This window comes from Meriones unguiculatus, chromosome 17 (assembly GCF_030254825.1).
Source record: "Meriones unguiculatus strain TT.TT164.6M chromosome 17, Bangor_MerUng_6.1, whole genome shotgun sequence".
Classification (NCBI taxonomy): domain Eukaryota; kingdom Metazoa; phylum Chordata; class Mammalia; order Rodentia; family Muridae; genus Meriones; species Meriones unguiculatus.
Genome location: NC_083364.1, coordinates 21,335,473 through 21,572,929, shown reverse-complemented (window position 1 = coordinate 21,572,929; position 237,457 = coordinate 21,335,473). Strand labels below are relative to the sequence as shown.

Sequence of the window (237,457 nt, the reverse complement as noted above, 5' to 3'; positions counted from 1 at the left end):
ATTGGTGAGCCTCAGATTCAAGGAGGAAACCTGTGAAGTGCAAGCAAGGAAAAACAGCGGATCTCAGGTCTCCACTGCAGGTGTGTGAATGCCCACACTAACATTCACATCCAGCCTCCCCCCAACACACACACACACAAGTAACTACAAGGATCTACTTTTCAGGAAGCCTCATGCAGAAATAACTATGAATAAGAAAGCAGAGCAGCAGAGAGTAGTGGCTCACTCCTTTAATCCCAGCACTCAGGAGGCAGAAGCAGGCAGATCTGTGAGTTCTAGGCCAGTCTGATCTACAGAGAGAGTTCCAGAACAGCCAAGGCTACACAGAGAAACCCTGTCAAGAAAGAAGGAAAGGAAGGAAGGAAGAAAGAGCAGAGCAAACATAAGTGGGTTGTGCCTTTAATTCCAGCAGAGGGAAGCAGAGGCAACAGGACTGTAAATTATAGCCAGCCTACTCTACATACTATAATCCTATCTCAAAAATAGAAGTAGCTGCCAGGAGTAGTGTCACACACGGGTAATCTCAGAATTCTAGCAGTCTAGAGAGTAAAGCAGAAAGATCTAGAGAAAAAGAAAGAAACTGCTGGATGGCAACCCCACACAATGTGCTTTGGCCAACAGAGTGGTGTTTCAGGTGGGTTAGGATGTAGACAAGGTCTCCTGTAGCCCAGGGTGGGCCCAAAATTCACTATATAACTAAAGATGACTTTAAACTTTTTTTTCCTTTTTTTAAGATGGGGTTTCTCTGTGTAGCCCTGGCTGTCCTGGACTCCCTTTGTGGACCAGCCTGAAGAACTCACACAGCTTTACCTGCCTCTGCCTCCTGAGTGCTGGGATTACAGTCAGTTAGGGGGGCAGAGGCAGGAGGATCTCTGTGAGTTCAAGGACAGCCTGGTCTACAGAGGGAGTCCAGGACAGCCAGGGCGGTTATACATAGAAACCCTGTCTCAAGCAAACCAGGACAAACAAACAAACAAAAAGACAGAGCTGCCAACATGAGGCCATTTGTGGACTGCTTTCATTCAGCAGAATCTTCAGACATTTAACATTGAAAACTTCAGACATTCAGAAGTTTTCAAATTTGTGTCAAACAATATAACTTCGTTTGTTTTGTTGGTGGTGGTTTTGTTTTGAGAGAAGGGTTTGCTATGTATTCTTAGCTGGACTTGAATTGATAGAAGTCCACCAGTCTCTGCCTCCCAAGTGCTAGGATTAAAGGTGTGGATTATATGTTAGTGTACTTTTTTTTAAATTCTCTTACTTATATTTCTTATATCTCTTTCTCCCTACTCCACCCCAATTTCTTCCAACACCTCAACACCAGGTACAAGAGAGAAAGGGTTAGTGGGAGAAAGAGCACAGTTCTCTTTCTTAGCTGCTTCCTGGTTAGGGTCATAGGGTTCCTTGGAGCCAGTCCAACCCTTGTTTCAGGAGCTCTCCAACCTTCTTGTCTCACTGCATCAACAGCAAGAGGAGCTGCAGGGGGGGAAGCAGAGCAATTTTGTTCTTTCTTGGAGCTCTCCACACTCTCTGGGCTCTGGCATTTATTCTCTCCAGAGTCCTCAGATTTAAACTAGCTGCAGCTGGCAAAGAGCTCCTCTCAGAGCCTGCACAAGGCAAAATTTGCTGCTGTGGACTGTCTGAATCAATCCCACACCCCACACCTGGGATTAAAACAAAAACATGTTTATATCCACAACAATGATACCCATCTTAGGTCATATAACTTGAGCTTGGAAGTGGTGAAGACTTTCCCACATGACATGCATACACACACACACACACACACACAGGGATGCTGGTCCAGAAGACCCAAGTGTGATTTTTCTTTTTGTTTTGTTATGTTTTGTTTCCCAAGACAGAGTTGCTCTGTATAATCTTGACTGTCCTAAAATTCACTCTGAATTTGAGGCTAGCTTCAAACTCAGAGATCTGCCTACCTCTGCCTTCCAGAGTGCTGGGATTACAGGTGTGTGCCACCCGGCCCAGCCTAGACAGAGTTTTGCTCAATGTTCCTGGCTGTCCTGAAACTCACTATTTGGACCAGACTGACCTCAAACTCACAGAAATCTACATGCTTCTTGCTCCCAAGTGCTGCACCACACCTGGCTCTCTCCTCTCTCTCTCTCTCTCTCTCTCTCTCTCTCTCTCTCTCTCTGTGTGTGTGTGCATGCATGTGCACTCTGCCTGCATAATATCTGTGAACCACTTGTGTCCTGGTGCCTGTTGAAGCCAGAAGAGGGCATTGGGTCTTTTGGAACTATAATGACAAACAGTTGTCAGCTGTCATGCTGGGAGAGCAGCCAATGCTCTTTAAGCACTGAGCAATCTCTCCAGGCCTACTACGTCTTTCTTAAACCAGGGTCTTTCTTAAAATGTAGTGCATGACACTCATCTGCATACTGAGACATGTAGGACATTCTCTTGCCTTCCAGTTCCTAATGTCATTCCTCTAGTCCTGTGGTATCTCCAGGGAACTTTGAAGCCCCACAGCATCGAGTTTGAATGTAATCTTTTCTTTCATTTTTTTTTTTTTTGTTTGTTTGGGTTGGGTTTGTTTGTTTGTTCCAAGCAGAGTTTCTCTGTGTAGCCCTGGCTGCCCTGGACTCACTTCGTAGACCAGGCTGGCCTCGAACTCACATAGATCCTCCTGCCTCTGACTCCCAAATACTGAGATTAAAGGCATGCACCACCACGCCAAGCCCTCTTTTTTATTTTATAAATGAGGAACTGAGACTCAGAGAAAACAGTAACTTGGATTAATCCTGCCTCCGAGTCTTTAATTCTTTTTCATATATCATGGGCACAGTGGTGTCCTGGGTCCTACAAAGGAACAGAGTGGAGACCAAGAAAGACATTTTACCACCTCTGGAACACATCTGAAATGCTGAAGTGGGTTCTGGCATGGCTGGCAATACCAGTTGGTGACTGTAGGGACTCTAGTGATCCACTTTAAATCCTCCCACTGGTGACAGGCTCCTCCTTCAGGCCGCAGTAAGTCACACAAGCTGTGAAACCACCCCTACCTCCAAGAAATAGGAGCCTAACTACTCAGCCCTGGTTGCCAGGTGCCCTGGATCCTCTCCGTAAAGCCGTGCCATGCAACGACTCCATACAGACAACTCATCTTGTAACCCAGGACAAATCCAAGGCTATCACTAGTTATTGCCATCACTAGTTTTTCCCTTGCAACCCTCACACCACATCTGCTTCAGTTCTGAAAATTCTCATGTCCTTGTTTCCCAAAGGTATTTTCTATAGGCTCAGGAAAATCTGGTCTTAAAAATAAGTATAGCAGGCCAGCCTGGTCTACAAAGTGAGTACAGGACTACGAAGAGAAACCCTGTCTTGAAAAACAGAAAGAAGAAAGAAAGAAAGTGGTCACAGGACAGATGCTGAGCACACACAGCAGTTAGAGGCCCCAGAGGTAACTGGGCATAGTGGTGTGCACCATTAATCCACCATTCAGGAGGTAGAGACAAGTGGACCTCTGTGAGTTAGAGACCAGCCTGGTCTACAGAGCGAGTTCCAGGATTCTAGAACAGCGAGGGTTCTACAGAGAAATTTTAAAAGAAGAAGAAGGAGGAGGAAGAAGATGTCCAATGTCCCAGGTGTTTCCCAGGCAGGCACTCCAAAGAAGCTTCTGACAGAATTTTTAAATACAAAAAGTCAGTTATCTCTGTGTTTCTTCTTCTTCTTCTTCTTCTTCTTCTTCTTCTTCTTCTTCTTCTTCTTCTTCTTTCTCGAGACAGGTTTCTCTGCATAGTCTTGGCTGTCCTGGACTCCCTTTGTAGACCAGGCTGGTCTTGAACTCACAGAGTGCCTCCCAAAGTGCTGGGATTATAAGCATGTGCTACCACACCCAACTCCTTAGTGTGTTTATTGTAAGTTACTTAATGCCAGGGCCTGGAAGAACAGGAAGGAAGCAGATGGGAGGAGAGTTCCTGAGCCACAATAATAGCTAGAAGAAAGTTGTATATGTGATTTTTTTTTCTGAGACAGGGTTTCTCTATGTAGCCTTGGCTGTCCTGGAATTTAAACTGTAGACCAGGGTGACCTCAAACTCACAAAGATCCACCTGCCTCTACCTCCCAGTTCTAGGATTGAAGGTGTGTGCCGCCATAGCCCAGCATTATTTATTTTATTTATTTTGGGGTCTTATTTTTCTTTGGGGGAAGGAGAGCCTAATGTCTCTCCTTTGAGGAACAGACCTTACCAACAACATGGCTGAAGACTGGCCTTCACTCCTTGCCCAACTTGAGGCCTCTTCCCAACACCCCAATGCCTGGCCAGTGCACACCCTAAAGCTCCAGGGCCTTGTTAGAGCTAAGTAGGCCAGAAGACCACTTTGGACAATGCACTCTTTTTTTTTTAAGATTTATTTATTATTCACACAGTATTCTGCATGTACATGTGCCTATACACCAGAAGAGGACACTGGATCTCATTATAGATGGTTATGAGCCACCATGTGGTTGCTGGGAATTTTGAACTCAGGACCATTGGAAGAACAGCCAGTGCTCTAACCTCTGAGCCATCTCTCCAGCCCGACAGCACCCTCTTATGTTTTTCCTCCTAGGTCTTTATCCCAGCTTGCATAGGAAAGGCATTCCATTTTTCCTCCTCTGAATCCACCCTGGGCAGAGACACAAAGTCATATTAGACATACCCGTTCCTCAAGATAAAGCAGCTGTAAGTAGAGTAAGCAAGTCCACCACATGGGTGTAGTGTCTTGGCAACTCCAAGCCCAGCCTGGAGAGTACACAAAGGCTTCTCAGAGTAGAAAGCTACCAAATTAATACCAAAGGACAGGAAAAAGTGAGCAGCAGTTGAGAGGACAAAAACGGGGTTTGAGGAAGCTAGAGAGATGGCTCAGAGTTTAAGAACACTGGCTGTTCTTCCGAAGGTCCTGAGTTCAGTTCTCAGCAACCACATGATGACTGATAACCATCGATAGGGAGAGCTGATGCCTTCTTCTGGCCTGCACGCACACATGCTAGCAAAATACTATATGAAAAAAAAAAAGTAAATCTTAAAAAGAAAAGAAAAGCACACACACCTATGATCTCAGCTATTTGGTTGGAAGGTCACTAATGCAACCTGGGCAATTTAGCAAGATCGTGGCTCAAAATACGATTTTAGAAAACTGCTGAGTATAGTGGCATACACATACCTTTAATCTCAGCATTTGGGAGGTAGAGACAGGCTGATCTCTGTGAGTTTGAGGCCAGCCTGGTCTACATAGCAACTTCCAGGCCAGCCAGGACACAAGACCCTGTCTTCAAAACAAAACAAACACGCAACAAAAAAATGCTACCACCACCATCAAAAACAAAAAACTTAAAAATTTTGACATTCAAGCATGGTGGTGCATACCTTTATTTCAGCACTTAGAAGGCAGAGGCAAGAAGATCTCTTGTGAGTTATAGACTAGCCTGATAGACAAAACAAGTTCTAGGCCAGAGTGAGGCAATATTTTTTTAAAACGATTTTTAGGGAGCTGAGAGATGGCTCGGGGGTTATAAGTGCTTACTGCTCTTGCAGAAAACATGAGTTTGGCTCCCAGAACCCACATGGCGACTAAAAACCACTTGTAGCTTTAATTCCAGGGCATATAACGGTCTCTCCTCACCTCAAAGAGCAGCAGGCATGCATGCGGCACACATAAACTCAGGCAGGCACATACACATGAATGAACACAATAATAAAACATCTTTAAAAGTTCTTTTTCGAGACAGGGTTTCTCTGTGTAGCCTTGGCTGTCCTGGACTCCTTTTATAGACCAGGCTGGCCTATAAAACTCATAGTGCTCTGCCTGCCTCTGCCTTCCTGAGTGCTGGTATTAAAGGTGTGTGTCACCACACTGGGCTAACATCTTAAAATTTTTAAAAGGGCTGAGGACTGAAGATAATAGTCAAGTAGTAAAATACTTGCTTAGCATGCCTGAGGTCCTAGACTCAGTCTCTAGTACTTTACCCCTCACCCCCACACACGCTAGAGAGAGAGAGACAGAGAAACAGACAGGAGACAGAGAGACAGAGGGAGAGGCGCTAAGGCTATGCTTGTCAGTGGTATAACATTTGCCTAGCCTGGCATGTTTGAGGTTGTGCATACAATCAACCCTCAGTCACTGTCATCCTGCTGAGTCAAAAAGGCTCAGATGCAAGGTATGGTGGCCAACTCCTGCAATCCTAGCAAAGGCAGGCAGATCTCTAAGTTCGAAGCCAGCCTGGCCTACAGAGGGAGTTCCAGGACAACCAGGCTACACAGAGAAACCCTGTTTCGAAAAAAAAAATTTTTTTTTAAACTTTCATTTGAAGCCGGTCATGGTAGCGCATGCCTGAAATCCCAGCACTTGGGGAGGCAGAGACAGGAGGATCACTGTGAGCCTGGTCTACAAAGAAAGTCCAGGACAGCCAAGGCTACACAGAGAAACCATGTCTTGAAAAAAGTTTCAGTTGATGTACGAAAAGGTTTAGTATGCAGGAGTTCCTGGAAGAGTAGGAGAGTTACAGCCACAGTGTGAAACCCACAAATTTACGTAGATCTTGTAATAAGTTAGTTCTCAGTTACCTAATTCAAGTCACTACCAGAAACCCTAGAAGGGGCAGGCAAGGTCTGACCATAACCCATGTTTACGCACGCCCCTTTCTCCAGGCCCAGGAGCAGCAATCATCTGAAGGGTCCCTACTGGGGATCTAGTTCTGAAAGGGATTGCACACTGCTGGGGAGAGAGTGGAATGGGTGCCAAAAGCCCAGAAGCAGGTAAGTTCAGAGGTCAGTTTGAAAGGGGTCTCAGAAGTCTAGGGAGTAAGCGAAAAGTATTGCGTCTGGAGAGACAGGGCAGGTTATAAGGGAGACTGCCCCCAAGGCGGAAGGGGCGCGCGGAGGGCTCCTAGGGGGCCGGAAGAGGCGCGCGGGGCGGTTGGCAGCGGCCGGGGGCGGCGGCCGTTGGCTAACTGGCCTACCAAGCTATCTCTGGCCTCTCGCCCGGCTGCCGCCACAATGACAAAGGATTCACCCACCCCCTTGGGTGGTGGCCGCGCGTCGCCCAAGAAGCCAGGCAGCCCCGGCCCAGCGACGGCAGTGCTGGAGGAGCAGAGGCGAGAGCTAGAAAAACTGCGGGCAGAGCTGGAGGCCGAGCGCGCGCGCGGCCGGTCGGAACGGCGGCGTTTCGCGACCCAGGCGCGCCAGCTGCGGGAGTCTGCCGAGCAGGAGCGGCAGCAGCTGGCTGACCATCTGCGCTCCAAGTGGGAGGCACGACGCCTCCGGGAGCTGCGGCAGCTGCAGGATGAGGTGCAGCGCGAACGTGAGGCCGAGATCCGGCAGCTGCTGCGCTGGAAGGAGGCAGAATTGCGGCAGCTGCAGCAGCTGCTCCACCAGGAGCGCGACGGCGTAGTGCGCCAGGCTCGGGAGCTTCAGCGCCAGCTGGCCCAGGAGCTGGTGAACCGCGGTTATTGCGGCCGCTCGGGGGCGTCCGAAGACCCCGCGGCACAGTGCCGCTGTCGCCTGCAGGAAGTGCTGGCACTGCTGCGCTGGCAGACCGACGGCGAGCAAGCCGCGCGCATCCGCCATCTGCAGGCGGCGCTAGGCCTGGAGCGCCAGCTCTTCCTTAAATACATCCTGGAGCACTTCCGCTGGCAGCCCCCTTTCCCGGGACCCGCGGACCTCCAGATCACACATTCCTCGGAAGAGCCACCCCTAGAAGCCCAGAGCGACACTCGTGGCAGCCCAAAGCCTGCTCGTCGACTCGGATCCCTCGAAAGCCTCAACAGTGGTGTCCGGGTTTGCTCTCCAAACGACCTACTGCCCACGCGCGCCAGCTCCCTCGAATCCCTGGCAACAGCACATTCTTGCTCACTGAACAACACACTGAGTTGCTTCCAGGCTTCCGAATCTGAGGTAAGGGCTTCTTCGACCAGCGCCTCTATCCCAGACACCTCCAGTCCTCAGCCGCCGCTTCAGGTACCATCAATACACAGGAACGCTGGTGACCTGCAGGAAGAAAGCTCCGAGAACAAGCCCTGCGAAGCCCTGACCCCCTCACCACCAGGTCTGGACTACCACGACCTGGTAAGGCAGAACTCGGAGCTGGCCGAAGCACTGCAGGTGCTGGTTCGCCGCTGCTGTGGCCTGCGCGAAGAGAACTTGCAGCTGCGGCGCTCGGGCTTCTCGGATGAAGCCGATGAGAAAGTCAAATGGCTCAAGGTGAAGCACGCAGAACTGACCGATCTTGCTCAACGCCTTGAAGACAGGGCCCGCAAGCTGCAGGAGACCAACCTGCGGGCCGTGAGCGCTCCTGGACCGGGTGAGGGCCTCGGAGGCCTGGACCTGGGCCAAGGGTTTGCCCACCAGCGTGTTCAGGACCTGTCAGAACAGGCTGATGTGCTGCAAGCCAAAGACCTGCAGATCGAAGCACTGAGGCGGAAGTGTCACCTGCTGCAGGCGCGCATCGCCGCGGACCTTGGCAGCTACTCGCATCCTGGAGAGGGCGCCACCTGCACACAGTTGTGCAACATTAATGATTTGGACCGGCTGCAGCGTGAGTCTCAGCGGGAAGTGCTGCGCCTGCAAAGACAGTTGACCCTACAGCAGCGTAAAGCTGGCTCCCAGGCGGAAGCGGGCAGCCTCAGCGCACCCTCGGAGAAAGCGCGGCACCAGGTGCAGGCGCTGGAGCGCGAGCTGGGTGCACAGCGGCGGCAATGCGAGGAGCTGAGCGCACAGGCAGCCGCCGCTGAGCGGCGCTATGAGGAGGCAGAAGCGCAGCTACAGGCCGCGCTGCACAAGGGCGCCAGGCTGTCAGAGGAGAACGCAAGGCTGCAGGCCCTGGCCAGCTCCGTGAAGAAGGTGGCAGACGAGAACAGCAGTGTTTCCCTGCAGCAAAGCCGTGCGAGGCAGAGGCAGGAACCCGAAGCCACTGGCCTGCCGGCGGAGCAGCTGCTGCAACAAGCAGGCTGTGCACAAGACAGGCAAGAGCAGCTGCGTCACTACCAGAATAACGCCCCGAGTGACCTTCGGGCCTTTGGGAAAGAAACGCAGGGATTGCAGTGTCAGCCTGGCCACCCCTCAGAGACACCGGAGACCACCCAAGCTTCAGAACCCCAAGCCAGGGGTAGCAGGAGGCCCAAGTTGAAGCCAAAGTCTGAAGAACATTCATTGTCGTTGCCTATCACTGACGTACAACCTCCCGCTTCTCTCTCCCAGCAGGAGAACCCAGTTACTCCCGGGGAACCAGCTGGTGCCCCCCAGGTGTCAGACAGAAATCCTACCAGTCAGCCTCTGGACTCCAGGCCCCAAGCCAAGAAAAACAGTTCACAATCCAATTCCTCCTCGGTAGAGTCCTTGTGGGCTACAGTGCCATCTTGCCTTTCTCTGGACATGGACACAGCAAGCGAAATGGACGACTTGGAACCAGACAGCGTGTCCACTTCCCCGGAAATGAGGAGCTCCGAGGCTCCCGCCACTCACAAGCTCAGGGTCTTCTTGGCTAGAACTGACTACAATCCACGTGAAGGGCCTAACGAGCATTGCCGAGGTGCGCTGCCCCTCACAGCTGGCGATTATGTTTATGTCTGTGGGGACGTGGATGAGGATGGCTTCTATGAAGGGGAGCTTGTGAATGGGCAGCGAGGCCTAGTCCCGTCCAACTTAGTGGAACCAATTTCAGGAAGCCCCATCCTGAACCACCTATTCCCCACCTCCCCTGATGCTGGTCCTGCCACCGCACCACCCACTGAGCAGAGCAAAGCCTTGAAAGGCAGCTTCTTAGGTGAGGAAGTGCAGGGATCCCTGGAGAGAGGCCTGTGCCAGGCAGGAAGGGCAGACTCTAAGTCAGACACAGCAGTAGAACGTTTGAAAACCAAGACAGAAGACTGCTGGCAGGGCTTGAAACCAAGCACGGGGGAGCAGAACTTCTCCAGGCCCCTTTTGGAGGCCAAAGGAGTATTCTGTTTGGGCCCCATGCAGCTACGGCTGCAGAATGTCACAGCTACCTCTGCCACAATCACATGGGCCTCCGGCAGCAATAGGTACCCCCATATGGTGTACCTTGAAGACGAAGAGCACACTCTAACTCCCTCGGGTGTTACCTGCTATACTCTCCAAGGCCTAAGTCCTGGCACACGTTACCGGGTGAGGGTGGGGGTACAGCTACCTCAGGACCCGCTCCAGGTGCTCTGGGAAACAATGTCCCCCACGATAACTTTTGATACCCCTTTAGCAGGACCCCCTGACCCTCCTCTGGATGTGCTGGTGGAGCACCACACCTCTCCAGGTTTCCTGGTGGTCAGCTGGCTCCCTGTGACCATTGACTCGGCCGGGTCCTCCAATGGAGTGCAGGTCACTGGCTATGCTGTCTATGTGGATGGGTTCAAGGTGACAGAAGTGGCCGATGCCACTGCTGGGAACACCCTGCTGGAATTTTCTCAGCTTCGGGTCCCCCTGGCATGCCAGAAGGTCTCGGTGAGAACCACGTCACTGTACGGTGAGTCTCTGGATTCAGTGCCAGCTCAGATTCCCGAGGACTGTTTCTCTCGTTACCTAGAGGCTCCTCCCTTTAGCTACACAGATGGGGACCCTTCTGCCTGCAGAGTTGCTTTCCCTGTCTGTCAGCAGAAGGCAGTACGGGCGTCTCCAAGTGCCAAGTCCAGCTCTCATGCCCCTGGAAGCTGTGGGGAGCCTCCAGCTATGTTTCTAGAGGAAGCCCCTGAAGAACATTCAAGGAAGCATTTACCAGTCCCCAGCCTGAGCTCAGATAGGGCAAACAACCTCCTCCAGGGGCCCACGGAGGCCTGGAAGGGCTATGAGAAGGACTTGTCCTTTCAGAAGACTCCCCAGAACCACAGGCCACCTCTGCTCTTTGGCCAGCCTGGGCTGGAGGAAGTCCACTCCCCACACATGGGCATTAGTGGAAGTCCTGCTCCAGAATTCGTCCGTCTCTCCCCAGAGACTGGACCTGTGAAAGTGCCATGTTGGGAGAAGCCTGGCCTTGAGAAGGCCCTTCTTCAAAAGCAATATGCTCAGATGCTCCCTCCTCACCGGCAAGGCGCAACCCAGTGTCACACAGCTGACTTCCATCACATTTTGGAGGAGGAGGCTCTGTGTTTGGATTCTCAGTACACAGAGAAGCCAGAGCAAAGAAAGAGCAAGTCCCAAAGTGGACAAAGACAGGGGACTCCGGGAAGCAAGAGAGAGTGCCAGTTTCTTGAACCTACCTCAGTGCTATGCCCAGCACCAACCAGCAAAGTCATTAAGATGTCAAATGGGGCCCCTGAGGAGCTGGAGACAGAAGCCGACAGTTCAGTGAGGGTCTTTGTGGCCCTCTTTGATCATAGCCCCCCGGTAATGCCTGTCAACTCTGAAGCTTTGGAAGAAGAGCTGGCTTTCCAGAAAGGGCAGTTGCTGAGGGTGTGGGGCTCCCAGGATGCTCATGGGTTCTACCACGGAGAGTGTAATGGACAGGTGGGCAAAATCCCTGGACACCTGATAGTTGAGGCAGAGGTGGGCACAGAACAGACTGATGGGAGTTGGCATTTGCTAGCCAAGGGGCACCTGCATTCTGAGGCTCAACGTGAAGAAGATTTGAAGGGTCTAACCAACTCCCAGGGATCCTTCATGCCTCAGGAGAACTCCAGAACACCCACACTGTGGACCCCAAAGACAATGATGGCAGCTCTGGACTATAACCCCAGGGATGGGAGAGCAGGGGGGCCAAAGGGCAAGCTGGTGCTGAGGGCTGGAGATGTAGTCACAGTTTATGGGCCTGTGGATGATAAGGGATTCTACCACGGTGAGTATGGCGGACACAGGGGCCTGGTCCCAGCCCAGCTGCTGGATGACTTATCTGTCCATGGAGAATAAGCACGACTCCCTTGTAGGGTAGTAGCCTCTGGCTGCCCACACCCCTTGGAAGGAGAAGCGAGCACGTACGTATACACCTTCATGCAGCTTACCTCCTCTTCAGCTGCCTTAAGCAACACCGGCTCCAGACAGCATCACCTGAAACTGATAACAGTCCTCAGATGTCCTGCTAGTGTCCAACAGCAGCCGGATTTTAAATCCGAGTTGTTTTTTTTTTTCAAAAGGAAAGTAAACCAGCCAACCCCTGAGAGTTTGACAGGATATTCCAAAGACATGAATAATCGTCATAGGTATTAGAGATGCCTTTTTCTGTGGTCAGTATGTTTTCTTTAGCAGGTTAACATTATCCATCCATTGCCTTGTATGAAAGTCTCAAGAAAATTTAAAAAGAAAAAGCGATCAGAATGCTATTTTTCTATTTTATGTTCAACCCTCATTAAAATGTTCACAGAAAAAGAGAATACTTCGGAAGTTAAAGCTGGCCAAGGGAAATGAGCATATCTCCTCTCTGCCCCCCTTTGCCCAGTAGATGTGGAATGGTGGCAAGAGTCTTTTCCTGAAAGGAAAGGTGCATCCTTACCCAGGGCAGGCTGACCCAGCTAAAGAGAGCACAGGGGCAGGGGTGGAGCTGAGATATCCCTGGGCAGGGGCTTTGTACTGGTAAGTGGAGTCAGTGTCCTTCAGCTAGGAGCCCCTCTCCATTAACTGCTGGTGTTCCCATGATGCATTGTAAGGGATCCCCTTAGGAAAGTATTTCACGCAAACTTTAGAGAAGAACCTATGGAGACTGGTCCCGTCAAGGGTTATGTGGTATACAACCAAGAGCCACTTCCTCCCATGGTCCTACAAGACTCCGCAGGCCAGTGAACATGAAGGGTGGTCTTCACCCTTCTCCCCTCACATCCAACAGAGTGGTCAGAGAAAGGACTCTGCCTTTCCCCAGTATAGCCAGAAATGACTGGAAGCCCCCCCCCAGGGGCCAATACACTGAGCCATCAGCTATTCCAGCAAGGAGGTTAACTCAGACTTGAAGTCAGCTATCTGAAAGTGGGAAGATGTTTGGGGCAGTGGGAGCCTGGCTGAAATTGAGAAATGGGCATTTCTCCTTAAGAAGTGACGTGAAGCTGGGCACACACATCTGTGATCCCAGCACTCCGGAGGCAGAGGCAGGTGGATCTCTCCGAATCAGGTGGATCTCTCCGAATCCGAGGCCAGCCTAGTCTACAAAGCAAGTCCAGGACAGCCCAGGCTACCCAGAGAAACCTAGTCTTGAGAACCAAAAAATAAAAATAAATAAAACAAAAGCAAAACAAAAAGAAAAATAACAAGAAAGGGGCAGTGGGGGAGGCCCCTCAAAGGACATACAAACTACACTGTGTATCGCACAGTCACCATTTGAGAGCTGAGATTGTAGTAGAGAGGAAATCCAAGTCCCATAGGCTGAGGCCCCTTTTGTCCTTTTCTCTCAGTCTTCATAACCCCTGAGGAATGGACTCAGACTGGCTCTGGTGGGCACCACCAGTGCCTGGCCATTGTTAAAAAATTTTTTTATTGTATCCCAAGCTAACCTCAGACTCTATGAGGCTGAGGGTGAGGCTGACCTCAAATTTCTGATCCTCTTGCCTCTGCCGCCTGAGTGCTGGAGTTACAGGTGTGCACAATCACACCCAGCTTATGCCATGCTGAAGCTTGGGCCCCAGCTCCCTGCATGCTAGGCAGGCACTCTTAACTGAACTAGATCCTAGATCGACAGCCACCATCTTAGCCACTTTCGTTTGTTAGTTTTTGTATTTCTCAAATTGTTCCTTTTTTCCCCAGACAGGTTTTCTCTGTGGAGTCCTGGTGTCCTGGAACTTGCTCTGTAGACCAGGCTGGCTCTGAACTCACAGTGATGTGCCTGCCTCTGCCTCCTGAGTGCTAGAATTAAAGGCCTGTGCCACCACTGCCTAAGTCATAGTAACCACATTTTTTTTTTCGAGACAGGGTTTCTCTGTGTAGCCTTGGCTGTCCTGGACTCACTTTGTAGACCAGGCTGTCCTTGAACTCACAGAGATCCACCTACCTCTGCTCCACTGGCACCTGGCTTTTTTTTTTCTCTCTCTTTTTTTTTTTTTTATCACTTGCACCTACCCAGTTTCAACAGATCCCTAGAATTTTTCATTCTGTAAAATTCTGTAAATTTTTCATTTTGTAAACTGCAACTAAGTCTACCAAACTATCCCCCACTCATCTCCTCCCAACCACTAACTTCTGTTGAGACACCGCCTCTGTATGCTTTCAGTCAGAGCCAGGAAAAGGTCCCCTGCTGTGCAGTGTCCTGCAGCCCTCATCCTCCCAACATTTTTCTTGCCTGTTCCTTATCATGTGATCTGGGCAGACCTGTTTGGGCCACATTTGCCTTGTAAGAGAAAATAGGGTTGTTGTTTTTTTTCCCCTGCAGACTTAGAATCCCTCTCCCCATTCTATTTGTTTATTGGGTAGGGCATGAATGTGAAGGTCAGAGGACAGTCTGTGGAGTGGATCACTCCTTTCATCACGTGGGTCCCAGACAGAGATCTGACTCAGATCATTAGGCTTGACAACAGGTATGCCCACTGAGCCTTCAACCTGGCTCCCTGCCCCGTAAGAGCAACCTAGAATGTGCCCCCAAACCCATAGGAAACATTTCTCTAAGGACTAGAATCAAGGGTCAGGCCTGCCCATGCTGACACCAAGCTATAATGTTCTCACAACCTCGAACCCATAAATCTTAAATCCTAGAGACCACAGGAAATTTTAGTAAATAATTTTTGAAAATAGACTGGAAGAGACAGGACAATGGAAAAGATACAAGAAAGTTAATGAAGGCACAAGTGGCATGCCAGGGTAGGGAGACATTGTTTGGGGCCCAACTTTGTTGAGGGTACTACCAGCAATTGTGTGTGTTGGGGAAATGGCTCAGTAGTTCTCAGTACTGGCTGCTCTTCCAGAAGACCAGGGTTCAATTCCCAGCACCCACATAGAAGCTCCTAATATCTGTTCCAGGGATCCAGCGCCCTCTTCTGGCCTACCAGGCACAAATGTGTCGCAGACATACATCCAGAATAAACACCCATACATGGAAAAAAACATTTTTTTTTAAGTGAAGTTGGGCATGTATATGTGCGGGTATGTGAGAGTCAGTACAGGAGCCCACAGATGCTAAAGGCATTGGAGTCTGGGGCCGGAGTTACAGGAGGATGAAAAGAACCAAACTCAGGTCTGCTGAAAGAAAAGCCCCCACTCTTGACGGAGCCTTCTCTCGCCCCCAGGAGTTTCTTGACTCTCAGGTTACCTTTCTAATAAGGCCTTCTGAGGGGGCCAAGAAGATGGCTCAGCACGCAAAGGTGATTGCTACCAAGCCTGATGAGTTAAATCTCCCAAACCCGCCTCATGGTAATAGCTGACTCCTGCCCATTTGTTCTCATGCAAATGGTGGAATGCCTATGCATGTGTGCACACACATAAATGTAATGTTTTTGCAAACAGTCTTCCATCTGCCCAGAGTTCATCTAGATCACTCCAACCTCAGAAGTTTCCTTATAATGCCAGCACTTGGAAAAGGACAGGGAGGAGGGTCAGGAGTTGATGAGTACTATAAACCAGGTTGGAAGTGTGTAAGACCATGTCCAAAAACCTTTTTCCTAAGGCCTGACGTGGTGGCACACACCTTGGATCCCAGGACTCAGGAGGCAGAAGCAGGCAGATCTCCGTGAATTCATGGTCAGCCTGGTTGGTCTACAGAGTGAGTGCCAGCACAGCCAAGGCTACATAGCGAACCCTGTGTTGAAGAAAAAAGAAAAACTTCAGAACAGTCCTTGGGCATAAAACCCAGCCACTGGAATTACTCATTTGCCCCAGCACCTCCCCCAACTAGCTACCTTTACCCACACTGTCAACATATATGGCTGGCTGTGGTAGAGAAGTGGCACGGTGCCTTAGGATCAACCTACTTGAGACTACGACCACCGAAAGCAAGCTCTGGCTTGGGCCTTAGCTCACACTTTCCTGTTCTGAACAGCGTTATTCAGAGCTCTGCTCAGCTCTGCTTTTACAGACGGAATAACTCCCAGAGCAGAGGTCATCTGCCAAGGTCACTTAGCGAGTTGGTGGTAGGGCCTGGGTCTGAAACCAGGTGTGTCCCTTTGCCCTCATGCCCTTATCTGGAAGATTCCTTCCCCCACCCTGTGGAAGGAACACCGTCTAGGGAGGAGGCAGAGGGAGGGTTAGGAATTCAAATTGCTAGGGTTGGGGGTGGGGGGGACTGGGAGTGTAAGCAGTAGCTGGGACTTGGGCAACAGTGTCCTGGGCCTAGCAACACCAGGAGAGGGCCTAGAGCAAATCCTGCCTGCTGAGTCAGAGATGCCTGAGGGATTCCAGGTGGAGATTTCTGAGAGACGGGTCTGGGGAGTCAGCTGGAAAAACCACTCGGAGATGGTGGACGGAGGGGTAGAACTAAGTGCTGAGGGTCCACTCTAGGAGAAGGAGGCCTCAGAAAGGGCAAAGGGCCGCATTTTCCAGACGCTGGGAGTGGTCAGCCTCCACAAGGTCAGCCTAGATAAGAGCTGCAGAAAGGCCCACCCTCCCTTGTGATTATGAGCAAAGGCTCCAGTCCCATCCCCTGGGGCTTCCCGGTAGCCTGACCCGACAAGGAGATAGTCGCCTTCCCCCCACTGCCACATGAGACCCACCAGACCCTGGTGATGGTTGGAAGGTTGAGATCTGGACATTTCATGCCTTCTCCCAACTGCTCTTGGTCCGCTCCCAGGCCTCTGGAGGTTCTCGGTGCCCTAGGGCTTTCAACCCATGTGCACGCTGAAATCTGTTTTCATTGTGTCTGTCCTCTCAGCTGCTGGGAAGGGAACTCTGGGGGGGGGATTTACTCACAGCCTAACCTTGTACCCCCTTCACCCTGTAACACCTTCTGTGCCCACGTCTCTACAGAGCTGTGTGTGGAGACGGCTGAGCTTACGCCTGCCTGCCTTCTGATTTCCCCACATTCACCCTAGCCTGGGAAATAAACATGGCTATGCCTGTTTCACAGGAGAGGAAACCATGGCCCAACAATATGGCTAGGATTTGAACCCACTGGGTGCCCAAGGAACAAAAGCTTCCAGCCCTCATTTTACCACTGGCAAACTTCTCCCAGTCCTTGCTCCTGAATCGTAACACCCTGCAGATAGATCCTAGGGAAGATCCTGCCTGTCGAAAGATAAAGTCAGCAAATCCAGGGTCAGAAAAGAGGGTGTTATGACCAAGCTGGGGAAGGGATAGGGTAAGCTTGCTGCCTTTTTTTTTTTTCAAGGTGGGGGTTTCTCTGTAGTCCTGGCTGTCCTGGAACTCACTCTGTAGACCAGGCTGGCCTGGAACTCACAGAGATCTGAGTGCTGGGATTAAAGGCATGTGCCACTTCGTCAGCATTTTTTTTTTTTTTTTTCTTTTACAGGAAGAGAATGATCATTTTGCCTTATAGTTTGAGGCTATGTTCCATACAGGAAGTGGTGTTGGTGGAGCTGGGAGGCAGCTGCACACATTGTATATGTGTTCAGGGAGCGAGCTCCTCAGCATTTCAGCAGGGTTTCTCTCTGTAATGGCCTCATCTGTCCCAGAACTCACTCTGTAGACCAGGATGGCCTCAAACTCGTGGAGATCCCCCTGCCTCTGCCTCCCCAGTGCCGGAATAAAAGGCTTGTGCCACTCCTGCGTGGCTGGGTTTTTTGTTGTTGTTTTGTTTTTGTTTTTTATGAAGGATCTCGATAACCCAGACTAAAACTTACTATGTGGCAGAAAATGACTTTCAACTGATCCCCACCCCATCCACTTCCTGAGAACTAGCTTAGGGTACAGGTCGGCACCGCCGATGCCCCATTTATTCCGTCAGAGCTAGTGCTTTTTTATGTTAGGCAAGCACTTGACCAAATAAATTACACTTCCTGCCTCACTGCAATTGTTTTTTTCTAAAAAGCAAGCTGGTGTGGTGACACACACCCATGGTTCCGGCTTTCCGGCTGTACAGGAGGTAAACAGTATTTAGAAAATGGGCTGGGAAGCTGGGTTGTGGGGGGGCACTCCTTTAATCCCAGCACTCAGGAGGCAGAGGCAGGTGGATCTTTGTGAGTTTGAGATCAGTGTGGTCTACAAAGCAAGTTCCAGGACAGCCAGGGCTTACACAGAGAAACCCTGCTTCAAAGAAAAGAAAAGAAAATGTGCTGGAGAAATGGTTCAGTGGTGAGACAGACTGACACACATATACACACACACACACACACACCACACACAAGCCTTGGTGGTGGCACGAGTCTTCAATCCTAGCACTTGGGAGGCAGAGGCAGGCAGATCTCTTGAGTTCAGGCCAGCCTGGTCTACAGAATTGAGTTGCAGGACAGTCAGTGATTAAAAAAAAACAAAAAATAAAAAAAACAAACACCCTGTCTCGAAAAAAAAATAGTAATAATAATAATGATGATATAACAATAATAATTTAAAAAGAGGAAGCTAGAGTGCTGCACACTTGTGGCCACAAATGGAGAGCGTCAATAAATAAAGGTTTTATTGTTTTCCTTGGTTTTGGCTTTTTTTTTTTTTTCCCTCCCCAAGATAAGGTTTTTTTGTGTGGACGTGGCTGTCCTGGAACTCAATTTATAGACCAGCTGACCTCAAACTCAGAAATCTACCTACCTCTGCCTCCTGAGTGCTGGAATCAAAGGAATGTGCCACCACCGCCTGATTTAAAAAAAAAAAAAAGTAGAGTGTGAATATTGCTGGGCGTGGTGGCACACACCTTTAATCCCAGCACAGAGGCAGAGACAGGCGGATCGCTTTGAGTCTGATGTCAGCCTGGTCTACAAAACATGTCCAGGACAGCCGGGGTTACACATACAGAAACCCTGTCTTGAAAACAACAACAACAAAAAAAGTGCAAATAATTCATCCGTGTATACCACAGTGCAATGTGCAGCCAGCGGTGACTGCAGCTGGTAGAGTCTTTTCTCGTTCCATCACGTGTGGAGACCAGCTTCAAGTCATTGGTCTTGAAGGTGTGGCAGGTGTCCTACCCGTGTCCTACCTGTTGAGCTGTCACAGCCATCCATCAACACCCTCTGAGGTTTTTATCTTAGTTTGTATGTAACACACGCGTGCTGGTGCTAGAAACCGAATGTGGAAGATTTGGAGGCTGGGGTATGATCCTTGGTCTTCTGGAAGAGCAGAAAGTGCTGAACTATGTCTGAACTTAACCTCTCTGAGCCTAATCACTAAACGTCTCTTTTATATATATATAATTTATTTATTTTACGTGTATTGCTGCATGCCTGTCTGTGTGAGGACATCAGATCTTGGAGTCACAGACAGTTGTGAGCTGCCCTGTGGGTGCTGGGCGTTGAACCCAGATCCTCTGCAGGAGCGGTCAGTGCTCTGAACCACTGAGCTACCTCTCCAGCCCCAATACATCGTTTCTTTTATTCTCTTTCTCTCTCTTTTGTGTGTGTCCTCAGTTTTCTTCCTTCCTTCTTTTCTTTCTTTCTTTTTGACAGGGTCTCTCTTTGTAGCCCTGGCTATCCTGGAACTTACTATGTAGACCAGGCTGGTCTTGAACTCACAGAGATCCGCCTGCCTCTACCTCCCAAGTCCTGAGATCAGAGGCTTGTGCCACCCCGCCCAGCAAATATTCTTTTTGTTGTTGTTGTTTTGTTTTAAAGTTTTATTTGTTCATTTATTATGTGTGAGCACATGTGCTTGAGTCTGTGTGCAGCATGCTTGTGCAGTGAGCAGTAAGCAGGCCCCACACAGCTGAAATTACAGGCTGCTTGATAAGGGTGCAAGAAACTAAACCTGCATCCCCTGGAAGAGCAACAGTTCTCTTAACGTTGAGCCCCCAAACATTTTTTTTCAAGAAAATTATAATTCTTTTTAAAGAAACACAAATGGCCAAATTTTTTGTTTTTCTCTTTCTTTCTTTCTTTCTTTCTTTCTTTCTTTTCTTTTCTTTTCTTTTTTTTCTTTCTAGACAGGGTTTCTTTGGCTGTCCTGGACTGGACTTGCTTTATAGACCAGGCTGGCCGTGAACTCACAGAGATCCACCTGCCTCTGCCTCCCCAGGTGCTGGGATTACAATAACTACTTTAAAATGTGTTCATTATTTCTAGCCTTTTGTTTTGTTTTTCAAGACAAGGTTTCCCTGTGTAGCCTTAGCTGTCTTGGACTCCTTGGCTATCCTGGACTCACTTTGTAGACCCGGCTGGCCTTGAACTCACAGAGATCCACCTGCCTCTGCCTCTCTGAGTGCTGGGATTAAGCATGTGCCAGGGCATCCGCCCAGTTTGGTGATTTCTCAAAACAATAAACAGTGACCAGCTATTTCACTCTAGGACATATCACAGCCTCACCCCCACCAGGCCAAGACTTTTTAAAATTATTCATTTTTATTTTATATTCATTGGTGTTTTGCCTGCATGTGTGTCTGTGTAAAAGTATTTGAACTCCTGGAACTGTAGTTCCAAGCAGTGGTGAACTGCTATGTGGGTGCTGGGAATCAAACCTGGGTCCTCTAGAGGAGCACCCAGTGCTCTTAACCTGAGCCATTCTCCAGCCCCAGATATTTTTTTCTTGTTTCTCTCTTTCTTTTTTTATTTTATTTCTATGTCTATTATTATTATTGGCTACATATATGGTTTCTCTGTGTAGCCTCGGCTGTCCTGAACTCACTTTGTAGATTAGGCTGGCCTCAAACTCACAGAGATTCGCACACTTCTGCCTCTCCTTGTGCTGGGATTACAGGCATGCCCAATGGTGTCAGGCTTCAGGATTTTTTTTTTTTTAATAATAAAAAGAAAAGAAAGAAAGATGCATACATCTTTAATCCCAGCACTCAGGGAGGTAGAGGCAGGCAGATGTCTGTGAGTTCAAGGCCACCCTGTTCTACAAATCGAGTCCAGGACAGCCAAGGTATATACACAGAGAAACTCTGTCTGGAAAAACCAAAACCAAAAGAAACAAAGAAACAAATAAGACAAAAATAGAGTGGAAAATAAAATAAGATTAAAAATGCAGTAGGTCTTCAGAACATTAAGATGGTCCCAGGCAAACACCCTTCCTACCTCCGGCCTGATAGCCTGGGCTTGTTCCTCAGGGTCTGCATAGTAGAGGAAGGAACCAACCCCCATAGGTCCACTGACCTTCACACTTATGCAGGGGCACACAGGCCCCCACCTAAATAACAGAAACAGGGTTTTACTGAGTAGCTGTGGCTGGCCTGGAACTTACGATGTACTCCAGGCTGGCTGGGAACCAGAGATCCCTGGCCTCTGCTTCCTTACAGCTGGAATTAAAGGCATGCTCCACCTGTGCATGTTAAAGTCAGATATATCAGGCAAATTAAAATTCTTTGAGATTCTATCTTATGCCAGTCAAATGGCTATCTGGCTATCATCAAGACAACAAAGGTTAGGACCCATGCAGTGATGGCTCAGCAGTTAATAGCACTTACGGTTAAGTGTTACGGTGGAGTACCGGAATTCTGTTCCCTGCACACACATGGTGGCTCACAGCCCTCTGTAAGTCCAGTTCAAGGGGCAGCTGACTCTTCTAGCCTTCCAGGACATTTCACAACCAGGGTGCACAGACACACATGCAGGCAAAACACCCATACACATAATAAATGATGATTTAAAAAAATGCTAGGTAGGATACGAGGAAAGAAGAACTCTTATTCATTCCTGATGGAAGATAAACTAGAACAACCATTATGGAAATCAACATGAAGGGTTCTAAAAAACTAAACTGAAGGAGAACTGCCTCGTGGCCAGCTGTGGAGGCACTCTCTGAAATCCCAGCACTGGTGAAACAGAGGCATGAGGATCTCTGAGTTGCACCTTCCACTACAGCCAGGACTATACAATGAGACCAAAGCAAAAAACGCAACTGTCCAACTATCTGTGACCTCTATGGAACTAGAAAAGATACTACTAGAGGAACGGGATGATGGGATAGGACCCAAGTGATGTGAAAGTGAAAGCAATGGAGGAATTGGAGAAACAAACGGGGAAGGAGAATTAAAAAAAAAAAAATGTTTGAAAAAGGCTACTATGAAATATAATACCGTGTATGCTAATTTAATTTTTAAAATTAAAATAACAAAAGCCAGGCACTGTGACACATCTCAACACTGGAAAGGAAAAAAAAGGTGTATCTCTAGGGCTGATGGGACAGCCAAGGGACTCCCCACCAATGAGGGACCCTCCACCAATTCAGGTATAGTGGCACCAGGGCTGCACAGGGAAACCCTGTCACAGAAAAGCAAAGGGGGTCGTTGTTGGCCCAGGACTTTAATTCTAGACTCGGGGGTGGGGGGCCAGAGACAGGCAAATCTCTGGGAATTCCAGGTCAGCCTGATCTACGGAGTGTAGCCAAAGCTACACAGAGAAACCCTGTCTCAAAAAACAAACAAACAAACAAAAAACTAAACAAACAAACAAACAAAAAACCTAACAAATAAAACAAAACAAAAAAAGATGGAGCAGAGATTGAGGGAATGACCAACCAATGACTGGCCCAGCTTGAGACCCCTCCTGTGGGTGTCAAGAGAGCCAACCCCTGCCACTATGATACTCTGTGACGCCTGCAGACAGGAGCCTCTCATCACTGTCCTCTGAGAGGCTCTCCTGGTGGAAACAGACGAAGAGACCGGCAGCCAAATATTGGGCGGAGTTCAGGGAGTCTTGTGGGAAAGTCGGGGGAGGGAGAGCGCGCGCCTGAACGGTCAGGCACACTACGAGAAGACCTACAGAGTCGACTAACCTGGGCCCACGGAGGCTCACAGAGCCGAACCACCAGCCAGAGAGCATGCATGGGCTGGACCTAGGCTCCCTACACATATGTAGCAGATGTGCAGCTTGATCATCGTGTGGGTCCCCTAACGATGGGAGTGGGGGCTGTCTCTGACTCTGTTGCCTGCCTTTGGAGCCCTTTCGCCCAGCTGGGCTGCCCTGTCTGGCCTGAGGATGCACTGGTGCTGCTGCAACTTGAGGTGCCAGGCCAGGTTGGTGCCCATGGGGCCTCTCCTTATCTGAGGAGAAGGGGAAAGAGGATGGAGGCGGTACTGACAGGGGAGGACAGAAAGGGCTTCAATTAGGATGTAAAGTAAATAAATAAGTTAAGGGGGGGAGAAGCTACTTCAAATCCCCAAGTTCGACCAATCTTCCTCCTTGAGGCTTGAGTGGCTAGGACTGCTACTGGAGGCTGCTACCTTAGGTTCTTATGTTAGCCTGAAGGACGCATTCACCCTTAATCTGCCTGCTGATGGCACCGCCCTGGGCCTAGGCTTTCTCAGATGCCTTACCTTGATTATTGATAGCTGTTGCTCCTCTCCACAGCTCTAATGCCATGCCCTTATGGGAGCCTACGAAGTGCTTGCTTTGCTCCAGAACCTGGGTGCAGTGCCCAGAACCCAAACAGAAATGCTGGGTATTGTGTCCTGTGTTTCTAATCCCAGCAGAGGAGGACAGGAATTCACTGGTCAGCCTGAACAGCCTACTTGCTGGGCTCTAGACCCCAGAGAGACCTCATCTCAAAGGAGGTGAACAGTGTTCTTTTGATGACGCCTGATACTGTGCTCTGACCTCCAACTGCAAGTCCACACATGTGTTTCTATACCTCCTCCATGCACAGAGCACACGAATACACTGAGAAATTTCCTCATACCTTACCTGCTTTAAAACTCTTCAGTGACTTTCAATAGACCTTGGGACAGTAACCTCAATTGCTACCAAAGCTGATACTGTTCTCCATCATTGGGTTTTCACTGCAGGCCATTTTACCAGCTCTGGCAAGCATCTTCTGGGAGCCTGTATCCCTTCAGGAATTTCAGCATGCTGCTCTCAGATGAGATGTCTGTCTCCCAGGTCTCCCCTGCTTATTCACACACATACCCATGCCCACACATGCGTGCGTGCGTGCACACGCACATACCACAACAAAGTGATTTTTGGCTTCGGAGGAGCCTCTCTAGGTAAGAAATGGTGCTACCCACAGTGGCACTCAGGTAGACGACCAGGGAGAGATCCTTGGAATTTACATGGTGGAAGGAGAGAACCAACTCCCAAGAGTAGTCTTCTGACCTCCACATGAACACACACGCACACACACGCACGTGCACACACACGGAATGCAGCACAGTTGCTAGAGCGCTTTCCTAGCATTCATAAAGTCCCAGGTTCAATCCAACACAAAAACCGGCAACCCATGACAGTAATCCTAGCACCTGGGGAGTGGAGGCAGGAGATTTAAAAGTTCAAAATCATCTTTGGATATATAGGGAATTCTAAAGCAAATAATGAATTTTTTTTTTTGGGGGGGAGGGTTCTGTCTGTATCCCTGACTATCCTGGAACTTGCTCTGTAAAACCTGGCTGGCCTCAAACTAATAGAGATCAGCCTGCCTCTGCCTCCTGAGTGCTGGGATTAAAGACATATGCCAGCATACCCCGATCAAATTATGGCTCATTTTTCTTTATGATTAAATAGTTCAGTGTGGGTTCATATATACGTATTTTCTTCCTTTCTGACTTTCTTTCTTCTCTCTGTGTATTTCTGTCCTTCTGTGTTTCTATCTGTCTGTCTCTGTGTCTGAGACAAGATCTCACTATATAGCCTTAGTTTCTCTAAGCTCACTCCGGTTGGTTTCATTCCTGGAAAAATCGCCTCTGCCTCCAGGATGATAGGGTTACATGTATACATCTAACTTCCTACACATTCCTTTGTGTATGTGTGTATGTGTTCACTGTATGTATATGCATTTGTGCATTCCCCTGTGTGTGGAGTCCAGAAGTGTCTTTAGCACTCTCTATTGTGTTTATTTATTTTCGAGGCAAAGCCTTCACTGAACTTGTAGTTAATGGGTTCAGCCAGAATGGCCGGCCACTGTGCTCCAAGAGTACCCACCTGTCTGTCTGCTCCCCGGTGTTGGAGTTACAGACTGTACCACGCTGCCCACCTTTGTACTCAGGATTCAAGCACAGGTCCTCAAGAGCAGTCCCTTATCAACTGTGTAGCGTTGTGGTCTGGGGCTTTGTACTTGATTGTTAATCATTTTACCCCCCGAGGTCTGTTTGCTGTCTTTCAGGAGCAGACACTCATGTACCCCAAAATGATCTTTGTAATCCTTGCCTCCAAAATATCCCTGACTGGCTGAATAAATGCCTACACAGCAGTTTAGGGCAGAAGATAGGGAGGTGTGGCCAAAGTTCCTTAGGCTTTGAGGACAGAAGGATCATGGGAAGGAGAAAGACAGGTAAAGGAGAAGGAGAGCGCCGCCGTGGAGTAGGTAAAGCATGTGGGCCGGGAGGAAGAACTCTGAGAATGGCGTGGAGTGAAGCGGCCCGCGTGGGAACCATGTGCAAGAGTTTTGGGGTTACGGATGGGAGGTAGCTATGATTAAAGCAAGCGGCATGGTGGTAATGAGGTAGCATAAGGGGAGATGTTTCCCCAGCCCCAGGTGAAGTAAGGCTGACTTAAAGTACAGCAGGTGTCTGTGTCTTTTATTGATTATGATGGAGGGTTAGATAATGCTGCCATAATAATTACAGGTTTTAATAATAACCATTAATAACGTTTGTTACAACAACTTAGCCATCCCCTCCTTCACATTTCTTGGCCACCACATTTCTTTTTATCCATTTAGCTGTTAAGGAATGCTTAATTCTTAGATATTGTAATTACTGGCACACACACACACACACAGAAACACAAAACCAAGTAGTAATTAAAAGTCTTCCAACCAGCCAAAGGTGGTGGTGCACACCTGAAATCCCAGCACTCGGGGAGGCAGAGCCAGGCAGATCTCTGTGAGTTCGAGGCCAGCCTGGTCTACAAAGTGAATCCAGGATAGCCAAGGCTACACAGAGAAACCCGGTGTTAAAAAAAAAAAAAGTCTTCCAACCAAAAATGTACAGGCCATAAGGATTCTATGCAGAATTCTACCAAACCTTCAAAGAAGAATGGATGCCATGAATATTCTTCAAATAATTCTGTAAAGTAGAAACTGGAGGGACACGTCCTAAATTTTTTGCAAAGACACTATCACCCGGGTACCTAAACCTAAACCATACTGTTGGTATAATGTTCTTGTGGAATGTATACAATTTGCCCTTGTTCATTCACATGCTGATTTCTCTACTTCACTAACTAGTCTCTGTGTGGTGATTTGGTATACAGCTGGTTTAACTAAAAGATAAATCAATAATAAATATTAATAACCAACAACAAATTGTGTACTAATGTGTGGCAGAATTTATAGTAATCTAGCAAGAACTTATATAGAAAGTAAAACTATAGAGTAGTTTTTTAGTTCTGTTCCTTAAAAACAAAGCAACAGCAGTTCCTAAACTCAGATTCCTGATTAGATAGACCCCCTGCAGAGCAGCAAGGCTTCCAGCTGGCTGCAGAAACACAAAAATAGATACATACAAACCCCAGAGAGGAAGTTTCTTTAGGTAGAGGGAAAAAGTGGCTCTTTGACAAGGAAGCGTCTCAAAGCCAGACTTTGCTAGCCAAGGCAAAAAGCAATTGCCCTTTGAGAAGGGGTTCTTGCCTGTCTGAGAAGCCTTAAGCATCTAACCTAGTAAGGTCTAGAAGAAAAGCTGGGAGGCTGTTTAAAACTGCTTTCTCAGGACAAAAGCTTACGTAAAGGAAAAAGGCCAGTTTAATAGGTTCAAATTAAGTGTTCTTCCAAGTCAGACAGGCACTCAACAGACTCGGGGAGGAGTAGGGATCTGGTAAAATAATTCTAAGTTACAGGTGGGAGGCAAAACCATGCCTCTTTTCTGTGAGCTGATAAACAGCGTTGTGAGACACAGCACAGCGCTAAAGAACATAGACCAGGAACAGACTTACGATTGGGTAAATTGTTTAATAATCACACTTTTATGCTATACACAAATTTAAGTAAATAAAGCAGACAGGATGGGAGAGACAATAAAACAGACTTCTTGGAGCTTGGCTGAGACTCTCTTCTATGGTTTTAAGACAGAAATAAAGGAAATTTTAGAAATTATGACTATGGTTACGTTCATAATCCTCAGTTTAACTTTAATCGTTGGATTAGCCTTTGTGGCTTCTCAAAGGCAAAGGCTTTAGAAAAGATACTGGAACAACACAAAGAACAACCAGAACAATATAAAGAAAAAATTAAAAGTGGGAAGTGAGGCATAAAACAAGAGATTATTGAACAAAACAAACAACAGAGAGATAGGTATGAAATATGGGTGCAGACCTTAAGAGTTTAGAATGGTAAGTAAAGAAAATGCTCAGGCAGAGGCGAAAGATAAAAATAAAGAAGGCCAACCAAAGGTGGTTAGAAAACAAATGTTAGATTATCCAGTCAGAATACAACAGAGACCAACACTTGATGATCATCCACAGGATTATCACGAAGCTGAATGGCGCCCTGTGGAAGTGCTAGATCTGAGGAAATTTAAAGAAAGTGTCACTAATTTTGGACTGCATTCACCATTTGTAAAACAAATGCTGACTTCCTAGTCAATCAGAAGTAGAGTAATCCCAAAAGACTGGGAGGATATGCAAAGGCAATATTAGAACCTGGTCCATATTTACAATGACTTTCATGGTGGAGAGAAGAGGCCAGAGAGATATAGCACACAAAAATAGAGCCAGAGGTGCTGGTTTTTCTAAGGAACAGCTGCTTGGAAATGTCTTAATTGTGGTGGGCGAGGTTACTACAAAGGAAATTACAAGGAAAACCAAAATAATTCAAAATGGGAGCCCACGCTTCCTAGAATACACAGAAGATGTGGCAAGGGTCGACACTGGCCTAGCGAATGTCGAGCAGTAACAGATAAGTGGGGTATTCATTTATCAAAAATTGCCCAAGGGGGCCTCTCACAGGCCCTGGTACAGGACAGGGATACTCCTCCACAAGAAAATTAAACACCATTGCTCTGGGAATAAACATTAAGAAATCAGACAGCGAGGTCGGAGCAAGATCTATAGATAAATCAAAAAATCAGGAAGGGAACGAAAAATAAATATTCTGATCAAAGGCCAAAGTTAAAGATAATTTTAAATAATATTGAAATTGAAGGCATGGTGGATACTGGGGCTGATGTCACAAGTATCACTCTTAAATCCTGGCCCCCAGGTTGACCACCTCAAGAGGTAGATATCCAATTCCAAGGAGTTGGAACTTTACGTAAAGTAAAACAAAGTGTGAGGTAGCTTAAATGCACAGGACCAGAAGGTCAAATAGGAAAATTAAGGCCATATGTGGCTGAGATAGCCATAAACTGATGGGGAAGAGATCTGTTACAACAATGGGAGACCCAGATTGACATCCCCTCAATTGCAGAGTCAAGCCAAAAAAATAGATACTACTCCTGATAATGAAGTTAAAATTATTTAAAAATGCCATCAAAAACAGTTCCAGACTGTCCAGGCTGTCCATGAACAAAATACAGCAGAGGCTGTCTTTTCAACTTCATGTTGGGAAGCCACTGTTGATAAAATACCCATAGACATACCACTAGGGTGACTGGCTGACCAACCTTTTTGGATTGAACAATGGTCTAGGAGTAAAGAAAAAATAAAGGCCATAGAACAGAGGTTGTGGGACTCTTTGAATCAAAATGGAGAGCCTTCAGAGCAATCCAATCTGCTACTTACAATAACACCAAAAGAGGTGGTTCCAGATGAGAAGAGTCCACAAAGGCTTGAAGATATTGCAAAATGGCAGCCCATTGAGATGCTGGAGAGAAAGTCTTCAGCTATAGGCCAACTTGGTCAGACTGGATATTGTATGTATATTCTTAAGGTTCAATTACTAGATGAAGATCTATATGCTAAAGTAGAAATGCAGATCCTGTTTAGTGTTGTCTTGAAACTGGGTTATAAAATGGCTGCTGTGCTTAGTTTGGAGAACTGAAATACATGCACCATGCCATAGATTCATAGTCAGAATTCCAGGGGGGCTTTTGCCTTAAATTCTGAAGAGCATGATCCTAAGGGTACACATTTGTTAGAGATGGTGAATGTTTTGGAGATGCCCTTGCAAATTGGAACAAATGGTGCTTCAGCATATATAGGCATTGGAATTCAACAATATTTTAGACATTATGATATGAAACCTGTTACAGATATAACTTATAATCCTACAGGTCAAACAATTATGAACATATCTAACAGTAATTTTAAAAAGATGGTCATAAAACAGAAGAGAAATATAATATCTCCACAAAATAGATTAAATAATAATTTATCAATTTTAAAATGTTTAAATGAGATAAGTAGCACACCTGTTAAGCACACAATGGAATTTAGAAAGGACTGCTGAATTAGAGCAGCATATAAAGGTCCTAATTCCAAAATGGAGAACAGGGAATGTGTTATGCTGTGGAATAGGAAAAGAGAAATTATGAGTTCCATCAAAACTAATAAAAATCAGACATGACAGAGGAAGACCACCTGAAGATCTTAGCCCCACACAAGAAGAGAAAAATCAAGAAGACTAAACCAAACAGGTAACATAAATTGCTGATCTCTTCACATGGGAACAACTCTAAATATGACTGAGACATAAACAGTGTTTCCAGCCAGAACTTCAAACATACATGGCCAATAAATCCATGGCTACAATATCCTCAAAATTTATTATACCATCTTTTAATTGGCATAGATAAAATTGGTTTACAGTTTAGTTTCATCCTGCACATAGCATACATTTATAAATTTAGGACCATATAATGCTTGTGAGAAATTATATGTTTGCAGAACAAAAGGACCAGACACCGGAGACACTGGATCAAACCTGACAGAATTCATCCTTCCAGCATGCTGAGATGTTGACAGATCTGTTCCAGCATCTTGCATGGTCCAGCATTCTGCTTTTTCCTGCCTCAACTGCTTCAATTGCTATTTCTCATCAAAGTCTGCTCCCAAGAGAGCTTTGAAGAAATGCTAATCTCAATTGGTCCAGCATTTTAGACTATTCCAAATAGGACTTTTATGTATGAAGCCTGAAATTTCTCAACATTCAAAGACTGGACCACAAATGTTAATGCTTGCTTAATTAATCATTTTTCCTAATTTCCTTTGGGCCCCTTCTGCATGTCCAAAAAATTAGCTAGAAAAAATGAGAATGACATCTAATTTTCTTTAAAGGAGTTTGGGAAGATTTTTGGTTGTTTTCTGGGGATGTGAATGTTTATTGTCATTGGGAGATGGTTATAAGTTGTTACTGATCTTATTCAGAGAGAAAATAAGGTTAGGATATTAGATAATGCAAGTTAATTGTTAATCAACTCATAGTCATGTCAGATTCTAGTCTAATTTATCACAGGACTATACATCCTAGGTTTAACAGATAGATATGATTATAAAAAGATAGGTAAATCTCCAAAAACCTTAGAGATCTACAAAATATGGCATTTAAAAATGTCTTTATTGTTTTTAAAGATTCTTTGACAATGAATGAGACAGGTCATCTCCTGGCAGCACCCAGCCTACCTCAAAGAAGATAATGAACATCAAAGAACCTCTATATGGAGATGGCTTCAAGTGTAGCAAATGAGCCACCCAGGTAAAAAGAAAATGCCCTCGTTTCACGACAGACAGATTTCACCTAAAATAGGCAAGCTTAAATGCAGGCCAAGTAGACTGCTGATCTCTGCCAAGACAGGGTAAGCATGTCCTAAATAGTTCCTGTTTCATATATATGTCTGTCAAATATACTGAACCAGAAGGCTGAAGGTGATGGTCCAATGTTATAGAGAGTTTTAGGTGATTGTTCAGGCAGCAAACTGTCTCTGTCAGTTTTTTATTTTTTGGAAGCTGCTAACATGAATTTCCTATTTACTCCAGTAACAAATTTTATTTCTTCTCAAGTTTCTGGTGGGGTTGAAGACCAAATAGTTATAATTTCACAATTAAGCTTAAGTTGTTTGGAATTTAAGAAAATGTTTTCATATAGGTAATACCAATAAGGATAAAAGTTAATTTAGGTCTAGAACTCTAAACTTGTCAAGATAGGACAAATGATCAGATACTTTCTCCTAAGTTGCCAAATGCACATGGACTGGACATTGCAAACATAAATTTTACCTAATAGTTTTCATAACATTTATAATTATTATTGTATTGGAAGAAAAGGAGCCTTTTATTGGACTTAAAGGGGAAATGTTGGTATAATGTTCTTGTAGAATGTATACAGTTTGCCCTTGTTCATTCACATGCTGATTTCTCTACCCCACTATCTGGTTTCAATCCCACTGGGATGCTTATTCTAAGCAACACCTGTCTCAAGTGTGTGTAAACATGCCGCCTTTTGTTCTCCTTATTGCCAATAAAACAACCAGCCAGTGCTGAGCAATGGAGAGAATAGGTTCCATCCTGGTCTGGAGGGGAGGAGAAAGAAGGGAGTGAAAGGAGGGTCAGAGAAGAGAGATCTGAGAGGAGAGACCTGGAAACAGCAGGAGACGTGAACCAGACCTAAGATATGACTAAAAAGCAAATATATTGTGGGAAATCTGAATGGGAGGAGACTATGTGTGCTTGGAGGTTTAGGATGGAGTAACTATTGCCCAGCATTGAGCTTTAGGTTAACTAAATATATCCTAGTCTCTGTGTGGTGATTTGGGTATACAGCTGGTTTAGGAATAACCGCCATTTAATTAAAAGATAAATCAATAATAAATATTAATAACCAACAACACCATACAAAGACCTAACCTATAAACAGAATTATAAGCCAGCATGGTGACACACACCTCTAATCCCAGCACTCTGGGAGGCAGAGGCAGGTGGATCTCGGTGAGTTTGAGGCCAAACCTGGTCTACAAAGTGAGTCCAGTACAGCCAAGGCTACACAGAGAAACCCTGTCTTCAGATACCAAAAAAAAAAAAAGAATTATAGATCAATTTCCATATGAACATATATGCAAAAATTCTCAATAAAATATTACAAACTGAATCCAAGAACACATCCAAAAGATAACCCATTTTGATCAATTTGGCTTCATTCCAGAGATGTGAAAAAGTTTATGCATATGTAAATCAATAAAAATACTCCATCAAATAAACAGAATGAAAGACAGAAACCACATGATCTTCTCAGAAACAGAAAAGGTCTTTGGCAAAATGTAACCCCCTTTATGATAAAAGTCTCGGAGAGAATATATATATATATATATATATATATATATATATATATGGGACTCTGCAAAATAAATAAATATATATATATATATATATATATATATATATATATATATATATAAAGGCAGTTTGCAGCAAACCCGTAGACAGCATCAATCTAAATGAAGAGAAACTCAAAAACATTTTCATTAAAATCAGGAAAAAGACAAGTCTGCCCATGCTCTTCATTCCTAGTCAATATAGTATTTGAAGTGTTGGCCAGTGCAATGAGACAGCCAAAGGAGACTAAGGGATTCAAATGGAAAGAAAGAAGTCAAAATATTTTTATTTGCAGATAATATGATTTTATGCATAAAAGATGCTAGAACTATACCTGGAAATTTCTACAACTGATAAATACTTTCAGCAAAGCGGCAGGATACTAAATTAATACAGAAAACTCAGTAGCCCTCCTGTATACAAAAGGCAAACGGATGATGAAGAAAGGAGTTGGGGAAACACCACATTTCACAATAGCCTTAAAAATAAAAAAATATCTGAGGTTAACTCTAACCAAGCAAATGAAAAATTTGTACAATAAAAACGTTAAGACAGGAATAAGCCTTTTAAACTCTAGGACGGCCAGTGCTACACAGAGAAACCCTGCCTGGAAAAACCAATAAACAAACAAATAATTATTAAAAAAAGGAAAAAAGAAAGAAAGGCATGGAATAAAGAAATTGAAGAATAAAGCCTGGCCTGGTGGCACATGCCTTTAATCTCAGCACTTGGGAAGCAGAGGCAGGTGGATCTCTGTGAGTTTGAGGCCAGTCTGGTCTACAAAAGGAGTCTAGGACAGCCAAAGCCACATAGAGAAACCCTGTCTCAAAAAACCAAAAATAAATTTAAAAAAATAGATAAAAGAAGTTAAAGAACAAACTAGAAAATGGAAGTATCTCCCATCCTCCTGAGATTAATGTTGTGAACATGGTCATCCTATGGAAAGCAAGCTGCATATTCAACTTAATCCCCATCTAAATTCCAACACAAGTCTTCATCCAACTTGAAAAAAATTTCAATTTCATATGACAACACAAAAAAATCCAGGCTATCTAAAACAATCCTGAAGAAGAACTGCTGAAGTGCTCACCATGTCAGTTGTACTACAGTTATAGTAATAAAACCAGCATGGTATTGGCATAAAAATGGACATGTTGATGAATGGAATTGAATCTGAGACCCAGACAAAAGCCCACAAAAGTCCATCTATGGACACCTGATTTTAGGCAAAGAAAACAAAAATTACACAGTGGAAAAACACTAGCATCTTCAACAAATGCTGCATATTAAACTGAGTGGCTGAATGTAGAAGAAAACTCAACACTAAATGGATCATGGACCTTAAAATAAGGCCAAATACTCTGAATCTGATAAAAAAAGAAAGTAGGGGATAATTTTTTTAATTTAATTTAATTTAAAAAAAATTTTTAAAGATTGATTTATTTATTATGTATACAGTATTCTGCCTGAATGTATGTGTGCAAGCCAGAAGAGGGTACCAAATCTCATTGTAGATGGTTGTGAGCCACCATGTGGTTGCTGGGAATTGAACTCAGGACCTCTGGAAGGGCAACCAGTGCTCTTAACCTCTGAGCCATTTCTCCAGCCCCAATTTAAAAAATTTTTATTTTATATGCATCCGCATGAAGGTGTCAGCTCCCTTGGAAATGGAGACAGTTGTGAGCTGCCATGTGGGTGCTGAAAATTGAATCTGGGTCCTTTGGAAGAGTAGACAGTCCTCTTAACCACTGAGCCATCTCTCCAACCCCTTAATTTAATTTTTTTCTGAGACAGGGTTTCTCTCTGTAGCCTTGTGTATCCTGGAACTCACTCTTTAAAACAGGCTGGCCTTGAACTCAGAGATCCGCCTGCCTCTGCCTCCCAGGGAATAATCTTGAACTCATTGGCACAGGAAAATTCTTTCTGAAGAGGACACTGATAGCTAGCGTAGGCCCTAAGACCAACAGTAAATAAATGAGCCCTCGTGAGGTCGAAAAGCTTCTGTATGTCAAAGGACAACATCATTTGCTCAAAGCATCAGGCTAGAGAAAAGATCTTTACAAACTACACATCTGATAGAAGCCGTGTATCCAAAATATATAGAGAACTGAAGAAATGAACATCAAGAAATTAAGCGGGCTGTAGCGGTCTGTGCCTTTATGTGTCTGTGCACTTAGGAGGCAGAGGCAGGCTGTGACTTCAAGGTCTATATGAAACTATATAGGACAGTCAGAGCTGCATAGAGAGACCCTGTCCCCACAAGAAAGAAAGAAAGAATGGGGCACAGAACTAATCAGAGAATTATTGAAATACCAATGAGTGAGAGACATTTACAGAAATGTTCAACATCCTAAATCCTTCAGGGAATGCAAGTTAAAGCTGCTTTGAGATTTCATCCTACACCAGTCAGAATGGCCCAAATCAATAAAACTAATGACAACTCATTCCAGTTAGGATGTGGGGAAAGGGAAAGTCTCATTTGTTGCTGGTGGGCTCTTAAACTTGTACAGCCAGTACTGAAATCAGTGTCACATTTCCTCAGGAGCCTAGAAATAGATGTACCTGAAACTCTAGCTATATAGCCAGGAATGGTGGCACATGCCTTTAATCCCAGCACTCAGGAGGCAGAAGCTGGAAAATCTCCATCAGTTGGAGGTCAGCCTGGTCTACAGAGTTCCAGGACAGCCAAGGCTACACAGAGAAACCCTGTCTCAAAACAAACACAAAAACAGAAAGATTCAGCTGTACCACCCTTGGGCATATACCCAAAAGACATTTCATCTTTTAAAAATACAGAGTCATTTGCTCATCAGTGTTCACTGTTGCTCTATTCATAATAGCCTAAACTTGGAAACAGCCTAGATGTCCATCAACTGATAGATGGATAATGAAACTATAGTACATGTACACAATGGAAAATTATTCAATGGTTACTTTTTGGGGGGTTATTTATGACTTTTTAAATCTTTTTTAAAAATTTTTTGCTTTTGTTTTTCTTATTCTTTTTTTAACATTTATTTATTTTACATTTGAGTGCTCTATCTGTATGTACCTGCATGCCAGAAGAGGGCATTAGATCCCAGTATAGATGGTTGTGAGCCACTATGTGGTTGCTGAGAATTGAACTCAGGACCTTTGGAAGAGCAGACAGGGATTCTCTCTGTAGCCTAGCTGTCCTAGACTTGATTTGTAGACCAGTCTGGCCTACAAATCCACCCGCCTCTGCCTCCCTGAATGCTGGGATTAGATGCCTTCCCCACCACCACCCAGCGTTTAAGCCTTTGATGTATGTGCTACAATTGCTACAATCCATATAACCTCAGAGGTAGGTACCTATAAGAGGTGTGTGTGTGGGGGGGGGAATATCTCTCAGGGAAGGGGAAATGGAAGAAACTGGAGTGGAAGCATTAAATTGAGAGGGGCATGTAAGAAGGGGATAAAGGGAGGGAATTGGGCAGGGACAACCAACAGTAAGGGCTCTTTGAAGGATCCTATGGAAACCCGCTACAGTAGACATTTCCCAAAATACATGCCACGTATATGAAAGGGATCTAAATGGAGTCACCAAAAAATAGGGGAGGAGGCAATGCAATGCCCCAACTGGAAATCCTTCCTCACTAAGTGAGACACCCCGTGTGGGAGTGGGTTACATCTAGCGGAGCCATGGCTCAGAGGTTTGCCTTCGGGAACTTGCGAACACCTCAGGCTCTTGTCAAAGCTGTTGGTTCCTCTCCACAAATGATGGCAAAGCTCTGTTGGGTGGATGACAGGTAGAGCTTATGCACGCCATGGAACACGGGGAAGTCAAGCCAGTGCCCGCCTAGAGGCTTCGTCTCCACTGACCAGTGGCGTGCCGGCAGAGGTAAACACTGAACCAGCTAAATTTGTACGGCGGCTAATGGCACAGATGTTGTGGGAGTAGTCAACCATTCGCTTCTTGGCTTTAAGGCTCACTTCATGAGACGGCACCCATGCCTGACACTGTTTGGGTGGCCAAGAACCTGGGACTGGCTAAGTCTCGTGGGCCTAGGGAAAAACCAAATCCTGTTTTCCTGCTAAAGGAACGTAACAATAAAATGACTCCTGATGACATTCTGCTGTACCTACAGGTCAGTGCCTCCCTCAGCCATCACGAGAGAAGCTTCTTAAAGTAGATGGGACCAACACAGAGACCCACAACTGGGCCATGTATAGGGTGTGGGAAATTTCGGAGCACATAATCCTGAATAGGATGTCTTCATCAAACCCTCTTCTCAGGCCTCTGGAACCTATTCGTAAGAGAAGGCTGAAAGATTTGAAGTACCAGAGGTGATGGATAACTCCAAGGAGTCAATGTCCTACAGGCACAACAGGACAGATGCACATATGAACTCCCAGACTGTGGCAGCACTCACAGGGCCTGTACAGGTTAAGCCAGATGGGGTCCCGCTGCTGCAAGGGGATGTGGACACAGGCTTGCACCCCTAACCGAGATGCTGTCTGCAATCGGTATTTGTTTGCAGAGGAAAAATCAGTCTTTTTCAGTGGAGTCTCACTGAGCATATTAATCATACTTCAGGATAGACCCAACATAAAATGAATTGAATTCAATGGTGTTTTTGCAGACATTTTTCCTTACATAACTTTGCCTAAGCTTTTTTTTTTTTTTTTGAAACAGTGTTTCACTATGTATTTCTGGCTGTTCATTATGGAGACCAGGCTGGCCCCAAACTCAGAGTGATCTGCCTGCTTCTGCCTACCAAGTACTGGAACTAATGGTGGGCATGACTATGTTTACCTTGGTCTTTTGCTTGTGTATTTTGGTTTCTGGTTTTGTGAAGTTTTTCTGTGTGAGTATGTGGTGAGTTAGTTCCTTGGTTTTTGTTTATTTTTTTTAAACAGAGAGGGAGGGGCACCTAGTGTAGTTGTTGCCACAAACCTTTAATCCCAGCACTCTGGGAGGCAGAAGCAGAAAGATCTCTGTGAGTTTGAAGCCAGCTCGTTGTACATATCAAGTTTCAAGACAGTCAAGTTTACTGTGTGAGATGTTTTCTTAAAACACTAAAAGAGCCTGGGCGGTGGTGGTGCACACTTTTAATCCCAGCACTTGGGAGGCAGAGGCAGGCAGATCTCTGAGTTCAAGGCCAGCCTGGTCTATAGAGTTCTGGGACTGCCAAAGCTACACAGAGAGACCTTATCTTGAAAAACATAAACAAACAAACAAACAAAAAAAAAAACAAAACACTTAAAAGGGACGGGGGAGGGAGAGTTGGGTGGGTAGAAGCTGAGGGAGGGAAAAGCATGATCAGAATATATTGTATGAAAAAAGTTACAAAAAAGCAAAATGTATAAAATAAACCTGGGCTTGCTGACTTAGAGACACCTAACCATCCCAGGAGTGGTACAGCTGGAGCATACAGTATGGATCATACACTCTTTTCACTTTTTTTTTTTGGAGGTCTTCACTTTTTTATTCTTTATGTACAAAGACTAGCATGAATGTTTCACTGGGTAGACAGCCTTGAATAATCCATTAAAGGTCGCTCAGTCCAACTTAATAAAGCCAATGTCCTTCGCGTACTGACGGAAACACTGAGGGCACACGTTCAGCCCGTATTTCCGGATCAGACCTTGGTGGTTGGAGCAGACACAGGAAGGAGCGAGAACCCTGGCCGAACTTCCGCGGGTAAGCTGCTGGTGACCCATCTTGCCTTCAGACAGCCAAGGAGGGAAAAGGAATGAGCGGCCACTTTTCACTTCTTTATTAAGGTTTTTACTAGCATATACTAATTACATGTAATAATGACTTTCATGACATTGTCACACATGTATATAGTGTATTTTGATCACAATCACCCTATAGCCCTCTCGGTCTCCCTTCTATTTTCTCTGACCTCATTTCTTTTCCCAACCTGTCTTGGTTTTACTTCTTTTTTTGTGTGTGTGTGATTTAGTGAATTTAATGAGAGCTGCTTACAGGAGCATAAGTGGACAATTATTTATAGGAGTTAAGGCAATTTACCAGTGGCTATACCACTGAAAAACAAAAGTTCCTTCCAGCAATCATCACCTAGGGAGTGGCAGGACCTTGCAAGCCCTCTCCCCTGGTTTTGTTGTTGCTACTTTCAAAAACTAACTCCCCCAACCCCCCAGAATTTCTCCGTGTAGCCCTGGCTGTCCTAGAACTCTCTCTCTCTGTAGACCAGCCTGGCCTTGGACTCAGAGATCTGCCTGTCTCTGCTGACAGTGCTGGGATCAAAGGCATGTGCCACCACACTTGGCTAGCTATATTAGACTACTTCTAAGCTCTGTGTAATATTACCTCTTCTTCCTGACTGACATGTCCTTTAACACAGATGTTTGGCACTTCCTTTTTATTTATTTTTTCCTTTCTGAGGCAGGCTCACTGTGTAGCCTGGAACTCACTAAATAGATGAGAGTGGTTCTAATTCACAGAGATTTTTTTTTTCTTTTTTTTTTTTTTCAGTTTTCAGAGCTCTGGGACTAAAGACATGCACCAACACCACCAATTTTATTTAGCTAGTTTTGTTTTGTTTGAGACAGGGTTTTTCTGTGTAGCCCTGGCTGTCCTAGAACTCTAGAACTCACTCTGGCCTTGAAGTTAGAGATCCGCCTGCCTCTGCCTCCCCAGTGCTGGGATTAAAGGCAGCCACCACTGCCTAGCAACACCATCCGTTTTAAATCTATTGTGGTCTCATCATTTCTAGGATGTTTAGGCATTGCATTCTATTTCTTGACTAGTACAACCAACAGCAGTAGCTTCATCATTTGTTTTAATATCTGTTAGGACAAATGTACTGTCATTCCTGTTTTTTGGTGTTTCAAAGTGGGTAAGATTATAGCTGTTTTCAGTTATGTATGCAGAATTTATGCAGAATTTAAATTTATATCTGTTACATTAAGGAAAGCATGGTTGCACAATTAGTCTCTGTGAAGGGTTATTTTTTTAAAGATTTATTTATTATGTATATAATATTCTGTTAGAATATTCATTAGAAGAGGGCACCATATCTCATCATAGAAGGTGGTTGCTGGGAATTGAATTCAGGACCTCTAGGAAGAGCATCCAGTGCTCTTAACCTCTGAACCATCTCTCCAGCCCTCTGTGAGGGGTTACTGAATTGGGTTCAATGTTGATTGCCTCTGAGTCACAATCTCTCTATGGAATAGTTGGGCGCACTGACTTTTCTGACCTTAACAGTGGTGGGTTGCTTTGTTTAGTGTTCAAAGGACAGAGAGGGTCATTAAATAACTCCTTAGAGACTAACTCCCCGTGAGCCCCAGTACATTTGGATGGCACAAGCCTGGGGTCTTACTGGACTGCCTAGACCCCTAGCACCTGCTGCAGATTCTGGATAAGCAAAGGGTGTACCGGGACCTCCTAGCGCTCAGAACAAGCCGGGTCGACCTACGCCAAGTGTGGACACAAGGATCCCCAGAAGGAGTGTGGGGTTAGGACTCCCGGACCTCTTCTTTAAAATCAGAACCACGCAGGCCTTCCTGCAGTCCAGAGAATGGAGCAAGCAGTCTAGGGGACTGAACGTTTTAGACTGGGCTACTCTGCATAGCTGAAGACCAAGGGACGCAAACGGGTCCGAGAGCCGAGGCGCAGGCCACCCGACCAGGGTTGGTAGTGGTGGTTCTGATGAGTCCCGGATAGTCTCAAAACGGGTCAGAGTTCCGTTTGAGGGTTGGGCATAGACCTGTGGTTAGAGAACATGGTCCTTGTTCACAGGGTGTGCACGTCAAGCATTTTGAAATGAGGTTGCCATCCTGCTCTGGCGCCTGGGTTCGGACCGGTCGGTGTCCCAGTTGGGACTCCCGGGCCCTCCGTGCGCCCCTCCCCCATTACGCTATCCGGCAGCCACCCGCCCCTCCCTGGACTCAGACCTCCCGTCGGCCCCGCCCAGCTCCGAGACTCCGCCCCCACGGGGGTCCGCCCCCACGAGGATCCGCCCCTAGGCCCGCCCAGTCGCTCGCCCATTCAGATGTGGGTCAGGGGTGAGCGGGTGGAGCTGACGTCACAAGCTTCCAAGATGGCGCGGGGCGGGCGTCTGTGAGCGGCGCTCTGGGCGCGCTGGGCGGAGAGCCGAGCGGGGCCGGCGGCGGGCGGACAGGGCGGGCGCGTGCGGCGCAGGCCGGGCGCCGAAGACGAGGGGCCGCTGGCAGGCGCGTGAGGTAAGCGGCGTCCTGGAGTGAGGGGGGGCGCGGGCCGGGCGCGTCCCCGGAGAGGGGGGCGTGGGCGCGCGTGGGACGCAGCGCGCGCACGGCCCCTGGTCCCGAACCGAGACGCACGCGGGACCCCGGGCGGGCGGGGGCTTTGTGGTCCAGGTGCCCGGCGGCTTGCGCCCGGCTTGGGACTCCGGGCACAAAGCCCCCAGGGCTACGCCAGTCCTGGGGCGCGAGTCTGTGGAGTGGGGGTCGACGGGGTAGCGAGCGCCGGGTCTTTGTGCCTTTTCATTAGCAATCTAATCCGAACGGCGTCGGGCTATGTTGCCTGACAGGCGGGCGGACTCCCATTATGCAAACGGCTGTGCGCCTGGGGCTGCCCCTCTCTGGAACGTTTTACGGTTTCCAGGACTGCGCTTGTGTGTATGGTCTGCGGTCCTTTTCCTCTAGTCCCCTTCCTGGCTGGGAGACTGGCCTTGTCAGGGACAGGGTAGGGTTTGGAGGGCCCGGCTCCGTGGCTGGGTGGGCTTTCTGCCCTGCCCCCAGACCTTTGCTGTAGGCAGCTGCCTGGCAGGAAGAGAGATGGGCTTGGGGGGAGGGGGTCGGGTGGCAAGAGGAAGGGACTGCCTGGCTCAGGGAGTGAGCTGAGGGGCCCTAGCTTGTCATTCTCTGTTTATCTTCCAAAATGGTTCATATGCACACAGGCCTGGGTGTGTTTGCTGGGCGAAATGCCTCTCCCTGGGGGACAGTGTCTTAACGTACTTGGAGGGATTGAGGCCAGATAATAGTCCTTGCAGCCCCACCCAGACAGTTTTGGACTGCCTCGAGACCGAGAGTCCGGTGCTGATCTTAGCTGGCCGGAGAGATTTAGAAGTTATTTACTTGCGCGTTCTCTCCCCTTCTTCACGGTGTCTTTTTTAGATATAATTGTCAGGCGCAGTTAGAGAGCTGTGTTCCAGGCCCCTCACTCCCAAACAGCAGGAGGGGTGTGTAACACTGAGAGGCCACCCCTACTGACATATGTGGTGGTGGGGGAGGGGCGGGTCCGTGCCTATAGGAATCCTGTGACTGTGGATTGTTCCTGAGGTTTGTTAGCTGTCTTTTGCTCCTAGGGCGGAGAGATAGAGCAGGTAGTGGAGAGGTTCATCTTCTAGGCTGAACTTGGGATTTCCCATGTAGGATACAGGACGGAGGGATGGAGCCAAACCCAAGAGGGATGCCGCATTTATAGTTGCTTCTGAGTCCTCCTGGCTTTGCTCCTCTTTATCTGCCTGTATCTGGAATCCCTGGCTTTCAAGCAGACATTTTTAGGATCAGGTTGTGTGACCACTCTGTAGCCCAGTCTCAAGGAGAAAAAGTATGCTAGGTGGAGTAGGGCTTCTGGAGTAGTCTGAAATAAAGCAGATGGGCCAGCCTCAGGCTGGCCTAGCTCTAGAGACAAATGTGTGGCTAGCAGGAGTCCTTTGGACTAGGGTTTTTTGCAAGAAGTCATGTTGCCTGCAGGTGATCTTTCTGTCCTGTGCAGCAGTTAAAGTTGTTAATAAAAACCTCTGAGAACTACAAGATTTGAGAAGAATCTTTGCACTGCCTGCTTGCATTAGTGGGGGCAGTTCTGTTTGCTCAGCCTTCTGCTTTGGCTCTTGGCTTTCTGCAGGTTAGTTGTAAGGTGTTGAGAGTGCTTACTGACCAGCCTCTCTGGCTGTCTGAGTGCTGCTGTGTGCCCAGAATTTCTTCCTGCAGTGTTCTGCCAGTTGTTGGGACTTGTACATTAGTCACCGAGCTTTTATGAGCAATTCCTGAAAAGAAAAATCTTCCTTGTATTGCTGGCTTTGCATGTAGGAAGAAGCAGCTTGAGGGAGTCCTGCCTTTAATTAAAGCAGAACCAAAGTAATTTGCTGTAATTGCTGGAAGGTGCAGACGGGCCAGGGTTAATTCATCCTATTCTGTTACATAGTAAGTACCTGCTCTGAGGACAGGTAGGCAGGTTTCCTTCCTCACTTCCTGGTCTTGGCCAGCAGCCTAGCCTCTTCCACAAGCTGCAATCCTAGATTAATCCACACATAGTGTTTTCTTTCCACAGATCAGATTTCTCATTTTGTTAATAAGCACAGCCTCTGATCCGTTTGAAGTCAGCTGTTGTGGACTGAGCAACAGGGTTTTGCATTATTGAGCTGTAGGGAATGCTGTGGGATCTCCCTGTGAGGCTTTATTGCCTATTAGGGTCAGGCTTGAAGGGGTGGGCCTAGGGGTATGAACTCCCCTTCTCCCTTTTTACCTGAGGTGGCGTTTGTTAAGAGATATTACTACATGTATTTATTTTTTGTATGTATGTATGTATGGAGATGGAGAGGGATGACTTGCAGGAGTCTCCTCTCTTCCACCATATGTATTCTGCAGATCAGAGTTAAGTCATAAGGCTGGTTGGCAAGCACTTTCACCCACTGATCCATTTCTTTCCCAAGAAATTATCATTTTTAGAGAGAGGGTCACACTGTGTAGCCGGGGCTGGCCTAGACCTCATTATGTAGACCAGGCTTACCTAGAACTCAGAGATTCACCTGTCTCTGCTTCCAGAGTGCTGGGATTAATGACAAGTGTCTCTATGACTAGCTTTTTTTGTTCGTTTTTTCAAGACAGTCTCACCTGATAGCCCTGGCTGTTTGGAACTCAAATCTGTTTGCTTTTGCTTCACAAGTGCTGGGATTAAAGGTGTGTGCCACATTGCTGCTGCTGCTCTGCTTCTTCTTCTTCTTCTTCTTCTTTTTTTTTTAATAAAAACCAAAAAGAGATGGCCCAGAGGTTAAGAGTACTGGCTGCTCTCTGTGAGAACCTAGGTGGCTCGCAACTATTGGTAATCCCAAAGGCACATAATGGGGGTCTGGGCACATAAAGTTAAAACAAGAACAAGGAACAAGGTCTCTTTACAACCCTGACTGGCCCAGAAGGCATAGAATCCATACATTTTTTTGCTGTTTTGTTTTTGAGACAGGGGTCTCTCCAATCCTGGCTTCATTGGAACTCAACGAGGTAGACAAGGAACCAAGATCCACACACCTCTGCATTCTGACTGCTGAGAGTAAAAGCATGAGACACTATACCAGGCTCCCAAGAGATTTCAATATTGATTTTAAGGCCTAGGATTAAGAAAAAGAAAGGCATTTAGGACTAAAATAAGACACTTGTGGATGTGGCTCTCACAGGAGAGCCAAAGAGATGCTTTTTGATCAGCAGCTTCTGAATAGGGACTCGTTTTAGAGTGAAAAGGAATAAAATTCGTTTGTCCCTGCTCTTTTGGTTGGTCTGTTGACCTTGAGGAGTCAGTTTGACCCATATATGCTGGACTGAAGGCCTCTGCCTCCAGAACCTGACCACTAGGAGGGCCTGGACTAGGAGGAAGTGCCCCTTGGAACTTGGCTAAACAGGGTCCTGCAGGTCAGTTTAGAGTGAGGTAACGAGATTTGGTCCGCAGTGGCCTACTTGTGCAGTTCACTTTGCACGTAGCCTTGGCAGTGGCAAGTCTCCCACCTCCCCACCCCATTTCTCAGACTCAGCGTTTAGTTTACAGAAGACGTACAGAAAATGGTTTTAAGAGGGTTGGCACAATCCGTGTGTTGTGCCAGGCATGGTGTGAGGGGCCATCTGTAGGCTGGAGGAGGGCTCTTGATGCCATGCTAGGTTCATGTTGGCAGAACTGAGGGTTTTTATTTATTACGTTGATTTATTTGTTTTGTGTGTGTTCGCTACTTGTGGGAGCTTTTGGAGCTCTCCTACCATGTGGGTCCCAGATACTGAACTTACATTGCCAGGCTTGGCAGCAAACAGCTTTACCCACTGAACCATCTTGCCAGCCCTGTATTCTCCCCTTTGGGATAAGTTCTTAACTGTGTACCCAGACTGGCTTCAGTCTTACTTCCGCCTCAGCCTCCAGAGTGTTGGGATTATAGTGTGCACCTTCTTGGGCAGCTGAGGTGACTTTTTTTTTTTTTTTTGTTTTGTTTTGTTTTCTGAGACAGGGTTTTCCTGTGTAGCTCTGGCTGTCCTGGAACTTGCTCTGTAGATCAGTGTGGCTTTGAACTCACAAAGATCCACCTGCTTCTGCTGGGACTAAAGGCATCCACCACTACTGGCTGAGTTTTTTTTTTTTAATATATTTTTTAATATTTATTTATTATGTATACAATGTTCTGTCTGCGTGCACACCTGCATGTCAGCAGTAAGCACCAGATCTCATTAGGGATGGTTGTGAGCCACCATGTGGTTGCTGGGAATTGACCTCAGGACCTCTGGAAGAACAGCCAGTGCGCTTAACCTCTGAGCCATCTCTCCAGCCGTTTTTAAATCTTTTTTAAAATATATTTTTATTTATTTTATGTATGTGAATGCTCTATCTGTATGTTTACCTACATGCCATAAGAGGGCATCAGACCTCAATATAGATGGTTATGAGCTACTATGTGCTTGCTGGAAATTGAACTCAGAACATCAGGCAAGTGCTCTTAACTGCTGAGCCATCTCTCCAGCAGCGGAGAGCTGGCTGCTGCTGGTGCCATGGAGGATGGGCTAGGCATGGAAGACATGCTCTTGCAGGTGTGCGAGGCTTGGGAGTGCCACTGTCCACTAGATTTTGCAAACTTTGTATTTATTCAGCCGCATTTTCTAAACAACTTAGTGCTTAGGCCCTACAGCATGTCTAAATTGTGCTGGCTTTTCTGCCCTCTGGTGCTCACAAACTTATGTAGCATTGCTTTGCTTTTAAGGCAGAATGATAGGGGTGTCATTCCAGTTCAGCAGGAGTCTCCTGAGACTGAGGTGAATAACTTTGCTGGGGTTGGAGGGCGAATGCCTCTAGCTTGAGATCCTGTGAGAGCCTTTATTACATGATGTCAGTAGAAACTTGAGCTCAGACCAGGGAGGAATAGTGGACAGCCTTTTCTCCAAGATAGTCTGTGGATTTCAGTTAGAAGCTATGAAACAAGTCTGTCCTCTGTGTGTGTGTTGGGGTTGGGGGTGAGGTGAGGGCTAAACTTGGCTAAGGGTTAGGAGACTGAACTGGGAAAAGGCCCCAAGAAATAACTGCTCTCTGCCTAGAGAAATGGCTCAGTGGTTAAGAGCATTGTCTGCTCTTCCAGAGGACCAGAGTTCAATTCCCAGCACCCATATGGTACCTCACAACTGTCTCTAACTCCAGTTCCAAGGGACCTGACACCCTCACACCAATGCACATAAAATAAAATTATTAAAAAAAAAAAAAAGAAAGAACTGCTTTCTTGAACCTGTTGGGAGGTAGGTGTGGCGAATCCTAGTAAGCTTGCTTTCATGAAGACACAAGCCATAGCCCAGGACGGGTGGGAAATGCAGGCCCTGGGAAGGGCATGACTGGAGTGAGTGAGGAGAATGACCCCCGTGACACTCCCGGGACCCCGAGGAAGAACACCAAAACTGATGAAAGTACTCTTGGTAGAGGGGAAAGAAGTATGGTTTAGGTTTGAAGTAGGGGGAGTGAATGTTAAAACACTCCAAGGTGGGAAAGGGTGAGTCAGCAGCTTGCATCTAGGCCAAAAGTCCTTCCTGTTTCTTGTGAAGTGGGAATAGGTTTAGGTCCTTGTTCCCTGATTGAGGGTGAGCTACCTCACTTCATCTTGTGAGTGAAGAGGGAAGTAAAGGTAGGCTGTTCTCCAGGTTTCCCTGTCTGTCCTGTGGGAATGGAAGGGCTGTTGGCTCTGCATGCGTACGGCTGCTAGGAAGAGTTGTTCTGTGTGGATCTGGGGTGCAGAATCCTTGCTGGCAACACGTATGGGAAGGCAGATGCTTTGGCTGGAGGGAGGAGCACTCCCATTCTCACATACTGGGGTTTGAGCCCGATGGGAGTTTTCATCAACCCAGCTGCAGACTCTTCCGGTGAAGGACCCCGTGACTGTTCCCGTACCCTGCTGCTTGGAAGCAGGTGAATTCTGCATAAAGTAAATGAAAGGGGAGGTGGGGCCTGAGACCTCAGAGGCCTTTCCTTATATGGACACAGTGTCTATGCGGGATGATGAACCTGGGCTGCTTATGGGTCTGGCACTGTTTCCTGTACTGTGCTTGACTTAAACCTTGGGCTTTATGTCAGGACTCTGGGGAGCTTAGTTTATGCCTAGGTAGGTCCTATTTCCTGCGGTGAAGCTAATATGTGGCCAGGTTTGACAACTACTGTCCCAGCAAGTGGTGTATCAAGCAAAGGATTGAGCAGTGAGGCTGTTACTGATTTTGGAGTGCCCAGTGGGGTTAGTGGTTACCCACTCAGTGAATGGACACAGCAGATTCTCAGTCAGCGGGGCCTGAGCATGAACTGAGAGGGCTCTAGTAGACTGTTCTCCTCTTTATGCCCCAAGATTCAGTCTCAGCAGCCCTGTACCTGTGCTTCCACAGTTGTCTGGCCTTGGCTTGGTTGCGTTCTTGGGTTTCCATTTCCCTTTGTAACCTGGCAAAGCCTGACATAATGACCTTCTGACAAGCTCACTTTGGTCCCAGTTGGGTTGTGACTCTAGATAGAGGCAATGCTGGGACAGCTGCCTCTTGTGTCTCTTTGCCCTCATTGTCCCTGGGAGAGACCCTGGTCTCGAAAGTTATTTCTGGGCTGCATAATATAGGCAAGGTGTGTGAAGCTGCTAGTAAGGGATTGGAAAGAAAGGTGTGGGGGTTCTGTGGAAGGCTGTGAGAAGCAGGGTTCCCGGTAAGGTTGGCTCTGCTTCTTTGTAGGAGCAGAACAGTGGGATGTCCTGGTTAGTGTTTGTCTGTTGGGGTTATGGCAATAATTGTGTCATAGGAGTGTTAAGACCCCTGGGTGTACTGTCATCTTGGTAGCCTGAGTAGGAAGTGTCCTTCAGAGGAGGGAGATCAGTGTAGGTGGAGGCAGTAAAGGGAATGCAGTGGCTGAAAAGATGTGGTGGCGTGCGTGATAGAGTCACAGGCAGAGGACTTTCACGGTATGCATCTTGGTAGACTAGGCTGAACAAACTATTGTGGGTAGAACCTGCTATTAGTGTGTTGTTTGTGTGTGTGTGTTGGGGGGCTCCCTTTCACACCCAAGGCTTGCATACATCCCTTGCCTGTACATGCTTGTGACACCATGTAATTTTTTTTCAGTCCTTCCATGCTTGCTAGACAAACGTTACTGAGCTACAACCCCAAGCACACCTTTTCTTCTGTGAGAAGCTGGTGTCCAGTGCTGAGAGAGGAAGATAGTGGTGGCAGAAGGGTAGTCACCTATTTTGAGCTCTTACGCGTGCTCTGCCTTATGGTGGGCATGTTAGGTCTGAGTGTAATCCTTAGAACTGTGGAGTCCTAGTCATTTTACCAGCCCCCTTTGTACACACAGATAGGAAGCGGTTAGGGAAGTTCTAGCAGTGAGTTGTGTAGAGGGACTTTTAACTCTATTTTATTTTGATTTATTATTTTTTTTTTTAATGCCTCTACTTCCCTCCTCCACCCCGGTCCCTTTCGACACTCTAACACCAGGCAGGAGAGAAAGGTTAGTGAGGAGAGGGGTTATAGTTCTCTTCAGCTACTTCCTGCTGGTTAGGAACATAGTTCCTTGGGGCAAGTACAGTCTTCATTTCAACAACAGCTGCTCCGAGGAGCAAGGGGGAGCACCAGCAGCTTCCTCCTTTCCCTGAGCTGGTCACTCTGTCTGGGCTCTGGCATGTCTTCCCTCCAGAATCCTCAGATTTAAACTATCTGCAGCTGGCAAAGAGCCCCTCTCAGAACTGGCCTGAGGCAAATAGTTTGTGGCTGTGGACAATTGAATCAGTCCCGTATCCTACACCTGGGATTAAAACAAGACCATTTACACAGCTGAGGCCCCCAATCCCCACACAGGGTTTCTCTGTGTAGCCTTGGCTGTCCTGGACTTGTTTTGTAGACCAAGCTGGACTCGAACTCACAGAGATCCACCTGCCCCTGCCTCCAGAAGTGGTGGGATCACAAGTGTGCACCACTGCACCTGGGTTGGTTGATTATTTTTCCTCCTCCTTCTTTTTTTTCCATAACTGAGTTTTTAAAGGCAGCAAAACTTGCCACTACAGAGTTGTGTGGGGGAGCTTTGCACACAGTCTGAGAACAGTTTAGTTTGAGTGTGACTTGGGCTGGAATGCCTTTTTCTTTTTCAAGGTAGGACCTCACTGTGTTGCCTTGGTTGGCCTGGAACTCACAGAGCTTGGCCTGCCTCTGCCTCCCGAGAGCTGGGGTCAAAAGCATGCACCTCCACACCAGGCACACCTCTATTTAGGAGTTTTTTTGTTTGTTTTGTTTCTTTGTTTTTGAGTCAGAATTTGACCAGTTCACTGAAACTCTAACTCAGGCTGCCCTTGATGTTTTTTCCTTAATTTTCATTTATTTATTTATAATTGTTATTGTTTTTGTTTTTTCGGGACAGGGTTTCTCTGTGTCGCTCTGGCTGTCCTGGTACTCACTTTGTAGACCAGGCTGAGATCCACCTGTCCCTGCCTCCTGAGTGCTGGGGTTAAAGGCATGCACTACCATGCCCAGCTTTCTTTAATTTTTAAAATTAAAATATTACAGCATTTTTCTTTCCTTCTATGTCTTCTATATATCCCCTTCCTTCTTCACCTTGAAATTCTCTACAGAGTTACTCTGTGTAGCCTTGGACTCACTTTGAAGAACAGGTTGACCTTGAACTCACAGGGTTTTGAGGTGAGTGCCACTGTGGCCCACTGAGGTTTTCTTTTTACATTTTAAAATTGCATTTGGATTTTTTAGGGGGAAGGATGCTGCACATGTTGAGTTCAGAGAACGTCTGAGGGAGCTAGTTCTCTTCCTACATGGGTTTCAGGATGTAGTGGTGGTATCTAGGCTTGGCAGCAAGCGCTTTTACCAGATGCACTGTTTTGCTGGCCTTGGCTGAGGTTTTCTGTTCAAGTGTGATGGGCACTGGCTCACAAAGCTGAAGGGTCCCCCACTCCAGGGACTATCCTTACCTTTAATAACAGTCCCTTCTGGGATTTCTGGTCTCTGACATGATGCCTTTGCTGAATAACTCTGAGAGAGGGCTATAGGGACAGCCCCATATTGTACTTTATCACTGACAGCCTTGCCTTTTTTTAATTTTGGCAAATGAGAGTTCCACAGTCACTTGGTGGTTTGGTGGTGGTGGGAGTAGGGTGGGTTTTCAGTAGCTGAGCCCAAGGCCTGAAGCAAGGATGGGAGAAATTGGCCACAGCCTTCTGAAAATGCCTCCAGGTAATCAGGCACTGGGCTTGGGTTGCCCTTTGGCTGTGATAAGTGAACCTAAACTCCAGAAAGCCAGGTGTGAGCCTGAGGCAGCCCCTATCTGACTGAGGGGAGAGGATTGTTTCCAAAGTCCCACATTCCATGCGTGTGTGGACGCTGATAAGAGCAGCACTGCTTGCTTAGCCTTCTTTGGGTAGAAGGGGACTTTGACTTCATGCCCCCAGCAGGCAGCATGCTCATTCACATCCTGCTTCCTGGTAGCACCCTTCCCCCTCTGCTCTCTGTTCTTGTATCCACAGCCCCAGAGCCTGAGATTCATGAATGCCATTTCTAACAGCCCTTTCATTCATTTATTTAAAACCTGTTACTCTAAACTGGGTGTGGTGGTGCACACCTTTAATTCCAGCACTTGGGAGACAGAGGCGGGTTAATCTCTTGAGTTCCGAGGCTAGCCTGGTCTACAGAGTGAGTTCCAGGACAGCCAGTCTGACACAGAGACACCCTTCTCAAAAACCAAAAATTATTACTCTAGGTCAGTGGTTCTCAGCCTTCTTAATTCTATGACCCTTTAATACAGTTCCTCCTGTTGTGGTGATCCCCAACCATGAAATTATTATTTTTTACTACTTCATAACTGTAATTTTGCTACAGTTATGAATCATGATGTAAATATCTTGATATGTGACCCCTGTAAGAGAATGACTCAACCCCCAAAGAGGTTGAGACCCACAGCTCTAGCTTTGAGCATAGTACTTGGGAGACGGAGGTAGTTGGGGCTCTGAGTGCCAGGCTCTGCAGGGTTACATACTGAAACCCTGTCTTTGCTAGGAAGATCCTTCTCGCAGGATTTTATTTTATCTTTCTTTTTTTCTCTCTTTCTTTTTTTCCTTCAAGACAGGGATTTTCTGTGTAGCAGTTCTGAACCCACTTTGTAGACCAGGCTGGCCTAGAACTCTCAGAGATCAACCTGCCTATTCTTTCTGCCTCCAGAATACTGGGATTAAATATATATCACCACACCTGGTCACAGATGCTGCTTAAGATGTCTGCTTCTTGTACACGCACTTTAGTGCTCTCTGGTTAGCCAGCGCAGAGGCTGTTACTACCCGTCTCTCTTATGCTCAGAGACAGTGCCAGGACCGAGTGTAAATCTCCATCCCTAGGTGCACATGCTTGAGTGTTCAGAATGGTCGGTGGGAAGAATACATGGGGCTCTTCTGTGGGACTTGAGTACAAGATAGGGTCTGCGTAGTGTATTTGTGGTGGGAGACAAACTTTCAAATTTAGGGAGTTTGAAAGAACCAAAGAACCACCTGCTGGTGGTGGTGCAGGCTTTTAATCCCAGTCCCTGAGAGTCAGAGACGCACGGATCTGTGAGGTTAGTCTGCTCTGCGTAATGAGTCCAGGATGGCCAGGAATACAGAAAAACTGGTTGAAAAACCAAACCAAAAAAAAAGTGAAAGAATGAACGATTCACATCTGTGTGTCTGTGTCTATCTTATCTATTTTTTATCTTTTTGGTGTTTTGAGACAGGGTTTCTCTGTGTAGCCCTGGCTCTCCTGGACTTACTTTATAGACGAGGCTGGCCTCGAATTCAGAGAAGCCTGCCTCTGCCTTCTGAGTGGTAGTGGAATTAAAGGCATGTGCTAACATGCCTGGCTGACATTTATATATGAACTACGTAAGTCTTCCCCTTTAAGGAAAATACTGGTTGTCCATGGTAAATTTGAGCACTCAAGTGAATATTATAATTTTGGAAAACTTGTATCCATGATTGTGAGCTGGGATCTTAAGATTTCTTTGATATGTGGCTAAAAGATCACTCAGTTGGCAAAGTGCTTGGCACACAAGTATGAGTTAGGTCTTTAAGCATGCATGTAAAAAGCTGAACATAGTGGCATGTGCTTATAATCCTAGTCCTGGGGAGACAGGACAACTAGATAGCCAATTCAGTGAGCTCTGGGTCTCAGTGAGAGACCCTGTCTCTAAGGTGGACAGCCGAGGGAAATACCCCTGGCCTCCATATTCATTCAAGCACATATACACTTGTTTGATGAGATAAGAAACATCATTAACTCATTGGATTTCTTGGTGGTGTGATGTCTGGAAGTACTAACTGGCTTCAGCAAACCCCTGTGTTGTACATCTGTAATCTCATTTATTTGGGAGGCTAAAGTAGGATCTTCAGTGCGAGTCCAGCCTGGGCTATGTAGTGATCCTGCATTAAAAAAAAAAAAAAAAAAAAGCTGGGCATGGTGGTGCATGCTTTTAATTCCAGTAGTCTGGGAGCCAGAGGCAGGCAGATCTCTGTGAGTTCGAGGCCACTCTGGTCTACAAAGTGCACAGGATAGCCAAGGCTATACAGAGAAACCCTGTCTCAAACAAACAAAAAAAGCAAGAGTTGGGTACAGCACATTCCTGTGATCCGAGCACCCAGGAGGTAGAGGCAGGAGAATCAGGAATTCGTTGGCAATCTGAGCTGTGAGAGACCACAGAACCTCTAAGATTATGGTGACTGGCTCTTTAACTTTGAGGGTTGGTCAGTGAGGCCAGGGTGGGCAGAAGGGGAGGTGCAGAAACAGAAGGGCTTCAGCAAGTGCTGATGCCAGGTGAGGGTGGGAAAGAAAGATGAAGGGACCCAGGGGGAATGCTCATTCATTGGAGGGCTTCTCATGGCATTCTGGAAGGTGAGGTGGGTTCAACATCCCTCAAGGAAGAGCTGAAGCTAAGGCTGAACTTGAACTTTAAGTAATGGGGTAGTGACTTGATGTATATTTGAGAAAAGATACAGGACAAATTGTACTCAAACTCAGAGGAGGCAGGGATTCAAGCCTCTATGTGTGCTTTTGGGAGGGGCCCCAGGGGAGGACATTTCTAGGTATATGGGTTAATTCTTTTTAATTAAAAATACATTTATTATCTGTGTGTGCACCCTGGCATGGAAGTCAGAGGACAGCTTGTGTAGTTGGTTCTTTCTACCATGTAGGTTCCATTGAAGTTAGAAAGCACCTTTGGCCTCTGAGGTCATTTTGCTGTGCCTTGTTTGCCAGGCTTGGGATGGAACCCAAGTAGAGTGGGCATGCACTCTACTTAGACTGGATCTGACTCTGCCCTTCCTCCCCATCTGGCCCTTAGGAAGAGAATACTTGTAAAGTTAGGCATACCTTCTCTTCTGCACATATATGACAGTATGGCTTTGCATTAGGACAGGGTGATGCTTTCTGTGTGGTCTCTTATGGGCCTCGAATCTTCCAATCCCCGCCCAACTCTGCTTTGTTAAAGGAGCCCTATAGTGGGTCTTTGGCTAGGAGACTCTTCATGTGGCTCTGCTTTGGGGTTTTTATACAGGGTAGTTGCAACTTCTCTAGTAGGTTTAGAGGTTAGCTGTAGGAAGTTAGGAGATTGTTACAACTGCTGTGGCCAGATGGTGTGAGTTGTGTATTGCATACAGGTGTACGTTGCGTCTTAGAGAAGTAGGTATAAGAGTAGAAAGCTTACTGCAACTGAAGTCAGTGCTTACTAATGCTCATCCCGGCTCTCCCAGTGTCATGGAAGAAGCAGCACTTCCCCTCAGCTTCTGGACACTCCATTTCCTTGTGGCTCATTCTTGTCCTGTAGTAGTCGCTACTCCTTTCCCTGCGTCTGTCTGTGCCCTAAAACACAATAGCTCGTTTGAGTTGGTTTGTATTCCACACAGAAGTGGTGGTGCTGGTCACACTCTAAAGATACAGTGTGTGCAGCTGCAGTTCTGGGGCGGTGCTCTTTCACATGTCAAGTGTCTTGCCTTCCTGGTAGCCCATCTTTCACCTTTGAGCTATGTTGCTCCAGGAAAAGACAGCCCTAATCATTTTATCTTCTGTCCCTAAATCCCTTTCCTCAAAGCTAATCAACCTTTCTAAATGTCCTTTTTTTTTAAATTTTTAAAATTTTGGTGGTACTGGGAGGTAGGTACAACCTCTATCACAGATGTACATCCCTTGCTGTCCATTTATTTGCCTCTAAGGCTAGTGTCACCAAGACCGGCTTTTTTCCTCAGATTTATTCTGTTTTTAATGGGTGTCTGCCTTCATTTTGTGTGTGCGCACACCATGTTGTACATAGGTCAGAGGGGCATTGGACTGCCTGGAATGGGGAATGGTGGTGAGTCACTGCATGGGTTCTGGGAGTTGAAATGGGGTCCTCTGTAAGAATAAGTGCTCTTAACCCGTGAGCATCTCACAGGACCCTAGATTTATTTTGTTTTCAATGATGTGTTTGTGTATGGGTATGCCCACATGAGCAGAGGTGCCTTCAGAGAGCAGAGGTGTTGGATCTTCCTGGAGTTGGAGTTATGGGCATTTGTGAGCCACCTGAGATGGGTACTGGGAATAGAACCCAGGGGAATTATGGAAGAGCAACAGTCTTAACTGCTAAGGTATTTCTCCAGCTCTAAGGGTTTTTTGTTTTTGTTTTTGTTTTCTTTTTTCTTGTTTGTTTTTGTTTTGAGACAAAGTCTTTCACTGATTTTCTAGGCAGGCCTTAAACTTGTGATTCTCCTGCCTCAAATTCCTGAGTGGCTGGGTTCACAAGCCTGTGTACCAGGCTTTCTCTTAAAGTTAATTTTGAGACACAATTTGTGTGTGTGTGGTTTTTCAAAACATGTATAGCCTTGGCTGTCCTGGACTCACTTTGTAGGCTGGGCTGCTCTGGCCTTGGATTTAGAGATCCGCCTGCCCTTGTCTCCCTAAAAGCTGGGATTACAGGTATGAGCCACTGAGACCAATTTGAGATACAATTTTATATAGCTGGTTTCAAGCTTAGTCTACCTCTGCCTCTGCCTCCTGAGTGCTGGGATTATACCTGGCTTCTCTCAGTTTTTGAGGCTTTGTTTCTTGTGGTATAGTTTGGTCTTGAACTACCATGGCACATAGGCTGGCCTGAAATTTGAGATCCTTCTCTCTCTCAGCCTTCCGAGTGCTGGTATTACAGGCATTTGGCAGTGTGCCAGGTGTATTGCTGCCAGTGAAATCCAGGGCTTTTTACATGTTAAACAAGCACTTTTCTAACAGAGCTGCATCCCGAGTTCCTCTTTTGGTTTTCTGGGAATAGTTCTGCTCCCGTTTTAAAGTATCCTCTTTCAGGCCAGCAAGTTCAGTGAGTAAAGGTGTGCATGCGCATATCAGACACAGGCAGACCATACAAAATACACATTCATACACACACACAACATAAGCACCTCGAACACACTAATGAAGAAAAATTAAAAATCCGTTTGCTTTTGTTCCTGGGAAATCTTCTTCAGTCCTTGTTTGGTTAGTTAATATTCATCACTATAGGAGCTGGAGAGATGGGTCAGTGGTTAAGAGCACTGGTTGCAAGCTGGGCATGGTGACACACACCTGTAATCCAAGCACTCAGGAGGCAGAGGCATGCAGATCTCTGTGAGTTTGAGGCCAGCCTGGTCCACAGAGCAAGTCCGGGATAGCCAAGGCTACACAGAGAAACCCTGTCTTGGAGGGGCCGGGCCTGGCCGCAGGAAAACCAGTGGTTGCTCTTCCAAAGAACCTGGGTTCCATTTCCAGGAGTCACATGGCAGCTCATATAACTGTGTTCCAGGAGAGCCAACACCCTCTTTGGGCATCAGGTATTCTTGTACTGCATGCAACAATTTCCATACATACAATTTTTGCCTTTGGTGGTATGTGTCTTTAATTCCAGCACCCAGGAGGCAAAGGCAGGCAAACTTCTGAGTTCAAGGCCAGCCTGGTCTACAAAAGGAATACCAGGACACCCAGGGCTACATAGATAAAAAATACCCTGTCTTTGAAAAACAACAAAACCAAACCAAAAAAATTACATCTATCCATCCATTTATCTATCATCTATTTGTTTGAGACAAGGTCTCTTGTATAGCCCTGACTATTCTGGCACTACTATTTTGATCAGACTGGTCTTGAAACCAGAGATCCACTTCCCTCTGTTTTGATTAAATGGGTGGGCTATCATGCCTAGCTAACATTAAAAAAAAAAACAAAAAACTTTTTTTTTTTTTGAGACAGGGTTTCTCTGTCTGGGTAGTGATGACCATCCTTCTGGACTGGCTTTACAGACCAGGCTGGCTTCTAACTCATAGAGATCCACTTGCCTCTGCCTTCCCGAGTGCTGGGATTACAGGTGTGTGCCACTAAGCCTGGCCATCATTCCTTTCTGACATGGACTTTTTAGGCTTATATTTTTTCTGATTCTCGTACAGTCCACCATCTCAAGTTTGTCCCAGTCAGAGGACACACTGTTGTGCCGTGGGGTTTGGGTGCTTTGAGATGGGCCTTTACTTTGTAGGCTTACCGCAAGTTTGTGCTGATCTTAATGGTTCAGACTCAGGGTTAGAGCTGTAGGCTTGCACCACCATTCCGGGTCTCACCCAGCTTTTATCAGTGAGTGAATGAAAAGCCCTGTCTTGGGAAGACAGCTACACTGGAAGGTGTGTTTTATAAAGTGTAAGATGCCCTGGATGTTTTGTTTTACTTCCGTGGGGTTCCTATTGATTTGCTACTTTGTTGGCTGCTGGGGTTGGTTCTAGGGATGTTGGAGTCTTGTCTCCCACAGCCTGCGGCTAGGTGCCTGCTTAGTGACTCAGCTGTGACACACACCTCCCTCTGGGGTTCAGTTGTCTCATTTGGAGGATGTCCCCAGGCAGAGGAGATGGTTGTTGTGATAGTCCTTCCAGCTGGGTGGCCCAGGCTTCCTGGTGCCCTTTCAACTCTTTGCCTGTGGAATTTCTGCCTGCTTGCCTCTGTGCTGTCGCTGCTTGTCCTCCCTTGCACAGCTACTTTTTTCTTAGTGTTGGAGATGGAACCCACATCTCTCATGGGAGGTATGTCTTGTACCAGTGAACTGCACTCCTTAGCCTGCTGAGGCCTCTTCTCTTCCTCATTTTAAAAACATGTATTTATTTAACCAATGGTGGTGATAGTGGTGACTTTAAAATCCCAGCACCTGGGAATCTGAAGCAGGCATCTCTGGGATTTTGAGGCCAGCCTGGTTAACGTAGTTCCAAGATGGCCAGGGCTCCAAGGTGTGACATAGTGTGTGTCTCTGCCTATATGCTGGAACATAAATGCACAGAGTACATTTGGCGATGAGAGTACAGTTTCTGGAGGAGTCATTTTGCTGTACTGCCACATGTCCTCTGTATTAAACTCAGCTTGTCAAGCCTGGCAACATGTGCTGAACCCTCTCACCAGCCAAAGCCTCCTCTTGTCAGCTACTAATACCTCTTCTCTAACTAGTGTGCCTTGCCCAGGAAGGCTCAGTACCCTTAGTTATAGTCATGGTTGAGGGTGCCCTTGTTATCAGTCCTAGACCTCAGTTATCTCTTGTTCTAGGAGTACAGTTAGTAGTCACCAGCTGTTGGACTTGTTGGCTTGGAAGGTGTGTTTTCCTTTGTGGTCTGTCTTTCTACTTGACATCACTGTTAAGTACTTAGTATGGGTGGAGACCCTTGAAGTTCCAAGAAATACAAAGCTCATGCCCCAGACAGTGCATCTCATACCTAAGTATGAGCTCCAGGGCTACGGTGCAGGCTCTTCGGTGGGTGAGATGACTCAGTGGGGTAAAGGTGCTTGCTGACAAGCCTGATGTCTTCCTTGAGTTCAATCCCAGAAGAGAGCCATCTTCCACAAGTTGTCATTTTACATCCATACACGTGCTATCGCCTGCTCATTCGTACCCCCCACCCCCACTGATGAATGAATGAGTGAGTGAACCTAAGAAAAATGATGCGATTCTTACCGCAGGTCTATAGTGGGACCTTAACACCTGCATTTTAAAAACACGGTGCCACCGCCGCTGCTCCTCTATCCGTATCCACTATCAAGAAGAGGGACCCTCCCCTTGTCTTGCCTCCTGAATTCTCACCCACTATATATTTTTTTTTAAAGACAAGGTCACACTCTGTATCCTTGATTGTCCCGAGATTGTCCGAGATTGTCACAGAGATCTGTTTTCGACTGCTTTCTAAGTGAGTGATGGGATTAAAGGCAAATACTCTTTACACCTGGCCTAAGGTCCCACTTACACGTTACCTAGGGGGCCTTTTGGTGGTGGTGGTAGTGGTGGTGGTGGTTTTTGTTTGTTTGTTTTAGCTCCTGTTGTGTTGCAGGTAATCTGTTTTATAATAACTCATCACAATTTCAAATTATTATTCTGCATTGTCAAGGAGGACTCATCTGCTGCCCTCAACTAGACAAGTCTAGAGCTGGGGCTCACCAGGGCAGTTAACAGGGAATACCCTTGTTCTGGCCCTTGTTGGCTCTAAAGTTAAGCACGACGGGATGAACAGATGAAGCTGTGCCTTTGAGGCACAGGGCCCATGTAATATGGTATGCATAGTGTGTCTCTTCAGGCCTTCCTTGTGGCACCAGCCTCTCTGTGCTTTTTTATAGTGAGAGCTACTTGCCTAGGGAGCAGCATGCTTGGCCAGGTGGTCTGGGTCCAGGCAGGTCTCATCTTCGGGTGGGCAGCAAGAAGTCTCTAGTAGGGCCCTCGGACATTTCAGGATAGGCTTAGAAAAGGGCAAAGGCTAGAGTGGGCATCATTCTTGTCTCTGTGCAGTAGAGCTGGTCTTAGGGCAGGAGGAGGAGGTCAGTCCTGGTCTCTGATGCCGTATCACCTGTGTTCTCAGCAGAACCTAAGTGTTGCATTTCATAAAAGCTGTGGCAGGAGAGGGCTGGGCTCTTGGCATTTGAAGTGCCTGATGCTTTCCAGGAGGATGGTTTGGGAGAGAGCCAGGAGTGGCTGGCTAGCATCCAGGTCTGGGCTAAATTATTTGGCTGGGCTTGCCCAGAGCAATGAGCCTCACCCACTACCAAGCCCAAACCTAAAGGGCAGGAGGTCACCACACCTGGCTAGGGATATACTTAGAGAAGCAGCAAGCCCAGGCTAGCCCCCAGTTCAGGCTTGAATGGCAGTCTTCACATTGTTTGTTCTTCTTCAGGTGAGAGAGCTAGACCTGTATCTTCACAGGGAGTTAGAGCATGAGAACAGGCAGGTGGTAGGGGGTATTGTTTTGGTTTGTGGTGCTGAATTTGAATCCAAGGTCTTACACAAGCCAGGCAAGCATCCTACCAATGAGCTAGGCTTCCAGGCCTCCAAGGGTGGGAGAAAAAGGAGCCTGAGTTCTCCCTTCCTGGAAGTGAGGAAAGTTGACCACAGATTCTCACTCTGCTACCTATATATTCTTTTTCTCTGTGAGCAAGTTGCTTAACCCCCAAGAACCTTATCTGTAGCTGGAGGTAGTGATAATGGTCCTCATAAGCCTGTGGCAGGCTTCAGTGAGACCAGACCTGCTCAGACCTGTCCAGTCAGTGCACAGCCCCCCACCCCTTGAAGACCTATCTCACTTGGGCAGATGAGCCTCCTGTGGGCTGTGGCGAAAGGCCAGGTTGGATAGGGTTTTAGGGAAGAGTCCAGGACAGGGATGGGGTTAAATGGAATCTTACACTGTGCCCATAGTTAGGCCCTGGCCTCAGCTTTGGGAACCTTCTAGCTGCTCAGTTGCTTAGTCTCTTTCAGACAGTCCAGGCTTGGGTGAGCCACATGTGGATATGAGATTACCACAATGGGGAGTGAAACAGCTGCCCCCACAGTAAAGTTTCTGGACGGTAGTAACATGTCTGGGGACCTCTCTGACATACCTTAAGTCTCTGGGATATAGAAGCTGCCTGTGGTTATGCTGAGCCCATCAGTGCTCCTGGTGTCCCAGCTTGTCCCTCTCACCTGGTAGTGGCATGCAAGAGGGTGACGGTGGTAGAAGAAACTCCTTGGAGTGAGCCAGGCAGGAGCTTTTTCTCAGTCCCCTATGCCTTCTTCCGAGCCTGCCACAGGGAAGGCAGGATGAGAAGGCTCTCAAGGGCTGAGTGGATTGCCCCCTTTCCTGGCTTTTTCCCTTTTCACCAGGCCTCCTGGCTGGGTGTGAAGCAGAGGCATTCCAGTCCAGGTGCCCTAGGATGCCTCCAGGAGGCTTCATTCCTGCCTGAGGGGATCAGACATTGAGTAGAAGGGTGAGGAGTATCATGTGGCCTGAAACCACACCCTGAGTCTGGGCCTTGCTGTGTGGCCTGCAGTCCTCCTGTCTTGGAAGCTGGACTACCATCCTGTTGGCCAGAGGGAGTCACAGAAGGCGCAACCGCCAGAGTGGGAATGAGTGCGGCCCTGGAGACCATGGCACTAGGAAAGGTGGGTGTCTAAGCTGATTTGGGGCAGCACTTTTTGGAAAGGGTAGAAGGAGACTTGCTCAGTCTCCACTTTTGTAAGTGCTGGGCCATAGCGATGCTCTCCCGTCCCATTGTAGGGGCAGGGAAGAGAAGTCTTCCCTACTCGTCCTTGAGGCCACATGAACCTTCATGGGGGCCATTCCCCCACAAGTTCCATTCTGAGGGTTAGGAGGCATAAGGAGAAAGTGGGGAAAGCCCAGGCTCTGTCATTTTCCTTGGCCACTTAAATGCTGTGTTTAGGCAGGAAAATGGGGGTGAATAAATACTGAGAATTGTGGATACCTGGGGGAAGGAAGGGAGGCTCTGAAGGATTGTGCTGGGCTAGGGTTTTGACTGACTGTGGAGACACACCGATATTGCTGTTCCAGTCGGAGAGGAGTGACAGGGACCTGTGTTGCTGTGGCTGCTCTGCCATGCAAGCCTGCACTGATTCCTGTCAGTTTTGCCTTTTGTAGAGCTTGATCTAAATGACTTCTTCCACTCAGCCAGTGACTGGACTTTCTGTCTGTGCTTTCATTGTATGTTTATTATGTATGTATGTGGTGATCAGGGGGCAATTAGTCATGGGGGGGTGTCTGGGGATCAATGCAGGTCAGACTTGATGGCAAGTGCCTGTGCTAATGGGACCATGTAGCTGGCCCTTTTTTGTTTGTTTGTTTGTTTGTTTTGAGACAGGGTCTTACTATGTAGCTCTTGACTGTTCTGGAAGTCACCATGTAGATCAGGCTGGCCTTGAACTCACAGTTCTGCCTCCTAAGTGCTGGGTTTACAGGCATGCCCCACTGTGTCAGGCTGGCCCTTGTTTTTGAGACAGGTCTCACTCTGAAGCTCAAGCTGGTTTTGAACATGTGATTCTTGTATTTCAGCCTTTCAGGTACCGAGATTAACAGGTCTGAGCCATCACACCCAGTTTAAAATGTAAAAGAATACTGTAGTTTGACTTTTAATTTTTCCTAAAATAGTATGACACAAAATCAATAAGCTAGTAGAAAATTGTTCAAGTTTTAAATTTTGAGGCAGATATAAGTTGCTTGTAATTTTAGCTCTTGGGAGATAGAGGTGGGATATCAGGAGTTGAAGGTCATCTTTGCCACATGTTACAAGCTACATGGGGGGGAAAAACAAGCAACATGGAAGCCAGCCTGGGATATACGCAACCTAACCTAAAAGACAACAAAATATAGAATTTTGATCCAATTTGGCCCAGAGACCAAAGGGTAAAACCACTAGCTCCCTAGTGTGGAGTGTTGCTAGGCCGTGCTATCCTGGGTTAATGCATTTAAAAGACTTGGGTGGGACCTGGTGGAGCACACTGGTACTGTGTCCCAGTACCCAGGACACAGAGGCAGGCAGATCTGAGTTCAAGAATGTGTTCCACGACAGCCAGAGCTAAACAGAGAAACCCTGTCTCAAAAAACCAAAGTGTGGGGGAGCCTGGAGGGAGCTGTATGGTGTGTGTGCTGTGGTACATGTGTGCTGTGTATGCTAGTCCCTTTCTGGGCGCATGCCTCTGACTTCCCTGTGACGGGAAAGAGAGGAAAAGGAGGCTAACTGGGTGCATGTTATCCCATCAGCAAGGCCATGTGCTGGTGTCTAATGTGGAGCTAGGAAGGTAACCCAGAATTGTGTTCCTTTCTACTCCTGTTTACAATAGAGCAAACTGGGCCTTGCCTGTGGAGGTTGGACTTGCTGGGGCCCACCCACAGGGGAAGCTTGGAGTTCCTAGACAAGAGGGCAGTTTCTGTGCTGGCTTTCTCTTAATCTTTCTCTGGACCCCTGAAGGGTCTGTTTTGGTCAGCCCCTAGATCCAAGGTCACCTGCCACAGATGTCTAGAGTTGCTATTGTTCTGGGCGGGCAGTGCTCTTGGGCTAGGCTTCTTATCCTCCGTTAAAGGAAACAGCACCTGTTTGGAGCTGCTGGGTGTTAGCCTCTATCTACACCCTATTTTAGGTAGCTTTGTGTCTTGCTTTTCCTGGGCTGCTGATCTAGGCATGTTTCTCAGTCCTTGTCTTCCTTCTCGGCTATAGCTTCTCCGAGAAAAGTAGGTAGGTTATAGATACCTGGCCATCATTTGGATTGGGAAGAAAAGAACAATGCTTTTTAGACAACAGGAACTCCCCATGGGGTGAGGATAGGATCGGAGTTGGGCTGTCAGTAGGGGTTGTACCACCTCCTTCTGGTGGAGGGCACAGAAAGAGTCTTTATTCTTTTCCTTGCTAGACCTTGGTCAGTCACTCAGCCAAACCTGGACTGGGCAAGTGCCTGGCAGGCAGGGCCGCGCAGCAGGCACTCCTGAGTGGTGTCTAGTCGCTGTCCCAATCTTTGTGGTTTCAGGATTTGGCAAGTACTGTGGCAGAAGGCTGAGCAGGGGCCTGGTTTAGGCTGAGGTGTCTGTCCAGCTGGCTAAGATGCATTTCGTGGCTCCCTCTGGTCATTGGTATCCATCTTTCCAGTTTTGTTGGCTCCTCTTCTGTCCATTATTCTCTTGGGTAACCAGCTCATTAAACTTGGAGCTCCAGAGCTGCCTCTTTGTTCTGCAGCCTTTGGGATAATGAGCCCACTCTGAAATGGGAGCTGCTCCAAAGGCTGGAGTGACAGCTGACAGCCTGAAGCCAAGAATTGAGGCCTCTCAGCCTAAGGCCTGCACCCCAGGTCTGGTCACATTCCTGAGGGACCTGCCCTCATGGCCCTAGGGATGGTGTGGGGGAAGGGCTCTCAGAGATGGGTTCCTGGCTGCTACAGGCTCCTTCTACTCTTGCCTGTTCCAGCGGAGACCACGCTGTTCTGTATGTAGTACAGGGACCCAGAACCTCAAGATTCCACCTCCTGTAGGACCCAGAGTGGTGGTAGTGGGAGCGTCCCTCACTTGGGAGCTGCTGTTGGCTATTTTGCTGGGTTGCACCTCTAGGTAGAAGAGCCCTGTTGCCAAGGAAAGAAGGGAAAGGAGGCAGTGTAGTCAGATTGGCTCTTATAAATAGCCCTTCCACAAGTGTCTCCATTTGACCTTTTGTTATGTAAATAAGGCCAGCCTTGCCCTAGCCTCCTGCCACCCAGCTGTGCCTGCCTTTAGCCTCCCAAGATGGCCCCCAGGGTATTTTCCCCCTCCTCTTCTCTTCTCTCTCTCTCTCTCTCTCTCTCTCTCTCTCTCTCTCTCTCTCTCCCTCCCTCTCCCTCTCCCTCTCTCTCTCCCTCTCTCTCCCCCTTCCCTCCCTTCCTCTCTCCTCTCCTCTTCTCTCTCCCTGACTGTTCTGGAACCCTCTTACGTGGAGCAGGCTGGCCGTGAATGTGCAGACACCCCCTTGTCTCTGGTGGTGCTGGGATTAAAGGCATTGGGCTTGTACGATGTGCTTTAGGGGCAAGGTAATGCCCCCTAGCTGCTCATACCTGACATAGGTCTCCCGGCCTCTTTGGGAGTAGAGACTCCTCCTTCATGTTGTTCTCCTTTTCTTCCCCACCCCCCTCACTGATACCTGCCTTCTTCTCCCCAGGTAACCAGGCTTTGATGCACCCTCAGGAAGTCTGCGTGCTCAAGGAGGCCACCCCCGCCGGCTGCTGCTCACATGGTTTCTGGGCCCCTGGCACTCCGGTACGCCTGAGAGAGGAAGAATCACCACTGCTTTTGCCTTGGGCTTTTTGGGTCTCTCATACAGCTCTGAAGTATAGGCTCTGTCCTGCCCTATAGTCTATTGTTGGTGCAGTACAGGCAGGCAGCGTATGGGACTTGGGCACATAGCCTCCCTTTTGTTTCTCCTGGTAGGCCTGAGGTACCAGATAATATTCCTTGCAGAGCTGCACTGCCATGGCCGTTCCGCTGATACCTAGAGCCTGATGTAGAAACCACACCTTAGGCTGTTTCTACCTACCTGTCAGTGAAGGCTTGGTTTTCACTGTCTCCAGCCTTTTAGCACCCTTGACGTTTCAGCTGTTGTGGGCAAGGAGCAGGCAGATTTTTCTGGCAGGTGCTTTCTGTAGGAGTAGTAGCATTCCTTTAACATTTTTGTTGACTCACAGTGGGCTCGATTATTAAGGTTTTCTTCTCTGAATAAGGATAGATATTGGGCTGAAGAGAATCTCTGTTTATGGAAGAAAGAGGGAAGCCATAGCAGGCCCATCTCGGTGGAAGACAAGACAGGGAGCCTTTCATGGAAAGGGCAGGACATCTTGGGTGGTGGTGGGCTTCAGAGTAGTTCAGCTAACTAATCAAATTGGACCCAAGAAGCCAGGCACGGTACACAGCACATTGCTTTAATACTAGTGCACTGGAGGCAGAGGGAGGTCGATTTCTTGTGAGTCCGAGCCAGTCTGGTCTACATATCAATTTCCAGGCTACGTGGGAGAGGAGAGACCCTATCTCAGAAAGAGAACGAAAAAGACCCCGAGTCAGGAGGTGCAGAGTTATCTGTGTAAGTTGCTGGAGCCTCCAGATTCTGGCTGTGGGTCCTGACACTGCATAGCTGGCAGCTGAGTCTCCATGACTTGTGGTCTCCTGAAACCTTGGGTGTCTCCTTAGACACTGACGTGGCCCTTGTACTGTTGCGTAGAAGGCAAGGCTGGCTGTGTAGAGTTAGGAGTGAGCTGAGGTCTCTGTGGAATGTGGCTTCTGACCTCCTGGAGCCTTTGGGACGCTTTGCCAAGCTTGTTCTCCTGGAGGGCTCTGCCCTGCTTGGCTGAGTTGCTTCTCTGCCTGGACCCCACCTGGACACACTTGCTCTGCTGACAGCTTCCTACGTAGACTAGGTACCTGTGTGCTTATTGCTTAGTCACCGCAGCCAGAGTCTGTGCAGCCTGTCTGCAAGGACCAGCTTGCTACAGTTCCCAGGCTCCAAGTGGCAAATAGAAAGGGCATAGAGCCAGTGAGATTCCCAGTGTCTCCAGAGAGTGGGAGAGAGGATACGGTATCAGGGTCAGGACAAGGAGTTAGCAAACAAGGAAGTCTTGGCTGCCTGGAGGGGTGTTTTAGAGGCATCTCAGGTAGAGCAAAGGTTGCAGGCCAGAGATTAGCAAAGGAACTTGGTTTAGTTCATGGTTGCTTTGTTTCTGTTTTTTTTTTTTTTTTTTCTTTTTCCTTTTTTATCTTTTAAATTTTTAATCTTTTAGTATAAGGATATTACTCACAAAAAATCTGGAAATGTGGGAAGACCAGTCCTGTGGGTTTGCAAGCCTAGGCAGGGCTTTCATGGCCTTACTCGTTAGAGTTGTTGCTCTCTGGCTTCCAGAGCCACCTGCTGGTCACTTTGTAGCTTCTTCAAACAGTGCTCTGAGCCCGTGGTTGACTTCTTTCATAACTGAAGTAGTAACAAAGTGAAATTCAAGCACCGTCAGAATATTTTTACATTTATTTTCTGTGTATGAATGTTCTGCCTGCATGTATACATGTGCACCACTTGAGCGCCTGCTCCCTGCGGGGGTCATAGAGAGGGGTCAGATCCCTGGGAACCAGAATTCCAGACAGCTCCGCACCTCCCCAGTCAGGGTCTGTTGTGAAGAGCTGCAAGTGCTCTTAACTACTAAGCCTCTCTCCAGGCTATAAATCCCTTTTTTTTTTTTTGCCTGGTGCCTTTGTTTATTATAGTCTGGTTTTTGTATGTGAGTAGATAGCAGGGTATGGGAATATACATTCTCTCTTTTCCTATGCATTGTCCCCCGGGGGGGTGGAGTCCGGAGTGGACTCAGTGTATACCCTGTGCCAGGCCATCATGAGGTTTTGGGTTAATGGTCCTGCCTGTTCTTGCCCACAGGTGGTGCCCGTGGGCAGGGCGCAGGGACATGGGGCCCGACATGGAGCTTCCCAGCCATTCGAAACAGCTCTTGCTGCAGCTGAACCAGCAGAGGACCAAGGGCTTCCTGTGTGACGTTATCATCATGGTGGAGAATTCTATCTTCCGGGCCCACAAGAATGTCCTGGCTGCTAGCAGCATCTACTTCAAGTCCCTGGTCCTGCATGACAACCTCATCAACTTGGACACGGACATGGTCAGTTCCAGTGTGTTCCAGCAGATACTGGACTTCATCTACACGGGCAAGCTGCTGCCCAGCGACCAGCCATCTGAGCCAAACTTCAGCACTCTCCTCACTGCCGCCAGCTACCTCCAGCTGCCTGAGTTGGCAGCCCTCTGCCGCCGGAAACTGAAGCGAGCTGGGAAGCCCTTTGGCCTTGGACGAGTGGGTACTGCTGGCATGGGGCGGCCGACCCGCAGCCAGCGGCTGTCCACAGCCTCTGTCATCCAGGCTCGGTACCCAGGGCTCGTAGATGGGCACAAAGGACACTCTGTTTCCCAGGAGCTCCCTCAGGCCAAAGGTTCAGATGATGAGCTTTTTCTGGGCAGTTCCGCCCAGGAGAGCTCACATGGCCTGGGCTTGGGGGGCTGCTCAGCTGGTGGGGAGGTAGGGCTGGGGACCTGTAGCAACAGCACCAATGGCAGTGGGGGCTGTGAACAGGAGCTGGGTCTGGACCTGTCCAAGAAGAGCCCACCCTTACCTCCTACAACCCCTGGCCCACACCTCACTCCTGAGGACCCTGCCCAGCTGAGTGACAGCCAGCGCGAATCACCTGCACCCGCTTCAACCTCCGCCCTGCCAGCTGGCAATAGTGCCTCGTATGTTGAGCTGCGGGCCACTCCTGATGAGTCCATGGATCTGGAAGGGCCTGAGGAAAACCACCTGAGTCTGCTGGAAGGGCAGGGTGGGCAGCCTCGCAAGAGCCTCCGGCATTTAGCCCGCAAAAAAGATTGGAACAAGAAGGAGCCCGCGGCTGGGTCTCCTTTTGATCGGAGAGAAACGGGGACTAAAGGTCCTTGCCCAGGGGAGGAAGGCGAGGGGTCTGGGGACAGGGTTCCCAATGGCATTCTGGCTAGCAGTGTTGGTGGAGGTGGCCCCAGTGGGTCATATGGGGAGCCGCCGTACCCCTGCAAGGAGGAGGAGGAAAATGGCAAAGATGGGAGTGAGGACAGTGGGCAGAGTGGGAGCGAGGGGGGCAGTGGCCACACTAGCGCCCACTATGTGTATCGGCAGGAAGGCTACGAGACGGTGTCGTATGGGGACAACCTCTATGTGTGCATTCCCTGCGCCAAGGGCTTCCCCAGCTCTGAGCAGCTCAATGCGCACGTGGAGACACACACAGAGGAGGAGCTGTTTATCAAGGAAGAAGGGGCGTATGAGACCGGCAGTGGGGGTGCGGAGGAGGAGGCTGAGGACCTGTCAACGCCCAGTGCTGCCTACGCAGCTGAGCCGCGTCCTTTCAAGTGCTCCGTCTGTGAGAAGACCTACAAGGACCCAGCCACACTGCGGCAACATGAGAAGACACACTGGTTGACCCGTCCCTTCCCCTGCAACATTTGTGGCAAGATGTTCACACAGCGAGGCACTATGACACGCCACATGCGCAGCCACTTGGGCCTGAAGCCCTTTGCCTGTGATGAGTGTGGCATGCGCTTCACCCGCCAGTACCGCCTCACAGAGCACATGCGTGTGCACTCAGGTGAGAAGCCCTATGAGTGCCAGCTCTGTGGGGGCAAGTTCACCCAACAGCGCAACCTCATCAGCCACCTGCGCATGCACACTTCCCCTTCCTAGAAGCCAAAGACCCGCGGGAGCCCTCTGCAGACTTGCCACTTGGGAATCCACGGAAGGAGAAGTGGGGAAGGGTGGTGGTGGGAGAGTTGAGCCCCAAAGTCTAGCACGAGGCTCCCGGCAGCCCCTCTGGCCCAGCCTTTCCACACCCAGAGCTTTAACCAACAGTGTACCAAGGGAAGCCGAGAGGAGAGAAGCTGACCGGTCTACCCCTGTGCATGTGGTGCTGTGACTATTCTACCTCCCTGGTCCCACTTGGTCCCCCAGCTCCCTGGAGAGGCTGCTGAGGAGCCAGGTGGGAGTCCGTCATGTGGGTGGGTGTCCGTGGGACTTGCTTGGTCCCTTTTCTGCAGGCTGGGCTGGGGGAGGCACAAGGCTTCCCGTGGCCAAAAGTGGTGCCTGGAGCAGGCCATGAGCTGGCAGGGACCTCGTCTGCGTGTGTGTGCATGTGTGCTTGTGTGCAGTGTGACTCTGGTGTTGGGAAGCCGGTGCTGGGTGGCAGTTCCTTTCTCTGCTAGCTGGCACTGGGACAGTCAGGGTGACCCCACTGCCTACCTCTCTACAACTAAAGAGCCCTCTGGGCCTATAGTGCTGTTATTCCTACTGAGCTGTTCCTATTTCTTTTTTACAGTTTTTAAGAATTCTTTTTTAAAAACCAAAATGAACAATATTTTCCTCCTGCCTCTTTGGGGATGAGCCTGGGTCTGCAGACTGAATGTAACTGAGGCAGCTGTCCCTCCCTGTCATTTTCCCTAGTCCTGGTGCTTGGGCATGTTTGAACCTGCCTCTCCAAGGCTCCAGAAGCCCTTCTTGCCCAAAGGCTTCCCTGATCCTGAGCCCTGCCTTCCTGGATTTCCTCAGGAGAACACGCTTTTTCCATAATTTCCCTTGTTAGAGGTACTTATTTTTATTGAGAACCCCCACCCTCATGTAACTTTCTAGAGATGTTGAAACTGGAAGGTGTGAACTCTCAGAGGGTGGAGGGGAGGCTAGACTTGTGCCAGGGCCATCGGTACTCGTGTGTGTGTGTGTGTGTGTGTGTGTGTGTGTGTATGTGTGTATGTATGTATGTATTGCTTATGCACAGATGCTTCACTTCCTTGCTCACTGAACAAGGTGGAGAGCCTTCTGACCTTTGCTACCTCTTGAATCCAATACCATAGTACAGTTGAGGCTGAGCTACTTGCTTTTGTTTTTTGATAGTGGGAGTAAGCTGGGCTTGGGCTGGCCCGAGCCTCTGTGGCCCCCAGTGTTCTCTGAAGGGATGTCTGCTGCCCAGGGTATGCTGTGGGGAAGGGGGCAGGTGCTGGGCACCAGAGTGACCGAAGCCATGAGGAGGGAGCAGCTCTCTGCATGGGTCAGGGTGAGGTGGAAGTGAGCCCTGGTCTGTGCCCTCTTGAGCTCTGAGCTATATCTAGTAGCCCGTTGCAGAGCCAGAGGTAAGAGTTGCCCTCCACCTAAGGACTTAGCCAGTATAGGGTCAAAGCTAACCTCTACATGGGTGTCGGCCAGCCTCAGATGTTTGCATGGGCTCCAGCAAGGGGCAAGGCAAGACCAAGATTGTGCTCTGCCCAGATGAGTTACAGAATTGGGTCTGTTGACCTTATCATGTTTCATGGCTTTCATTTTCCTTTCAATTTTTACTTCAGACCAAAAAATTCCAGCCTCCACCCTTCCAGAGACCCTCTAATCTGAGTTCGGTACCCAGTGTCAGGTGTGAGAGTGAGGCAGCCTGGCCAGGCCCACACCCAGTGCCCTTGCACTGAGCCAGTTCTTCATTACCCCGTGCCTGTAAATCTCGGTTCTCTGCTCTTACGAATCAGACTCAACACCTCTGTTTAGCTCTGTACCCCATTTTTTTAAATTGGATTACTTGATTTGTAATCAAGTAATGAAGACCCAGGTGCCATTTCACCAAGGGAATTGGCAGGGCGTGCTAGCCTCTGCTCCCGCCCACCCACCCTACCATACCCACCTCACCAGCACTTAAACCACAAGGTCTGCATGGCATGGGAACCCTGTGTGGCCTCCCAGGGTTTGGGCAGCCACATCTACAGAAATTCAGGGACTGGGAACAGAGCCCCTCACTCAGCATGTCTGTTCGACAGAGTATTGTATCCACCTTAGTATTGTACCAAACCTTTTCTGTATTTTAATGAGAAATCAAAACACTAGTTTCCTATTTAAGATTTTAAGGGTTGTTGGGATGGGTGGGGTTTGTTTTCTTTTTCTTTTGTTTCCACTGGTGCATGCTTTTGAGTGTCTCTGCCTGTGTGTCTGTGTGTGTGTATGTGTGTGTGTGGAGATGTTAAGAGCCTCAAGGAAATCAGGCCATAAGAGGCCAAGGTGGCTTACAGTTCTCTGTTTTAGTCATGTAATTTCTGAATGTTTTGGAGAAACAGGAAACAGAAAATAGCAGATGTCATGTAGGAAAAATTAAAAAAAAAAAATCAAAAGAAAAAAAAAAAGCTCATACCCAAATTCACAAAACCTATTTTTTAAACCAAAGCACATTTTGAATGAGTATGGAACCTCAGTGGGCTCAGAAGAAAAGATACTAATATATTTATCTCATTGTTTACATAAACTTTTACAGTTTCAGACCTCAGCAGCTATACCGCCAGCCCCAGGGAACTCTCCCCTCCCACCTGGGTCCTTGAGGCAGCCCTGGGTGCTCGGTAAGGACTAGAAGTTTCCCCTAGCTTCTCCTGAGCCCTCATTCCCATTTCGGGGGCCTCTTCAAGCTCAGCTGCCACCAAAGAGCGTGCACCACGCTGACCAGCCCCTAGGCCCCTGGCTGAGCCCAAGGGTTGAACGTCGGCCCTGCCCGTGCGCCTTGTGTTACTGTGAGTCACTCGGGCCAAAACGCAGGGAGCTTTAGGAAGCTCAGCGGACTCCATCTTGCACACGCCCTGCCTGGGCAGCAGAAGGGGCTGACTTGAGTCTGGTCCTTACCAACAGATGGTGCAAACACTCTCAACAGTGTTGTTTTTGTATCAATGTTTGTGCAGTGATGAATGTATTTATTTCTCAGACTTAGGGCAAGCTGGTGGAAGCAGGCCCGGCTCTGCCAGTGCCCACTCCCACCGGACCGAGCTACTGCAAGGGCTCTTCCAAGGTTGCAAAAAAGGAAAAGAGGAACTTGTGAACACCACATAAGGATCTCAGACTTGCAGCATAGCCATACACCTCAGCCTGTGATGCCTGACCTCACAGGACCCAGGAAGTGTGTTTTCCGTCCATCACAACTGAGGGGAGCCAGGTCTCCACTTGCTGCCCACACTGTCAGTATTCACTGGACCTCAGGTCCTTGTGCAGGAGTGCGATCTGCCGGGCTGTCAGTAGGCAGACTGCTGCCTACCTGAGTCGGGGAAATCCTGGGCAGCCGGGAGGGCAGGCCTCAGGGAGCAAGTGCTGTGAAGGAAGGCAGAAGTTAAGGGGCGTGGCCTGAAGAGAATGGACAGGCTCTCAAAGCCCTGCTGTGCTCCACTAACGGGACCAAGGGCTTCCTTTCCCCAGTCACTGCGGGGCCAATGTTACTGAACCTATGAAATGGATGCCAGGAATGAGGGCTAGAGAGGGACCCAACCTCAGTCTGACATTCCGACCCGGGAAAGGGTGGAAGCTGTGCTGCCCAGGATCCCCGTCCTAGGAGGCCTGCAGCTTCAGTTGCTTGCTTTAACTCTACCAGGGACCCCTCCCCTACCTCACCTTGCTATTTATTGCTGTAATTTATTGACCTCAAAAATGCTGCATAACAGACCTCACTTGGGTCAGGGAGAATTCCCAGGGTCCTCCCCTCCACTTGGTGGGGCCCCATGGGTCCAGGTGCTGAAAGGAACCTCCCTGTACCTAACCCATCACTCGTTTTTTCCAGGAGCCCCAGGTTGGGCTCTATCCATCCCATTTGCAAATACCTCAGGAGGGATGGGGTATATCTGTTTCATTTAATTGGAACTGGAAGAGGGATCACGTCCTTTATGCCCTTCCCGGAGCAGGGGAGGGATGCTGGGATCGCACTCCTGTATGGTCGCCACTGTTGCCACTCATCACATTGAATTGAGTTTACTTCCCTAAAGAGTTTGGATGGATGCATTCAGGTCAGAGCTGCAGCTATGCAGCCCTCCAGTGTCAGAGTGATTTATCAAGACTGATCTCCATTCAAAAGCGTGCAGTCTTAATGTACAGTGATGAGAAACTGTTATTTTATGATCTTTTCATTAAAAGCTTGATTGAAAACTGGTGTGGAGTCTGTCCTGTGGTCATACCCTCTGGCAAAGTGACAAGGTGCCTCCAGGTCTCTAAGCAGGACCTGGGACAAACTGGTGGCTGGGGAATTCCTTAGCTGTGGGCATGGTCGGAGTGACACTGGCTCAAGTTAGTTGAGGCTGTCTAGAAAGCAGATAAAGGACAGTGGCTGAGATGAGGAGGTGTGGCCAGTGCCCAGGACCATGGTTGTAACCTGGAAAGGGTTGAGGCAAGATAAGAGCCCTCTCTCCACCTCTCTCCTTCCCTGCCTGTCTGTCCCCTTCTACTCCCCCAAAGATTTCTCTTTGAATTGTAGCCCTGATTGTCCTGGACTTCTATATAGACCAGGCATGCTTCCCCCCCCCCCCAGTTGGTGGGAGCTCTCCTGGTGGGTCTGGTCTCCAGTGTTGCTGTCCCCAATTTTGGTAGGCTTTAAAACTCTTTATTTTATCCAAGTGATTCCCAAGGGCTGGGCTTGTGGTGGTAGGTTTCCTCGAGTGTGCTCTTACAAGATGGGATGGCTCAAAAGAGTCTGACTCAGCCTGAGCCTGGGAGTGGTGGTGCGTGCCTTTAATCCCAGCAGAGGCAGGTTTGAGGTCGGTCTGGTCTACAAGGTGAATTCCAGAATTCAGGGCTACAAAAAGCCTAGTTCTTACTACTGAAGACAGATTAAAGGCATGTGCCTCAACAGTCAGCTGCGTTTATTTTTATGTGAGTGTCAGTATGTTAGGTGTGTGATTGGTGTCCTCATACCCAGGAACTGGAGTTGATGGTTGTGATTTGCCATGTGGGTGCTGGGAACCAAACCAGGGGTCCTCTGCAAGAGCAACAAGTGAGCTAGTTCTTTAGCTCAAATTTCTAAAGATTTAAAAATACTGTCCTGAGCATGGTTGAATCCAGCTAGACAAGTCCTCTCACTAGGGTGCTCTTGGCTCCTGCCTTTTCATGTGAAGAAAGTCTAGTCTCTGCTGGGTGTGGTGAAACACACCCTTGATCCCAGCACTCCAGAGGCAGGGGCATCTGCAGCTCCAGGACAGCCAGCACCACACAGAGAAACCTTGTCTCAGTGTGGGCTGGGCTCTTAATTCCTTCTGTGTGTGTTTCTTGGCCTTTCTGTGAGTGCTGTGGTGTGTGTATGGAGTCCAGGTCTTCCTGTTTGAGGGTTGAGGATGAATTGTGTCCTTCCAAGTGCTGGTGTCTGTCTATGCCTGCCTTATACCCATGCATGTATTCTCTCTCCCCTCCTGAACCCCGATCCCTTCTTGAGATAGTGTTCACCATGTAGTTCTCTGCCCTGGAACTTGCCGTATAGACTAGGATGGGCTTGAACTCAGAGGTTCTCTTGCCTCTTGCTTCCCATTTTTGGGATTAAGTGGCCAGCCCGACAACTGTTTCCTAAGAAAACGTTTTTTAAAAGACATTTTTATGTACTTTATGTAAATGAAGTCTGACATATACAAAAGCTCCTCAGTCACATACATATGCAAAACACAAGAGGTGATCAAATCCCGTTATAGGTGGTTGTGAGCCACCAGGTGGTTTCTGGGTGAACTCGGGACTTCTGGAAGAGAAGCCATTGTTCTTAGGTGCTGAACCATCTCTCAGCCACAAAATTTTAAAAATTTTTGGTGATCAGTTCAACTCTCTCTTGCATAGCTTAAGGACATTTCCCTCACTCCAAAAACATGATCTTAGCTGGTTCCTGTGAAGGTTTCTTTTGCAGTGCTGGAGGTGAAGGTGTTTTATGTGTAGTGATTGGAGATTCTACACTGAGCTATGCCCAGTCTCCATGCTTTGTAAGTTTAAAACAGCTCTTTCCTGGGGCTCTTTGAAGAGCCTTTTGACAAGTTCCTGCACCCCACCTCTAAAGGGGCTACTCAGTGGTGAGGATGGTTCAGGATAGAGTAGCTTCCTTTTTTCTAGTATCCTTCCCCGCAGGGTCTGGGCCGAAGCCTAACCTGCAGTAAAGGATGTCCACTCGGTGTCACTTAACAGAAGGGAGCAAGGTTGGAAGGAAGCAACAGTGCTTGGTGGGACTATGTAATTTTTCTTTCTGAGACTCACTGTGTAACCCAGGCTGGTCTCAGAGAGATCCTCTGCCTCTTGAATGCTTGCATTGAAGGTTTGTCCCATCAGGAAGACACTCTTCTTGGGATCCCATGTCTTCCAGGCTATTCTCTCCCCTCCTGATTGAGGAGAGTGTAATTCTGACCTCCACTTCCCAAACTCTCGGGGGTGCTGGGATCAGAGCTCTAGGTAGCACACCTTGCTGAGAGCGTCACAGCTAGATCCTTCCACCCTGGTCCTTTCTTTTGCGATCCCCCACCCCCACCCCCAAAACGGAATGGGGGAAATAAAGGTCTGGTCCTGCTTCTGCAGGAGCAGTGAGTGTTCTTAACCACAGAGCCGTCTCCAGGCCCTGAAGCTTGCTTTTAACCCCTCTCCTCTGTCTGTCTCTGTCTCTCTGTATACACAGGCCTGTGCCACCATGGGTGTGGGGACTGTGTGAGCCAGGTTGTGTGTGGAGGTCAGGGAGAGCCTTTCGCTTTAGTCCTCACCTTCCACGTTGTTGGAGACATTTTTTTAATTAAAATCCTTGGCTGCTGTGAACACATGACTGGTTTCTAGGGATTCTTCCCAGTTTCTCACACAAATGCACACATCTGGCTTTATGTGGGTTCTGGGGATTTGTACCCGGGCCCTTATATGTCTTCACTTCTCACTTCTCTAACCCCAAAAGGGAACTTCCAAATGTCTCATTCCCAGGATCCAGTGTGAACCGTGCAGTTGTGGCATCGGTACACCTTAACTGACAGTCGTGCTGTGCTAACCCCCTTCACAGGCTGTTGGGTCTCGTGTGGTGATTTGTAGCTGTACCAATTATTTTTAGGAATACACGGACACACGTGTGACCACCTGGTCTGGGTTGCTGTGGGTTTGTGAACCTGTAGCCAAGGCCCATGATTCACACTGTCTTTCCACCTCCCTCAGGCCTGCCTGTTTTCAGCTGTGGCCTGAGGAAGGAAGGAGCTGCTGGGGGCTAGCAAGGTGGTTCCCTAGACCAGGAAGTCAAAATCACTTGAGGTGGATGGAGTTTGGGAATGTGGTCAGGCTGAAGGATGGCAGTGCAGGCAAGGACATACTTTCAGGCTTTCAGGGGGACCAGATGGATGCTGGCCTATATAATCAGACAAGTTAGGCAATAGTAGGGACTGGTTTCTCTGGACAGAAGGCACTGCTCTTAGCATGGCCTGGGGTCAGTAGTCCCTGAGGATACAGGATAGCTTGCTGGAAAGAAACCCTGAGTGCTGCTGACAGTTGTACCCTGGCATCGGCTTAGGGGCAATGCTCATGTATTCCTTGGTGCAGCCACTGGCCAGCAAACTTATAAAAATGTCAGCTCCTTATAATTTTCAGGTCAACCTATTCAGTTCTTTCTGACTACAGGTAAAGCTGATCACCTCAGGGTGTCCCTGGTGTGGCCTTCAGGCCAGCACCAAGGAGCCGGCATTGCTGGCTTCTATGTTAGAAAGTGCTATATGCAAGCTGTGGTGTGATCTGTGTGACCCCTCTTCTAATAATGCGCTGGACGGGCTTACCTGCATGTATAACGTAAATACATCTTTCAGCCTGTCAGTTGAAATAGAGAACCATCCGGACTCTGCCCCTTAGCAACTAGCTTCACTGTGTCGACCCCATAGTATCCAGGATTATTGTCCTGGCGTACCTTCCCTCATCTAGCTGCCTGTGATCTCATTCCTCTCCACTCCGTACTGTCGCTGTGAGCAGTGCTGGTACTTTTTCTTAAATCCTGAGTAAGATGCTGAGAACTTGGAAGCAGCCAGCCCTGATGCTGCTGACCTCCGCACTATAGGTCTCTAGTGTCCCTTTAGAATTAGAAGGTCACTCAGAGTTGCTCCTTGCAAAGAAATTTTAATTCAGAACATGGCTGCTCTGGCAAGAGATCACGTCCAAAGACTTAGGTGTGATCCAGCTGGAATACAGACATGCCTTCTTTAATCCAGGAGACAGGGTCTGCCTGTCAGCGCTGTTCAGTTTGGCTGACAGTGAGTTGAGAGGCAGTGCGTGGAGTTGAGTCGATGGCAGTTCAGTTCCCGGAGAGTTTTACAGAGACAGGCTGAAGAGAGAACAAGCCAGAGAACTGAGCCAGAAGGTTAGAACAGATTGCTAGAGTCAGTTTGAAGGCAAGCAGAGCAATTCAGTCAGAGGTGGAGAGAGAGAAGCCAGATTGAATCAGTCGGCTGGGAGAGGAGTGTGAGCCAGAACAGCTGAGTTGAACCAGCCAGCCAGAGTTCAGCAAGAACTAGAAAGGGGGAGTTTATTCAGTGGTGAGTCTCAGAGGCTGAAAACACTCTAGGCCTAGATCAGATTGTATGGAGGCTGGAAGCTTTCAGGACTAGCTAGGCCTAGTTCAGCAGACAGAGGCAGTAAGCCTCGGAGACAACTAGCAAATAAAAGATACTTTTACAGCTTCTTAGGTGCAGGAGCAGCTGGGTTGGTGTCCTGGGGAAAGAACATTGCGTACAGGGACGGTGGTAGTTACTGGCACTTGCTAGAATCTTGGGTGGTGCATAGGACACCAGCTGGCTCAATAAAGGGCCTTGAAAGCCATGTTTCGGGCTTCTGGGATGGCTCAGTGGGTGTAGGGGCTTGCCGAAGCCTGGGGGTGATCCGGGGGCCTCCCGGAATGGAAGGAGAGAGTAGGCATCCAGCAGGCTGCCCTTTGCCCGTCACATGTGCTGTGCGGTATGCATATGCTCACTCATACAGAGACTGTAAAAGCCACGCTTGACTTTGGGAACGACACTTTCAAGCACCTTCCTGCCATTGTGGTGACGTCCCTGGAGACTCTGCCCACAGACAACACTCATTTTGATGGCAAGTGAGACCACCGCCTGCCTGGAGTGGCCACTGTAGGGCAGGTCTGGGGTTCAGTGTGGGCAGATGTAGCCCAAGCTCCAGTGCACAGGAGCACGGGTAGTTTATCTGGGCATGTGGCAGGCATAGGAAACACTACTGAGACTTAAAGTGGAAAAAAGTGATGGCTGCTCAGCTGGCCCTCACCTGCCTTGATAACCAGTGGCCCTGTGGGCCTTACAGATGCCCAGCTGTGTCACTGCAGGGAGAGTTAGGGGTACTGAGAAGAGGTAGGGGAATCCTGAGGGCACATCTGCCTGGCTTTTGAATGCTAGCTTCTAACAGGAGCCTCTGTCCTCAGTCAGCTTGCCAGGTCTCTGTAGCAGAAGCAGCTAGTCCGTTTGCACATGCAGTGTCTTCTTCTGTTCTGGTCACCATCCCGGCCGAGTTCCTGTGGCTGCCCAGTGCCATCCACCAAGGGTGCAGTAGCAGCACTGGGCAGGATGGGTTGTTTTTGTGGTGCTGGGAGATGAAGGAGCAGTAGGTCTTTGTGCCTAAGAGCCCAGTGAGCACTGACTTGAACTTGTGTTCTGTGAAGTCACAGCCAAGGAACCGGAACAGTTTAGGAGGTTTAGTAGGGAGTTTGGAGTGGTCCAGTCTGAAGCTATGTCGATGTAAGAAGCGGGTGGCATGGGGCAGCTAACACTCTCCTCAGGACTATGTCCCTCAATCCTCCTCCTCAATCATGGGGTCAAGTGGATCTCCCCGTGTCGGGCAAACAGTAGGCAGGTCACAGTAGGCTGAGTCCAGGGCTTCCCTCTCATAAGTGAGAAGTCTGTGGGACAGATGGGTCTGTGGTTTGCAACAGAACTGGGGACAGCCTAGTGTAAAGGCTGTGCACGAGGCTAGAGCAATCAGCGGGAGCAGCAAAGGGAGTCCTGGGCTGTGCGAGGTCTACGGAAGCTGCCCTGGGGGTACCCTGGTGGAGGTGGAGATGTTTGTCACTGTGGGAGAGAGTTTAGAACCGTGGGTAAGGTGAAGGCACGAGAAAGCAGTGAGGAATGTTAGCATGTCCAGAAAGGAAATAAGGTGTCCTCTTAGGGAGGGTGAACACTGACCACTTTCCCGGCAACTACAGCCTCCTAGTACTGATTGGGGCACTGATCCCCTTCCAGACAGGAGATGATCCCTAGGTGACAGGGAGAAAATCCTCAGACCAGGCAGCCCTTCACCTTTTTGAAGGTGAGCCTGGGCCTGGGGCCAGATCTGGCCAGCAACAATGACAGCCTGTGTCATTGCGTATAAGGTGTTTGTGGCCTGATTCTGTGGCCAGGAAACGGCCACAATTTCCTAAGTTGTGGACAAAGATGAGCCAGCTGAGTCCTCCATTGCTGTTGTCAAGGGAGATGGTGAAGGGGGCACAGCTTCTTTGTCACTTTCTCTATTCATCTTTTTGGGATTTCAGCTCAGGCCACTGACTTAGGGCTTTGGCACAGGAGAGTATTGCAGGATTGGCCAGTGTGAAGCAAAGCCTGGGGGCTGGAGAGATAGCTCAGCAGGTAACAGGACATCCCAGAGGACTTGGTTGGATTCCAGCCCAAAGCCACCTGTAACTCATTTCAGGGGATCTGGTGCCCTCTTCTGGCACCTGTGAGCACTGCATGTACATGATGCAAGAGCATGCTGAGAAAACACCCAAACACAGCAGGGCGTTGGTGGCACACGCCGGGAATCCCTGCACTCAGGGAGGCAGGGCCAAGCAGATCTCTGTGAATTCCAGGCCAGCCTGGTCTACAGAGTGAGTTCAGGACTCGAAAAACCAAAATAAGTAAGTAACAAAACCACCCATATACATTAAAAATTAAATCAAGTTAAGCTTGCTGTCTGTGTCTTTGATGTTGGGGGTGGCACACGTGTCCCGTGGCCTCCATGTGTAGAAGTCACAGGGCAACTGGAGCGGTCTCTCACTGTGGTTCTGAGAGAGGGGCTTATCTTGTTGAGCATGTCACTAGCCTAAGATAGCAATACAGACTTTAAGCGTGAGGAGTAAGGTAAGTTGAAGTGCTGGGAAGGGCTCACCTCAGAGCGTAGGTGTGGGCTCCTCAAAGAAGCAAGGGCAGCTACATGTGAACGTGGGAGCCTTCCCTGGGAGATGTGAGCAAATGTCTTCTGACCTCAGATGGGGGCCATCGACAAGCAAGCCAAAGTCTGGACACCGCCAAAGCCCAATGTGGTGAACCAGTGAGCTTATTTGGGTTACCTACGAGGAGCAGAGATGACTCAAAGGCAGCTGAGCCTTCCAAGGCCCACCCCAGCGTGGGCGGCAGATCACGAACGCCGGAATCCTGGGGCGCACAGCAGGTGGGACAGCTGAACCTCTTCCAGGCAGCCTGCTGGCCTCTGTCTCCTCAGGAGGCCTTGCTACCCTGGAACCTTGAGGAAGGGTCTCTTGCCTCTGCCAAGCTTCAGGAACATTCTGAGTCTTTTGTTTGTTTCCCTTTCCTTTTCTTTCTTTCTTTCTTTTCTTTTCTTTTCTTTTCTTTTTTTTTTTTTTGAGGCAGGGTTTCATTGTGTAGCCTTGGCTGTCCTAGAACTTACTCTGTAGACCGGGCTGGCCTCGAACTCAAGAGCTAACTTCCCGCCTCTGCCTCCCAAGTGCTGGGACTAAAGGGGTGCAACACCAACCCTTTACCCCCCTTGACCTCCTAAGTTCTAAGCTTCACCTTAGAACTTTGAGTCTTGAGGAGTTTCTCTGAGGAAACCGCTGCACAGCGGCTCTTAAGGTAGGGTCAAATGTCATTCTTTACAAAGGTCACAGGTAGGATTTGAAGCTAGTATCTTCAAAGCCTGGCCAAGGAGCCGGAGATCTGAGATCACAGGGTGTTTTCAGCGGAGCCCCTAACAGGATTATTGCTGAGGAGACAGGAATGCAAAGCTACGAGTGAAGCTTAATTTGTGTGTGTGTGTTGTTGTTGAACCCCACCCAAGGTCATGGACATTCAGGCCTTAAGCCTTGTTCACCGCTGCATCAGCATTCAATATCTCTAAGTGAAGGGTTTATTATTTATTTGTGTGTTCACAGCAGATGTTGACTGCTGGTGAAAGATTCCAGGATAGGGAAGGGTTCCTTTTCTTTCCCAAGTCCTAATTTTGTATCTTGCCTCAACTTTCACTTTTTTTTTTTTTTTTTAGCATAGTACAGTGCATTTCTTCTGCCGACTTCTAGCCAGGGATGCTGGTACAAGCCTTTGGACACAGAGATAAGATCGCCACAAGTTGGAGGCCAACCTGGGCTATAGGCCAGCCAAGGTTACTTAGCAAGAACCTTACTTTTCTCTTACTGTAAAAGCAGCACATGTTGATCTTAAGAAAAAGGCCAGACGCAGAGGTGCAGCCTGTGATCTTGGCACCTGTCAGGGCAGGTGGGAGAGTAAGGAGCCGCAGATCATTCTTGGCCGCACAGTTGAGTTTTAGGCCAGTATGAGCTACAGGAATCCCTGCCTCAAGGGTAATAATAATAAGCAATCAAACAAAAGAAAAAAAAATCCTAGATTAGCAAAACGGAGTAAACACTGAAGCTCCAGGTATGCCGAGTGATTAAGGGGAGCTGCTCAAAGGCCAGTAGGAAGGAAAGGCCTGCAGAGTAGGCGGTGGCTGAGGGAGGAGTCTCAATGGGGGTGGGGGAGGAGGAAGGGCAAAGTGAGGAGAGGGAAGCCCAAGGGTGCAGTTCTCAGAGGGGAGACTTGGCTCCATCCCCACTACAGCAAACATAAATCAAGTGTCCAGTCAAGTTACCAGGGCCACAACGGTTTTAGAGACGTGGAGTTTTCAATTCTGTGTGTGGATGAGATGACACACCAGAATCTGGAATCTGAAATGTGCTCACAGCGCCCGAAAGCTCTCGCCTTCTAGTGAGACATATTGGTGGGAGCAGGGGAGCTCTGGGTTAGCCAGAGCAATCCGACAGTCCTTTAAAGAAATGATTGTGTGTGTTACGGGGGATTGGAGCTAACACCCTGTGTGTGCAGGGATTCTGCCAACTCATATCCTCAGCTCACTTAAAAAATAAGTCTAGTCATTTTTGTTGTTGTTGTTTGAGATAAGGCCTTACTATGTAGCCCAGGCTGGATTTGAATTTTCAGCAACATTCCTGTCTGAGCCTCCCTCAGGGAGAAGCTACTATGCTTTATTAAATATGCTATGCTTTATTAAATTTATTATAGCATTGGGAAAGTATATCCTCCAAATTATGAAATAAATTAGCTTTAAATCTTTATAGATGGGGCTGGAGAGATGGCTCAGAGGTTAAGAGCATTGACTGCTCTTCCAGAGGTCCTGAGTTTGATTCCCAGTAACCACAAGGTGGCTCATAACAGTCTATAATGTGATCTGATGCCCTCTTCTGACACTCACATACATAAAATAAATAAATAAATCTTTAAAAAATTCTTTATAGGGTTGGAGAGGTGGCTCAGAAGTTAAGAGCACTGTCTGTTCTTCCAAAGGTTTTGAGTTCAATTCCTAGCAACCACTTGGTGGTTCCCAACCATGTGATCTGGTTCCGTCTTCTGGCCTGTAGGCAAAACACTGTATTTATAGAGATTTCTATCACCACGGAATTGAAAGGTGACAGGGTACCACTTGCTGCTCTTCCAGAGACCCAGAATTTCGTTCCCAGCACCCACATAGGTGGCTTACAACTGGCTGGAACTGCACCTTCAGCGGCATCTGACGTCCTCCCGAGACACCAGCACACATGTAGCACACACACACACACACACACACACACACACACACACACATAAAAACAAATTGTAGAAAAACATTATTAAGCTCAGTGTGATAATTCGCGTGTAACCCGGTACCAGGGAGGTGAAGGCAGGTTGAGTTCCAGACGAGACGAGGCTGGCTACAGAACTCCCCAGATCACAAAACTCCATCACCCATTTCCTACTCAACACTGCCCAACAAGCCCGATCAATAATGGTCTTCTAGAGCTTAAAACGCGGAGACAAGAGAATGCCATGACATTCCGGCACCAGATGCCCGCCGCTCTTCCACGGCCCTGTCACCCCTACTCAGGAAGGCGCTGTGCTAGCAAAAGTCCACCTCTGCAACCACACCAGTCATTTTTCCAAAGCACGGGGCAGAAAAACCTAATTATAAACGGTTTTCTCAAAATGTTGGTATTCCCTGCCCTGGTCATTCAGAATCTAAGGCGAGGCACACCCGCTATAGGTTAGCCCGTAATTATTTACTGTGGTAGTTCAGTTTCTCTGTTTTTGAATCAGGGTCTTGCTGTATAGCTAGGCTCATCTTGAGCTCTAGGTGATTTCCTTGGCTCAGCCTGGTATTACAAGAACGAACCATCAGGTCCGGTCTTTCCTTAGAACTTTAGTAACTTTCTACGGATCCGATCGTGACTGTGATATTTTTGTTGTGTTTTTTGAGGCAGGTACTCATGTAGCTTTGGCTAGCCTCAAACTCGATATATATGTAGCAAAGGATGACCTTGAACGCCTGATCTTCACGTCCCCGACACCTCAAAAGATAGGATTACCGACGGGGGGGCCACCAGGAAGGGCTTTGATAAAATTTGAATTGATCGGGCGTGACCGTCTCGGGTCGGAATCCGGCGCCCCCTGCTGCCCATTGTGACGCGGGCCACCGGGTCACCCAGGCAGCGGGGGTCCGCGGAGTCGAGGAGGAGCGCTGAAGCCATGGCTGAACCGCAGGAGCAGCTGCTGCAGCTGCAGAAGGACAACCGTGATGGCCGCCTGCGGAAGCAGGAGCTGGAGGAGCTGGTGCGTGGGCTGGAGGCCGAGAGCGAGAGCCTCACCGCGCGCCTGGACGAGCTGCGGGAGCGCGAGCGCAGGTGCGAAGACGAGGCCACCCGGCGGCTTGTCGGCAGCCCTCGCTCGAGGCAGTGGGATCCCAGCTTGGTCCTTCCCGGAGGACTGCGCGCCCCAGTTTCATCCCTGACCATCCCCACCCCCCACCCCCGCCATTTAGCCTGCAGCGGAGACGAAGCCAAGCGTCGCGAGCGATTGGAGGGGAGGCGCGCGAGGCGGCACGGGAGCACGCGGAGCGGGCTCGTGGGCTGCTGGAGGCCGCCGAGCAGCACCGGCTGGAACTAGTGAGGGCAGGAGCAAGAGGCGGGGCCCGGGGTGGCGAGGCTGGCGGAGAGACCTAGCCAGCCCGGACCCTGTCGTGTGCAGGAGCAACAAAATCGGAAGCTGCAGGAACAGTGGGAGGAGCTGTCCAGCCAGGTACGTGCAGTGTCTCAGGTCACGCCCTCGCCAAGGTCCCATAAACCTGGCGCTCACGATCTCCGTCTCCAGCTTTTCTACTACGGAGGGGAACAGCGGAGCCAACAGCGGGCGGAGCAGCAGCTCGGGACTCAGCTGGCGGCGCTGCAGGTACCTGGGCGGGGTCGGGGGTGGAGCTGTGGGTGGAGCGTGGCTGTGGGCGGGGTCGTGCCAGGGGTGGAACCGTGGGAGGAGCATCGGACCCGAAGACCAGGGCCCGAACCGCGGAGGCCCCGAGGCGCGAGGCCTGCGCGTTCTTGACATCGCTTGGTCCTCCCGAAGAAACATCTGGAGCTGGCGGAGGCCAAATTCACCATGCAGGCAGAGGACCTGCGACAGGTGCGAACGGCGCTTGACGCTCATAGGAGGGCTGGTGGGGAGGGCCTGACCGCGCGAGGCTCATCAAGCCCCTCGGCTTCCAGGGCGCTCAGCGGACGGAAGAGGCGTGGGCCAGTTTCCAGGAGCAGAGTGGCGTTCTGCAGGTGCGGCCCCTCGCTTTTGAGAGCCGGTTTCTTCCGAATGCCCCGCGGTTTGAACCTTGTTTTCCTTAGCCCCTGGTGCCGCGTCCTCTGCCCTGAGTCCCTGTCGCCATCCTTCAGGAGCTGCAGGGCAAGGTGATGGAGGCAGCGGCTGCTCTGGAGGCTACGCGTGGTGGCTCGGAACCGTAAGGGCTGGGACTTGGGAGGGCGGTGAGAAGGCGCCAGGCCGGGCCAGGTGGCCCATCTCCGCGCCTGTCCTGCAGGTGGGACTCGCAGCCTCGTCGGGTGCAGGACTGCGCGGGCTCACTCATGGAGGAGGTGGCCAGGGCTGACTGCGTGAGCGCGGGCTGGGGCGCGTGGGCTGGCGCTGTCCGCCTCGGGTGACCCGCTCTCTCCCGGAGAGACTTGGCTAGAGCCTTGCCGCTGCCCCGGCGCAGAGCTGTATGCGGCCCTTTCTCTGCAGGAAAAGCGGCTGTTTGGCGGTGCGGGCTCGGGGAGCCTCAGGTGAGTGGCTGGCGGGGGGCGGTCCTGGCGGTGCGGATTCGGGGTCTCAGAGCCAGCACCCACGTGTCCGTTGGTGGTTCTGCAGGCTGTGGGCGCTGAGCGCGCTACAGACGCTGCTGCTGCTTCCGCTGGGTTTCCTGGTGCTGCCTCTGCTCTACGTGGCGCTGGCGAAGCCCGAAGCCATCGGCCCGGGACTCCCGAGCCTCGGCTCGGACGCGGTCTTCCGCAGGCTGCGCTACACGCTGTCGCCTTTGCTTGAGCTGCGCGCGCGCGGACTGCTGCCTGCCTAGAGCGCATCATGCCGGCTTCGGCCGCCTTCATCTCTGTCTCTTTTGTGGTTTCTGGGGTGCCTGCCTGTATGAAATGGACGAGGGTGGAGTTCGTGTGCTCCTACGGGCCCAGCAAGCCCCTTGTCACCTGGACAGAGGCGGTGCCTGTTAGTGGCGGACTGCTCGTTCCCAGGCTGTCCTTTCTCACAGTTCTCACCGCTGAGCGCCAGCCCTGCCTTTGGGCAGGATGGGTGCTGTCCTGTCAGGTGCCCTCCGTGGCGTGGATTATTTTCCCCGGATGTGCAGTTATTCTAGATCCCCCTCACCGTTGAGGTTCCCTCTGGGCTGGTTCAAGTTCCCCATTCCCAAACTCGCCCACAGCATCTGAACACACTGGATAGCTTCTGCTTGCCACTGTGGGCTTCAGGGGAAACGTGCTTGTATATGAGGAATGCCCTGCTGAGTGGAAATGAATCTGGGCTGAATTTTGATCCAGCACATTAGTTCTAGACTAATTTATTTGGAGCTGGGAGTCTCATCCCAGCTTTGAACTCACAATGTAGCAGAGGGAACTTGAACTACTGATCTTCCTACCTGAGTGGATTAGGGGCATGAGCCTACCAGGTGTGGTTTATTCTGTCAGGGGACTGAGCTCAGCGCTGTGGATGCTGAGCCATTATAACCCTGGTATTTAAATAATTGCAGCTTTTCTGTTAAGCTCACTGCAGACTGCCTTAGCAGCCTGACAAGGTAAAGCTGAACTTGGAGAAAACAACCTGATGTCATTAAGGTTTTGTAGCATGCAAGTGGCCTCTACCTCCAGTGGGAAGGTAGAGACAGGTGGGAATCGGTGAGCTCCAGCCAAGGGGGAGACTACCTCAGGAAACTAGGTGGGCTGGACAAGGCATTTGCTGCTCTTAAAGAGGACCTCAGTTCATTTTCCAGTATTCACACAAGACAACATCCTGTCACTCTTGGTTCAGGGGATCTGATGTGCTCCCCTGGGCCCCGGTACGGTCACTGTCTTGGGGTTCTATTGCTGTGAGGAGACACCATGACCACAGCAGCTTTTATAAAGGAAAGCATTTACCTGGGTCTGGTTCTTACAGTTTCAGAGCTTTGGTCCACTGTCATCGTGGTGGGAGCATGGCGGCGTGCAGGCAGACATGGTGCTGGGGGAGCCGCGAGCTCTCTACCTTGATCCGCAGGCAGCCGGGGACCACGTGCCACACTGTGCTTAGCTTGAGCCCGTGAGACCTCAAAGCCTGTTCCCACACCGACACTTCCTATGGGCCTAGCATTCAGACATGAATCTATGGTGGCCAGACCTAGTCAAACCACCACGGTCATGGCGCACAAACTACACGCAGACACACATACACATACAAAACAAAAAAACCCCAAACCACCGGTTGGTAGTGGCAAAAGCCTTTAATCCCAGCACTCTGGAGGCAGAGGCAGGTGGACCTCTGTGAGTTTGAGTCCACTCTGGTCTACAGAACAAGTTCCAGGACAGCCAAGGCTACACAGAGAAACCCTGTCTGGAAAAACAAAACAATCAAAAAAGCAAACAAGGAAACCGAGGATGAGAAGTACCAGGATTCCAGGTGTGGGCTACTCCTGGGCCCCACTTTGTTTGCTTTCTCAGTTTCCTCCCACCCTCGCCCTGCCACCAATCCCATCTAGTGAGGATGGCCTGTGCATGCCCGGCAAATGTTTGAACTACAGACTCCAATTTAAAATTTTACTTTTGAGACCACAATGGCACCTATTGGGAGCTTGACTTGCCACAGAAATAACCATATCCATGTAGGGGCTTCAGAGAGATATCAAGACAAAGGTGGCTAGGAAGGTCTCCCCTTTGAGGGGGCTCTTGTTGGTCCTGACAGACATAGGCTGGGGCTATAGCTGGGGGTGGCGTGCTTACCCAGCATGCATTGGCCCTGGGTTTGATTCCCCAAGACTACTAAGCTAACTGTGACTCAAAAGGACCAGGAATTCAAGGGCAGCCTCAACCACAGGTCAAATTTTTGCCTAGCTAACAAAACAAAAGCAGTACATTTTGGGATTTTATTTTTTCCATGTCAATTTTTTATGTTTACACAGGAAAACACTTCATGGACCAAGTAGGGAATGTGTCTGGTGTGAACAAAGTGCATCAAACTCCCACGTGTCTGTTACACACTTAGAAGCACAGACAGTTTCTATGGTAACATTGTGAGCTGCTGTGGGATACCAGCCTTAGTAGGGGATGTCATTCTGGTAGTACTGGATCATGTCATAGGTCCGGCTCCTGAAAGGTCAAGTAAGGAAAGTGAAGACAAGACGCTCATCTGTAGGAGCCCTCCCCATCTGCCTGTCCCCAGGAGGGCTCAGGCACAGTGGGCGACTTGCCTGTTGCTGAGGAAACAGCTCTGGATGACCTTCATGATAAAATTCGCAGCCTCTCGCTCTGTCATGTTAGGGCTGAACCTATGTCTGGGAAAAGATGAAGGGAGACTGCATTTGTGGGGATCAGTCCAGTTGAAGGAGGATCTCCTGGTGTGGCCTAGTGTGCTCCCTGACCCTTCCAGCAACTACTTAGGGAGCTGAGTGCCACCCGGCTATTCTAGGAACCCTGTCTGCTCGGGTGTTCAAGGCTATATAGGGAGAACCCCAGCAGATGGACAACTCTTCCCCAAGTGGCACCTACTTCAAAAGCTTGATTGTCTGGCCACGGAAACATGGGAGGCCTGTGTCCAACATGAGTGTAACCAGCGAGACGACTGCATCCATATAGGGCCTGTAGAGACAGGGAGGGTGGAGACAGAGTCAGCTTGAACAGTAGTCCTGCTCACAGTCCAGCTGCCACCTTCCCACACAATCTGCTGCCTGCCTCTGCCAGGCTAACACAGTTCTGTAAGGCTGAGTGGTCCTGCCCTGTGCCACTATGCCAGGCTTCTAGTGGTGGTTCCAAAGACGCTGTGGGATGTGCCATAGTGATATTCTGTGTGACATTTGGTTGATGCCAGTCTCTATCATAGGTGAAACGGTGGCTAGGGTGCTGGGAGATGTTAAGGTCAGCTGTGGGAGATGACAGGATTTGGCTGGAGGTTCAGAGTGGGAATTACTCTCACAGGCGAGGCCCTTTACTTTTTTTTTTTTTTAAACATTATTAGATTATAAATGTTCTGCCTACATGTGTGCCTGTATGCCAAAAGAGAGCACCAGATCTCACTATAGATGGTTGGGAGCCACCATGTGGTTGCTGGGAATTGAACTCAGGACCTCTGGAAGAGTCACCTCTTCAGCCCCCAGCCCTTCACTTCTAAAAAGAGATTTGTCTTGTCTGGTTGTGAGCCTAACCTTTGATGGCCAACTCCGCTCTACAGCCTGGTCTACATAGTGAAGTTCCAGGACAGCCAGCGCTGTATAGTGACCTAGACAAAATTATCTTCACGTGTTTGAGTGTATGCATGCAGATGTGCAGGTCCCTCACGAGGCCAGCGTAGGCAGTGGGTCTCTTGGAGCTGGAGTTGCAGGTGTCTGTTAGCCACCTGATATGAGTGTTGAATTCTCAGTGCGGCAGAGCCTGATTGCTCCAGAGGGCATGAGCACCCTTTCCCACCTTGACATCCCTTCCATATTGCCCATGGGCTCACCGCACAGCCAGATAACCTCGGACACACATCTCCATGAACCACTTGAAGGGTGTGGCTTCCATCTTGCCCCCCATAATCATCACCATCTCGTCTGTCAGCTTGATGTCTGGTTCCCAGCCAAGGTTGCCACCTGGTGAGCTTTCAAACATGAAGCCAAAGTCTGCAAAATCCCAAAAAGCTGCCTGAGGTTAGATGGTTTATTTTGGGAGGAGAAAGTGTCAGCCACTGTGGGCCATATTCTTGTAGGGACAGAAGCAGCGAGCAGGCAGGGAGCAGGCAGGCCACAGCAGAGGCATTCACTAGCTCTCATGTCTACCAAGAGTGTGGGCTGCCATTCTAGTTCCCAGCTCCCCAAGTCCTGGTGGACCACCTCTGCAGTAGTATAACCTAGTGGCTTTGGGTAGGCTTCTCTCTACGATGGGCAAAGGGAGAGAGGAGTGGCACAGCCTGGCTGACCGATGTGGATGATGTGACCCTTCTTGTCCAGCATGATGTTGCCATTGTGCCTGTCCTTGATCTGCAGCAGGAACAGCAGGAGGCTGTAGGCAGCCATGCTTCGGATGAAGTTGTACCGTGCCTGTGTGGAGAGGGCTATGGTCTTACCCTGGCTCTGTGGCTCACATCAGGGGCAGAGCTGGGACAATAATGCAGGGTTCACGGCAGCGAGTGCAGCGGTGTAGAGGGCAGAGACAGTAGCACTTTCTGCACCCTGGGGTTCTAGGCTTCTATAACACTGAAAGCTATGGGTGAATTCTTTAGCTCCTAAGAGAGGAAGGCAGACAGTAGATAATGGGTGAGTTGAGGCTCTGGGGCTAGCTACCTGCTGGAAGGCCAAGGTAGACTCATCCCCATACTGGCGTGTGAAGTAGTCATACATGCCAAAGTCAGTTTGGCGGCCCAGCTGGTCTCGGGAGGTACAGTCTGGTATGCACTCAATTACTCCGCACTAGGAAGAGAAGGAGGAAGGGACATTTAGGTGGCAGCAGTAATGTGATGGTCCCTTTGTCCATCATGCTCCAGGAACTCACCCCAGGGGCAGTAGCTACCACCCGATAGGGAAAAACAAAGAGGTCCAGGCCGACCAGCTGGAAGATGTTCTTGAAGAGGTCAATGATCTGCAGGGCTAACATGTCCTGGGATGGAAAAGGCACAAGGATGCAGTCAGTGTCCTCCCCTCAGCCCCGGACAATTCAGAAACTATGGCTCTGGAGGCTCACACAGGGTGCCAATGAGGGAAAGGGGCAGGCTGTGGCCAAATGAGAGTCTAGAAGTCTGGCCTTACTGCCCACCCATGCTGAGCTGTCTGAGATTGACCAGAGGATGTGAGTGAGGCTGTCCTTTCATGAGTATTAATGGTGCAGGGTGGAGCTGGACTAGTTCCCCAAAAGGGTCACGCCTCACAACGTGATATCACTAGGGGATGATGTGTTGCCCTGCTAGCTAGCCAAAATAAGGCCAGCTCTGTCACCTGTCGGCAGTCATCCCCCACTTTGAAGATGGCTGCTTGCCAGCAGATCTTCTTGCCATCAGCCTCTTGTGTGCGGCACTCATCCTCTGCATCTGATCGGCACTGTAGACCTGTGGGTTGGGGCAGGATTGTGTCTGTTAGTCTGAGGCTATGGGGTGGCCTCCCAGGGGCCTAGAAAGAGCTGGGATCTTGAGGGACTTCTGCAAAATACTTAGGGGTCACACAAATCACTAGGCCCAAGCTTCCCTAAGAACAAACAGGTTTACAAGGAACTGAAAAAAAAGCCTGAGGGTCCAAGCTGAGGACTCAGGGCCAGAACACAGCCAGGCACTCAAGACATCTCTCTACACTGGCCTGTGTCCCCACAGATTTCATAGCCCAAACCACAAATGTGATCTTATTTGAAATTAGGTGTTTGAAGATGCAATCATGTTAAAAGAACTTGTAGTGAGAATTTTGTAATTTTGGTTTCTTTAAAGAAGACAGAAATGTTATGGGAATGTTTTTGTTTTAATCCCAGGTGTGGGACTATGAGGCTGCTTCACAGCAGATGACTGATTTGCCTCGTGCTCTAGCAGTGTGTGGTTTTGCCAGCTGCAGATAGTTTCTGTGAGTGTGTGACATGGAATTCTGGGGACTTTTCAGAGGATAGATAAATGCTAGGGCCCCAAGAGGCAGGGTTGCTGCTGTTGGCTGGTTGGTGGTTGGATGCTGTTGGTTGCTGTTTGTCAAGTAGTCATGTGCAAAGAAAGGAGAAGAAATTACATCTCCTGGTGGGGAAGGTCAAGTTTGCCCTAAGGAACTCGATGACCCTAATCAGCTGGAAGTAGTTTAATGGTAATTTCTCCCCTTTTACCATCTAACCTTTTTTTCCTCCTATTTAGTGTTAGGGGGTAAGTTGTAAGGGTGGAAAAGGGTGGAAGAGAGAAAAGAACCCAGCTAGAGAGTCACACTAAGCTGGGTAGCATTGGCTTTAATCCCAGCACTCGGGAGGCAGAGGCACATGGATCTCTGAGTTCAAGGACAGCTAAGGCTACGTAGAGAAACCCTGTCTCAATAAACAAAACAAAACAAACAAACAAAACCCCCCAAAAAACATAAAACAAAAACAAAAACTCAAACCAAAGGACCCCAAAAAAGTTGTATTAGATGGCAAGTGTCCAAAAGTGCCCTTGTAGAGAGGCCACATGGAGACAGCAGTGGTGGAGTGATGCAGCACTACCCATAACCACAGGAGTGCAGAGCCAGAGAGCAGCCAGGCTCCAGAACTTGCCCACAGCCTGAGCCCTCTCACCGGAGCACGCCCCCTCCATGCTGATGTCAGCAGGCCTGAGGACTGCATGCTTCTTGTGTCACCCACACAGAGCCTGAAGCAACTAGCATGCCTGCCCCACACTGGCTCAAGATGGGGTTCCTGTGACTTGGGTGACAGAGTCTAGGGTAAGTGAGTGCTACTGCATAGCACCCTGCCATTTTCAGAGGGAGGGTGAGCCTACAGGCATAGGATGGCAGACATCTTCTATAGGATGCTGGTAACAAACCAGGGAGGAGAGGCCATACTGAGTGAGTTCCATACTGACCTTCCTTTTCAAGCTCGCTCACTCCACATCGCTTCACCTTAAACTTGGCCAGATATGGCGCTTTTGCAGCACTGAAAAAACAAATGCAGCATATGAGACAGCCAGTAGAGACTCGCGAGTGAGGCACAGCAGTGTGGGGCTGGCACTCACCTCTGCATTGGTGTCCCTGACTTGTAGTCAATGTCTAGCACAATTGCTTCAGGATTGCTGGGCAGATAGCAGCCTGGGCAGGCACAAAAGAGAGGCACAGGGAGTTCATGTAAGCACAGGGGAGACACCCAGGTCCCAACATGGGCTTTGAATGCAGAGCAGCCTTGTGAGGAGCTTTGGCATGCATCCCCTTGCCTGCGCTACCCCTGACTTGTTCAATGATCATTGTGGGTCTGTCTTTCCTGACTGTGACCCTTCATGATCCCTCCGGATAGCTGGCAAAAGAACCCCAGATTTCCAGAACATACTTCTCCAGAATGCTCTGGACCTTAGCTTTCTGGCAACTGCCCTGCTCCTGCTAACCAGACCAGTGTCAGGTTAGCTTCACACAACACACACACACACACACACACACACCCTCTCTCTCTGTCTCTTTTTCTCTACTTTAAATTGTTTTTTATTCACTTTACATCCTGGTTGTAGCCCCATCCCTCCCGTCCCAGCCCCATCCTTTCTCCCTCTACCTTCCCCCCTCACCTCTTCCTCAGAAAAGGGGGGCTCGTGTTCCCATCCACCCTAGCTCATCAGGACTGAGCATGTCCTTCCCCCCCGTAGCCTGCTAGGGGATAGCTTCACTCTCAGCGGAGGCTCCCACCCTGGCTGCACAGGCTAGCATGCAATTAACACGCTCTTCCATCTTTGTACTCTGTGCACAGTCAGGTACCCCTGTTTCTCAGTAAATATGTCCAATACGTAGACATTGGGTGTGGGATGCTGGAGGGCCTAAGTGTGTGGTGTGCTGGCCTGGCCCTGTTTCCATACCAGCCCCACCCCACAGAAGACAGCAGCTCCCTCTAGCCTCACTGGCCCTGAGGATGCCAGCTTACCAGGTTGCACCTTCACTTCAGACAGAGCTGACAGACAAGCCTTCTTTCTTTCATCACCTTTAGGGTAGGGCCTGAGGAATAAGACAAATAATTTGGACATGGTGACTGTAACCCCAATACTCAGATTTGGAGGCCAGAGCACTAGGAGTTTAAGGGCACACACTCTGTTAATATAGTGAGTTTGAGGCCAGTTTTGCTTATCACACTGTCTAAAACAAAAGGCTCTGCTCTGTCTCCTGCAGAAACTATTTTCCAGGGACAGAACACTCAGGACTGTCTTCTTCACTGATACCCAACCACACCTGGCTCTACTAGGCTCAAGCTGTCAGGAAACCATTCATGGCAATGCCTGTCATACATTCCTCAGACAAGCCAGATGGCCCAGAAGGAGGGTGGGGCTGGAGTGTGGCTGTTTCTTGACACCTCTATCCTCACATTTTATGGTATGTGTGCTACTGTTGAGGTACTGAGAGAACAGGTGATGGTGGGCCCGACACAGCTCTAGGCTGAAATGCTGTTTCTATAACTTATGGTATCACTCTTAATGGTAAGCCCCGGAGACCTGGCTTAGCCAAGGGTGAGGTTGAGGGTAACTGGAACTTTGTGGTTCTTGTATCATGATGCCCTAGAGCTGTACCTACCTGCTATGGTTTAAATGTGGGAATGTTTCCCAAAGGCCAGTATACTTAAAGAGAGTTCCTCACCTTTAATTATCTAGTGAGGCCAGGCATGGTAGTATAAGCCTTTAGTCCCAGCACCCAGGGGCAGAGGCAGGCAGATCTCTGTGAGTTTGAGGCCAGCCTAGTCTACATGGCAAGTTCCAGGACAGTCAGGACCATAGAGACCCTATTTCAACCCCCTCCCCACAAAAAAGAAAAATCTCCAATGAGGAGTTTTAGGTCACTGGGACTACAGCCTTGTAGGGAGTTATGGGATACCATTCTCTTTCTCTGCTACAGTTTTTACACATGCTGAGCACACACTCATTATTAAGATGTCCATATTGTCCCTGCCCTCCCCCTGTGTGTGTGTGTGCGTGTGTGTTAGCAAATAGGCCAGGGACCAGGGGGACTGGCCTGGAGCAAGACTGAGGTCTAGACATGTCCAAATGCTGAAAATCTCATCTTGAGACCAGCAGGAATAAGGATGGCTCCCTGCCTGTTCTGGGCATCCATGTCCCAGTACATGTAGCCTTGTGACCCCCACCTCTTCACCTCTGAGGTAGTTACAAAGCCTGTTGGCCAGGTTTCAGGTTAAAACTTTCTATTGCCATAGAAGGGCTTGTCTAGCTACCACATGGACTTCATCTTCGTGCAAATAAAGCATTCTCAGCACCTCAGCCCTAGCCAACATTGTGCGCTCACTCTGAAACCCTACCCACTTCATCAAGGTTATAGAGCTCTATTCCCACAACGAAAAGAGCTGTTTCACTGAAATCCATCTCAGAGAGGCTAACACTCCCCTCCCATGTTGGACCAAGATCCTGCTAACTTACCCTCCAGATTAAGCTTTGTGTCTGGACACCCTGAGCCAGAAGTAAACCTGGAACAGCAATGTGTATGTCTTTTGTTTTTTGAGACATGGTCTATGTTGTTCTGGCTGTCTGGGAAATCACCATGTAGGCCAGGCTGGCTCCAAGCTCACAGAGATCCACCTGCCCCTGCCTCCCCAGTGCTGGGATTAAAGGTGTGCATATGCCTCTATGCCCAGCTACATTTTTCCCCTTAAGCTGACTGCCTCAGGTGTTGCTGTGACTTCCCTGCCCTTTGTGTCTGTAATCATGGCCCCTGGAACAGAGTAAGGACTCACAATGAATGCAGCAGGAGCAGCAGCCTGCACACACACTGAGGGCAGCTTAGGGAGTGAAAGAAGCCAGGGAGAGCTGCGCCCACTGCTCATCTCCCTAGGTCACCTTGGGCAATGTCAAATGTCCCATGCAAATGGGCAATGCCCTGAAAGCTACATGGGTGGAGAGGCCGGGCCAACATCGACAGTAGCTGGGGTGAAAACAAGCCACTTACTTGATGATGGCTGACACGTTGGTGATCTTGTTAAAGAAATCAAATTCCCGCTGATAGAAATCTTTGGCTGGGCCTGATAGGGACCCTGTGATCTCTTCTACTAACTGCTCCAGAAGGTCACCAATGTCAGCTGAGGAGACAAAGATGGTGAGTTTTATGGTTGCCATGAGACCCTTAAAGATATTTGCTAGACAGCCAGGCTAGGGGATCTCCCAGCACTGTCATCATGTGGAATGGACTCAGCAGATCTAATAGAGGCCGAAACATGCCATCATGTCCTGATTCTCCACACACACTGGCCACGCTGTTAAGTAAGCTGCTAGCCCCTGACAAAGTCCTATGTGAAATAAAGCAACACTAATGGTTTGTTTTGATTTAGGGTCACAAGTGGCCCAGGTTGACCTTGAACTTGTGACCCCCTATGCCTCCACTTCTCAAGTGCTATGTTTACAATTCCTTTTTAAAAGATAGGGTTTCACTTAGTTGAGGATAGCCTGAACTACTGATCTTCCTGCTTCTACCTTCCAAACTGTGGGATTATATGTTACCACACCCAGCTTTTTATAGTTGTTTGTTTGACACAGGGGTTTCCTATATATTCTCAGCTGGCCTGGAACTCACAGGCTTCTGAATCCTGAGATTAATGACATGTACCACTACACCCAGATTTTTTTTTCTTCCTTTTTCTTTTTTTCTTTTTTTTGAGACAGCTTCTTATGGGCAGCCAATCATTGTGGTGCACACCTTTAATTCCAGCACCTAGAGGCAGAGATAGCTGAGTTGAAGGCCAGCCTGGTCTATGGAATGAGTTCCAGGACAGGCAAGGCTACGTGCACACACACACGCGCGCGCACGCACACACACTGTTTCAAAGAAAACAAAACGAAAATCAAAACTATAAGGGGGAGGGGAGGTATGCCAAGATTGAAAGCACAGAAGTGACAAAAGTAAGGCTTTGCTTTTGATAATCACGATGCAACTGATGAAACTGTTGAGAAATACTGTGGCAAGGTCCTTTCTGAATAAGAGGTGCAGTCTGCTGGATCTGAGAGTTTGTTGAGTAGATCTGGATACTTTATGTGTCATGGAGGGAGCTTTGGTTGTGGTGGAAACTGTGGTGGAAGAGGGGGAGGCTATGGTGGTGACCTGGTTATAGTAGCAGAGGAGGCTATGGTGGTAGTGGACCAGGATATAGAAATCAAATGGTAGAGGAGGAGGATATGATGTAAATCAGTAAAGGAGGAAATTTTGGTGGCAGTAACTGGTGGTGGTGATGGTAACTATAGTGATTTTGGAGATTATGGTGGACAAAAGCAATCAAATGATGGTCCCATGAAAGGGGAAGTCTTGGTTAATGAAGGTCAGGTGGTATTTATGAATCCGGTGGTAAAAGTGGATATGGAAGGTTTTCTTTTGTTCAGACAGGGTCTCAGTGTGTAGCCTTAGCTGGCCTGAACTTGCTTCTTAGAACAGGCTGGCTTCAAGCTCAATAAAAATTTGCTTGCCTCTGCCTCCTGAATGCTAGGATTAAAGGGGTATACCACCCCAGGCTCTTTAATTTACTTTAAAGTGTGTGTGTGTGTGTGTGCATACGCACACTATGTCACGCATGTGGAGGGCCAGAGACAGCTTGCAGGAGTGTGTTCTCTCCTTCCACCAGGTGTGTTCCAGGTTGGGGTAGCACAGACCACAGTGGCCTCTGAGAAAGCAGAAGCTGCCTGGTCTCTAAAGACGATGGTGATGGGGAGAAGCCAGAGAGACCAAAATACTCACGGTCTTTCTGATGCCCTTCTTCATCGAGGTAGATATTAGTTTTCATGTTCCAAATAAACTGGTGTGCCAGAAGCTGGGATTTGGCTGCAGCCCAGAGAATGTATTCACGCACGTAGCCCATCTGCAGGTTAAGGCCACAGTCAGCTTCACTCCTCGAAGAAACTCTCCCTAACCTAGTACAAGAGGTTACTCCCACTACTTGGCTGTGTGGTTTCCAGCATGGTGGATGTACCCTTTAGAGTCAGTACTAAACCTAGCCCAGGGGCTGGGTGAGTAGCCAGGGCTGGCTGCTGGACCTCCTGTGTTAGTTCCCTTGGTATTTAAGAACCATGACTCTCACTTTTTATTGCTGTCAAATATAAGAAACTAGTTGGCTAGGTACCAAAAAGTCTCTTATGAGGTTGTACAGAGTACTGCTCCAAGGTGACAGGATTCAGAAAACTGTGGGGTCACAGGGGAGCATGTAACCCACACACTGAGGGCTGCCATCCTAAAGCACTCTTCTCTTTTCCATTTTGTTTGCTCCCCACAATTATCTGGTAGTTCCAGACTTTTTTTTTTCTTTCTCTTGTAAATCCTTTCTCTTTGGTATGGGTATGCATGTGCATGTGTGTGTGGTTGTGTGGGGATTTCAAAGGTTGACACTGGGTGTCTTCCACAGTCATTCTCCACAATAGTTTTTGAGACACGGTCTCCTACCAAACCTGGAGCTTGCTGATTTGGTTAGACTGGCTGGCTGGCTGGTCCCAGGGAGCCTTACTTCTGCCTCCCAGCTCTGGGTTTACAGGTGATACTATCCTTGGCTTTTTACACGGATGCCAAGGACTGAATTCAGGACCTTATGCATACATGGCTGTAACTTTATTATGCCATCTCATTTTGCCTGTAACTCCTGGTTTTGATGAGCCAGCTCACAGGATAAGAACATGTACACTCTGGCAGAGGCCTGGAGCTTAGTTCCTAGCACCATATTAGGCAGCACACAACTGCCTGCAACTCCAGGTCCAAGGGATCAAGGACCTGAACACACACATACACATAACTGAAAAGAACAACAATAAAAAAATAACCCTTTCAAACCATGAGCGTAAATGAGGGGAGTAGCTCACACCTGTGCTCTCAGGAGGGTGTCCACCTGACACAGCTGAGCAGAGCACACCCTTCAGCTCACGTAAGCCTCCCCACTTCCCAATGGGAACAGCCAGGCTGAGGAAGCATGTCGTCTGTTGACACCTGACCCACAAGGGGGGCTGTAGACCAGGCTTCCCACCAGAAGGAAGCAGCTAGAAAATGTACTGGCACCCACCACTCTGCAAAGCATGACTGGGCAGTCCTGTTCCTGAGGGAGCCTAGAGCTTGTTTGAGCTGGGACCTAGGGGCCATAGGCAGCAATATGCACAGCTCTTGGAGGAAGTGGAAAGCTGTGTCAATACTTACCTTGTCGTATCTGAGGGCCTGCACAATCTGGGGGATGTAGAACAGAATGGCATCCTGTAGAAGGAGAAATGGCTGTGATTTTAGAGGTTATAACAATTAAAACAGTAATGAGCCCTGGACTGCAACACTGCATCCTGCTGGAGAACTGGGGAAGGTTCAGAGGATAACAGTATCCAAGGCTTGCCAACACACACCGGTGAAAATAAACAAGCAGGTGACTTACCTACAAGCCTGCCCCAGGTAAATGGGCTGAAAGTTACTACAAACTTGCTGGTGCTGAAACTGTAGCAAGGCAAGCAGGGCTCTAGAACATTCTACAGAAACTCCCCTGCTACAGACCTGCCACCTTGGCTACCACATAGAATCCCCAAGGTCCCTGAACATTTGTTGTTGGGTTAAGAGGCAAGGATACACTGCTAACCTCTCAGAGCAAGGACTAAATTTAAACGTTCTTTTTAACCAAAAAATCCAATTAAAGATTTAAGAAAATGAACAACAACAAAACAAAATCACAATTAGAAAACACATATAAATTACAACTTAATTAATCTTTTTGTTTGTTTATTTGTTTGTTTGTTTGAGAAAGGGTCTCATTGCAATTCTATCTGGCCTAGAACTCAGAGATCTACCTGCCTCTGCCTCCCTAGTGTTGGTATGAAAGGTGTGTGCCACCACAGCCCAAATTCATCTTCTGCAACTATTAGAAGTCAGGAAGAAAGACATGTTTTAGATGAATCCACACAGTTCGATGCATGCCAGGTTGAGCTGTCTTATATCTACCCACTTTACCACACTGGGCCAGCTGTACCCTCAGCTAGCTCGAAGGGCTCTGGACTCACCGGAGGGAAGGACCGAAGGACTTTGACCCCATACTGTGCAGTGAGAGGGTGTGGTGGGTACATGCTGGAGAAGTAGGAGAGGCCAGTGGGTGGGTCCGTGGGTGCCCAGCATAAAACATGGCTGAGCTCCGGAGCATCGGCATCAATGGTATGCCAGGTGACGAGGAACTAGGGAGAAAGTTAAGAGAGGAAGAGGTCACAGCCTATTAAAAAATGGCCGAAGTAAAGGGTGACAGGCCAGGCATAGTCATGCACACCTGTAATTCCAGCATGCAGGAGCCAGAGGCAGGCAGATCTCTCTGAATTTGAGGCCAGCCTGGTCTACATGGCAAACTCTAGGCCAGGAAAAGAAAAAGTGGCAATAAAATGGAAAATGCTTCTGACATGTTATGCAAAGTAGCATAATTGCAATAAATGTGAGGGCCTGGGAGCTCAATGGGTGGTGTGTTCCAGGTTAGTATATGCTGATCCCCAGCACATAAAACCAGCTATGGTTGTACACACCTGTTCTCTTACAACATGGCAGGTGGAGAATGGAGGATCAGAAACTCAAGGACATCTCTAGCTACATAGTGAATTTGAGGTTAGCATGAGATATAAACAGAATTGAAGCAGACTAAATATTTCCTATCATAAACATAATAATTACTATACACATGAAGTAGAAAATGCAGGGAATTAAAAAACATCATACCACCGAAGCTACCTGGTCTCTCTCGGTGTGATAGATGTAATAATAATTTTGTTTTAGACACAGGGTCTCATGTAGCCTAGGTTGTCTTCAGACCCAGAGACCTGCTCGTGCCTCATGACTGCTGAGATTAAAGGCGTGCACCACCACACCCTGCATCATAAGCATCGTTATTATTTGGTGGTGCTGAGACTGAATTCAAGACTGCCGAGGGACTTTTCTGCTTCACTCTGTATTATATTAGCAGCCCTCGTTAACTTTAACAACTGCTATTTTACGTGTATATGTGTTTGCCTGAATGTGTGTCTATGTACCATGTATGTGCATTATCTGCAGAGACCTGAAGAGGGCAGTGGATTCCCTGGGACTGTAGTTAACAGTTGTGATCCACCATGTACATGCTAGAAATTAACCCCGGGATTCTGGGAGAGCACCCAGTGCTGAACCACCGCACCATCTCGTAAGCTCCACTTATTTCTTTTCCACTATGCAGACCACGCTGGCTTCAAACTCACTGACATCTGCCTGTCTCTGTTCCTGAGTGCTGAGTTAAAAAGGTGTGCACCAACATCCTGTTCTGTTTCTACTGAGACAAGGTTGTCCAGGCTGGTCTAAAATTCACTTTGTAACCTAGGCAGGCCTTGAACTTATGATCCTCCTGCTTCAGTCTCCCAAGTAGCTAGGCTTATAGACCTGTACTGGTGACCAGACCCAGCAATGATGGTTAGTACCAACTTAATTGAGAAATGCCTAGATTAATAAAGCACACCTTTGAGTATGTCCATGAGGTCCAAAGGACTGGATCCTGAGGGCTGTGACCTGATGAATAGATTAACCTTTTGATGGCTTCACAATATGGTGGACAGTGTCTGGGGCCTAGGTGAAGGAAGTGTCCCTGTGGCATGTACGGAGGCTGTGCTTTGCCTGGACCTTCCTGTATGCTCCTGCTCCTCTGTCCATCTGCCAGGATGTGTAGCTTCCTCCTGCATATGGTCCTGCCACCATGAGGTTCTGCTCAGTCATATGAGGCTGAGCCATCTCAAACACAGTCAAAATAAACTTTCTTTCCCCAGGTTGTTCTGTCAGATGCTTGGTCACAGTGACACAGAGTAACCACACCTCCCGGAAGACACTCCAGGTCTAGTTTGAACTTGAGCTGGTGTATGTGGGCTGTGCTACCTTGATGGCTTCAGGGACATCACTAACAGCTCCTGGGTCCAACCGAACAAGACGGGTCACTTCGTTTCCAATGGCTTCTGTATTCTTGAACCTACAATGCACAGGAGAGTTGGATGGGGGAGCCTTAGCAGCAGGTATATCACTCACTGCAGAGCCTACAGAAGCACTCAGCTGGAGTGCTTTAGATCAACACCATATGACAGATATCTAAATGCTGTGGGCAGGTAATACATTACAATGCCTGACAAGGACCCTTTCAAAAATTATATCATTACAACATTCACGAGGAGGAGAATGCCACAAGCTGAGGCCACCCTGGGTTACACAGAAATCTTGTCTCAAGATGGCTTCGTGGACACTCTCCTTCAAAGCAAAAAACGAAATAAACAAAACAAATAAAAGGAAATGGTAGAACTTCCTTCCGAAAGAACTAGTCATTCACTCAGCCTCTCACCATCCTTCTCTCTTTGCCCTGGCCCTCTCTCTCACCATCCTTCTCTCTTTGTCCTGACCCTCTCTCTCTCACCACCACAGCTCTTTTTGCCCTGGCCTTCTCTCTCACCCTCCTTCTGTCTTTGCCCTGGCCCTCTGCAGCAACCTAGCTATGGCTCAGCCTCTTACCTCACTCTAAACCCACAAGGCCCCTCACCTGGTGGTTAGAGGGCAGAAATAAGACTGTGGGTCTCCATAAACATTGTGCATTGAAAGGACTTAAGAGAACAGCCTGCTGTTCTGGGACTGAAGACCAGGTAGAGGAAATAAGAAAGCGGTTCCCAGTTATACATACCTCCTTAGACGTAGGAAGAAGGCTGAGGGACCATGTGGGGGTATGTCATTGGGCCTCTGCAGCCCATCTCACTTATTGTCATCAGTCTAAAGGTTCATTTCTGTCTGAGAGAACTACCTTGAGAGAGGTTATGGTACACTAGGTAGCCAGCCACAGCAGGAGCATCTGCTTTCAGCTTGAGCTGGAAGATGCCATTAATCAAACACGACCCAAACTCTCCCAAATTGTTTCTGCGGACGACCTCCCAGGAGGGAGGCCTTTACAAATTATAAGCGACTCTGTCATTTGTTTTAAAAAAAGTGCCCGGACCTTGTGAATGCTAGGTGAGAGCTTTACTACTGAGCCTACACTCCCCAGTGATACATGGTGGCTCTAAATTCGTCCAGATACTACCTTCTTGAGCCCTAGATGTTGTGGCACCTAGGTAGGAGCTGACAACATCTTAAGGGTCACCGTGTGGCCTCTGCACAGACTAGGTGAGTGTGCTGAGTGTTCTTGACATGAGCCATGATGTATTTCATGGCTCTCATGATACAGCTGGCAGGCTACTGCCCTAGACTCCTGCTGAAACTGGAGTGACCAAAAGGCCTACCTGGCTGGCAGCTGCACAGCGAGGTAAGGAGAGATGCTCCAGGCAAGGTTCACATTGTCCTTCCACTGCTTCTCACTCAGGCTGATGTACTTGGACCTCCAGTTGGCAACACTGTTCTCTCCTGCCTGGTCCAGCTCTAGTTCTGGGGCTGACAGTGGGTTGTACCAAGTGATGAGACGCTCAATTTCAGTGGCCTGGTGAGACCAAACACAGTGTCCAGTGCACTGCAGGTGTGCACATGCTGTCCCCGCCCTAGGTTGTTATGTTGTCACACAGTGGGAAGTGGCTGTGGCCACGGGTCTTACCAACAGTGACAACAGCAGGGTCCTGCGCTTCATGTAGTACTTGTGCAGCTGGGAACCCCGGTTGGTTTTCTTAGACATACCTGGGGAGCAAAGACGATCACGGCCATTGTCCTTTGAGGCCATGGCCACTTATCTGCCCTGTGTTTTCTTTAGGTGGTGTGTTGGCAGCTGAAACAAAAACCTTGGCCATGTGTTCTGCCATCCCCAGTCTCTGCTATTCTAGAATCTAGAAGAAAATGCCTTTTAATGTCCTGTTCTGCCATCTGAGTGTCTATCACACTACCAGGATGGAACTCAAGACTGCACTGAAGATGTAGGAAGTGCCCACTACCCTGACCAACCTGACTTTTTGGAGATGGTTGACATGCCACTGGAGAGGGGATAAGTGTTGATCCAGCCTTGTGTAGCCTGCTGCCGAGAGCCCACAGTTATATCCAAGTTGCTCCGGGTGTCCTGGTTATCTGTGGGCAAACACATTGTAGATTCTGAGATGAGGTACTCAAGATAAGGCATCACAAGGAAGAAAGCTCAGCAAGTCTTGCTTTGCAAGCACAGGTACCTAAGGTTGACTTCCCTAGAACCTACATTAAACAGTTTGGGTGTGGTGGCACACCCTTGTAATCCTGATGCTGGAGAGATGGAGGTGGTTTACTGGTAAGCCAACCCAGCCTACTGGGCAAGTTCCAGGCCAGTGAAAGTCCTTGCCCAGAAAAAAGAAAGACATCATAGAACTGGGCATGGTGACACACGCCTTTGATCCCAGCGCTGGGGAGGCAGAGGCAGATGGAGTTTGAGGCCAGCTTGGTCTACAGAGAGTGTTCTAGGACAGCCAGGGTTACACAGAGAAACCGTGTCTTAAAAAACAACAATAAGACATCATAAAGAAATGGGAGTCTTCAACAATAAGAAGGCACCTGGTGCCTTCAGTACTAGTGCTGGTTTTCTCAGCACTGGGATGGCTGGATGGTTTTGGAATAAGCCTTCCAGACTGAGCTTTCCAAACATCCATGAGTTCTTCTACTCTAACCATTCTAAATGGAGAATTTCCTAAAATTTATCATAGTCCTAGGTTTTAAAAATAGAATAAGAGAAGTACTATCAGTTTAAAAAAGTGGGCTTCTAAAAAAATTAAGTAATTATTTTATGTGCATTGGTATTTTTGCTTGCATATGTCTATGTGAGGGTGTCATATCCTGGTGTTACAGACAAATGTGAGCTGTCACGTGGGTGCTGGGTTATGAACCTGGGTCCTCTGGAAGAGAAGTCAGTAGTCTTTAACTGCTGAGCCATCTCTCTAGCCCTAAAACAATGTTTTCTATGTATGAGCAGATGAATGAAACAAGCCTTCTTTTTGGTTTGCTGCTGCTGCTGAACACGTTAGCATTTCTCCTGGACTGTTCTGCTCTTTACCCTGGAAAGCTACTTGTTCCAGTATACTCTGGCTATATGTATGTGTGTATATAGTATGTATGTATATATGTATATGTTTATACATATGTACACAAACACACACAGCTTCCTTTCAGACTCACCTCAGAGTCACTGTTTCCAGAAAACTGTCTTCAATGCCAAGTTTATGCCAAGTGCCTGTCCCAGAGGGGTGCCCCTCGAATCTCCTCTATTGATGTTATCTTCATTTGACTGCACCTTATGACAATGGATTATGCTGAATTTATCTGGGTATTCTGGCCTTACGCTACTGAGTGGGCATTTGGGAAGTGAGCTGGTCCAGGGAGAAGCTACAAGAAAGAGTGTCCTGCACTTGCTGTTTGCATCAGTGTAGGTTGGAGGAAAGGTAGCAGACAAGCAAGTACTTACTGGGTTTTCAACAATAGAAAGCATGGCCAAGATCAGGGCTGTGTGCTTCTCGGAACCACTCCCAGAGCACTCTGCCCTTCTGTACTCCTGTGGGCAGTGCTTACCTGGGGGAACGAGCTGGCTGGCGGTCAGGTACTTCTTATCTGAGAACATGGCAGTCCAAAACTTAATCATTATGCTTATGTCTTCACGCAGCCTCTTTTCTCCTTGCGTTGGGAACTTTGGTGGGCAACTTCAAACAATCAAAAGAGGAAAAAGGCTGAGTGTCTGGAGTCAGGGACCAGAACACGCTCACAAGGTAGTAACAGTGGACATAAAAGTTCACTCCTTTTTTTGGAGGTTACCAGCAAAAATGATGTTACTAACTCCCATTGGAGGTGTCCAGGTCTGTCTGCCCCATCATTACCCTATGTACCCTGTCCAGCTTTATCTACACATCTCAGATTGCCTGTAACTACACACACACACACACACACACACACACACACACACACACACACACACACACGTATATAGGGTGGCCTTGATCATGACTCTCCCAGCTCACAGCCTCTAGATCAATCAGACTGTAGGCATGTACCACCACACCTGGCTCACACAGCTTCTGGTGAGTGTACAGCCTACATCTGCAAAGACTCACACAGCTGATATTTGCAGGGTTTTGTGTAGCAATCATTTATAGTACCAGGAAAAGTAAATGGTATGCATTTAATCTATTTTTTTCCTGGAGACAGGGTTTCTCTGTATAGCCCTGGCTGTCCTAGAACTTGCTCTATAGACCTCCAATTCAGAGATCTGCTTGCCCCTGTCTTCTAAGTGCTGGGATTAAAGGCATTTACCACCATACTGGGAATTATTTTTTAAGTGCATTTTTTTTTTTTTTTTGAGACAGGGTTGCTTCTACCAGGGTTGCTTCTGTGTAGTCCTGGCTGTCCTGGAACTCACTCTGTAGGACAGGCTGGCATCAAACTCAGAGGTCCACCTGCCTCTGCTCTTGAGTGCTGGAATTAAAGCCTCAAACACAACTGGGACTACAGGTGTATGCCACTACCTGACTGCTCTTAATTTAGACAAATAAAACCAAGACCAAAAGTTAAGAGTTACAGGATGCTATATCATCTGAAATGAGGTGTGTGTGGGGGGGGGGACTGAAGGGGAAAGCCTCTGGGAAAGAAGTGAGTACTCTTACTATTGAGCCATTTCTCCAGGCTTGCTCCCTGTCCTTGCTTTTCTACTTTTAAATCTTTGTTTTGACACAGCAAGTTTAGTTATGGTTGCTAAGAAGAGCAGGGGCAATGGGTTATTACAGCAACATGGGCAATTGATTAGTTACAAAACCACTGAAGAAAGTATATCTATGCCTTCCAGGAACTATTAACTACCTGAAAAGCCTCAGGATCAGGGCTTATGAGCCTCTGTCCCTAATCTCTTAAATTAATTAAAGTCAAGGGAAAAATCTGTATGTGTTCCATTGGGCACCTGGTTCTGAGTACACATGGCTGAGGCTATTCCAATCTAGCCACACAAGGCCTAATGAAAGAGAGGGTAAGCATGAACCAGACAAACTATGTCCTTATGTAAGTTATTTCCTGGGGAACAAAGGTGAGACTTGTTGGGGTGAGGCTACGTCTAGGCACATGCACATGTAACTTGAGGTAATACCTGAAATAGTCAAAGGCCGTTGAGTATATCTTCTCTCGAAGCACATTTCGAATGGTTGCATTTGGAACCACATCAGCGTGCAGGAGGGACAGCCCCAGGGTCAGCAGTCTGGGAGAGAGACACAAGGTTGGAGCCTTGGTCAAGGGCTGAGCCTCAAGGGGTGTGGTCCCCTAAGCAAATCCCAGAACCCCCTTTGTAGTGTTCAGATATCCATGAATTCCTGATCCCCTTGCCTATGTTTTTTAGGTGCCAAAATTACAGTGTGTTTGGAAAAAAACAATCTGTGCATGGGTAAAGATATTGTTCAGTAAAGCCATAAAGTTAAAATAATTTAAGTAGCTAAGATAAAAGTTTTTCCTGTTCTAAGATGTAGTTTATTAGCCTAGCACCTCTGTAGAAGAGTGAGGCCTACACCACATCAAAACTGACCTCTGGGTAAAGAACTGAGTGGCTGGGATGTAGGGTAAAGAACTGGGTGAGTGGGTTGGGATGTAGTTTGTAGAGTGCCTGCCTAGCATGCATGATAGCCTAAGTTCTATCCCTAGCACTGCATAAAGTGAGTATGGAAAGACTTTTAAAACAAAACAAAACACAAGCTTCACTTTTGTGAGAGAAAAGCAAATGAACTCTATGATGTTATGACTGGGCCAAAAGTCCCAGACTCATAAGCAATCTGTGGGACAGTGCTATGAATTCAATCTAAGGGTGGGTGATTATTTCCTAGTGTATGGTTGCTGCTAAACCAAGCCCTGAGCAGGGTGCTGTGAGGCATGGGTGGAAGGCCCTGGTCTGCCCCTGCCTGCAGGAAGCTTACATCCCTGAGGTGGGATGGAGATCAGGAGTCAAATTGGTGGGTAAGACACAGTTCTCTGCACAGTAGAAAGCCAAGAAATCCCCCAAGTGGGATCCAGTTGCAGTGGGATCTTTTCAAGGGACAGATCCCAGCTATGCTGCCTGACAGTGACATGGACTCTGTGGAACAAGCATGTTCACATATAGCAGAAACAGTGTGAACTGGATCCATTTTCAATAGCTTATTCCTATGGCACTGTGGAAAAGTATAGGCAAACAAGAAGACTGGGCCTTCTCTGTACATGGCTGGAGAAATGTAGTTTGAATGGGGTCAAGTGGGCTATGGGGTCATGGTCTGGCTTTCAGGGACAAGGCAGACAGAGTGCCTGGTAGAAGCAAGAGCCTCCACCAAGCTTGGGCAGATAAGCACACTGGCACTAGCCACAGGCCCTTCACAGACAACAGCAGAAGCCATGTTCTAGTGAGAAAGACTGTACTTGGGGGCGGGGGGAGGGGAGTACAGCTGGAGAGGCTCTTAACCAGCCAGAGGCTCACGATCTCATGTCTTCTATAAGTGCTTCTACAAATCCTATGGACAGTGCCATAGGATTTACTCTACATTGTACACAAACATCAGAGAACACACCCACCCACCCATACCATGATTTATGTTACATACATGCCCCACATGCTAGTAATGGGATACCCAGATGCCCCCAAAGAAATAGAGCCCTCACTTGAAACGTGGTCCAATGGCTGCCACATGCCTGTTCATGCTCCCCTTAGCTCCTCCAATGTTCAGGGACATGGAGCGTTGCAGCAGGCTTGAGAAGATCTCCACCTGGTCAGAGCTACAGTACTTGGCGATCTCAAACCGCTGTACCAGGAACTGGGAAAAGGTAAAAAAGCTGTGTAAGTTGGGGTGGGCCAGTCTCATCCCAGTGCTGGTGAGAGCAGCTAATAGGAGGAGTTCTGGGAGTCAGGGAGGACCAGAGGAGGGGCCTAGAGGCCACTCAATGTCTCAGGTCCCGGCCCCTAGGCCTGGCAAGGCTGACCGTACAAAGCACAGCAGGGCATGAAGGTAGGCACGCACATCGATCCAGATGTAGTGAGGTGTCACTTCAGGGGGACAAGGTCTTGGCTGACTTGCTTCTGACGCTGCCAGAGGGTCTGCTTCCTTCATTTCAGCAGAGAAGAGGCCAAACTTCTGCTCCACGGTCATGTGCCAGGCCCCAGCCATCTCCCGCATAAACTGCAAGTGCGAAAGAACTGTCAGCTCTTCCCGAGAGCAGAGGGGTAGCTGCTTTGCTTCTGAATTCCTGAATAAAGCTCCATGTGCCAGCTTGTACCTGTGGTCCCAGCACTTGCAAGGCTAGGATACCAATAAATACCAATAAAATTAGAAGGCAAGGAACATATAAAATAGTATCATATAACCCATGACCCAGGGCAGCTACTTCAGTGTTTGGTCTGTTTCCTCCAGCCATTTTATCCAGATTGACCGTCACCCTAACTCATGGGCTCAGCAGGGCGGGAGTGCAGCAGCACAGCTGTGATGTACTGATGCAGAGAAGGTGCACAGTACAGCATGGCTGTGATGTTCCAATGCAGGGCAGGCCGCCGCAGGCTCTGTTCTGGTGAATCCCAGAAAGAATTCTGGAAACTACCTGTGTGAAGGAGGGCAAGTACCACATGTAGGGGTTCCAAGCCACAACAGTAGGTCTTCCTTCATTAGCTTATCAGATTTGAGAGTAGCCCAGGAAGTTAAAGGGAGAAAGGCTGCAATTGCCAAGAACTGAGTCCTTCCCTTGGCCTAGCTATACTGATCCTGGGCCCTTAATGCATGGAGGTAGGAGTGTTGCTCAGGTAAAGCAGAGTAGTGGCCTGGAAGAAGTGGAACAGTTATCATTTGACCCTAGGAAAGCACCAGCAATGCATGGCTTATACAGGCTCTGTTTCCCTTTCTAGTACTATTGCCTACCCTCTTGCAAGAGTGGCTCAAGAGGCTTGGGATACTGCAGTGCAGAGCTTGCCATTTGCAAGGGTGTGGATTCAATACCCAGTACCAGTCACAGTCATTTTCACTTAGATGCTCTGTGCCTTGGGTTGACTCCTGGGTTCTTAGGAGCAATAAAGAGCAAGATGGGAGCCAACAGTCCCAGGAAAAGCCCAGGCATTCTTTTTAAAATGGCAACTCACTTCTGCCTTTCCTTCTGATGTCTGAGGGCACAGATGCCACTGAGAGGCCATGAGGGTGCAGAAAAAATGCCATTCATGCTAAGGACAGCACTGTCATAGGTGGGAACCCAAGAATACCAAGGAACTACACCCTGCCTGTGGCTTCTCTGGGAGTCTGGCTTCTGCCTAATGTTAGGTGTGTTTTTACAGAAGGGGGGGGGCAAGTCGGTAGGAAGTATAGGGAGCCGCAGAACTGACAGGACAAAGTAGCCAAGCAAAGGCCACACACCCACTCATTTGTGTAATATCCACTTCTGTGCTAGGGCCTCCCCGACTCTGGGTAAAACAAGTGTGTATGGTCCAAGAAGTAAGGTACACACAGCATACAAAGCCTGAGAAAACAGCAGTATGGAGTGTGGAGGGAAAGTGTTCTAGGCAGGGTGGCCAGGGAATGCTGTGGGATGAAAGGAAACACTGGACACAAGTCCTGCAGATGGCTAGCACGGACATTCATCTAAGGAAAGAAAATACAGTTCCTGCAGCTAGGCAGGAACAAGCCTGGGAGAGCAGGAGCAACAGGATCTCACACAGCCACAGCAAAGCAAACAAGAACACAAAGAGACAAAGGAAGGTGGCATGTGAACTTTGGGTCACGGAACAAGTGCAGCTGGTGGGAGAGCAACAAGAGGTGGGGACCAGAGAGGTCCAGTCTAGTGTAGGTCTGACTGGCATGCTCCTATTGCATGTATAGAGGGTGGCATAGAAGCAGGGAGACTCAGTGTGGCAATGTGAGTGAGTAATAAGTCTTGGGCATCTGAATACTGGATCCCCAGTTACTGGCTGCTTGGGGAAGAGTAGGAGGCGTGGCCCTGCTGGAGGAAGTGCATCACTAGGAGAGGAGGGCTGTGAAGTTTAAGATTCCGCCTTTAGGGCTAACTCTGTTTCCTGCTTGTGGTTTGAGATGTGAGCTCTCAGCTGCTGCTCCAGCAGCCTACTACCCTTGCTCTGCCATCATGGTCCTTATGGAACCATGAACCCCCAGTAAACTCTTTTACACATTGCATTGGTCATGGTGCTTTATCACAGCAATAGAAAAGTAACTAATTCACTGGGTATGGTGGTTTAATGAGAATGTCCCCCCTAGGCTCAGGTTTTGGAACACTTGGTCTCCAGTTGGTAGCACTGTTTAGGGGATGTTATGGAACCATTGTGTGTGTGTGGGGTGTGACCTTGCTGGCGAAAGCACATCACTGGGGGTGGGCTGTGACAGTTTACAGCCTTGCTCCACTTCTAGTTCGCTCTCGTTGCTCTCAGCTGCCTGCTCTCCTGCTGCCATGTCTCTCTGCCACTTACAGACTCACCCCCTGGACTCATCAGCCTAAATAGATTCTTTTTCCACAGGTTGCTTTCAGCCATGGTGTTTTATCACAGCAGGAGAAAAGTAACTAACACACTGGGGCTGTCTTAGGGTCACAGGAGAGATAAAGTAGGCCATAGCCACAAGTGTAGCTGAAATGCTGGGAGTGACCAAATTCGGCATCTATTTAAAGGTAAAAAGATAAAGTTAGTACGATTTGTTCTGGGCAGTTTGTTGGAAGTGTGAAAGGAGAAGTAAGATGTCTGTGAAGAGTCTGGTCTACACAGATGTAAGGTAGGCATAGCATAGACAATGCAGTGTCCAAAATAGGAAGCAACTGGAGCTCTTCAGCCCAGGCCTTTTGTGGTACTGAACCCAGGACCTCATATGCCAGGCACAGGCTTTTGTGCTGAGCTACATAACTAGAGCTTTTTTTTTTTTTTTCCTGTTGTTGTTGTTTTGTTTTTTGAGATAAGGTATCCTTGGCTGTCCTGGACACACTCTGTAGACCAGGCTGGCCTCAAACTCACAGACATCTGCTTGTGTCTGCCTCTGCAAGTGCTGGGTTTATAGGTGTGTGCCATTGCACTGGGCAAACTGGTTTTTATTTTCAACCAAATTAAAAAAAAAATTCTATGTGTATGAGTGCTTTGCCTATATAAGTGCATGAGCACCGTGTGCTCTGAGGGTACTGGGAAGTAAATCCAGGTCCCCTGTTAGAACAGCAAATATTCTTAACTGCTGAGCCATCTCTCCAGCCCCCTTTCCAACTCTGTGAGTCCAGTGGGTCTTCAAATTTACTTCTTCTTGACTCAACTTTCTGAATAGCTACCTTGATTTTTTGTTTGTTTGTTTGCTTGCTTTTCGAGATAGTGTTTCTCTGTGTAACAGCCCTGGCTATTCTGGAATCAGACAAGGCTGGCCTCAAACTCACAAAGATCTGTCTTCTGAGTGCTGGACCCTGCCAGCTGGGATACTCATCACCTAATAAGCTCATGGTGCTTGATGGCAAGAGACTAGAAGAATACACTTAAGACTGGTGGTGCCAGGAATGGAGGTGCTAGCGATTTTGTAGGTAACACTGCCCTGGCAGGCAAAAGGGGTGTTAGGGCATCCATGCTGAGAGGTACCTGCTTTGCTTTTTTTTTTTTTTTAAGACAAGGTTCACTGTGCAGCCTTGGCTGGCCTGGAACTTACTCTGTAGTCCAGGCTGACCTTGAACTCACAGAGATCCACCTGCCTCTGCCTGGGTAGGATTAAGTGCTGGGATTAAGGCTACACACCACCATGCTCAGGCTGGAAGCTCCCATGTGAAGGAGTCCATGCGTGGAATAGTTAGACTCCACCATGGGTGCTCTCAGGACACAGCCTGGGACAGCCACGATGTGAAGTCTGCTCTACTGTCCTTGCCACTAAGGATCCTTAGTGGCTCAAACCACCCACCCTAAAGACAGACTGCACGTTTAGATATTCAAGGGCACCCCGAGTCCAAGATGCAATGTGAGGGTTGACAACAGTGGTCATGAGCACTGCTTTACCCTGTGAAGCTGAATCAGTTCTGATTCTCTGTGGCTGGAGTCTGTGTGAGGGTGAAGGGGAGCATGGAGGGGAAGCCTGACATAGCAGGAAGAGAGACCTTGCCTCAAAACCAAGTAGGAACATTAGCAGTAATGCATGGGTGTGGGGCAGGGCAGATAGGGTTAATATCACTCATTGCTATTGGAGAGGTCCTGGGTTCTGTTCCATGCAGCCATGTTAGCTCCTAGCTATCTCTAACTTCAGTCCCAGAGGATGTGATGCTGCCTTCTGACCTCCTCAGGTACCAGCATGCATGAGGTGCACAGACATATGTACAGACAAAATAACTATACACATAAAATAAATAAATATATAAAAATATGCTTAAGATTGTCTTCAGGCTATGGTAATAAGATGTACATGGTACATACATGAAATGGCTTCTGTGCCAATATCTTCAGAAAAGGGAGACTCAACATGCATAATCCTGCCAGGAGCCTCCATGAAGCAGTAAATCTAGAAACACAGCCCTTGGGTAAGGTGGCTGATCCCACAATTACAAAGTCAAGAAGCAACTGTTCCCAGTCAGCTCCCACAGTCTCAACACAGAGCCTGCTTTCCATTTTGAGCCTTTGGGATACAGGCTCTCCAAATACCACTCCAACATCACTGCACCTCTTACCACCCACAGCATTCTTTCCGGAGACCAGAGCTTATGAGCACGAAGGGCTTGTTCAGGGTCACAGTACTCACTGACAGCAGAGCCAGGGCAGCTTCTCTCCTTTCTCTCACCCCCCCTCCCCCCGCCCCACTTACAGAGCTAAGCGGGCTCAGTGTCCTACCGGCACTTCCACTCCATTCTTGCCAGCCAGCAGCCACTCCCAGCAGGCCAGTGCAGTCTCCATGCCATGCTCATTGAACATCCGGAGGGGACCCCAACACAGATGATGGAGGAGCTGTGGGTCACAATCTGGAATCAAACAGATTAGTCAAAGGCTCCTGACTTTGGCTTGGCCTGAACATGGCTTCCCTAGGCTGTCATGAGAGCCAGCACTATCTGGGGTCAACAATGCCTTTTATTTATAGGGGCTCAACAGAGGTGAAACAAATTTCTATTAGCACAGCTTCAGCTCTTTCTTTGATTCTAGGTTATCAAGGGTTTCTAAGCCAACATTCACTTAGAAATGAACCCAGAATTCCATGGAACTTCTCTGTGTTACCTTTGCTGCTAATGAGCATTGCAGTCAGTTTGAACATGGCCTGTGTATAGTGCTGAGGATTATTGTGGTCCAAAGCTGTAATCAGATCCTGGACCATCATTTTGTTCAGGTCAGACAGCTGGCCGGTGACCCCTGAGAACCGAATCATTCCATAAACCTGTGAAGAAGCATACTTATTAGGAGCTGTGTCAATATGCCAGGAAGTTAGTGAGGCCCTGGCTACCAGCTGACCAAGCTCACAATAGGACTGGCCAGTGACTCACTGTCCCAACTAGAACTCATGTCAATGATGCTGTTGTTGAGCATCTCTTCAAAAAAAATGTATGTTGGTGTTTTCCCTAACTCTGATCCTTGAAGGTAGAGATATATACTCATCACTGGACGAGGCATATAAACACAAGCTACATAAATAAACTTCTTTCAGATTCAATCAATGAATCAAACAGCAAAACTGGCTTTATTTTTTTCAGAAAATGTTCTTATTTATATTCTTGGCTATACAGGAGCTATGACTGTTTCCAAAAAATAAACCTATGCCCCAAAGACAAATTTTCTGCTGCCATAGTACCATTTAAAATGACATAAAATAAGCTCTTGCTGCAATTCTCAGCATGTAGTTAGCACAAGCTGAGTACAACAAGGGACTCTGCCAAGACTCACTGCAGAAGATTAGCCATTGGATTAAGCAAGAAGTAGAGTGTTCAGGTGGAGGTGACCAGCTCTCAGACTACTCTGAGGTGTCAGGCTCCACCTTCAGTGTTGACTAGATTTGAGTTTGTGGAAGAGAAAAGCGAAATTAGGTGAGTGATGGGGTTGGACAGGAATTACGTTCTAGTGAGCCTTCTGTGAGGAGTCCGCAGACATGCTCCTAAGCCTACTTTTGCCAAGTAATTTAATCTCAGGAGCCTTTATCTGTAAGACTGGAATATTGGTACTTATATATTAACAAGTTCCCAGGAGAATACATGGCACTCCACACACATTTGCTACCACTTAACAAAATGCCCTGGCATGCCTGAGTGTGCCTACACAATATCACTTTTCTACAGGTGCTAAACAGCTGTCATAAATGCCCTGGAAGGTGCCACTGAGTGCTCATACCCAGGCTACTCGCTCACCTGAAACGAGTCAACCCCACAGCACCCAGATCCCTCATTCATATTCCACTGTGAAAGAGTTAAATAGCATCACCTCGATGCTCAGAGTAGCCTCTAACATAAGGGCAAGACAAGTACCTCGCCTGCATAGCGGTTGCGCAAATTCAAGGAAGCCATGAAGTTGGAGTAATCTTTCTTCACACAGGCTGGCCGTTCAGTTAGCTGAGTTGCCTGTAGACAAGTATAGAAAGTTGTTTTAGATGTTGAAATATCATCTTTTTCTTATGTTTAACCAAAGTCCAGGAAAGAAGTCAAGCTCTGATGCGAAGACTACTCAGTCTCCAGTGCTTGCAAGCTAACTTAACCAATCATCCAGGAACACCGTCTAGAGACTTACATGCCTTATAGAAAAATTTAATTATTATATTTTTGAGACAGAGTTTCTATGTATAGCCCTGGCTGTCCTGGAACTCACACTGTACACCAGGTTGGCCTCAAATTCAGAGATCTGCCTACCTCTACCTTCTAAGTGCTAGGATTAAAGGTATGTGCCACCACCTATAACTAACACCAGACCATAAATAACTCTGGTCTTCACCTATGTGTATGATGAGAGATGTCACTGCAAGAATGTGACGTTGGGGACTATAAAGTCTCCTTTGCTTTCATACAACAGAGGTGCCTTAGTCAGGATCTCAAGCACAACCAACCATCAACACAGAACAGAAAGCACCTTTTCCTACTTATTGACAGTCCACTCAGCTGGACATGGTGGCACATGCCTTTAACTCCAGCACTTCGGAAGCAGAGGCAGGTGACCTCTTTGAGTTTGAGGCCAGCCTGGTCTACATAGCACTCTAAAAAACAAAAAATAAAAAACCTAAAACAACAGCAGCAACAACAAAACCACAAGTGTCTTCTTACTTAAAACCTATAACTTTCTAGCAAAAAGATGAAGGAAATCTTTTCAGCAAAACAGACTCCTTGCAAGCCGGCTGGCCAGTGCCTAGAAAAGAACAGTTGGCTTTAAGGCCTGCCTTCTACCAATATATGTTCTTCAAGCTGTGCAGAGCTCAAGGCTGGGGCCCCCGATCCTGAGGCAGGACAGTAAGGTAGAAAAAATCTTGGAAACAAAAGAAGGGGAAAAGAAGCCCTCCACCCTGGGATCTTGTGAAGCATTTGCCAGCAACAGTGCAAAGATTCTAGCACGGTGTGCTAACAGCTGCTTGAGGACCTTTGCCCTTCCCAGCCACGAACCTGAAGTTTTCTGAGACTACCAGCCCCAGGAGCTGCTGGTTTACTTTTTCATATTATAATTCCACTCAAGACATCTGGAGCAACCTCACCCATCTCACAGTGAGAGAGCAAGGACAGAAGTTTCTCAGCAATTCTTTGAGGTAAAACCCGAGGGTCACCAGGACGCCAGTGCCTTGAGGAGCCTGTATCCACACATGGATTTGTCTTGCTTTCTTCTGAGAGCCTCTTTAATACCCAGGGCTGCATAGTGAGACACAATCTCAAACCAACTTTGATGCAGCTGCTTCAACTCTACTGGTTAATCCTGAAATCCCTTTCAACATCAAAGCCACAAATGCAGGCTTGGCCTGAGTTGAGGAAGATGGCAGTGTAGAGCTGTGAGTGTCTGAGAAGGCAGTTTCTTTCCTCTTTATAGACACTAGAAACTCAGATTTCATTAATGTATCAAGTCTTACCTTCAAAAATTGATATATTTCAAAACTTAAGCACAATACTGAAATGTCTGTATGGATGGGTACCTCTTTTAGACCCTTATCAATTCCCATCTGCTAACAGATACCCCATGTAACCCATGGATATGTAGGATATTATGGGTGCTGAGAGGTCTTTCATGAAAATCTACATATAGGCTGAGTCCTTCACCCTATAATATTGCTCTCACAGATTAGGGGCTCACTGTTAACATAGGACATTTGCACATACTCCAAGAGTTGTGTTCTGCTTGTTGTAGCCAGCAAAGTGAAGGATGCTTTCAGTGGCCATGGCCAATCCTGTGTGCTGGGACAGTCCTGACACCCAGTTCTGATGTTTGTTCAGATATTCCTGAAATGGGAGAAAACAAGTTACTTCACTTAACAGAAAGGAAAACCCTAGAAGTATAGAGCATCAGATCAGATACCAGGTTTCAGTGCATGGTCTGCCCTGACTTGCCAGCTGTGGGACCATCAGTGAGTCAAGCCTTTTCATTTATAAATGAGGACGAGGCCCTGAGCTCTGAGTGGCTGTCACACAGTTGGCAGGCTATGTCATGAGGACCATTCTTGACTGGCAAGTGCTCTGCCAGCTGCTGGAAGCCTGCTGTGAGCATGCAGGCCATATGGAGGTCATGTGCATATCTCCATTCTGCTACAGTAGTATAGTACTCTGCTACAGAGGGAGGTGGGCAATGGACACTGGGAACCCAGAACAAGTCTCTGAGCATGCCGTTTGGCTAGCGAAAGGACATCAGGACAAAGGGATACATGGCAGACCAAGAGGAAAAGGAGGGTGTCTATTCTTGGGATGACATATTCTCATAACTACAGGAACAGGAGAAGGCATATAAACACACACAATACTGCCAATTGTTTTTAGAATTTCTGATCCATCTGTGGATCAGACTGTACAATGACTGGGACTAAGTAATAGTTAAATTTAAAAACTAGATCAGATTTGCTACTAAGACTGGACCACTGTGGTGGGCACTGAGGAGGGAAAACTTGAGATGGCTAAGACTGGGGAGAGGAGGAGCAGTCAGTGAAGCTGGTCAGTGAGAGCTGAATGAAGTCAGGGATTCAGAAAGGATGGACTACTGGGGAAGCAGAAAGAAGGACCAGGGTATGGATATGGCTCATTATATTCTCTTTCTTTCTTTCTTTCTTTCTTTCTTTCTTTCTTTCTTTCTCTCTCTCTCTCTCTCTCTCTCTCTCTCTCTCTCTCTCTCTCTCTCTCCCTCTCTCTCCCTCCCTCCCTCCTTCCTTCCCTGTCTTTCTTTCCCTCCCTCCCTCTTTCTTTCCCTCCTTCCCTCCCTCCCTCCCTTCCTTTTTTTGAGACAGGGTTTCTCTGTGTAGCTTTTGCTGTCTTGGAACTCACTCTGTAGAGCAGGTTGGCCTCAAACTCACAGGAATCCACCTGCCTCTACTTCCTGAGTGCTGGGATCAAAGACATGCACCATCTGACCTCTATTTTCTTCTTAAGGCCAAGTCTTCCTGAAAAAAATGCTGGGGTAGGGGAGCTCTATCTACTGATTTCTTTTGGTGTCCTGAAACCATTAGGCACTAAAGGATTCTTGCTTTCATTAGTAGTTATGCTCTTTTCCTCTACATGACATGAAGGAAACCAGATACTTTTCGAACACTAATGATTTGACAAAAAAAACCATCTGAAGAATTCCAGTGGACAAATATTAAAAGTACAAGGTGTCAAACAGTGGCCTTTCATAAGCAGGCTTGGCTTTGTCCTCTTTTGTGTGTGAATCTACTGGTCAAAGATGAGCACTTTCCCAGTGTTATATAATCCTTGCTATCAAACCTTCTATGGAAGAAGGAACCTCACTAGGGTACTTGCTCAGTGCAGTCTCAAATTCCTCCAAGTCTGTCTGAGCCAGCTGCTCTGTCCTTCCCGGGATTCACTAAGAGGAAGGTTTTTTTTTTTTTTTTTTTACAAATAGCACTTTTGAACCTGGGCATGGTGGCACACTCCTTTAATCCCAGCACCTGGGAGGCAGAGTCAGATAGACCTCTATGAATTAAAGACCACTCTGGTCTACATAGTGAGTTTCAGGACAGCCAGAATTGTTACACAGTTTGTTTCAAGATAAACTCTGTCTTGAAAAACAAAAATGAACAAACAAAATTAGCTTCTCCTGAGGTCCCGTTACAGGCCTGCACTGTTAGCTCAGGTTCCTTCTAGTGGTACCTTCCCCCCAATCTTTGATTCCTTTTAAGACAACGTTTTTCTTTCCACATACCGTGTAATTTTTGTTCTCTTTGCAAGACAGAACTTTAGTCTGAAGAAATGCAGATATATCTATGCATGTAGCCTAGACAGAGCTTCACTGGAACTCAATCAAATCTTTGATTCTGTCTGCTCACCAGCCTCCATCAAGGTCTCACGCTCAGGTGCACATAATGCACCAAGCCTGGGTGGCACTGCTGCTGGCTTGTGGCACTATTCCTGCCTACCATATTGCCCCAACACATCTAGCAAGCAGCCACAAGTCCTTCCACACTTTAGGTACTGTAGTGGTCAGACCCAGGCCCCTTGGCTGACATGCATACATACCCTGAAAGACACATCCAACAGAATAGCCCCTGAGCACTAATGTTCTCTGTTCATTCACACTAGTGTTTCTATTTTGACTACATTTTGGTATTTGGAAAAAGTACCTGTAGATGGGACTTAGTGACCGTGGGTGCCCACTTCATAGCTTCCTGCAGGATCATGCCACATCGTGCAGCAAAGTCTTTTACGATGCTCTGGAAGGTGAACAACCTGAAGTCAGTCTATCTAGGCTGCAGTGACTGTCACAGTCTAACACTGTGTCTTCTCCAAGTGTTATGTTGAAGTACTGATCCTCAGAAACTCAGAATGAGACTCCATTTGTATAGGGCCTTGAAAGAGGTGATTCCATTAAAGACCATAAGGGTGAACCCTTACCTAATACAGCTGGTATACTTAAGCCCAGAAGAAATGTAGAAATGTCAGGGACACTCAGAGGGAAGACCACAAGAGAACATAGTGAGAAGGTGGCCATCTACATTCCAAGGACAGTGACCTCAGAAGACTCCCCATAATTGTGAGAAAATTAAATTTTTTTTTTTTACTTAATCCACCTAGTCTATGACAATAGATATGGAAGCTCCATCAGTGACCATGCACTAATCCCAAGGTGCCAGGGGCCAGGAATCCTTAATAGGCTGTGAAGCAGAGCCTACAACATAAAATGTATCTGAAGGCCACTGTGCAACACATCCTAGTCCGTGACTTGGGAAAGGCATGTTCTAGGTGGAAAAAAAATTCTCACAGGCATCATAGCACTGGTCTGGATTCTCACTACTGATAGCTTGTCCAGCTGGGGAGGCCCCAGTTAGGGCAGGACCCTGCCTCAGGCTGGCAGAATGCTGAGCCAGTTCAGCCTTCTTTAGGAGCTCCATGTCAGTCATACTCAGTAGAGAGGAGTTACCAGGACATCATCCCCATCTGGGGCTATTTTACCCATTTTCCAAGGATATGGCAAAACCAGAATCTGTCATTATAGTCTACAGTGAAAAAGTTGGCATGCCTCAGAGGATTGAGCTCTGAAAATCATGCTTGCTCAATGCATATCTGAGGGGCTGGTAGCTGACTTATAGCCAGAAATGCCTTTAGCAGCTAAAGCAGGAATGTTGCAGAGTCAGGGTGGCTGAGTGGGAATTACAACCCTGGAAAATAGACAGGCCTGGGAGTTCAGGTGCTCCCCTACAGTCTTTTCTTGGGACAGTGCCAAAAACCATCATACTGCTAAATGCTGGGGACTTGGGGACCTAGGGTATGTTGATCATCTGTCTTGACATTCCCAGGGAACCCCTCATTCTAGGGGACCAAATGGACTTACCTCCCGGGCTTCGTATGTGTCAGGAACTGTGATCCGATAGGGGGCATCAGGAATGTCATAGTAAGGTTGGTCCTTGTGAATATCCTGAAAACAAACAGACCTCTAAGCCACTGAGGCTGCTTCTGCCAAGCATGTGACACAGGCAACAGTGTGGCTGCTACCCTTTCCCATCACATGTCCCATATGGACTCCCAAACTTGCCGCAGTCTAGTGGAAGACATCAGGGAACAATTTGGGTACCCCCTCCATTGTACATAAGTGAGTATTACTGGAGGATTAAGTCAGGACAGCACATGGTGGAAAGCTCATGTGTTAGGCAAATTCAAGCCACCGGAACACTCACAGCACTTAGTGACAGTGACAGTGTCTGCAGGATATCCAACATGGTCTTCAGCACAGTCCCGCTCCAGAGCAAGTGTGGAAACCTAGAGCAAGAAAAGGTTCTCTGGTATAAGGAGATGAGCTTTCTACGAAACTATGCTGTCCACCTCTGGTGCCTCCCCTGCACTGGCATGAGCCCACCAAGACATGGCACTTACACAGCTCTCTCCACAGTGAGGTGGATGGAGCCTGGTTGGAAATGTCCTCAGGCCCAGCCCGTCCTTGTCCTGAGGCTACACATCCTCCTTTCCAAAGAAGTTCTAGTTTTTGATGGTGCTCCCCAATATTTCTCACATTATGGCACCAACAGAAAACAAAAGTATTGGAATGAAGTGAAGCAGTTGCCTGGTCCTAAAAGCAATAATAGGTCATGGGCTGATGACCCATGAATTAGAAGGACACTGCCTTTGTGCAGTGCTCATCTCTTATGTGGCTCAGTGTTCGAGAAGTCTGACTTAGATGCATGCTGCATGTGCAGGCTTATTCTCATAGTCCCTGGCTAGCTCCAGAGCCAGATTCTGCAGCTGCCTAGACCAGGCATATAGCCTCTGTGATAGGCTCTAGAAACCCTAGACATTCTTAGGAAGCTGAAGGCAGGCTGTGTGTGTGCAATTTGGCATCTCTACCTCAGAGGCAACCCTGCTAACTTTCTGAAAGGTCTCAATATGCTGTCATGTCCTAAGCTTTGTCTCTGAGCACAAGCAGTGGAAAGATGCAAGTGTGTGGGATTTTGTTCTGAGAAGCTCATAGGATCCTTATTCTACTGGGGGACTTTCCGCTAGATCCTGGATTAAGAGTCAGTGAGCTCAATCTTATCAAACTATTTTAGATAATACCAATGGCTCAGAAAGTATGGTTTTTGGCTAAAATGTAGGCTGTAACAAACTCACTGACATTCTTGGGGCTGCTCTATCACCCCTGAGTTTTTATTCTGACTTTGTTATTTTATGGGCTGATAATATAATGATGACTTTTCTTTGTTCTATGATATACACACACACACACACACACACACACACACACACACACACACACATATATATATATATATATATGTATACACACATACATACACACACACACAAAGCATTAGAGAGAAATCAAACTTACTTATCCACCAGACCAGACAGGTACTTGTCAGCCACTCTCCTTATCCTCTTGTGAATGTGATTGAAGTTCACCAGCAGAAACTGGGCGTGCCGCTCCAGCTCCTCTTCATTCTCTTTGGTCTTAGCCTACAGTGAGAAGACAGGAACCATAGGGTTTCCTGTGTGCTGCCAGCAGGCACATGCTGGTACTCTGGTGAGGCTTACCTTTTCGGCCATCATGTTCAGGAAGGCATCAAACACTTTGTCAGCAACAGCAATGACACACTGCATCATCCCTGAAATGAGAGGGTGGTTCCCAGGGTTTAGGTATAGTCACAAAAATTTACCAGTGATCTCAAACTCAGAGAACTGCAGAGCAGCACACGTTTCTTTTCTCCTTCCTTGGCTCACTGAAGTGACACCTGCCATAACCATCCTGCATTTGCCAACACGAATATGGGTGCAACATTATCAGCCAAGCTCCAGCCTTTTCCTAATTTTCTCACTCATGGCCCCCTTTCTGTTTTGGGAGTTAATATGGACACCACATAGAATTTTCTCACATATCTTGCTGGCTTGTAACAGACTTCTCAGTCTGTCCCTGGACTTCATGGCCTTGATGCTTTGAGAACACAGCTGATTTTTAGAAGGTCCCTCAATTTAGCTATCTGATGCTGGCTCACTCGGGCAGGGCTTAAAGGACTTGGAGGGAATGCTAGCGGTGATGTGCTTTTCTTTTTATGTTTTTGTTTGTTTGTCTTGTTTTTCAAGACAGGGTTTTTCTGTGTAGCCTTGGCTGTCCTGGACTTATTTTGTAGACCAGGCTGGCCTTGAACTCACAGAGATCCAACTGTCTCTGCCTTCTTGAGTGCTGAGATTATAGGTGTGTGCCACCGTGCCTGGCTTTTCTTGGTTTCTTGAGACATGGTTTGCCTGGTTTGCTTTTCCTGTGTAGCCCAGGCTACACTTGAACTCATGACAATAGTCTTACCTCAGACTTCTGGATGCCAGGGTTACAGGTGTGTGCTGCTGTGCTTGGCTAACGTGTTTTTCTTGTCATATATATCAGGAGACTATGATATCTGGAGCTCTTATCTTTTCTGTGTGAGCTGTCATCCCATGGTTTGAGTGACTGTCTTTCCTTCCTAAAGCACGCTCTGATCGCAGGAACTAAGTGCCACCCCAGAGGAGTGCTGAGTGAGTTAAAGCCACAGACAACACAGCGCTGAGGAATGATACTTTGAGATCTCAGGCATCTAATTTATTTCTGACATTTTGCCAGTCTTGGCCTCTTAATGGATTCTGCCTGCAGTAAGTAGTATGACCGCTCATTTGGAGTTTCCACTTATCTCCATTTCTTCTATTTTTATAAACTGGAGCTCTTTAAGACTTGGCTCCCTTTCCCTATTTTGCATTTATTCAATAATTCAATTGGTATGGACTCATGACACATATATATAAAATGTGTGTGTTTGTCTGTATGTATGTACATATGTACATACCATGTATGTACCTAGTGTCTGTGGAAGCCAGAAGGCCTTAGATCCCTTGGAAGTGAAGTTTTGGATGGTTGTGAGCTGCCAGTGGGTGCTGGGAATTGAACTTGGGTCCTCTGGAAGAGCAGCCAGTACTCTTAACAGCTGAGCCATCTCCCCAGCCTCAAGTACCTCTAATCTTAAAGGTGAAAATCTGAAATGCAAGCTGAGGATGTATCTCTGTTGAAGAGTATTTGCCTAATAGTTGTAAGGCTCTGGGTTTGATCCTCAGAATCATTAAGGGGGAAAAAAAAGTCAAAATCTGAAATGCTCTAAAATTGGCAACTTAAAAATTTGTTTTTGTAAAAATTATTTATTTGTGTGTCTCTTGTGTTTATGTACATGTGCATGTACAAGAGCCATAAGGACCAGAAGGGGTGTTGGACTGACTCCTTGGAGCTGCATTAAAGGGATATACCTGATGTGGGTGCTGGGCTCCAGCCCTTTGATAAAGTAGTAGGTTCTCTTAACTGCTGAGCCATCTCTTTATTCCCCAAACTGGTTTGTGTAAGAGGTGACATGGTGTTCAAAAACTTTCAAATATCAGAGTGTGTCATGGCAAAACCCCACCTGCAATATTGATACCCAATTGGTAAAGGCAGGATCCCATAAGTTCAAACACGACCTGAGCTGTATTACCTGGTTCAGGGAAAACAAAACCTAGCCAGAAGGGTGGCACAGGCCTTTAATCCCAGAACTGGGGAGGCAGAGGCAGGCAGAGCTCTGAGTTAGAGGACAGCTGGGCCTACAGAGTGAGCTCCAGGACAGGCAAGACTACAAACAGAAACTCTATCTCGAAAAACCAAAGAGGGGAAAAAAAGAAAGGAAGGAAGAAAATAAAACCCAAACCAAATAAGTGCATATGGTGCACTTAGATACATATAGGCAAACAATCACACACATAATGTAAAAATACACTGAAAACCCGTGTGAGCTATTTACATAGGATTTACATTGTACTGGGCGATCTAAGTAATACAGAATGACTTACAGCATACCTACAGGTTTGTATAGCTTTTATGCAAACTCAATGGCTGTTCCTGCCCCACCCCTAGACACAGTTTCTCTGTGTAGCCTTGGCTGTCCTCAAACTCACAGTGGTCTGCCTGCCTCTGCCTCCCTGAATGCTGGGATTACAGGCCACCTTGCCTGACTCCCCCATGTCACTTTATAAAAAGGACAACAGTATACATACCTCCAAATATAGTCTACTCGTTTTTGTTCTACATTTTATATTAAACTTTACTCTTTTTAGAGTATCATTATGATTCATACTGTTCATAATGTAAACTTGTTTCAAATAAGCACAATTATAAAAAATACTATTTACATTCAATTTATTCTAATTTGATCACTGTTTAACTGGCTCCTTGATCCCCCCAGCCTGCTCTTGATGTTTAAAAGCAGTACTACCTTCTGGCATCAGAAAGATGCTGCAGACCCATAAATGACCATCTGTGGAGCCTTGTATTTATTTATTTATTTTGCAGAAGCCAGTATTTTAGAGACCAGTGTCTGGATGCTGGCACGCTTGCGCATAAACAGTAGACTCCTGTTTTGAGTCCTTGCAAAATAGGAAAGATGTATTTTAAAATTAAATTAAAATTTCTTTCGTGGTTCTGGGAATTGAATCTAGGGTCACATACACGCCCTCTACCATTGAGTTATATTCCCATACCCTCCCTTTTCATATGTGTTTTGTATGCTTGTGTGTACACATATGTGCACATTTACACACCAGAGTAGGATACTAAGTATTTTTTTTCTATCACTATTTACCTAAGTTTTCAGACAGGTTCTCTCACTAAACCTGAAGCTTGCCATTTTGGTTCGGCTGGCTGGCCAGGGAGCTTCAGGAAGCTGGCTGGCATACACAGCCATTTTCAGCTTTTACGTGAGTGCTGGAGATTTGAGCTCAGATCTTCACAGCAAGCACTCTTACCTATGAGACATCTTCCCAAAAAGCCTGATTACCTACCCCAGCCCCTCGACAGCTTCTCAAGCACCATGCCCTGCCTCTGAACTCTTTATGTAGCTGAGAATGACCCTCAACTTCCAACCCTCCTGCCTCCACAACCAAGTGCTGTGATAACAATGGATACTTAGCCAGGCCGGGTGGCGCACACCTGTAATCCCAGAGACAGGCAGACCACTGTGAGTTCCAGACCAGCCTGGTCTACAAAGCAAGTCTAGGACAGGCAGGGCTACACAGAAAAACCCTGTCTCAAAAAACAAACACAAACAAACAAACAAACAAAACAAAAAAAACAACCCCCAAAACAAAAACCAGTATGTACTAGTATACTCGGTATATGGTCTGGGAACTGAATATAGGACTTTATGCCCACTAGGTAAGCACTCTACTAACTGAACTACATCTTGGGCCACCCTGGAGTATTTAAAAAAAAAAAAAGTCTTTGTGGGGCTGGGGAGATGGCTCAGTGTTTAATAGCACTGGATGCCCTTCCAGAGAACCCAGGTTCAATTCCCAGCACCCACATGGCAGCTCACTACTGTCTGTAACTCCAGTTCCAGGGGATCCAACACTCTCACACAGACATGTATGCATGTAAAACAGCAATAGTTATAAAATAAAATAAATCATTTTTGAAAAGGAAAAATTCTTTTACATTTATTATTAATTTTTTTGTGCACATGTGCACTTGTATTTCATTGTGTAAGTGGATTACGGGTATCAGAAGACAATTTATGGAATCAGTTTTCTCCTTCCACCATGCAGGTCCCAGGGATCAAACTCAGACTGTCAGGCTTGGCAGCAAGTGCCTTTACCTGCTGTGCCATCTTGGTGGTCCTGGTCCTGCCTTGCAGTACTTTTTATTCTGTTTTGTTTTGAGACAGGGTGTATAGCCGTGTTTGTCCTGGAACTTGCTCTGTAGACCAGGCTGGTTTTGAACTCACAGAGATCCACCTCCTTCTACCTCACTAGGATTAAAGGCATGCACCACCACTGCCTGGCTCTTGCAGTACTGTTCAAGGTTATATATTTTACAAAGATGTTTCTAATGGAGTATGTAATTTCATATAACTACTTTCTCTACGTGAATAGAAAACAGAAAATATTCTTTTTTTCCTACTCAAGCTCAATTTATCACAAAGTACCATAATAATAAGCTTACCAGATTTGTCTTTTTGAATAGCTTTATCCTCAAAGTAGCAGAACATTACCTGGAATCGATCTGGATCTGTAGAACGCAGTACCCTAACGAGAAGAACAGTTTTGAATACACTTTGCAAAACCTGACCCTCCCCACTAGATACCTGGCAGTGTTTTGAACTGGTCTGGTTTAAAGGACAGCATCTCTGCCATTTATAGGAGCACATACTCACTTGGACCTTCCACAGGGTGATCTATACCGTTTAGTACCACAGTCCCCTCTCTCTCTTTTGTTTTTTTTGAGACGAGGTTTCTTGTGTAGTTCTGGCTGTCCTGGTACTCACTCTATAAACAGCCTGTAGATCTCTATAGGTACTCACAGAGATCCACCTGCCTGTGCCTCCTGAGTACTGGGATTATAGGCATGCATCACTACTCCTGGCCAGAACCAAGACTCTTAGTAGTGCTGGCTGCTTTACTTCAAACACAGCTATCCTGAATTTCTCGTCAATAGGAGGCTGGTAAAAGAAGCCAAAGCACACTCATTTGATGACACCCATCACCACTGCCAAAAGCAGAGGCAGCTTCATGTGTATTGTGGCAGAAAAATACCCAAAATATACTATTAAATGAGAAGAATAACATGCAGTGGAACAGGTCCAGCGCGGCCCCACCAACAAGTTCCTTAAAGGCTGTGTGTGCTCATGTGTGCACAATGCCTGAGCAGAGGACACTGAGGGGGGTTTGTGAGCAAACACACATGGGCATCTCTCAGTACGAATGAAGGAATTGGGACTAAGAAAGTAAGACCTGCATTAAAAAAAAAAAAAAAAAAAAAGACTGAGTTTCACCATGTAGCCCTGGCTTGCCTGGAAATTACTATGTAGATCAGACTTGCCTTGAACTCACTGAGATCCAACAACTCTGCCTCCTGAATGTTGGATTTAAAGTCATGTGCTACCATACCTGCATTCTTTATTTCTGTACCTTTGGCATAGTCTGTGTCAATTCTTGGGGTTGTTTTGTTTCTTAAAGATCTTACTTACATGTGTATGTGTCTGTATGCTCTGTGTGTGTGTGTGTGTGTGTGTCCCTGCCAAGTCCAGAACCTTCAGATCACTTGAGGCTGGAGTTACAGGACATTATAAAGTACCTTATGTGGGTGTTGAGAACTAAATTCAAGTCCTCTAGAAGAGCAGCAGGTACTCTGAATCATGGTGTCATCTCTCTAGCTTCTTTTTCATTTTTTTGAGCTCATGTAGCTCAGGCTGGTCTCAAACTCACACCTATCTGTGGAGAGCTACTTATTTGTCAGGCTGCTTGGTTATTGAGTTGTCAATGAAGAACATGTTTTCGCCCTGGCCTTCACCTGGAGAGAGGGAGAGGCAGGATGTTTTGCCAAGTCCACTTCCTTTTGTTTGTGTGAAGTGCTTTGCTCTGACTATAAAAAGGAACTGTGGAATAAACTGTGTGTGACAGTTTCTACTGGCAGCCCTCTCGAACTGATCTTGTATGTAGTGTGTATTTTTTAAATTTCCTTTCAATTCTCAGTCTCCACTCGGGAACTGTTTGACTCTGCTGGCGGGCTCTGGCACCAATCCTCTGCCTTGGCTTCACAAGTACTGGCATTTTATTTTTATAATTAGAAAAAAAAAAAAAAAACAAACAAAACCCTGAATTAGGCTCAGTGGTGCATGCCTTTAATCCCAGCACTCTGGGAGGCAGAGGCAGGTATATACTGCTGTGAGTTTAAGGCCACCCTGGTCTACAAAGTGAGTCCAGGACAGCCAGGGCCACACAGAGAAACCCTGTCTTGAAAAACCACAAAACAAAACAAAAACCAAAAAACCCACTAAACCAAAGAAACCTGACTGGGCTAGCCAGACAGCTCAGAGGGTAAAGATACCTGCCTCCTCACCTGACAACCTGAGTTTGGTCACTGAGATCCAATGGCAGAAGGAGAAGACTGACTCCTGCAAGTTACCTCAGAAACCCTGCTCCATGCTGGGCATCCATGTGCCACAGTCATATACATATATAAAATGTAAGAAGACAAAAACAAAACACCTATAATTTTTAGGGAAAAGGAAGAAAAAAGAAATAAACCCACGTGCTTGAACCATAGCTGTATTAAGAGCTGTTTAGGTTCTAGGGGCCACAGAAAGACAACAGAGCATAACAATCTGCCAGTCTCTACAGCAGCCTTCAGGAGGCGCCTGAAGCCAGGCTCTAAGTAAAGGCATCTATCTGTGCAGGCTCAGACGATCTTAACTTCTCATACAGGGATGTAAATTTTTCCTAATAACCAGGAACTGGGAATCAAAGCCTCATTCTTGAGTCAGAGCTTTGGGGTTGTTCCATGCTGGCACAGGAAGCTTGATGGAATTTAAGGGAGCTACCCCAAGCTACCCTCAAGCGCCACACTTGAGGGATGGGAGATAGCCTTAAAAGCATGTTGATCATGGTTTGTTTTCCGTTTGGTTTCTTTCTGTTTTTTTAATGCGGTGCTGGGATGAGCCTTGCACTTGTGAGACAAGAGCTCTGCTACTGAGCTGTGTCCTTAGGGCTCTGGCTTGTTTTTCTTTGAGGAAAACAAGGGAGGAGCTACACTGACGCCATAGCAGATGGTAATGAGGTGATCATCTTCTTTACACTAGCCGCCCTGGTCTATTCCATCTTTTAGATTTATTTATGTTTGTGCGTGCGTATGTGCACATATACATCCGTGTGTAGCCCGGGCTGTCCTGGAACTCACTATGCAGAGCAGGCTGTCCTGGAACTCACAGAGATCTGCCTGCCTCTGTCTACCAAGTGCTGGGATTAAAGGTGTCCTGCCCCATCCCCCCACAGTTGTTTGTTTGCTTTTTAAGTGGTTACAGGTCTTAAGAAGAGTTGAAAAAGTCCAATGTCTATTGAGACACAAAAGTTCAGAATTTTCTCCACTGTGAGGGCTCACGTACCTCATGTATTCCAGCCGATACACAGACAAGAGATAGGTAGACATGGCAAAGTCCAGCTTGTTGATGGAGGCAGACACCTCAGGAGGAGGATCTAGCAAGTTGATGATGGTACTTCGGAGCTCACTCAGTTCAGCCTGGAGGGAAAGAAATACCCAGAGGCTCGTGAAGTCACCTTTCCAGGAGAAAAGAAAAGATCTGTTCTAATTTCTTTCTGGACAGTTTAACAGGAGTGAGAAGAGAATCATACAGGGGTAACCGTGTCATTTTTCATGGCTGAGTTGTACTGGAGAACTGATCGAAGAGGCTCTTTGCTGGGAAAGGTAAGCAGCGGTGACTTGGTAGCTATTTCACAGACTCCCTCATACCATTCTTCCGGCCAGAGTCCTGTAAGAGAATGGTGTAAGAGAGATAAGGGCTGGATGTACAGATCAGTGGGCCACCTGATGAATATGCATGAATGGGGCCATTTTTCCCATAATAGGGTAGGTGGAATGAGAGAGGAGACAGGGGGAGAGGGAGGGAGAAGAAAAAACGGAGGGAGGGAGGCAGGGAGGGAGACAGGGAGAGGGAAGGAGAGAGAATATATGAGAACATGGAGTATCTAGTTCAAGAAGTCTATATGTTATTGGCTCTGGCAATTTCTAGAGTCTGGCAATTTCTAGAGTACTAAGACAATTATTCCCACAGTGAGACACAGAAACAAGTCTGTTATCTAATTTTGTGTGGGATGTGGCATTCCCATTGGGAAGTGTAATATTTGTAGGTACCTGTAGGAACAAGCAGCTACATTTGGGCTCAGTTGAAATGTACTCAGACTCTGAGGTGGTTGAGTCTGGCCTCAGCTGTTTCTACTGCACACTCAGCCTTCCCTGGAGAGATACGATTCCCTACCTGAGCCTTCCACAGCGAATCCCATCAGCACAGAGTAGAGCCAGAAGTCCCGGAAAAGCTTCTGTAGCCTAGGTTTAGCCTCTTTGATGGGTGGCAACCGTCGGGTGAGCTGACATGGAGGAAGGGAGAAAGTATAGAAGAATTTTACTAGCAAATAACCTAAGTGTTAGGTCAAGCACACATTCTCCAAGAACTCCACACCAGTCAGAAAGGGTGCAAATGTTTAGGTACACTGAACAGTGGCTGATACTCAATTACTGTGCCAGTTAGCAGGTTCCTTCTCTCACTGTTATATGGAATGCTAAGGTGTGCCAGGCACTGTGCTGAGAGCTCACTCAAGGGCCTTCTGTCTAACTGGGAGGAAGACAACCACAGTGGGCGCAGAGTCCCTGGAAATGTCACTGTGGTCCTCACACAAAGCTTAGTCGGGCAGAGAGCAGAAGATAGCATCAGTTTCTATAAGAAACCTCAGATTCCAAGCCTAGGGCTGGGAGGGCCTTCAGAGAAGGTAACACGATTAGAATGGCAGACTGAGCAATAACACCGCTCTCCTGGCTTCTCTATGTAATAGTACCCGCCATCCTAGAACTCAGACCAGACTGGCCTCAAACTTACAGAGATTCGACGACGTCTGCCTCCTGAGTGCTGAGATTAAAGGTGTATGCCAACACCACCCAGCTCTTTTTTCTTTTTTGAGATAGGATCTCACTAAATAGAATAGGCTGGTCTTGAACTCAAGAGATCTACAGGCTACTGCCTCTTGAGTGCTGGATTTAACAGTATTGACCACTACAACTGTCTGAAAAGGCCATTTTGAAACATCTGACTCTGATCAGATGTTTGCTGTACGGAGACTATGGTCTTCCAGGTTTAACCCCAAGCCCTCCATTAGGAAACACAAGTACAGTGCACACGGTTGATTACCGCCATGTCTTTTCACCTTCCAACAACTCAGGATACAGCCTGCTCAGTGCACATATATAATTAGACAGATACTACAAGATAGTTTTGTCTAAGTGGTTTTCTTATGGATAGTTTTTATTCAATTCTTTAACTTCTCTGTAAAATTTAAAAATTCCATTATTTAAATGTTGGAAAAAAGCTGGGTATGGGGATGCATGCTTTTAATCCCAGAACTGTGGAGGCAGAGGCAGGAGGATCTCTGAGTTTGAGACCAGCCTGGCCTACATAGTGAGTTCCAGGTCAGCTGGGGCTACATAGTGAGGCCTTGTGTCAAAAATGAATGAATGAATGAGTGATAAAAGCTGTAAAAATACCTAACCTAGAAGTAAGCCCTGATATAGCAATAGCAAGATAAAGAGAACAGCAACAACACCCAACAACAAAGAACTAGAATATAAGTGAAGGACAGTTTTATTTATAGTGGAATCAGAATACACTTAAATATCAGGGTGTCAACAAGTGTTGAAATCTAGGTTTTGGCTTTTATTTTTATTTTTTTAGTAGTCACTTATAAGAGCAGAAAGTGGAATTGCAGGAAATATCCCTGATTTCTGGTTTAAGCCAACAAGGCTGGGAATGTAGTTCAGCTGCAACAGTGTTGTTTATCATGCATGAAGCCCTGGGGCCAATCCCCAATACTGCATAAACGGAGTAGTGTCCCAGGCCTGCATTCCCAACGTCTAGGGGAGATAGAAGGATCTCGGGTACTCAGTGACTTTGATGCTGGCCTGTGTCACATGAGATCCTGCCTTCGGGGGTAAAAAAACCCTCAGGGGTTATATATAAACTTGCCATTTTGAGTATGGCCTCTGTTTCCTGCTTGTGGCTCTGAAGCTATTCCAGCTGCAATGCATGTTGCTTCCCTGCCATGAGAGATTCTTACCCTTCACGTACTGTAAGTCTACATAAATTCATCCTTCTATTGTCTTGGCCACGGTGTACCACAGCAATAGAATAGTATAAAATGAAAGATGTGCCTCCTGGCTCCTCCCTGGTTTTCTCTGTGAACATGTACACACAGGTTCTATGAATGAGAATGGTTATCATTTCTGAGTGTCTACTGTGCTGGTCACTACTCTGACTTCATTTTTACATAGTAGGTAGAGTTATTCTATTTTAAAGTTATTTTAAAAAAGTTGTGTGTGTATGAGTATCTCTGCATTTGAGTGTGGGTGCCTTTGGAGGCCAGAGGCAGAAGAGCCCCTGAAGTTGGAATTACAGGCAGTTATGAGTCACTTGTTGTGGGTGCTGGGAACTGAGCTCAGGTCCTCTGTAAGAGCAGTAGTGTTTCTTAACCATTGAGCCATCATAGAATGGCCCCATATACTCATGTTTGAAAACTTGCTCCCTAGTTGGTGGACCTGTTTGGGAAGGTTTAGGAGGGGTGTCTTGGAGTGAGGTTTGAGGTTTCAAATGACTTGGACCATTTCCATTGAACTCTTGCCTCCTGCTTGCAGTTCATGTAAGCTCTCGGCCTCACTCTGCCATGATATACTCTAACCCTCTGGAAACATAAGCCCAATGAATCGTTTCTTTTGTAAAAAACCACGGCAATAGAGAGAAGTGGCTAACACAGCACATCTAGTACCTCATCACTCTTTCTTCACAGGAGAGAATACTAACTATAATTTCAGTCAAGGTGCTCAATATGGTTTCTTGAAGACAGGAAAGTGGTACCCACATACCACTTTGCAGGGAAGATGCATAGAGAAACAGCATTCAAGTACCAAGTGACTCTCATGGGCTCAGAGCCAGGCATGGCTGAAGCCAAAAACCTGAGCAGTCCCTCGTAGGCTGAAATGAGAAAGAGTCTCTCAGAGCAATGTGACAGTGCTCTTGGTAGAAAAAGGTGGAGTTTACACTTATAGAAACACACACCCACCCACACAGTACAATATAATCCAGATATACTTATTTGCTAATTATAGGCTGAGGAATTGCAGTAGAAACATTTAATTTTAAAACTTTTTGAGGGCAAGACATAGTGATTCATGCCTTAATTTCAACACTCAGGAGGCAGAGGCAGGCAGATCTCTATGAATTTGAGGCCAGTCTGGTCTACACAGTGAATTCCAGGTCAGCCAGAGCTGTAGAAACCCTGTCTAGAAAACAAACAAACAAACAACCCAGTTTATATATTTCCTAACTCTCTCCTTCACTTTTCAATGAGGAATAAGCTTTCCATGAGCTTATGGTGACTCCACCTATAGTGTGCAGCCAGCCTTCTCCTCAGAGAGGAAGACCAAGCAGGAGGTCATCATGGCTCCCAGACACTGAACATGCCTCAGGTATGCTTAGCTTCAGCAAGATATCCTGAGCAAGACAGCAGACATGCTGATGCAGATAGTAACATTCAAAGCCTCAGCCACCAGAAGAGCTGTAGTTTGGAAGTAGCTTGCTACTAAGCAGTGATCAAAGACACAGTTGAAGGTTTCTGCTGACAAAGTTAGTTGAGCGGTGTTTGGATTAGGACATGTTTGCTTTGGAAGATACACAACAGCCTAGCACCAAAGTTCACCCTGAAATCCCGCTGTTGGCCCTTGCTGGTTTCATCTCTGCCACGCCACTGCTCACAGGCACAGAGGTAAGCTTGCTTTTTAACGTTTTGTTTTTTTTTTTGTCAATTACAAATTTTCATTTTTGATGTTTAGAGTTAAGCAATTGATTCCTTTATTGAAGTAAAAAAAAGAAATACCTGCTATGTAAGGGAGCTATAAAAATGAACTCAGTGAAGTGACCAGCACCCAGTAGACACTCAGAAATGATAACCATTCTTATTGTTGAGAAAGAGAAAATATTATTACTTTAAAAATTCAGCATAAAATTCTATCAGTTGTATTACTGGCACAATTGACAAAACTAGAATTGGAGACAAAGTATTACATTTATTATACTTTACATTGGAAATTAGACATGGCCGCACAAGGCTGAAATTCCAGCACTTGAGGGGCTGATGCAGGGGAATGAGCTTGTGGCCCCTGTGCAACTATCATCCCAGGGCAGAAAACATTTTCTCCCCACATTAGATAATTGTCTAGTACGTGAGTATGAGAATATCTTTCTTCAGAAGTCCCCCTAAGCATACTATTAAACGTCAGAGGAATGTAAGAGACCTCACCTCAAAAGGCTCAGAAAATATGTATACATGTTGATACATATACATGTACACACACCACACAAATACCCCTCACACCACATACACACACACCACACCCCCACACGCTACACCACATACACTCCACATACATACCCTAAACACACACCACATACACACACACACACACCAAACACCCCTACATACTTCCCCCAACAAACCACACACACACACACACACACACACAGACACACACAGGAAAATGTAAAAATCTAGTGACAGTAAAGGGGACACAACGGCTGCTCAGTTACTCCAGTCTTTCAATTCTTCTGTAAGCTTCAAGTTATTTTAACATAAAAGATTTCCATATTACTGGCAGCTACTTTTCTCCCTTCCTGCTTGTTTGGTTTGATTCTGGAGACATCAAGGGGTATTCTTTATGACACGTGACCAAAAAGGCCATGTAACTACTCCATTCCATGTAGCTCGCAAGAGTATGCTCTATGATATTCCTATGAAAAAACAGTTTTGAGTTTATCTTAAAATTATAGTACTTCAAAGATAGCAATTGAATACATACACAACTTACAAGTATTTTTGAAATGCCTTCATTTTTTTAATCAAACTGACCACCAATTTTTTTTTAATCAAAGATTTACCTGCTAGAGCTCTAAGTTTTCTAAGTTTTCTTTTTCTTTCTTTCTTTGTTTGTTTTTTTTTTTTCTGTGTAGTCCTGGCTGTCCTGGACTCATTCTGTAGACCAGGCTGGTCTTGAACTCAGAGCTCCGCCTGCCTCTGCCTCCTGAGTGCTGGGATTAAAGGCCTGTGCAACCACCACTGGCTGAGCTCTAATTTTTCAATGCATAAAAACAAACAAACAAACAAACAAACAAACAAACAAACAAACCCTTTACATTTTCTCCTTTCCTAGTAAGATAATAATGGAAAATATGGCTTATAACTTCTGTACATACAATGCAGGAACAGAGTATATAACGCTAACCCTGTAAACCAAACCACACTGGCTTCCAAGAATACACTCTGAGTTCTGGGATAAGGTGAAGAACATCTTCACTATGTGGGCTTAGACTAGGCTCCTTGAGCCCACATTAATTCAAACTGGCTTTTGTTTTGTTCTTTAACATTATTGTTTCTAATTACTGTTTTAGCCAAGGAGACTTTTAATTGTATCATAAAAAGACTTCCATTAGGTTGCTTCTGTTCTTCCTTTCTGATTTCATAAAGACATTTTATTTTTATTTGTGCAAATGCATTTGTTTGTTGAAGTGTACCATGTGTATGCAGATTGCCAGAAGGGTATCAAAACTCCTTGGAGTTGGAGTTGGCTGTGACTGGAGGGCTGCGATCTAGGCTCTTGTTCCTCTGAAGAGCGGGAAGTACTAACTGCTGAACCATCTCTCTAGCCCCATTCTTTTCTTTAATTAAATGTCAGTGATACTCATGCCCAGTACTAATGCAGCTTCGTACATTAGACTCCATTTCTAGAAACTGTTCCACATGCGCAGACTATGTAGCCATTGATCTCAGCAAAGTGCTGAGCAGAGTCAGACAGATTCAAGGTCAGAAACCATGCGACTCTTTCTCCAAAACAAGCACTTCACAAGTCTTTCAGCGAGTGTCTGAAGCAGTGACAGGTCCTATTTCATCCCAGCACTGAAACGAATAGGTATGGTGTTATAGCCTGTAACTTAAGAGGTGGAGGCAAAAGGATCAGAAATGTAAGGTCACCATTGGCTACACAAGGTTTTCTGCTAGCCTAAATGCACAAAACAAAAGCCGCTCAGTTAGGATTAAAACAATGCTGGGAATTCTAATTTTAAGCATATTACAGGGAAAAGGCCCCAAGGACAAAGACTGGCAACAGCTGTTCCCCAAGCATGAGTGTCCTGGCACTCTAAGGCAAGCAAGGCAGAGCACTTGACATCAGGGAGCCAGAGGCTTAACCAACTTGGCTCGGATCTAGTCATCAATCCTCACATTTTGATGCTAGGTACTGAACCCTGGTCCCATGCAATCTGGCTGAGAGTAGTTAATATTTATCTACATCCCTAGCTGAAACCACTGCCATCTCAGTAGCCACAGTGGGAAGGTACATTTCACGATAGGTTAAAATGGCGGTAGTACTTCAAGTAGGGCGTCCACAAAGTTAGCTGTCTTCAGGTCTCACAAGTCCAAACACTTAAACACGAGCCAGTAACTCTTATTTGATATAAACTAGCAACAGATATTCTAAACCAGAAAATAGTTGCAAGCACAAAATAGACTCCCCTTTTCCTAGAGGATATATATAGCTGGTGAAACAGGGAAGCAACAAAAGAGAGGTGATCTACCTAGTTAATAGCAGAGAGATGAAGACCAAATCAAAGCAACTAGGCAGAAAAACTGGATTTGATAAGTCATCAAGGCCTCCCCGGGAACAAGGCAAAAGATGAGCAGATAAAGACAAAAAACAGTCTATAAAATACCTTTCTTGTCTACAGACCTCTGACCACAGACCCTGTTTGCAGAGTAGAAAATATTTTCTTTGTCCTGACAGCAAAGTTCTCCTCCCTACAAGTTGTCACATAACTTAATTGCCTCTGGGACTGCAGCAGACACACAGGACACACCTCCTTTCAGTGGGTCCTGAGAGAGTCTTGCCAAGTTCTAAATGACTGCAGAGTACAGCTATCTTAACTGTATGTTTCTAGGAGGCTGGCTAGTGCATATTCATAATCCCTCCTTCTCCCCCAGGGAAGCAGGGGTTTGGACTTACAGGTAGGCCTAAGTCCATCCACTGGAAATCCCATTTCCACCTCAGGTATTTCAGATACTTACTCTAGCTCATCTCTGGCTCTCTGGGCACCTCTTCTCTCACCCTAAGAGGTACAGCCACCACCACCCCTCATGTCCCATGCTGTAGCAGCACTATCTGAGCTCCTGATCCATTTCCTGCCTGTCCCATGAGTCTGTCTTTCAGCAGGCAGACCTCTAGAACTCACATAAAGGTGGAAGGAGAGGACAAACTCCACCCAATCATCTGACTATGGCATGTATGTTTATGTGTGGATGTATGTGCATACACACACACGTACACAGGTGAATAAATGATAAAAAAAAATTGAGCTGATGAGCTGGTTCAGCAGGTAAAAGGTATCTGCTGGCAAGGCTGATGACCTGAGTTCAATCTCTAGGACCTATACGTTGTCCTAGGACCTCCACACATATAGCACAGCAAACTTGTCCACCCCTACAATAAATACAAAAAGTTTAAAAAAATTGGTTTTGTTTTTTGAGACAAGGTTTCTCTGTGTAGCTTTGGCTGTCCTGGACTTGCTGTGTAGACCAGGCTGGCCTCAAACTCACAGCAATCTGCCTTTCTCTGCCTCCCAGAGTGCTGGGATTAAAGGTGAGCACCACTGCCTGGCTGCAATGAAATAATTTTGAGATTGGGGGTCACTACATGATGGAATGTATTAAAGGGTTGAAGCATTAGGAAGGTTGAGAAGCACTAATCTAGGGGCTCATAGATCCCAGGAGATGACTGAAACATATAAAACACTAACACTATTGGTATGTTTGTTTTTTATCAGATCCTCTTCAAGTTTAACATCTAAGCCAGTGTAAGAACTGGTGCTGTGAAAGGCTTCTGTGTTAAACCACAGAGAACCACTGTCTGCACGCCAGCCAGGCTGCCTCTCACTGTTGTCTGTTTTCATACCAGGTTTAGCTCTGCAGAAATGAAGCACCCACTCCACCTTCTTCTTTCTCTCATCATGTCTATGTGTGTTGGGAGCAAAGGCCATGGAGAGCAGCTAACCAATGAAAACCTGACCATGTCCTTCCTGCCTGCTAACTTCCACAAAGAAAACACAGTCACCAATGACTGGATTCTGGAGGGGGAAGAAGATGACGACTATCTGGATCTGGAGAAGCTCCTCAATGAAGATGATGACTACATTTATATCATTGATACAGTTTCCCCAACAGACTCAGAATCAAGTGCTGGGAACATCCTGGAGCTTTTCCAAGGCAAGAGCCGGATCCAGCGTCTTAATATCCTCAATGCAAAGTTTGCCTTCAACCTTTACCGAGTCCTGAAGGACCAGGCTACCACTTCTGATAATATCATCATAGCACCTGTTGGCATTTCTACTGCCATGGCAATGATATCCTTAGGCTTGAGGGAAGAGACCCATGAGGAAGTACACTCAGTTCTACACTTTAAAGACTTTGTCAATGCTAGCAGCAAGTATGAGATTACCACCATCCATAATCTCTTTCGAAAGCTGATCCATCGCCTATTCAGGAGGAAATTTGGGTACACCCTCCAGTCAGTTAATAACCTTTACGTTCAGAAGCAGTTTCCCATACGGGAGAACTTCAAAGCTGATATGAGAGAGTTTTACTTTGCTGAGGCCCAGGAGGCTGACTTCTCAGATCCTACCTTCATAGCAAAGGCAAACAACCACATTTTGAAGCTCACCAAAGGCCTCATAAGAGAAGCTCTGGAGAATATAGATTCTGCTACTCAGATGATGATTCTGAACTCTATTTACTTCAAAGGTAAGAAGCAATTTTATGATTCTCAAAGGAAACTCACACTTCAGCTATCTGGAATACAAAAAGGGTAAGACCTATATTGTAGCTATAATTTATGAAGGAAAATAAGACACTAGGTTGATTAAGGGGCAGGGAAGAACATGATGAGGTGGTAGCTACCAAGACCTGTTATTATTTTACATTCACTGAATTTCCATGTGGTAGAACATCCATATCAGGGTGTTAGAGTTATCAGAGTTTTTGTTTTACAGATAAATTCACCAAAGCATAGAGGTAAGATGCCTCAAGGTTGAGGGGCAACGTTCAGGCTGGATTTCAGTAAGCTATCTTTAGTGATTTATTAATTGGAGGAAATAATATAAGCTACCCTTTTTAGTGGTTGGCTAGTGTGGATTAGGGTTTCTTCATTCTGCCTTCTCAATTATCAGTGAGTAGGAATATGGAGAAAAGGCTAAAGAAATATGTTTGGAAACTGTTCAGTGACAATAACTGTTAGAAATACAACTTCTTAGGGTATGCTTTGTGTTTGGAGGCAGGGTCCCCCTCTGGAGCCAGGGCTAGTTTGGAGCTTACTATGAAGACCAGGCTGGCCTACTAAGATCAGCAGCACGAGCCACCACAACCAGCTTCTCAGGGCATCTTTGCATCTATGGTGGGCAGGAAATACATTATTAATTCTGTCCCTCTTGTTATTACCTTTTCCTTTGAGACAGTTAGTTCTCTCCTTCTATAATGTGGGTTTCTGTGATAGAACCCAAGTTGGAAGGACATCTTTATCTGCTAAGCCATCTCTTTGGTCTTAAATGGTTATTTCTTCAGCAATTCTTATAGGCCAGACATGACAGCACTTTTAAAAAAATTACTATCTCCCACTCAACATATATGCACAGGTGTAGACCCAATTAAAAAACTATTTTTTTTTTTTAAAAAAAAGGTCTTGTTATGTAGCCCAGGTAGATCTACCATTAAAGACCCTCCTGTCGTAGATTCCTACAATGCTGGGGCTATCCAGAAACAAAACAAAACAAAAAAACAGACTTTGTTTGTTTTTTGTTTTTTTTTTTAAACCAGGTTTCTCTGTGTAGCCTTGGCTGTTTTGGACTTGCTTTGTAGACCAGGCTGGCCTTGAATTCACAAAGATCTGCCTGCCTCTGCCTCCAAGAGTGCTGGTATTAAAGATGTACACTACCACGAGGGGGCCTACATCCAGACCTCTTAATGGAATCTGATCAAAATAAACTTCCATCTTATTTAAGCCAAAGAGCAGTCACAGAGATGACTCAGCATCTGAACAATTGTAGCTTTGTTCAGCTACTTTTCTTTGTTATCACTGAGTTCAGGATCCAGTAAGGGAATAACTGCTGGGAAGACAGTACATCTTGTTTGCCCTTGTGGTTGTACTGCTCCGGAATGAGGACAGTGTCTTTCTCTTGGCTTCTGCTTGTAGAGCCTCTTCTGACCTGTCAATGTACTACACATAACTCCCAGTTCTGTAGAAAAGGTATCCAGCCAGGCTAGGCACCAAGTAGCACAAGGAAGGCTAAGACTTCACTGGGCTTGAGAGTGCTGAGGTCCGAGCCCCAGAATTCCTTCCAAACTGGGCATAGCACTCAAGTTTCAATGAGGGTATGGCTAACGGCTAAATCTCTAAAAAGCCTGTGACCATACACAGACAGACAAACATATAGTACATATCTGTGGTGAAAATATAATTTTCTTTTTCATTAGTAGTTCTAAGTACCAGTTTTGAAACTGAGCAAACAAGAATCTAAGACTTGGGTTCACCCCTTCTCATTTGTATGACATCTCTTATGGAAAGGGTAAGACTGAATCTAATAGGACTCTAGAGAGAACTGAAAAGACAACTGAAGACTTGGCCCTGTGTGTTGCAAACAGTAAGAACAGGATGAACTTGATGGAGTGAATATAATACAGTATATCATAATAGGAAGTATGTATGATATTGCTAGTAGCATTTGTTTTCATGATCAATTAGCCTATGCTTGGAATGGCTTCAAAACAGGTTGGTGGGGTACCACCAAAGCCCCCAGTCTTAAAAGTTTGCTGGTTGCCACAGCCTCTAAATTAATTAGTAATACTTGAAATTCTGAACCAAGTGTCAGCATTGGAGCAGGTGGAAATGTAGAACAAACTAGACATGATCATATTATCTCTTAAATAAAGTAATCCATGTTACACTGAGGTGTAAAGGGCCTTTCTCCACTGGGTTGGAACACTGACTTGGTGCTGGGAATCAGAAGGGTGCTTCTGTTTGTTTGTTTGTTTGTTTATTTTGAGATAGGGTCTCGCTATGTAGCCTTATCTGTCCTAGAACTCACTCTGTAGACCAGGCTGACTTGAAATTCTCATAGATCCACCTGCCTCTGCCTTTAGAGTGGTGGAATTAAAGTGTTCCACTAAGCCTGTCTGAGAAGGATGCATCTTAAAACTTAGAGAATTTTCTAAGTATAGTTTTAATTTCTAATTCCCAAATCTCTGTTACTAATTTAAGTGTGTTCTAATTGCTTTGTTAGAGCCGCTTCACAACACTGCTGTGTTGTGAAGAGCAGTGATTTCCAAAGGGTCTGAAGCAGATTGTCTGCAGGAACTTTGTGACTATTGCAACTTGAGCTGGTATCTTACTGGGAGTGCCAAGGAATGCTGTTAAAGCCCCACAAAGCAAAGAGAGTCCCCTTACTGTAGCAAATTGTTTAGTTTAGAACCCCTGGGTGTGGATGACTTAGAGGCAGCAACTGAGCTGTATCCAGGAGCAATTCAGAGCTGTCTGGTGTTTAAACTTCTTCCAATGATCCCTATCTTTCTCATCTTAGCTGCTCTATATACTAGATGGAAACCTTGAACAAGTTACTTTACTTCATTGTGTCTCTGTTACCTTATTCAAAAAGTTTGGATGAAAATTAAACCAATCTATTTCATATAACTTCTAGGAGGTGAAAATGAGATAATACAAGAAAGGTACTTATGTTTGGCATGTGGCCTCTTGGCAACTAGTTACCAACATTATTAATTATGAGCATCTTAGAGCTAAGATTTATTCTTGAATGCTAGCTCTACCCAACCAACATGGAAGATTCTGAGGACACCACTGTATCAGTTATGTATCCTGCCAAATGTTAGAGAATCATAGTGTGAGGGCCCAAAGGGCTACTCATTTTACAAATAACTAGAGTAGAGGCCCAGGCAAATTAAGGATCTATCAGGGACAAATAAATAGTGTTAGAATTTAACCCATAATACCTTGTGGTCTTTTAAATTTCTCTTGTTAAGACTCTGGGATTGGTCCTAGAGAGTCCTCTAGGGCAAATGTTTCAAGAGCTAAGACTGCATTCTAAAGGAACATTCTACCAACTGCCTGCTCCTTCTGACTTACAGGAACTTGGATGAATAAATTCCCAGTAGAAATGACACACAACCACAACTTCAGGCTGAATGAGCGAGAAGTAGTTAAAGTCTCCATGATGCAAACTAAAGGGAATTTCCTTGCGGCAAATGACCAGGAGCTGGACTGTGACATTCTCCAGCTGGAGTATGTAGGGGGCATCAGCATGCTGATTGTAATTCCACGAAAGCTGTCGGGAATGAAGACTCTTGAAGCACAGCTGACACCCCAGGTAGTGGAGAGATGGCAAAAAAGCATGACAAACAGGTACGTAAGGTCATTTGCTCCTTTGCTGTCTCAGATTGGGGTGTCTGGGGGAGTACTGAAGCCATGGCCAATTTCTGCCTCTTCTTTCCCTCCTTCCCTCCCCTACTTTCTTCTTCCTTTCCTCTTTGAGTCAGGGTTGCCTAATCTGTTGCCCAGATTGGCGTGTAACACATTATGTAGTGTAGAAAGCCTTAGACCTGCAGGGCTCCTCCTCCCCCATTGGGTTTCCAAATGCCAGGATAACCTGTGGCGGCCACACTACCAGCTTTGCTTGTTTGTTTGTTTTTTCAAGTAGAAGGATGCAAAAGAACCCAAGAATTGTCACATAGGCCATGCTTGTTGCCTGAACTTCTTGTTCAATGGGAGCAGTGAGCTGTTTCAGTCAGTAAGGACAGGTAGGTTTGGGTCATCTTAGGAATAACCTTCATCTATTCTACTCTACTTTGTGGCTCTGAACCCAGTTCAATCAGCTTCAAGAAGAGATCAATCACATTACCTATCAGGACTCAAGGTGAGAAATAATAGAACAGGTGGGTTGATTGGCCCCATCCCCAGCTCTTAGTGTTTAGAATGTAAGAGGCTTCCAACAACAATTAGCTCTCCCTTTCCCTGACAGGAAATCCCAAGTTCTTTCTAATTCACTGAAGACTTGTTACTCATGATTTCCTCAATTATTTATTACTTATAGCTGAAACAGTTGGTCAAAATTTGCTCAACTTATTACTGGTCTACAGCAGAAAAAATAGAGACAAAAATATTTCTGTGTTACTAGATACTTACTGGTTAGACTCATAATGAGAAGTGAAACCTGCTGGGCCAGAAATACGAAAAATGCAATAAAACTAAAAATGCTGCTGGCTATGGTAGCACACACGAGTAATCCCAGCATTGGAGAAGCTGAGGCAGGAAATAATGGAAGAGTGAGACCCTGTTTCAAAAAAACAAAAACACATGCCAGCAAGATGGCTCAGGAGGTAAAGACGCTCGCTGCCAACGCTGACTATTTGAGTTAGGACCCAGGACCCACATGGTGGAAGGACAGAACAGACATCTGAACGCTACCTTCTATGCACATACCACATACTCTGGGCAATATGCATGCATAAAATAAGCAAACAAATAAATAAACACACACACATACTAAAAGTTAAAACAAAACAAAAAACCCTAAAATACAAAACCTTAAAAGCAGACTCTTCGAGGAAGGTGAATTTCCCAGGTTATAGTATGTTATTAATTATGTGGCTTTGTCTAAAAACTTCCTTCTTCCCCCACCTTTTCTATTTATTTCTCACCTTGAGTCCTGATAAGTAATGTGATTGATCTCACCTCGGGATTGACTGAACTGGGGCTCAGAGCCACAAAGTATAGTAGAGGAGGTAGATATTTATTCCTAAAATGACCCAAAACTCCCTGTCTCTACCTTCTGAATTCACATACTCGTTTAATCTCCTTACTAGTGACTTTTCTCTGGGGTCAATGAGGCCATGCCAACCCTGAGTTCTAGTCCTAGTCCAGCATATTATTTCATCTCCCTCACCCTCTTTATCCCCAGCAACCGGGCACTGACGAGCTTCTAGGCTGGTCCACAGAGTTTAGCCTTTCTGGTTGGTTCTGTTTAGCATCTTTACTCTTTCTGTTACTTGGCTCTTCCCTTCACACTCCAGTCAGATCCAAGGCCTTCATGGTCTTTGCAAAAATCAGGTTCTTTATATATAAAATAACTTGACATTTATTTGGATCCCATGCATATTTTCCCCATAGACTATAAGTCATCTCTACCTTACCTCTTATACCTAACACAATATGAATTCTTAGTAAATAGTTGTTTTACTATTTTGCTTACAGCATGATGAGAACAAGGATTCTGTACATGGTCAGTCAGACTCAGTTTTCCCTGATACTTAAAATCTATGGCTGTGAAACTCACTGATATATGGGCTAACTGTAACTAGACTTATGGTGGCCATTTTTTTTTTTTTTTTACAAAACCCTCAATTGACAGTACCAGTATGTGAAGAATTGCTGTGTCAATTCTGTGGTAAATGCAACCCACTTCAGACCATGAAAATTTAACAGAAAAAATGTAATTATTTTGTCATTTGTATCCCTAAAACCGGCTCCCTTCTTCTCCAACTAGAACCCGAGAGGTACTTCTGCCCAAGTTTAAGCTTGAGAAGAACTACAACCTGGTGGAGGTCCTCAAGTCCATGGGAGTCACAAAGTTGTTCAACAAGAGTGGCAACATGTCAGGCATTTCAGACCAAAAGATCACCGTGGATCTGGTAAAGACTCCCTCATGCATGCTGGTCCCAGATCCTGCCTTGCACTGTTGCTGCTTCTTTCCCCAACCTCCTGTTGGGTCTGTGACCCAAACCTTAAGGATACAGGGAGCAAGGTGACTATTTTGGCTCCCAAGGCTTCTCAGACTATGGACATGGCCAAGAGTGAATGCAGTTCTAGTGCTTAAAGGTGTATGTAGTATGAGAGACACTCTGAGCATAATCACCAAGTGCTCAAAGGTCATTTAAGAGCCATTTTGACGTAGGTGTGATTTTGTCTTATGTTAGGTCTCTGGAGCTTTTCTCCGATAAGCCTTAATCAGATGCTCTACCATCCCTACCCCCCTCTCTGTGACAACCTATACAATCTGACTCCTTTCCTTTCTAATTTTAAACAGTTCAAGCACCAAAGTACCATCACAGTGAACGAAGAGGGCACCCAAGCTGCAGCTGTGACCACAGTGGGATTCATGCCACTGTCTACCCAAGTCCGATTCACTGTTGACCGTCCCTTCCTGTTCCTAGTATATGAGCACCGAACCAGCTGCCTGCTCTTCATGGGAAGAGTGGCCAACCCTGCCAAGTCTTAAAGGTGGTGCTTTGGGCATCTGATGTAGTTTGGGTACACTCTGTAGTTCTGTTTTCATTCTAACAAAGAGGACATAGCTATTTTGATATGATAACTTATGTGGTTTACGATAATAATCTGAATTTTAGGCTCACAGAAAAGTTATCATACACTAATAAGTTGACACAGTAAACAATGCTGTAAGTCCGCAGGAGGTAACATACCTAACTGTTGTGCCAGCTATTCCTCAGAGGTCCTGGCAGTACACAGCCTGCCTTAGCCCTGGCTCCTTTATCCTGAAGAGCAAACTGCCAGAGTATATACCTGGCACTTTCTGCACAAGTAGTCTCATCAGCCTTTATTATTCAAGGCCTTTTCTCAGTCAGATCCCCCCATCTGAATGGTATTCAGGAGGCTCACCCTTCTGGAGAAGATGCCCAAGTAGCACCATTCCTGCCCAGTGGAAAAGTAACCTCAACACATCTGAGATGTTGGGACTTAAGTCAAGGCCCAACGTCCTAAAGTCATGTAAATATCTCCTCTCCTGCTGCCTCATTGTTACCTACATGTGTTCATAAGGCTACATAGCCAATCCTAGAGATAAATAAAAAAAACCATATTTACTGTGTATCTGTTATAATTTTTTCTCTCTTTTTAAGAAAGAGATGTAACCTTGGCTGGCTTGAAACTTGCTAGGAAGACCAAGCTGGGCTTGAACTTACCAAGGTAGACTGGCTGGCCCTCACACTTGAGGGTCTTAGTTACATGGACTCCGTATCACTAATGGGAACAGCTGAAAAGAGTTGCTATTTGCTAGTGCAAATGCACATGCCTACGTCTGCCCCCTGAGTGATGGGATCCATAGAAGCATTTCCACAACACCCAGAATAATAATATTGTTTTTTTTTTCCAGCTCAAATAACAAAGGGCACACTGAAAACCACTACATCCTTGAGAAAGACACAGGCTGACAGAGAGTCACTCGGCTGCTGCACAGTGACTAGTACAGTACAGCAAGGCGCAGTCTTAGGACGCGGATGAGTGGCTGAGCCCTGGGTACTGGTGTGGTGGGATTCCTGAGACAAGTGCTCTAGTGTCACGTGGGCCAGACTTAGGGTCTCTCAGTGAGGCACCTGCTTTAATTTCACCTCTCAGATGTGGTCCTGTTGTAGGTAAAGTTTGATGTGGCTGACAACATCCAAGGAATATGACTTGGGATCATTCACAACGCTCCAAAAGGAGGTTCAAAAGGCACGGAACAAGATGTGCCTTTAGTGGGGAGACTGTCGGCTGTAGTAGGAGCAGCAGTCATAAGCTCTGTGTGTGGGGGGGATAACTCACTGTAATCCCCATACCTTAGAGGAAGAAGTTTTACTTCCTCAATAATGTAAGAGCTGCAAAGGCTTCTAAAACATGCACACAATACAGCTACAGTACGTGATGGGGCTGGGGGTCAAGGACAGGACTGCTGGACTTGAGGGTCTTGTAGGGAGCTTTGGTTATGGAGAACTCCACCCACATGGAGCAGTGCCAGTGACGGGACTAGCTGAGGTCTGTTCTACCCGCTAGTGCAATGCACACATACAGACACTACTGCGCGCATGCTGCTGCTGGCTTTGGAGGTCCACACTCTCCTCACCTCCTCTCGACACCTGAGGAAACAATGGCAATTTACAGAAGGAAAGTAATTTGGCAAGACCGAGGTCCAATCGTAGGTAGTTAGGATTTAAGGCCTATACCCCTGCGAACCCTGCCTCTATCCATACCAGCTCTGTACCAGCACTCTACGGGGAAAAAATAGTGCAGGACAGAGTCAAAATCTCCCCACTACATCTCTTCAGCTTCTTGGTGAAGCCTGACATTGATGATGACCCAACACTTTTCCCCCATTTTTTTTTCTTCCAATTTGTTTTAACACTGCTTTTTTCATGTGTTCGCTCAATATATTTTATCATGATGGTAATTTTTCTCGGTCCTTAAATTTCTAAATGTATCTTAAATCTGTGTCCTAAAAAGCTGGATAGACATGGCAATAACTATAATCCCAGTTATTCCTTAAGGTTAGGAGAACTGGTTAAGCCTAAAAGTTAGAGCCTGGACTGTATGGTGAAATCCTGTCTTAGAACAAGCACTTCCCCCACGGCAGCTTGTTAGCCCTTTGTCATGTGTCCTTTTCCCAAAAAGCCAATGGTCTCACTTTCAGTCCCAACCTCAACCACAGCCACCCTCGGTGGCTCCAGGCTCCTTCACTGGGCAGGACCGTCTAGTCTCCACGCCTTCTACTTACTGACATCTACTTGGAAACCTTGCAATCCCCACTTAAAGAGATTAATCTACCATTTTCAAAGCAGTAGAGAATTAAGTCACAGAACAGGCTCTGGGCTAAGCTGCCTGGGCTCAAACTCAAAGCTCTGAGATGCTGAGCAGGTTCTTTATCTCACTATCCTCATTTGTACAATGGCGATAAAGCTGCAGTGGTCATACAGGGCTGTTGTGGTAAGATAATGCCTATAGGCAAGGTTTAGATTAGGAACTTAGTTCAGCAAGAGTATTAGGTAAGCTTTTCTTATTTTAATCTAAGAAAGTATCTTATCAAGGAGGTCCTAACTCAGAGGTCCTGGATAGTTTTTTCATGGGGCACACTGTGAACAGACGTATTTCTATAGAAGAGAAATATAAAGCTTACAAAAGTGTCTATGACCTAGAAAAGGTTATAACCTGGCTAAAGCCACAAAAACTACCAGGGACAAAGATGAACCTGCTCTCAGTGGGACTCGGGAATACTTCCTGGGGAAGCGGCACATGTCAATAAGCTGCTATACTCTTAACTGAGCGGATGAGGTCTCTAAGTATCAGGCTGCCTTCATTTGCTTCAGTACGGGATGGCTAGCAACAAGAGCAATGAAGAAATAAGTCTACAAAGTCAGAAGAGAAAGAGCACCTAAGTAAGCAGGAAGGAGTCTCATAGACCACAATATCCAGCTTCACAGTGACTCATTTCAGCCTTAGGTTTCTGAGATGCATTAGGAGGGACAGCCAAGCTGTTTACCCAAATCCATCTGCCCTTTTGAATCCAAAACTGAGTATACCTTTCTCTTTGACAAACTAAACCAAACAACAACAAAACAGTACAAAATACTAAATATTAAAAACAAAACAAAATCTCCCACACCTTTGGAAATCAATTTCTCTCAGAAGGTACAACAGGTCACTAAAAAGCAAATGCAAAAACCCAACATCCTTTGGCTCTCTGTTGAGCAATTAGGTCAAATATTTGTTTCCTCCCCCGTAATATAACCATTAACTTTTGTTAAAAATACAGTATTCCTGGGAAACCCACTCATACTCGTGAATGTGTAGAACTGTTCTTTTGCTATTAAGTGTGTGCCTGGATGCCTAGCTATGTCCATGTCTCTCTTCTCAACACTAGCTTAAATCTACATTAAACTCTTAACTCCAATTAAAAAATAATAATACTCATTCTATCCATACAAAGTACAAAGGTTTTGGCATTTGGGAGTATCTGTTCTGAGATGTCATTCGTCACAGCAGCGCCTGTACTGACCCTGTACAGAGAGGTTCAGAGACCCAGAATCCCACAACAGCAACAAGCTCAACTTTATGACTCTAAAGCCTGGGTGTTCCCAAACAACTTCACTTATCATTGCTACCCTCAAAGAGCAAAATGTCTCTTAATGATTTCTTGAATGAATTTATTACACTCTAAATGAGCATTAATAGAGATACTAAAAGTTCATAGGCAGCAAGGCCATTGGGGAGAGGGGATAAAGGAGAACACAGAATGACACATGATCAAAACCATTACTTTGTATGCTAATCTAAAAAATTAATTTTATGTGGAGCTTGAACCTATCTTCTGTAACCAGGCAACACTTCCAGTGGTGGGACTGGAATACCAACCCAGACACAAAACCTTAACCTACAATTTGTCCTGCCTACAAGATATATAAGGGTATAGATGGAGCAGAAATTGAGGGAGTAGGCAAGCAATCACTGGTCCAGCTTGAGACCCATGCCAGGAGAGGGAGCCCAATCCTGAAACACTATTAATGATATTCTGCTATCCTGGTAGATGGGAGTCTCCCATAACTGTCATCAGGGAGGCTTCACCCAGCAACTGATGGAAACAGATGCAGAGACCCACAGCCACACATTAGGCTGAGGGGAAGGAAGGATTATAGGAGCTAGAGGGGTCAAGGACACCACAAGAAAACCTATAGAGTCAACTAACCTGAGTCCATAGAGTCTCACAGTGACTAAACTGCCTCCCAGAAAGCATACTAAGAGTTGTGTAGCTTGGACTTCAGTGGGAGTAGGGGCTGTTTCTCACTCTGCCTTTGGGACCCTTTCCCCCTACTGGGTTGCCTTGTCTAGTCTCAATAGAAGATGTACCTAGTCTTAGTGCAACTGATATGCCAAGGCTGGTTGATATCCATGGGAGGTCTTCCCTTTTCTGAGGAGAAAGGAAGGAGCAGATTGATAATGGGTGGGAAGAGAGTAGAGAGGAAAAACTGTGGTCAGGATGCAAAGCAAACTAATTAATTAATTAATTAAAATGTTATTTCATTTTATTTTGAGACAGAATCTTACTGTGTAGCCCCGGATGGCCTGGAACTCTGTATTAACCAGACCACCTTTGAAATCATAGAAATCTGTTTGTCTCTCTCTCTCTTCGTCCTAATTGCTTGGATTAAAGGTGTGTACTACCACACCTTTAATTTAAAAAAACTAAATGGAGGGCCAAAGAGATGGTTTGGCAGTTAAGAGAGAGACAGAGCCTGTTCTAGACTACTCCAGGCTAAACAATAAGACTGACCCAGCCAATGAGTCTCTCTCTCTCTCTCTCTCTCTCTCTCTCTCTCTCTCTCTCTCACACACACACACACATTCTCACACACACAGACTCCACTTGCCTGCCTAACTTTCTTGTCCTTAGGACCCCCAGGCCCCAGCCAGGTGGACTCTGCTGATGTAAACTTTCAAGACCTGAGCTATACGGCTATCAAGACAGCTGCTGGGAATGAATAAGAATGGGGCGCGGATGACGACGATGAAGTTATTTGGAGAAAGTAAGTGTAGTGACACATACCTTTAATTCCTGCACTCAGGAGGCAGGGGCAGGTGGTTGGTTCTCTGTAGATCAGAGCAACCAAAGTGAGTCCTTATTTCTATTATTTTTTAAAAGTTCTGCAGAGCAGCAGATATAGCATGAAAGAGGACAGGATGATGATGGGCTCTCTAGCACAGCTGTGCTGCATCAGGAAGCAGGCCCTGTACCCAGTGTACCCAGTTTTCCAGAAGTGATAGGGCTATAGCTCCAATGTCTGCAGGAGAACAAGAAGTTTCATGGCTTCATCTCACAAGAGAAAGCCAAGAAAGGAGGTCAGGCAAAGTACCAGTCAAAGACAGGAATCCAGGCATGACACACAGGGGATGGAAGCATGCCCAGGCACTGGAGTAGGAACTGGAGTGAGTCTGCTGAGAAAGTCTGGGCTGGGCACAAAGTAAGTTATCCCATGGCTGTCACCAAAAGTCACTGTTGATGACTGAAAGAGCTAAATGTATAGAGTTACTGAGATTCTATCTGTCTGTCTGTCTGTCTATCATCTATTTTTGTTGTTTCCTTGTTTTTTGAGAAAGGGTTTCACTATATAGTTCTGGTTGTTCTGGAACTCACTATGTAGACCAGGCTGGCCTCAAACTCACAGAGTTTAATCCCAAGTGCTGGGATTAAAGGTGTGTGCCACTCTGCCCAGCTGAACTACTGGGATTTTAGAAAAGCATTCTTTTTTTTTTTAGAAAAGCATTCTTATAAGGAATTTGCTCAAACATGAGTAGCTGGAACCTAAATCATCTGAGAAGTAAATACTCACCACAGCTATTACAGGAATGAGCACTCCCAAATTCCCTGCACTGCTGGAAGCCTAGAAAATAAAACAACACATATCACTGGCAAAAGCATGCTAACAAACAAAATGCCCCCAACAGTACTGTACAAACAAGGAGGCCCTACTGTGAGAAAGATATAAGACATATCCACAGGAGTATAAAGACACTCACGCGCTACAGCATTTGGCTCTAGCACCTCTGCATGCTAAGCACTTCAACTTCGACCCCAGTCCCAACACAGCACAGTGCAGTTTTCGTGCATGTGGTGGTAAGGACTGACCCTGGAGCCATGTATCTGCTAAGCAAGCACTCTACCACTGAGCTACATCTTTAGCCCTGGAATAACTTTGGGGGGGGGGGGGGAAGAGACAACATAAATGTCAAATACAAAGCACTAAATTATGATTGAACAAACAGTGACAACTCTACATAACCATGCATAGTCATTAAGAAGAAGACAACTTTCTGAAAAAATTTAGTCACCGTGGAAGAGTGCTGAGAGAATGTTAAATGAAAACAACTCAGGGTTTAAGAGCATCCTCTGACTCAGTTACAGGTAGGTAGTATACACGACATGGAAAATCTGTTAAAGTATCATCAAATATTATAGAGGGACTATGGCTTCATAAATGTCTTTCTTTTCTATAAATTAGGAAACCTTGGAAATTTTAATAATTAAATTATCAAGTTCTTTAGATAAGCCCAAAACTATGGCTAAACTGCGACGAACGCTTGTGAGGAGCTGAAGAAGCCCTGAGTGAATGTATATTGTTGACGCAGGAACAGCTATGTCAAGGAAGGCCCCCTCCGTGGGTCTGTCTGACTTTTGAAACAGGTTCTTACTGTGTAGCCCTGGGAGGCCTAGAACTTGCTATGTAGACCAGGCTAGTCTCGAACTCAGAGATCACTCTACTTCCTGAGGGAGAATTAAAGGTATGTGCCATCGCATCTGGCAGTTATGGCTGGTTCTGAGTCAGCACTTTCCTCTACACTCCCACAGTGTACACTTTACACCATTAAGTCCTAGTAAATACTCAGCATATTTACCACTTGGCTGGAAAACAGTAACTACTCTACACGGAGCAGGACTCCCATCTTTGTACTTAGGAGCAAAGGGAATCCTGGTATTGCTCTTCCGGCCCTTGAATAAGCATTAAATTATAGGAGTCTTGAGAGTCTATAAAAAGTGTGGCGAGAGAAAGCGGATAGGAGTGGCCACAGGTCTCAGTAGGTCGGCGGGGCACTGGGGCCCGCTTCTTGATATGGGTGCCAGTGTATCACTTCCTCAAGTGCTTAGCACCTCCCTTCGTCAGAGCACCCCTCTCCCATCATCCCACTTAAGCCTCTACTGAGTGTAGGGGACATAGTCTCTCCTGAGAACTGAGAAAGTCACCAAACCAGGAGTCTTCATAAACTAGTCAGCAGATAACAAGGTCTTAAGCAGGGTTTTTTTTGTTTTTTTGTTTTGTTGTTTTCATCAGCTACTCCTTGACCAAGACCTTCACAGGAAGGATTCCATGGAGATGTTGATTCGGATATTACCTCTGCAAAGCATTCTTGACCAGCCTAGTTTTAAAGTGCTTCTTGCTGGACTGCCCTGTACTCTACTCCCACAGAGCCTCTCAAGGAGAGGGATACTCATTCACTTACCATGAACAGCAGCCGGCACTGCAGCCCGTGGGCCAGATCCTAACCTTTCCCTGTCTCTTGCACACTGGGCATAGCTGCTGTCAGCTACCACAACAGAACTGGGTGGTTATGACAAACTGTCTTGAGCCTGCAAAGCCTACAATATCGATAGCCTGCTACTTTTAGGAAGTAAGCTGACTGACTTGTGACAGTACCTGGCACACAGTGGGCGAACAGTACAGAAAGGGGCAGAGAAAGGGAACAGTTTAAGAGCATGAAGTTGGAACTGTGGGAGAGGGCTTGGTGTTTATGGGGAAATAATGTGCTAAGGGGTCTCCCTTGTCTTAAACAACCCAATGTGGGCACTTAAAAGGTTACCATTCTGTTTGTCTCTGTGGACCTGCCTTTCCTGATATTGGATAAAAGCTGGCATCCACCCTTATGCTCCAATAACAGGCACATGAGGTCCTCCTCAGCATAAGCTCAGGCCTAGGACAACCTCAATGCCTGCTTCCTGATGAGCAACACAGGGAGAGCTATCCAGGAAGAAACCCATGCTAACTTGCTGTTATCACATGAACTAGTACAAGATAGATGCATCCTTGAGTGACAGCTACTCTCCTTTTTCTTATTTTCTCCCGATGTACTTAAACCATCCAGCTTAGCATATGTGAAATCTTGGGTTGGAAGCCCAAGAATCAAAAATAGAATAAATTTTAAAATTAGATAATTTAATGAACAAAGCACCATATTTCAACCAAGATAGTGCCTCAAGATTCAGCAACCTCTTTCTTCATACCTTCAGGGCAGGCCCTTTCTCACTCGCCCTCTCACTGGCTCTTTTTCCCTCTAGCCCCAGCTGCACAAACAGTTCCAGCAGGTTCATCAACAGCTCATCCACAAGATGCTCTTCCTGAATGTTGGCTGCGATGTTGGCCAGGGCATTGATCACTGCTAGGGAACAGTGCCTAAAGAAAAGAAACAAAGTCATACCCACGCCAAAGCCTCAGCTATGCTGGGGGATATGCTATAGGGAGCAACACTGGTGCCACATGGGCCAGGCCTGGCTCACCATACACACGCTTATAAATGTGTCATCTCCATGACAAACAGGTGCTGAAGGTAAATGGCTGAATAAGTGAGTATGGACCTCCTGACTAAGGTTCTGGATACCAGGGACCTTGACTTCTCTAAATGTTAAAAGCCGGCTGAATATCTGAACATAGGATCACTCAGTTCCAGGATTTTTTTGCTTAAGCTGAAATCACAGGAACCTAAATATTATTTCACCTGATGAGCAGCTTCTTCCCAGTGTTTCCCATAGCCCTGAGACTGATAGTCTCTTAAAGGCAGAATTTCTCTGTGTAGCCCTGGCTGTCCTGGAACTCCCTCTGTAGACCAGGCTGGCCTTGAAATTAAAGATCCACCACCACCACCTGGCTTTTTTTTTTTTTTTTTTTTTTTGAGACAGGGTTTCTCTGTCTTGGTGGTCTTGGAGTCATTCTGTAGACCAGGCTGGCCTCGAACTCACAGAGATCTGCCTGCCTCTGCCTCCCTGAGTGCTGGGATTAAAGGCCTGTGCCACCACGCCTGGCTGCATGATTTTTAAACCTAGGGTTTCACTGTATATCACACGGTTGTTTGGAACTTGCTATGTGGCCCAGGGTGGCATGTAACTCTCCCGTCTCCTGCCTCAATTTCCTAAATGGTGGCATCACAGTGTGTACCACTTCTCCAAGCCTTAAGAAATATTTTATTGTTTTAAGAATGTTGATGAGGAGGTCTATAAATGGACAGTATAAATCAATGTTTTTGTTTCAACATTCACTATGCGTTGGTGGTTAAATCTACAGGCGTGGAACCTTCACATTTAAAGGGCCAGCTGTGCAATAATGCCAGGAGCTCACACTGGTCAAGAAATTTCACATGTATATTATCCCACCAAAGTCCTAACCAGACCCATCTTTGCTTAGCTTAACCAAGCCCAGCAGAGAGAGGGTGACCTCCCTGTCACACATCCACCTGTGCACCTCTGTTTACTCACACAACTGGAGGCACGCTCTCTGGAAGCTGCACTTTGAGGCACAGGTAAGCTGAGCATTGACTGAGGCTAGGCAGATGCACTGCTTTCACTGAACTGACATGGGGAAGGTCTCAGAGGAAACTTGTATTTAATATCAGAAACAGAGGAGCCTGATGACCAAGAACAGCAGAGCCAACAGAGGAGCTCTTTTCTCTCCACCATTTGCATTTCTTCCCACTTTCTCCCTCTTCTACTGATCTGACAAACTCTTTTGAGATTCCCTCAAACAGGAGGAGTCAAAGCATTCTAGGTAAAGTCAAAAGAAGTATCTCTCGGTCTGTGGAGGAAAACTGGCCAGGCTTTATACAAATATAGAAAGCTCAAAGATATAAAATGTATATTCCTATGGCCCCTGCAAATTTTGATTCCCTCTCTAACCCTGCCCATGTTTTTTGTTTTTTGTTTGTTTGTTTGTTTTAAAGTGCTAAGAACCAAACCTGCTTTATACAAAATCCCCAACCCCCAAATCCAACTTTTGAAAATCTAACGTAAGAAAAGCATCCTCACATAGTTTTAATACAGCTATTACACTGGTTATTCAAGGCAAAACCTTCTGGTATGGAAACTAGAACCTAATATCCAAACTAGGAGCTGGCTAGAGTACTGACACAGCTACACAATGTGGAATTACACAAATACTCAGAGCAATACACAGGGCAACATTTCAGGCACAGCTGGCATGTTGCTTATGCATAAGAAGCAGGTCACTGAGATGTGCGTTATGGGCCTATGTGGCAGGGGAGGGATCAGAGCAGAAGGCCATATATGTGGTTCAGCGTCAGATTGCTGCCCTGTGTGGGTTTTCACATGTCTTATATATACACTGATTTATAGTACAGAGTGCTTCTATAAGAAGACTAACATAGACAGTTTCTCAAACTTCCCTCAAACAGAGTTAAATGCTGTCAAGATCTAAAGTAACAAGGTACAGAACAATTACCTGTAGCCATGGTCTTTATAGTCTTTGGTGGCTGAATACACGACTGAACTGGCCTTCACACTGATTTGCTGGAAGAGATTCCACACTTCCTGATAAATGTATTGCTGGAAAAGAGCAAGAGACACTGCCATCATGCCATGATTCTCAAGGCTACCCTAGACATGGAGAAGACCCTCCCATCGTCACCGAGTTTCATAACAAGACGACCACGCTAGGCATTCATGTGTACATGTATATGTAAAAGGCCATGCAGGGCATACTTGTGTGTGCACATATGTGTTTAAGTGCCATGGCATATATATGGTGGTCAGAGGAAAATTTGCAGAAGTTGGTTTTCTCCTTTTCTCACTCAGGTTCCAGGGGACAAACTAAAATCATCAGGCTTGTCAGCAAGTCTCTTTACCACTAAGCCATCTTTGCCAGCCTTGTTTATTTTATTGATTGGTTGACTGATTAATTGATTGATATACAGGGTCTATTTATGAAACTCTGGCTGGCCTAGAACTCACTATATAAAGCAGGCTGGCTTTGAACTAACAGAGATCTGGCTTCCAAGTGCTATATTAAAGATGGGCACACTCTGCCTGGCCTATTTATTTTATTGTTTTAGGATTCTTTTTTGTTTGTTTTTTGAGTCAGAGTTTCTCTGTGTAGCCCTGGCTGTCCTGGAACTCACTCTGTAGACCAGGCTGGCTTCAAAATCAGAGATCCATCTGCCTCTGCTTCCCAAGTGCTGGGATTAAGGGTATGTGCCAACATGCCTGGCTTTAAAATTCTAGTTTTAAATTACATGTATATGTGTGTGTGTGCATGGCAGTATGTGCGTGTGGGTGCACAGAGAGGCCAGAAGAGAGCATCAGATCCACTAGAGCTGAAGTCAGAGGAGGTCTTGATCCTCCTGATGTGGGAGTTTAGAACTGAACTTGGGCCACCCTCATGCTTCTAACCATTGAGAAACCTTTTCAGCCTTCTGGGTTGTTTTCTTGTTTTTGTTTTTGTTGAGACAGGGTCTTATACATAGCAAAGAATAGGTTTGAACTCTGAATCCTTTGGCCTCTACTTCCCAAATGCTGGAACTACAGGCATGTGTCATGGTGCTTGGCTAAGGATCCATTTCTAGAGCTCTAAGAAAACTCCAAATCAAAAGTAAAAGAGAAGCAGCTTTTATTTAGATGCCATTTTATGCTTGCTACACTGATAAGAAATCAGTTTAAACTTCTTTTTCCAAGACCCATAAAACCACTGATTACATTATTCTCACCATAGAGTGCTGAAGTCATTGTGAGCATTTAGGTCAGTTTCAAGGAACATTAACAGTGCAATTTTATACTCCTTATAAAGGTTTCCAGCTCTGGCCTATGGCAGGGCTCTTTCTTACATTTCCAGTGATAACCAGGCAGCCCAGCTGGTCAATGATGAGTACATCAAGGGGTGAGGGAGGCTGGCAGAATTTCTGCTGCAGGATCTGCAGAATTGGCTCCATGACCTTTGGGGTATCTCTCAGAGCCACTGCAATGTGTCCCAAGGCACGAATGGTATGGTCAGGAATCAGGTGAGCATCCCTGTAGGAGGGAAGAAAAGATATGTAAGAAAAGCTCTGAGAGCCAGGCAGTGGTACACGCCTTTAATCTGAGCACTCAGGAGGCAGAGTCAGACAGATCGTTGAGTTTGAGGCCAGCCTGGTCTACAGAGTAAGTTCCAGGACAACCTGGGCTACTCAGAGAAAATGGGTCTCAAGAAAAACAAAAAATGAAAAATAAAAAAACCTCCAAAAAAGTAAAAAGAAAAGCTCTGAGATGTGCAGTGGTGAAACAGAATCAAAAGACTACAGCCTTGACCTGGAGCTCCCCATAGCCTTGAAGAAGCATTCTTCGAAGGAGCTGCAGTGGTCTTCTACCACATTCCGAGACAGAGGCCAGACTCTAACTCTAGCACTGTTGCCGGAATGTACATCTGTGGTAGGATTGACCTGAACCTTCAGCAGATTCATGCATGGCTACACTGCAAGCAGGGAAGAGGCACAGACACACAGCGGCGAGCTTCCTAACGACAGACACATACTTGTCACTCTCCTGGGAGATGTAAAGCCGGTTGGACAGACTAGCCAGGAAGGCCTCCACGATCACTGGGTCCACAGTCAGGCCAGCCTTCAGGCACCTGTGCAGTAGAGAATCCAAGTGGTATTAGGTGTTAAGACAGTGAAATGTATTTACTTGTCCCCTGCTTGCTTTGTTCCTCAATGAGCTCTACATTTTAAGTAGTGGCCCTGAAGTTTCTACTCCCAAAATCTGAATTTGAAGAATTATAGCACATTTGCCCACTTGGTAATATCTCTTCTGGAAACAACAACTTAAATCACTTTGCCTGTTTGGAAGGAACAACTTCCTCTAGAATCATGTATCCATGCTAGTTCCAATTTTACACTTCCCTTACCATTCCTTAACACAGCAGCTGAGTCAAAAGACAGATGGGCCCAGACAGCAGAGGGAGGGAACACAAGTACAAGCCCCACCCCCTGCTGATTCCAGGGCTTTATAAATGCAAAGCACATGACCTGCATGAAGCTGCTTTTTCCCCCCTACCAACGGTCTCTTATTAAGGAGGAATGCTTATTTCTAGAGAAAATGGGAATACAAAATCTTTCTCAGGTGTGTCTTGCTCGCCACATCTGTTTGGCTTTGTGAGCATACTGTCTCAGTTTGGTTTTCGAGAATGAGGAGCCAAAATTCAACAGGAGATACATTTTCATACAGATCAGAAATCATTTGCTTCTTAAAAGGGGAGAGCCAGAGCATGCAGCAAGGGTCGCCACAGGGGAAAAAAAAATCCTTATTTTAAAACAATAGCAAAATAATCTGACTCATCGGATATTATACAGAAAAAAATATAATTACATGTTATTTGGAAGATGGGCTGTGGATCAATCCTCTTTTTTTATTTTTATTTTTTTGGAGACAAGGTTTCTCTGTGTAGCCTTGGCTATCCTGGACTCACTTTGCAGACCGGGCTGGCATTGGAATTTACAGTGAATCGCCTGCTTCTGCCTCCCTGAGTGCTGGGATCACAGGCTCCGTGACTAGCTAATCCTCTTTTTTAACATATTACAACATTTTTCTAATAAATATTTTTATTTTTCTGACCAAGATAAGGAAGGCAGCTTTATTTTGAAAAATAAAACAAAAACTTCATGTATGCTGAAAAAACAAAAAACAAAAAAAACAAACAAAAAAACAAATCCCCAAACCCTTCTTTTTAGAAATACACAATAAATAGAAACAAGCTTTAAATAAAAAGGACAAATTCACTCATTTTGCATCGCACCTTTCCTGCCCTATCCCCACAGGCTTTATTCAACGAAGACCCCACCTGCAGATGTTGTCAATGGCAATGTCCCGGAGCTGCTCATACATGGATGGCTGGTTCTTCTTGCTGGGCAAGACATTCAGAGTTGACTCGGAATGTTCATTGGTGACACTGATTTTTATATCATTGCCAGCAACTAAAAGTAAAAATTCAAACTCGTATCTGTTTCGGCTTTCACTTTTAGCTCCTCTTGGTCTAAAACTAAGATAACAAGCTATTTCGCTTTAGCTTGTAAAAGCAAGGACTCAAAACTATCTAACTAGGCTGGAGAGCTGGCTCAGTGGTTACGAGCGTTTTTCCCAGCATCCACATGGTAGCTCAAAATTTCTGTAACTAAAATTCCGGTAGACCTGACTCCTCATACAAACATATATGTAGCCACCCGCCCCAAACAAAACCAAAACATATGGACCACTTATCTTAACCTCTGGCTTCTTTTTTTTTTTCTTTCTTTTTTTTTTTTTGAGATAAGATCTTACCATGTAGCCCTGACCTGCTTGGATCTTACTATGTAGACGAGGTTTGCCTTCTTAAACACATACACTACCACACCTGGCTAACTGACTACACCAAACATTTTATAACCAAGACTCTGAGACCAACAGAAAGGGTGAAGGAACATGTTTAAGTCAACAGGACAGGTGGGACAAAAGTGATAACTGGGTAAATTCAGCAATTTCTAAAAGAACCATTTTACACAACAACAAAGCCAGGCATGGTGGTACACATTTTTAATCCCAGTACACCAGAGGCAGAGGCAAAGGCAGAGGCAGGCAGATCTCTGTAAATTCGAGACCAACCTGGTCTACATAATCAAGTTTCAGGACGGCTAAAGCTAGACAGAGAAATCCTGCCTCACACAACAAAAGAAATAAATAAATAAATGTCAGGTATGCACATGAATGCAGCTCAGTGCTCAAGGAGGCACAGTCCTGTCCTGGGAGGCGCTCTAAGCAGCGTGCACAGAGCAGGTTAAGTGTGTGTGTGGGGGAGAGGTGGGTGCTGCATTTGACAGATACTAAGTCCAACCTTAAACATCTACATCATTCCTTAACCAAGTTAAAATTACTGATTCAGAAGACAGTTCCCTAAGCTGGAAATCATCACAATTATAAATCTAGAGTGTTTTTATGTTTGTGTGTTTTTACTATAAGGATTGTAAGGACCAGGGAAGTCTTCTGATGGCTAAGCTTGGGTTTCTTCATCTGAAGGGAAAATAAATCAATGTCACCATGCATGACATTGACCACATTATTGTCTAATGCCCAAGAAGCTTCTTAATCTATACTTTTTACTATTATATAAGAAAATCTGCTCGGAGCCTGTGTCCTCTTAAAGGGCAATAGAGAACAAATGAGACAGTCATTTGGAAGGCAAATATATCTTGCTAAGACTGTTCATGTCTTTCAAAAAACACATTAAGGTACAAAGTAGGCTGTTAAGCAGTGGCGGGGTAGAGTCGATGGGATCTAGATGAAGCAGGGAGCCTTGGCCAAGGAAAACTAAAAATTGTAACAAGGGCATCCTACTAGCCAAGGAGGCAAGGCAGGCAAGCAGGACTCCTAGTAACTTCCTCAAGAGAAAATGTCAAAACACATACACATACACACACACACACACACACACACACACACACACACACACACACACACACAAACAACAACAACAACAAAAAAAACCCAGGCAACAAAACCAAAACCAAGATTGTAAGGGGCCTTCAGTGGGAGGTAGAGAAAGGCCTGATACCTAGAGAATGGGCTATCTGTAGAGAAAGACAGAAAGAAAGATGTAGAGGAGGAGCAATGGGCCCCAACACGTACAGTCACAGAACTCAAACAGTTACAGTCCCTTTCTCAAGAATATAGGAGCCCTGGATGCTGAAGATGAGCGCTGTTACCTGTGTGGTACTGACTGTGGTACTTATAGAGCTTCACCAGCACTGGGGATGGAATTACCAGAAAGTCTCTCAAAGATGGTGTCACTGAGTGCACCACCACCGGGAACCTTTCACATAGGCGGCCCAGACCCTGCAACACAACATCAAGTCACCACACTGTCCAGAAAGGAATGCCTACAAGGCCTTGGGATGCTTAACCCTTCTGATGTCCAAGTCTCACCAAAACTTCCGAAGTTATGGGACTAATTTTTACCAATCAAGGCAAATATTTCTTGCTAAGACTGTTCATGTTTTTTAAATAAACACCGTAAGGTACAAAGCAGGCTGTTAAGCAGTGGCGGGGGTGGAGTTGATGGGATCTAGGTCAAGGAGGGAGCCCTTAGCCAAGCAGAACTCAGCACTGTAACAAGGGCATCCTTCTGTGAGGCCCTGTGGCATATGTGGACAACTCAACTGCTGGCCTGGATTAGATGCAAGGCTGTCTTACATCAAGGAGGACCCCAGGGCCCTGTTAAGGCAAGTAGCTCTTGGATACCACTTGTAAAAACACATGGCTCACCTATGTGGAGCAGCCGGTGCTCAGTTCACAGCAGGCTCAAGTCAGACTTTTTAGAGGACAATTTTGTTGTCTCTTGTTGATACTGGAGAATCAACGGCAGCCTGAGCAACACTAAGGGCCCCTGTGGGTAGGTTTGAGTATCTTAAGGACTGTCGAGACTCACCTGCAGGCAGCAAATTAGCAAGGGCAAATGGGCAATGATGACCTTGCTGGATGTCTTGGACTGTAGCTTTTCAGACAGCTTGATGCAAAGGTTTTCTGCACCTTAATTTAGGATCAGAAACAGATACAAATGATCACCAAAGTGCAACATTCAGAAAATATGTTCTAACTGGCTAATCTTACTGGCTTAGTTGAGCCCCACAGACATATTGGCTGCAGGCATTAACCCGAGAAGTTAAGAGTTTTGAAGCAGTTTTGAAGGCACACCATATGATGTGTGCCTGTTGTATTTTCTCTGTTAGTTGGGACCCTTTTTGTCTCATTGTTATACTCCCTAAGAATGTTTCCCAGACTTCCCCACCCACTGGATCAGCCTATTACCCTTCAGCTATGAACTTCTACCTCTCCAGAGCAAAATCTAAACAACCATCAAAAAACTGCAGAGGAAATGCACAGCCTCGGTGGCCTTGGGCTTCCTCTTCTTTCTAGGTCCACTGCCTCACACTGCAGCAAGGGACAGCAAATGCCTGGGCCAACCATTCTAGAAGTCAGTTTGGGAAACACATAGGCAGATCCTTGAATAGGCCTAGAACTCACAGGATGTAGGGAGGTAGCTTGGGGCTCACCCTGCTCGTCCTTCACAGCCCACACCATGAGGTCCACACAGGCAGCGTTTGCTTGGCAGCGCAGTTTGAGCGGGCTCATCTCATGGTGGATCCTGTCTGTGTCATGCAGAATCTTTTGGAGCTCCCCCTGGCTCATGTTAAACTGCTCCAACACAAAGTCATGAATCTCTTTCACAAAGGAGGTGGGGAGGTCTGTGGGAAAGAAAGTTTGGGGCGGAAGTGGGGGCTAATCACAGATGGAAATAGCCACACCACAACACAGGCAGCAGACGCCAATGGTGAAGGATGTTCCCTCTCAATAAAAGCAAAAGTTATCTGTGATGCTGGCTACAGTGGTTCTAAGAATGCCTGCAGAGCCAAGCATGAGCAGGCTGTCCTAGTTCTCCAGAAGCAGACAAGGTGTTGCTCAGAGGACAAAAGTCAAACTCCAGCTTTTAGCTTGTTTTGTTTTGCTTTGGGTTATTTTATTTTGGTTTGGGTGGTACTGGGGATCAGTCAGGGTACTCACACCTGTAGGCAAGTGTTTTACCACTGAGCTATACCCTAAACCAATAGAAACTAAAACCCAAATATATGAACTACCTAAAAGGAAATGTATCATCAATGGGATCATTCAGTTGACAACAGGAAATACTTAATGATATATTTTTCTCAAAGTGGTTAGTTATAAGACAACAGCAAAAATGGGTTGGTTGGTTGGTTGCAGAGAGAACTCCATGGGTCTTTGGGGTATACAAAGTCTCTAGACTTTCCAAATTCTCATTGGTATGTTTGACAATTTTAGAACCCTTGTGATAGGTCACACTAGTAACAAACAGCCAAGGCAGGAGGACTCTAGGACACAGCCTGGCTGGCCATTCCTAATGTACTCTCAGCAAACCAAAATCTTTGCTGCTATGGTGCCTCTAAGACTGTTTCTCAGTTAACATTATAGTGTATCTATATCCTGGAATACTATGTAGTCATCAAAACATATTTAAGAGGAACATTTAATGTTAAGAAGAAACAACATAAGAAAAACATATGAAATTGGGAGGAAATGTAAATTTTGAGTATGCATGTAAAATTGTTAAGCTCTACTGTCTCTGAGTTAAAACATAAAGCAAATACTTTTTTCCCCTGATATGTCTAAATTTGACATGCAAAACTACATGCATAGGAAAATGCAGAAAGACAGTAGGAAATAAACCCATCTCTCCAGCCATCATTGGCAGTACTAGCATCCTTATTTCCTCTAAAGTTCAGTCACGTGATCATGTCTTTTATTTTCTGAGACAGAGGGCTCTTGCTATGTTAATGAGGCTGGTCTCAAACTCCTGGGCTCAGCCCATCCTTCCAGGCATCCAGGCCTATACCCATAAGCTACATCTGGCTTACATGTGATTTTTAAGTTGGCACCAACAGAAAGCAAGTACCAGCCTGTAAGAGTGACCAGGGAACCCATCCTCCTGCTCTCACAGCCATATCTACCACCCTTACCTTTCATGTAGTACAGAGTATCTCGAAGCATCTTGAACATGGTCAGGTAAAGAACATCACTGCAGGTTGTATAGTACAGGTCAACATTGGGATTGGCCTGCAGAGAAAACAGGCACATTGCCACAGCCCAGAAATGCTTTGAACTGCCTGTGGTCCTGCACACAGAGGCCAAGCAAGCACCTACAGCATATTAGCGTCTTTGCAATCTAAACTGAGCACCTACTTACTATGACTCATAACACATGTCTTAATTACTCTCTTACCTTCTTCAGTAAAAGGCAAGAGTAAACAGGAGGTCCATGCACTGCCCTGCTGTCTACAGGCCAGAGTTATACAGACCCACAAAAAACAACCAAACCCCACTAATAGTTCACTGTTTTTGATCTGACATGGGAAATAAAGGAGGTGAAAGACCAGCAAGGGAACCCAACACTAGCATCATTTCAAAGGAAGACACCATAGCTAGGGCACTTCAAGATTTAGTACATTTTGTAAATAAAATTAACTTTGAATTATTCTTTACCAATCTAATCTCAAATGTAGTACTGGTAAGAAAAAAAAAACAACTAAGACAAGGTCTAATGAGTTAAGATGCAGTCCTTAACTTCTGGATATTATTGGCTGAAAGGGGATGGAGAAGGCATGGTGTGGCAAGAATCCCATGGAGATCAAAAGATAACAAGGTGTGAGAGACACACAGTGTTCAGGAGGGCACTGACAGAAGCTGTTGACTAAGGGCCATAGATAATCTCTGTTTCATGGCTATTTCCTGAGCAGTGTTCACAGCACCCTGGAGGGGCACAGATGAAATAGGAAATATGAGAGTAGCTCAAGATCGGACCAGAGTTCAGAGCTGAGATCAAAAGAGGGTTCTAGAGTCATCCATGCCATATACCCACAGTCCAGCTGCAGCACTCACTAGCTACACACCTCATGTTCTCTAGGTCTATATGCTACAGTTTGCTATTTGCCAATGAGTAATGGCTAAGGTCAACATCTGAAACTCTTTTTGGGGATTGTTTGAGGTAGGCTCTCACTGTGTAGCCTTCGCTGTCTGGGAACTTGTTATGTAGAGCAGGCTGGCCTCAAGCTCTCAGAGACCCACCTGCCTCTGCCTCCTGAGCACTGGGATTAAAGGCATGCAGTACTACTCCCAGCTACTTAAAGCTTTTTTTTTTTTTTTCTGTGCTTGTTGGCACAAAACTCGTCTAGTGGATATTTATCCTAAAATCCAAAATTGTTAGCTGGATGCTGTTGGCACGCACCTTTAATCCCAGCACTCCAGAGGCAGAGACAGGTGGATCTTTGAGTTCGAGGCTAACATGGTCTACAGAGTGGATTCCAGGACAGCCATGGCTACACAAAAAACCCTGTCTCAAAAAATAATAAAACAAAACAAAAAAATATTGTTCACAAACAAAACTATCAAAACCACCCTGGTTCATTCACAGGGAAAAGTGTCCTAGGATGCCACAGTTCCAGTTTTCCCTATTAAGATAAGAACTATGGGGATGAAGAGATGCATCCATGATTAAGAACACTTATTGCTGTTCTAGAAGATCTGGGTTCAATTCCTAGCACTTTCATGGTGAATCACAACTGTTTGTAATTCCAGTTCCAGGGAATTCAATGCTTTCTCGCAGCCTATGGGCAACAGGCATGCATGTGGTACATGAACATACATGCAGTGAAACACTCATATATTTAAAAAATAAAAATAGGAGCTGAAGGGATGACTCAGAGGGTAAAAGCACTGGCTGCTCTTTCAGAGGTCAATTCCCAGCAACCACATGGTGGCTCACAACCATCTAATACAAGATCTGGTGCCCTCTTCTGGTATGCAGGTGTGTAGAACATTGTATACATAATAAATAAATAAATCTTAAAAAAATAAATAAAAATAAAAAAGGTAAGCCCTAAGGGGGATCTCCAGGAAGTCACAATTCTTTCTTAGGACTCATACTGACTTCATTACAAGTCATGTGTAGACCAAACCAGTCTCTAGATCAGTGGTTCTCAACCTGTGGGTCAAAACCCCTTTGGGGGTCACAAATCAGATATCCTGCATATCAGATATCTACATTACAATTCATAACAGTAGCAAAATTTCAGTTATGAAGTATCAACAAAAATAATTTATGTTTGGGGGATACCTCAACAGAAAGAACTGTATTAAAGGGCTACAGCATTAGGAAGGCTGAGAACCACTGCACTGGATGTTAGTCTGTCCAGCTTTCAGCCATCAGCCATGTATAACTATATACTGGTAAAAGAAACTGGGATTGAAGAGATGGCTCAGTGGTTGAGAGCACTGACTGCTATTCCAGAGGACCAGGGTTTGAGTCCCAGAATCCACATGGCAGCTCACAACTGTCTGTAACTCTAATTTTAACGGGAGCTAATACCCTCTTTTGGTCTCTGGGGACACTACATGCACATGGAAAGCAATCCAGCAAATCACACTGAAACAAAATTAAATCTCAAAAGAAGAAGAGAGAGAAAGACAGACAGATCGAGAGAACTCTGAGACCCAAACTTCACCTACAGTGAGAGTGAGAGCTAAAACTCAGGTTGACAGAAAGGACAACTTGCAAAAGGGTTATGATCTGCAGCAAAGTGCCAGGCTGCAAGTTGGGAGTTATGGGAACTGTGTCCCTTAGTCAGGACCAATGAAGAGGAAACTACACACAGCACACAGACATTAAAGGTTGCTGATGGCAACTACAGAGCAGAATGGGACAGTTTAAAGTACACCAAGATCCCTGGGAGTTCTCTTTCTACTTTATAGTTTAGTCCTTGTGGGTTTACCAGTCTGTTATGTCACAACCAGAAGAGGAAACATACCAATTTAAGTAAGGAGCCTGTGTTTAGAGCAAAAATATGCACACACACACACACACACACACACACACAGAGACAGAGAGAGAGAGAGAAAGAGAGAGAGAGCGCAATAATCAACTTGAATTCTCACACTGATTCATGTCCACTGAGATTCTGAAACTGCCCAGAATCCAGGGGTAATGATTCTATAATTAGAGCTGTGGGCCTTGGCTCCAAATACATTTTTTTAAAAAGTCCCCCAATATGTACCAAATACACGCAGAAATCATGGCTTGCACATCCCTGTAAGTACACTCTGCAGCCTAAAGAAGCAGGCTTTGGAAGCATCAAAGAGGCAAGGAAGATAAAATCCAGAAAGTCTCAGCTGACTCTAACCTTCCTAAGTGTGTGACATGAGCATATTAGTCAACCCTTATGAACCTTCCAATTGTGAAACGAAGACATTCACTACCAGTTAAAGGTACTGTGTGGTGATGTGATTAAAAGAGACAGGCATAGGCAAGCAGCAGGTCATAGATATGTTGGGATATGTTGGGACTAAGGTTAAAATAAGTTGATCACTCACTGCAAGCTATCCTTCATGCCAACCCTCCTAAGAACAATTCCTGCTTTCTCTTTGCAGACATAAGTCAGGCTAATTTCATCCCAATGTCCACAGAAGGCACATACCTCCATCACGCTGGCTACAGCTGCATCTAAGGATCTGAGAACAGGCTCCTCAACGATCTTCTTCACCTGTTAGAGACCAGTCACATGAAGACGTTAAATAGACAGGAAGCCAGCTTCTTTTACCCAATGACAGAGATGTTGATAGGTAAAACCTTATTAGGCTGGGGTGGGCTCAGTGGTAAGGAACATGCTTACCATGCCCAAGGTGCTGGGTTCAATCCTCAAAATGTTTAAAAAGGGAAAAACCAGGAGCTGGGGAGATGGTTCAGTGGTTAAGAGCATTTGTTGGCTTTTGCAGAGGATCCAGGTTTGGTTCCCAGCACCAATTGTGGTGGCTCACAACTGCCTATAACTCTAGTTTGAGGGGATCTGATTCCGTCTTCTGACTTCATGGGCACCAGACACGCACTTGGTGACATACATATAAAACATTCACACACATAAAGTAAATAAATCTTTAAAAAAAATTAAGAGGGCTGGAGAGATGGCTCAGAAGTTAAGAGCACTGGTTGCTCTTCCAGAGGTCCTGAGTTCAATTCCCAGCAATCACATGGTGGCTCACAACCATCTATAATGAGATCTGGTACCCTCTTCTGGTGTGCAGGTGTACATGCAAGCAGAACACTGTATACATAATAAATAAATAATCTTTAAAAAAATTAAAAAAAAAAACTAAAAGAACCCAATAAATTTGTAGTGCTAAATGTAATGGAAAGTAGCTCAACAACATATCAATAGAACAATGATCAAGCCAGATGCACAAAACGTCCTTAATATTCTCAGATCATCTGAGAATTCAGGCTTTTCTTACCCTGAAAATGACTGACAATAAAAATAAAGGAAGTGATTGAGCAACTCGCTGCAAGTTGCCAATGTTAGATTTCTATTTTCAAGATGGCAGAATGTGCAGGGCACTGCTCAGCTACCAAGCACAGCTGTGAGAGGTTCCTGCAACATAACCCTGCCCTAAACACCTAGGACTCTAGCACTGGTGGCTCCTAATGACCTGGCACAGTGACTCACTGGTTCTTCTCCACAGTCCAGCTTGAGCACAGGTTATACATCCTCTTCATTAGCTGGGTGTGTGTATATGTCTGTGCTACGACACCAAGTCTGTCTCTCTGGTTGAATTTCTTTGTTTGTTTTCTTGGAAATAGGGTTCCACTACATAGCCCTGGTTGACCTCAAACTTACTGAAATTCTCCTACCTCTATCTCCCCAGTGCTGGGATTAAAGGTGTGCACTGTCACATCTGAGCTCACTTTAGTTTTTGACACACAGACTCACTCTATAGCCCCAGCTGGCCTCAACCTCACTGCAATCTTTCTGCCAAAGAGCCACCTATTCAGGATGCAAACAACAGCACAGAAGCCTTCTATGGCTACCCCAAAAAAGTCAAGTTAGCATAGCAACTCCTTAGAGTAAATCAAATACACAGGAACAGTGCTGTTTTTGTGGCATCTGAGAGCTTGGACTGATCCTGCCCTGCTCTGCCCTGCCCTGCTTGATATACTTGACATGTGTCTCTTCAGAATGGAAATATAGGATGCCTCTCCACATATTTAGTGTGAGGATTAAATAAAGAATACTACAGAACATGTCGTGAGTGAATGTGCTCAAAGCCAAGCAACCATCATCATGTGGAGTTCAGCTGTGCGCCTCCCAAAACAGACCATCCCAGATGAACCTGCCGATGGCTCACAATCAGCCCCCATAGGCTTTGAGTAGAGCACGGATTCTCTACAGGGTGCTTGCTGCTCCTACCACCTGGCAGTGCTGTACATGGCCAATGGAAGTAGAGACTGGGAAAGACTGGGGGGCAGGGAGCCCTCATTGGTAGTGGGTAAGGCTTTCCAGGTGTGATGAGTTGGGGGAGGACTGTCCAAAGGGGTTACCCTGTGTGTAAACCCTAACTCCTCACCTAGGTTCTTCTGTAGGGACACCCAATATATTCATTGGTTCCCCAGAGTGAACTTGCCAGAATTTCATCTGTCTCTCCTTGAGACCCGAGACGGAGCGGTAGACACTGCTTTACAACTTCCCTAGGGAGGGAATTTTACTTTCTTTCCTTCAATTTGCCAGTTCATTAAGTCTATTGTACCTGGAAATAATGGTACAGGCTGAGTACCCTATGACAAAAATCTGAAATTCCAAATTCACACTAATTTTATATCAATATGTTGCTCCAAGTGGAAAATTCCACATCTGATATTATTCAAGGCATTGTATAAGCAAGGCATAAAAGCAGGTATAATAGTGTCTGTGGTCCCAGACACTCCAACAGCCATGATGTGAGGATCTCTTAAGCTCAGAAGTTTGAATTTAGCTTAGGCAACAGAGCAAGACTGTTTCAAAGAAAAGAAAAGAAATCGATAAAATAACCTTCTATATGTGTAAGAAGCATAGATATTAAGAGCAAAAGAATGTCACATTTAGAGTTGGGTCTCATCCTAAGATATCTCATTATGCATACATAAAATTTAAAAATCTGTAAATGACCCCAAATACTTAATATTTCTGGTATTTTGGATCCAAGTATTTTGGATCAGAGATATTTAATATGTATTCTAAGATTTTCTTGTTGAAAGAAAAAAAAGGACAAAGAGGAAGAGGAAGAAGAAAAAGAAGAGGAGGAGGAGGAAGAAGAGGGGGAGAAGAAATTAAAGGCTTCTGCTGGGCCTGAAGCACAAATCTGTAATCATAGCTCTTGGGAGGCTGAAACAGGAAGAACTGAAGTATGAGGCCTGTCTGGGTAAAATGGCTAAGACTGCTTCAAAGTTAAAAGTATGGTTTTGTTGTTTGTTCTGTTTTTTTAAGTCTAGGTATATAGCTCAATGATAGGCAGGCCCTAGATTCAATCCCCATTGCCATAATGTTAACTAACTGGGCACAGTGATATGTGCCATCTGAGCACTTGGGAGACACAGGCAGGAAGATTGGAAGTTCAGGGCCAGCCAGGGCTACTAGCTCTGAAAAAAAACAAACAAGCAACAATAACAGCAACAAGTCTTCCAAGGACTGGTTTTCCTTTGCTCTATGTCCTTGGGTCTTGCTTACCAAGTTTAAGAGTTCCCGAAGCATTTCCAGAGGAATATTAAACTCCTTGTAGGTGATGCCATTGAACAGGGGAGAGACAGAAAAACTGGAGCTGATGGTGGAGAAGTAGTACTCAGGCTCTAAGGTAGTCCCATCAGGCAGGCAAGAGGCTGTCAGGAGAAAAACAAAATAAAATATAGAGAGATGTAACCGATTCTGATAATTCCCGAAAACCAATGCAAGTATCTATATTTTGGTTTTGTTGATACTACAATTCCTCTTCATCCCAAGTGTCTCTGAACTCACAGCTATTCTCTTCCTTCAGTCGTCCAGTATTGAGATTACAGGGCTTCCACAGCCCTCCTAGTTTTCAAGGGAGGAGGGATTATTCTGGCTCATATGTTGAGGGTACAATCCATTACAGAGAGGAAGGCAGGGCAGTGCAGACTACGGTGGAGGAAAGCTTGATCACATCTGGGTGAATCAGGAATGTTAAGAGCTCTCCTTGTACTTTTACTTAAGATCTGCATTTGTTTCCCCATGCATTTGCCCATGGAGGCCAGAAGAAAGCTGGTGTCACCAGTGGTTGTGAGCTACCCAGTGTAGATGGTGACAATTGAACTCTGGTCCTCTGAGAGGGAGCAGCCGTTGCTCTTAACCACTGAGATATCCTTCTAGTTCCTCTCCCTGTTCTGAAGTTGAGAATTAAAGGCTGGATCATCAATCCTTCAGGAGCAAAGCGTCTCTGATCAAAAGCTCAGATTTTTTTTTTCCAGCCCAGACAATAAAATTCAAATGTGCGATGAGATGAGGAGCAGGTAGAATTACTCATTTTTAAAGCTGAGAGATAAAGTGAAAGCTGAGAGATAAAGTGTAAGGTTCACAGGGTTCCCAAAGATGTTTTACTGCCAAAATTAGTATAAAAGCACACATTATAAGTTGCAAAATTGGAACAATTAAGTAAGCCAGCCACAAAAAGGCAAGTCCTGCATGAGCTCGAGTCTATAGATCTCTTAGGGACCCCATATCAAAGACAGAAAAATGAGTTGCCAAGAACTTGGTATAGGAGGAAATGGGACCTTATAGTTTAATAGGTTCAGAGTTTCCAGTTTTATAAGATAAAAGAGTCCTGGGAAAGGATGGTGGTGATGGTGCACAGTATTTTTGTTGTTATTTGTTTTGTTTAATTGTGTGTGTGTGGGGGATGGGTTTTTTTTTTTTTTTTGTTTTTTGAGACAGGGTTTCTGTGTAGCCTTGGCTGTCATGAGCTCACTTTGTAGACAAGGCTAGCCTCAAACTCACAGTGATCTGTCTGCCTCCTTTGTGCTGGGACTACAATCATGTGCCACCATGCCCATCATGCTCAATATTAAGAACATATTTAACAGCTGGGCACGGTGGCACACTCCTTTAGTCCCAACACTTGGGGAGGCTGAGGCAGGCAGATCTCTGTGAGTTCCAGGCCAGCCTGGTCTACAAAGTGAGTCCAGCACAGCCAAGGCTACACAGAGAAACCCTGTCTCAAAAAAATAAAACCAAAACCAAACAAACAAAAGAACATTTTTAACACCACTCAACTGTCACTCAAAAATGGTTAAGATATAAGCTGCAAGTCGTGTGGTGACACAGGCCTTTAATCCCAGCAGGGGGGAGGCTAAGGCAGAAGTATTAAAAGTTTGAGGCCAGCCAGCTGAGGCAATTTAAGATTGCATAGCACTCTCTGAGTCAGCCTGGGCAACATAAAAGATACATGGAAATTTTCATGCTATTTTTTATTGTATGTATTTTGCCACAAAAAAAAAAAAAAAGAACCCAAACCAAACCAAACCAAACCAAAACTGCATTAAAACTTTCAAGATACACTGAAATTGTGGTGGCACTTGCCTACAATCCCAGTACTTCAAAGGCAGAGAGGTAGGAGGGAGGCTGCAAATTTGAGACTAGCCTAGTCTACACAGTAAATTCCAACCCATCCTGAAATACAGAATGAAATCCTAAAATAATTATGAAAAAAATTTAAAAGTCAACAAAGAAAAAAAATGCGAGAAAAGTTTCAAAATCAAGTTTACAGCTTCCACCAGTTGATATAGACTAATAATACACATGGTGAATTGACCCTAGATCACAGCCAGGGTCACTGGTTTTTCCATGTGCCAGACAGTAGGGAAAAACCGACCTCCCACAGTCAGACAGCACTTGCCAGGACACTGGCACAATCATTGATGGAGGGATGGGGTCACCTAAAAACATAGCTCTCCTAGAATATGACTTAGGCATGCCTTGTTTTGAGTCATTTCTATTATTTCAACATAAGGTAGTGTTCTGAACTCTTATTTGTATCAGTTTGGCTGTGGATTTACAGACATTTAAAGACAGGAACTTAGAGGGGACAGGAAAATGCAGCTACTATCTAGTTGCTACTATTCCAGAACTAATACATAATAAACTCATTTTACTCATCAAGATAAACTTGAATGAGTCCTATTTTGGGCTTTTAGAACTGCTCCAGCTAGGGGCTGTGGTGTTTTGAAAAAGAAGGGCCCCCACAGGCTCATATATTTAAATGCTTGGTTCCCAGTTGGTAGAACTGTTTGGGAAGGATTAGGAAGTATATCCTTGTTGGAGGAAGTGTATCTCTGAGGGTTGGCTTTGAGGTTTCAAAAGCTCAACCAGGTCTTCTCTCTTTTTCTCTCTGCCTTCTGCCTGCTGCCAGCCTCCTGACATGACAGTCATAAACTCACCCTCTGAAACTGTAAGCAAGCCCTCAATTAAATGCTTTCTTTCCTCTTCTTCTTCACCCCTTCTTCTTCTTTTATGTGTAGCCTTGGCTGTCCTGGACTTTCACTGTAGACCAGGCTGGCTTCAGACTCATAGTGATCTACCTGCCTCTGCCTCCATGAGTGCTGGGAATAAAGGCATGTGCTACCATGCCCAGCTTTCTTTCTTTTTTTAAAATTATTTTTAAGATTTGTTTCATTTTATGTATATGGATGTTTTGCAAGCATGCACATATACACACGTGTGCCTGCTGGATCCCCTGAAACTGGTGTTATAAATGGCTGTGAGCCACCATGTGGGTTCTGAGAATTGAACTCAGGTCCTCTGCCAGAGCAACAAGTGTTCTAATCACTGAGCCCCCTCTCTACCTCCTAAATGCTTTCTTTCATAAGTTGCTTAGTCGTGGTGTTTCTTCACAGACACAGAGCGGTGACTAAGGCAGAGGAAAAAGTCACACAAGAATAAATATGGACCCCAAAGCAAATGATAGATCAAAAAGTCATTATTTTATATTTTTATTATTTCAATATATGCATGGGGGGTATATGCACATGAGCTCAAGTGCCCACGGAGGTCCGGTCCCAGGTGTCTGATGCCCCTGGAGCTGGAGTTATAGGCAGCCTGATGTGAATACTAGGAATTGAACTCAGGTCCCTGGACAGAACAATATGTGCTCTTAACCACTGGGCCACATCTCTAGCCCCTAAAAACTCATTATCAAGACATTTTAGCAGAAAACTATCATTAGAAAATAAGTAAGTCTAATATTGTCACAGTAAAACAATGACAGACAGCCACCGTGGGAGGGTAAAACAGAAAAAATGCAAGTTCCAGCATGGGCTGCACTCTAAAACCACATCTCATAATAAACAAAGGGCCTGGGAAGTAGCTCAGTGATAGAGCATGAGGGCTCAGTCCCCAGTACCACAGAAATAAATGGATAAAACGAGCACTTGCAGACAGCATCAGCCTACGAAGAACCGAGTAGCCTGTGTGACCGCTGCAACACAAGAGCACAGAAGCAGGATGGGCTTAGACAAAATTGAGTGCTAGGACACTGGCAGCACACTGTGGCTCTAGAGGGGGCACCACCAGCAACAGAGGAGGGTCTGAAACGGAACTCACACTGAGAACACCGGAGTGCTAACAAGAACTTGGAGACAAGCGAGGAAAGAAGGGAGAACAGTGGCTTAAAGGAGCAGAGGGAGGGTGAAGACGCTGTGATCTATCGGCTGATACTTGTCAGGCAGACACCATGAGATAAAAGAAAAGAGCTCTATGAATGAGCTGGTGTACGGTGGTCACAGATGGAGGCAAAGCCAGGTACAACAGAAACCAAGGACCTATGAACTGGGACTTACATTTTTCCAGGGCGTGGTGGTACATGCTGGTGACCCCAGAATTTGGGAGGCAAAGGTAGCAACAAGACCAGCCTGTCCTACCTAGCAAGACTCTGTCTTGGGTTATAAAATAATTGGAATTATCGTTGAGAGCTATCCCTGCAAACTGTGCTTTCAAAAAATAATTATCTGTTGTTTTGTGAGGGAAGGTACATTTTGTAGTGCAGGTTAGACCTGAATTAGAGTTCTTTTGCTTCTGCACCTGAGTGTTGGGATTACAGATGTGTGTTCATGCCAAGCAAAATAATTATGTAAAAAATGTGGGGCTACAGTTCAGTGATAGAACACCTGATTCACACTCACAGGCAATGGCTCAGAGCCAGTATCACAAAATAAATTAGAAATGTATTTGGTGCTGTATAAAGAATGGCAGAGATGGGACTTTAAAAACTTCACAGTGAAATGGAGGCATGTGAGGAAACATTCAGGAAGCAGTGCATGCTACCGCGTTCCTTACAGTGAGGCACTGCATCTATCATGCGCACCCACCCCTGCTACGAAGTTTGCTAGTGCAGAGACAGCGCAGATCTGCTGAGGAATACACACGGCTCATTCAGACAGCATAATTTGGGTGTCTTCCCATTCAACCACCCAGTAGATATGTTTAAAGGGTAACAGTCACCAAGAGGAGCTCCTCCTGCCAAATCTAGGGTGTTCACAAGTGAGAAGGGTGCTCCAGGCCTAGAAGAGAGTTTTCTGGGGTAGTTGAGTCTTTGAGCTAGATGCACACACACATCAATTGTTACATATAGTACTATGTTTACTATGACATACAGGAGACACTACACACAAAGGTGCCCATAACAGGAGATAACTACTCTCTTCCTTTTCAAAATTCCCTTCCCTCAGAATAGCCTTGAAATATATGCTTTTTAAGAAATTTATATCACTTTTAGCAACATGACTTAGTGGATAAATATCCAAGCCTGATAATTCAAGTGTGATCCCTGTATCCCATGATGGAAGAAGACAACCAACATCCCAACTATGACCTCTGATCTCCATATGTGCACACAATGGCATGTACACACACACACACACACACACACACACACACACACACACACTTAAAAACTAAAAGAAAAAACAATGGGTGTGGTTGAACACACCTTTAATCCCAGCACTTGGGAAAGAGGCAAGTGGATCTCTGGGTCAGAAGCCAGTACAGTCTATAGAACAGCCAGAGCTACATACAGAAATCCTATCTCAAAGAAACCAAAACAAACAACTAAAAAGAAATTTTCATTAAGATCAAGGAAATGTATAAAAGTGCTTAACACACAAACCTGACTGAGTTTAATTCCCCAGAACACAAACAAACAAGAAACCAGACACTGTGACCATTCCTACTACCAAGTAGGAAGTAAAGACAATGGAATACGCCTGAACATTCCAACCTAACCTGGAGTATGCTATTAGCAGCAGGAACAAGAGAGACGGCACCCCAAAACACCACTCCCAGCATATTCTCTCCCCAAGCACACACAAATAAAAAGGGGGGAGGGAAGATTCATTTCATTCAGAAATGGAGGAGCTACAGAATGGAGCTGTGGAATTGTTTCCTGACCTCTTATGATTTAATCTGGATCTAACTTTCCTCAAGGAGCAGATGAAGATTTTTTTTTTATTGTGTGTGTGTGTGTGTGTGTATGAACTCATGTCACCTAGCCTGGCTAGCCAGCTTATTTCTGGGGGAATTCCTTATCTCTGCCTCCAGTGCCTAGGGATTGCAGGTGACAGCCACATTCATATGGCATTTATATGGCTCTGGGGATCCGAACACTGGGCCTCAAACTTATAGGGCAAGTGCTTTACCTGCTGGGCTGTCTCCACAGCTGCAGGAAAGGTAATTTATCACGTCCAACGTACAGCACAGTCACAAGACTCAACATCAGTAAACTGAAAAAAAAAGCATTTGGCAAGTAGCAAAGCTTCAAAAAAAATGTAGCATTGAGGGCAGGGTTGGGAGGGAATGAGGAAGGGTAGGTACTACAGCTGGGAAATAAAGTGAATAAAGTATAATTAATATAAAAAACTAAAAAAATTTAAAAAGGTTCTAAGTTACAGTGGGATTGGGATGAAGTTCTGGTGTGCTGGTACAAAGTGGGGTGAGTGTAGATAACTGTAACATCTTACATGGTTGAAAGTGTACAAGCCAGGAAAAATGGTTGACCTGAATTACAGGTTATGTAATATATACATGTACCAAACCATCACATTACCTCATTACTACATAAAATTTTACTTACTGCATTAATTAAATTAAATTTTTTGCTTTTTTAATTAATGTATTTTTTATTACTTACAGTTTATTCACTTTGTATCCCACCTGCCCTCCCTCTTCTTCTCCTATGCCCCTCCTCCAGTCCACTGATACAGGAGGTCCTCTTCCCCTTCCATCTGATCCTAGTCTATCAGGTCTTATCAGGACTGGCCGCATTATCTTCTTCTGTGGCATGGTAAGGCTGCATCCCCTCAGGGGGAGATGATCAAAGAGCAGGCCACAGAGTTCATGTCAGAGACAGTCCCTGTTCCCATTACTAGGGAACCCACTTGAACACTGAGCTGCCACAGGCTATATCTATGCAGGGGTTCTAGGTTATCTCCATGCATGGTCCTTGGTTGGAGTATCAGTCTCAGAAAAGACCCCGGTGCCCAGATATTTTTTTTTTTCTCTCTCCTTGTGGAGCTCCTGTCTCCTCCAGGTCTTTTTATCTCCTCCTCCTTTTATAAGATTCCTTGCACTCTGCCCAAAGTTTGGCTATGAGTCTCAGCATCTGCTTTGATATCCTGCTGGGTAGAATCTTTCAGAGGCCCTCTGTGGTAGGCTCCTGTCCTGTTCCCTGTTTTCTTCCTCTTCCAATGTGCATTCCATTTGCCTTTCTCAATGAAGATTAAACATCTTACCCAGGGTCCTCCTTTTTGATTAGCTTCTTTAGGTGTACAGATTTTAGTATGATTATTCTATATTTCATGTCTAATATCCGCTTATAAGTGAGTATATACCATGTGTGTCTTTCTGCTTCTGGGATAGCTTACTCAGGATGATCTTCTCTAGTTCCCAGCATTTGCCTGCAAATTTCATGATTTCCTTGTTTTTCATTGCTGAGTAATAGTCCATTGTGTAAATGTACCACAGTTTCTGTATCCATTCCTCAACTGAGGGACATCTGGGTTGTTTCCAGATTCTGGCTATTACAAATAAAGCTACAATGAACATGGTTGAGCAAATGTCCTTGTTCTATACTTGAGCACCTTTTGGATATATGTCAAGGAGTGGTATAGCTGGATTTTGAGGAAGCGCTATTCCTAATTGTCGGAGAAAGTACCAGGTTGATTTCCAGAGTGGTTGTACAAGTTTACATTCCCACCAGCAGTGGAGGAGGGTTCCCCTTTCTCCCCATCCTCTCCAGCATATGTTCTCACTTGGGGTTTTGATCTTAGCCATTCTGATGGATATAAGGTGAAATCTCACGGTTGTTTTGATTTGCGTTTCCCTGATAGCTAAGGATATTGAACATTTTTTTAAGTGTTTCTCTGCCTTTCAATATTCCTCTATTGAAAATTCTCTGTTTAGCTCCGTACCCCATTTTTTAATTGGATTGCTTGAATTGTTGCGGTTTAACCTGAGTTCTTTATAGATTATGGTAATTTAATTTTTAAAACAACAACAAAAAAGTAGCATTACTATATTCTTTTTTGTTACTGTGTTTTGAGACAGAAGTGACATGTAGTGCAGGCTGACCCCAAACAAATGATCCTCTTCCCTTAGTCTCTGAAGTTCTGAGATTACAGGCATGGTCCCACCACCATAAAAAACACACATTTTAAAATATCTATATACTTAATGACCTTTAAAAAAAGGTAGCACTTATCATTAGCCCTTCTACTAGAAACAGAGATAACAAGCCTTTACAAGTTAAAATCCAAAGGGTAGCATCTGGAGGTGGGGGGAAATCTGTGAATTATTTTCTGTATTTTTCTCTAGAGATATATTTTTAATTTTTTTATTAATTACACTTTATTCACTTTGTATCCCCCTGTAGCTCCCTCCCTCCTCCCCTCCTAATCCTTCCCTTCCTCCCCTTCTCCACACATGCCTCTCCCCAAGTCCACTGATAGGGGAGGTCTTCTTTTCCTTCCTTCTGATCCTAGTCTATTAGGTCTCATCAGGAGTGGCTGCATTGTCTTCCTCTGTGGACGGGTAAGGCTGCTCCCTCCTGAGGGGGAGGTGATCAAAGAGCAGGCCAATCAGTTCATGTCAGAGATAGTCCCTGTTCCCATTACTAGGAACCTACTTGGAGACTGAACTGCCATGGACTACATCTGTGTAGGGGTTCTAGGTTATCTTCATGCATGCTACTTGGTTGGAGTATCAGTCTCAGGGAAGACCCCTGTGCTCAGATTTTTTGGTTTTCTTGCTCTCCTTGTGGAGCTCCTGTCCTCTCCAGATCTTACTGTTTCCCACTTCTTTCATAAGATTCCCTGCATTCTGCCCAAGGGTTGGCCATAAGTCGCATCTACTTTGATAGTCTGCAGGGCAGAGACTTTCAGAGGCCCTCTGTGACAGGCTCCTAACTTGTGCCCTATTTTCTCCTTCTGATGTCCATCCTCTTTGCCTTTCTGGATGGGGATTGAGCATTTTAGCCAGAGTCCTCCCTCTTGATTAGTTTCTTTAGGTGTACAGATTTTAGTAGGTTTACTCTATATTATATGACTATATGAGTGAATATATACCGTGTGTGTCTTTCTGCTTCTGGGATAGCTCACTCAGGATGATCTTTTTCAGTTCCCACCATTTACCTGCAAATTTCATGATTTCCTTCTTTTTAATTGCTGAGTAGTATTCCATTGTGTAGATGTACCATACTTTCTGTATCCATATCTCAGTGGAGGGGAATCTTGGTTGTTTCCAGCTTCTGGCTATTACAAATAAAGCTGCTACAAACATGGTTGAGCAAATGTCCTTATTGTATACTTGAGCCTCTTTTGGATATATGCCTAGGAGTAGTATGGCTGGATCTTGAGGAAATGCTATTCCTAATTGTCTGAGAAAGCTCCAGATTGCTTTCCAGAGTGGTTGTACAAGTTTACATTCCCACCAGCAGTGGAGGAGGGTTCTCCTTTCTCCACAACCTCTCCAGCATGTGTTGTCACTTGTGTTTTTGATCTTAGCCATTCTGGTGTGTGTAAGGTGAAATCTCAGGGTTGTTTTGATTTGCATTTCCCTGATGACTAATGATGTTGAGCATTTCTTTAATCTAGAGATATTTTAAAACTAAACTCAAGAAACTTTCTGGGGCTGGAGAGATGTCTCAGCAGTTGAGAATGTGTACTACTCCTGCAGAGGACCTTAGTTTACCTGCCTGTAACTCCAACTCCAGGGGACCTGGAAAGGAAGGAAGGAAGGAAGGAAAGGAAGGAAATGAAGGAAAGAAGGAAGGAAGGAGGAAGGAAGAAGGACAGAAAGACAGACAGAAAGAAGAAAGAAAGATAGAAGGAAAGAAAGAAAGAAAGAAAGAAAGAAAGAGAAAGAAAGAAAGAAAGAAAGAAAGAAAAGAGAGTGTTTAAATGAGAGAGTTTAAATAAGAAGGGCACCCATAGATTCTTATATTTGAATGCTTGGCTTCCAGCTGTAGGACTGTTCAGGAAGGAGGATTTGGACATGCAGACTTGTTCAAGGTGGTGTGTACTGGGAATGGGCTTTCGAGGTTTCAAAAATCTATGCTAGGCCCAATTTCTGTCTCTGCCACTTGGCATTCAGACCAATACGTAAGCTCTTAACTAAAGCTCCAGTGCCATGTTTGCACACCTACTGTCATACTTCATGCCATGATAATGGACTAATAATTTCCTGAAACCATAAGAAAGCCCGCAATTAAATGTTTTTCTTCTAGAAGTTATCTTGGTCTCAGAGCCAACAGAACACACACACATACACGAGTAGGGAAAAATTAAATGAAAAACAGAAATAAAAGCTCACCACTCTAAATGCATGATGACAGAGGGTGAGTCCCAACATCCTTAACATCACAAGAAATCATTGTGAACCTCTTATCTCATATTAGATCATTACTATGATACTGAGGTAAAACCTACCTTCAAAGTAGTGAAAAGCAGATCCTCCTGGGGAGCTGGGTGGGGGCATGCCACGCTCTGGGCTAATCTGAAAAACCACAATGTACATATCAGAAAAGGCTGCTGGGACCCTGTATCTTACCTTAGCAGAGGCTATCTCTGTCACCCCACTGTCCATGTTTGAAGTCTAGTGTCAAAGCCTTACTCCTTGCTGAAGTAATCTGCTCTTAGAGCATTTAAAAATTTTTTTTTCTGTCATTGTATCACTAGTCTAACTATATACTTTGCATTTGTTTGCTGAGCTGCATCTTCCTCCCACCTTTTTGGGGGGGACAAAGCCTTGCTATCTAGCAATGGCCAGATTGAAACTTCTATGCAGACCAGGTTGTTCTCTGCTTCCCGAGTTCTGGGATTACAGGTGTGCAGCCCCACATCCAGCTAGAGTTGAATTTTTCCAAATATTTTGTGTTATCTTTTTTCCATGAGACATACACACATATACATGCACAATACATGCACACATGCATGCATGTGGGGTATTTGAGGAGAGTGGTGCTGGCTCTAGAGCCCAAGGGCCTTAGACATGTGAAGCTATACCTCACTCCTCAAAGTGATATGCTTCTTTCTTTCCTTTCTTTTTCTTTCTTTACTTCCATATTTATTTGTATTTCATGTGCACTGGGATTTCACCTGCATGTATGTCTCTAGAGTTACAGACATCTGTGTACTACGAAGTGGGTGCTGGGAATTGTACCTGGGTCCTTTGGAAGAGCAGCCAGTGCTCTTAACTGCTGAGCCATTTCTCCAGGCCCGATATATACTTTCTTAAAAAATGAAATAGCATCCTGCCATGCACCCCAATCTCAAACTCATGATTCTCCTGTTTCAGCTAGATGAATATTGGGACTACAGTATAGTTCAATTATACCCTTCTTTATTTTATTTTCAAGAGATGATAATTTTTATAACATTTACTCATTATTTCTATGTGTAGGTGCGTACCTGCCAAGTTTTGTTGCACCACGTGTGCAGAGCTTTTGGAAGCTATAGGAGACAGTCATATTCCCTGGGATTGGTGTGAGCTACCTGACACGGTGCTAGAAACTGAACCCAGTCATATGCCAAGAACAGTAAGCATTCTCTGAGCCCAAATTATATATTTTTTGCCGGTGTGTATGTATGTGGACGTTTCATAAAGTACACTTGTGAATATGGGTACATGTGGCGGTTAAAGGACAGCCTCGGGTGTTATCTGCTGGAAAGCCATCCATTTCTTTTGAGTCAAGGTCTTTCACTGGCCTGAAGCTTACCAATTAAGCTAGACTGGCCAGCCAGCCAGCACAGGGATTACCTGTGCTAGGATCACAAGCGTGTGCCACAAACAACATTTTTTGGGGGCTCTGAGGCCTGAATTCAGGTTCTTGTGCCTGCAAAGCAAGCACCTCCCAAAAAAAACAACTGCATATTATTTTAATTTAAATTTTATTTTTATTCCATTTCTAAATATGTATGGGTATTTTATCTGCATGTATATCTGTGTGCCATACATGTGCCTAGTAGCCCCACAGGCCAAAAGAGGGTGTTAAATGCCCTGGAACTGGAGTTAAAGATAGTTGTGAGCTGCAATGTGGGTGCTGGGAGCCTTTCAATTACACACTTCTTACTTCTAACTATCCCAGAATACAGCATGGGGGGATGGTGATATAGCTCACGTGGTAGAGTGCTGCCTATTCTTGGTAGTCAACTTGACTATATGTGGAATTAACAACAACACAAGAGGCTGGGTCCATCCACGGGGGAGGAGGCTGGGTCCATCCATGGGGGAGTTTTCTTTTTCTCAACTAAATCATTTGAAATGGAAGACTACTTTTAATACAAATCGTTTGCAGCAGGAAGACCCATCTTTAACCTGGGCCACACTTTCCAGTGGCAGCCTATATAAAGGACACAGAAGAAGAAACTTGCTTTCACCCTCAGTGGCAGGTCCATTCCTTCGGTCATTAGAACCTACTTCTTCAGAATTCTGGCATATATTGAAGCCAAGCTGAGACATCCCACCTTATACACTGAAAAACTACTGGATTCTTGGACCTTTTGTTGGTAAACAGCCACTGTTGGAATAGCTGGGCCACAGCCTGAAAGCCACTTTAATAACTGCCCTTTCTATATATGTATACAGATTCATTCTCTCAGTTCTGTTCCTCTAGAGAGCCCTGACTATACAGAGTCCTAGTGCTGCATAAAGTCTACATATGTAATTCCAGCACTAGGACGATGGAAACAGGAGATCAAGTTCAAGTTCACTCTCAACTCCATAGCCACTTTGAGGCCAGCCTGGGCTACATGTCTCAAAAAACAATCCCCTCCCCTCCATTCCCCCCCCCCAAAAAAAAGGCAATTAAAATAAAATAAAAACAAACCACCAGGAACACAGTTTGGCAACAAAGCATTCCACAATGACATCACTGGCAAATCTTAAAAAGAAGACAGGTATGGCGGCATTCTCCCATGTTCTTAGCACTTAGGAGGCAGAAACAGAAATGTGGATCTGAGGCCAACATGAATACAGCACAAGACTCTCAAAACCAACTTGTTTGCGTGTGTAAAACCCTAGGGGGTTGATCTCTGATTCAACAATGATAAATAAATAATTTTGAGAAGCCAGCTGTGATGATGCCAGCTTTGGATACCAGCACTGAGGCTGAGGTAGGAGGATCAGTCTGAGGCTATCCTAGTCTGCAGAGTGAGCCTCTATCTCAGTTAGAAAAAAATCTTAAAAGAGATCAATCTTAAGCAAATGTTGTATCTCACATCTGTAATCCACAAGTCATAGGCCAGCTGAATTACAGTGAGTTCTAGCCTGGGCTATAGAGTGAAACTCTGTCTCAAATACAGAAAATAGTGACATCTTTTGATTATAACAAGAGAATTCTAATGAGAACCCCAAACTACACATGCGTTATTTTCTTTGCATGAACACTTATTGAAGTTCACCTTCCTGAGCCCTCCCCTGGGAATCCAGCCTCACCTGAGAAATGCTGGACACACTGCTGGTTTTCCTCTTCAGTGTGCCCTCCTGACAGACAGTCAGCAGGTTGCTGGGCAGGATGGAGCGGAAGTCATTAAAGGAACGCCTTCGGACACCTTCCAGCTCCTCTGGGATTCTCAGGGAATGAGGGACTTTGGGAAAGAGCTTTGAGAGGAGAGATTCTTCTGAATTGCTGTAACGTCCAAATGATCTTGAGATTCCAATCAGGCATGGGATTGCGTACTTGCAAAGGTATTCTAGAAGGCCAAGAAGAGTTATAACGTGAGAGTGACTTACGACAGCCACACTCTACCAACTTGTACCCCTAGCTAACATTTTATAACCCCCCCAGTTACAGAGGTAACTGATGATGTTTTCAGTCGGCATTACCAGTAATGTCAGACTGTGTCTCTATCACATTTACTTTCCTTGGGATATCTTGACCTAATCATGCACATCCAAATCAGTAATATATCTGGGTCATGTTTAGTTACTGTGACCACCTGAGATTACATTAATTGCCCTATTCATTTCCTATTACACTACAGGAAAAGTGACCGAGAAAAGTCAGCTAAACTGCCCCTGCCCCCTTATTATCCTAGGCAAAACTGAGACTCAGAAAGGTGAAGTTATTGGTCAAGGATACCTGGCATTTGTATACAGAACTGTGCTCATAACCCCATGTGGCCTTTTAGTAGATCAGCACATAACAAATATAACCCAATAGAAAAGTTTCTACCCTTCGGAAAAAAGAGAACAAGGGGAGAGAAAGGAGAAAGAAAAAAATAGCCTTGAAGGCCAGCCAGATGACTTAGTGGGTAAGAGTCCTACTCTTGCAAACCTGATATACTGAGTCTGGATCCTATGTTAGAAGGAGAGAACTGACTCCTGAAAGTTAGCTCTCCTTTTACCATACACGTGCATACCTTTGAGCTTGCATGCACACACACACTATACACAAACACAAATAATAATAAATGCAATTTAAAATTTTAAGATAAAAGTCTTGAAGATTTATATTCATACCTTTTTCTTGAATCTCCAAGGCCTGGCACATTCTCAAAAGGACATGCAAAACCTGCAAAAGTGCCTCTAAAATCTGTAACAGTCAAGGACACAAAACAAACCTGTTACCAAAACTGGATCAGTATTTCAAAGTACACTCAAAATCCGAAGGAGCTTTAGACATTATTTCGACCAAGCCTGTCCATGGCCCCACAATGCTAACCTCAGGAATAAAACCTTCTGACTCAGGAGCATCACTGTCTTCCCAGGGCTTGTGCCTGCTAGCTTGGGCCATTTTTCCTTCATTTTCTCTAACAGGTGATAGGTCCTCAAATCTTTTCTGGCTAAAGGGGCTTAATTCTTTTCAGTTTTACTTCATATGATCATAATTTCTCCATGATACTATGTCATCTGCTTACCACTATACGTACAACAGACTAATTTTCTACATCTTACATGGAAGTATGGGACTCAGAATATATATATAAACATTCCAGGGATGCAGGAACTCATCCAGAACAATCCCACATTCATCAGAGTCTACACTTCTTTGTATGAGTTAGGTTGTTGTTGTTTTGTAAACACTTGACATTTTTTGGCTACATAAAACATTTAAAGTCTCTTCTCATGTGTTGGTCTTACTTTTTTCTTTCTACATGTTGTTCTTAAGCTACATAACTCGTACTTACACAGTTGGCACTTTTAATTTTTTGTTTGTGGCTCACTGGACTGGGATGCAAAGCCCAGGCAGAGAAAAAAGGAATTAAACAGATTGTGACAAGATTTGTTCAAAAGTAGTCAACAGTCCTTTATTTTCCTAATATTAATAATACTAAAAATGGTGGTATAAAAAATGGTTCAGCAATTAAGAACATTTTCTGCTCTTGCAGAGGAGTTGGGTTTGGTTCTCAGCACCCACACAGCAGTTCACAACTGCAAGTAACCCCATTTCTAGGTGATCCAAGATCCTCTTCTCTCCTCTAATGGCACCAGGCAGGAATATGTGGTGGACATACATAGATACAAGTAAAACACTCATACACATAAAATAAAAGTAAATGAAACCATGAGTACGAAAATTATCTATGTTTTATATACTTTACAGACACAGCCTGTCACAACTAATTCATTTGTGTTTTATACATTTTATACTCACAGTCTGACATACTTTTATTCAATGTTTTAAATAAGCCTGCAATTTGGATGCAACCTATCATATGCAATGAGACATAGAATTTTCTACTGTGGAGCAACATTAGTACTCAACATTTCAGATTTTGGATTCTTTCCTAGTTACACCCAAGCTGTACTTTTTTCCCCAATCTTACCGATTTCATTGTTGGTCCCACTATTTTGGCAAACTTAATTCATAGAAAAGCCCTTACTAGTAAGACCTTTAATCCCAGCACCTGGGAGGCAGAGGCAGTTAAGATATCTGTGAATTCAAAGCCAGTCCAGTCTACACAGTGAGTTCCAGACCAGCCAGAGCTATCTAGAGAGACACTGTCTTAAGCAAACAAAAGAACACTACTGTGATGTCTATTCTTGGTTGTCAACTTTACTACACCTAGAATTAACTAAAATCTAACTGACTGGACACACTTGTGAAGGATTATTCTTTTTTTTTGTGGGGGGAGTTTCAAGACAGGGTTTCTCTGTGTAGCCTTGGTTGTTCTGGACTCGCTTTGTAGATCAGACTGGCCTTGAACTCACAGAGATCCACCTGACTCTGTCTCCCTGAGTGCTGGTAGTACAGACAAATAACACCACACCAGCTCAAAAGATTATTCTTAAATAACTCTTTTGAAATGGGAAGATTCACCTTTAACCTGGGCCATATCTGCTGCTGGCAGCCTATATTAACAACATAAAAGAAGGAAGCTTGCTCTCTTTGCTTTCTTGCCCTTGCTGTTGCTAACAAGTCCATTCCTTCACTAGCATTAGAATATACTTCTCTGGGATTCTTGTACCTTCTGGTAGAGAGCTACTGCTGGACTAGTTGGACCACAGTCTAAAAGCCAAGGGACTGAATCCCCAGGACAACATAACTAGAAAGACTAGCCATACTTATGACCTCTAAATTTGACTGGGAGAATGAATATGGTGGAAGAGTAGCCAGGTGGATCTCTGTGAGTTAGAGGTGAACCTGGTCTACACAGCTAGTTCCAGGGCTACACACAAACACACAAACACACACACACACACACACACACATACACACACACACACACACACAGAAAAGCAAAACAAAACCCTATCTTGATAAACAAAAAACAAAACAAAAAAAGGTATGGAGGATGATTCCCAACATCTACCTACCTTAGGCTCCATATATAAGTATGACACATGTACTCACACATTACATGTGTATCACACACACACACACACACACACACACACACACTGGAAATTATCTTCTACGGGGAACTTCAATCAAGAGGAGGAAACCGGGGAGATGCTAGAGTGGGTTAAAGTGCGTGCTGTGAAAGCAATAAGATATGAGTTGAAATTGCCAGTGCCCATGTAAAAGCTGGGGAGCAATGTGCAATGTCTGTAACACCAGACTCCAAGTGTATAGACAAGTGCATCATTAAATTTGATGACTGACCAGCCTAGCTCAAATACTGAGCTTCAGGTCCAGTGAGAGACCCTGTTTGAAAATGGTAGAAATGTCTGGAATTCAGCTCAGTGGTAAAGTGCTTGCTGAGAAAGTACAAGCCTTGAGTAAAGTCTCCACCATTAGAAAAAATAAATGCATGCATGCATACATACATACATACCTACATACATAAATAAATAAGGGATTTTTATGCACAAAGGTAAAAAGCGCAAGAGGAAAACACCCAATGTCCCCTGGCCTCTGCATGTGTGTACGTGTGTGTAGAACAACGCATATATATGCACATACAAATAATACTAAATAAAACCAATACAATCCAATCAAACTTCACAGCCCTTTTCATCATTCTAGAACTCTTTTCAATTAACATCAATGCACTTCAAGTTCCAAATTTTTACCTCATCCCTGAGTGAGGGGTCCCTGAAAGCCACATCAGACAGCAAGGTCACCAGGCAGAAGCTGAAGCTCTCTGCAATTGGCAGGTTACCTGAAAGACATGAGGTATGAGTGAGATAACAACAACCAGCCAGCAGACATACTGGCCACCTGATTCAGTATGCTCTTTTCTCACACAGCCTGCCAAAGGACCAGCTTACAATAGGTAAGAGAGCAGATACGGTAGCTCAAGCCTACAGATCCCAACACATAGGAAGCATAGGAAAATCATAAGTTCAAAGTTATTCTCACCGTAGAAGGAATTTGAGGCTTGGCTGGGATACATGAGACCCCATGTCAGAAAACAAACACAGAAAAAAGAACTGAAAGACGGCAAGGGTTCAGTTTGCTGACATTCAGTTCTATCCACTCGTCCTAAACTTTTGCATTAGTTTTTAGGGTTCTTTTTATTACACTTACTGTGTGTGTGTGTGTGAGAGAGAGAAGGGGGAGAGAGAGAGCTGTGACACCTAAGTGAGTGACAGCAAGTGTGAAGAAGTCAGAGAGCAGACTGTAGGGTCAGTTCTTTCCTTCCTTCATGTGAGTGCTGGGGACTGAACTCATGGTGGCGGAATATAACCTGCAACACTTGTGTTCTGTGGTGTGTGTGTGTGAGGATGCACGTGTCTGAAGCGCTCACTTGGAGGTCAGAGGATAATCTCAGGTGTAGGTCTTTACCTTCTACCTTATTTAAGGTCTTCTTTGTTTTGTGCTACATTTTCCAGCTGAGCTGGCCTGGAAGCATCCACAGGATTCTCTTGTCTCTACCTCATGCCACACCAGGCATAATCTTTTAAAGTAGAAATTTAACTGAAGCTTAACAGCAACAAAAATGATAAAACTATTCTAGTGAAGAGTTTGATTGTGTCCTCAAGTCCACCTCACCCTTCTGGAAGAGCAGCATTGTAACACAGAGAACTGACCTTTCCCTATGAGCAAATCTATTGGCTCTGGTGTCAAAATAGTTGGCTTGGGGATGGACAGATAGAGATGGCCCAACTGTAGCCCATGTTATATAAGAATGGAAGTTTCTGAAGCTCTCAAAAGGATTTACTCATTCTGAGAAGAGTGCAATGGAAAGCTGAAGGTTGAGCATCTGTCTCCTTTTACCCATGGGTTCTGGATAGCAGTGAGAAAGGTCAGCCACATTGCTATAGGCTAGAAAGTTGTTCCACATCTGGTGAGACCAGCCAAAAGCTGTCTAACTTCAACATTTGTTTGTTTGTTTTCTTTTCTTTTACATTCAGAATAAATATTGTACAAAATTACCTCTGCCTTTCCGAGCTGTGCTTTCTTCTACCCAATACACTTTTGGAAGACCTCTGAGAAGTCGAAGAAGATAAGGAACAATACAATCTTTGTGCTAAAAAACAAAAATTATATTTAGTAAGTGACAAGTAGGTTTTTTTTTTCACATAGATTAAGCTACCCAAATCTAATAAACTTAGCCTCTCCAGGGATTCACCCAGAAGTTCACTCACACCATCCTTTCTATTTCTACATACCACAGTCCAGAAGCTGTCACAGTCAAACATGCCCTATGTAACATGCAGCCTAGCAGGCTTCTCTGAGACAAGCCCCTGTAAAGGTCTCTCCAGAAGATACTTGCAAGCACATACTTAAGTCTGCCTTCAATGACAGGATACAGATCTCACAAAGCCATCCATGATGGTGGTTCTTGAGACCAAAGGGTCACTGAAACCACAAACTTCTGGATTTGACACTTTTTGCTGTTTTTATTTTTTGTCTTTTTCCCTCTACTTTTAAATTGTGCATTTTATGTTCCCCTCTTGGTCCTTGAAAGCTGAGTGTCAGACTTTAATGGCTATGGTAACCCAATGAAAGAAACTGTTTTCCTCCTAGTTAGTTCTCTTCCTTCCTTCCTTCCTTCCTTCCTTCCTTCCTTCCTTCCTTCCTTCCTTCCTTCCTTCCTTCCTTCCTTCCTTCCTTCCTGACAGTGTGTCACTATGTAGCCCCGGATATCCTGGAACACAATAGGCTAGGCTGGACTTACAGTAACAGAGACTTGCTTTCTTCTGCCTCCCAAGTACTGGAACTATAGATGTGAATCACCACCTTAGCTTGGCACCCAGCTTTCAAGCATCTCTGTCTGATGACCAATGAACTAGAGAGTGTGATTATTCTAAGCTTGGATTAAATACAGATTTATAAGTCAAAAATATAATCTGAAAATGATGAAAGGTAGTGGCTAGAACACTTATCTAGGATCATAGGTACAAAACTCCAAAGGGCAACACTGCACTGGCCCCTGCAGAGAAGCCTAGGCTCTTCTGTGTATAATGCAATTATGTCTCAAAAGAATTTTACCTTAAACCCCTAAATTTCAAAATACTTAAACAATACTTTATTGTGTATTTTAAAGAATCAGTAAGTTGGTTGGGGATGGTGATACACACCTTTAAACCTCAGTACTTGGGAGGTAGAGACAGGCGGATCTCTTTGAGTTTGAGGCAGCCTGAGCTACAATAGTGAATACTAGGACCACTAGGCTATGTAGAGAGATCCTCTAAATAAACAAACAAACAAACATTAAGTTTCCTAGGTCAATGCCACTTTTCATTTACCCTGTCTTACTCATCACCTCATCACTTTGATTAGGTTTGGATGCACTGTAAGTACTAGGTAAATATACGCAATACAAATGTAGGTCCCTCCCTGCCCCTGGCAGTATTGCCTTGCCTGGCCTCAGTACTAATATGACTTAATGTGCTGGGGAGGGTTGATGTGGGGGGGGGTTCCCCCTGTCTGGGAGGAAAGGGAGAGGGGAAGGAGGAAGAATGTGAGGACAAGACTGGGAGGAGAGGAGGAAGGGGTGCCCTTGGGATGCGAAGTAAATAAACTGAAATACAAAACAAGTAGAAGTTTTCACTCTAACCCCTCGTACACTGCGGGCATTGTAAACTGAGCAACACTCACCTGAAGGTCAGATTCGACGAGAAAAATGCCCAGTGCGATCACCGCATCTCTCCGTCTTTCATCTAGTTGGAATATTCCATGAAAATCTACTGCGCACATGCAAAGCAGCTTTCGGACCTAGAAAATAAGATTTAAAACAAAACACAAGGGACTGAAGAGGTGTCAGCAGTTAAGAGCATGTACTGCTCTTCTAGACCCCTGAGCATGCCTGGAACTCTGGCTCCAGGGGAAACCAACTCTTCAGGCTTTTGCAGGCATCTGCACATACCTACACATGCACAGAAACTTAAAAAGAATAAAAATAAGTCTTTAACAAAACAAAACTCAGGGCTGGAGGAATAGCGTAGTGGTAAAAAGCACTTACTTCTCCTGCAGAAGACCTAGGTTTGGTTTACTAGCATCCATACAGCGGCTCAGAACTCCCTATAACTCCAGTTCCAGAATATCTGAAGCCTCTCTGACCTCCTCGGGTTACTGCATGCACATGGCACACATGCACACACTCAGGCTCACACAGATACACGAACAGATAGGCTAACAGACAATCAAACACACAGCTTTGCAAAAGAGAAAGCCACACTCAGAAGAAATCCATCCTGTGGATAACCACGCAACCAGGAAGTCACTAGCTCACTTCATATAAAAGATCACAGACTGGCATACATCTGATGGAGGGTTAGGATAAAATATGCAAAGAACTAAAAATTTAAACATGAGGAAAACAAATTATAGGCTAGAGAGATAGCTCAAAGGTGAAGAGCACTGGCTGCCCTTTCAGAGGATCTGAGTTCAATTTCCAGCAACCACATGATGGCTCTCAACCATCTATAACAAGATCTAGTGCCCTCTTCTGGCGTGCAGGCACACATGCAGACAGAATACTGTATACATAATAAACAAACAAACAAACAAACAAATAAATGTTTTTAAAAACACAAATTACCCAATTAAAAAATGGGGAATGGAATTAAAGAAAGTTCTCAAAAGAAGAAACACAAATGTTTAAGAAAATTAAAAAAAATTTTTTTTTTGCTTGTTTTTTGAGGCAAGGTTTCTCTGGATAGTCCTGGTTGTCTTGGAACTCTCTCTGTAGACCATGCTGGCCTCCAAGTCTCAGCGATCTGCTTGACTCGGCCTCCAAAGTGCTGGGATTAAAGGTGTGCACCACAGCCGGATGCTGAGAAAATTTCTTTAAATGTTCAACATCTTTACCCACCAAGACAAAGCAAATTAAAACTACTTTTATATTTCATCTCAGCCCAGTCAGAACAGCTAACATCTAAAAACCAAATAGCAACAAATTCTGGTATGGATGTGGGAAAAGGAGAACACTTATTCACTACTAGGAGGAAAGCAAAGTGGTGCGGACAATGTGCTAGTTAAAAACTGGAGTCATCTGGGAAGAGAAAGCTTCAACTGAGAAAATGTCCGTATGACAATGCCTCTCTCAGGCACCAAAACCTGTCAAATAAAAAGCTCAGTGCCAGGAATGGGTTTCCTCCTTTGGAGTTGTTGGTTTTCAAGGTTCCATAGGTCTGCCTGAGAGAGGCTGGAGAGATAGCTCAGAGGTTAAGAGCAGTGGCTACTCTTCCAGAGGTCCTGAGTTTAATTACCAGCAACCACATGGTTGCTCACAACCATCTATAATAAGATCTAGTGCCCTCTTCTGGCATGCATGTATACATGCAGACAGAACATTGTGTACAAAATAATTTTTTTAAAGATTTTATTTATTTATTTTATGTATGAGTATTCTATCTTAAGAGGGCATCAGATTCCAGTATAGATGGTTGTGAGCCATCATATGGTGCTGGGAATTGAACTCAGGACCTCTTGATAGTGCTCTCACCCACTGAGCCATTTCTCCAGCCCCAATAAATAAATCTTAAGAAAAAAAAAAAAGATATCCCCAAGAATTAAAGGCTATGCCATTTTTCTTGGTTACCCTCCAGAACTTTATGTTAAGACCCTACTGAAAAAAACAAACAAATAAAACAAACAAACAAACAAACAAAAACCCTACTGCTGAAGATACCACATATTTGAGTCATAGAACATAGAAAAAATCCAGCTCGTACCAAGCAAGAAGCTTCATCATTACTGGCTAGCTTTCACAGTGCTGAAAGGTGCTATACAGACTACTGGCAGAAAAAGATAATCATCAATCATATGTAGCTGTCAGCCCTTTGATCTGTAACAATGACTGGCCTAGAAAGATATGCTTACTGGTGCAATAGTGGTACAAATATTATGGGAATGACCAACTACTTCCTTATTGGATTTAAGACAGAACCTATGCCTTCCACTGTTATCAGGGCCAAGAACCTGTGGGAAGAAAAGTCATAAGCTCTAGGGGAGAACCTAGACACTTTATTAAACTGATGGCTTGTTATTGTACACATAGATGAGTGCATTTTTTCCATCATCATCAGAGAAGCTTTTTACAGTAATAAACAGAGAGATCCACAACTGGTCAAGGTAATAAAAGACAGCAGGGTGCCCAGCCCTAAATAAGACATCTATATCATACCCTCTCCTCAAAAGGTTCAGAGATCATTGCGGAAGAATTGGGCGGGCAGAAAGATGGAAAGAGCCAGAGGCAGTGGGTGGCGACAGTGAAACTATTTTCTGGGGAGGGAATCAGTTTTCTTTAAGGGTACAGTCCCTGAGAGGCTGTTCATGCTCTTACAGATGACCCTAACCTACACACACAGGCAGCACTGAGTAAACTCAATGGCCTTAAACAAACCCCACATGAACCTGAAAGAAAACAGTAGTGGGTGAATAAAAAAAAAAATCAGAAGGTAGGGAGCTAGGGGACTTAATCAAAGCACATGAATGTGTGAAATTCTCTCTCTCTCTCTCTCTCTCTCTCTCTCTCACACACACACACACACACAAAAATCGGGGGCTGGAGAGATGGCTCAGAGGTTAAGAGCACTGCTTGCTCTACCAGAGGTCCTGAGTTCAATTCCCAGCAACCACATGGTGGCTCACAACCATCTGTAATGAGATCTGGTGTCCTCGTCCAGCGTGCAGGCAGAACAGTGTATACATAATAAAATAAATAAATCTTTAAAAAAATCATGGGCTGGAAACATAGATTCATTGGTAGAGCACTGGTCTATATGCACAAGGCTATGGGTTCAAGCCTCAGCACCATATTAACTGGGCATGTTGTTGTATGCCAAAGTTCAAGGTCATCCTCTGTAGGGAATGAGTCCTGAATAAACAGTGTTGTTTGACATGAACATGGCCATGTCAAGGATGCCAATGCCTTAGACCCATGGGAAATGGCAAGGACTTCTCCAGGTAGGCCTGGGAAGTGGCAAAGCCTTTCCCTAGTGTAGATGTGTGGGAAAAACGTATGCCACGGCTTTCTCCCCCTAGACCAGTGGTTTTCAACCCTGTTAATGCTGTGACTCTTCAATACAACTCCTTATGTTGTGGTGACCCTCAACCATAAAATGATTTTGTTGTGGGATGCCTTGCCAGGCCACAGGGGAAGAGGACACACTCAGTCCTGATGCAACTTAATGAGCTGGGCTGGATGGGAAAGAGAGCTCTCCTTTTCTGAGAAAAATGGGAGGGTGGAGGGGAGAGGGAGGAAGGGTAGGACTGGGAGGGGAGGAGGAATAGGGCCAAAACAAGGATGTAAAGTGAATAAAAAGAATTATTTAAAAAAATTGAAATTTTCACTAGTACATTTTGTTCCTTTATACTTGCATATATATACATGGGGTCTTTCTACCCTCCTCCCAATCTCTTTCCTGTTATTTACTAGCCTTTGGTTTTGTCTAGTGTCGCAAAGTTTAAGTAGGGCTGTCTGTGTGATCCTGAGTTTGAAACTAACCATCAGAGCACAGTGAGCTTACCAGTGGGGATACAGCTACATACTATGCTTCACCTTCTCCCAGAACGTGCTGCTTGCCAAGGTGGGCAATACCTACTATGGAGGGCCCCATGAGTCCTGTCCCCCTCCCTCCTTAACTGACTTCGGTGGACCCAGAGCCATTTATAGAACTATTGTGAACTTGTGGTACACCATGACTCTATATACCCTGGGAGCAAGTAGGATCTAATAGGATGGCTGCTTGGCTGAACTGAGAGCGGCAAACTACCCTCTAAATAGCTGTTTATACCTACAGACAAAGGCTACACTCAGCCTTACACAAACCTTTTCTTTCAGTCAGAGGTAAATGCAAAGATCCATGGCTGCACAAGATGCTGAGAAAAAAAGGTCTGCTGAGGGCTAGCCCCTCAATAAGACATTAACATTAACCACCTATGTCTCAGGGAACACTGCAGAAGAAGGTGTGGGGAAAAAAAAGTAAGGTAGGTGGAGGGAGGTACACACACATGCACACACACTCAGCATGCATCCACTTACTAACCCATCTCCAGATCCACTATTTACTTTTTTATTTTTGGTGTGTGTTTATGATGTGACTGAAAAGACATATGAGCCAGTGTGCATGTGAGGATTGGCCAGAGGATAAGTGTGTGGGTTAGTTCTCCTTCTTCCACCTTTATGTGGGTTCCAGGGATAAAATCAGCTCATCAGGCAACAGGTGACTTTACTTACTGAGCTGTCATTTGGCCCCTATTTAATACCTTTGAAAACAAAATGATGACAAATACCTGAAATTCTTAAATGTAAAAACAGGCATGCTCCTGGGTATAATGGCACACACATGTAATCCCAGGGAGGTAGAGACAGGTGGAGCTCTGAGTTTGAGGCCAGCCTGATCTACAAAGTGAGTTCAGGACTGCCAGGGCTACAAAGAGAAACCCTGTCTCAAAAATACAAAACCAAGACAAACAAACAAAAAAGGCATGCTATGTTATATAATGTATGGAACTGTAAAAAACAAATTTAATTTTTTAAAAAGAGGTGGTATACACCCATAATTTTAGCTTTTAGAATTCTGAGTTCAAGGCAGGCCTGGGCTACACTAGGATAACCTTTTGTGTACTGTATGAAGGTCATCTCTGTGTATTCATGTTGATTTCTGTACCAGCAGAGAGCTGAGCACTGGCTGGACTCTGGTATTGTCATTCTTACACACACTTTCCTCACTTGCTGATTGGCTTAATAAGGAGCTGATAAAATTAAGAGCCAATATCTAGGCAGGAGAGGGAAGGTGGAACTTCCTGAGAGAAGGTCTCTGTGAGAATAATCAAACACAGGAGATTTGCCAGCATGACAAAGGAAGGAACAGGTACCAAGGCTGTGAGGGTGAGCTAAAGAATGAGTCATTTGGTGGGGTGTAGGCTAGGATTATTTGGGTTAATTTGTGTGAGCTAGCTGAGAGTCTGACCAGCTACAGCGCTGAAATGTTTATAAATATTAATAAGTCCTTACTAAACCACATGCGAGTCCAGATAAGTCCCGCTATAGGGCTATCTAATGAGAACCTGTTGGAAACAAACAACAAAGAAGGGAGAGAATCTCAATGCACATATCTATAACCCCAGCCCATTGTAAGAGAACAGAAAGTTTAAGGCTAGCCTGTGCTACATACCAAGACCCTGTCTAAAAAATAAAGAAAGAGAGGCTGGAGACATGGCTCAGTGGTTAATAGGACTTGTTGCTCTTACAGAGGTCTTGGATTCAGTTGCCATCACCCGCAACCACCTGTAACTCCACACAACTATCACCCATAAGCATCTGTAACTCCCCACAAAGTACACATACATACACGCAGGCAACACACTTATATACATAAAATAAATAAGAAATGTCTAAGTAAAACATTTCTAGAAGAAGAACATCAAAAACAAGAACAAGAAGGCTGCAGCAGGGGCCAAGCATGGTGACACGCACCTTTGATCCTGGCGCTCTAAGAAGCTGAGACAGATGGATCTCTCTGAGTTTGAGGCTAGCCTGGTTTACATAAGTGAGACCCTGTCTTTAAAAAGAGGAGGTGGGGAGAAGTGGTTTAACTACTAAGATAGCTTCGTAGTTTGAATTCCCAGCACACATATGGGTGGCTCACAGCAGCAAACCCAGTTCCAGGGTGAAAGGGTCACCCAATGCCATTGGAAAACAGGTATGTTTACGTTACAATTCATGACAGTAGCAAAATTACAGTTATGAAACAGCAATAAAATAATTTTATGACAAGGGGTCACCATAACATGAGGAACTGTATTAAAGGTTCACAGCATTAGGAAGGTTGAGAAGCACGACTCTGTGTAGCCCTGGCTGTCCTGGAACTCACTATGTAGACCAGGCTGGCCTTTAACTCACAGAGATCTGCCTACTGGGATTAAAGAGATGCATCATCATCTAGGCTAAACGTTTTTGTTTTTTCAATTGTGTTTCTCAAGGAATACATTTTCTAAGTGACTCAAACCATCATGACAGAGAAAGGTAACTGTGATATAATACACACATGGAAATAGTCCATGATACACATTTAATTAAAAATATTATTTTGAAGGTAGTGAGATGGCTCAGGGGATAAAGGCACTCGCTGCCAAGCCTGGCAATCTGCATTCAAGTCCTTGAGACTCACCTGATAGAAAAACTGACCCTAGAAAGTTGTCCTTTGGACTCTACATATAAGCCATGAAAACACATACATACATGCACAACTCTACATGTGATATATAAATAAGTGTAATAAAATTTTAATGTTCTATGGTCATTTACAGGTAGATGTATGTTTTCTTCTGAACAATTTAACATGCCTTGTCTACATTTCACACAGGCAGCATTATATGTGCTTTGACATAGTTACTTAGTCAAAAGCTAGACATCATAATTTAAGTGCCTTTCCCTACTGTGCTGGATGGTCTTATTTTAACTTGACACACAAATTAAAATTATTTGAAAAGGGAACCTCAGCCAGGTGTGGTGGTGCACGCCTGTACTACCAGCATAGGCAGAAGCAGGTGGATCACTGTGAGTTCGAGGACAGCCTGGTCTACAAAGAGAGTCCAGGACAGCCAAGGCTACACAGAGAAACCCTGTCTCAAAAAAGAAAGAAAGAAAAGAAAAGAAAGGAAGGAACTTTAATCAAGAAGATTCCTCCATAAAATCTGGCCGTCAGAAGCCTATAGAGCATTTTCTTAATCAGTCACTATTGATGGGAAAGGCCCAGCCCATTGTGGGTGCTGCTATCTCTGGGCTGGTGGTCCTCACTTCTATAAGAAAGCAGGTTGAAAGCCAGGCTCGGTGGCACGCCTGTAATCCCAGAACTTGGAAAAGCAGAGGCAGGTGGATCGCTGTGAGTTTGAGGACTGCCTGGTCTACAAAGTGAATCCAGGATAGCCAAGGCTACAGAGAAATCCTGTCTCAAACAAAAGTTAAAAAAAGAAAGCAGGTTGAACAAGCTTCGAGGAGCAAGCTAATAAGCAGCATTCCTCTATGGCTCCTGCCCTGTGTGAGTTCAGGCTCTGACTTCCTCTACAACTTGCTTTTTGGTCATGGTGTTTCGTCACAGCAATGAAAACCCTAACTAAAACATCCCCAACTTCTTGAGGCCTGTTCAGGTGTCTGATTGCCAGCACACCCACTCCAGTGGACAGTGCTCTGTTAATCAGAAAGTTGCACAACAGGAAGTGTTCAGTTTTATTCCAGCTCTCCCCCTCAACTCTAGGCAAGGTGTCTTCTGACTTCTACATTGTGCCACAGCATGTGCTACATTGTCTCACATACTCATTAAATAAGTAGATTTAATAACTGAAATAGATATTAAAACCTACTTGAACATTTCTGCATTGCCTTACTCTGTAAAAGGTAGACAAATGGGTAAGTATGCCTACAGACAGACACACACAGAACCTCGCTCATACCTTAAACCTGTATAAAATCAGCAAATCTTTTCTGAGCCTTTAGCTTTTACCTGTAATTATGAAGAGATAACAAGACTTGAATCGCTCGTCCTAGGAAAATGGACAAATATAGGAAACTATTGTTTCATGCATTGGGCAAGCAGCACCAGACTGCAATACCTAATAGAAGAAAACAATATTAGCCCTATCACTGCACTAGATTTCTGCCAGTAACACCCGTGATTACAAAACTGGGAAGTGCATCTCAAGCAGATGTGGGTGGCCTCATTGAATACAAAGGCAGAAGCAGTCAGAAAGGAAGGCTAACACAGCTAGAAATCCTGAAGAGAAAGCAAAATGGAAATAAAACCCCAGAAATCTGTAGTAGTGTTCCCTTCAGTCTTTGCTGAGTACAAAGAAGATGGAGTTAGGCAAAGAACCAGGAAGTGTGAGCCAAATGGTTCTCAGAGTGTACAAGACAAGAACCCAGCCTGTTACTCTTAGGGTCAAGAGTTCTCCAAACATTAGGTACAAGCTGCAGCAGTGAAGTAAAGGCTATTTTAGACCTTCTCTAACAAAGTCGGGAAAGCAGCTCCAAACCTGGGTGTGTGGCACAGGACTGTACTGAGCCCTTGGGAGGCACTTGCCTCGCAAGTGTGAAGCCCTGAGTACGCTGATCCTTAGCATCACAAAAATAAAGATACAAATAAATAGGCTTAACAACAGGAACAGGGAAAAACATATGAGAACATAAAAGATTCATGCACACACACACAAATTTTAATGCAACATTAAAAATATGTTCATTATGGCATCACTAATTAATATAGTTAAATGTTGCATGACTATGAATTAATATTTTTATTTTTCCAATCTCCTCTTAAAAATATCTTCGAGTTCTGAGCTGAAGATGATGCTTGTGTAGCTTGGACGAAGCCCTGGGTTTAGTTTTTAACACTGCATAAACCAGGCCTGTTAAATCCCACCTTTTGGGAGTAGAGGCAGGAAGATCAGGCATTCAAGGACATCTTCAGCTACAGAGTGAGTTTGAGGCCAACCAGGCTACCGGAGACCCTATTTTAGAAAACAAAACAACGGGGCTGGAAAGATGACTTGGCAGTTAAGAGTACTCACTGTACTTATAGAGGCCCCAGCTCTTGTTTCCAGCACTCACATGGCAGCTCATGATTGTCTTTAATTCCAGCTCCAGGAGATCCAATGTCCTCTTCTGATCTCCCTGTGTATCATGTGGTACACAGACATACATGCATGCAAAACACTCATACACATAAAATGAAAGTAAATAAATCTTTTTAAAAAACCACCAAAACAAGCCAAGGTTACACAGGGAAATCCTGTCTTGGAAAAACAACAACAACAACAACAACAACAATACCACACACACACACACACACACACACACACACTGTGTAGTATATAGCTTTATTCCCGGCACCCAGGAGTATCTCCAAATTTGAGGCCAGTCTGGTCTACAAAGTGAGTTCCAGGACAGCCAGAGCCCCACAGAGAAACCCTGTCCCGAAAAAACAAAATCAAAAGCAAACAAACAAAAACCTCCAGGTCTTCTCTTCCCTGGGGGACTGTCGGCCCATGAGAGCAGGAGCAGAGGTAGGGCACAGGGTTCAGAAGGTCATGAATACGCGAGTACAATGGAATACCCTCTCAAGAACCACTTAAGTGAGTCAGTTCAACATTATTTGGGGTGAACGAAGATTTTACAGTCCTTGGGGAGCAGGTAGGGGGCTCCCAGGATAGCCGTACATAATTGTTTGGAACTAGAAATTCCAAAAATGCTTGACTTGTATTTGGCAGCACGCTCCTATCACATGAACAGGAACATAGTACCTAATTTATCCCATAGGCGCAGGGAAGGAAGGGCTAGCAGGGAACTCTGCGAAAGATATGACCACAGGCATCTATGCCTAAAGACACTCTCTAGATGAGGTCAGGCAGAGAGTAGGAGGCCCTGCTGGAGGGAGGGACTCCTTCATCTGGCGCCCAGCTCAGAAAGGCTATCGGGACTGGGAGGACTGCAACCTTCAACAGCAGGGTCCTCCAACAATCAACAACCAAACAATACTAATAATACCTAACAATCCTTATCTTTATTCATCTCATTCTCATTTTCTCTCCCTCCCCTGCCTCTGCCTATATATGGCTCTTAGCATGGCCTTCCAAGGAAAAGAAGATTAAAATGTTCCATTTCATGATTCTAAAAACCTGTCAATAGCATGATATTTACACCATAATAGATCTTTCTAAGGGGCGACTAGATAGCCAGAGGGCTTTAAAAAGCCCTGTATCCTAGATTCCTAGCCATTCCTCAATTATGGAATGGGGTTATAACAAGCTCATCTTCTGGGGTAGAGTCTATCCCTAATACCACCGTATCATGGCAAAGCAGATCAATAGCTAAGATCCTAGAGAATCTGGCATTCTAACTGAAGAAACAGAAGTTACTCTAGGTCCTGGGGAAAGGGCTCTGGAAAAGGCTTCCTGTAGACAGGAACAGGAATGCAAGACAAGGAATCCTGTCAACTGTGAAGCTTGCCCAAGACTCTCAATGACACAGACGTAGGGCAGGCCATTGGTATGACATGGACCAGAGAGAGAGAGCGGCAAGTGCAGGTATTTCCTGGAAGTAGAGGAAGTATGGTCAGGCAGAGCCAGGAAGAAATTTGGTAGGGGAAGCCCAGCCACATTCTGAAGATAGGTAACCTAGGGCAAGGTTACTGACTGGGCTGACTGAAATAAGAACAAGAGCCTAGACATCAACCTCCACGATGATTCCAGCACTGAAAAGCCTCTGTTTCTTATCTCTTTCCCTCCTCACATTTTTCTCCTGCAGAGCAAGGGCTGAGAACCGAGGAGAACACAGTCTCAAAACACTTCTTACAAAGTATTCTGATGGTGGGCTCCAATTCCAGGGGATAAAGATTTTTGAGAGACCCAAGTCTTAGGGAGAGCTTATAAAGAAGAAGTCAAAGCTCAGACATGAATCAAAATATTCCTAAGATATTCTAGTGTTCCAAGCTGCGGATGTAGCTCGGTTGGTAGCAAGCTTAGTCCATCCCTGCCTGGTAAGAATGAGGCCCTGAATTCAACCTTAATACCGGATAAACCAGGCCTGGTTGAACATGCCTGCTAGCCTACCACTTGGGACATATCCTAGCATATACATCTAAGAGCCTTATGGTTAGTACCCAAATATGGTGAGAGTGATAGGCCCAGGATACCCCAGTAGATAGTGAACTAACCAGGAAGTTTGACTTACTGCTGGTTAAACAAATCACCAAATTAGAACTGTTTCTCCCCATATTTCAAGGATATACTTTTTTTTTATAAAGAAAGCAAACATATTCAATAAATTCACCACAATTTAAAATAAAAAAGAAGAAAAAGATAAACTGTTTCTTATTTTTTTTGGCTCCCACATACCAGTAAACAGTAGCAGCTCAATACATGTTTTCTGAATGAAAGAGTGAATTAAGTAATTAGAGAAAAAAATAAAATGAGCAGTCATTGGTTGGTCTCATAGCACGGGATTAGAGTAGAGGAAATTAATATGACTGTGGCGTGTAGAGAGACAAATGTAGAGAAAGTGTGTCATTAAGGTGCCTTAGGTGCCAATCACATCAGAGCCAAGCTCAGGTCTTGCCCCAAGCACTGGGCCTTCTCAGGTCAATGTGACCTGAAGTAGGTCTCCGGACACCTTTCTGAAAGAAGACAGAAAAAAACAGGTGCTGGAGAGATGGCTCTTTGGTAAAGAGCACTGGTTGCTCTTCCAGGGAGCCTGGTTCCATTCTCAGCACCCACAAGGCAGCTCACAACCATTAGCAACTCCAGTTCCAAGAAGAACTGTCACCTTCTTTTCACCTCTGAGGGCATCTGGCATGCACACAGTACACGGGCAAAACACCTATACCCATGAAAGTTTAAAAAAAAAGAGGGGTTGGGGATTTAGCTCAGTGATAGAGCGCTTGCCTAGCAAGCACAAGGCCCTGGGTTCTGTCCTAAGCTCTGGAAAACCAAACCAAAACAACAACAACAAAACTACATTTAGGGCTGGAGAGATGGCTCAGAGATTAGGAGCACTGGCTGTTTTTCCAAAGGTCCTGAGGTCAATTCCCAGCAACCACATGGTGGCTCACAACCATCTATAACGAGGTCAGGTGCTCTCTTCTGGTGTGTAGGCATACATGCAGGCAGAGTATTGTATAAATAATAAATCTTAAAAAAAAAAAGAAAAGAAAAAGAGTGTGGGTTGGTTTTTCAGCAGTCATCTACTTACTCCACGTTTCCAGCCTGATCTACAGGCTACACACAGAAACCTTGTCTTGAAAAACAAAACAAAACAACAAAAAACCCAAGTAGTAAGGGTTATAAATTTAGATGATCATACCACTCAAACTCATATTCTTACACACACACACACATTGCTGTCTTTTCCCCTTTGAGTCAGGACCTTGATATGTTGCCCAGGTTGTAACACAATTCCTAGACCATCTTTTTCTAAATATGTTATTTTTATTATTTATTTGTGTGTATGTGCATGCATGCTCGCAATGTGCTCATGAATGCAGGTGCCCACTGAGGCCAGAAGAGGGCTTTCTGATGCCCTAAAACTGGAGTTACAAGCAGACGTAAGCTGCCAGACATGGTACCAAGAATCCAACTCTTGTTCTCTGAAAGGGCAGCAACTGCTCTGCTAGCTCTTCAGACACTGGGCTGCTTCTGAGTAGCATTGCTATAAGTGCATGTTGGCATTAGAGCTTCCAGAATCTTGCAGGTAAGAGAATCTAGTCTGAGAGCTTACAAGGTCAAAGACCAGGTCACTCTGCCTTTCCGCCTCACCCATTGGCAGACAAGTAGGTTTTTACCCTGACCGGAAAATATTCTTTTGATCTTTCAAAACGTTGACAGCCCCCTCCCTTCAGTGCTGAGTCTTGTCACACATTCCTGGGAGAAAAGCAGCTGGCTTTTAGTGTTCATCCACTCTGTGCCTGGCCTTCATCCCTGAACTCATCAAATCTTCGATGTGAGCACGTTTCTTCCTCAAGACTACACAGCAGTCTGTCAACTCAGGTCTGACTGAAATCTGTCTTCTTCCCACAATGAGCATCCTTATTCTTTTTGGTTTTTTTTTGTTGTTGTTGTTGTTTTTTTTTTTTTTTTTTTTTTTTTTTTTTTTTTTGTTAACAGAGGCTAGCTGGTCTCCTTAATTCTGGGGTTATATCCTTCACCGCCTATCCAGCTCACCTCCCATCCCAGGTCCAAGCATATCTTTTATCTCCAAAATAAGGACTGGCATGTCTTTCTCTTCTTTTACTGAATTCAGTTCTCTGCCTAACAGTTCACTGCCCATTCCTGCCACCTTCTCAAAACACACCATCTTTTGATCCAGCCTAACGCTACTATCTCTTACGTAGTAACATGCAATCGACTTGCAGATCAGAAAGCACTTTCAGACACAGCACTTATCTGTGTCCTCCACAATCGGATGACGAGGGCATAAAGCGGGGACGGGTGTGTGTGCAAGGAACTGTCCCATTTTATGAGAAAAACATCTCGCCAAGGTCACGGAATGAAAAATGAGACCTCAGGACCAAAGGCCCAGATTGGACCCTTGGTCCTCATTCATCCCGCCGCGCCTCACAGGCGGTCACCATCCAGCTACGGCCCCGCGCCGGCGATGTCACAGCTGCAGCCCGCCTGCCCACAGCTCCCCACCCTCCCACTCTCGCTGGCACCAGACCTCCCTCCGACCTGCTGACCTCCCGGCTCCTTTCTTCATCAGACCCCTCACCCACCGACTTCCCACCTCTACTCAGGAGCCCCCTCTCCGGCCTCAAGTGGCCTTCGCAGACTCTAGTGGCGTCCCGCCGCTTCGCCACCTCAAGCCTCCCCTCCTGTCAGTCCGCTGGGTTACCTTCTCCAAGGATGCAGGTCTCTGCACAGCCAGGGAGCGGGCCAGTGAAAGCACTGTGTTGAAATAAAAGCCTCGGGAGGTGCTGGAGCCAGAGCCGGACCCCGAGCCGCCCCCGCCGCTTCCACGGGCCCCGGCAGCCGCCATCACAGCGCGCGCCCGGGGGCAGGCGGCTGGGTTCGCAGCTCTGGGCCTGCCGCGGGCCTCACGGCGCAGGCGCAGAGGGCAGCCGGCTCCCCGGCCACGTGACCTCCTCGCAGCCGGCACTGGGTGGTGGCCGGCGTGAGGCCGCCCCCGCGCAGAAACCCGGCTCCCCCTCCGCCGCTCAGGGCGGTGGTTGGCTCCGGAGCCGGTTCTGCCTGCGCTGTGCTGGCGGAAGTAGCGCGCGACGGCCGCAGGAGTCCGCCCGCCGGCGCTGGGCTACCGACCCTTGGCCCGGCCGCCGCTCCCGCTTCCTCGGTCCAGGCCGTCGCTGGCACCATGGCCGGCTACCCTAAAAGCTATAATCCTTTCGACGAGGACGCGGAAGACGAGGACAGCCGGCCGGTGCCGTGGAAGGACGCCCGCGACCTGTCCGGCGGGTCCGAAGCTCCCATGGACCGGCAGCAGTACCTGAGACAGGAGGTGCTGCGCAGGGCCGAGGCTACGGCCACCAGCACCAACAGGTCCTTGTCTCTCATGTATGAATCGGAGAAGGTCGGAGTCGCCACTTCTGAGGTGAGCCTGGGGCAGAGCCGAGCTGAACTGGCCAATCCTTGCATTATAAAACGAGATAGGAAATGTTTTGTTCACGGTCTTTTGGGATCTTTCTAACCGCCTACCGCGGGTTCTTGGACTTTCTGTAAAGAATTATATATCTGGAGCGCTTGAAGAAGCTGCCTCGGGAAGTTTCCTTACCTGTTCTGCGTAGTAGATTCCCCCACCCCTCGTCCTGCTCCCATGTCTAGTTAAAAGGTAAACTCCAAGTTATGTTCTGTCTGAGGGTCAGAACTGAGAGTAAAAATGCCAGCGTGCAGGCCTGTATTACAGAAGCCTTAGGCTATTCCTCCCTGGTGACCGGGTTAAAGTGTGAGCTGTGCCAGGTGATGCCTGAAGTACTAATGCCAAGGAAGCCTTGCGTCCTTCTCACAGCCTTGACCACCTCTCACCATGCTACTGGTAATACTCAAGTCCCTTTGACTGAACTCTTGTTCTGGAAGCCAGATCTTGAATTGAGTGTAGACCTTTACCTTTGTACATAATATGAGGTTGTGACAATCAGCCCTTTTCGTCCATAGGAAATTTCAGGAACTAGGAACTTTGCCTTGTCTTTCTTTACGTATCTGTGTGTATGCACATGTGTGGGGGTGTCCCCTCAAGTCGGAAGAGGGCACCAGCTGAAAGCTACCCAGTGTGGATGCTGGGCACTGAGCTGGTCTTCTGAAACCTCTTAAGATCTTTTCTTTTGGGGGAGTTGTGGTTTGCTAGACAGTCTGCTTATGAAGCTCAGGCTGGCCTGGAATCTAGAATCCTCGGGCCTCAATTTTTCTGATGTTGGGATTACAAGGACTGCACCTGCATGCCCAGCGTGGAATAAAGATTATTTCAAAACACCAGATTGTCCCCCAAGGCTACTAGTACAACAGTTGTTTTGGTATAATAATAAATTACTGAATAAGAATAATCTTAAGCAGTTTGCAGTTTTGAAATGTAATTTTTGAAACAAAGTATTGTCTTCTTCTGCCAGTCTTCACAACTGATCTTTGGCAAAATTTCTTCTCTCTGACCACACAGACTTGGGCAGATCTGAGGCATTTTGATTACTTTCTCATGTTGTCATTTCTTCATTGCTGCTGTTTTGGTACTTTACCTTTTCCTACCCTTCCCTGTTATGGTGTCACTGGTTGCTAATGTATGTTCTGCCTCTATGTATGTTGTACCTATGTCTTGCATCTGTGTACTGGATTCCTTAAAGTCCAGATGAGTCCTTAGGGTCTTGGTGAAAAGGTCACTATTTTGAGATAAGGTCTCACAGTGTAGCCCAGTGTACCCCAGATTGGCCTTGAACTCAAGATCCTACTGCTTCAGCCTCCAGAGTGCTGAGATCATGGACATGTACCAGATGCAAATATAAATAGGTAGGTCTTCTTGAGCAGGAATTAGTCTGACCTACTGAATCATCTCTCTAGCCCCAAAAGAGAACTTTTTTTGTTATTGTTTTTTTTTTTTTTTTTTTTTCCCATAGTATCATTATGTAAACTTGACTATCCTTGGAATTTTATGTTGTCTAGGCTGGCCTCAAACTCAGAAACTGCCTTTGTTCCTGGGAATGCTGAGGTGTGTGCCACCACAGCCAGCACTTCTATTCTTTTGAACTTTAAGGTGAGGTATTCTTTAAAGATAGACCTGTATATTATTTAGTAGTGTCGAAGGTTATTTTGTAGTTAAATACAATGAGGTGTTTTGGTGGGGGAGGGGAAGGCAGAGTAATGGCTATACATTGTATTCCATTGAATAGGTGACTTCTGTTTATGCAGCCAATCTCCTAATAATAAACATTATAATATTTGCTTCCTACATGGACATGACCACTGGCCAAAGCCACTGACCCTCCCAGGACACTGCCTCCTGGAGGAGTGTGGCATACTACAGTGAATTTTTTTTTTTTTTTTATAGCCTGGTTTCTCAGTTCAGCAGAGACCAGCAAGTTCCAATGTATGTTGCAAGTTCTAATGTATGTTTCTCAGTTCAGCAGAGACCAGTAGTTCCAATGTATGTTGTACAACACCAGAGAAAGGGGTTGGTGTTCGGTAAGATTGACATGTAATGTGTTCAGCTACTTTGACTAGCATGCACTCCCCAGAGGCCTTCTCATCTTTATAGCTTTCCAGTTCCTGTTACTAAGCCACCTAATAACCAGTTTGTGTTTCTGAATCTAGTCGGGTGATCTCTGGCTCACCACATTTGCTCACCACACTTGCCAAGTCCCACACTTGCTCAGTTATACCAGCTAGAATCTGTTAGTATGGGTGTGTGTTACTTTGGGAGAGGAAAGAAAATGAGAAGTTTCTTTTTCTGTCTTTTTTATTTTATTTTATTTTCTCTGAAATAGGATTTTGTTTTGCCCAGGTTAACCTCAGTCTTGCTGATAAGCATGAGTTCAGCTCCAGCTGGGATACTACGCCTGTGCCACCGTACCTGGCTTATCCCCAGTCTAGGATAATACATTTCAGATTTCTGGATTTGATGTATTGACCCCAGACTGACATCCATGTACTTATCAGTTAATAGTGATGTTACAGCTGTAGATTATGCTGGTGATTCAGGGGTCACTGCTGCCATTGGGAGACTTCCACATCATGCTGGGTCTTAAAGGGTCTTATCCACCCCTTCTGTGCTCTCCACAAAGTTCTACTTCCCGTCAGTTACCCCAGCTTCTTAGACTCTCGTCAACTCAGGCTTTTACCCTATCACACTCTTGGGACTCCCTGACACACCCCTTAAAACCCTTGCCAGGAGTTGACTGTGACAAAGAAACAATCATGTATGTGATGACTTTTATTGCTATCCTATGAAACTAAGCTCAGTGACGCAAGGATGTGTCTGCCTTCCTCAGTTCTCAGCACCTCAGTGTTGTTAGCAAGTTAGAAAATCAGATTGAACTTGCTCTTAACCCTGCATGGATTATATGAACCCTCAGGAGTCTGGGCCTAGTTAGTCCCCACTTGATGGCTAGCACTAGAAGAATGGTTGGCAGAGAGTGAGTTCTCGTGAGTATCTTGGAGAAAGTCCCACAGACCCTTCTATGCTCCACCAGCAAGATCCCTTTGATTTGCTGAATCCTCACAGTGCTCCGAACATAACCCATTTGGTAAGTGTTGCCTCACTTCAGGCAGTCTGTGCCCTAGCATGGTCTTTGTTGCCCTGACTTCCACTTCCCCTTGCTCTTAGGAGTCATTCACAGAAAAGAGGAATTGAGGAACTTTCTCTGTGGTTCCTTAGTAACCCATGCATATCCTCTCCCTTCTTTTTTCTGTTTAAATTTAGACAACACTTGGGGCTTAAAGCAGTTGGAGAGATCACCTGTAATCATCTCATAGTTACTTGGCGTGTGCATTCTTCACATGGAAGGTAGGGTCTCATGTAGCTCCCACTGACCTCCAACTCTGTACCTGAGGATGACCCTGGACTCCCACGAGCTGGGATTACAGGCATTTCCCACTGCCCCCAGTTTACAGAGTGCTGGACTGAGACCCCAGCATCAGGTATGCTGGGCAAGCACCCTGGCCAGCTGAGCCATATTCCTCATCCAGGAGTTTACACCCCTCACAGCTGCCCTGGCCTCATTCTCACAGAGGCAGATGGAAAGGTCAACAGTGTCCACTTCTAAGCTATGGGAGCCTACCTCCAAACCCAGAGCCTCTGAGGTCTGTCTGCAAAATGGCTGAGCATAGAGTCTTGGCCAGCCCATACTCAACAGGAGACACTGAGTAAGCACCATCAGTTCTCCCTACCACATGCCCTGCTGCACCCCCTTTCCTCCTTTGTTGGCTCTAAGTCAGAAGCACATTAAGTCCAGTCATTCCCTGTACCTTTTAGGAGAGGATTTTGCTTTACCGGTGTCATGTTCTATAGTGAATACCAGATTCTAGCACATAGAAACTTCCAGAAACCAAAGCAACCCTTCCTCCTCTACCCTTTTGCCTCTCTCAGAGAAAAAGCCATCCTTATATAGTTCCCTATGTTCCCATTGTAACATCTATGTCAGGTTTCTGGTTCCGTCTGAGTATCACTTGGGAAATGAGCGTTCCCTGCAATCCTGAGGAAAGTTGTATAAGTCTCTTGTTTCCCCTGCAGCTTTCTAAGCAGAAAAGAGAAGTGGCTTTTGAGAAAATCCTGTTGTGATAGAAAGAACTGACTGCTGAGGGTAGCCAAGGGCCTCTGGCCACCAGAGTTTTGTCCACTTCAACCCTCAGCCGCATCTGTTGTCCTGTACAATCAATCAGAACTGTGGGTGTAGCTCAGTGGTAGAGCACTCACCTACCACACACCCTTAATCCCAGCATTCTAGAGGCAGAGGCAGGTGGAGGATTAAAGGCCAGCCTAGTCTACAGTTCAGACAGCCAAAGTTACACACAGAGAAACCATGTCTTAGAAAACAAAAACAAAACAAAACAAAAAAGGAAAAGAAAAGAAACTCATGTAAAATTAAACAAACAAAGACAGTGGGGCAAAGGGTTGGAAAAAACAGGACACACACACTATAACAGACGTGCAGAACACAGCCAAGAAACAAACCAAGAAACAGCACTCCACTACAACATCCCCAACTGACAGCTTCTCAACACTGGACACTGATGATGAGATGGTGTCTTAGTTAGGGTTTCTGTGATAAAACTATAGCTGAGAGCAGCTTGGGGAGAACAGTTTACTTCATCTTACAGCTTCTAAGCCTATCATTGAGGGAAGCCAGGGCAAGAACCTGGAAGCAGGAACAGATGCAGAGGCTGTGGAGATAGCTGATTACTCCTTTGTTCCCCACTGCTTAGTTGGCCTACTTATACATTCCAGAATCACCTTCTTGGGGTGGTGCCACCCATAATGACCTGGGTCCTCCCACATCAATCACTAATTAAGAAAATGTTCTACAGACTTGCCTATAGCTTAGTCTTATGGAGGCAGTCTCAATTAAGATTCCATCTTCCCAGATATGTCTAGATATATGTCAGCCTGAAAAAAACTAACCTGCACAGAGAGCTAAAATGAAAGAAAACAAAATTAAGAATCCTCCTTTTTTTTTTTTTAAAGGATTTATTTATTTATTACATATGCAGTGCCTGCAACCCAGAAAAGGGCATCAGATCTCATAATAGATGGTTGTGAGCCACCATGTGGTTGCTGGGAATTGAACTCAGGACCTCAGAAAGTGCAGAGAGTGCTCCTAACCTCTGAGCCATCTCTCCAGCCCCAAGAGTCCTCCTTTTTAAAAGGATGGATGATCAAGGCCCAGCACGGCGTCAGGTAATCCCAGCAGTCAGGTGGTAGCAGCAGGTAAGTTCAAGGCCATCTTGGTCAATTAGTGAATTAGTAGATTCCATGCCATCAAGGGATATAACCTGTCTCAAGAGCCTGTAGCAACAACAACAAAAGATTAGTGATAAATGGAGGACTCAAGTAAATTCAGTCCTGAACAAGAAAGTTACGAAGTCAATTCAAGTTACTTAAAAATTTATAAATGTGGAGGAAAAGTTCAGCAAGTCACTGAAAACCAAGCGAAATTCTGGAAATGAAGATCAATCAATGAAAATGAAAAAACAAAACAAAACAAAAACAGAATTACCAAGCCAGGCACAGTGGCATACACCTGTAGTCCTGGTACCCAGGGAGACAGAGGCAGATGGATCTTTGTGATTTCAAGGACAGCCTGGGCTACAAAGCTAGTCAAGGCTACAGAGAGAAACCCTGTCTCGGAAGGGAAAAAGAAAACCAAACCAAAACAAAAAGCAGTGTGACCAATAGACAAGACCAAGCTGAAGAACAAACTCAGATGTGGAAGGCAAGTTTGAGGCAGTAAAATGCAGACGTGTGTCAAAACAAAAAACTAGTGAGTGTAACCCAAACTTCCAAGAGTTCTGGGATTCATTCAAGAAACCAGACCCAAAACCATAAGATAGAAGGAGCTAAGATAAAAATCAAATGACTTAGACTACTTGAGGAATATCACCAAGAATTTCTCAGACCTAGTAAAAGAAATAGATATCCAAACACAGGAAGCATTTAGAACCTCATCATAGGCATGACCAGAGAAGGTCCTTCCCGTAGTCAAGATGTCAGAAACACAAAGCAAAGAAATAATGCTAAAATCTCTAAGGCAAGCTGCCTTCTAACACACAAGAAGCAGAACCACACCAGATCTGTTGGCAGCAACCTTAAAGGCCAAGAAAGCATGGAATAATAGGTTCCAAGCCCTGAAAGTAAATAACCATAACCAGGATTGCTGTATCCAGCAAAATTAACTATTAAAATGGAGAAATGTTTCAATACAACATAAGGTAATGCATGTCAACTTAGTCAACATTCAGTGTTGTACACTGAGGAGAAAGACAGTTTCACACAAAAGAGCACAGAGGAAAAGACATTTCATGTAATGAACACATGAACAGAGGAAAACTGAGAATTAATCATGTCCAATACAGCAAACCAGAAAACATCTAACACCACTAGATAAAAAAGAAAGGAACTTTTTTCTTTTATTATTATTATCATCATCATTTATTACAGCTTATTCAATTTGTATCCCAGCTGTGGACCCCTACCTCATCAACTCCCAATCCCACCCTCCCTTAGTCCACTGGTAAGGGAGGTCTTCCTCCCCTTCTATCTGACCCTAGCCTATCAGGTCTCATCAGGACTGGTTGCATTGTCTTCCTCTGTGGCCTGGCAAGGCTGCACCCTGCAGGGGGAGGTGATCAGAGAGCCTGTCACTGAGTTATGCCAGAGACAGCCCCTGCTCCCCTTACCAGGCAACCCAGTTGGAGACGGAGTTTATGGGCTACATCTGAGCAAGGGTTTTAGGTCCTCTCCATGAATGGCCCTTCATTGGGGTGTCAGTCTCAATAAACTTTCAATAAACCAAGCAACCAGAACAACAAACAACAAAGTCATAAGAAATACAAAATCCCAATTATAACCTTGAATGCAAATAGCCTTGATTCACCAATGATTAAATTATGAAGAGCTGACTGGATTAAAAAAAAAAAAATCATGGTCTGTCTGTTGTCTCCAAGAAGCAGAAATAACTAGGAAGGAAATTCAGGAGCTGAGAGTCAGAGATTGGACATCAAACTACCAAGCAAACAGAAGCTGCAGACAAGCTATAATAGTGACTTTCATATTTGATAAGGTAGGCTTGAAACTAAAACTAGTCCAAAAAGATTACTACGTATTAATATATGGAACAATTCATCAACTACTGTAAATATTTATGCACTGAATCTTGGGATCCCCAGTTTCATAAAGCAAACTCTAAAGGCAAAAAGACCACAAAAGTCCTAACACAGTAATGATGGGGAACCAAACTCAATATTTGTAACAAAGCCTCAGTGCTAATTATACCATAGATCAACGGCATATGCCAGATCTCTAGAACACACCATCCAAAACATAGGAAGTACATATTCTTCTAGTGGTACACTCTAAAATTTACCAAATTGTAGACCACAGAGCATGCCTTAAATTTCAGAAAAAAAAAAACTGAAATAATAATCTACATGTTATCAGATCAAAATGAATTAAAGCTAGAAATCAATAGCAAAACTAACCCCAGAAAATACACAAATATTTGGAGACTTAACCAGGATGTTTTTGAATAAACAGTGGGTCACTGAAGAAAGCAGTGGGGAATGAAAAGACTTGTGAGACTCAAGTAAAAGTGAGAGAGCACAACACACTAGAACCTCTAGGATACAGCCAAAGCAGTCCTGAAAGTTTATAGCTATAAGCACTCACATTACAGAATTAGAATGGGCTGGGCAGTAGTCATGCATGCCTTTAATCCCAGCACTTGGGAGCAGAAGAAGCCTAGTCTATAGGACCAGTTCCAGGATGGCCAGAGCAAAACCCTGTCTCAAAAAAATAGAGATACAGTGTGATGGTCTCATGCTTGCCTACAGTGCATGAAAATCCTGGTTAAATCTGGGAAGATGGCCCAGTGATTAAGATCAAGAGCATGTATTGCCCTTGTAGTAGACCTGAATTCGGTTCCCAGCACCATATTAAGCAGCTCCTAACTGTCTGTACTCTCCCACTCCAGGGGATCTGATACCTCTGGCCTCAGTGAGCACCTGCAGTTACGTTCACACACATGTGCACATTAATTGATATATTAATTAATTAAAATGTTTAAATTAGATCTAGGGGCCGACAGCATGGCTTATCAGGAAAGGTACTTGCCATCAAGTTTGACAATCTGAACTTGCTTTCTAGGGCCCACATAGTGGGAAAAGAAAACAAGCTCTCGTAAATTGTCCCTTGACCTCCACATGTTCACCATGGAACATGTGCCCCCACACATACACACACTAAAAATGTAACGTAATAAAACATTTAGGAGTTCTCAAATCAATAACCTAATGTCACACGTTAAGGCTCTAAAAGACAAGAAGCCGAACCCAAGTACAGCTAAAAATAGTAAAGGGCAGAAATTAATGAAATGGATACTAAAAGGGCAGTACATAGAATAATCAAAGAGTTCATTGGGGGAAAAAAATGACCAACACCTAGCCAAACTCACCAGATGAAAGAGAGGCGCTAGAACAGTAAATCCAGAGCATCAGGGTGGACTTAGAAAACTTGTATTCCAACAAATTGAAAAATGTAGACATAGATACCTTTCTAAAGGCATGTGTCACTACCAAAATTAGAACCACAAGATATAAACACTGTAAACAGACCCATAACAAGCAGTGAGACTGAAGCAGTGATTGAAGGCTCCCCAAAGGAAAGTCTAGGGCTGCATGAATTTACTGCTGAATTCTACCAAACCTTTTAGAAAGCTTTAATACTCCTCAAACTGTCCTACCAACTAGAAGGAAAAAGAATACTACCGAACTAATTCTACAGAGCTAGTATAACCCTGCTGCCAAAACTAGGTACAGGCAGGACAACAACAGAAAGAAAACTATAAACTGGTCTTCTTGATAAACAAACTTTTCAACAGAATACTTACAAACTAAATTTAAGATCACATCAAGAAGACCATACATCACAATCAAGTTCGTTTCATCCTAAGGATGTGAGGATGGTCAACAGACATCAATAAATGTAGTACAACCTATCAGATTTAAAAACAGAAATAACACCATCAACCCAGTAAATTGGAAAAAAAAAAAAGCCACTTGACAAAATTCACCATGCCATCATTGTAACTGTCATGAAGAAACTAGAAATAACAGCCATGCATGGTGGTCCATGGTTTTAGTCCTGGCACTCTGGAGGTAGAGACAGGCCTGGCCTATGTAACGAGTTCCAGGCTAGCCAGGGCTACATAATACAGAGACCCTGTCTCAAAAAGAGAAAGACGAAAATGAAGGTAGGAGTAGATGGAGGTACCTTAAGATAACAAAGGCTATTTGATACACTTAAAACTGACATTACTATGAATGGATGGAATATACTTTAATATAATAAAAGCTATATTACAGATGTGTAGCTGCACTATACTAAAAGGGGGAAACAACATTTCCTTTAAACTCTGAACTGAGACAAGGGTGCACTTTCTCTACACTTATTCAATAATGGTGCTTAAAGTCTTAACCAGAACAAGAAGACGAAAATATAAAACGGGGGCTGGAGAGATGGCTCAGAGGTTAAGAGCACTGGCTGCTCTTCCAAAGGTCCTGAGTTCAATTCCCAGCAACCACATGATGGCTCATAACCATCTATAATGAGATCTGGTGCCCTCTTCTGGCCTGCAGGTATACATGGAGGCAGAACACAGTATACATAATAAGTAAATAAATAGATAGACAAATAAATAAATCTTTAAAAAAAAAAAGAAAATATAAAACAGATAAAAAGTGAAGACTGGTAGTCTGGACATGGTGGTGCATGCCTTTAATCCAAAAGATCAGGAGACAGTGGCAAGCAGAACTCTGTGAACCCTCTGCCATCTTGGTCTATATAGTGAATTCCAGGCCAGCCAGAGTTACATAATGAAACTTGGTTTCAATGAATAAAAATTAAGCTAGGCAGTGATGGCATATGCCTCTAATCCCAGCAGAGGCAGGCGTTCTCTGAGTTTGAGGCCAGCATGCTCTACAGAGCAAGTTCCATGATGGGCCAGGGCTACACAGAGGAAATCCTAAAATCTTAAAAAAAAAAAAAAGTTAAAATTAGGGGCCAGCTTTCTGTTTCCTGCTTGTGGTTTAAGATATGAGCCCTCAGGTCCCTGCTCCTGCCACCATACCTGTCTCTTCCCGCTGTATCTGTCTGCCATGATAGACTTATCCCTGTAGAACCATAAATCCAAATAAACTTACTTTTATTAGTTGAAAAAAAAAAAGTGGTCTGGTGAGATGTCTTGGTAGGTAAATTCACTGGCCATAGCCTGGCACTACCACAGAGGTTGAGGTGCCATGCTATGGAAGCAGCTTGTGTGTAGAGCCAGTTTTCATCATAGTGGCAAGCCCTTTATGTTTGGACTTTCAGCTTCCTGGGCTTTGTGAGGAAGGCTGCCAGAGCTCTGATGAACTCCTGCTGTTTATCATCTTTTACAGTAACTCTGGGCATCATGTGGCCAGGGAAAGGGGGCTAGCCACCTGACTTTTTTACAAAGGTATCAAAAGCATACATTGGATAACAGACAGCCTCTATAATAAATGGAGCTGGCCACACTCCATGAATAAACATCTGCCCAAGAATGAAATTGGATCTCTTATCTCAAAAACCAAATTAGATCACACTGTGGTGGTTTGAATAGATCCCCATAGATTCATCTGTTTGAATGCTTGGCCCATGGGGAATGGCACTATTAGGAGGTGTGGCCTTGTTAGAAGAAGTGTGTCACTGTGGTGGTGGGACTTTAAGGTCATATATGCTCAAGCTCCGCCCAGTTTCCTGGCTGCCTGTGGATCAAGATGTAAAATTCCCAGGCTCCTTCAGCATCATGCCTGTCTGCATGCAGCTATGATTTCCACCATGCTGATAATGGACTAAACCTCTGAAACTGGAACCCAGCCAAATTAAATGTTTTCCTTTATAAGTGTTGCCTTGGTCATATTGTCTCTTCACAGCAATGAAGCCGTAAGACAGAGACTTTAATTTAATACTGAAATGCCGAAACTGCTAAAGGAAGACTTACCAGAACATCTGTGAGCAAGAACTTTTTTGAATAGGACACATCATCATGGGAAACAGCCCCAAGACTTGACAAATGGAAGGCTTGGAAGATGTCTCAGCTGGTAAAGTGACCGCCTTACCAGAGTAAAGCCTGATGGGTATCTCCAGGGCCCACAGAAATGTGCCAGGTGTGAGCCGACAGGATGGCTCCGCTGTAGAGATACTTTCAGCCAAGCCCAGTGACCTGCGTTCAGTCTTCAAAAGCCACATTGTGATGGAAGAGAATATTCTTTTTAATTAGTGGCATGTGCTTACAATCTCAGTACTGGGGAGGTAGAAAAAGGAGGATCCTGTAGCCTGCTAACAGCCAGTCCAACCCAATAAAGACTTCTGGGGCAGTCAGAGACCCTGTCTCAAAGTAGGTAGAATGCCATTCAAAGGTGGCATTCACAAAGACCACATACACATTTTAAAACAGTAAGAAATTTTTTAACTTCTTAAAAATTGAGGTGGCTCAGTGATTAAGAACACTGTCTGCTTTTCCAAAGGACCCAGGTTCAATTCCCAGAGCCCACATGGCAGTTCACAACTGTCTATAACACCAATTCCAAGGGATCTGACAACTTCACACTAATGCACATAAAATTAAATTAAATTTTTAAAAAATTAAGAAATGGGGACAACTAAGTGATTTAGCCGATAAAGATGCTTTCCACCCAACAACCTGAGTTGTCAAGCTCTGGGACCCACATGGCTGAGAGAACCCACAAATTGTACTTTGATTTTCAGATGCACAACATATGTATCCATACATGTGTGTGTGTGCATGCACAGATATTCAGAGTAAATAAATTTAATATTTTTAAGAAATAAAAATGAGATTCATGAAATTTTTAAAAATGCACAGGAAAAGAAACTGCCAACAAATACTCTACAGAACCGGGGGAAAACCAGCTGTATTTCAGATGAGTGGTTAATATCTAAAATATATAAAGAGCTACAAAACATAAACAACAAAGCCTGCCAGTTAGTAAGTAGGCCAATGAACTGCACAGACAGTTCTCAAAAAACAAACAAACAAACAAACAGATGGATAATAAATACTTATAAATACTTTAAAAGTCCTAACATCTTGGCCATGCATGATGGTGCACACCTTTAATCCCAACACCCAAGAGGCAGAAGTGGTAGACCTCTGAATTTCAGACCAGCCTGGACTATATAGCTTGTTTCTAGGTCAGTCAGGGCTATTTAGTGAATTCCTGTCTCAAAACAAAAAAACGAGACGATGGTGACACATGCTGTCTTAGTTAGGGTTTTATTGCTTTGAAGAGACATCATTCATTTTAAATTTCCCTATAGGACTTTAAGAATTTCCCAAAAATTCTGTGGAAAATTTGGACTAGTAGAGCAAATATTCATATACTTCTGACCTGCTGTCTTAGGGTTTTATTACTGGAAAGGGACATCATGACCATGGCAGCTCTTATAAAGAAAAACATTTCATTGGGACTGGCTTATAATCCCATTATTATCATGCCAGGAAACATAGCAGCATCCAGGAAGTCATAGTGCTAGAGAAGGAGCTGAGAGTTCTACATCTTGATCCACAGACAGCAAAAGGAGACTGTGTGCCACACTGGGTGTAGCTTGGGCATAGCAGACCTCAAAGCCCACTCCCACAGTGACACATTTCCTCCAACAAGGCCATGCCTACTTTAACAAGACTATACTTCCTAATAGTGCCACTTTCTGTGGGACAAGCATTCAAATACTTGAGTCTATGGGAGCCATACCTATTCAATCCTCCACACATGCTTTTAATCCCAGCCCTTAGGAGACAGAGGCAGGTAGATCTCTGAGTTCAAATTCAAGTGCAGTCTGGTCTGCAGAGTGAGTTCCAGGAGAGCCAGGGCTACACAGAGAAACTCTATCTCCAAAAACAAAAAGAAGGAAAGAAAAGAGGAAAGAAGGAAGAACGGAAATGAAAAAGGAAGGAAGACAAAGTATAACAAATGCTGGCAAAGATGTGGAATAAAGCAACACTCTTCACTGTTGTTGGGAGTATAACTGGTGAAGCCATTATGGGTTCAGTGTGGAGATCCTCACAAAACCTAGAAATAGTGGTATAGCTACATTCCTGTACCCTAAGGATTCCATGTCTCTTCCTGTTCTTTCCACAATACCAAGGGCACGGAATTGGTCTAGGTGTTTATAATAGGTGAGTAGAGACTGGAGAGTTTGCTTAATAGTTAAGAGTACATGTTGCTCTTGTGAAGAACCCAGGTTCAGGTTCCAGAACCTACATGGTGGTTCATAGCTCCAGTTCATAACTCCAGTTCCAGGGGATCCAATGCCTTTCCCTTATCTCTGTAGGAACAGGCACATGTGTAATACACTATATATACATGCAGGCAAAACACACCTACATATATATATATATGTGTGTGTGTGTGTGTATATATATATATATATATAAAAAATTAATGGATAAATGAATCATGAAAATGTACATGCATGGGGCTGGAGAGATGGCTTAGTGATTAAGAGCACTGGCTGCTCTTCCGGAGGTCCTAAGTTCAATTCCCAGCAACCATCTGTAATGGGATCTGATGCCCTCTTCTGGTATGCATGAAGACAGAATACTCAAATATATTTAATGCAAATCATGGTTCCTCTCTCATTCTCTTGCGCCTTCACTCACTTGTTTGATTGGCTGTTTTGTTATTTTTTTGTTTTTGAGATAGGGTCTTTCTATGTTGTTCTAGATATCCTGGAACTCGCTATGACTCTGCGTAGCCTCGAACTCATAGAGATCATCTTGCCTCAGCCTCCTTAGGGCTCGGGCTAGAGGTATATGCCACCATACTGGACTTGAATCTTAGTTTTTAACTGTAAAACATGTCTATTTAAGTTGGTGTAAGTGTGGGTAGAGTCTATGAAGCTTGAGAGAGACCCATAAGATTGGGAGAGGGTGCTTTAAAACAGGTGGGAAGGATCTGGGACATGTGATATTTAAGTGGAAGGAGGAATACAGGGGTAGGGTCTACAAGGGTACAGTAGGAACAGAGAAGAATTAATAAGTTAAGAGCACTTATTGCTCTTATTGAGGAATAAACTAAAAATATATATGAAAATGGCATGAAGAGGGGCTGGCAGGCTGTATCACTTTATAAAGATAGTTACTGCCAAGCCTGATAACTTAAGTTCAATCCTCAGGACCTACATGGCAAAAGGAGAGAAATGACCTCCCTCAGGTTGTCCTCTGACATGTGACCCCCCCACCCCTCAGCCAAAATAATAAATACGTAATTTTAAACTTTTTTTTTTTCCTGAGGCAAAATCTCTCTTTGTAGCCCTGACTGTCCTAGAAGTCTGGAGGAGTTGGGAGGGAGAAATGTTACAAGGAAGCAATTGCTTTGTATAATAATATTCTAGAAAAGGATGAAAGCAACAGCAGTCCTGTGGGAATCCAGAAAAAGCATCAATCTGACTTAGAAGTCACATCACCTCACATGTCTCTTTCTCCCAAGTTCCCAAGGGCTGGGACTAAAAGCATGGACTACTATTCTTGTCTAGACTGTTTTTTGAGACTGGGTCTCACCTGGCCCAAACTTGCCTCAAACTCACTATATAGGCAAATATTAAATTAATCCTCCTACCTCTATCTCCCAAGTTGTAGGGTTACAGGTCTGTGTGGCCACGCCTAGTTGATGGAGTGCTAAGGATCCAACCCAGGATTTTGTGCATGCCAGATAAGCACCCTATCAACTGAGATACATTCCCAGCCCCAGACTTTAATATACTGTGATTTTGGAAGTAGGGGAGTGGCATGATACTCCTGTCTCTTGCCTTCTGCAGGAGCTGGTCCGGCAGCGAGGAGTCCTAGAACACACAGAGAAGATGGTGGACAAGATGGATCAGGATTTGAAGATGAGCCAGAAACATATCAACAGCATTAAAAGTATGTTTGGAGGATTTATCAACTACTTCAAATCCAAACCAGTAGAGACTTCACCTGAACAAAATGGCAGTATTGGCCCCCTGCCCAGTAGCAAGTGAGTATAGCATCTGCAGTCTAGATATCTAAAACAATAGACATACGTTCTGTGGAAGGAACCAAGGCTTTCAGGCCTTGTTGGTGCCTGCTAGATATCCTGAAACCCTGTGAGTTGCTCGTGGGAAAGGACTGCTCACCTTCAGACTTGCTCAAAGAGAAACAACTCCCCTTAGAACCAGCAGTGTTCATCTGATTGAGGAAATCCTACTTAGTAAGACTCCAATCTTAGAAAGTTTAATCAATAGAAATGTGACTCCTACACAACTTTAATCCCAGCACTCAGGAGGCAGAGGCAGATGGATCTCTGTGAGTTGGAGGCCAACCTGGTCTACAGAGTGAATCCAGGACAGCCAAGGCTATACAGAGAAGCCCTGTCTCAAAAAAATAAATAAATAAAATAAAAAATAAAGGCCTTATTTTACCAAGAATGTTTCTTTACCAAGCCATTCCAAAAGCCAGATATAGTAGGGCCTGTGTGTAATCTCAGCTGTTGAAGAGAGTGGGGCAGGACAATAGCAAGTTCAAGGCAACATCAGGCAATTTAGCAAAGCCTCATTTTAGATTAAAAAAAAAAAAAGTACTGATAAGCCAGTTGTGATGATGGATACTTGTGGTCAGAGCAACTGAAGAAGCGAAACCAGGAAGGCCTTGATTTCAGTACCAGCCATGATACTGGTCTATATGTTGAGGCTGAGGCCAGTCTGGACTACTTTAAAAAAAAAAAGTTAAGGAAAATAGTTTTGACTACTTTCCTGGTCCTTCATCAAAGGTACCCACTGGGTCATTTTATATATTTTTATCCACCTGATACTAAGGACTCCTTGTCCTGAGTAAGGTCTTCCTCGGCCCACTGTGTGGCCAGCACCACTCCTAAGTTGGTTCCAGAGAGGCCATCAAAGGAAAGAAAACATTGGATGTGCAACACAAAGGCATCTTGGAAAAGATGGGTAACACTGCTGTGCATACACTGACATGTGGCACTGTCGTGTGTGTTTTTCTTTAATGTTTTCTTTTTATCTAAAGATTGAAAGAAGCCATAAATACAAGTAAAGATCAGGAAAGCAAGTACCAGGCCAGTCACCCAAACCTCAGAAGGCTACATGAGGCAGGTGAGTGAAGAAATATGTGACACTTATGTTTGATCCTGCTGAGGGTGGGTCTCTGGGTTTAGCTGAAGTGCTGGTATAGGGACAGTGATGGGCAAAGGCTCCAATACCTAGCATCCTACACAGTGAGCAATAGCATCAGGGACACAAGGTGTTCTTGGGGAGCCATAGGTATGTGTTTTAGTAAGGTTCCTCCCTACACCACTCCTCCATGGAGTCTGATAAGGAAGTACAAACCTATATTCCATTGGACAGGAACCCTCTACTGGGGTAGTTCTGAGAAATTCTAGTAGTAAAAAAGCACTGTAAACTGGGCATGGTAGACTACAACTATAATCCCAACACTAGGGAAATAGAGGCAGGACAATCAGTGTATAAGGCTAGCTAGCTTCAGTTGCATGTTGAGCTTGAGGCCAGACTGGGTTATATGAGACTCTGTCTCAATAAACAAAACAAGAGGCAAGAAAAACCCACAGAAAACAATAACAAACAAAAACAAAAAATACAAGCAAGCAAATAAACAAGAAAACCTTGGGGCTGGAGAGATGGCTCAGCAGTTAAGAGCACTAACTGCTCTTCCAGAGGACCTGGGTTCAATCCCCAGCACCCACGTGGCAGCTCACAATTGTCTATAGCTCCAAGATCTGACAGTCACAGACATAGATGCAGGTAAAATAAAAATTATAATGAAGTAAATTAAAACAAAATAACAAACTAATCGCAGGAACAATTCTTGTAAGTAAAATGGTTGTTTGCCTCTACTCAGGGTTCGTGAACATGTTTGTGTGCATAGCTACAGTGGCTAACCAGCTGGCCTCTTGAGACAGGAGGATTTATTCTGAGCTGTCAGGTTGAGTCCATTTTCATAAGTGGAACTTTAACAATTAGAAAATAAGCCAGACATGGTGGCACATACTTGTAGTCCCAGCACTCAGGAAGCTAAAGGCAGGAACATTTTGAGTTTGAGTTTGGGGCCATCCTAGATTATATAGCCAAACTCTCTCAGAAAACTAAAACCAAAACCAAACAAACAAAAATGCCAGGATGTTAGTCAGAATTGTCTAGACGAAGTGTGTGCATGCATGCAACAGAATTTAATGAGTCAGTTTAAAATAGTAATAACAGCAAAATCATGCCTGAGAGCAGAGAACCCATAGTTACTAGTTTTGAAGGATGAAGGCCTTAGCAGTCCTATAATAGATGTCTCTTTCTGGGGACGACCACCAGAACTTACTCAATCCACAGACTTCAACAATCCCAATCTGGTGACAGAAGCCTGGAAGGTTCCTGCAGACCCTGTTCCCTAGCTCAGAACGATATATATATGGGGGGGTAGGTAGATAGATAGATGACAGACAGAGGTAATATAAATGCCATTCTGTGTACCTGTAATCCCAGTATTGCAAGGCAGAGACAAATGGATCTCAGCAACTGACTGGCTGGCTAGTCTAGCCAAAATGATGAGCTTCAGGTTTTACTAGTCACCCTGTCTTAGAAACTAAGGTGATTATCCTACTGAGCTTTTTTATTGCAGTGATAAAATACCAAGACCAATCCTACTTACAAAGGATGTGTTTGATTAGGTTTATGGTCCCAAAGGGTTAGAGTCCATATTGGCAGCAGGAATAGTTGAGAGCTCACACTTTGAACACAAGCAGGAGCAGAGAGAGTACTGGGGATAGTAGGAGGCTTTTAAGGCCTCAGAGCCCGCTCCACCTGACACACTGCTTCTAAAAGACTACACCTCCTAATCCTTCTCAAATAGTTCTAATCACCAGGAACCAAGTATTCAAACATGAACCTGTGGAGGCCATTTTCATTCAAACCACCAAGATGGAGAACAATAGAGGAGGACTCGTGGTCTCTGGCTTCCACATGGCTGTGCATGGGTACTTGCACACATAAGTATGCATATGCACCACACATGTACAGAGAAAAATAAAAGAGGGACTGATGGCTCTGCATAGTGGACACACCTGTAATTCCAGCCCTCAGGAGACAGAATTAGGAGGATTGGTGAAACTTTGAGTCCAGCATGGGCTGTACACTAAGGACTAGGCTCAGCCAGGAATACATGAAGAGACATGGTCTCGAAAGAAAAACCTTATGAAAAAGGAAGAGCCAGAAGTCAAGACTAGACCTAGACACAGTTTATTTTGAAAAGGACAAACGATGGGAGAAAGAGAAAACTAAAATGTACAAGGCCCAAGGAAAGCCACTTCACTGTCATGCCCTGAAGAAGTAGAAATATATCCTGCATCAAAAAGCATAATTTGAGGGCACTAAAGGTAGCTTTCATTTGTGTGGTACATGTTAAGAGAGTAAAAGAACATGAACTTTATATAGAGAGAGGTTAGTTTCAGCAGTTTTGTGCTGGAGGAAATACAGTCAGCCCCTCTATCAGAAGTTCCACAAACTGAGGATAAAAGATAATCAGAAAAGATAAACAAAATCATAGCCCAGCATGTGGCAGCCAAGCCCTTGGGAGACAAGGAAGGAGAGGCAAACACTACACTGATCATGTGCAGGAGTTTGATTGTTGCCATTAGTTCCTAAACAGTATTGCGGCCATTTACACAGTTACTGTCCATTAAACATGTGATACAGCTTAGGCTATATGAATTACAAAAGGAATTTGGACATCCCCAGCCTTCAGTGTCTCAGGAGGATCTTGGAACACACAGATAGTCAGGGACAATGCTACAAAGAGACATCTTCCCAAAGAGAAACTGGTGGCTGGGGATGGTGGTATACAACATACTCCTACCACTTGGGAGACCGAGGCAAGAGGATTGCCATGAGTTCAAGTCCAGACAGGTACACAATGGGAAACCCTGTCTCAAAAAGAAGGGTGGAGGGCACTGTGATAGCATACAACTCTAATTCCAGCATTTGGAAGATAGAGGCTGCCCTCAACTACATACCTACATACCAAGTTCAAGACCAGCCTGAGCTACACGAGACCCTGTCTCAAAAGAGGGAGGTATATGTTTAGAAATGGAATTTCAAGGAACGTTTTTAAGGCAAACAATGTGTAGCATTTCCTTTTTGCTTGTTTGAGTGAAACGACAACATAAAAAAAATAAATTAATTAAAGAAAAATACTGAGACAGTCTTACTATATAGCCCTGGCTGGCTTTGAATTCATGATCCTTTTGCCTTAGCCTTCCAAGTACTGGAATTTCAACTGCAAACCACCACACTGGCAACAATTTGATCTTTGTTTTGTTTTGTGTTTTGTATGGTTTGATTTGTTTGTCTGTTTTGTGGCTGAGTCTTATTTAGCCCAGTCTATTCGTTAGTAGAGAATAACCTTAAACTTCTGATCTTCTTGCTCTGTGTTCTAGGATTACAGGTATGTACCACCACACATGATTCTTTTTCTTTCTTTCTTTTTTAATATAATTTTTTATTTATTACAATGTATTCACTTTGTATCCTAGCTGTAGCCCCATCCTCATCCCCTCCCAATCCTGTCCTCCCTCCTTCCCTCATCTCCTCCCATGCCCCTTCCCCAGTCCACTGAAAATGGAGGACCTCCTCCCCTTCCATCTGACCCTAGCCATCAGGTCTCATCAGGACTGTCTTTCATAGTCTTTCTCTGTGGCCTGGTAAGGCTGTTCCCCCATTAGGGGGAGGTGATCAAAGAGCTAGGCACTGAATTCACATTAGAGACAGCCCTGTTACCATTATTAGGGAACTCACTTGGAGACTGAGTTGCCATAGGCTACATCTGTGCAGGGGTTCTAAGTCATCTCCATGCATGATCCTTGGTTGGAGTATCAGTCTCAGAAAAGACCCCTAGGCCCAGGTTCTGTTTTTCTCCTTTTGGAGCTCCAGACCCTTCCAGGTCTTTCTATCTCCCCCTTCTTTCATAAGATTCCCTGTACTCTTCCCAAAGTTTGGTTATGAGTTTCAGCATCCATTTTAATATCCTGATGGGTAGAGTCTTTCAGAAGCCCTCTGTGGTAGGCTCCTATCTTGTTCCTTTTTTTCAGCTTCTTCCTATATCTATCCTGTTTGTAAACTTGTACAACCACTTTGGAAATCAATTTGGCGCTTTTTCAGACAAGTAGGAATAGTGCTACCTTAAGATCCAGTTATATCACTCCTAGGCATATATCCAAAAGAGGCTCAAATACACAACAAGGAACATTTGCTCAGCCATTTCATAGCAGCTTTATTCGTAATAGCCAGAATCTGGAAACAACCCAGATGTCCCTCAGTTGAGGAATGGAGACCAAAATTGTGGTACATTTACACAATGGAATACTACTCAGCAATTAAAAACAAGGAAATCATGAAATTTGCAGGCAAATGGTGGGAACTAGAGAAGATCAACTTGAATGAGCTATCTCAGAAGCAGAAAGGCACACAAGGTATATACTCACTTATAAGTGGATATTAGACATGTAATATAGGATAATCATACTAAAATCTGTACACCTAAAGAAGCTAATCAAGAAGGAGGACCCTGGGTAAGATGCTCAATCTTCATTCACATAGTGATTCTTTTTGTTTTCTCTCACAGAGACCCGCCTGCCTCTGCCTCCTGAGTGCTGGTATTAAAGGCATGCACTACTACCCCCGGCTACATAGTGATTCTTAAACCTGTCTCTGCCAGCTCTGCCAGGTGTAGTAGCATGCACCTGTAGTCCCAACTATCATGGGAGTTTATTGTTTTGGTTTTGTTGTTGTTGCAGTTTTGGTTTGTTTCTTCTTTAATGAAATATTTATAGTTATTTTTATGTATATGAGTCCTCTATCTGCAGTTGCACTTGCATGCCAGAAGAGGACATCAGATCACATTATAGATGGTTGTGAGCCACCATGTGGTTGCTGGTAATTGAACTCAGGACCTCTGGAAGAGCAGATAGTGCTCTTAACTACTGAGCTATCCAGCCCACTTTTTTTGTTTTTGTGTTTTTCAAGACAAGGTTTCTCTGTGTAGCCTTGGCTATCCTGAACTCTTCACTCTGTAGAGGAGGCTGGCCTCAAACTCAAAGATATCCACCTGCCCCTGCCTCCCAAAGTGCTGGGATTACAGGCATGAGCCACCTTGCCCAACTTGAGCAAAGTTTTAGGTCAGCTTGTGCAACATAACAAGGCCCTGTCTCAAAAGCAAACACATGCACACACAAGAGGTAAGGGCTTGTGGGTATTTTTAGAGTGCTTGACTAGCATGCATAAATAGGGGACTTGTCAGTTCAGAGTCCTTGATCTGTTAATGCTGAGGGAAAAGCTGGAGCCCAGACCTGTCGTCTCCAGCCTATTCACCTGTCTCATTGCCACCCCTGTCCCTCTGCATGGCCTCTGAGCCAGCCACCTTCTTCCTTCCACCCCTTTAGTCCTTTCATGCTGTGAGAGATTCCTAGGGACAGATTCCTAGGTCTTCAGAAAAGAAACAAGGGGACAATTTGATGGAGCAGCAACAGTCAGCTTACTGTCCCTCTGCTATTTTTGAACTAGACCCGGTACCTGAAGGGCCTGCTTCTGCTGTAACTACTGAGGTTTACCCAAAGAACTCCAGCCTTCAAGCCTATCACCAGAAGATCGACAGCAACCTAGGTAAGTTTGGGACCTGCAGCATCCTCCAAATAGTTTATGCTGAGCACAGCCAGAGCACCCAGCACTGCCACTGTATCTCCCCCAACACACAATCACGTCCATCTCACTGCCTCACTCTCTCAAGAATCTGTCTGCTTCTCTCCATTTCCTGCTTTCAGTTCAGCCAAGCCTTCCCCACTGCATACTTGAATCCTGATCAGATCTAGGAGTCCCTGGGGCTTAAGCTCATCCTGGATAAAGCCACACACAGCTTTTATGTGGGTGCTAAGGATCTGAACTCAGGTACTCATGCTTGCTCAGCAAGTGCTCATACCCATTGAGGCATGTCCCTAGAACCTACCATGCTGTTTTGTCTCAGCTTTCTTTTCCTATCCTTACTGTCCTCAAACCCAAGAAGCTTCATGAGCCCTGGGTAACCACTAAACTTTTCTTTTCCAGGACATACAAGGTCACAGGTTTCAAAGACTTCAAGAGAAATAGTGGAAAACAACTGTAGTACCAGCTACCTGGGTGGTTAAGACAGGAGGCTTGTAAGTCCAGGGCCAGCCTGGAAAATGAGTGAGGTCCTGTCTTGTAATAAAAAAAATAGGAAGAGGGTAGGGATACGTGTCAGTGTGCTTTCCCAGAACATTCAAGGCTCCAGGTTTGATTATGCAACACTAACAGGAAAAATGCTGTGTATGCTAATGACCCCTATAACCTCAAGCAGCAAAAGCAGGGAGATCACTGACTCAGGGCCAATCTAGAATGCTTAGTGAGTTTCAGGCCAGTCCAAGCTGTATATATCAAGACTATGCTAAAAACAAAAACCTTATAAACAGTGGTGATCTGGAGGGAGGAGAAACTACATACTGCTGTGTAGCAGATAGATCTGTGTGTTCTGAGCAACATGCTACAAGCTGTGGCACTCAGCCACTTAGACAGGACTCTAATCCAGATGCCAAGGGACACTGTGACTGCCTGTCATTTCCTTCTCACAGATGAGCTGTCCATGGGATTGGGCCGACTGAAGGACATAGCCTTAGGAATGCAGACAGAAATTGAGGAGCAAGATGACATTCTTGATCGACTAACAACCAAAGTAGACAAGTTAGATGTCAATATAAAAAGCACAGAAAAGAAAGTTCGGCAACTCTGAAGAAACTGAGAAGGAATTGTACTCCATTGTGATGAAAAGATTGAAAAAGTCTTTTAAACTCTTAAATGTCATTGACTATATAGTATGTAATTTAACATGTGTTTTTCAAATGTGGGTCTTAAGAAATTTTAGTTTCAGTGAGGATAAATTTTGTTAAGACCAACACCTCTAAAGTTCTGTGAACTGTCTGCCAGGTTTCAGTCTAACCGTGGCAGACTAATTGTAAACACCCAGAGCCTTTGGTTACTATGCTGGAAGGGCAGAAAATACTGCATTTCTATTTCCGTGATTATTTGCAAAGATGTGGGCAGAGTGTCAGTCCTGTAACTACTGCCTTTCCCTTAGCCATCTAGTTACTGTGTTTCTCCAAGGCCTTACTGTGAATTCAGATGTGAAGAGACCCTGGGTTTGTGGCAGAAGGAAGGGTCCTTCCACATCCTTATATGTCAGACCTTGTGAACTTACCTGCACACACACTGAGCACACTACTCTGCCCCTGAAAAGGATCCCTGTTAGTTCCAGAAATAAAATGTGTTGCCTTCGTTGCTCTACCCCTCTAGCCCTCTGATCTTGTCCTCTATTTTAGTAGAACTCAGACTAGAACTGTTGGATATGACACTTGCAAATACAGAAACTGGATGAGCCCTTCTTCCCTACTTACTCTCCTCTCAGGCTTTCCATCTCTGGTGGGGACAGATTTTCTCCACTGGCTCAAAGCCAACTGGTTGGTCGATGGTGAACTCCTATGGAGTTGTGGGTATAGAGTATCATACAGAAACCTTGCCACTGAGTCTGCTGCCTCTAGGAATAGTACCAAAGGCAGTGCTTATTTGATGCCTGGAGTCTCCTTGTCCACCCCAGACTCTCACCCATTCTCTTTTTCTACAAAAATGCCCCACCTAATATTTAGACTTGGATTCCATAATAACTAAACTTATGTAAGGCATTTGACCAAGAAAAAGCCCAGATAACATTTTAGCTAGCTTGGTGTGTTCATTCCCATCATTTTCCAGAAGAAAAGATTTAGAAGCATTAATTAAAATTGATCTCTACAACAAATTTTCCTTGTGTTGCCAGTAAACTCACTGAAGCAGCAGAGCACATGGCTGCCTTCACATCAAATGCAAACATTTTGAAGATGGTGAAAGGGACCTTTTTACTAGTAAACTAAATGCCAGTGCCTTCTTGCCTTAAAACATGGTTTATGTGCCATTTGGGGATCCTTCCTTTAACATATGACTTCTGTAGTGGGTGGCTGCAGTGGGGCTATGGATGTGGCTCAGTGGTCAAGTGCCTACCCTTCCCCCTTGCAGCCTGGCATTGATCTCCACCACTGGGAAGAGAGAAAATGGGGTAACAGCATTTTTACTGTTTATTTAGCAACTTGTTCACACCGCTGTCACAAAATATCCAACCTTCCTAAAACCACAGCAGCCACAGGCAGAAAGGGATGCCAATTGCCATGTGTCTCTAGATCTAAAGATCTGAGGTGGACCTCTGTGAGTTTGAGGCCAGCCAGGCCTATATACCAAGACCTGTCTCAAACAATATAGAGAGACCAACCCATATTATTTCTACTCCTAATTTTTTTCAGTTTTTTTTCTATAAAACTTTCCATTTGTTGTAACTGTTCCTCTTTATCACCATCAGATATAGCCTCATGGAATTTAATTATTATACTTCAGTCCCAAGAAATTAACTCATGAGAATGCCTTCTGTTGGGATCCTAGTGTTACTGATTCAGCTGACTGAAAAGGGACATTTTATGCACTTCCCTTTCCCAATCTTTTTAACTCCATGAACATGAAACCTGTCTTCCTCTAAACCAGTAGAGGGCCTCGACCATTTTGTCCTGTTCTTCGGACCCTGTGGTCTGTTGAGGTTGTCCCTTGGCTGGCTGGAGACTGGCTGCTGCAGGAGCTATCATAACAAAGCATGGTGGTTTGCATGTCACAGAAAACAAAGGATCCAAAGAAGTTCCAGAGCTAGATCTGCTGGCTGAGTTCGTAATCAGAGCACGTAGGCCAAGGCAGAAAGGTTGCCATGAGTTCGAGGTTTAGGATGAGATCTTTTCTCGAAAGAATCGGTGGCTGGTAAAAGGGGGTTGGGGGAAGGGAGAAAAGGAGAGAATTACTGCTGTGCCCTAGCCTAGGAAGTGTTAGTGTTGGAGAAGTGGTGGGAGTGAGCGAAATGGGCTCCAGATATCACAGACCAGTGAACATATCTTTGCCGTGTGAGGTCTACAAGACAGACTGAAACACACTGCCGTCAGAAAGGTGGCATTTATAACTTAAGGTCAGCTGTGTGCTAAGTGTGCTACTAAAATAAGTGCATTCTTCTCTGGAGAAGACTAACAGTTACTGACTTGTAATTTAGCACTAGAGTGACCTCATGAATTGTTTGTCCTCGTTCTGTAGGAGAGGCCTGGAGTCCATGCATGTAATAAGTAAAAAAAGAGCCAAGCATCTTAATTTCCCTTCCTCCTCTTATAAATGTGTAATTTTAAGTATATAATGTATCACTTAAGTAAAAAATTTTCTACTTTGCTTGAATAAGCCTTTTTCTTCAGGAATGTGGGGATGGGCCAGGGGGTGAACCTCAGATGCTGTTCCTTAGGCACTGTCCACCTTGTCTCTCACTGGCCTGAAATTCACTAGCAAAACCCAAGCCACCTTTTTGTCCCCTCCTTTGTGCTAGGATTTCAAGTACTTACACTCAGTTTTCTTACATGGTTCATAAGATCTGTGGATGAGTTCAGGTCCCTATGCTTGTCATTTGGCAAAGACTTTACCAAATGAGCTATCACCCACCCTTTAGGATATTTTTTGAGGGTTTTATTTTTTGTTTTGTTTTTTACATTTATTTGTGTGTATGTATGTGAACCACAGTGGACATGAAGCCGAATACAACTTTTAGGGCTTTAGGTGAGATTCTCTCCTTCCACCATATGAGTTCCAGGGACCAAACTTGGGTCATCAGACTTAGAGGCAAAGGCTTTTGCCTGCTGGGCCATTTTGCTTACCATTCCTTAGGATTTTTGAAGTTTGCTAATGTTGAGCATCTTCAAGTCCAGTGAATGAATTGTGTTATGTGCAAAGTGGTAAACTACCTGTGAGCATGATAGCACATTCCTGTAATCCAAGCATGTTGGGAGTTGAGGCAGGAACTCAAGAGTTCAGGGTCACCCTTAGCTACTCCCAAGTTCAGGCCCAAACTGAGCTTCTTGAGACCATGGCTCAAGAAAAGGTGAGGGGTCCAGAGAGATAAGTAAAACCATTTTTGAAGGTGTTCATTTGGCAGGAAGTGAGCAGAGTGTTTGTCCTGTCAGAGCAGCTTCCATCCCCCACCCTTCAGCTCAGAAGATGAGCATCTTCCATAGGACAGGAAGCTGATTTTTAATCAGAACCTATGTTATATGTGTCACTGTCAAGTCATGATTGGAGGGAACCCTCCTTAGTAAATCTTAATGTGTTTGCTCCTTGAGGCCACATTTAAGAGCCCTGTAAGTTGAAGATAGCCAAGCACATATAAGACCATGGTTCAGTCCCCAATACCACTACTACCAAAAAGATAAAAGTGAGTCAGAAACCTTCAGAAAGCTTGTCCATCCTGTTAGCCATTGTCTCACCCCCTCTGCAGTTAAGACCAAAACCCAGCAAGCATCTGAATTTGGAGGCTGGAGAGATGATACATTAAGAGAACTGGCTGTTCTTTCAGGGCACCCAGGTTCAATTCCCAGCACTCACATAGCAGTTTACAACTGTCTGTAATTCCAGTTTGAAGAGAGCTTAATGCTGTCTTCCTGCCTCCACAGCACCAGCCAGACAAATGGTACACAGACATACATCCAGGCAAAACATACCTGTATTTTTTTAAACCTGAATTTGTCTTTTGTTTTTATTTCCTAGTTGTCTGTCTCAGTAAATGCTGCCATCTGTCATCTAACACTGTGGCTCAAGATGAAATTCTAGTTATCAGTTTCACTATACTAACCACTGCAGTTGAGGTGATTTATAAGAGTTCATGCTCACAGTTCTGGAGGCTGGGTATCTGAGTCTGAAGGGCCTTTAACAACAACAACAAAATCTGTGTGTGCGCACTGGCTGTTCTTCTAAAGGTCATGAGTTCAATTCCCAGCAACTGCATGCTGGCTTATAACCATCTATAGTGAGATCTGGTGCCCTCTTCTGGCCTTCAGGCACACATGCAGTTAGAACACTGTATAAATAATAAGTGAATCTTAGGAGAAAAAAAAAAAAGAGGTAGGCCCGTGGGAGGGGGAAAGAAAGTACCTTCCCTTTGGGGCTCATAGCTTCCTAGTGAAAATGTAGCCTGCCAAGGAAGTGGATAGGACAGGCATCACTTTCCTTCCACTGTCCTGTCTCCATCTTCATGTGGTCACTGGTCTAGGCATTACTGAGGAACCAAAAACACCTACAAGATCAGTCAGGATATCTCCATTTGTCAGTAGACTAGCTGTCCATGCACTAGAGCCACACTGCTTCCATTGGGCCAGTCTAGGGCATGTGAGTCTTTTTTCAGAGCCACACTGAGGAGTTACAACATTGACCTTCAATGACAGTTCCATATTGATGGACTCTAAGTAAGCATGTAGTGTAATCTAATGCCATCATCAGATTTGGATTTTGAAGGGAACATAAAGTTAGATCACAATATAAGAACAAATAAAAAGTAAGTTCAACACTAGCCTGGTCTATATAGTGAGTTCAAGGACCGCTAGGGCTACCATAATGAGACTCTGTCTCTAAGTAAATAAATAATTTTTTAAAAGAGGCTAAAGAGAAGATTTTGTAAATGGTCCAAATTAAGAATTAAAGTGGTCCAGGTAAGAATTAAAAAGGAATACCAGCACTCAAGGAGGCAGAGGCAGGTGGATCACTGTTAGTTTGAGGAAAACCTGGTCTACAAAGTGAGTCCAGAACAGCCATCGCTACACAGAGAAACTGTCAATAAATAAATAAAGAGGAACTGCTTGGTACTGAAGGGCTCATCTAAGCCAAGTTTGGTAGTGCACACTTTTAACCCCAGCACTCAGGAAGCAGAGGCTGGTGGAGCTCTGAATCTGAGGCCAGCCTACTCTACAGAGTGAGATCCTGTAGCCAGGGCTACACAGGAAAACCCTGTCTCAGAGAAAAAGAGAAGAAGGAAGGAGGAGGAAGAGGAGAAGGGTGAAGAAAGAAAAAAAATAGCCTCATGGGTATGCCCAGTCATATGGGTTTTAGTTAATCAACCAAGAACAACCATCACATCCTATCTCAAAAGGGGTGGTGGAGTCATCTAGAGCACCCTCTTCAAGACTCAGAGAACATTTCAGAAGAAGAAGTAGAAAGGGAAAGAGTCAGAGGATGGGGAAGTGTGTTACAAAAAGATATCTCCTGAATAGGGCATGACTTGCACTCACTGCAGCTGTGGTTACCCTCACCAGACCTGCACAGGATGAAGTCTGCCAACATTACCTCATGAGAGGGGGAAGTGCTCATGACACTTCACTCCTCCCTGAGGACCGTTGATGTCTAGGGAGGAGGTGTGGCTCGCCAGTGCGGTAGCTACTGAGAAGTTGATGAGCTGGTTTTTGTCAGCTTGACACAAACTGGAGTCAGCTGGGAAGAGGAAAGTCCAAGGGAGGCATTGCCTGCCTGCACAGACTGACCTCTAGACATGTCTGTGGGGGCATTTTCTTGATTAATGGTTAATGTAGGAGAGCCCAGCCCACTGTGGGCAGTGCCATTCCTGGGAAGGTGGTACTGATGGTGGTATAAGAAAGTTAATCTGAAGCAGGTGTGGTGACACACGCCTTTACTCCAAGCACTAGGGAGGCAGAGGCAACAGGATCTCTTTGAGTTCAAAGCCAGCCTGTGTACAAATCAAGTCCAGGACAGCCAAGGCTACACAGACAAACCCTGTCTTGAAACAAACAAACAAAAGTAAGCTGAGCAAGCCATGAAAAGCAATCCAATAAGCAGCATTCATTAATCTATGGTCTCTGCTTTGGTTCCTGCCTCCACGTTCCTGTGTTGGCTTCCCTTGATGATGGACTGTAAAGATAGAAATATAAGCCAAATAAGCTTTGGTCAGTGTTTTATACCAGCAACAGACATCAAACTAGGATAGTTGCCCATGCTCCAGAAAACAGCCTCCTGTCTATGCTCGTGCAAACAACCCTAGTTAAAGTCCATGGGTAACACACAAAAAAAGACTTGATGGGGAGGCTTTCTGAGAAGAAAGGATTTGAAGGATTTCAGCGGGAGTAGGAAGGGGAATGAGAGGATAATGGTGAAATTTACATTTATGTTGGCATAATGTTCTTTTGGAATGTATACACTTAACCATTGTTCATTCAAATCTGATTTCTCTCCCCCACTCTCTGGTTTCAATCCAGACATTGCATTGTGATACTTATTCTAAGCATCATCTGTCTCAACTTTGTGTAAACATGCCAAAATAAAGCAACTAGCCACAATGTTGAGCAAGGGAAAGGAAGCAGGGAAGAGAGGGAGGAGCCAGAGGACAGGAAGGTGGGAGGCAGAGGAGGGAGCTGGGAGAACAGAGGCAGAAGCAGAGATCTTGGAACAACGTGGAGAAATGGACTGGACCTATTATACCACTAAAAGCAAGTATAATGTGGGAAATCTAAATGTTAGGAAACTATGAGGGCTTGGAGGTTTAGGATGGAGTAACTATTGCCCAGCATTGTGTTCTAGGTTAATTAAATAAATCTCAGTCTCAGTGTGGTGATTTGGGTATACAGTTGATTAGGAATAACAGCAGTGTTAATAAAAGATAAACCAATAGTAAATATTGATAGTCACTTATAACACATTTATTATACGTGTATGAAACTGTCAAATGATTTTAAAAATTAAAATGTTAAAAAAAATTTAAATGTTTGAAAAAAATGAATTGAAGAGGGTCTTCACACTAGAATGGTAATGGAAGAAAGAGAAGCATAGGAAGGTTCCAGAGAATACTAGATCATGCTGACATTAGTTAGTGGTTTGCTTGCCATTCATGGCTGACAGAGGGGCAGAGACTGAAGATATTTCATGTTTTTGAACAAAAATGTTAGTAGTGGACATGTTGCTTCTTTAAAGCTTGAGCCATACTGAGGCTGGAGGAAGAAAGGAATGAATTAGATACTGAGTTGTTGAGTTTGAAGAGTGTGGGCCCATTTAGACGGACTCCCAATTGTCAAACCAATGTTTTGCACAAAAAGACCCCAGCCCTGCCTTCAGCAGACCTAGTCTTCAGAGAAAACAGCAACCAAGAGACAAGAAAACTCGTAAGTGAACTGATCATGCAGGTCTGGGGTAGAGAGAAATGTGGGAGAACTTGGGGTTGTCAGAATCTGACATTAGAGATATTAGGTGATTAGAAATGTTGGTGAAAAGTCAGACACTCTGGGTCTCATCTGTAAACCCAGCACTTGGGAGGTGAGGCAGAGGACTGTCTAAAGTTGGAGGTGAGCTTGAATTACATACTGAGATCCAGGCTATCCTGGGCTAAAGATAAGAGAGCTCTTGTCTTTAATTCATTTGTTAATAAAAACTCCTGGGTAAACTGAGTGGTGGTAGTGCATGCCTATAATCCCAGCACTTGGGAGGCATAGGCAGGCAGACCTCTGGTCTACAGAGTGAGTTCCAGGACACCCAGGGCTACAGTGAAACCCTGCATCTTAGGGTTTTTATTACTGCAATGAAACACCATGACCAGGGGGATGAAGAGATGCCTTAGTGGTTGAGAACACTGTCTGCTCTTTCAGAGGTTCTGAGTTCAATTCCCAGCAACCACACAGTGGCTCACAACTATGTGTATTGAGATCTGATGCCTTCTTCTGACATGCAGGCATACATGCAGATAGAACACTCATATACATAAAATAAGTAAATGAATCTGTAAAAAGAAAAAAACAAAACAAAAAAAAAAAACAAAAAAAAACCCAACATGACCAAAAAGCAAGTTGGGGAGAAAAGGGTTTATTTTGGCTTACACCTTCATATTGCTATCCATTATTGAAGGAAGTCAGGGCAGGAACCTGGAGGCAGAAGCTGATGCAGAGGCCATAGAGGGGTGCTTCCTTTTTCTTTTCTTTCTTTTTTTTCTCTGATAGGGTTTCTCTGTGTAACCTTGGCTGTCCTGGACCCACTTTTGTAGACCAGGCTGGCCTCAAACTCACAGCAACCCACCTGCCTCTGCCTCCCAGAGCACTGGGATTAAAGATATATACCATCAGGCCCAGCAGAGGGCTCCTTCCTCTCTGATGACTCTAGCTTGTGTCAACTTGACACACAAAACCAACCAGTTCACCCAGTCTTGCCCCGCCCCCCCCCAAAAAAACCCCTCATAGATGAAGGACACTGCTGGGAGAGAAAAGTCAATTTGGAGCCATCTCTGGTTGAGGCAGGAGAATTATAAATTCAGAGCCAGCCTATCTGGAGGGGCACTGGGGACTGCTGTTGAATATCAATATTCACTATTGGTTTATCTTTTAGTTAAGCAACTGTGTTTCCTAAACCAGCTGTATACCCAAATCACCAGAGACTAGGATTTATTTATTTCACCTAGAGCACAATGCTGGGCAGTAGATACTCCATCCTAAACCTCCAAACCCTCATAGTTTCCTAACATTTAGATTTCCCACATTATACTTGCTTTTAGTCATATCTTAGGTCTGGTTCATCTCTCCTCATGGTTCAAAGTCCTCTCCTACCCTCTGGACCAGGGTGCCCCACCCTCTTCTCTCCTATTGCTCAGCCTTGTGGCTGGGTCTTTTATTGACAACACAGAGAACAAATGGTGGCATGTTTACACAAACTTGAAACAGGTGATGCTTTAGAATACACATCACAATGCAATGTCTGGATGGAAACCTGATAGTGGGGTAGAGAAATCAGCATTTGAATGAAAAGGGTAAATGTGTAAATTCCACAAGAACATGATACCAACAGGGGACTAAGACCGTAGTCTTGCATGCTGGAAGTCCTGTGTGCAATCCCCAAGACTGCATTTACCAAGTATGGTAGAATGGTGGAGCCATCTGTGCTCTGCAGGTAGAAATAAAAGGATCAGAAGCTGAAGGCTAGCCTGGGATACATGAGACCCAGTCTTAGAAAAAAATAAAAATAAATTTAAAGACTTAAACATAGAGACATTGAAGGCTAGAGCAAGCCAAGTCTAAGGAGCCAAATGTGATGGTGCGTACCTATAAAGTCAGAACTAAGGAAACTGAGGTCATGATTGAAAGCCAGACTCAGCTCTGACTAAGACACTGACTAAATGAACAAGCAAATAAATAAGCAATGCCTATGAAAAACTAGTTCAACAGATGAAGCTGGAGGATGGCAACAGCTTGGCAAACATGGTGAGTAAAACTTCAGACAAAACAAAGAAGAGGCAGAGTTCATGGAATGGGGCTAAGGGTCCTTAACTACAGAAGGAAACTACACTAAGGCCAGAAACTACCCTTACACATCCTAAAGGCTACAGAGTAAATACACAGCAACTTGGCATGAGGAAGAAAGTCAGGGATGCACCGGGAAGGAAGTAGAACAGAAATCAAAGGGGAGGTCAGGCCTGTGGAAAAGCCAAGGGGAAAGAAACCCCACAAACCTAAGAAGTAAGATCTCAGCTGGGCTTGGTAACATACACCTGCAATCCCAGTCGTCTTAGTCAGGTTACGAAGCAGGAGAATCTCCAACTATACAGGAAGACCCCATCTTGTTTTGTTTTGCTTTGATTCACTTTTTTGTTTTTGGTTTTTTGAGACAGGGTTTCTCTGTGTAGCTCTGGCTGTCCTGGAACTCAATCTGTAGAGCAGGCTGGCCTTGAACTCAGAGATCTGCCAGCCTCTGCTTACCAAGAGCTGGAATCAAAGGTGTGCATTGCATCATCCAGTGCAAGACCATGTTTTTTTTTTGTTTGTTTGTTTTTGTTTTAAGATTTATTTATTTATCATATATACAGTGTTCTGTGTGCATGTACATCTGCACACCAGAAGAGGGCACCAGATCTCACTATAGATGGTTGTGAGCCACCATGTGGTTGCTGGGGATTGAACTCAGGACCTTTGGAAGAGCAGCCAGCGCTCTTAACCTCTGAGCCATCTCTCCAGCCCAAGACCATGTTTTTAAAAAAGAAAAGAGCCATGGCCAGTCATGGCGGTGCACACCTTTAATTCCAGCATTCAGGAGTCAGAGGCAGGTGAATTTATGAGTTCAAGACCAGCCTGGTCTACAGAGTGAGTCTAGGACAGCCAAGGCTACACAGAGAAAGCCTGTCTCAAAAAACAAAACAAAAATAGAAAGATAGGTAGGTAGCTATTAAAGGAGAAGAAAGAAAAGAGCCAGCCTTTGTGTTGTAGTTTTAGTATTCCAGCTACTCAGGAGGATCACAATTTCAAGTCCAGCTTGGGCTAGAAAGAGTTTGAGGCCAGCCTGTTTTACTGGGTGTGAAACCTTGTCTCAAAATAAAAACACAAAAAAGCAGGCCTAGTGGTACAGGCTTGGAATACCAGCACCTGGGCACAAATGGAGGCCAGGTAAGTCTACATGAACCCCTGTCTCAAAGAAAAACACCTAAGTGTGGTATTGCTCACCTTTAATCCCAGCACTGGAGAGACAGAGGCAGGCAGATCTTTGAGCTTAAGGCAGCCAGTCTTAACATAGCCAGTTCTAGGACCTTGGAAGATGCCTCAGCTGTTAAGAGCACTGACTGCTTTTCCAAAACACTTGGGTTCAATTCCCAAGCACCCACATGGCAGTTCACGACTGTCTGTAACTCCAGTTCCAGGGGATCTGTCAACTTCACACACAACACAGAAGACATGCAGACAAAACACCAGTGCACATTAATAATAAT

The 237,457-nt window shown here is 45.5% G+C and overlaps 6 protein-coding genes across 6 annotated transcripts; 5 read left to right on the top strand and 1 right to left on the bottom strand.

Annotated features, from left to right (window-relative positions):
• Window positions 1-6,768: 6,768 nt before the first annotated feature.
• On the top strand, window positions 6,769-12,317 carry LOC110559205 (RIMS-binding protein 3-like). The gene has a single exon (XM_021654512.2). It carries the CDS (start codon window positions 7,006-7,008, stop codon window positions 11,857-11,859), a length of 4,854 nt encoding a protein of 1,617 aa, XP_021510187.2. The 5' UTR covers window positions 6,769-7,005; the 3' UTR covers window positions 11,860-12,317.
• Window positions 12,318-40,125: 27,808 nt separating this feature from the next.
• Window positions 40,126-71,532, top strand: Hic2 (HIC ZBTB transcriptional repressor 2). The gene is made up of 3 exons (XM_021654518.2): window positions 40,126-40,250; window positions 63,213-63,310; window positions 65,463-71,532. Exons 2-3 carry the CDS (start codon window positions 63,285-63,287, stop codon window positions 67,294-67,296), a joined length of 1,860 nt encoding a protein of 619 aa, XP_021510193.1. The 5' UTR covers window positions 40,126-40,250; window positions 63,213-63,284; the 3' UTR covers window positions 67,297-71,532.
• A 10,597-nt stretch (window positions 71,533-82,129) lies between these two features.
• Tmem191c (transmembrane protein 191C) lies at window positions 82,130-85,335 on the top strand. Its single transcript, XM_021654548.2, has 10 exons — window positions 82,130-82,294; window positions 82,432-82,555; window positions 82,638-82,688; window positions 82,761-82,838; window positions 83,010-83,066; window positions 83,150-83,209; window positions 83,327-83,391; window positions 83,470-83,542; window positions 83,670-83,710; window positions 83,796-85,335. The coding sequence occupies exons 1-10, from the start codon at window positions 82,140-82,142 to the stop codon at window positions 83,998-84,000; spliced, it is 909 nt and encodes a 302-aa protein (XP_021510223.1). The 5' UTR covers window positions 82,130-82,139; the 3' UTR covers window positions 84,001-85,335.
• A 56-nt stretch (window positions 85,336-85,391) lies between these two features.
• Window positions 85,392-203,106, bottom strand: Pi4ka (phosphatidylinositol 4-kinase alpha). The gene is made up of 55 exons (XM_021654527.2): window positions 202,897-203,106; window positions 189,165-189,281; window positions 187,497-187,590; window positions 186,191-186,279; window positions 183,194-183,266; window positions 182,168-182,424; window positions 179,161-179,227; window positions 168,905-169,053; window positions 165,848-165,913; window positions 162,338-162,434; window positions 160,859-161,050; window positions 160,234-160,334; window positions 159,512-159,641; window positions 157,618-157,750; window positions 156,313-156,408; window positions 155,630-155,813; window positions 154,252-154,355; window positions 152,028-152,196; window positions 149,584-149,634; window positions 128,553-128,661; window positions 127,909-128,045; window positions 127,662-127,795; window positions 124,724-124,806; window positions 120,277-120,347; window positions 120,074-120,198; window positions 118,926-119,007; window positions 118,583-118,666; window positions 117,375-117,464; window positions 114,931-115,050; window positions 113,110-113,202; window positions 111,875-112,031; window positions 111,497-111,624; window positions 106,695-106,853; window positions 106,339-106,490; window positions 104,810-104,917; window positions 103,252-103,379; window positions 101,671-101,790; window positions 101,330-101,409; window positions 101,025-101,218; window positions 99,646-99,736; window positions 97,776-97,943; window positions 96,937-96,990; window positions 95,500-95,620; window positions 93,727-93,856; window positions 91,706-91,776; window positions 90,819-90,891; window positions 90,669-90,739; window positions 89,089-89,198; window positions 88,649-88,753; window positions 88,441-88,566; window positions 88,077-88,197; window positions 87,621-87,780; window positions 86,672-86,761; window positions 86,374-86,457; window positions 85,392-86,272 (listed from the first exon to the last, which is right to left on the bottom strand). The coding sequence occupies exons 1-55, from the start codon at window positions 203,038-203,040 to the stop codon at window positions 86,221-86,223; spliced, it is 6,294 nt and encodes a 2,097-aa protein (XP_021510202.1). The 5' UTR covers window positions 203,041-203,106; the 3' UTR covers window positions 85,392-86,220.
• On the top strand, window positions 131,958-144,317 carry Serpind1 (serpin family D member 1). The gene is made up of 5 exons (XM_021654528.2): window positions 131,958-132,099; window positions 136,334-137,175; window positions 140,566-140,839; window positions 142,980-143,124; window positions 143,520-144,317. Exons 2-5 carry the CDS (start codon window positions 136,350-136,352, stop codon window positions 143,709-143,711), a joined length of 1,437 nt encoding a protein of 478 aa, XP_021510203.1. The 5' UTR covers window positions 131,958-132,099; window positions 136,334-136,349; the 3' UTR covers window positions 143,712-144,317.
• A 57-nt stretch (window positions 203,107-203,163) lies between the features above and the next one.
• Snap29 (synaptosome associated protein 29) lies at window positions 203,164-229,137 on the top strand. The gene is made up of 5 exons (XM_021654525.2): window positions 203,164-203,610; window positions 218,572-218,768; window positions 219,794-219,879; window positions 225,346-225,444; window positions 226,425-229,137. Exons 1-5 carry the CDS (start codon window positions 203,374-203,376, stop codon window positions 226,580-226,582), a joined length of 777 nt encoding a protein of 258 aa, XP_021510200.1. The 5' UTR covers window positions 203,164-203,373; the 3' UTR covers window positions 226,583-229,137.
• The last annotated feature ends 8,320 nt before the right edge of the window (window positions 229,138-237,457 follow it).

Excerpts from the sequence above, each read along its gene's own strand:
- Serpind1 (XM_021654528.2), top strand. The coding sequence starts at position 136,350 with ATGAAGCACCCACTCCACCTTCTTCTTTCTCTCATCATGTCTATGTGT. Across the intron at positions 137,176-140,565 it reads GAACTCTATTTACTTCAAAG|GAACTTGGATGAATAAATTC; the intron begins GTAAGAAGCAAT and ends TCTGACTTACAG. Across the intron at positions 143,125-143,519 it reads AAAAGATCACCGTGGATCTG|TTCAAGCACCAAAGTACCAT; the intron begins GTAAAGACTCCC and ends AATTTTAAACAG.
- Pi4ka (XM_021654527.2), bottom strand. The coding sequence starts at position 203,040 with ATGGCGGCTGCCGGGGCCCGTGGAAGCGGCGGGGGCGGCTCGGGGTCC. Across the intron at positions 187,591-189,164 it reads TCGTCGAATCTGACCTTCAG|CACAAAGATTGTATTGTTCC; the intron begins GTGAGTGTTGCT and ends TTTGTTTTTTAG. Across the intron at positions 97,944-99,645 it reads ATGTCCCTGAAGCCATCAAG|TTCCTCGTCACCTGGCATAC; the intron begins GTAGCACAGCCC and ends CTTTCTCCCTAG.
- Snap29 (XM_021654525.2), top strand. The coding sequence starts at position 203,374 with ATGGCCGGCTACCCTAAAAGCTATAATCCTTTCGACGAGGACGCGGAA. Across the intron at positions 203,611-218,571 it reads TCGGAGTCGCCACTTCTGAG|GAGCTGGTCCGGCAGCGAGG; the intron begins GTGAGCCTGGGG and ends TGCCTTCTGCAG. Across the intron at positions 225,445-226,424 it reads GAAGATCGACAGCAACCTAG|ATGAGCTGTCCATGGGATTG; the intron begins GTAAGTTTGGGA and ends TCCTTCTCACAG.
- LOC110559205 (XM_021654512.2), top strand. The coding sequence starts at position 7,006 with ATGACAAAGGATTCACCCACCCCCTTGGGTGGTGGCCGCGCGTCGCCC.
- Hic2 (XM_021654518.2), top strand. The coding sequence starts at position 63,285 with ATGGTTTCTGGGCCCCTGGCACTCCG. Across the intron at positions 63,311-65,462 it reads TCTGGGCCCCTGGCACTCCG|GTGGTGCCCGTGGGCAGGGC; the intron begins GTACGCCTGAGA and ends TCTTGCCCACAG.
- Tmem191c (XM_021654548.2), top strand. The coding sequence starts at position 82,140 with ATGGCTGAACCGCAGGAGCAGCTGCTGCAGCTGCAGAAGGACAACCGT. Across the intron at positions 83,067-83,149 it reads AGGCAGAGGACCTGCGACAG|GGCGCTCAGCGGACGGAAGA; the intron begins GTGCGAACGGCG and ends CTCGGCTTCCAG. Across the intron at positions 83,543-83,669 it reads AGGTGGCCAGGGCTGACTGC|GAAAAGCGGCTGTTTGGCGG; the intron begins GTGAGCGCGGGC and ends CTTTCTCTGCAG.